The sequence below is a fragment of the Oryctolagus cuniculus genome, chromosome 8 (assembly GCF_964237555.1).
Source record: "Oryctolagus cuniculus chromosome 8, mOryCun1.1, whole genome shotgun sequence".
In the NCBI taxonomy this organism is placed as follows: domain Eukaryota; kingdom Metazoa; phylum Chordata; class Mammalia; order Lagomorpha; family Leporidae; genus Oryctolagus; species Oryctolagus cuniculus.
The window spans coordinates 13,297,886-13,586,243 of record NC_091439.1 but is presented as its reverse complement, the minus strand read 5'-3'; the positions used below and the strand labels follow the sequence as shown (position 1 = coordinate 13,586,243).

Below are 288,358 nucleotides of genomic sequence, written 5' to 3'. Positions count from 1 at the left end.
TACCAAGGGATATGAACAAGAATATCTGTGGCCCCCAAATACCACGGGAAGCTACCCTACAATCACGAGGGGAATTGCAACAGATTGAAACTGATATCATATAAAGCAAAACAGAAAGAAGTCGGGCCTTTAATATTACTATAGTACTGCAAGTCATACCCTACCTTCAGATACACGGACCTATAAATCCTTTTAACTGTGCTCAAAGTAGTCAAGTTTTCTATTATTTATAACATAATTACAAATTGATATCAAGGAAGTTCATTAACAAGCATGTTTCTAGATTGGATTACTCTTTCTTTTTTTTTTTTTTTTTCGACAGGCAGAGTGGACAGTGAGAGAGAGAGACAGAGAGAAAGGTCTTCCTTTTGCCGTTGGTTCACCCTCCAATGGCTGCCGCGGCCGGCGCGCTGCGGCCGGCGCACCGCGCTGATCCGATGGCAGGAGCCAGGAGCCAGGTGCTTTTCCTGGTCTCCCATGGGGTGCAGGGCCCAAGCACCTGGGCCATCCTCCACTGCACTCCCTGGCCACAGCAGAGGGCTGGCCTGGAAGAGGGGCAACCGGGACAGAATCCGGCGCCCCGACCGGGACTAGAACCCGGTGTGCCGGCGCCGCTAGGCGGAGGATTAGCCTAGTGAGCCGCGGCGCCGGCCCTGGATTACTCTTAATATTTATATTTATGATGGAAGATTTTAAAGAGGAAATAATTCTAGATCTGCACATCAAAACAAAAACATGTTGAATAATTACCGTTCTAATAAAAGGTTCATGTAACACCTTGAAAGGTAACCACCTATGATTTTATATGGACCACATTTTTTATTTGACATTTTAAAAGATTATTTTCTGAAATCTAGATTTAATTTTTTTTTATTTGAAAGGCAGAGTGACAGCTTTCATCTGCTGGTTCACTCGCCAAATGACTGAAATAGTCAGCGCTAGGCTAGGCTAAAGCCTGGCACCAAGAATTACAACTGGGTCTGCCATGTGGGCAACAAGAACTCAGGCACCTAGGCCATCATCCACTGCCTCTTAGGCACATTAGCAGGAAGCTGGATCATAAGCACAGACAGCCAGAACTCAAACCAGACACTCTGATATGGGATGCAGGCATCCTAAGAGATGACTTAACCTGCTGCACAATACCCTCCCCTAGATTTAAAATTCTTCCAGAAAAATCAAAATATATGACATCAATGGGCCTACATTACTGCAAGGCAACAATCAGCTGGAACAGAATAGCAACTGCCCCTTTAGGACCACCAAGTATACTCTGTACACAGTCAATACAAAGACTTAGCATGCTCTGCTCCTGCAGGTGTTAAGAGTTAATAATTGGCATTAATATTGGCCATTAATATTTGGCAGGATATATGTCAAATGCCACATAACAGGTAACAAAAAATTATATTCTACCTATTAAGTTTTAGCCTTTTTTTTTTTTTTTTTTGACAGGCAGAGTGGATAGTGAGAGAGAGAGACAGAGAGAAAGGTCTTCCTTTTGCCGTTGGTTCACCCTCCAATGGCCAGCACGGCTGGCACGCTGCAGCCAGCGCACCGCGCCTATCCAAAGGCAGGAGCCAGGTGCTTCTCCTGGTCTCCCACGGGGTGCAGGGCCAAGCACTTGGGCCATCCTCCACTGCCTTCCAGGGCCACAGCAGAGAGCTGGCCTGGAAGAGGGGCAACCGGGAAAGAATCCGGCGCCCCAACCGGGACTAGAACCTGGTGTGCCGGTGCCGCAAGGCCGAGGATTAGCCTATTGAGCCGCGGCGCCGGCCAAGTTTTAGCCTTTTAATTAACAGCACATAGTAACTTCCTGAACAAGAAGAAGGTGGGCATTTGGTACAGTTGTTAAAATGACATTTGGGAAATCTGTACCCGTATCAGAGTGCCTGGATTCAAGCCCTAGCTCAGCTCCTGACTCCAACTTCCTGATTGTGTGCACCTTGTGAGGCAATAAGGGTCCCTTCCACCCACATGGGAGATCCAAATTGAGTTTCGGGTTCCTGGTCTCAGCCTGGCCCAACCTCAGCTACTGGAGGCATTTGGGTGAACCAGCAGATGCGAGATCTAATTGTTTATCTCTGCCTTTCAAATATACAGGTATTTTTAAAAATCATAAAAACATTTTATCTGTCAGCAGTCCATGAGAAACACTATTCTTGAATTAAATAGCACTGAACACCTTTAAATATGTGATGGAAGCCTTAAGCATAGCACTTCCTGAAAACAAGCCAGTATATTGATTCTTCCAGGTCCAAAATTTGACAATTACTTTAACATACAGATGAAGGCAAAATAACAGTTTGAAATTTCAGCACAAAAAATGTAAAAGTTGGCCATAAGTTTGAAACACTTGAATACACTAGTGTACCATTAACCGAAATTTATCTGCAAAACAGATTGGTCAAAGAAATGACAAGAGGGGTAGTAAATTTCAAAAGAGTTTATAACACTGTAAGGTCAAGCCATATGAGCAAGCTAGGAGGCAGCATTTTATAAAGACTGAACGCTGGAGGAGTCATATGGCTCTACCACTTACTATCTGGACAACTCTTGAAGAGGAGAGGTTGTTTAATTTTAACAATACAAATCCTTAAAGTAGCTAATATTCAATCAGTAAAAAGTACTCAGTAATACATATATTTCTATTTTAATAATATGCTTAAAAATAAGAAAAGCTATGGTAGATACAGAGCTTATATTTACTAATGAAAAATCCATGAAGACAGGATAAAAGAGAATATGTGAGGGTTCAGTGACACTGATAATTACAAGGGTTTGTGTAAGTTGGATGTTTTTCGTGGCTTATATTGCTATAATATTTCATCATTTAGACATGTTACATATTCTTGTTTGCATCGTATTTTTCACAACTTCAGAAGTTTTAATCTAATTTGTACTAACTGTAAACAAATTAACAATCAACTTGTGTAGCCACATATTGAATGAAAAAACTACATCAACTAACAAGTTATTTTTACTTTTAAGGTCTTTTTTTAACCAACTTCTTGAAAGCTATCTGAACATAAAAGAAGAAATAAAAATCTACTGGTGGAGGTTTCAACATTAATATTTAGTAGGAACAGTGAGTTTTGTGTCCTTAAGGAAAGCACTGCCTAAGCTACAAATACCTGCTTAGAAAGAAAAAAAGAAAAAAAAAAAAAAACACTCTGCATCAATGGAGGAGACAGTTATCTTCCTGAAAAGACTGCATTCTAATAATCATCACACTGAAGGTAATCTATGTAGCCTCTCAATGCCTCAGTTTACTCATCTGTAAAATGGACTATACTGGGGTATGTAATAAAAGAGTTACTAAAGAAGAATTAAATCACATATCCAAAACACCCAGCCCCTCTGACTAGCACACAACAGATAGTAGTAACTTTTTTTAAATTATCGATTTATTAGTTAACACAACTTCCTTCTTTGAGTAAAATTAAAACTGAAGCTGACACATCTCAGTTGCAAGCCTTTAGATGAAGCAGTACTAACAATCCTGAGATAGACTGATTTATCAGGTCAATGTTTCAGTTCCCAAGACTTTTCCTTCTAAAGCGTGCCAAGATCCCATACATCCAACACAGGAGCGAAAGCACTGGAAGAGTCAATGGAGGGAGAGAAACTGCTGTCTAATCCTCTCAGCAACCTCCCCAGCTCTGCACAAGAGAATGATGGCGATCAGGACTTGTAACTGAACAGCCTTCCCTCTCCTTCCACACAGATACCTTTCTACTCGGTAAACATGACGCTGTGAAAGACTTAAGCGATGACCTTAAAACCCCACCAGGCCCACGTTCTAGGCAGCTTATAAGCAAACTATTACTCTAGAATCTGGACATTCTTTAATGAGGAAAATGCAAGTGACTCATGTTTGGTCATCCACCCCCACACACACATTCTAAAGAATAGAGGATTCTGAATCCTCCTGCCAAAAAATGCCGTACAAAAACAACTGATTATGGACTATACCACTACCATATATTTGTTTCTCATCCAAGGGACATGAGGTTTAGAAAAAAAATTTTAAAAAGGAAAGTTCAATTCTATTTTGAGTTAAAGCAATAGGTCAATTTCCTATTCATCTCCTTGAGACTCTCAAATGAAAGTCACACATAGAAGAGCCCCAAAATGTTGATAACTGTTGAAGCTGGATGATGAATACCAGAGCTCATTACACTATTCCCTTTCTGCATAGTGCTTAAAATTTCTGTAATGTTCAGATAAAGAAAGATGTGTATGTGCACATCTGTTGGTATTTACATATAAACTCCCAACACAATAAACTGGTAGAGAAACTGTTCATACTCTGAAAGTATGCAATTTTCATCCAGCTACTTTCTCAGTCTAGAAGTTGTATTGCAGGTTACCAGGTAGTAGTAAAGGTCCAATGAAGGAAATAATTAACTGCCCTGGACTACAATAAGCCTAACCTTGAAAATATGGAGGCAAAGGGGAAAGGTGCTAAACGGTTATGACAATTATTGCCCATTTATATCAGGTCCCACCTGTTATATTTAACACAGGTAGCTGGGTGAAAGAGGGGGAAGGATTTTAAGACCAATTTTTTTTAGATTCTTCAAACTGATGGGCAATGAAGGTTGGGATAAAGAAATCTAAAAAGTTTCCATTAAAAATGATAAGCATTTTTAAGAACGGAATAGGGGAAAAGGAAAGTACTTCATATCCATCTTTTTAAAAATAACATCCATGGCTAACAGTAGTATTGCAAACAACTTCCAATGACCAAATATTGCTTACTGCTGGACACAAATTTGCGAAAGACAAGATTATACTGAATCTGCCTCAATTCTTTTTTCAAGCTGACATTCAATTCTCACAAAATCACTTTAATAATCCTAAACTCACTCCAAAGATTAACTTTCATCAGTTACATTTTAAAATGAACCTAATCAAAAATAAAAATAAATGCTAACTTTGCAGCAAATTAATCTTTCATCAGCACCCTGAACAAGAATTTTATGCTTAAAACTTCTTATGGAAAAACATAAGCTAGGCAGACTCAAAGACTTAAATGATCTCCCAAGTCCCAAAGAAGGTCACAAGATCTTACTTTAAATGTTAAAGAGAAATGCAGACTTAGACATACAAGCCTCACAAGTACAGAGGACGCCACTGGGACCCCTCCCCCACCCCCCAAATACTTCCACAGCAACATTTCTTCAGCACAAAAGGGATCTGTTCACTTTCACAAAACCTGGATCACCTAAGTTTGCATGTTTCCCTTTAAACTGAATAAGACGAGAAACTGTTTCATTTAGGTCAGTAGAATTTCTGTGTTTCTATCCATGGAAAATGCCAACATCAGCCTAAGAAAAGCACATGGCTTCAACTTTAACGTCTTGTTCTCTAACCCACTGAGAAAAGTATATGCTCATAAAATATTTAACTACTTACCAGGTTAAAGACAGTTTCTACAATATCCCTATTGGATACTTCTCCAACTTCGACCAGCCCCGTCAGCACGGCAAATTTCATTCTGATGCCCCTGATGGGGAGCCCAGGCTTCAGAGACAATGCAGCTCCTCCGGTGGAGGTCTCTTCTCTTCTCCCTCCACCTCCCCCGTCATCACCTGTTGGTGGCGGGGAAGGGACACGGCTGTCTTCACTAGCCATGGCCGGTTCGCGAGAAAGGACAACTCGGAGTCACCCTGGGACAGCAGTCGCTGCCCAAGTGGGAAGCACGACACACGCAACGCCAAGACGGAAAGGGTCTCTCTTGCAACTTGTGGAGAAAACCCCAAAAGCAGTAGATGCGGAAAGTCCTTGGCGTCGCCCTCCTCCTCTTGGAGAATTATTTGTCCAATCTCTCTCCCCGAGGCTGACAACAACGCCAAACCCTATTGGAAGATTAAATATATGTTAAATAGGCTAGGTTTGGGTTTGGTGGGGGCAGGAGAGGGGAAATAGTTATTGTCCGTCAAATAAGTTACGAACGGCGTCCCCACAGGCAGCCCCCCCGCTCCTCCCGAGCTCAGAGCTGGGTTCTGAGTGAAGGCGGGTCCGGGAGGCCCTGGAACAGGTTCACTCCTCCCCCACACTCTCGCAGGTTCTAGGCGCAGGGCAACCTCTCTTCACAGGTGCACGCCAAAGAGAAACTGCCGCGGGGAAAAAAGGGGTCGGAGGAAAAGAGGGGGCCCCCACGCCACCACAGAGGCAGAAAGTTTCTCCTCACCCAGATACTCGGGACCCGTCCTTACCCCCGGCCCGGGAGCAGCGAGACAGAGGTGGCGGCGAGATCCAGGGCAGGAAAAGGCGGGGGAAGGGGGCGGTGATTATTCTCAACGCTCGGCCCAGGGGGAGGACTGGAGCACCGCTCTCAGGCACCTGAGGTTCCACGGGGCCAGGAAGGGAGGTGTGTGTTGTGGCAGGGAGGGAGGAAGGCAGCCGGGGAGGCCCGGCGGTGAGGAGAGGAGGGAGGAGAGAGAGGTCAATGCACCTGGTCGCAGCCTCCAAGTTTCCCTAGTCCGCTCCCCGGGAGTCCGCGGCTGCACAGAACTCCATGGCTTCCTCGCCCGCCCCCACCCCCTGCGATCAGCCAGTGCAAAAGCAGCCGCTGCAGGCGCTACGGATGCCACGCCGGAGGCTGCTGCGGGTGGTGAGGATGCTACTGCCACAGCTCGCCTCGCCACGGCTCGCGCGGCTGTCCCAGCGTCCACTGAAGCTGCTCCCCGCCGCCATGACAGCGCCGAGGGCTGCGGGGCGCGGCGTGCGCGTGCGCGAGCGCGCGAGGCGGTGGGGCGGGCGGGCGCAAAGGCGGAGGCCGCCGCCGTGGAGGGACGCGCGGGCGGCCTAATGGGGGGAGGGGGGGGCAGAAAGGGGCGGGGGCGCTGAGCGCGCGCTTCCTGGAAAGACCGCTCGTGAAGGGGCGCCCCCGGCGGGCGCGCCCTTCAGGTAGCGCGGAGCGCGGCCCCGCCCGGCGAAATAGGAAAGGAGCGACCTCTCCTTCAGGGGCTCCCCTCGCACCCGGGGAGGTGCTTGCTTGGGCAAGCGCTGAGGCGCCGCTGCTGACGTTCCTGCTGTTGTCAAGTTACCGTAGGGTCTCCTGGCGCCGAGGGAGCCCGCCCCTACGTTGCCAAGGTGTCTTCTCGGCCTTGGACAAGGACACCTGAGGGACCTGGACGAGCCCGAGAGGTGGCGGCGCCGGAGCCGGCGAGGCTGCCGTCCCTGTCTAAGGGGAGCGCAGAGTCCCCACCCCCGACCGCCTTCAGCTGCTGCCCGCCCGCCCGCCGCGCTCGGCGACGGCTTGGAGAGAGATGTCCACTGGGATGCCCAGGCAGCTGCTGCCGTTCGGCGGGCGGCCGGGCGAGCGGAGCGGGGGGAGGCCGCGTCGCCGAGGAATAGGAAGGATTCCGGGCTCGGCAGCTGCCGCCCCACCAAACCTCTCCCACATTCTGAGGAGGGGAGGATTCCGGAGACAGCTGCTCCCAGCAGCGTGGAGGCGGGGTGGACTGCGCTGTGGATCCTCCGAGGGGTTTTTTCCTTTCGTGATTTTCCAGTGTGAAAGGCAGATCAGGCTGAAAGATAAATTATAATAAGGCACAGATCATCGGGCTCTTGAGAGAGCATGCTCTCTTCGACCCCCACTATTAACGGTAAAGAATTCTTTCTGGTGCGTTAGTGAAACATACAACGGAAGGTGGTTTTTCACCTTTCTTTGAGGTCACCGGGTCATAATTTTTAAAATGACTCCTAGCCCCCTAAAATGAAAGTGAAGCCAAAAGTGGCGTCAAACAAAAGAAATTGCTCCGGAGGATTCGCAAGAAAAAAAAAAGACATAGGTTGGTTTGAGAGGTGAAATAAGTTTCCTGGGGAAAGGGTTATTAGAGGTGGCCTTGAAAAGTAGACAATTTTAACCGTCACATGGAAAATTTGCGAGCAGAAAGGCAGGGTCAAAAGAGATTCACGAAGCCAGGATGTCCGTCTTTAGAAAAGTGTTACCTCATGTAGTTGCAAATATTTATTAAAGATTTGTTTGCCGTAAGTGAGTTTAGATATTCCAAGGTGAGGCAGGCATTTTTCTGATGATCTGAATTGCAATTCAAGGGTGAAAGGCAACATCAAAGGGCAGGCATGTGACTCAGCAGATTGAGGCACTGCATCCCATATCCGAGTCCCGGTCCTGCTCTCTGGTCCAGCATCCTGCTAATGTGCATCTTGGGAGGCAGCAAATGATGGCTACCTGTCACCCACCTGGAAGACCTGGATTGAATTCTGGCTGCTGGCTTCAGCGTGGCCCAGCCCTCACTGTGGTAGGGCACTGGGGGAGCAGACCAGCACTTGGATGCTCCCTCTCTCTGTGTCTGTCTTTCAAACTTGAAAAAACTTTTAAAGAGTAATAATAAAGTTTAAATGTTAAAAATCATGGAGTGCTTCAGAGTCAAATATCTGCCCATCAAATACTAAGCTCTTTCAGGGCACAAAATACACATTGGAGGTATTCAATACATGTTATTTGTATTGATTTAAAACTCCAAAGTTGTTTGCTTTAATATTTCTGGCCGGAAACCCTTTGTCTGAGTTTACATAGCTACTACCAGGTAGAGAGAGGAAAATCTTGGTATAAATGGGTATTTTAACATGGAAGGCAGTTTTACCATGTGTTTATCTTTGTTAATATCAATGGAAGTTTTCTAGTTGAAACCCTTTATATGAACTATCAGCAGGACTGCCTTACCTGTATCATACACCAAAAAAGGGTGAAGGGGGAGAAAAACATCTAACTCCTATAAAGACAGGTTCAAATTTTCCTATCACCATCTAATTTGTATCTCTCTGACACCAATATCTTGGCAGAATTAAGGACCAAAGCTTTTCATAATTTTACTTGTAATTCATATTTGTCTATGTTCATTTTATTTGAAAGGCAAAGACATAAAGATTTTCTATCTGGTGGTTCACTCCCCAAATATCTGCAACAGCCAGGGTGGGACCACGCTTAAGCCAGGAACCTGGAACTCCGTTCCAGTCTCCCACATAAGTGACAGAGATCCAAGTGGGTCATCACCTGCTGCCTTCCAGGGTACACATCAGCAGGAAACCAGAACTGGAAGCAGAGCCCAGACTTGAATCCAGGGATACATCTATTGCACCAAACACCTGCCCCAATTTTCCTTGTTGTCAGCATTCATTGGAGTCATAGAAGAAAAGAAAAGAAAAAAACAAATAGTGGATTGAGAACAAGGAAGCCTGCATAACTTGGAGGAACTCAAGCAAAAAGAATGTAACTTCATGCTGAAATCAAGATTATTGATCTACAAACCCTTACCTATATACAAAGAAAAGACACTTTGGAGCACAAAGATGGAATGGAATTTTCTTTCTACTCCATATCAGAAAACACCAAATGCACCCAATTGTAACTTCTTAGAATTTTGCTAGGGTATAGATTAAATAATAACTCAGGAAAAACACCTATGTGATTTGCTATGTACCTGGGTGCATATCCTTGGATTTACAGTTTTCCAGTTATTTAGTACAGCTTGTGATATTTTAAACTGCAGATTCATGTCCCTAGCTTGCAGCTTCCTCGTGAAAAAGTCAAACACTGATATAAGTATTCATTAAATCATACTAACATTAAGGAAAACTTCAAATGTTAGTAGCCCTTAGAAGTGACATTTTCCTTGGTCTTTTGACTCTGAGAACAATTACAATATAAAGGGGAAAAATATCATGCATAGTAAGAAACTTCAGTGTTTAAGATAAGTTTACGTGATTGTGTAAGTTCAAACCGCTTCACATCAACTTACTATATTTGGGACATTTTTAAAACATCTCCCTCCCCCTGTAATGTCACATAAAGGATAGAGGCTTTGAAAAGGGAAATTCCAGTTTCAGCAAGAGTACTAGCCAAAGCATATCTTTTAAGACATAAAATATTAATGCAATATTTAGTGTAGTTGATATGAAATAAACTAGGTAGATTGGTTGGTTTGTATTTTCTATTTTCCCATCTATTCTTAAGTAGTGTGTAAGTGGGTAGCCCGTTTGTAGAGTTCCCTTGTGACAGTAAGATTGTACCATTAGCCTGCAAAGAAATGTGCTACCACGTCACCACTGCAATTTATGTAAGTGCATACACTACCATGACTGTTGGAATTGATCAGCTAAGTTCTGAATGGCTTGTGCAGCTGAGCTTCCTGAGAGGTCAATGCCTCCCCCTGAAAATGGTAGGTTACCATTTTCATCATCAGGATGGAGGTGGGAGTTCAACAGGAAATGAGGCACCAGAAGGTTGACTTCCAGCAGATAAATAACTTTTCTAGACCTCATGCTTTGAGGCTAAATTTTGAATCACTTCCTAGTACTTGCAAGTAGAGGGGGAAAAGATGATTTCTGTCATGTGATAGTATGCTTAATGAAACATTCTCTCTCTTTTAAGATTTTATTTATTTGAGAGGTAGAGTTACAGGCAGAGAGAGGGAGATACAGAGAGAAAGATCTTCCATCTGCTGGTTCACTCCCCAAATGGCCCCAAAGGCCAGAGCTGGGCCAATCAGGAGCCAGGAGCTTTTTCCAGGTCTCGAACGCAGACACAAGAGCCCAAGCACTTGGGCCATCTTCCACTGCTTTCCCACGCCATAAGCAGAGAACTGGATGGGAAGAGGAGCAGCTGGAACAGGAACCTCTGCAGGCAAAGGCTTAGCCTGCTATGCCACAGTGCTGGCACCGAAATATTATCTCTTAAAATTGTAGCTACTTGGAGTACCTATGTGGAGAATAATTTGGGCTCTTCAGTGGACATCCCCAGCTGAATCTCAAGTCCCCAACTGCCTGCTTTATAAGTGAGCCATCTTGGGGCCGGCACTATGGTATAACAGGTAAATCTGCTATCTGCAGTGCTGGCATCCCATATGGCCACTGGTTCAAGTCCTGGATGCTCCAGTTCCCATCCAGCACCCTGCTAAAACTCCTGGGAAAGCAGTGGAGGATGGGTCTAGTCCTTGGGCCCCTGTATCCACGTGGGAGACATGGAGGAAGGTCCAGGTGCCTAGCTTCGGATCAGCTCAGCTCCCGCCATTGCGGCCATTTGGGGACTGAACCAGCAGATGGAAGATTCACTGTCTCTACCTCTCTCTGTAACTGTTTTTCAAATAAATGAAATAAATCTTTGAGAGAGAGGGGGAGAGAGAAGGGGAATTTGAAGGGATCACATTTGGAGTTATAGGTTCACAGGAATTTTCCAAAAAGATTTTCTTTGTCATTAATTGAGAAGACCTGGGTTTAACTTTAAGGATAAACACTCATTTTCTTATAGATACTCCAAATGATGTTCTCTGCAGAAAACAAGTACACTTCTACTAAATGTAAATTAAGATAGTACCGAGATAAGATCTTTACCTCTCTCATTGCAAATATTTATATTACCCAGTGTTGGCCAAAGGGAAATATACAGGGACTAGCGCCGTGACGTAGTAAGTTAAGCCTTCGCCTGCAATGCCAGCATCCCATATGTGTGCCAGTTCATGTCCTGGCTGCTCCCCTTCTGACCCAGCTCTGTGCTTATGGCCTGGAAAAGCAGTGGAAAATGCCCCAATTGTTTGGGCCCTCACACCAGCATGGGAGACTCAGAAGAGGCTCCTGGCTCCTGGCTTCAGACCAGCACACCCTGGCCAATTGTGGCCATTTGGGGAGTGAACCAGCTAATGGAAGATTTTTCTCTCTGTCTCTCCCTCTCTGTACCTTTCAAATAAATAAACAAATCTTTTTTTAAAAAAAAAAAGGGGGGGGGGATGTACAGCATTAATGAGAGGTATTTTGGCAATAAACTACACTTCTCAAGAACAGAGAGGATGGGGCCAGCACTGTGGCGCAGTGGGTTAACATCCGGGCCTGAAGCACCAGCAGCCCATATGGGCGCCGATTCAAGACCTGGCTGCTCCACTTCCAATCCAGCTCTCTGCTATGGCCTGGGAAAGCAGTACCAGATGGCCCCTGCACCCACGTGGGAGACCCAAAAGAAGCTCCTGGCTCACCATTGCGGCCAACTGGGGAGTGAATCAGCGGATGGAAGACCTCTCTCTCTCTCTCTCTCTCTCTCTCTCTCTCCCTCTCTTCTCTATAGCTCTTTCAAATAAATAAATCTTAAAAAAAAAAAAAAAAAGAACAGAGAGGAAACAGCACAGAGGTAGAGTTAAAATCATATCCATTTTAGTGTTATTTGTAAATTCAAAAACTCAGAAACAAGCTGAATCTCTAAAACAAATAGAGGTTGGTTAAATGAATTATTACTCTTCCATGCAATGGACATTGGAAATAGTTAATAGGCACAGAAAATTATGATGTTTTAACCCAAAGGACTTTACCTTTTAAAGTCATGTGCCATTGATAACGTGACACTGAGGACAAAAAACAAAGCAAGAGGAAATTCACCCATTAGTTCAAGTTATCCCAAAATACACTTGCTGGTCATCCCTATATGGAATGCATTGAATTAGACATTTAGGTTAGAAGCGAAAAATCCACTCTGCCTTGAGAGCACACAGACATGTCATTGACACAGATATCACAGTGCAATATGTTAAACTTAGGACAACCTAAAAGAGGGACTTCCAAGAGAAGGTGATATCAGAGCTCAAACATACAGAAAAATAGGAATAAGCTAGAATTTTTAAGTCAGAGAAGGTAATTCAAGGATATGAAAAATCTCCGAAGTAGTTGGACATTATAACATTACAACTGAATCTGATTGTGACTTTTAATTCATTATATTTTGGCGGCTGCTGCAGCTCACTAGGCTAATCCTCTGCCTGCGGCGCCGGCACACCAGCTTCTAGTCCCGGTCGGGGTGCCGGATTCTGTCCCGGTTGCCCCCTTCCAGGCCAGCTCTCTGCTGTGGCCAGGGAGTGCAGTGGAGGATGGCCCAAGTGCTTGGGCCCTGCACCCCATGGGAGACCAGGATAAGTACCTGGCTCCTGCCATCGGATCAGCACGGTGTGCTGGCCACAGCACGCAGACCATGGCGGCCATTGGAGGGTGAACCAACGGCAAAGGAAGACCTTTCTCTCTGTCTCTCTCTCTCATTGTCCACTCTGCCTGTCCAAAAACAAATAAATAAAATTTAATTCATTATATTTTTCTTCTAGATAAAAGCTACCGAACAGTGCCTAGATAAAAGTACCGAACAATACATCTGTTGAGATGTATTGAAAACACATCCCACCCTAGGTGCCTGTATGTACAAGAAACTTAAGTTTGGATAATCCTCATTGCATGACATTAAATAGTATTATGACCGTATTAAACGTCAGTTTACTGTTTTTACTGCCCTTGAACAAAGGGAAGTGGGACTGAATCCACACTCAGACAATAGACTGAAGACAAAAAAATGGATTACAGTCTATTCTTGTGGGTTTTAAGATGAAAATTCATATTAGCAAAACCAAGTCTTCATGCCTAAGTTATACTTGTTACGTGAAAATGATGACTCTGGGAACAGTAAGTAGGCTACCAATGGAAACGTGATAGAAATGAAGCTAAACAGGTAGGACTGATCACAGAAACCTAAGAGCTGGACCCTACTCTTCGGGCAACCTGCTGCCTTTGGAGGATTCCAAACAAAAAAGTGATAGGATTTCACTAGCCTTTTAAGAAAATCACCAACCTCATTCAGTTCCCACTATACATTTATTTTTGTGTTGTCATCCACTGTACTTGCATAGTATTAATTGATACAGTGTTTAAATTACTTTATAATTTAAATTTATAAAAAGATGCAAAATTTCTGGCCGGTGCCGCGGCTCACTAGGCTAATCCTCCACCTTGCGGCACCGGCGCACCGGGTTCTAGTCCCAGTTGGGGCGCTGGATTCTGTCCCAGTTGCCCCTCTTCCAGGCCAGCTCTCTGCTGTGGCCAGGGAGTGCAGTGGAGGATGGCCCAAATGCTTGGGCCCTGCACCCCATGGGAGACCAGGATAAGTACCTGGCTCCTGCCATTGGATCAGCGCGGTGCGCCGGACACAGCACGCCGGCCGTGGCGGCCATTGGAGGGTGAACCAACGGCAAAAGGAAGACCTTTCTCTCTGTCTCTCTCTCTCACTGTCCACTCTGCCTGTCAAAAAAAAAAAAAAAAAAAAAAGCAAAATTTCATGGGATAATGAGACAATAAATACATTCCTTATATGTGGATGCTTAGTTTAAGCCTTTTCCTCAGAATGTTGACAAAATGAAGAGAAAATAAAAATGTCAGATTATTTATCTTTGGATATCATATTATCTTTATTGAGGCGCTATGGAAGCATGTAAGTATTACTTAGCTATTAAGCAAATATTTGAATTAAAAATATTTGAAAGGTTGATATTACTATGTATGGCACACAGTTCTTGGACAATGGTGTGCCACAGGCCTAGGAAAATACAAAAAAAAAAAAAAAAAAACAGAACTGTATCAAACACAGAAAAGGAATCTTCAAGCCATAAATGCCTAATTCACTGGGTCTTAACCTTGAATCATTAGAATCACCTGGAACCTTGTTTATTTTCTTTTTAATTTATTTGAAAAGTAGATTGACAAAGGGGGAAGGGAAGCAAGGAAGGAGAGAGGCAGAGAGAGAGAGAGATCTTCCATCTGCTGATTGACTCCCCAAATGGCCACAACAGCCAGGGCTAGTCCAGGCCAAAGCCAGGTTCTGGAACTCCATCATGGTCTTCCCCATGGGTGGCAGGGGCCAGAGTACTTGGGCCGTCATCTGCTGCCTTCCCAGGTGCATTAGCAGGAAGCTGGATTGGAAGCACGGCCAGTATCACAAGCATCAGATTAACCCATGGCACCACAATGCTGGTCCCTGGAACCTCTGTAAGTTTCACTGTCCAAGTCAATTAAATCAGAATCTCAAGCAGAACCCAGATAGACAACAGCATTTTTTACAGCTTCTTGACTAAATCTATCATGGGGCCAAGGTTTTTAACCACTGAGCTAATTTTTATATACTTAATTTCATAATCTCCTTTGATATTTTAAATACATATAAAGTTAATATATGCTATAAATGATATATATAATAATATAAACATAATGGATATATAAATATATATTGTAAAGTTTATATATGTAAAGTTTAATATCAAGTAAAATTAACTTGTGGGGCCGGTGCTGTGGCATAGAAGGTTAAGCCTCCGCCTGCGGCACCGGCATTCCATATGGGCACCAGTTTGAATCCCAGCTGCTCCACTTCTGATCTAGGTTCCTGTTAATGTGCCTGGGAAAGCAGCAGAAGATGGCCCAAGTCCTTAGGCCCCTGCACCCACATGGGAAACCTGGAAAAAGCTCCTGGCTCCTAGCTTCGGATCGGCGCAGCCATTTGGGAATGAACCAACAGATAGAAGATTCTCTCTCTCTCTCTCTGCCTCTACCTCTGCCTCTCTGTAACTCTGTCTTTCAAATAAATAAATCTTTTAAAAAAAGTTTATTTTTAAAGCAAAATGTATTTATTAGGAAATTAGCATTTAGAAAAAGTATGCCAATTTTCAAGATCTAAATGAAATTATTGGAAGTTCTATGAAAAGCAACTGCAGAAAAAAATAGCTGGAAAAATTATTTTATGCTGTATAATAACTTTAATAAGCATTTTTTCTATTGCTAAATTAAACTTCTTCTAACTGGAGGTTGTAAGACAGCTTAACTTTGTGTTTAAGCTTTAAAAAAACAAAAAGTATGTTTGCTTATGTCATTTTAACTAGTTGAGAAAAATTGAATACAGAAAGTAACACATAACAGTACTGATCTCGTTCCATGACTCATAATGGTAGAAGGTTAGAAGGCAGGCAAAAAAAAAAAAAAAAAAAAAACTACTATTGAATTGAGGTCCTGGAAAAATTAGGTAAGACTAACTTGAGTGGAAATAGTTTGGTAAGTGGTAAGCCAGTTCTAGGCTGAACACACACTTCTCTCATTACCCCTTTTCTGTATTGTTCTTCACAGACAGATGAGAATTAAACAGAGTGTAATTTTCCTTTTTTCTCCTAATTCTCCCCTAGCAATTGTTAACCAAAATCAACAAGGTACTCAGAACAACTGAGCAAATAAGCTTTATACTTTTTCTTGTTTTTAAGTGCCCAAGGATCTGCCAGCTAGGAAACCAAAATGAATTGATGTCATTTTTTTAAAGTAGTACTAAATTAATTCAGGATTATGATAGTTCAGACAAACAAGGTAAATCTTGACTTTGCAATAGGAAGAATGAAAGAAAAGCAGGGTCATATTTCTGGTGTTTCAATTCCAAATCCAGTGCAACTGAGTGGCTCTGTGTAAACAATAGATATTGACCAGGCAAGAATAAAAGCAAAGTGTTGGCCGGTGCCACTTGGCTAATCCTCCACCTGCGGCGCCAGTACTCCAGGTTCTAGTTCCGGTTGGGGTGCCAGATTCTGTCCCGGTTGCTCCTCTTCCAGTCCAGCTCTCTGCTGTGACCAGGGAGTGCAGTGGAGGATGGCTCGAGTGTTTGGGCCCTGCACCTGGCTCCTGGCTTCAGATCAGCGCAGCCATAGCAGCCATCTGGGGGGTGAACCAATGGACAGAAGACCTTTCTCTCTGTCTCTCTCTTTCTCTCTCTCTCTCACTGTCTAACTCTGCCTGTCCAAAAAAAAAAAAAAAATGCAAAGTGTTTAGGACAACACTTGTAAGTTAGAGACAGAAAAGGGAAACATAATGGGCTGAAAATATATTTTTTAAAATACAGTAGCATCAAAATAATTGACTAATGTGTTGACTGTTGAGAGAACAAAGATGAGGAAATGGGAAAAACTTAGGTTCTCTAGGTTTCTGACTTGAGCAGTTGGTGGATATGCCATTGACAGGTGGAGCTGACTGTGGCTAAGCTGGGAGGTAGCTGGCAGAGAAATCAGGACTTGTTTCACACACTTGTCACCAGTCTGGCTCTTGGAGACATTTTAATTCTTTTTTCTTCTGCGATAAATGATGAAGAGGAGATCCAACGTCAAGCCTGGGGCTCTTGGAAATAAAAAGAAGGGTAAGCAGAGGAGAAAGAACTAGGAGACTGAGGTAGAAGAGGCCGGCAATGCAGATGGAAAACAAGAATGTGGGGTCAAAGCAGCCTAGAGAGGAATGCAATTTGAAGAGGAAAATGATCAGGATATGATTGTGCTTACTCATGAACTTGGTTAAAATATTGGCCATGGAAAATTATGAGACATATCTGTACTAGTGAGTGTACCTGAGAAAGAGCAGGTATTCGTGTTACAGCTATATTCACATACAGTTCTCTCCCCACTTTTCTCCCCACAAAATTTCCGTTATCGGTCATGAAATTGATGACAGTATCTTTGTTATTCTTTTTACTACATTTCTTTCTTTGACTCTAACTATATTGAAGAGTCTACATAATTACAAAATAATGCATGTTAATTGTGGAAAGTTTGGAACATTCAGAAGTGTTCAAATATGAAATTAAAAAAATCCATAATGACAACATTTAGAGGTAACATCTCTAATTTTTGGAGTACACAGATATTCTCACTAATGAAATGAGTATTACAACATTGAGATCACGGTAAATATACTTCTAGCCTTATACTAAGAAATTTATTATTTACATGTTTTATATCACTAAATAGTGTAAGCATGATCTTGATACCTGTACATTATTACATTAAATAAGGGTACTTCCATAAGTTTGTGGAAAAATGAAATTAAAATGTTTATTTTAGCACAAAAAAGTTTTGAAACCCATGCAGTTTTTCCTAATATGCAATCTCATATACTTTTTTTTTAAGATTTATTTTATTTATTTGAAAGACAGAGTTAGAGAGAGAGGTAGAGCCAGAGAGAGAGAAAGAGAGAGGTCTTCTATCCACTGGTTCACTCCCCTGATGACTGCAATGGCCAGAGCTGAGCTGATCCGAAGCCAGGAACCCACTGCACCACAGTGCCAGCCCTACAATCTCATATACTTTAAAGGCCCAGCATATGCGTAGACTTCAAAACATTTTTGTACCAAAATAAATTTATCTTTTAGTTTTCTTTTCCACAAATATTTTGAAGTACCCTCACATGACTAGAACATATTTTAAGCAATCTATTCTTTAAAAAAAAAAAAAAACTTTTTTAAGGTCTAATTATTTATTTGAAAGGCAGAGTTTACAGAGAGAGACAGAGAGAGTCAGAGACAGAGAGAGAAAGATCTCCCATCCGCTGGTTTATTCCCCAAACAGCCGCAATGTTTGGAACTGGGCCAGGCCAAAGCCAGGATCCAGGAGCTTCTTCCAGGTCTCCCACGTAGGTGCAGGGGCCCAAGGAGTTGAGCCATCCTCTACTGCTTTCCCAGGCACATGGCAGGGAGCTGGGTTGGCAGTGAAGCAGCTGGGACTTAAACTGACGCCCAAATAAGAATTCCGCGTCACAGCAGCAGCTTTATGCCAGCCCCAAGCAATCTATTCTTCAAATTCAAGTTTTCCCCTATGCTTTGCTGTTATACACATTATAAACTTGTGCTGCAGGCTGTCACATCTAACATATCTGGTTTAAATGCTCTTCCAAGACTGCTGATGTGCTTTTGGGAAATTACTGAACACATTACTCAAGTTGTAGTTTCTGCATCTATAAAATGACTGTATTAAGAATACATATTGCGGGGCCAGCGCTGTGGTGTAGAAGGTTAAGCCTCTGTCTGCAGTGTCAACATTCCACAGGGGCACCAGTTCAAGTCCCAGCTGCTCCACTTCCAATCCAGCTCCCTGACAATGGCCTGGGAGAGCAGCGGGAGACAGCCCAAGTCCTTGGGCCCCTGCACTCACGTGGGACACCTGGCAGAAGCTCCCGGCTCCTTGCTTCAGCCTGACCCAACCCCAGCCCTAGTGGCCATTTGGGGAGTGAACTAGAGGATGGAAGGTATCTCTCTGTTTCTGTCTCTGTTTCTCTCTCTCTCCTTCTCTCTGAATCTCTGTCTTTCAAATAAATAAATAAATCATAAAAAAGAATACCTATTGTGAGGATTATAGGTAAAGTACTTGGCATGGTACTCTGAGAGCAGTTTGTGAGTAATAAATGGAAATCATTATGACAAAAGTTAAGTCATTACTCTATATTTTGGAAAAAATTTATAAAATTTTCTAGTCAATTTTTCTGATTGATGTTCTATTTACCAACTAATCTGTTTAGCATTTGGAATAATCCTATAATCTCTTTCTTTAAGATTTATTTATTTGAAAGGCAGAGATACAGAGAGAAGGAGAGAGAGAGGCAGAGAGAGAGAGAGGGAGATCTTCTTTCCACTGGTTATTCCTCAAATGGTCACAACGGCTGGGGCTGGGCCAGGCTAAAGCCAGGAGCCTAGAACTCCATCCAGGTTTCCCATTTCGGTTGGCAGGGACCCGAGCACTTAGCCATCTTCCGCTGCTTCCCCAGGTACATAAGCAGGGACCTAGAAAGGAAGCAGAGCAGCCAAATTCCAATCAGCACTCTAATATGGGATGCTGGCATCATAGGCAGCAGCTTAAGCCACTGCACCACAATGCCAGCCCCGCAGTCTTCCTTTTTATCTTCCTATATATTTATTTAAAAGTCAGCGTAATGGGGAGGAGGAAGGGAGAGAGAGAGGAGAGAGATATCTTCCTCTCATTGGTTCACTCCTCCAGTGCTTCCAAAGCCAAGGCTGGACCATGCAGAAGCCAGGAACCAGGAACTCCATCCAGGTCTCCCACGTGGATGGCAGAGACCCAAGTACTTCAGCCATTACCACTGCCTCGCAGAGTGCACATTAGCAGGAAGCTGGAATGGAGAATGGAACCAGGATTTGAACCCAGGCACTCTGATATGGGATGTGGAAGTCCCAAACAGTACCTTAACCTCTGTCCCAAATGCCTGCCCTGCACATAATATTTGATTCAGTCACAAAGTCCATTACTTTCTTGGACCAAAGAAGGCAACACTTGAAAACAGGTTTTTGTTTACTCACTCAGGTCATTAAGGTTTTAGAAGCAAAATGATTTAATTGATTTTCACCATTGTATCTCTAGTAATTTTTTCAAATCACATCAAAAGTACTTATCTGTCAAAATATATATTAAAAAAAGAATCTAGAACTAAACACAACAAGTAAGTACAAATTCCTGCTGTGTTTGCTCTGCTCCCACTGCTGCCTACTTCCTCTCTGCCACATTTTTTGTAGGTAGTAGGGAGAACGCTAGCAAAGTTCACAGGCATCCAGGGAGATGGGAGTTGCTGAACTGCATCCTGCCCAACACTACATGCCCATCACCCTACCTCCTCCCATCCTCCCACTGCTCACTGACTGCAAACTATACCGCATTTCCAGTCTTAACATATCCTCTTGCCCTTGTGTCAACAAATACTTATTATGACTTCCTTTGTAGTGAACTCAGTTCTCAATGTCTTGGTCACTTTTTCATCACTGAAAATTCTTCAGGATTCTTACAGGAGAGTTATTGGAATCAAAAATTTGGGTCAGGGCTGGCACTGCAGTGTCAGCATCCCACATGGAGCTGGTTTATGTCCTGGCTGCTCCTCTTCCTATCCGGCTTTCTGCTTGTGGCCTGGGAAGACAGTGGGCGAGGGCTCAAGTGCTTGGGCCCCTGTGCTCCCATGGGAGACCTGGAAGAAGTTCCAGGCTTCTGGCTTTGGATTGACTCAGCTCCAGTCGTTGCAGCCATTTAGGGGGTGAACCAGCAGATGGAAGACCTTTCTCTCTGTCTCTCCCTCTCTCTGTAACTCTACCTCTCAAATAAATAAGTAAAATCTTAAAAAAAAAAAAAAGTTTGGATCAGGGGCTGGCATTGTGGCTTAACAGGTTAAGCTGCCACCTGCAATGCCAACTTCAAGTACGGGCTCCACTTCCGATCCAGCTCCCTGCTAATGGCCTAGGAAAGCAACAGAAGATGGTCCAAGTGCTTGAGCCCATTCACCTAAGTGTGAGACCTGGAAGAAGCCCCGGCTCCTGGCTTCAGCCTGGCCCAACCCAGTAGATGGAAGATTTCTCTCTTCCTCTGTCTCTCTCTGCCTTTCAAATAAGTATTTTTTTTTTAAATATTGTCAAAAAAAAAAAAAAGAAAGAAAAGGTTGGGGGCTGGCGGTATGGTTTAATGAGTAAAGCTGCTGCCTGCAGTGCCAGCATCCCATATGGGCGCCAGTTTGAGTCCTGGCTGCTTCACTTCTGATCCAGCTGTCTGCTGTGGCCTGGAAAAGCAGTAGAAAATGGCCCAAGTCCTTGAGACCCTGCACCCATGTGGAAGAAGCAGAAGCTCCTGGCTCCTGGTTTCGGATCAGCCCAGCTCTGGCCATTGCAGCTATTTGGGGAGTGAACCGGCAGATAGAAGATCTCTCTCTCTCTGCCTCTGCCTCTCTGTAATTCTGCCTTTCAAATAAATTAATTAATTAAAAAGAAAAAGTTGGAGTCAGATTATAGTTCAGACCCTCCCTCCCCTCCCTCCCAGCCCTACCTCCAAAAAGACTGCTTTGTGGAATATGAGCTGTCTTCTGTGAACTCTTTCTGCTGGGTCTGTGTGCCATGGAAACTAGAGAAGTGCAGGTACTTTATTTACACAGCCATCATTCCTATTTACAAAATCTCTCTGTGGACTTTGCAAAGTTTTTTTTTTCTTCTTTTTTTCATGACTGCACCTGTCGATCCAACTCGAATCATCAGCCAATGAGCAGTTTCTGCTGGGGAAAGTGGGAGGAGTACCCAACAAACAGGTTTGACTGCCTGAAGATAACTGATCACCCCAATTTTAGCGAAAAAGAAAGAGGGAAACAAAGAAGGAAAGAAAAGAAACATACAAAATAACATCAGTCTGCATTCCCTAAGGCTGAGACAGAAGTTGGGGTTGCAAACAATTACTAAAAAGCTTTTCACTTTTTAATCATTTTAGGACTGCCTTGTAGACACAGCTTTAGAGAGTAGCCTGTTCTTGCCAACACCAGAGTCTATTGTAGTCTCCTGGAATGTAAGACTTATGTCCACAAGCATCTAACCAACTGCCAGGTCACTTAGATGGTGAAGAAAATAAGAGTTAAATAACAGCTACTGAGTCTGGGGGACTGTGAGTTCATTCAGTTTAAGCATTCGCACCTGAGTTCCATATTTAATAGACATCAAAAGAAAGAGTATACTTAAGTAAACATTCTGTACCTGGTTCCCTAATGAACACATTTCAAATAAGAGGAAAGGAGAGTTTTAATCTACTTGAAGCCAGTTTCCTATATTCTTATTTCTCTGAATCTCACTTTTTTCACCTGTAAAACAGGGCTAGTCATACCTGCCACAGAGGATTGATTGTTCTTAGCCTCAAGTGAGATAACTATTACCGCTGGATCCAGTAATCACTTTATTTTACTTTTTTTTAAAGATTTATTTATTTATTTGAAAGGCAGAGTTACAGAGAGACAGAGGCACAGAGAGAGAGGTGTCCACTGGTTCACTCCCCAGATGGCTGCAACGGCCAGAGCTGAGCCAAACCAAAGCCAAGAGCCAGGATCTTCTTCCAGGTCTCCCCCAGTGGTTTTCTAGGCCATAACAGAGAGCTGGGTTTGAAGTGGAGCAACCAGGACTCAAACCAGCGCTCACATGGGATGCTGGCACTGCACACAGTGGCTTTACCCACTATGCCACAGTGCCAGCCCTCGGTAATCACTTTAGAATGGCAGTTTTACATTTGTATTGTAATGAATCAATAATTCAGGAAGAAAACCCCATTTTTTGAGGCTCACACAGCCTTTACAACTTAGTTTTTTTCCTTTTTTCTTTTTTTTAAGTTTTTTTTTTTTCCCCGATAGGCAGAGTGAATAGTGAGAGAGAGACAGAGAGAAAGGTCTTCCTTTTTGCGGTTGGTTCACCCTCCAATGGCCGCCACGGCTGGCACGCTGCGGCCGGCGCACCGCGCTGATCCAAAGGCAGGAGCCAGGTACTTATCCTGGTCTCCCATGGGGTGCAGGGCCCAAGCACTTGGGCCATCCTCCACTGCACTCCCTGGCCACAGCAGAGAGCTGGCCTGGAAGAGGGGCAACCGGGACAGAATTCGGCGCCCTAACCGGGACTAGAACCCGGTGTGCCGGCGCCGCTAGGTGGAGGATTAGCCTATTGAGCCGCGGCGCCGACTCTTTTTTTAAAGTTTTTAAAAATTTATTTGAAAAATAGAGTTAGAGAGAGAACAAGATTCCATCCACTCCCCAAATGGCCGCAACAGCCAGGGCTGGTCTATGTTGAAGCCAGGATCCCAGAGCTTCCTCCAGGTCTCCCACGTGGGTGCAGGGTCCCAAGCACTTGCGCCATCTTCTGCTGCTTTCCCAGGCACATTAGCAGGGAGCTGTATCCAAAGCGGAGCAGCCAGGTCTTGAACAAGTGCCTACATGGGATGCCAGCATCACAGGCAGACTTAATTTGCTACACTACAATGCCAGCCCCTTAGTTTTTTCTTAGTCAGTGGCATATTGGTAATAAATTCCCTTGTATATGAAAAGAGATGAATAATTCTTATCTTCAGGGTCATTTTTAATTGCCTCTTCCTCTTCACTTCCAGGGAATGCTGTTTAAGCCTCTTATCAACCATTACCTTATTCTGCTTTGAGTTAAAATTGCATGTTTACCAACCTCTTTCCTCCACAAGACTGAACATTCTAGAAGTATTTTTCTCCCCTACAACATTTTTTTTTTTTTTGACAGGCAGAGTTAGACAGTGAGAGACAGACAGACAGAGAGAAAGGTCTTCCTTTTTCCGTTGGTTCACCCCCCAAATGGCTGCTACAGCCGGCGCGCTGCACCGATCCAAAGCCAGGAGCCAGGTACTTCCTCCTGGTCTCCCATGCAGGTACAGGGCCCAAGGACTTGGGCCATCCTCCACTGCCTTCCTGGGCCACAGCAGAGAGCTGGACTGGAAGAAGAGCAACCGGGACAGAATCCGGCACCCCAACCGGGACTAGAACCCGGGGTACCAACGCCAAGGATTACCCTAGTGAGTCGTGGCGCCGCCCTCCCCTACAACATTTGATAGAGTATCTTGTATGTAGTGAACTTTCAATAGAAGCACATGTTGAAATGAAAGAAGAGAAAGCTGAATATAGAACCTGTTGTGCAACCTCACTGCTTCCAACTGACTTACAGTGCGCTGCTTGGAACCCCTTTTAGCTCTTGGTCAATGGAAAAGGGACCAAGGGAGGGAGTATAGATGAGATATAGATAGATGCCACTGGAATGAGATGGAGAGGAAAGCATGTTAAGAAAGAAGGAAGATGAAAGTTTTGAGTGCTGCAGATAAGGAAGGAGGAGGGCTAATCAATGACCTCTGGTTTCTGGTGGTATGGGCGACCTTCAAGAGTACTGTCTCAATTGCATGCTAAGGAAAAGCCAAGTTATTGTAGGCCTAAAAGTGAGTGGTGCTGGCAAATCTGTAGCTGGCAGAGAGTGTAGACCCTAATTCTGGGCTATGTATTCCTTCAGGTTGAATTCCAGTTAAGCTAAGACATGAGTGCCCCCACAGTGAAGGCTCCAGCTAAGACAGCTGTATCAAGCTCCTCTTTATACACAATAATACCCCATTTCCAGTTCTCTTTTTGGTCTTCCCACATGATGAGAGTCAACTATTCTAAAACTCTGTAGTTTTATCCTAACTTCTTGAGCTTAAGGAATTCTGATTTGCTCTGAAGCCAATACTATAAAAGCTGTAAGTTTCTTGTGGCACTGAACACATTCAGCCTAGTTTTAGAGGTTGGTAAATATATAATTTCCCTTATCTAAGAGATGAAGACACTTCACCAAGTACTAAAATTACTTTTCATATTAAGGCACTACCCGCTCAAATCAGTAGATTCATTTTGTTCCCCAGGATGTCAAGTCCAGCACCTTACTCATGCTTTATGAGCTGAAAATATTTTCTGGCAGTCAGTGTTAAGCCTACTGGTTAAGATTCCCATGTCACACAGCTGGATTCAATTCCCAGGTCTGACTCCTCACTCCAGCTTCCTGCTATTGAAGACCCTGGGAGGCAGCAGTGATTGCTCCAAATATTTAAATTCCATCACCCATGTGAGAGACCTGGATTGAGTCCTCAGCTGCTGGTCTTGGCCCTGGCCCATCCTTGGACAGTCTGAGTATTTAGGGAGTGGACCAGCAAATGGAAGTGCTCGTCCCGCAATTCTCTCTCTCTCTCTCTCTGCTTTTCAAATGAATATTTGCCAAATAAGAATATTACCAAATGAAAAATCACATCTCAATGATTGTAATTTTGCATATTTTACACAATTAATACCTTTGGACTCAAGAAATCAGTGTACAAATATATATTCAAAATAGTTCATAGGGGCTGGCATTGTGGCACAGAGGGTGAAGCTGACACCTACAACCCCAGCATCCTATTTTGGAGCACAGGTTCAAGTCTCGGGTGCTTCACTTTTTTTAAAGGTTTATTTTATTTATTTGAAAGACAGAGTTACAGAGAGAGGTCTTCCATCTGCTGGTTCACTCCCCAGATGGCCCCAATGGCCGGAGCTGCGCTGATCCAAAGCCAGGAGCCAGGAGCTTCTTCCGGGTCTCCCATGTGGGTGCAAGGGCCCAAGGACTTGGGCTAACTTCTACTGCTTTCCCAGGCCATAGCAGAGAGCTAGATGGGAAGAGGAGCAGCTGGGACTAGAACTGGCACCCATATGGGATGCCGGCACTGCAGGCCAGGGTGTTAACTTGCTGCGCCACAGCGTCGGCCCCTCGGCTGCTCCATTTTTGATCCAACTCCCCATTAATGTACCTAGGAAAGCAGTGGAGGATGGCCCAAGTACTTGGGTTGATGCAACTCACATGGGAGACCTGGATGGAGTTCTGGACTCCTGGCTTCAGTGTGGCCCGCGCCTGGCTGTTGTGGTCATTTAGGGTATGAATCAGCACATAGAAGATCTCTTTCTCAGAAACTCTCTCTTTCTCTGTCACTCTGTCTTTCAAATAAATAAAAATAAATCTCTGAAAAGAAATTTAAAAAAATGGTTCATAAATAATTTCATATGCTATTGATACAAAATACTACAACATAGTTCTATACAATCATATTTATGGATGATTTTAATTTTATGTTTGTATGTTTTTCCATATTTTCAAGTTTCCTAAAAATGAACTTGTAATAATTTTATAATCAGAAAAACAAGCTTTTAAAGTCTTTGAAATATTCATCTCTTCTCAGTTGTAAATAAATTTGCACATAAAACGATTTAGTTTTAAAAACTGAGTACACATACTCCAAGAATAATTCCTGCCTAAATGCAGTTTTTGTAGGACTCTTCTTCACCCAGATGAAGCCACCAATTCATTGTGTGTCCATCAGTAAAATGCTGTCAGGCCAGGGCTGAGAGTTACACAATTTCGGGGGCCCATTCACGTGAACACAGAATGCATAGAACACACAGACTTCAGGTACTGTTCCAGGCACTGGTTAAACCCTGGAGAGAAAGCTGTGAACAAAGCAGTTCTCCCAGTGTGGTACAACTACGTGTTTAGTCATCTGTCTCCCCCAGTGTGATGTAAGGCCCCATGCAGATGTTAAATCCGCTTCCTGAAGAAGGTGATGACCAAGGCGTTTACCCAGTCAAGCAGGATGGACTCAAAGAAGAGGATTTCAGTCTGAAAACGCAATAAAAGGGAAGGTAGGAGAGGATTGGGATTGACAAATTCTGATTGGTGCATTTAAAGAGAATAGGAGTAAGGCAGTGGAGAGAGATCCATCCCAGGGGATTTGTAAATCACAGTAAAGCATTTAGGCCAAACCTAAAGGCCAGGGCAACTAATAAGTCCTTAAGGATGGGAATGGTTTGGTCAGATTTGTGCATTTCCAAAGTAGATGCTGGATTAGAGGGAGGAGCTTCTTGAAGGCAGTGAGCCCTGTTTAGAAGTTTCTGCCTAAAAGAGGAATTCATAACCTAGGGTCAAGAGAGGTTGGACTTAGTGCAGGAAAAAATATATCTTTATTTTTATTTATCTCTAGTTGAAATTAAGGATTTTCTCTATTGAGTATAGGCAATAAAAATTAATATTTGTGACTCTACAACCAATAGAAATAAAATACCTTACAGTACACCCTAACTACTGTAGATACCTTAAAACATTATTTGTCCTTATTACTGTGACATTATAGTTAATGCAATGACTTCAAATATTGTTGTTACTGAGGGATTGATAGATTCATACATAAACTGTGAAAGGAAAAGCCACCGTAGAACACACCAAGCACTGGAGTAATGGAAAAGGTTTATTGTTGGGGGAAACCCGACAGGCTGCCTCCCCGTGCAAAGAGAGAACAACAGCTTGTCCTGGGAGAACAGGGCTTGTATAGATTTGCAGAGGTGAGGAAGTGGGAGCGGCCAATCCCATTAAGGTGGGGATGGAGCTGACACTTCTGATTGGACTATTGGGTCACCTGACTTCTAGTAAGCCAGGCTTGGGCTTAGGAAGATGGCACCATTTTACTAGCAAACTGATAACTTCAGTATATCATAATAGTTTCTTATATTATACATTTTAAAGCTTTACCTGATGGGCAAAGTAGCCCATGGCACCAAAAAGGCTCAAAGTCTCTCATGAGCCTCTAGTTCTGAAACTCCTCTGCCCAGTCTCTTCTGCTTTAAATGCAGCTTCTTTTCTCCACGCTCTAACTCCTGCAGGCCTCATCTCAGGCTCTTGGCACCTATGCCCCCTCCCAAACAGATGCCCCCTCTGCATATTCTCAAGACAACCTGTCCCTACCGCAAGCATAGTACTTACCTCGTGCATCCAGCATCCCACAATTTAACACTAGAAATTTAAATATCACAAGTGGCCCTGAAACTGCAGGATGTGTAGTAATTTGTCAGTCCACTGAGGCATGAAATAGGATTGCTCCTACTGGGATGGAATCACTGAACCAGTCAGGAACCTGACTGCCCAGGGCCACACTGCTATTTAATGCTCACAACAAAGCTACAAATTAAGTCCTATTGTCCCCATTTACAAAAGGAAAATGCGATGCAGTTACAAGTTAGCATAGTTGCGAGGTCTGGAGATGTTCAGTGGTCTTGTTCAGGTCCCTTTGGACTCTGTACTGCTTCTGATCCAGCCAGGTGGAAGAAAGTGAGCTCCTGGAAGTCTGGGAGGCACCCCAGAGCCCACACTGGGTCTGACAATTAGGAGGTACTCAATAAATGCTTTCCTGGTTAATGAGGACAGGAATTCTTTTTTTTTTTTTTTAACTTTTATTTAATGAATATACGTTTCCAAAGTACGAATAATGGATTACTATGGCTTCCCCCCATACCGTCCCTCCCACCCACAACCCTCCCCTTTCCCACTCCCTCTCCCCTTCCATTCACATCAAGATTCATTTTCGATTATCTTAATATACAGAAGATCAGCTTAGTATACATTAAGTAAGGATTTCAACAGTTTGCTCCCACACAGAAACATAAAGTGAAAAATAATAGATGATTTTTTTTTAATGATGATGAAATCAGATCAGACCTATTGTCATGTTTAATCCCAGTGAGAGTCAAGTTGGGAGTTGATAGTTTCTTTTCTTTTCTTTTTTTTTTTTTTTTTTTTTTTTTTTTTTTTTTTTTTTTACAGAGGATCAGTTTAGTATGCATTAAGTAAAGATTTCAACAGTTTGCACCCCCATAGAAACACAGAGTGAAATATATTATTTGAGTACTCATTATAGCATTAAATCTCAATGCACAGCTCATTAAGGACAGAGATCCTACATGAGGAGTAAGTGCACAGTGACTCCTGTTGTTGACTTTACCAATTGACACTCCTGTCTATGGCATCAGTAATCTCCCTATGCTCCAGTCATGAGTTTCCAAGGCTATGGAAGCCCCTTGAGTTCTCCGACTCTTATCTTGTTTAGACAAGGTCATAGTCAAAGTGGAGGTTCTCTCCTCCCTTCAGAGAAAGGTACCTCCTTCTTTGAAGACCTGTTCTTTCCACTGAGATCTCATTCACAGAGATCTTTTGCCAGAGTGTCTTGGCTTTCCATGCCTGAAATACTCTCATGGGCTTTTCAGCCAGATCTGAATGCCTTTAGGGCTGATTCTGAGGCCAGAGTGCTATTTAGGGCATCTGCCATTCTATGAGTCTGCTGAGTATCTCACTTCCCATGTTGGATCACTCTCCCCTTTATTTATTCTATCGGTTAGTGTTAGCAGGTACTAGACTTGCTTATGTGCTCCCTTTGACTCTTAGTCCTTTCATTATGATCAATTGCGAACTGAAATTGATCACTTGGACTAGTGAGATGGCATTGGTACATGCCACCTTGATGGGATTAAATTGGAGTCCCCTGGTATGTTTCTAACTCTACCATTTGGGGCAAGAGGACAGGAATTCTTACCAAAATGGAATCTCCTGGAGGTCATGACCTCTATCTTGATCTCACGGAATTCCCTGCTCCTAAAATGGCCTGACTCACATAAGTGAAGGTATTTATTAATTGTTTATCTAACAACATTAATTGGTGGTTCACATGTGACACACATTTTCTTTTATTGAAGCTTTCCTATAAATGTCATTGAACAGCAATGTACAAAACTATAAATAAGGCCAGTTTTTCAGATAATTAGGTATTTTTTTGTCAGCTTTCAACTTCTATATTCTTTGAAATAATTTGAATATCAGTCTCCAGGTTCATCACAGAAAGTATTTACTCAAAATCTGGAAGAGAAATCTCTATTTTACTTTGTGTATTGGTCATCACTAAACAGACAACTGGCACACACAGGTCAGTGTACTTTCACATAATCACATTTACCCATAAGCTCAATTAAAGTAAAAAGAAAAATGCTTAATTATCTTTTTCAGACTAATCCTTTATCCTACAGAATGAAAAGATGAATACAAAAATAAATACAATTGGGGAAAGCCTTCGTGAGAGATTTTACTGTACTAAATGTAGAACTCACTCAGGTTTAATACAAGTTTTGGAGGAAGATGAAATCTGATGATAGTAATAGTCAAAAAAAGCAGGAGACATCCCTTTTTTTGTTATCATGTTTAGAATGTGTTAAGAATAAAACGTATCCTGTCTCAAAATGCTTCCCTTCCTGATGGATCCAGAAATAGGCGCACAAAACCCAAACGCACACATGTCTACTGAGCAGCTCCTTGCCCTTTCCCTCTCTGGCTCCGCTGAGCTGAGTTCACTCAGAGAATCACTAATAGCTACGTGTCCCGTGTATATTTAGAAGCTACCCTGCAGAGGCATTTGTCTTTGCCTTTAGCTGCACAGTTCCAATAAGAATTTCAGTTACCATGTCTGACATGTCACAATAGCTCAGCCTTGTGAAATTAACCACATTCAACCTTTTAAAATCATGCGTTTTCATGTGATCCCAGATGACAAAAAGGATTCGGTACTATTTCTTTATAAGTAGAAAATAAAATTAAATATATTAATTATTATTAATTATATAAATACATGAGAAAATATAATAAAGGAAAAACAATTTCAGTGTTTCCTGAAATCTGGGGATACTTGGACAAATGGAAACATTTCTTTGAATCCTAATACATCCTGAGCATGCAGATAAGTGGTGTGACATAATGGGACCAAAATCCTCTCTCCATCAGAGTTCCAACACACCTTAAAAGCCAACAAGGGGATTAGTCATTAAGTTTTCTTACCAGGCAAACATTTTCACTATGTTAAGTCACTTGTGCTATTTATATCTATGAATTCATTACTACTCATGGCACCTAAAGACCATGGTCCTGAAGTAATAACACATACAACAGGACGGTTTTTATAAAGAAGAAATCCTGCTGGAGAAAAAGCCCACCTCTGGACAGGCCAAAGCAGAGACCAATGAGTGACTTTGAGTTGGGAAAGTATTAAGACATGTAGCAAGCAATATCAAAGACTGTACATACATCTTTGTAAGTGATCAAAGACTAGACATTCATTCTCTGAGGAAAGGAAAAGGTGAGGTCTCTAGACTATGGAAGTGCCTGGCACACCTGAGACATAAGTCCTGTGTCCCAAACAGCGAGACTTACTGATTTCATGGATATCGAAATTGTATTATTGTGGAGAATATCTCCTCCCTCGTCCTTCTGCTCTCACTGATCACCCAAATGCTACATCTGGGCACTTACCCACCTAGCAGGAGATTGGAAGTCTCATTATAGTGCATCAAACCTGAGGGTTAAACTTGCCCATCCACACCACCCTATAGAGAAATATGTCAGCAATCCCCATATTCTGAACATTCACTGAGTTCCTAGTTCCTTATACTTAATCATGGGGGTGAGTCTCTAAGCTTAGTGATTATGACCAAGCTTCAGTACCTTGTCCACACCACATCCCTGTCACATGAGGAGATTCTAATAAGCTGTCTCCCAGGAGTTAGCGAGACAAGAAATCTCTTGTAAATTATAAGAGGAGCCAAAGCCAGACTGTGACCAGGTACTCTATTCAGCAGATTTACTCCTAAGAGCCTTCAAAATAATAATAATAATAATAACAACAACAATGTATATTTTTAAAGATTTATCTTATTTATTTGAAAGGCAGTGTTAGAGAGAGAGAGAGAAAGATAAATAGATCTTTGTGTGTTGGTTCACTCCCCAAATGACCACAGCAGCCAGGGCTAGTCCAAGCCAAAGCCAGGAGCCTGGAACTTCATCCAGGTCTCCCACATAGGTGGCAGGGGCCCAAGCACTTGGCCATCTTCTGCTGCTTTCCCAAGTGCCAGGAGCCAGGATGAGAAGCAGAGCAGCCAGAACTTGAACCAGCATGCATATGGGATGCCAGCATTGCAGCTAGGCAGCTTAAACTGTTTATGTCCCAACACCAGCTCCAGATGATAACAATATTGACCTTTCATTATACAACCAGGTTTGCCATTGCTACTGTAGTTTTTTTTTTTTTTAAGAGTAATTTATTTATCTGATAGGCAGAGTTACAGAGAGGCAGAGGCAGAGAGGCAGAGGTCTTCCATATGCTGGTTCACACTCCAAATGGCCAAAATTGCCAGAGCTGTACCAATCTGAAGCCAGGAGCCAGGAGCTTCTTCCAGGTCTCCTACATGGTTGCAGGGGCCAAAGACTTGAGACATCTTCTACTGCTTTCCCAGGCCATAGCAGAGAGCTGGATCAGAAGTGGAGCAGCTGGGATTTGAACTGGTGCCCATATGGGATGCCGGCACTGCAGGTGATGGCTTTATCCACTACACCATAGTGCCGGCCCCATTACTACAGTTTTCAAAACTAAATAATACATTCTCTAAGGACATACACACATAAGTGGTGGAGTTTTGGGGAAGAGCAGGTAAATGTTGGGCACAAAATTAAAATAATAATTATAACCTCTGGTGAGAAAAAGGGAGGTGTGTTTGAGATGGGCACCAGGGCACTGGTGCTGGTGACACTATTTCTTCTATACCAAGACTTAGCATAAGTATGTAAACTAACATGTATTTTATACACTGTTCCATATAAATGATGCATTCCACAGTAAAACATTTTAAAAAGAAAAAAATTCAGATAGGCATTTTATTAAAATTATTTAACTACATTTTATTAAAAGATAGCTTCCATGTCATTATCAACTTTGAGTTCAAAAATCACAGAAATTCTATAAAACCTCACCTCTCCTGCATTCATGGAGCATTCCATTCACAAAGCAATTAAATGATATTGCTGCTACATAGAAAACAGAAAACAATTTCCTTCCAAATAAATATAATGTGACATGTTTTTGCACTGTGTAAGTTTTCATTTTTCCTGAATAACAACTAAATTTTCCCTGAGTAGCTTGTTCAATGACTTATATAAATAAATACAAATATATTAATAATAATGTCTAAGTATTTTATTTAAAATATGTTCAAATTCAGAAAATCTAACATTGCTACTAATCTACCCATCTCAAATACTATTTAACCTTCTTAAAGCACAAAAATGTATACTCAAATTACTTACCCAATCAGGTAAGGCAACCCTAAGTGGATCTGCTATTCTTTGATTTTTGAGACTCATGAAATATCAGAATATTTTGATGTCCTTGTTTGGGATTTTTAAAATTCTTGCCTCAGGGCCTGGTGTTGTGGAACAGTGGGTAAAGCTGCTGTCTGCAACAACGGTATTCCTTATGGGCACTAGTTTGTGTCCTGACTGCTCCACTTTTGATCCAGCTCCCTGCTAATGCACTTGGGAAGAGCCTTGGAGGATGGTCTAAGTGTTTCGGGCCCCTACCACCCGTGCAGGAGACCCAGAACAAGTTCCTGGCTCCTGGCCTCAGCCAGGCCCTGCACTGGCTGTTGCTGTCATCTGGGGAGTGAACCAGCAGATGAAAGATCTTTCTCTCTTCTCTCTTTCTGTCTCTCTCTTCTTTCTATAACTCTGACTTTCAAAATAAACAAATCTTTAAAAATAAATAAATAAAAATTCCTGCATCATTACTGAGGTCAGGTAAAGGAATTTTACAAAGATTCATAAAATGGACAAATTCTTTTTAGCTTGACTAAATGTAAAAGATGGTTAAAAAATTTTAAGCTTTCCTCTGGCCATTCTGCCTCAGGCAAATATCTACTTTTATCTATGCCTTGGGGCCATAGGATTCATCACTCATTCAAACTGCAATTCACCCATTCCTGGAAAATGCTAATGCTAATGCTATCTATGTGTTCTAACATGTACTACAATTGAAATGCAGCTATCAATCTAAAATTAAAAGTGAGTCATTTGCTGTAGTTATCAACAACAAAAGCATTTATCACATGAAACTCCTGGGGCCGGTGTGGTGACACAACAGTTTAAGCCACCACCTCCAATGCCAGCATCCCATATCAGAGTGCCAATTTGAGTTGCAGCTGTTTTGCATCCAGTTCCTGCTAATGCACCTGGGAAAGCAGCAGAAGATAACCCAAGTGCTTGGGCCCCCCCACCCCCACCCACATGGGAGACCAGGATGGATTTCCAGGGTCCTGCCTTCAGCCTAGTCCAGCCCTGGCTGTGGCAGCCATTTGGGGAGTGAACCAGAGGATAGATGTTTTTCTCTGTTTCTCCCTCTCACTCTAATACTCCGCTTTTCAAATAAATAAATGAACCTTTTAAAAAAAATCCTGGAAAAACTATAAGGTGAAAAAACTATGCACAGATTTTTAAAAAATATTACTATAAAAAGCTAGAACTTACAAATCACTAAGCAAAACATACTAAGTACTACTATAGAAGCACTGTTGTAGGTGCTTTTGATATGTAAGTATATAAAAACAAAGATCCCTGACCTTATTTTCTAGTAATGGCACAGATGATTTTTAAAAAGGTATATTACATAGCATGCAAGAAATTTGAAGGAAAATACAGTAGATAAAGAATGTGTGTGTTTTGTAAGTTTCAGCTTTAAACAGAGAAAGGGAGAAAGTGGTTTTTGAGCAGAATTAGGAAGTAAGGGTAGGAGACTTGCAGACATATGGGAGAAGAGACAGCCAGTTCACAGATGAGAGCATGCCTGCTGTGTCTGTGGAACACCAATCACACTCTGCATATATACATTTAGAAGGTAGGTTATAGGTTGGAATATGAAAGAAAGAGAGGGGTTGAGGCTATCCCTAAGGTCAAGGCCTCAGTAAGTGAAAGAACGCAGTTACTATTATTGAGATAGGGAGGCCACATTGGTGTCATGAATGAGCCTCTGAATTCATGCAACTCATTCCTAAATGCTTCATTACTTGTCAAAGTACAGTTGGCCCTCAATATCCATGGAGAATTCATTCCATGACATTTCCACTCTAAGTCCCCTTCTAAATTGGCAGAGTATTTGTCCACTATAGTGTAAGTCACCTTCGGGTTATCTGTAATATCTAATAATATAAATGCTGAATATAAATAAATATAAATCTAGCTATGCCAACAGTAGTCACACTGTATTGTTTAGGGACTCTATATGTTCATGTTCAGTGCAGATGCAATTTTTTTTCAAATATTTTTAATTGTTGGTTGGTTGAATTTGCAGGTGCACAACCTTCAGACACTGAGAGCCAAATGAATTTCAAAGTGAGAGAATTATTTCTGATTCAGTAGATGAAGGAGCCGTTGAGCTAAAGCCAGCCGAGAGAATTATTTCTAACTATCAAGGAACTTAAAGTGTGGTTCTTTGTATTCCTGAGAATCTGGGAAGTGAGAAAACATTCACAATTTTTCTTTTAAAATCCACTTCTAATGCCATTGTTACTTGCGATTTGCAACTGTTACTCTTGTTGAGCTACTTAAGTCCCTGCCACTTATGTGGGTGTGAAAGCCTAGTGATGCATGCTGGCACTGTCTATTTTACACCTAATTGTAGGAATTATCTCTAGCCTATCTTCTGAGTTTTAATTATCTTTAGAGAGAATTATACATAGAACTTCCACAATGATTACTCACTGTCCTATATTAGTAATTCCTAAACCTATTCATTATGATGTAAATAAGATGAGACTATTATTCATAAGGTACACTTCACTATAGTGTCCCTGTTCTACAAATAATCCTTTTTTTTTTTTTTTTTTTTTTTTTTTTTTTTTTTGACAGGCAGAGTGGATAGTGAGAGAGAGAGAGAGAGAGAGAGAGAAAGGTCTTCCTTTTTGGCCGTTGGTTCACCCTCCAATGGCCGCCACGGCTGGCGTGCTGCGGCTGGCACACCGCGCTGATCCGAAGGCAGGAGCCAGGTGCTTCTCCTGGTCTCCCGTGGGGTGCAGGGCCCAAGCACTTGGGCCATCCTCCACTGCCTTCCCTGGCCACAGCAGAGAGCTGACCTGGAAGAGGGGCAACCGGGACAGAATCCGGCACCCCAACCGGGACTAGAACCCGGTGTGCCGGCGCCGCAAGGCGGAGGATTAGCCTATTGAGCCGCGGCGCCAGCCAAGTTCTACAAATAATCTAAATCAAGTATATGCTTAGGCAGGCATCGTGGCACTGTAGGTTAGACCACTGCTCGGGATGTCCCTATCCTATATCAGAGTCCCAGCTGCTCTGCTAGTGATCCAGTTCCCTGTTGATGCATCGAGAAAGCAGAGGAAGATGGTCCAAGTACTTGTGTTCCTGAAACCCAGGTAGAAGACATGGATTGAGTTTCTGACTCTCAGCTCAGCCTTGGCACAACCCCGACTATTATGGGCATCTGGGGAGTGAACCAGAAGATGGGAGCTTCTCTGTGTTTGTCTCTGTCTCACACCCACTATGTCTCTCTCTGCCTGCCTCACAGATAACTAACTAGCTAAATAAATAAATAAAATTTTAAAACAATACAAAAAATGTACAAACAATTTTCAAAAAGTTCATAAACAGGTCATATAACTTTAAAAAAACTATGCATGGATTTCAATATTTTTTGCACCAAAATTATCCTTTTTTAAAAAAAATTACTTTATTTGAAAGATTTACAAAGAGAGAGGGAGAGGGAGAGACAGAGAGAGATCTTCGATCTGTTGATTCATTCCCTAAGTGGACAGGGCTGAGCCAGGCCAAAACCAGGAACCAGGAGCTTCTTCTGAGTCTCCCATGTGGGTGCAGGGGCCCAAGGACTTGAGTTGTCTTCTGTTGCTTTCCCAGGGGCATTAGCAGGGAGCTGGATCAGAAGTGGAGCAGCCCATATGGGATGCTGGTGCATCACAGGCTGCAGCTATGCCACAATGCCAGTCCTCCAAAATTAACATCCTTTAAGAAAATTATTTTAATTATTTGATATATATATTTATTTATTTAGAGAGAGAGAGAGAGAGAGAGAGCAAGCCCTCCCATCTTCTGTTTCACTCCCCAAATGCTTCCAATGGCTGGGACTCAGCTGAGGCTAAAGTTCAGAACTAGGAACTCAATCCAAGTCTCTGACATGGGTGGCAGAAGTCATCACTGCTGCCCACCGGGATCTACATTAGCAAGAAGCTGAAATCAGGAGCCAGAGGCAGGTACAGAATCCAGGCACTTCAATATATGGGATACACGGGGACAGTGCCGTGGCTCACTTGGTTAATCCTCCACCTGCGGCGCCGGCATCCCATATGGGCGCCGGGTTCTAGTCCTAGTTGCTCCTCTTCCAGTCCAGCTCTCTGCTGTGGCCTGGGAAGGCAGTGGAGGATGGCCCAAGTGCTTGGGCCCCTGCACCCGCATGGGAGACCAGGAGGAAGCACCTGACTCCTGGCTTCAGATTGGCATAGCTCCGGCCATAGCGGCCATTTTGGAGGGAGAACCAACGGAAGGAAGACTTTTCTCTCTGTCTCTCTCTCCCACTGTCTAACTCTGCCTCTCAAATAAAAAATGTATATATATATATATATATGTGTGTGTGTGTGTGTGTGTGTGTATGTGTGTGTGTGTATATGGGATACAGGTGTCTTAATCTAGCAAACATCTTTTAATTTAATTTTTCTATAAACTTTTTGAAGTGCCCTCATATTTAGCATTTTATTTATTTATTTATTTAGAAAGTCAGAGTTACAGAGAGAGGGAGAAACAGGGGGTGTTGGGGGGAGACTTTCATTTACTGGCTCACTCTCCAGATAGTCACAACAGCCAGAGTTGGACCAGACTGAAACCAGGGGCCAGGAGCTTCCTCCAGGTCCTCCACATGGGTGGCAGGGGCCCAAGAACTCAGACCAACTCTGCTGCCCTTCTCAGGCCAGCAGCAAGGAGCTGAATCAGAAGCTGAGCAGCCAGGATGCAAACATGTGCCCATATGGGATGCCAACGTCCCAAGTGGCAGCTTTACCTACTGTGCCACAATCCCAGTCCCCATATTTAGTACTATAAATCTTATCTACTCCAGTTTCCTTTTATGAAAAAAAGAGAATATAAAACATAAGTATGAATAATATGATGTCTTCAAATATTGCAGCTAACTAGTGGATGGGATCAGGCTCTCTCTCTCTGCCTTTCAAATAAATAAATGATTTAATTAATAAATAAATAATGTTGTATTGATTTTTCAAAATATGAAATAAACGTGTATTGAATGGCTATTTTGGCATAATGCATTAGTGTGCTGTAAATAAAGAAGTGCATTTCAAGTTAGGAATCACTGATCTGACTCAAAAATCCACTAAAATTAAAATAGTACTGGTTTTTGGTAAGTGGCAGAAAAAGAGGCTTAAACATTGTTTCTTTCTCTTTAACAGAAGGAACAAGTCAGAAGACTTGGGCTTGGGCTGGTGCTGTGGGGCAGTAGGATAATCCTCCACCTGTGGCACCCGCATCCCATATGGGTGCAGGGACTGCTGCTCTACTTCTGATTCAGCTCTCTGCTATGGCCTGGGAAAGCAGTAGAAGATGGCCCAAGCGCTTGGGCCCCTGCACCCACGTAGGAGACCTGGAAGAAGCTCCTGGCTCCTGGCTTCCGATAGGCCCAACTCCAGTTATTGTGGCCATCCGGGGGGTGAACCAGCGGATGGAAGACCTCTCTCTGTCTCTCCCTCTCACTGTCTGTAACTCTACCTCTCAAATAAATAAATAAAATCTTAAAAAAAATAAAAAGACCTGGGCTCTAGATACAGCACTGCCTTTATGGTAAGATGCTAGACTAGTCACCAAGTCCTCTGTGTCCTAGTTACCTAACAGGTAATTGGACCAGGATTTTTTCAGATTTCAGAGTTTCTGATTCTATGAATTTCCTACTGCCCCCCTCTCTCTTCCCTGATAGTTTCAATATAAAATCATAGAGAATCATGGGGAATGTATATTTAGGCAACATTGAGCAATTATCAAGGCCCTCGTCCATTACCACATTCAGAAATTTTCATTAATCTTTAAAAAGGAATAAATATTATTTTATAGATTATAAAATGCATAATCTGTACAAGCAAGTATTTCAGAAATGTTTAATTTAGGAAATGGTGGTCTGCGACAATCACTTCTAGAATAATCTCTGATAACAGTCGTTTTTACATAAAACTCTAGATTTGGGGTGGGTATTGTGGCACAGTCGGTTAGACCATATCAGGGATCCTGAGCTCAAGTGCCACCTTCACTTCCAATCCATTTGCTTGCGAATGCACTTCCCAGGAGGCACTGGTAATGTCTCAAGTACTTGGGTCCCTGCCACCGATGTGGTAGATCCAGGTGGAGTTTCAGGCTCCTGGCTTTGGTCTGGCATAGCCCTTGCTGCTACAGGCACTTGGGGAGTGAATCAATGGATGGAAGATCTCTCTCTGACTCTGTCTCTCAAATAAGTGAAAATAAATAATTTTTTTAATCTCTAGATTTTAAATGTTCATTCATTAACTCTAACATAACCTAAATATTTAATGAGCACCTACAATGTATCCAGATTATTTAAGATCATATAAATGTTTATTTTACAGAAACACCAGTGTATTATTCCTTCAATACATATGATTCAAGTCGTTTCCTTTTTTTCACTTACTGAAGAACCTTGGAATGCTGTGTGACATTCTGTGGCTTCACGAATGGATAATTGGGCCGTTTCCAAATTAACTGTGAATTAGCTCTCAGTGACTATTCTTGAACTTATATTTTCACATACTAGTGAAAACATTTCTCTAAAACAGATTCTTTGGAGTGCAGTTGCTGAATGTGTGCACATGTAAAATGATAGTCAACATCACAAGTTACCATCCACACTGATCACAACATGTTTATGCTCCATCACCAATAACGCAAGAACACTTACGTCCAAACACCCTCTTGCACGCTGGGTATTACCAATCCTTTTCATCTCTGCCATTCTGAGAGGAGGAACATGATCTCCTGTTATTTTAATGTGCAGCTCCTTAGTTTTCAGTGAGGCTGAGCATCTTTTCAGATTCATTCACGCTTCTGTGATCCATCATCTATATGGGTTTCTCATCTTAATTTATTTAGGAATAGTGGCAAGTTCAATAAACAGGACATTAAATTGGAATCTACAGCTCCTGAAATATCTCTCTTCCGGGCCAGGCCAAAGCCAGAAAACAGGAGATTCATCTGGGTTTCCCACGTGGCTGCAGGGGCCTAAGGACTTGAGCCATCCTCCACTGCTTTCCCAGGCGCACCAGCAGGGAGCTGGATCAGAAGAGGAGCAGCTGGGACTGCAACCAGCACGCAGAAGGAATGCCAGATTTGCAGGTGGAGACTTAACCGTTAAGCCACAACACTGACCTTTTTTTTCTTATAACCATCCATACTAATGGATGTGAAGTGGTATCTCATCATGGTTTTGATTTGCATTTCTCTAATGACCAGTAATGCTAAATATCTTCATGTGCCTACATTTTTAAATTAGGCTATTTTTTTTTGTCATTCAGTCTAAGAGTTCTTTATATATTCTGATTGCAAGGTGCTTATGTGATATGTGATTTGCTATTTTCTCACATTCTTTGAGCTATCTTTTCATTTTATTGATAATGTCCTTTGAAACACAAAATTTTCTAAAATTTTGATGATAAATTGATTTTTTAAAAAAATCTTCAGAAATCTGGATAAATGATAATGTTTTCTTAACACATAATAAAGTTTCATAAAATTTATAGCACAATGGAAAGTAATTCAGTGTATAACAAGAAGTATAAGAGAAACTAACAATAAAAAGGAAAAATATTTTGATGGATAGCAAATTAAATTTCATGTAATTAATACATAAGAATAAAGCCTGGGGCCAGCGTTGTGGCTCAGTGAGTTAAGCTGCTGCCTGCAGCACTGGCATCCCATATGGACTCTGGTTCGAGTCCTGGCTACTCCACTTCCAATCCAGTTTCCCTACTGGTGAGCCTGGGAAAGCAGCGGAAGATGGCCCAAGTGCTTGGGGCTCTGCACCCACGTGGAAGAACCTAAAGAAGCTCCTGGCTCCTGGTTTCCACCTGGTCCAGCCCTGGCCATTGCAACTATCTGGGGACTGAACCAGCAGAGGGAAGACTTTCTCTCTATCTCTTTCTCTCTCTCTCTCTCTTCCTCTCTCTGTAACTCTGACTTTCAAATAAATAAATAATTGTAAAAAAAAAAAAAAGAATAAAGTCTAATATATTTTCACTTCTTTTCATATTTGTAAATATTTATAAAGCAAATTGTGAGAGGTTATTATACAAAACACAAACCAGAGAAAAAAGTCTGTACTTACCTCTAAGCCTGACTAAGTGGAACTGAAAAGAAACCAGAGTTGATTACTAGTATTAATGGTCTGGTGAGCCAGCACTGTGGCACAGTAGGTTAATCCTCTGCCTGCAGCACCAGCATCCCATGTGGGCACCAGTTTGAGACTTGGCTGGCCTACTTCTGATCCAGCTCTCTGCTATGGTGTGGGAAAGCAGTATCAAGATGGCCCAAGTCCTTGGGCCCTTGCACCCTTGCACCCATGGGGGAGACCCAGAAAAAGCTCCTGGCTCCTGGCTTCAGATGGGGCCAGCTCCGGCTGTTGCGGCCATTTGGGGAGTGAACCAGTGGATGGAAGACTTCTCTCTCTCTCTCTGTCTCTCTCTACCTCTCTACCTCCCCATATCTGTAACTGTACCTCTCAAATAAGTAAATAAATTTTTAAGTGGTCTGGCTACATAAAAGAAGTTCTTAACTTTATATACTGAGTGATTCCAGTGATATTTTAATTAATAAAAGTTGATGTTGAAATAAACTTTTCTGATTAACTTGTCCTCTCTCACTGGAATTGTTTGTAGTTTAAATTAAATTTGATGTGCACCTGAAATTTTTCAAAAGACAGAGTTACAGAGAGGCAGAGTCAGAAAGAGAGAGAGAGAGAGAATCTTCCATCTGTTGGTTCATTCCCCAAATGGCTGCAATGTCCAGGGCTGAGCCAGGCTGAAGCCACAAGCCAGGAGCTTCATCTGGGTCTCCCAAGTGGGTGCAGGGATCCAAGCACTTGGGCTATTTTCCACTGCTTTCCCAGGCACATTAGCAGGGAGCTGGATCGGAAGTAGAGCAGCCAGGATATGAACCTTGAACTGGTGCCCATATGGCATGCTGGTGCTGCATGAGGTAGCTATACCCACTATGCCACAGCACTGGCCTGCATGTGAAGCTTTTTTTTTAATATTTATTTATTTACTTGAAAATTTATTTACTTGCAAAAAGAGGGAAGGAGAGGCACAGAGAGAGGTCTTCCATCTGCTGGTTCACTCCCCAGTTGGCCACAATGGCCAGAGCTGCACCGATCTAAAGCCAGGAGCCAAGAGCTTGTTACAGGTCTGCCACATGGGTGCAGGGGCCCAAGGACTTGGGCCATCTTCTACTGCTTTCCCAGGCCATAACAGAGAGCTGGATTGGAAGTGGAGCAGCTGGGACTTGAACCGGCGCCCATATGGGATGCTGGCACCGCAGGCGGCGGCTTTACCTGCTACGCCACAGTGTCAGCCCCATGTGAAACTTTTAAAACAGTTCACTCACAGCATACAAAGTTACCACTTATAAATTATCCTTACCCCAAGAAAGAAATAGGCATGAGAAACTGTGACCACTATTGTGGTAACTCCTGCAAAATGTCTTCTCCAGTGTGCTTTTGGTTAGTTGCTTCCTTTGTGTAAATACATCTTATGCTTTAAATAAATAAGATACTGAAAGTCAGGGAAGAACTGCATCCGAAATTCTGGTGGGGCGGTGAGGCTGAAGCAACAGGACACTCTGAAGTCGGCGTGGAAGTGGTCTCTTCCACTTGGGTCAGCAGCATAGGCAGGAAGAAGGGCAATGCAGGGTCAGAAACCTACCCAAGAGTTCCAGCTGAACAGTTCAGAGCTTATGCAGAGCTAAATAATACATATCTGGCTGGCGCTGCGGCTCACTAGGCTAATCCTCCGCCTTGCAGCACCTGCACACCGGGTTCTAGTCCCGGTCGGGGCTCCGGATTCTGTCCCGGTTGCCCCTCTTCCAGGCCAGCTCTCTGCTGTGGCCCGGGAGTACAGTGGAGGATGGCCCAAGTGCTTGGATCCTGCACCCCATGGGAGACCAGGATAAGTACCTGGCTCCTGGCTCCTGCCATCGGATCAGCGCGGTGCGCCAGCCGCGGCGGCCATTGGAGGGTGAACCAGCGGCAAAGGAAGACCTTTCTCTCTCTCTCTCTCTCTCTCTCTCTCTCACTGTCCACTCTGCCTGTCAAAAAGAAAAAAAAAATAATAATACATATCAGGCAACAGCAGAAAGCAATACCTTACCATTTGGGAATTCTTACATACTTACAGTAAGAATCTTCAAATCTGGCCTAAGTCTGCAGGGAGTACGTAGCTGAAAGGAAGATATTAGCAGCTCTTGACATGAAGCAATCCTAATGGGACACTGAGTTCTCAGTTCCTGGTACAGTTCTAAAACTTTGGAGCCATCTGTATTCTTCAAAGGGTTTTCTAACTACATTGGAAAATACAGAAGTGGAAGAAAGCATTAATAAGCATCTGGAGAAAATCAGTGTTACCACGTAGCACTAATGTGCAACTGATCAGTCAGAGTATTTTGGTTGTAAATAATTAATAAAAACCATTCACACTGTGAATAACACCCAAACAATAAGGAAATGTATTATGTCATAGTACAAGGAAGTTCACAGGAGGGCATGGTTGATTGATGCAGCTGCATAACAGCATCAAGAAAGAATCGTCCAGCCCTTATTAATTCTGTCATCCAGGCAGTAGCAAGATAATCACAGAAATTCTTGGCACCATAACCCATACGTGCTGACATTTGGAGAAAGATCACCCTTAGGAGTGAGAAAGTGCAAGGGTATTTCAAAAGTTGTAGAATGTGGAAGTAAATGAGTTTATTTGGGTGCAAAATCATTTCAAGGAGTAGGCATTTTATGCAGTGGTTAACAATCAGCTTTGGGGGGCCGGTGCTGTGGCATAGTAGACTAAGCCTCTGTCTGCAATGCCAGCATTCCAAATAGGTGTCAGTTCAAGTCCTGGATGCTCCTCTTCTGATCTACCTCTCTGCTTATGGCCAGGGAAAGCAGTGGAAGATGACCCAAGTGCTTGGGCCCCTGTACCCACATGAGAGACCCAGAGGAAGTTCCTGGCTCCTGGCTTTGGATCAGCTCAGTTCTGGCCATTGCAGCCATTTGGGGAGTGAATCAGTGGATGGAAGACCTCTCTCTGTGTCCCTCCCTCTCTCTGTCTGTAACTCTACCTCTCAAACAAATAAATAAAATCTTAAAAAAGAAAGAAAGAAAGAAAGAAAGAAAGAAAGAAAGAAAGAAAGAAAGAAAAGAAAGAAAGAAAGAAAGAAAGAAAGAAAGAAAGAAAGAAAGAAAGAAAGAAAGAAAGAAAGAAAGAAAGATTGATTCAGCTTAGGGAGGCTGGCGCTGTGGCATAGTAGGCTAAGCCTCTGCCTGTGGTGTCAGCATCCCATATGAGCAATGGTACGTGTCCTGGCTGCTGCTCCACTTCTGATCCAGCAACTGCTATGCCCTGGGAAAGCAGTGGAGGATGGCCCGAGTGCTTGGGCCTCTGTACCCACATGGGAGACCTGGAAGAAGTTCCTGGCTCCTATTTTTGGTTTGGCTCCAGCTGTTGTGGCCATTTGGGGAGTGAACCAGTACATGGAAAACCTTTCTCTCTGTCTTTCCCTCTCTCTGTCTGTAACCCTACCTTTCAAATAAATGCATAAAATCTCAAAAAAAAAAAAATCAGCTTGGGATGCCCATAGCCCTTATAAGAGTGCCTAGGATCAAGTCTTGGCTCTGTTCCCAATTCCAGCTTCCTGCTGGTGTGCATTCTTGGAGGCAGCAGCTGATGGAGCAACTACTTGGGCCCACATGGGAGAGCTGGATGGAGTTCCTGGCTCCTGGCTTTGGCCTGGCCCAGTCCTGGCTCCTGTGGGCATTTAAGGAGTGCTGATTCTCTCTCTCTCTCTCTCTCTCTCTCTCTCTCTCTCTCTCTCTCTCTCTCTTCTGTCTCTCCCTCCTTCCACCTTTCAAATAAGCATATATAAATGAATAACAGATTTTAAATACTTTGAAATCCATGCATATGAAAGGTCTTCAAAAAAATGAATGGAAAATGTGTATTACAAAAAAAAAAAAAGATGCGTGGACTCTAAATGTTTTTGCATTCAGAGAGCCTTATCTTTTCATTCCGTTTTCCACAAACTGAAGAAACCCACACAATTGTTCACATGCCTACTCTGGAATCAATAACTGGCAAAGGTTGGGTGCCGGTGCTGTGGTGTAGCAGGTAAAGCCGCTGCCTGCAGTGCCAACATCCCATATGGACACTGGTTTGAGATCTGGCTGCTCCACTTCCGATCCAGCTCTCTGCTATGGTCTGGAAAAGCAATAGAATACAGCCCAAGTGCTTGGGCCCCTGCACCCACGTGGGAGGCTGGAAGGGAGCTCGTGGCTCCTGGCTCCTGGCTTCAGATCAGTGCAGCTCCAGCCATTGTGGCCATTTAGGGAGTGAACCAGCGGATGAAAGACTTCTCTCACACTCTCTGCCTCTGCCTCTCTGTAACTCTTCCTTTCAAATAGATAAATATATCTTTTTAAAAAAATGATAAAGGGATAAAAAAAACCCAATGATTGATTTAGACTGCTCATTTGGATGGAATAATTGTCAGGGTGTCAACTATTTATACTTAGTAAGATCTAATTTTTTGTTGGGATTTCCTTAGTTTTCTCTTAAATTATCTATTACTTAGTAACTTAACTTATTATTACACTTAATCTTAGCTAAAAGGCCAAGAAGCAATTAACTTATTATTAACTCTAAAAAGATATCACTTAATATCTTTTGCTCATCTGTTTTCATAAAAACTATTTTTTCGAACCTTGAAGCTATAACTGAAGTGCTACTGTCTTTCCATGATAATCTAGAAGGAAATGGATATCTGAGTAGTTGGCTTATAAAACAAACTTATAAAGTGATGACAGCTGTCTGGGAGATGACTGAATTAACATTAACTATGGCATATACATATAAAATAGTTTAGTTGCATGCTATTCAGTATGTTGAAGGTTTAGAATTAATGATATAAAATACTGGTACTTGAACCAACCAGGGAGTATAAAAGAGGGCATTGTGACCTGTCTGAATCCCAGAAGACTGGTAGTTTGGTGCCAGGATTGTGGTGCAGTGGGTTAAGCCACCACCTGCGACAGATATCCTATTTTGAAGCACAAGTTTGAGTCCCAGCAGCTCTGTTTCCAATACAGCTCCCTGTCAGTGCACCTGGGAGACAGTGCAAGATGGTCCAAGTGCTTGGGCCCCTGCTGCCCATGTGGGAGACCCAGGTGGAGTTCCAGGTTCCAGGCTTTGGCCCAGCCCCTGCCATTGTGGCCATTTGGGTAGAGAACCAGTGGACAGAAGATCTCTCTCTCTTTCTCTCTCTCTCTCTGTAACTGCCTTTCAAATAAATAAATAAATAAAGGTTATTTATTTATTTGGTAAATTATACAACCACACTGGCACTTATAGTAAAGATTACAAGTGAGAGAGTAGGTTTTTAGGGAGTAATTAGGACACCTGCATCCTGCATCAGAGAGCTTCAGCTCAGTTCCTGGCTCTGACTCCTGACTCGTTTCCCATCACTGCAGACCCTGAGAGGCAACAGGTGATGGCTTAAATAACTGGTTCCTGCCAGCCATGTTGGAGAACTGGACTACATCCCCATTCCTGGCTTAAGCCTATGCCAGGCCCAGATGATGTGTGCACTAAGGTGGTGAACCACCAAAGTGGAACTGCTTCCATCTCTCCAATTAAACAAATATATTTTTTAAAGAAGTGGTAAATAGTTATACAGCTGGCCTCTTTCAGGTGACATCAGTGTTGCTGGCTGTGGGCATTCCTGCCTGCATTGTGCCACAGAGGCAATATGGGAAGGCCTGTGCGTTTTACTCTATTTTTCTTTTAAGTTTATTTATTTGAAAGGTAGGGTGACAGAGAGACAGGTAGAGACAGAGAAGTATCTTCCACACACTGATTTACTCCTCAAATTCCTTCAACAGCCAGGGCTGGACCAAGCCGAAGCCTGGAGCCAGGAACTCAATCCAAATCTCCCATATTGGTGGCAGGGACTCAAGTAGTAGGGCCATTACCTGCTGCCCCAAAGGTGCACTTTAGCAAGAAGCTGGAATTAGGAGCCATGCTGGGACTAGATCCCAGGCACTCTCATTCGAGATGCAGGCCTCCCAAGCAGCAGCTTAATCCACTGCATCACAACACCTGTCTCAACCTTCTACCTTTTTCTTTCTTTCTTCCTTCCTTCTTTCTGTTAAGCTTTGTTTGTTTGAAAGGCAGAGTTATGGGGGGTGGGGTGGAGACACAGAGAGAAAGAGATAGAAAAAGATCTTCCATCTGCTGGTTCACTCTCCAAATGATGGCAGTGGCAAGGCTGGGCCAGGCCATAGCCAGGAACTCCATCTGGGTCTCCCACCTTGGGGCAGAGACCCAAGTCCTTGGCCTGTCCCCCACTGGCTTCTCAGGTACATTAGCAAATTGCTGGGTTGCAAACAGACCAGCTAGAACTCCAACCAGCACTCTGACATGGGATGCCGGACCCACAAGGGACAGCTTAACCCACTGCACCACAATGTCAGCCCCCTAATCTTCCACTCTTGAAAGAAATAAAGAGAGCAAAGGAATTCAAGTCTTACTAAATATCACTACTGGAAACTCTAACTCACCAGCAGATTTGTGTTTTCACTCTTGGCAGGCTAAGTGAAAAGTATTGACAGAGTTGTGAATTATTAAATAGTGCAAAATTCCTGAATGAAAGCACCCAAAATAATTTTTAAAGATGTATTTATTTATTTGAAAGTCACAGTTACAGAGAGAGAGAGAGAGGGAGGTCTTCCATCCAATGGTTTACTCCCCAGTTGGCCACAATGGCCGGAGCTATGCCGATCTGAAGCCAGGAGCCAGGAGCTTCTTCTGGGTCTCCCACACAGGTGCAGGGGCCCAAGGACTTAGGACATCTTCTATTGTTGCCCCAGGCCATAGCAGAGAGCTGATTGGAAGAGGAGCAGCCGGGACTTGAACCGGTGCCCATATGGGATGCCGACACTGCAGGCAGAGACTTTAACCTGCTACACCACAGCAGTAGCCCCCCAAAGTAATTTTCAAAGATGGCTACTTTTTCTTTTCTTTTCTTTTTTCTTTCTTTTTTTTCTTTTTTTCTTTTTCTTTTTCTTTTTTTTTTTTTTTTGACAGGCAGAGTGGGCAGTGAGAGAGAGAGAGACAGAGAGAAAGGTCTTCCTTTGCCGTTGGTTCACCCCCCAAATGCCCACTGCGGCCGGCACCGCGCTGATCCAAGGCCAGGAGCCAGGTGCTTCTCCTGGTCTCCCATGTGGGTGCAGGGCCCAAGCACTTGGGCCATCCTCCACTGCCTTCCCGGGCCACAGCAAAGAGCTGCACTGGAAGACGGGCAACTGGGACAGAATCCAGTGCCCTGACCAGGACTAGAACCTGGTGTGCTGGAACTGCAGATGGAGGATTAGCCTACTGAGATGTGGCGCGGGCCAAAGATGGCTACTTTTTATATGTGTTAAGGGGCAAACTCTCTGTGCAAACGCTACAATGAAACAAAAATAATAAAAGGGTCTGATATTTTTCCTTGATAAATCTAACTTTCACTAATTGATTTCATTTCATAATACTTGCAGCAGTGGTATCTAAACTTTTCTGATCATAACCTACAATAAGAAACACATTTTATGTAGTGACCCAATATACACATACACACAGAGTTGTGTTTTTAAAAACTGAAACAGAAGTTTGCAAAATCAATTAAACTTCCGGGGCTGGCGCTGTGGTGTAGTGTGCTAAACCTCCGACTGTGGTGCCACCATCCCATATGGGTGATGGTTCCAGTTCCAGCTGCTCCTCTTCCAAGTTAGCTCCCTGCTATGGCCTGGGAAAGCAGCAGAAGATGGCCCAAGTGCTTGGGCCCTGCACCGGCGTGGGAGACCCAGGAGAAACTTCTGGATCCTGGCTTCGGATCTGCCCAGCTTTGGCTGTTGTGGCCATTTGAGAGTGAACCAGCAGATGAAGACATTTCTCTGTAACTTACCTCTCAAATAAGTAAAATCTTTAAAAAATGGCCTGTGGTTTGAAAATCATTGTTCTAAGATGAATGGATAAGGACCCCCTGGCTCCTTTAAGGCCAATCCTATCCCTGTCCCTCATAGCAAAAAGTAGATGGAGGGAGGCACAGAGTCAGGGACCATGTGACAAGTGGCTGGGCTACAAAACCCCCAGTACTGGTGTCCTGAGTTTCACCTTATCTTGGGAATTGCTCACAAGAGATGCTGCATCCAGGAGGCTCCAGGAGAACCTATTTCCTGTTGTTAGCTTTGGTCCAGGGTGGACAGAGCTCTTTTCTTAACCCTCTGTTGGCATAGTTAAGCCAGGCTAAAACTTTTAACTATGATTTTGCCAAAGGTTGAGGGATGACAAGAGGGAAATGAATAGCAAGGGTAAGAGGAACCAAGATCATCTTTCATTAAGACGAGGCTAATTCATGTCCAAGTGTGGTGAAGGAACCTAAGGCTGTCTCCAGGTGGTTTGTCCTGATAGGAAAGCTACAGAGGCCAACAGTCAGCTGGAACCTTGGAGTTCTGGGCTGGGGAGAGGCTACAACATGGGGTTTTCATGTGTCCGCATGACTTTGTCAACCTCTCACCCCACGCCCAAAGAAACCCACTTAAAATTTAAAGATGATACTCAGGATGGAGGCACAAGCTTGGGGTTGCTCAGCACAGCCTTCAGGAGATTGGTTAGCAACCCAATGTGCACCTCTTCCTGTACACTGATAGCATCAGAGGGCTGGCTGTTTTTCTATTCTAAGCATACTTTTCGTTGGAACTATAACCAGATGTCCTGTATAAAGAATAACTAGGTACACATTGACATGCTACTTTGATGCATAACCAGCTTTCTACATGTCTCACTTTTGTAAAAGGCTTGAAAAACCTGTCTTTGGACCCATGGAGACCCTTAGGAGCAGCCATGCAGATCACTTGGACAGATCACTCCTGGACTTAAGTCCTCACCTTTGACTTTGCATTCCCTCTAACTTTCATTTGGCAAACGGTCTCCTTTTATTTTGATCAGTAGGTGCCAAGGCCTGCCTGCCTCTGAGCTGCAGAATCATGGTTTCCTCTCCTTCCAGGAGAACCCTGACACGAGAATCACAGCAACTCCCAGCCAACCATCGTAAGTCCCTACTCCCGGGCCTCCAGTCTCCTCTTAGGTCCCTGCCTCTTCTCTGATAGTTAACACGGTGAGGGTCCAAATCTGTGGTGGAAGCCCTAACACCCAGCTTTGAAGTGTGACCTTGCTGTCTGGACTTACGGTTCTCAGACTATGAAGCTACAAGCTTAGCATTCTAGATGAGATATATAAAAAGACACTCTTTCTTGGTCGCCAAGGGATGGATTAAAATACACATGTTCAAACTCCCAGAAAACTAGTACGTTTGTACTGGCCATTCTGCAAGAAGACTCATACAGATTAGAGCCACCACTAGAATGGCAAAAACACCACACTTCTCAACTGTAGGCTTTGGAGTCAGGTGGGAAGTCCAACTCCCCTTGCAGTTTTTTTTTTTTTAAACTATGCATTTATTTATCTGAAAAGCAGAGTGAGTGAGCAAGTGAGCAAGCACAAGAGAGATCTTCCATCCGCTAGTTCACTCCCTAAATGACTGTGATGGCTAGGGCTGGGCCAAGCTGAAACTAGGAACCTGGACTCCACTCGGGTCTCCCACAAGGGCGGCAGGAGCCCAAGTAAATAGACCATCCTCTGCTGCCTTCCCAGCCACCTCATCTGGAAACTGGATGGGAAGTGGAGTAGCTGGGACTTGAAGCTGCACTCTTGTGGGATGCCGGCATTACAGGCAGCAGCTTCGCTCACTGCACCACAATGTCAGCCTCTCACCTTACCCTTAAGAGAAAGCTGCTGAATCTCTCTGTACCCGTTTACTCAAGCATAACATGGAGAGTTTTACTTCACAGGGTTGTAACAATGACTGTAAGCTTATCAGAAAATATTGTACTTGTAACTCACTTAGAAAATGAGCCAGAGGGGCTGGCTCTGTGGCACAGTGGGTTAACACCCTGGCCTGAAGCGTCAGCATCCCATATGGGTGCCAGTTTGGGACCCGGCTGCTCCATTTCTGATCCAGCTCTCTGCTATGACCTGGGAAAGCAGTGGAAGATGGCCCAAGTCCTTGGGTCCCTGCATTCACATGGGAGACCCAGAAGAAGCTCCTGGCTCCTGGCTTTGGATCAGCACAGCTCCAGCTGTTGCAGCCAATTGGAGAGTGAACCATTGGATGGAAGACCTCTCTCTCTCTGCCTCTCCTCTCTGTGTGTAACTGTGAGTTTCAAATAAATAAATAAATCTTAAAAAAAAAAAGATCCAGAATGCCGGCTGCTGCTTATCTTAGACCACACTAAAAATCAACCTTGTATATTTCTTGCTTAACAACAATAAAAAAAAATTTCAGGCTTCCCAATTTTTCTTGTCTGACATCTTCCTCGGGGAAGCTCCAGCCTGCAGCTAGAACAGTGTTGTACATCTTTTGGTCTGCTAGTTCTGCCTGCAGTGGAAATCTATTTTTATTTATTTTTTAATTAACTAATTTATTTTTAAATTTATTTACAGTGGACAGGAGAACTGGATCAGGACCAGGAATAGGAGGGGCCTGCCCTGACCTGCCCCCACCCACAGCCACCCTAGCCTCTGCTGAGCTGGCAGCAGTTATGGGGTGGAAACGGGAGCTCTGGGAAGGAGAGAGGGAGTGAAGTGGAAGGGGAGGAGGGAGGCGTGGAGAGGGAGGGGTCGGGTGGCACACAGGAGAGGGTAGAAGAAGGAAGACTGTGGGGAGAGGAAGGGGAAGGAGACAAGGAGCACTGAGAGGAAGGGAAAGGAGGCAGGGGGTCGGGAGGACCTGCAGTGGAAATCTGACTCTGGGCGCGGTGTGCATAAATGAAGACAAAAGGGCGCACACCGGTTTCCATAAGTTTCTTTCCATCCCTACCATGACCACTTTACTTTAAGGCCTCAAGAAACGCAGGCTGGTAGGAGAGATCTTGTGCCTCCAGTCCATCTCCTGACCATCCAGCCTGAGGCCAGATGGTTTTCCTAAAGCAAGCTTCTCCATCACCAAACTGCTCGGTAAGCTGCCGTGGCCACTCGCAGCCCACCAAAGGGACTCAGAACTGTGATTTGGGCAGCTGTCATACCTCATGAAGCAACTTGATTTCTTTCTTTCTCTTTTTTTTTTCTTTAAGATTTTATTTATTCATTTGAGAGGTAGTTACAGAGAGAGGGAGAGACAGAGAGAGAGGTCTTCCATCCTATGGTTCACTCCCCAAAAGACTGCAACAGCCAGAGCTGAGCTGATCCGAAGCCAGGATCCATGAGTTTCCTCCAGGTCTCCCACATGGGTGCAGGGGCCCAAGGACTTGGGCCTCCACTGCTTTCCCAGGTCATGGCAGAGAGCTGGATCAGAAGTGGAGCAGCGGGGACTGCTGGTGCTGCAAGCAGAGGCTTAACCTACTATGCCATAGTGTCACCCCTCCCTTCCTTCCTCCCTCCCTTCCTCCCTCCCTCCCTTCTTTCTTCCCTTTCTCTCTCTCTCTCTCTCTCTCTCTCTCTCTCTCTCTTTCTCTTTCTCTTTCTCTTTCTCTCTTTCTTTCTAAAAGATGGGGCCAGTGTTGTGCAGCTGGTTAAGCCACCATCTGCAATGCCAAGATCCCATATCAGAGCACAGATTTGTGACCCAGTCGCTCCACTTCCTAATCCAGCTCCTTGCTAATATGCTTGGGAAAACAGCGAGAAATGGCCAAAGTGCTTAAGTCTCTGTCACCCACATGGGGGATCCAGATGGAGGTCCTGATTCCTGGCTTTGGCCTGGTCCAACCATGACCATCACAGCCATCTAGGAGCGAATCAGTGGACGGAAGCTCTCTTTCTATTTGTCTCTCCCTCTTTCTCTTTCACTCTGCCTTTCAAATAAATAAATACATATTTTTGAAAAAAAATTCAATTTTTAAAAAAAGTTGACGTCTTTATTTTTTACAAGATTTATTTATTTATTATTTGAAAGGAAAAACAGAGGCACTGGCATTCTGGCATAGTGAGTAAAGTCATACCGGTGACGTGGGAGACCTGCAAGAAGCTCCTGGCTCCTAGCTTCAGACAGACCCAGCTCCGGCTATTGCAGACATTTGGGGAGTGAACCAGAGCATGCAAGATCTCTCTCTCTCTCTCTCTCTCTCTCTCTCTCTCTCTGTGTGTTTCTCCCTCTCTTTCTCTGTAATTTTCAAATAAATCATTTAAAATAAATAAATAATTTTCAAATAAATAATAAATGCCTTTTCAAATAAATAAAATGGGGACGCCAGACCCACAGAATCAGCAGCACCTGAGAATCTGCCAGAGGAACAATGTTCATCTTTGTGGTGAAACTTGGTTTGAATGCCAGCTTTCCCCTTAGAGGTGTGAGTGAGGGCCAGTTACTGAACCACTGAGTCTTACTACCTCCTATAGTAACTCTACCCTATAGCACAGTGTGAGGACAAAAAGATTAACTCTACTAAGTTACAACTCCCAAGATGTAATTTTCTTTCTCATTGTCAGAATATAACAGAATCTTCTACCTGTTTTCTCAGGACTATAGATTCAGCGTGGCTACCAGTGGCTTATGTTACTTAAACCACTTCTCATTTCAGCAGTATTGGGAAGGAAAAATGCAGAAGCAGGAAAAGGAGTGGAAAAATGAGGTTGTGTGGTGTTTCAGCAGAGAAATAGAGACTTTCAGTCTGAGTTCATTTTTTCAAGGTGTTCAGAAAAATACCATCCTGGTGTACGCTCAAAAATAAAATGACAGCATTAAAAAAAAAATCCCTGCTTAGGAGCCTGCCTTGTGGCATAGCAGGTAAAACTTGTAATGCCGACATCCCATATAGGTGTCGGTTCATGTCCCAGCTGCTCCACTTCTGACCCAGCTTTCTGCTCATGTCTGAGAAAAGCAACAGAAGATCACCCAAGTCCTGGGGCCCCTGCCACCTATGTGGGAGACCTGGAAGAAGCTCCTGGCTTTGGCCTCATCCAGCCCTGGCTGCTGTGGCCATCTGGAAAGTGAACAAACCAGTGGATGGAAGATTTCTCTCTCTCTCTCTATAGCTTTCAAATAAATAAATAAATCTTAAAAAAAATATCTCGGGGCTGGCACTGTGGCACAGCAGGTTAATGCCCAGACCTGAAGCGCCAGCATCCCATATGGGCACTGGTTTGAGTCCCGGCTGCTCCACTTCTGATCTAGCTCTCTGCTATGGCCTAGGAAAGCAGTAGAAGATGGCCCAAGTCCTTGGGCTCCTGCACCCAGGTGGATAACCCAGAAGAAGCTCCTGGTTCCTGGCTTCAGATTGGCATAGCCTCTCCTCTCTCTGTGTAACTCTGACTTTCAAATAAATAAATAAATCTTTACAAAAAATAAATAAAAATAAAAAAACAAATCTCTGTTTACATATATATTTTTAAATATTTTATTTTATTTATTTGAAAGGCAGAGTTACATATATATATATATATAGAGAGAGAGAGAGAGAGAGAGAGAGGTCTCCCATCTGCTGGCTCACTCCCCAAATGGCTGCAGTGGCAGGCCCCAGGCTGATCCAAAGCCAGGAGCCTGGTGCTTCTTCCAGGTCTCCCACGTGGGTGCAGGGGCTCAAGGTCTTGGACCATCTTCTACTGCTTTCCCAGGACATAGCAAAGAGTAAATCGGAAGTGGAGCAGCCGGGACTCAAACCGGCGCCCACATGGGATGCTGGCACTCCAGATGGCAGCTTTACCCACTATGCCATAGTGCCGGTCCCTACATATATTTTACTTTTTTTTTTATAGGCAGAGTGGACAGTGAGAGAGAGAGACAGAGAGAAAGTTCTTCCTTTTGCTGTTGGTTCACCCTCCAATGGCCGCCGCGGCCGGCGCACCGCGCTGATCCGAAGGCAGAAGCCAGGTGCTTATCCTGGTCTCCCATGGGGTGCAGGGCCCAAGCACTTGGGCCATCCTCCACTGCATTCCCGGGCCACAGCAGAGAGCTGGCCTGGAAGAGGGGCAGCCGGGAAAGAATCCGGCGCCCCGAGCGGGACTAGAACCCGGTGTGCTGGTGCCGCTAGGCAGAGGATTAGCCTATTGAGCCGCGGCGCCGGCCTAATATATTTTACTTTTACTGAGAGCATGACAATAATCCCTTGAGGTGGGTACAGCAGGCATCACTATCTCCATTTTACAGCGACCTAAATCTCAAAGGGATTAAGTGACTCGCCTATGATTACAAAACTAGTAGGTGAGGAAGCTGGAATTAGAGCCTGGCCAATTAACTGCAAATCACATGGTCTCAGAGCTGCTGTTAAGGACTTAAGTTAAAGGATCTACTGAGAGGATAAAGGTTATTTTGCACCTATTTAATATTATAGAATGAATAAATATCTGACTTATAAGTAAAAATCTTGTTATAATAAATACCATTGCATAGATGCACTCAATACCATTGTATAGGCAAGGAAGCAAAGAGACCCATTTAACAGGAGCTTCTGTGTTATCCACAATGAAGATATTGGGAGCAAAAGGTAGGAGGCATGAATGTGGGTATTTATTTTGATCAAAAGTTGAAACAAGGGGTGGGTATTTGGTGCATTGGTTAAGTCGCCACTTGGGAGGCCTGCATCCTATATCAGAGTGCCTGGTTCAAATCATGGCTCATCTGCTTCCAGTTCAGCTCACGCTGATGCACATCCTGGGAGGCAGCAGGTGGCAGCTCAAATACTTAAGTCCCTGCCACCCACGTGGGAGGTCAGATGGAGTTCTCAGCTTATGGCTTCAGACTAACACAGTATCAGCTGTTGTGGTTATCTGAAAGTAAACCAGTAAAACAGATCTCTGCTGCCTCCATCTCCCTGACTCTCATATAAAGTGGAAAAAAAAAGAAAAAAGAACATGGGGCCAGTGCTGTTGCACAGTGGGTAAAGCCGCCACCTGCAGTGCCAGCATCCCATATGAGTGCCAGTTCGAGATCCAACTGCACCACTTCCAATCCAGCTCTCTGTTATGGCCTTGGAAATCAGCAGAAGATGGCCCAAGTACTTGGGCTCCTGCACCTGCTTGGGAGACCCAGAGGAAGCACCAGGCTCCTGGCTTCAGATTGGCTCAGCTCTGGGTGTTGCAGCCATCTGGGGAGTGAAATAGCAGATGGAAGATCTCCCTGTTCTGCCTCTGCCTCTCTGTAACTCTGCCTTTCAAATAACTAAATTAATCTTAAAAAAAAAAGATTCCTTAATACAAAGCCCATTTTTCCCCTCTGATTTTACAGTACCTACAAAATGAATAGCTACATAAATGAGTAGGTGAATGAATGAATGCATTTTCTTTTTTTTTTTAAGATTTATTCATTTATTTGAAAAGCAAAGTGACAGAGAGGGAAAAACTGGGGTAGAGAGAGAGAGAGAGAGAACCATATTCCATGTACTGGCTTATTCCCCCTAATGTCTGCAACAGCCAAGGCTAGGAAAGGCCAAAACCAGGAGCCAGGAACTCCATCAGTCTTCCCACATTGGTGGCAGCGACCCAATTATTTAAGTCATCATCTTCTTCCTCCTAGCTGCATAAGCAGGAAGCTGGATGGGAAGCAGAGCAGCTGGAATTTAACTGGCACTCAGATATAGGATGCCAAAGTTGCAAGCAGAGGCTTAACCCACTGTGCCACAGCACCCACCCCAGTGAATGCATCTAAAATCACCATTCATTTACTTCTTGTCAAAAGTGACTTTCCCACGTGTCAGCCTTGAGATCACTATTATCTCCTGTTAGTCAAAAATTATTGGAGATCTACAGGATACTATCAAACAACCCAACATACAGGTCTTAGGAGTTCCTGAAGGCATGGAAAGACAGAATGGATTAGAAGGCCTCTTTAGTGAAAGAATCACAGAAAACTTCTCTAATTTGGAGAAAGAAAGGGACATCCAAGTCCAGGAAGCACATAGAAGCACATAGACATGACCAGAAAAGATTTTCACCACAACATATTGTAGTCAAACTATCCACAGTAAAGCACAAAGAGGGGCCGGCACTGTGGCACAGCAGTTTAATGCTCTGGCCTGAAGTGCCGGCATCCCATATGGGTGCTGGTTCAAGACCTGGCTGCTCCATTTCTGATCCAGCTCTCTGCTATGGCCTGGGACAGCAGTGGAAGATGGCCCAAGTCCTTGGGCCCCTGCATCCATGTGGGAGACCCCGAAGAAGCTCCTGGCTCCTGGCTTTGGATCAGCACAGCTCCAGCTGTTGCAGCCAGTTGGGGAGTGAACCATTGGATGGAAGACCTCTCACTCTCTCTTTCTGCCTCTCCTCTTGGGTGACTATTCCTTGCCACCGCCGGAGAATTAGGCAGGCTGCCCGCAGCTTGCCTTGACAGAGGAGGGGAAGTGCGCCACTCGCCACTCAGCCTTCCCCAAACCCGGGGGACAATCAGGCACAGTGTGGAGCCCAGTCGAAGTAGGGTCTCACTTTATTGTAAAAGGGAGGTGTATATATAGCTGAGGTACAGAGCGGATGAGCGGATGCGGGCAAGGGGTGGGGTGATGTGATGCAAAAGGGTCTTAGCCACTCCTACTATACCCCTACTATACCACCTTAATGATCGCTAGGCAAAAGCGCCCTGGGGCTGGGGTGTTTGCCACCAGGGATTTGAAACTTAAAGACAGGTTTTCAAATTCGAGGCAGGCTCAGGAAGTTTCCTCCAGGCCTCTCTGGATTCAGCCTCCCCCACATCCTTTCTCTCTGTAACTCTGATTTTCAAATAAAGAAATAAATCTTTGAAAAAAAACACACACAAAAAAAAGCACTCTAAAATGTGCATGAGAGAAACGCTGGATTACTTTCAGAGGATCTCCAATTAGACTCACAGTGGACTTGAACCACCGGAAGGAAGACCTTTCTCTCTGTCTCTCTCTCTCACTAACTCTATCTGTCAAATAAATAAATAAAAAAGACACAAAAATTGTCAACCCAAAATACTGTACCCTGCAAAGCTCTCATTTATGAATGAAGGTGAAATAAAGACCTTTCATAACAAACAGAAATTGAAAGAATTTGTCACCACTTGTACAACCTTACAAAAGATGCTTAAGGATGTGCTACACACAAAAACACGGTCATCACTACATAAGAAAGTGAAGGTATAAAATCTCCCAGTAGAAGTACAAATGAAATAAAAAGTAAACAGCTGGAATATTTATAGAAAAATGGCAGGACTGAGTAGTTACTTATCAATAGTCACCTTGAATGTAAATGGCCTCAATTCTGCAGTTAAAAGACAAAGACTGGCTGAATGGATTAAAAAACAAAACCCATTTATTTGCTGCCTACAAGAAACACATCTCACCAACAAAGATACCCTCAGACTGAAAGTGAAAGGATGGAAAAAGATATTCCATGCTAGCAGAAACCAAAAAAGAGCTGGTGTTGCTATCCTAATATCACATAAAATAGACTTTAACACAAAAGCTGTTAAAAGAGACAAAGAAGGGCACTATTTAATGATTAAGGGATCAATTCAACAGGAAGAAGTGACTATTATAAATGTATAGGCACCTAATTACAGGGCACCTGGATATTTAAGAGAAATGTTAATAGATATAAAGGGAGACATAGACTTTAATACAATATAACAGGGGAATTCAATACTCTACTTTCAGCAATGGACAAATCAACAAGACAGAAAATCAGCAAGGAAACAACAGAGTTCATTGATATTATAGACCAAATGGACCTAACAGACATATATAGAACTTTCCATCTTACAGCCACAGAATACACATTCTTCTCCCCAGTGCATGGAACTTTTTTTTTTTTATTTGACAGGTAGAGTTATAGACAGTGAGAGAGAGAGAGACAGAGACAGAGAGAAAGGTCTTCCTTCCGTTGGTTCACCCCCAAATGGCCACTACAGCTGGCACTACACCGATCCGAAGCCAGGAGCCAGGTGCTTCCTCCTGGTCTCCCATGCAGGTGCAGGGCCCAAGCACTTGGGCCATCCTCCACTGCCCTCCCAGGCTGCAGCAAAGAGCTGGACTGGAAGAGGAGCAGCCAGGACTAGAACCTGGTGCCCATATGGGATGCCAGTGCCACAGGCAGAGGATTAACCAAGTGAGCCACAGCGCTGGCCCCCAGTGCATGGAACTTTCTCTAGAACTGACCACAGGCTAGACCATAAAGCAAGTCTCAGAAAATTAAAAAAAATTGAAATCATACCATGCATCTTCTCTGATCAATATGGAAGGAAGCTGGAAATCAACAACTGAGGAATCTCTAGAACATATGCAAACACATGGAGACTGAACAACATGCTCCTGAATTTCTCAAAACAGGAAGCAAAAAATTTCTGGAAACAAATGAAGACAACAATACACATATCAAAACATGAGATACAGCAAAAGCAGTGTTGAGGAAAGTTTATAGCAATTAGTGCCTACATCAAGAAATTGGAAAAGCACCAAATAAGTGAGCTACCAACTCATCTTAGGGACCTAGAAAAACAACAGCAAACCAAACCCAAAACTAGTAGGAGAAAACAAATAATTAAATTTAGAGAAGACATCAATAAACATCAGTGGCTGTGTGAGTCGTGAATAAAAGTGAGTGCCTCTGGTTGGATATGTGCTTTATTTTTTTAAAAAAGACTTACTTATTTATTTGAAAGGCAGAGTTACAGAGAGGGAGAGGCAGAGGCAGAGAGAGACAAGTCTTCATCTACTTGTTCACTACCCAAATGGCTACAACAGTCAGGGATGGGCCAGGACAAAGCCGGGAGCCAGGAGCTTCTCCCACGTGGGTGCAGGGACCCAAGCACTTAGGTCATCTTCTGCTGCTTTCCCAGGCCATTAGTGGGAAGTTGGATTGGAAGTGGAGCAGCCAGAACTCGAACTGGCACCCATATAGGATGCTGGCACTGCAGACAGTGGCTTTACCCACTATGCCACAGCACAGGCCCCAGGATAGTGTTTTCTTAGTGGTGGCAATGATAAACAGGAATTCCATTTGATTGTACCACTTTCAAAATGATACTCATATTGCCATGTATAAATTTTATCTCAGTTTTCCTTCTCAATTCACTTGCTTTGTCTCCTGGGAACAAATTCCTTCTTCCAATCTGTCAATCACAGCAAACCTCACAGCCTAAGGTGGGCAGGGGAGATGACTCTAACAAGAACAATGCTCAACATTTCACAAGGTCAAACAGAAAGGTGTGGGCCTGAGTGTGAGAAGGCAGCTGAGAGAAAGGCAGATAATTATTTGATATTTATTTTGGGGAGAAGGAAAAAGGACAGTTAAGTTACCAGGTACTTACTATATGCTAAGCTCTGTGTGTATACTGAGTCACTCGGATCTTACCATAACCAAAAGAGGTTGGTATTAATGCCAGTAACCAGTGAGAAAACAAAGACAATGCATGGGCATTTGAATCACTAGTTAAGATGCTGCTTGGACACCCGTGTTGACTCATATTGGAGTGCCTGGGTTTCAGTTTCAGCTCTGCTCCTGATTCCACCGTCCTGCTAATGTACACCCTGGGAGGTAGCAGTACTTGCATACTGTCACCCATGTGGGTGACCCAGAACGAGTTCTTGGCTCCTACCTTTGGCCTGAAACAGCATTGACTTTGCAAGAATTTGGGGAGTGAAACAGCAAGATGTCTGTTTGTCTCAGTCTCACTGCCTTTCAAATACATTTTTTCTTTTAAATATTTATTTTTTTTAATTTGAAATCAAAATTACAGAGAGAGAGGGACACGGTGGGGGGGGGGGGTGTTTGATTTGCTGATTCATTCTCCAAATGGTCCCAATTGCTGAGGCTTTGTGAGACCTAAGCCAGGAGCCAGGAATCTCATCCTGGTTTTTCCATGTAAGTGCAGGGGCCCAAGGACTGGGCCATCTTTCACTGCTTTCGCAGGCACATTAGCAGGGAACTAGATCAGAAGTGAAGCAGTAGGGACTCAAACTGGCACCCATATGGGATATTGGCTTTACCGGCTGCGGCTTAACTCTATATGCCACAGCGTCAGCTCCTCAAATAAATTTTTAAAAATTAAAAAGAAAAGAAAGATAATACAAAGTCACACAGCAGGTGAAAGAACAGTGACTTCAAACCAGGTCTGACTTCAAAAATCCATGTTCTTTCCACTATATCTTGCTGCCTTGCAGCACTTTAAAGTCCTTTCACAAACTTCATTTTCTCATTTTCAAATACATCATGTTCCTTATATAACTCTGAAGATTATTTTGGGACTTTAAGAGAATTTCTAGTTCTTAAATGTGTTCAGCATGCCTAATAGGATGTTCACAGTAACTGGAGTCTGCAGACACTCTGGAGCGTAACCAGCGCCAGTGGGCAATAAGATAAAGCACTTGGGCTGGAATGCAAATTGGTGCACTGGGTCCTTGACAGAGGAAACCCTACTACAGGGAAAAGCTGGCTGAACTAAACAGTATTTTGTAGCGACATAATTGATTTTATCCTGCCAAAAAGTCCTTATCGCACTGCTAACTGCGAACAGCGTGCTGCCCAGCTGTGTTTGGGGAAGCTCTGACATGGGGCACACTTCACTAACCCCACCTAGAACACATCTGCAATAAGTGCTCACATCATATATTTTCTCTTTTTTTAAAGATGTATTTACTTATTTATTTGAAAGGCAGAGTTACAGACAGAGAGAGCACAAGAGAGCTATCTTCCATGAGTTGATTCACTCCCCAGTTTACCACAATAACTGGGGCTAGACTGAAGCCAGGAGCCTGGAACCCCAGCCAGGTCTCCTACATGACTCGCAGGGGCCCAAGCACTTAGGCCATTTTCAGTTGCCTTCCCAGTTGCATTAGCAGGGAGCTGGATCAAAACTGGAGCAGCTGGGACTTGAACCAGGACTCATATGGGATGCCGGCATTGCAGGCAGCTACTTAACTCATTGCCTCCAAGTGCTATTTTCACCTTGTACACAAGAAAGTAAGAAGAAAAGCAAAACTGCCAAAGAAAGCTGCTAACTCATCATTAAGTAAAAATATGAGTCAGGACCCACCCCCTGATGGATGAAGTTGCTCTTCAGGCATTCAGGACAAGAGTACACAGACACCTGGGACAGCATCACTGTCTTACTGCCGGACCCAGGTGGGGGTGGGGGGCAGCCCCATTAAGGAACACAACACAATGTGATGGTACTGACTCTTCTTTCTCCCCACAACCAGCACAACAGCCAAATCTGCTGGCTCCAATCTGAAAATACAGGCAGAATTTTCACCCAGGGCAAATGCAGGCCACAGCTCCCGAGCACGTCATTTGAATTTGCATTTCTGTCAGTTGTGTCCTCTTCCACTGCTCCCCGCCCTCTGCATTTCCTCTTCTTCCTCCCTAGGCCAAGCTGCCACCATCTTTTCCCACTCTTTGACTTGATTCTTGCTGCAAGTGCATTGTATCCTCTGCATTCTGTGCCAGAACGTCACGGCAACACAGGTTCAATCCCTCCAGCGGCTTCCCATCCCACTCAAACATCCAAAGCTCCTACTGTAGCCTGCAAGACCCCACATCATCTGAAGTAGGCAAAAGGCCATTTTCTAAAAAGGACAGAGTACTCAGATCCTGGGAGACCTGACAGACATTCACAGAACACATACACAGGGTTGTGCAACCATCACCACTACGGAAGTTCTTTTTATATTTGTTTAAATTATACATGTAATACTTAATATCATAAAAAAAAAAAACTTGATGAGAACAGCAGGCAAAAAGTAGTATCATCCTAGTATGACTATGTTGATTTCTTTGAGTCTGGAACATATGGGCTCACCATATAACTTGGGAGATTTTAAAGTGGTAAAGTTCCCTGCATTCTTTTAACATAACTAGTTAATTTATTTATTTGAAAGGCAGAGAGAGAGAGAGAAAGAGAGAGAGAGAGAGAGAGAGACAGAATATCTTCCATCCCGTCCCTGGTTCTCTCCACAAATGGCCCCAACAGTTGGGCTGGGTCAGACTGAAGCCAAGAGCCAGGAACTCCATCCACATCTCCCACATGGGTGGCAGGGACTCCAGTATGCTTCCCACGCGCATTACCAGGGAACTGCTTCAGAGGTGGAGTAGCTGGATGTCACTTGGATATGGGATGTGGGCATCCCAAGCAGTGGCTTAATCCACCTGCTACCCCACAATGCCCACCCCAAGTTCCTTGTAATTCATGTCTTTTTTTCTCATTGCTTTTGTCTTTTACAGTTATAAAATGCACATAAGTCTCTGTATTCTGGTTTGACCACTTTATCATATACATTTTCCCATTTCTAAATGAAGTTCATACTCATAATTTATAATGGCTGCATGTTATCTGAATATATCATAATTTACCTAAACATTTCCATATTTTTAAGTGTTTTGTTGATTTCTATCTTCTAATTTCACTATTAAGACTAAATATTATATTCATGCCCATAGATTTTCCCAATTTTCTATTGTTACTTAGTATATATATATATATATTTTTTTTTTGACAGGCAGAGTTAGACAGTGAAAGAGAGAGAGAGACAGAGAGAAAGGTCTTCCTTTTGCCATTGGTTCACCCCCCAATGGCCACCACTGGCCGGTGCGCTGCGACCGGCACACCGCGCTGATCCAAAGCCAGGAGACAGGTGCTTCTCCTGGTCTCCCATGCGGGTTCAGGGCCCAAGCACTTGGGCCATCCTCCACTGCACTCCCAGGCCACAGCAGAGAGCTGGACTGGAAGAGGAGCAACCGGGACAGAATCTGGCGCCCCGACCAGGACTACAACCTGGGGTGCTGGTGTCGCAAGGCGGAGGATTAGCCTATTGAGCCGCGGCGCCAGCCCTTAGGATATATTTTCATTAGATATGAGGACACGTTCATGGCTTTCAAATCATGCTTATTGGCAAGTTACTTTTCAAACACTTGTAAAATAATAACAACTATGAGAGAGTGGACTAGTTTCACTGCAATCTGATTAAGATTTAGTAGCACAGGTTGAATCAATCTGAAATGCTTATGATCAGGAATGTTTCTAAGGTTTTTTTTTTTTTCAGATTTTGGAATATTGGCATATACACAACAGAGACTTCTTGGGAGATGGGACCCAAGTCTAAACACAATACTCATTTACATTTCATTTAAACTTTTTTAAAAAGAATATTTATTTATTTGACAGAGTTACAGTGAGAGAGAAAGCGAGCGAGCGAGCGAGAGAAAGCTCTTCCTTCCGTTGATTCATTCTCCAAATGGCTGCAACAGCCAGAGCTGCGCTGATCCGAAGCCAGGAGCCAGGAGCTTCTTCCCGGTCTCCCATGGGGATGCAGGGGCCCAAGCACTTGGGCCATCCTCCACTGCTATCCCAGGCCACAGCAGAGAGCTGGACTGGAAGAGGAGCAGCCGGGACTAGAACTCTGCACCCATATGGGATGCTGGCGCCACAGGTAGAAGATAAAATTAGTGCACCCGTCGCCGGCCTCATACATTTCATATAAACTTAAGACACATAGCCTGAGGGTGGGCATTGTGGTGCAGTGGGTTAAGCTGCTTGGGATGCCTGTATCTGGTATTGGATTGCATGGAGTCCCATCCATTGAGTTGCTTCAGATTCAGTTTTCTGCTAGTGCACCTGGGATGCTGTAGAAGATGACTCAGTACTTGGGTTCCTGTCATGTATATGGGAAACACAGATGCAGATGGAGTTTCTGGCTCCTGGCTTTGGCTTGACCCAACCCTGTCTGTTGCAGTCATTTGGGGAGTGAATCAGTGGATGGAAAAATCTCGCTCTCATCATTCTGCCTCTTTAACCAATAAAAATTAATAAACATTTTAAAAACAAACAAAAAGACACAGCCTAAAGGTAATTTTAAACAATTTTTTAAAAAGATTTTTATTTATTTATTTGAGAGAGTTACAGTGAGCGGGAGAGACAGAGAGAAAGGTCTTCCATCCGCTGGTTCACTCCCCAGGTAGCCCCAAGGGCTGGAGCTGAACTGATCTGAAGTCAGGAGCCAGGTGCCTCTTCCAGGTCTCCCATGTGGGTGCAGGGGCCCAAGCACTTGGGCCATCCTCCACTGCCCTCCCAGGCCACAGCAGAGAGCTGGATTGGAAAAGGAGCTGCCAGGATTAGAACCGGTGCCCATATGGGATGCCAGCACCGCAGGCGGAGGATTAACCTACTGCGCCAGGCGCCAGCCCCATTAAACAATGTTTTTAATAACCTTGTTCATTTAATAAAATCTCATAGTATGGAGTTTTCCATTTGCGGTATCGTGTCAGTGCTCAGAAAGTTTCTGATTTTAGAGCATTTTGCAGCTTATTAGGGATGCTTTTTTCTTTTCTTTCTTTCTTTTTCTTTTTCTTTTTTTTTTTTTTTTTTGACACAGTTAGACAGTGAGAGAAAGAGAGAGAAAGGTCTTCCTTCCATTGGTTCACTCCCCAAATGGCTGCCACAGCTGGAACTACGCTGATCTGAAGCCAGGAGCCAGGTGCTTCCTCCTGGTCTCCCATGTGGGTGCAGCGCCCAAGCACTTGGGCCATCCTCCACTGCCCTCCTGGGCCGCAGCAGAGAGCTGGCCTGGAAGAGGAACAACCGGGACAGAATCTGGTGCCCATATGGGATGCTGGCACCGTAGGCAGAGGATTAACCGAGTGAGCCATGGCGCTGGCCCCTTAGGGATGCTCTATTATCATTTAAGCATGTTGGATAATGTCATCAGAAAAAAGACTTAAAACTTGCATTCTGATCCCCAATGAAACCTTATCACTTCACAAAAAAAAAGAAAAACCTTGCATTTTGCTTTATTAGGATTATGCAGTATTCTAAAATTTAAGATATCAAAGCAGGGGCCCACACTATGGTTCAGCTTGTTAAAGCTCTGGCCTTCAGCACCAGCATCCCATATGGGCGCTGGCTCATATTCCAGCTGCCCTACTTCCAACCCAGCTCCCTGCTGGTACGCCTGGGAAAGCAAACCAGGGCAGGCTAGGTGAGGCGTGGTCTGCAGTGGCAGAAGCAAAGGAGAGAAGGGGAGGTTTTGCCAGAGGAACGTAGCTAGAAAGCATGGCTCTTGGGGCCAGCATTGTGATATAGCCAGTTAAGCTGTTGCCCGGCTGGAATCCTGTATGGGAACTAGTTCACTTCTGATCCAGGCCCCTGCTCATGCACCTGAGGAAACAGTGGAAGATGGCCCATGTCCCACGGTCCCTGCACCCATGTGGGAGGAGACACAGATGAAGCTCCTGGCTCCTGGCTCCTGGCTCCTGGCTCCTGGCTCTGGTCTGGCCCGGCCCTAGACATTGTGGCCATTTGGGGAGTGAACTAGTGGATGGAAGATCTATCTCTCTGTCTCTTCCTCTCTCTCTCTGTAACTCTGCCTTTCAAATAAATAAATAAATCTTTAAAAAAATAAAAATGCATGGCTCTCAAGTTGTAAGACATGGTTATGAGAGTGATGCCTCTGTTGAAATGAGCACAACTGTTTCAATGTTTTGGATAATTTCTTTGAGTGATAAATGGATGGCATTGCTTCATTAAAACAACCAGAGACATTCTGAAATGTTATCATTTTTTTTAAGATTTATTTATTTTATTTGAAAGGCAGAGTTAAGAGAAAGGGAGATACACAGAGATCTCCTATCTGCTGCTTCACTCCCTCCCCAAATGGCTGCAATAGCCAGCTGGGCCAGACTGAAGCCAGGAGCCAGGAGCTTCTTCTGAGTCTCTCCCACGGGTGCAGCGGCCCAAGCACTTGGGCCACCTTTCGCTGCTTTCTCACGCACATTAGCAGGGAGCTGGATTGGAAGTGGAGCAGCTGGGAATGGAATCGGCGCCCATATGGGATTCTGGCTCTGTGGGAGGAGGCTTAACCCACTACACCACAGTGCTGGCTCCAAAATTTTGTGTTTTAATAACGTAAGAAAGTGTTTTCCAAAAATCACTTAATAACAACTAGTCTTCAAAACTTATACACACACACACACACACACATACATACATCAGAGTTCTGGGTTTGAGTCCTGGTTCTGTTTTCGACTCTAGCTTCCTACTAATGTGCACCGTGGGAGGCAGTAGTGATGTTCAAGTACCTGAGTGCCTGCCAACTACAGGTACAGATGGAGTACCTGGCTCCTGGCTTCAGCCTGACTCAAGCCCTGTCTATTGGGGGCATTATGAGAGTAAACCAGAAGAAGAAAAATCTCTCTCCCCTCTCTCTCTCTGCCTTTCAAAAAAAAAAAAAAAAAAGTAAATCAACCTTCAAAAAAAGCTTTTACTACAAAAACAAAGTTAATGATTGAAACACAGGCCTCAGACAAATCCCTTGGGTGTTCCTCTTGCTAGAACAAACTAGATGCAGCTGACTTCAATAATGCGTTCCCCTGTGACTTTCTCTCTTGAACGAAATGAGGAACCGGGAAGAAGGTGAATTTGGCTTTTGTTCTGAAGCAGGCAGCCTGGGGGTCTGTGACATTTTCCACTGGGAAAGTTTTAAAGGAGCAAACTGCTGCCTGTGAGGTAAACTTGTCAGGGTTACTACTAGCACAGAAATGAGACCAAGAATTTATTAGGCCCACAATTACATTTGCAGGGACTAATTGACTTCCACTGGTCATTAGTTTTCACTAGTGTGCAATGAGATGGGTAAAAGAAGATCCACACAGTTCTTTGTAAAAATCATGTATTCATAATTTATGGAATGACCTGATAGTAAATGAAGTTGGTATTTATTTAAAAATTTTAATGATTTGTTTACTTCAGAGGCTGAGAGATGCACACAGGGCACTGGTTCACTCTTCAGATACCCACAACGGTAGGGGCTGAGTCAGAGCAAAGCAGGGAGCTGAGCCTTCAATCCAGGTCTCCAACATGGGTGACAAGGACCCCGCCTCCCAAGCCATCACCGTCTGCCTCCCAGGGTCTGCATGAGCAGGAAGCTGTAACCAAGAGCAGAAGCAGGAATCGCACCCAGTCACTCCCGTGTGGGAGGCTAATGTCTTAACTGCTAGGCAGTATGCCTGCCTCCACTGCTCTGTTTGTTTTAAAGTGTGGCAACATTTCAACATTGCAGTCCTGTTTTTGCCCTAATTGCTTTGAGAATGTGGCCGATCCACAAAGTCCAAAAAGCAGCTGATGCTGTTGGATCTCTTGTTAGTTCATTTAATAAATATTTTGAGGGGCTGCTATGTTCCAAGAGATGGGGCATGAATACAAGAAAAGGACTGTACCATGTGCCCTCCTGTTCACAGTGAGAAAGGCACACAGTCACTAGTTACTAACAAATTCCCTGGTGCCCAGGCCTCTGGGAGCAGGTGCGAGGGGAAGCCTGCTTGTCCGAGGACTACACTTCTTATAGCAAGAAGAAAGCAAGCTAGCTGTCTTGGAAATGCACAGATATTTGCCTGCTATGGAGGAGAAATACACAGAGGCAATAGAAGCCTGTGTGGTCCTAAGCAGTTCTAGGAGGCTGCAGCAGGTGGACCTGCACAGGTTAGGTTGTGGTGAGGACAGAAAACAGTCAACAGGGCCAGGGAAGCGCGTCCTCAGCGAAGGACTTGCACTTGTTTTAGAACTTAGGCTGAGAAACATAGAACTTAACCGCTTTTAAGTGCAGCTCAGTGATACTAAGTATGCTCATACTGTTGTGAATCAAGGGCTTTCTCCTTATCCTCCAGGCAATGAGATTTGGAAAATTATTCAGACTTTAGAGGCAGAGCAGAACGTTAGAAAGTTGGTCTTGGAGGGTAGGGGTGAGGATTGGCCAGGGACTGCGGATTGAGAAGCCTGCAGGGGCCTCACAACTGCGGCAGCTCTCTGGCTTAGGCGCTGGGTTTTGTGCCAGAGGCAAAGCAAGAGGAGGGAACTGAGTACACCACTGGCTGTTTGGGTCAGAACCTTTCTAGGGGCTGCACACTTGAGCCAGGGGGCTGTAAGTCACCAGGATGGGCTTTCTTAAACCCCTACAGTTATAGAGCCTGGAGGGCGATTGGTTGCAAAAAACTGAAAAATTTAGAGATTGTATTCCACATTGTCTTAGCTTACCAATGTATAAGAGACATAAAAAAGTACACAGGTGAGCACATAGCTTGATAAATAAATGTTCACAAGGCATGGTCATAGCTGACACCAGCCAGCACTGGTACCAACAGGCAAAACATTATTAGCATTCCTGGAATTACACCCACATACATATTTAACCCTACTAACACACTTAGGAAGTAGCTTGTATTGTTATCCTCATTTTATATAGGAGGTTACATCCAAAACTTCGCAGAAATGGAATGAATAGTTAAGTTTGGGAGTGGCCATTCAGCCTAATGGCCTGCATCTCGCGGGGCTGGTGCTGAGGCGCAGTGGGTTAACGCCCTGGCATGAAGTGCCAGCATCCCATACGGATGCCAGTTCGAGACCCTGCTGCTCCACTTCCCATCCAGCTCTCTGCTGTGGCCTGGGAAAGTAGTGGAAGATGGCCCAAGTCCTTGGGTTCCTGCATCCACGTGAGAGACCTGGAAGAAGCTCCTGGCTCCTGGCTTCAGATGGGTTCAGCTCTGGCCATTGTGGCCAATTAGGGAGTGAACCATCGGATGGAAGACACCCCCCCCCCCCCGGCCTCTGCCTCGCTATAACTCTGATTTTTAAATAAAGAAATCCTTTTTTTTAAAAAAAATGCGTGATCTCACATCAGAGTGCCTAGGTTCAATTCCAGGCTCTACTGCTGATTCCACCTAGTGGAAACCCTGCAAGGCAGCAGGTGAGGACCCAAGTAATTCGGTCCCTGTCACCTTTACGGGAAACCTGGATGATTTCCCAGCTCAGGCCCAGTCCCAGCTATTGTGGTCATCTGGGGAGTGAACCAGTGGATGCGAGCTTTCTCAGTGTCTGTCTGTCTCTAAGTAAGTAAAAAAATTTTTTTTTAATTTTATATTTCTCCCTCACTGCCTTTCAAATGAATAAACAAATCTTTAAAAAACAATTTAAAGATGTTTATTATGGTGCAAAATTTTTTTTTGAAAGCCATGCAATTTCCCATGAACTTTTTGAGGGCTTCTCCAGTGCATGCAATTCAAATGCTTTTTCTTTTTTTATTTATTTATTTATTTATTTTTTGACAGGCAGAGTGGACAGTGAGAGAGAGAGACAGAGAGAAAGGTCTTCCTTTTGCCGTTGGTTCACCCTCCAATGGCCGCCGCGGCCGGCGCACTGCGGCCGGCGCACCGCACCGATCCGATGGCAGGAGCCAGGAGCCAGGTGCTTTTCCTGGTCTCCCATGGGGTGCAGGGCCCAAGCACCTGGGCCATCCTCCACTGCGCACCTGGGCCATCCTCCACTGCACTCCCGGGCCACAGCAGAGGGCTGGCCTGGAAGAGGGGCAACCGGGACAGAATCCGTTGCCCCGACCGGGACTAGAACCCGGTGTGCCGGCGCCGCTAGGCGGAGGATTAGCCTAGTGAGCCGCGGCGCCGGCTCAAATGCTTTTTCAACAAAATAAACTTATTCTTAAATTCCAGTTTCCCACCAACTTCGTGAAGTACACGACACTGACGCGTAGAGCGTTTGCAAGGCTCAGTGGCGCCGAAACTCGCACTTGAACCAGGCTCTGTTGCTTGATTCCATACACTGGACGGCGAGTCCAGCCGGCGTCTCCTTCCGCGGAAATTTACTTCACGTCACAGCCTCAGACACCGCCGGCAGCCATTCCCAAGGACCGAAGGCCACCAGGCACCCGCCTCGCCACAGCACGGCCTCCGGACACACGAGGGCGCTGTCGCAGCCTCAGTGGGCGGCCTGTCACTCGCTGTTGTCGCGATATTCTTGAGGCAGGAAGAAGAAACGATCAAAGGTCACGTAAACGACGCGCCCCGCCCCGTTCTGTACGCCTAAGTTCTCGCGCGAGTTGTACTTCCGCCCTTTTGGCTCTCTGAGCACCACCATGGCGGTCGGCAAGAACAAGCGCCTTACGAAAGGCGGCAAAAAGGGAGCCAAGAAGAAAGTGTAAGTGGCGGCTGTTGTGGAGACTTGCTTTCTGGGGTTCTGCTGGAGTGAGCGGGTGGGCCCTTGGTCGCGGCGTGGGCCGGATGGCGAAGATGCCGGTTGGATTGCGCGGGCCGGGGGCAATTGGTGCACGGCAAACAGCGGCGGCCTGGCCGTGTTGGTTGCTGTGTCGTGGCGGGCTGGCTGCTCGTCGTAGCTTTCGGGGCCTTGCGGACGCGGCGGTTGAGCCGTGTTGCTGGGGAGAGTTCGGCTGTCGGGACTCGCGGGGCTGCCTGAGTTGCGTGGCAGCCCGTGGAGGAGCTGCGCTCCTAACTTCACTGTCGGACAAAGTTTAGCCCAGAATCAGATCGCCAGTTAGCCTCCTAACAAGTGGTACTGGAAGGAAAAAGCTTAGAAAAGCAGTCGGAATTAGGTGATAATGCAGTGAATCTTAAAGGTGTTTTTAAAATTCAGGGTGGACCCATTTTCTAAGAAAGATTGGTATGATGTGAAGGCACCTGCTATGTTCAACATACGAAATATTGGGAAAACACTGGTCACGAGGACCCAAGGAACCAGTGAGTATCTTGTTCTGTTTCCTTACACGGGGGCACGGGAACTGTAGCATGTTCTGCCATGAGTCCTGGCCGCGGAGACGCTAGGGAACTGTCAGCTCCTGGTTGCAGCTTCGGCACCGCTGCTGTTTTACACGGTACTGAGATGTGCGGGTTATTTTGAATTTCTGATGAGCACTGTTGATCATTCATCTAGATGGACATTTGTTAAAGCCAGGCATTGTAATTCTGTTACCTTAATGTCTAACCTCAACTCGGTGCAAGACTTTGTAGGCTTGACTTTGCTTGTGTAGTTCCTAACGCTAACAAGACTTTATTTAATGCTCGTTCTGTAGAAATTGCGTCTGATGGACTCAAGGGGCGTGTTTTTGAAGTGAGTCTTGCTGACCTGCAGAACGATGAAGTTGCATTTAGAAAATTCAAACTGATTACGGAGGATGTTCAGGGCAAAAACTGCCTGACTAACTTCCACGGCATGGATCTTACCCGGGACAAAATGTGCTCCATGGTCAAAAAATGGCAGGTGAGACTAGAGGCCCCCTGTGTGCCTGTGGTGCAGCGGGGTGCGTGACCCAGCATGTCAGGGTGTGCTGACAGAAAGGAGCGAGTCGTGTAATTGGAACTTAGATTCGTTCTCAATTCCTGTTTTCCCAGTACTGTTGAATGTTAATTCTGGGGTAGGCACCCCTGAGTTTGAGCATAAGTAGGCAAGCTATGGTTCTTCTGATTACTAACCTGTTTATGAATTGAAGCCAAGATTTAATAATTTGGTTATCAGGAAAGATTTTTTTGACTTGGTGAAGATCCGGGTGTCAGTGGGCAGCGTCGCCTTGTTTCAGAATATCTCTGGATTTCAAAATCTGGGAGATTATAAGGAAAAAAAAGTGTCTTTGGCTACTTTGGATTTACCTCTGGGGATATAGATAGATAGTGGGAGAGAACTGGTGTGCAGCAACGATCCATGTAAACATGATTAGCAAAAGTATCATTTCAGGTTATTAACTGTGTCTGGCTGATCATCCACCTTGGGGTATTTGCATATGGGAATGAATGATGACAAAATGTTTCGGTCCCAAATGATATTGATATACACTGATTATACCGTTACATTATTTCTGACATTCCCATAAGGTTTTATGGCTCTCATTCTGGAAATGTTTTAAGGCCTCTTTGTATTGAAGTTCACTTTTTTATAAACTGAAGTATGAAATCTGGAAAATGCAAAGAAGGAAATCAGTTTCTGTCACTGTTTAAGATAGTTCTGCTTTTCAAATTCAGGTTATACAACCATGAACTTGGGTTTTTATTTTGATTTTAGCTATGAATTGAATATTGAATCCTTAACATGCTTCAGTTTGGACTTTACAGAGCATTTTTTAATGTACACATATTGATATTACAGTAATGCTTCACCTATTCAGATCACATTTTAAAAAGCAAACCCTAAATGTAGGCCATCATGTTCCTTTTTTAACCTATTTTCATCTTGCATAGATGGGCCATTGTTAAATGCATACACGTATATGCAAAAGGTGTAAGGGTTAAGGTGTGTGCAGTAAACAGTAACAGTGGACTTGAAGACAGCTGTTTGGACTATTAGATTAAAAAGGATAGTCAGAATTGGGGTATCAGGGCTGGCGCCGCGGCTCAACAGGCTAATCCTCCGCCTTGCGGTGCCGGCACACCGGGTTCTAGTCCCGGTCGGGGTGCCGGATTCTGTCCCGGTTGCCCCTCTTCCAGGCCAGCTCTCTGCTGTGGCCAGGGAGTGCAGTGGAGGATGGCCCAAGTGCTTGGGCCCTGCACCCCATGGGAGACCAGGATAAGTACCTGGCTCCTGCCATCGGATCAGCGCGGTGCGCCGGCCGCAGCGGCCATTGGAGGGTGAACCAACAGCAAAAGGAAGACCTTTCTCTCTGTCTCTCTCTCTCACTGTCCACTCTGCCTGTAAAAAAAAAAAAAAAAAAAGAATTGGGGTATCAGGTCACATCTGCAGTTTGTTCTGTAAATTAGATGTTACTGTGATAGTTTATACTGCATTGAGTGTTTAGCATTCCAACTTTTTAATGTTAAAAGAGTTGCTGTTTAATATCTGCCAGTATCTTTTTTTTCCCTAGACCATGATTGAAGCTCATGTTGATGTCAAGACTACCGACGGCTATTTGCTTCGTCTGTTCTGTGTTGGTTTTACCAAAAAACGCAACAATCAGATACGGAAGACTTCCTATGCTCAGCACCAGCAGGTCCGCCAGATCCGGAAGAAGATGATGGAAATCATGACACGGGAGGTGCAAACAAATGACTTGAAAGAAGTAGTCAATAAATTGTAAGTGTCTACTTTTTTCTTTTTTACGATTGATTTATTTTACTTGGAAGTTAGTTACACAGAGAAGGAGAGGGAAAGAGATAGATCCTCCATCTGCTGGTTCACTCCCTGATGGCCACAATGGCCAGAGCTGCACTGATCCGGAGCCAGGAGCTTCTTCCCAGGTCTTCCACACAGGTGCAGGGACCCAAGGACTTGGGCCATTTTCTACTGCTTTCCCAGGCCAGCACAGAGAGCTGGATCGGAAGTGGAGCAGACGGCGGCTTTACCTGCTACGCCACAGTGCCTGCCCCAAGTGTCTACTTTTTAAAGATCTTTTTATTTCTGAGAGAGGGAGAAATCTTCATCCTTAGATGGCTACAGTGGCTAGCACTGGGGCAGGCCAAAACCAGGAGCTTCATGTGGGTCTCTCACATGGATGGCAGGGACCCAAACACTTAAGCTATCTTCTGCTCCTTTCCTAGGCCAGTGGCAGGGAGCTGGACACAAACTTGTGCCCATATGGGGTACTGATGTTGCAGGTAGTGGCTGCCCTGTGGCATCTTAACCGTGGCATGCTAGATGAGATGGAGTCCGACCTCTTTAAATTTTCTCTGAATTCTTCTGGTAGTGTCCCTTTTCGAGAAAGTGTTAAATGCTTTTTATGGACAGAGTTGTCTTAGCAGGAGAGGAGATTTAAGGACAGGAAACTTTTTTGCCTCAATTAGGAAGTACACTGAATACATAAAATCTGTAGTTAATAATGTATGGGAATAAGTGATGAAAAAAGTTTCGGTCCCAGATGATGTCCGATGATAAATTACATTTTTCTGATATTCCCATTTGGTAGCCAGATACATGATTCAGGTAATTTATCCTTTACCAATTTTACGTAAAGGTTTATATGGATTAAATGATGTAGACATCCCAGGACATGGCTTATCCCTTTAAGTGTGTGAACCCAGGACGTTTATTCATCTGATCTGTCACTGCTGGTGGTTTGCAGGATCCCAGACAGCATTGGGAAAGACATAGAGAAGGCTTGCCAATCTATTTATCCTCTCCATGATGTCTTCGTTAGAAAAGTGAAGATGCTGAAGAAGCCCAAGTTTGAATGTAAGTGAGAGCTCCTGGGATTCCTGAAAACCAGGGACACATGCATTGTCCTTTTTTTAAGGCCAGATAAGGGTCCCCTTTGCGCATAGTACTGAAAATTATCAAACACGATGTGATGCGCTGTAACCCATGGACTGTATTCTTTCTTTCAGTGGGAAAACTCATGGAGCTTCACGGAGAAGGTAGCAGTTCTGGAAAAGCCACTGGGGATGAGACGGGTGCAAAAGTTGAACGAGCTGATGGCTACGAACCACCCGTCCAAGAATCTGTTTAAAAATTAGACTTTAATAGTGACAAATAAAATGTCCTATTTGTGATGGTTTGCTTCAGAACATTCCTTTCAAATTTGATTCTACTTAAATGACTTTACTTTTGTCTTTCATAGGAAAATAAACTTGTGCCCAGGGAATATTTGAATCTTTAAAGTTAACAAGGACCTTTTTGCTAAAAAACATGGCTGTTATAACAAAACTAACGCTTGTTTTGAAAACACTTTGGCTGCTTTAGCATGTAAAGTGGAGTAACAGTGCTAATTATGAAACAGCACACTAAGGGGAGAAATTGCTGGATTGGGTGGACCCGATATAATTATACAGGCTTTTAACTATGGGAAGTTGGGCTTAGATGAAGGGGGAAGAAGACAGTAAGCCAAGCAGAATGAGTGGTTTCTAAAAGCTTTTGGCAAAAAGTTCTTTGTGACAACAGAGATGGGATACCTCATGGTAATTCCATTTTGCACACAGAACAGCACTACCACTAATGAGTTTTTTTTCTTTATAGATTCATTTGAAAGAGTTTACAGAGAGTTCCTATCTGCTGGTTCACTCCCAAGATGGCTGCAAAGGTTGGAGCTGGACTGGTCAGGAGCTAACAGCTGCTTAGGGTCTCCCACATGGTCCATCTTCTGCTTCCCAGGGAGCTGGATCTTAAGTGGAGCAGCAGGGACTCAGAACTGGCCCCCACTCTCCCAGGAAGCTTTTATAGCTGCACCTGTGCCAGCATGGCTCCTGACCACACTGCTTCGTGGTCATCCATGCTACAAGGATGTTCAATGTTCACCATTAATCCTTGGCTCTACTTACTTGGTTGTCTGAAGCTCTGGTGGATTCTTCAAAGTTCTCAAGGCAGCATTAGGAGTGCTGGCTTACCTTTGTGACCACACTGGCTTACTGGAAACTGGCTCCTTGCTGCTACCCCAGAAAGCCAGCAAGTTATTTTATCTGCCCAGGTAAAGATCAAATTCAGATTGGGACCAGTGTTGTGGCTCAGCAGGTTAAAGCCCCAGCCTGCAGCACTGGCATCCCATATGGGCATTGATTGGTTCGAGTCCCGAGTCCTGGCTGCTCCACTTCTGAATCAGCGCTCTCTTGCCTGGGAAAGCAGTGGAAGGTGGCCCAAGTCCTTGGGCCCTGCACCCAGGTGGGAGACCTGGAAGAAGTGCCTGGCTTCTGGGTTCAGATCAGCTCAGCTCTGGCCATTATGGTCATTTGGGGAGTGAACCAGCAGATGGAAAACCTCTCTCTGGCTCTAACTCTCAAATAAATTAAAATTTTTTTCCAGAGTCCATTTCATAGACTTTTACACCATCGTAAAGTTGAAGGAGTAAGTTGAAGCATTTTAAGTAAGTATCTGAAGCATCCTGTGCCACATTCCTAAACAGTATTGGGTCAAAACAGCCACTACCCTGTCAGATTCCAGTAGGGTTGGTAGGTTTTAAAGAATCATTTGGGGGGTTCAGCCCAAAATTACTAAATGGAAAGAATCAGGCTAAAATCATTCCAGTGCTTATGTCATAAAGCTGCTTGGGATCCCTGTACATTGACTCCCTAAGTTCTGTCCTGCCACAGTGACCAGAGCTGTGCTGAGCTGAAGCCAGGAACTAGGAGCTTCTTTGGGGTGTCCCATGTGGGTGCAGGGGCCCAGCACTGCAGGTGGTGGCTTTACCAGCTACACCACAACACCAGCCCCACTGTGAACAGATGGGAATTTGCAATTGATTTTGATGAGAATTACAGCTTTGGAGTGAAATGTTATCTCCTACTACATAAGAATGAATTTCATTTTGCTTATTAGACCTGTATTCTACACACACACACACACACACACACAAATAGACTAAATAAAAATGTTGTGAAAATTAGATTCCTCTGGGCTGGCGCTGTGGCGCAGTGGGTTAAACCACCTGTAGTGCTGCCCCAGCTGCTTCATTTCCAATCCACTTCCCTGCTAATAGCCTGGGAAAGTAGCAAAAGATGGCCCAAAAGCTTGAGCCCCTGCACCCGTATGGGAGACCTGAAAGAAGCTCCTTGCTTCAGCCTGGCCCAGCCCTGGGTCATGGTGACCTTTTGAGGAATGATCCAGTGGACTTCTCTGTCTCTCCTAACTGCCTTTCAAATAAAAAAATATTTTAAAAAAATTAGTTTCTTTGCTAAATGCTTATAAAATATACTTTGCCTCTTGGACCACAAGGGTAAGATATATTCTGGGTCTTTATTGATAAAGACCAAGACCATGCCAATACCTGGTAAATAAGGAGATAAAACATCTGAATTCATCTGACAGGTTTTGGGCAAAACTTTAAAGTGAGGAAAAGCAAAGATTTCTGAACATTTACAAAATACACATTGTGTGTCAGGCCCTCTGGGCCGCCTCAGTGCACTGTTGGTGTATGTCATCTGCCGTTGCTGGGTGTTGAGCCTGACGCACACAGGAAGTTTCAGAGAAGACTTTCCTACTCAAGGCACTGTTAGATTAGCGATGGGTTCATGGAACACACGCCCCTGTCACTGGCCACCAGAGGGGAGCTGGGGGTTAGTCAAAAGTGCTGGCCGGTGCCGTGGCTCACTAGGCTAATCCTCCGCCTGTGGTGCCGGCACCCTGGGTTCTAGTCCCGGTCAGAGCGCCGGATTCTGTCCCGGTTGCTCCTCTTTAGTCCAGCTCTCTGCTGTGGCCCAGAAGTGCAGTGGAGGATGGCCCAAGTCCTTGGGCCCTGCACCCCATGAGAGACCAGGAGAAGCACCTGATCAGCGTGGTGTGCCAGCTGCAGCGGCCATTGGAGGGTGAACCAACGGCAAAGGAAGACCTTTCTCTCACTGTCCACTCTGCCTGTCAAAAAAAAAAAAGTGCTTCTACTCTGTTGCTATGGTGTGCTATTGTTTCTCAAGCCAGACTCCTCAATCTCATGGGTCTTGACTGGTATCATCACACTCCACCACCAGGGCTGTCTGGTAAATTCCAGCAAAATTCAGGGGTCTGTTCCTCAAGTAAGATTTGGGGACTGTGTAGATGGATTTACAGTGCCAGTCCCCTTGTAGCTGCAGAGATGTCACCATCTGAAAGGAAGCCTGACACCTGACTGAAGGCTTTGGGTGTTGGAGACAGACCGCCTCACTAAACTGGCCTTGTTGGCCGAGTAAAACTAGTGTTTACAGGGATGCAGCGGGCTTAGCATCATTTTAATTGTGTTTGAAGCAGCAGTTACTAGTGACTTGGAAACCATTTATCTCCTACGCCACTGCCCGTATCTGCTGGTTCCATGGGGCCTTCACTTCAGAGACTCCCTAACTCTGTCTCTCTCTTCTCCTCTCTTCTCTCCCTCCCTCCCTCCCTCTAATTCTGCCTTTCAAATAAATGCTTTAAAACAAAAACGTTCAGCATGCGGTTGTGGCTGCATAAGCTCTGCAGCAGCTGTACAGAACTAAAGTGGGTGTGGTCACTGCTCAGTGGGTAGAACTCAATGCTGTTGTCAGACCTGGCCAATGCGTTCAATGCACCTTGTCAGGTTTCTTACTGACTCTTGGATGGTTGACAGTGGCCTAGCCACATGGTGTGCCACTCAAAAAGCTGCAGATTAAAGACCCCCCTTCTCAGGGATATAAATTGTGGAAACAAACTGTGGCTGCTGGAAGCACTGGGTCTCAGGCACCAGGGTAAAGGCAAATCCTCTACAGACCCGGTGAGATGCAGCTGCTGATCGAGTGGCCGCCACTCAGACTGTCCACACTTCTGCCACCCTAGACTTGCTGGGGCCAGTGCTGTGGTGTTAAGCTGCCACCTGCAGCTCCTGCATCCCATATGGGCACCAATTCAAGTCTTGGCTGCTCCACTTTGATCCAGCTCCCTGCTAATGTGCCTGGGAAAGCAGTGGAGTATAGCACAAGGGCTTGGACCCCTGCCACCCATGTGGGAGACCTAGAATAAGCTGCTGGCTCCTGCCTTTGGCCTGGCCCAACCCTTGCCATTGTGGCCATTTGGGGAGTGAACCAGAGGATGGAAGAGTGCTCTTTCTCCATCTCTGTAACTGACTCAAATAAATAAATCTTAAAAAAAAAAATTATAGAACTCTTTCTCTTGGTGACCCTGGCCAAAAGCTGACTCATTTGGCTTAAGTTAACTGAGGCCACATTATGGGGCAAGCACTTTACCTGGAGATAAAGATGTAAATAAAGTCCCTTTATTCTTGGCTCTTGCTCCCATTATATCAAACAGGTTTCCGACTATGCCACCCTAACCTCTGTCTGTTCCACACACCCAGTGAGGTAGCTGTCACAAAATATGAGTCTCCAGAAAGGGACTATCTCCTCTTGGCTGAGACAAAGGTCTGGGCGAAAGAAGGGGTGACGGGAGAGAAGCTTGGGTTACAGGTGCCAGTTCTGTGCAGGGGAGGGAAAACCAGCACCCTGGCCCAGGAGGAGAAACATACCTTACGCTGCAGGAGAGAGGGAAGGGAATTCTTAGATTCCCAAACCTTGGCACTACTGCTATTTTAGGCCGGGTAATTCATTGTTGTGAAGAACCATCCTGAATGTTCTGTAAGATGCTCAGAAGTTATTGGTATCATCTGTCTCCACCCACTAGATGCCTGTAGTATGTTCTCTCCAGTTATGTCAAAATATCTTCATACATTTCCAAATGGCCCCTGGGCAGCAAAACTGCCCCCAGTTGGAAGCACAGTGCTTTTTTTTTTTTTTTTTAAGTTTTATTTATCTGAAAGTCAGAGTTATACAGAGAGAAGGAGAGGGAGACGGAGAGAGAGAGACAGAGACAGAGGTCTTCCATCTGCTGGTTCACTCCCCAATTGGCCGCAATGGACGGAGTTGCGCTGATCCCGAGCCAGGAGCCAGGGGCTTCTTCCAGGTCTCCCACATGGGTGCAGGGACCCAAGGACTTGGGCCATCTTCCACTGCTTTCCCAGGCCATAGCAGAGAGCTGGATCGGAAGTGGAGCAGCCGGAACACAAACTGCACCCATATGGGATGCCGGCACTGCAGGTGGCGGCTTCACCTGCTCCACCACAGCACTGGCCTCACCACAGTGCTCTTGATTCGAAACCACCACCCCTATCAAGTGGCAGCTTCAGACTTGATCTGCTGCCGTCATCCCTGTCCATGTACTGTGAAAACAGAAAAACTCAGGTATCACTGTTGACGTCTTGAGGCCTCAATCAACAGCAACTCCCAAATTTGAATGTATAAAGACAGGAGCATGAACGCAGTCTTAATGCAATCTGACGATCATGCCTGTGAAGTCGCAGGGACCTGGCGACACTGCCCTGTGATCTAATCAATGCAGCGAGGATACAAATCAGGGCCAACAACAAACCCTGAACTGAAGTGGCTTGTGCCCAAGGGGTTTATACTTTTGTATGTGGGCAAAAAATGTACCACTGAGGACAGGAGTGGCTGCTTTTTTGTCCCTCTATCGTCCTTCTAACTACTGAGCATGACTTCAAAGTTTGGCGGATCAGTTTAGCCTTCCTTGTGCAGATTACAATGAATACTTTGATCTTAGAATGCCTCGGGCCTACACTGAGTCCAACTGGTCAACCCCAGGACTTGCTCATAACTCAGCGTCTGAGGCCCCAGCGCATGACTGATCAATACTACAGGGTGGCTTTATCTGCTGCTTTGAATCTTACTGATAATAGCCTTAATTAAATGTCGAATGGGACAATCTGAATGGATTTGCTTCTCGCCTCTGTTGGTTAGATTAATCAAGTGCCACAAGAGCAATTTACCCATGTGAAAACTCAAGTCTGGCCAAGAATGTGTCAGGCTGAGCTGTGGATTTGGGAGAGGCAGCCTGCTTGTGGGCCACGAGTGTTCCTGCACGTTCTTGCTAAGTATGCCAAGACTGTAGTCCGCTGACTGCTCTCTGCTTGGGCCACCTCTCAGGCTTGCATCTGCGTCCTTGTGAGCAACCCTGAGGGTGAGGTAATGTCTCCCCAGGAAAAACGCAGGCTTGCTTCTGCTTGCTGGGAAAGCGGTAAATCTTGGTGCTCCTCTCTCGTAACTCACTCCACCGAATGAGGAGCTCTGTGCATCTTCTCCTTGAGATTTGGAGGGCATGGGGGAAACTGACACAAACAAATATGAAACTGGCTGCTATTAAAAACTATTGGCCGTAATAAAATGTAGTTTATATTTATATATTTATATGTCTTCTCGTCTTACCCAGATCTTCTTCCAGAACCTATGAAGCCAGGGCAGACTGACTTTACAGCTTAAAGTTGGGTAAAACATCAAGTTCTGCACAATTCCCAACACTTGGCCTCCCTGATTATTCTGAAGCAAATACAATGTATCAAATGTACACGTTTGGGCTTGTATCTCTAAAATAATTAACTAGAAACATGACCACAGTCCTATTAGCATACCTCCGAATTCCAATAATGCCTTAATGTCACTAAACACCCAGTCATGGGGTGGGCACTGTGGAGCAGCGGGTTAAGCTTCTTGGGATGCCCACTGTCTCATACTGGATTGCCTAGGATGGGCGGAGTTCTACCTCTGCCTTTCATCCAGCTTCCCACTCACGCACCCGGGAGGCGGCAAATGATGGCCCGAGTACTTGCACCCTTGCCACCCATGTGGGACCTGAATGGAGTTCCTGGGCTCCTGCTCTGGCCCGGACCAGTCTTGACCCTTGCAGCCATTTGGAGGGATGAACCAGTGGATGGAAGTTGTCACTCTTTCAAATAAATACAATTAATCTTTAAAAATATCCAAATCTGGGACTAGTGTAGCGGGGCTGCCTAGGGCACTGGCATCCCATATGGGAACCAGTTTGAGTCCAGGCTGCTCCACTTTTGATCCAGCTCTCTGCTATGGCCTGGGAAAGCAAAAGAAGATGGCCCAAGTCCTTGGGCCCCTGCACCCACATGGGAGACCGAAAAGAAGCTCCTGGCTCCTGGCTTCGGATTGGCCTAGCTCTGGCCATTGAGGCACCGGGGGAGTGAACCAGCAGACAGAAGATAGAAGATACCTCTGTCTCTCCCTCTCTGTAACTCTGCCTTTCAAATAAAATAAATCTAAGTCTTTTCAAAAAAATGTTTTTAAAAGTTCACATCAGTTTCATTCTTTTTTTTTTTTTTTTTTTTTTTTTTGACAGGCAGAGTGGATAGTGAGAGAGACAGGGAGAAAGGTCTTCCTTTTGCCGTTGGTTCACCCTCCAATGGCCGCCACGCTGTGGTCGGCGCACCGCGCTGATCCGATGGCAGGAGCCTGGTCTCCCATGGGGTGCAGGGCCCAAGCACTTGGGCCATCCTCCACTGCACTCCCGGGCCATAGCAGAGAGCTGGCCTGGAAGAGGGGCAACCGGGACAGAATCCGGCGCCCCGACCGGGACTAGAACCCGGTGTGCCGGCGCCGCAAGGCGGAGGATTAGCCTAGTGAGCCGCGGCGCCGGCCCCAGTTTCATTCTTAGTAGTTAAAAATTGAAAAACAAATAGGAGAATGGGTGAAAAAACTGGTATATTCCTATGTTCAAAAACCACTCAGGGAATGAGTAATTGCTGGCTCCACATGGGAAACTCTCAAAAATATTACATTGAGCAAAAGAAGCCAGAAGAGAGAACAGAAGAAACACTCACCTGTGGTGACAGCCATCAGAACAGCGGCTGCCTCTGGAGGGGCAGGGGAGGGTAATGTGGCTGGAAAGGGGTATGAAAGCGCTTTCTAGGGCGACAGAAATGCTCTGTACATTGAGCTGTATGATGTACCTAATCGTCAAAACTCACAAAAATACTACCCATGTATTTTACGTACTTTCTCATCCCAGCCACAAAATGAGCCCCACCAGCTAGCTCATGGATTTGCTGCATTTTCATGTCTGTCTGTCCTACTCTGGGTGTGCGTTCCACACACCGAACTTATCCCTTCACACCTACTTCAGTCTGGAACCAACTCCTTGGCTACCGTGGCGTTCAGGAACCGGGCTGCACACACTGTGCTCTGTACCGGGGCCTGGGCGTCACTTTCCGGAAGCAGCTGGCCACACTGGATCATGCTGTCCCACTGCCCGGTGGGCACGGTCAGTGTTACCACCACTCACGGGCTGCTGGCAGTGCCCACTGCCACGTCCTGCAGGAGAGCTCCCTTCGTGCAGCATGAGTGATCTGGCTGCTGGCTTCGTGGGGACCACAGTGGGTGGGCGTCTGCTCGGCAGCCCTATATGAGAATGTGGTGCAGATTCTTGTCTTTTCTGAAGTGCTGAACTCGTGTGGCCTCCTCCTCCTCCTCCTCTTCATAAACAGCCTGTTTCTGTGTTCACCAACTAGAATATGACAAGCAACAGAGCGGAGGCCCTCCATCGCCATGCTGACACACCCGCGCAGGGCGGCCTTGTACATACACACAACACGTGAGTGCTCAGGCGGTCTCTTGCTTTCGAGCTGCACCCGCAACTCCTCAATGCAGTGGAGTCTGGACTGACAGCCTGGCCACGCCACTCTGACAGCGAAGGCCTCTGTTAGTTCCCCCACATTCATCTGTGCTACAGTGATGAAGTGGATCTTTTTTCATCTGTTTATTTTTTAATACCTTCAGTACTTTCATATGTCTAAAACAAGATACCACTACTCCCTAGAGTTACCTTAGGTATAGTCTTTTTTATGCATTTTATTATTTTTTTTAAAGAAAGATTTATTTACTTATTTGAAAGGCAGTTACTGAGAGAGAGAAAAGGAGACAGATCTTCCAGCTGCTGGTTCTCTCCCCAAATGGCCTCAATGACTGGGCTGGGCCACGCTGAAGCCAGGAGCTTCCTCTGGGTCTCCCACGTGGCTGTACAGACGCACGGAGTTGGGCCATCCTTTGCTGCTTTCCCAGGTGCATTAGAAGGGAGTTGGATTGGAAGTGGAGCAGCTGGGACTCAAAGTGGTGCCCATATGGGATGCTGGCACTGCAGGCTGTGGCTTTAACCTGCTGTACCATAGAGCTGGCCCCATTAGGTATAGTCTTGTACTGGGGGAGTAAGCCAAATGTTCTGAGGCCCTCGGGAAGCAGTAACTCTGCTCTCCAGCTGCGGGTCATTTGGGAGCCCAGAGACCAATGGTCATTCAGTCAGGAGGCTCTCCATCCAGGAAAGTACTTCTAAATGACTGGGGAATAAATACAGCTGTTCCTTTTAATTTAATCATAAAGAACTAAATATAGAATAATAATCAGGGTTAATTTTTGTGAAAAGTACAAAGATAACCAATAGATGGCATTCATTTCAGAATTGTGAATTTAAGAAAATATGTATTTATTTGAAATGCGCAGCGACACAAAAAGGGAGAGATCATCCATCTGCTGGTTCATTTCCCAAAATCACCACCACTGATGGCTAGGTCTGGGCCAGGCTGAAGCCAGCTCCATCCTGCTCTTCCACATGTGTGGCAGGGCCCCAGTACCTGGGCCTTTCTCCACTGCCTTCCCAAGAGCATTAGCAGGACGCTGGATGGGAAGTAGAGTATCTGAAACTCAGTATGAGTTGTCATGTATCTCTGATATGAGATGCCAGCGTCTCAACTTGTGGCCCAACCCACTGCACCACAATGCCAGCCCCTCTAAATCATGAATTCGAATCACTACTTTTCCTGAAAAAGATTTACTTGAATTACTGTCTAGTTTGCAGGCTTAAACCACCACAGTATACATAGAACTAAAATTCCTTTAAAAAACAATCTAGAATGTGTCAGAGACTCTGAAATATAGATGTTAGCTTAACAGAATTTAGGTTTATCTGTTAGACTCAAAATACTAGACAACCATGTTTTGTGCTGTATTTATATGATAACCTAGGCTTGACACTGCTCTGCTGATACCGAGAGCACAGATATACTTGTACAAGATCCGACGTTCTAAACCTTTCAAGGTTCCCTATTAAATAGAAAAAGAAATCTCCAATGACAATTCAGTTCATGTTTGAATTTCTAGGAACAAAGATACAAACTCTACATTAAACTGTGAAGCCAACAGGAAAGAGAAATTCCAGGCTTTAAATGTATTCTATGTAGCTCTTTCCGATCCTAAGCACTGTACTACGAAGTTCCAACTTTTGCAGAAAAGCCAGCAAAACTGATCAATTATACTTGTTCAACTGCTAAAGGAACAATGTTATCAATTTTGAGCACAAAGGGAAAAACTACTGGATTGGGAATCAGTAGAACTGTTTTACTTTAGGCTCTTCTAGTAATTCTGTGACCTTAGGCAAATCATTTAATCTCTGCAGGCTGACGTCTGGTTTCCAAGGACTCTGGCATGGTTTAACAGTTTGAGCTTGTAACTAAGTGACAGGCCACTAGATGGCGGTGTTGTTCTAAATTAAGACTTGTATTTCATTCCTTCTTGAATGACAATGAAGTTTACTTTTTAAAAGCATAGGTTAGAAAATGATTTCCTATTAGTTCTGAAAAAAAAATGCAAAGGATTATTCAATGGCATTCAAAATGACATTGAATCATGAATCACATCACCAATGTGCCTCTGACATTAATTAAAAGGGATAAACCATTAATGATTATACTGAACATATTCTGTTAGTAGTCCACGTATTCATCACTATTTTTTCTAGGTATATTTATCAAAGCCTAAGAAACTGAATAAAAACTAAACAATGATTATCAAGAGTATTAACTTACAGCACTACAGAAAAATGTCTTTAAATGACAGTTTTAAGAGTAAATTTTGATAAACACAAGGATTTCTTTCATTCTGAATGTTACAAAAAGATTTCAAGGCCTTGATGTCCATCTAGCCATGTAACCGGGGGTATCATTCATAGAGATGTGCTGCCTTTTAGTGTCTACGGGTAAGATTATAATTAAATGGCTTCTTCACTTTTAACCTACTTAAAAAAAAAAAAGACTCAGATTCAGGATTTGAGGAGGTTGGGAAGAAAAGTATGAGGTTTTCACCTAAACTTACTGAAATGGAATACATTCCTCTCTCTCCCAATGAAATTTACTACATATAAAAATTATGTTTCTCCTCAAACTTGGTTGAGTCTTGCTTTCAAACCCACAGGCTACATTTTTGCCTTCTGTCAGCTGAATGGGAAATAAATGGCAAAAGAAAAAAAAAAAGAGCATGATAGAGTGAAATGACATTAAGCTGCAGTTTATTTCAATATAGATTTTTGTTAACAAAAACAAAAGACAGTGATATAGTATTGATGTATATGAAAGTCCTGAATCCATCAATCCATCCATCCACCCATCCATCCAACCAACCAACCAACCTGTAAGGTGCAAACAACTGGAAATATAAAGATACAATCTCCATTGTCAAAAAACTCAGATGAGAAAGGTGCTTTGAAAAGTTCAGTTCAGTTTATTACAGTGTCAAGTAGATATACAACTATTGCACGTATCATTCTGCTGACAGAAGGCCAAAATTTGAGGATATTTTTCTCCAATGAAGATAGGTCTTTGAATGTTCAATAAAAGATTTTAAAATTATACAGGCAAAGATAGATAATTTATGTCCCATTCCATATCTCCATGTTGCTTCCTGCTGTCGTACAGCTGCCAAGGGGGATTTCATTTTGATAACATTTTGTCACTGATTTCTGAGGAAATCACTTTCAAGTGAAATCTGTTAAGAATTTTCTTTGTACTCTCTTCTTTATCCAAAACACAATTTAGGAATAAACAGGTCCCATACTCCAAAATAAAATGTAACCAAAGAACAGGAAGATAAACGTAAGTCAAAGACAAAGTGAATATTACCTTTCTTACATAACTCCATGCTCATGTAATGGTGTGACCACTGGTTGCCTAACATTCTGGACAATGAGAAAAAACGACAGAAGCTAAAAAGTGGTCCAGCATATGAAACTCTTCTTAAAAACAGAAGAAAGTCAAGGATATTGTTGGGAAAGTGTTTTCCATTTCCAATGAAATTCTACTTCACTGATCTGTTTGGCAGATTGTCTTCAACCCATTTGGCTCTCGCCCATAACATGCCATTCATTCAGTCATGTAAAGAACTACCATTACCTTAAGCTTGGAAGGTGTAACAACGGATAGCAGGAAAGTGTTTCTTCATTTATCCTGATCATTATGCAGGGATGCACAGAAAAAAGTACCAGCCTTCAGTCCTCTTAAATTGCCTCTCATTCTGATTATACTGCAAAGAAATGAGCTGTGCAGCTTGGCACTGTTTTCCATCCTAAGAGTTCTTCTGCATTCTAAGACACTGTATGTGATTCATAATGTACTGTCACAACAAGACACAGCTTTTATGTATTACTGGGGTAATGCAAAGAAAATGGATTTTCCTTTGGGTACCAGTAATTGTCAAAGGAATGATTGCAGATTCAGAAGATGTGCTTTATAATAACCCTGTTAACATGAAGTGGATGTTGAGGAAAGAAGTAAGTATGGCACACGCGTGGAGGGGTTAGCTGTGTTAGCACGGCATTTCAGGGACGGCTGTGGGTCTTCAGTCCAAGACACATCAAAAGCTGATGTCCCGCAGTTCCTTACACAAATGGGAAATGCAAGGAGCGTTCGGTGAGGATGGGCGGACTTCACCACGTCCTTACAAATGCTCCAACTCGTTAACAGACTATTCCTGCTGAAGCACAGGTCTGCCCTGGTAATGAGGCTAATGTGCTCAAGCTGCTAGAATTAATTTGAATATCAAAAATGGAATTTAGATTACCAACCAAGGCCTGATAGCTCAGCATGTAGAATGTCAAATATACTCTTTTTAAACTAAAGTAAAAAACGAGGAAGCATGGTTAATTCACGTGCTGATTAAAACAGATGTCCAAGTGCAACTTTTGCTTGTAAGCCTCCCCAGGCTGCCACGGCACCAGACACTTTCCCTGGGGGAAACGGGTAACTGCCTTGCTAAAAGCCTGTTAGATGTTTTCCCCGCTAGAATCCTAGCTCATGGGTTTCCATACATATTTCTACTGTGAATGAAAGCTAACTACAAAACCTAGAAGTTTTCTGCTTTCAAAAAATTCTAGTGTACCATGGACATTGTGGATATTTTTGTTTCAGTTTAAAAAAATAGTGCAAAAACATATCTGATCGTCAAAGAGACAGTTCAAGTGAGTTCTTGTGCCAAGGAACACAGACTAGCTTCACCTTTTGCTGACTTGTAGAAACTGAACATAGTTTTTGGGAAATATTCCAGATTTTCCCATTAGTTCTCCGCTCATCCAGTCATCATCTACAGATTCCAGCTCTGTTATTATATCCCCAGCCTGTAAGGAGACAGGAATTGAAAATAATTATTGGCTTCTTTTGACTATACAGACTATACAGACTATACAGTGCATGGTGAGTAGCACACCTGGAATGGCATGAATAAGGCTCTGTTTATACAACCCATCTATCCTGAAATGCCGAGAGAATGAAGCGATGCACCATAAATATGCTCCGCTCCTAATGATGCCACGTACTTGTGCACCTGTTGCTCATTCCCTTTCCATTGTCAGCCTTGCTACACTGCTACACTTTGACCTCCCCACTTCTATTTTGTGCACTCCAAATTCACCATTCCTAATGCAAAATCACCCTTGAATAATTAAGTTTCATACACACATATATGCTTTCCTTTCCTTCATCCAACAACCATTTACTGAGCACCGACTATGTGTCAGACACTGTTCTGAGCGCTGTGGGAAAGAAGAAAGGTCTCACCGTAGAGTAAGACAAATAAGCAGCCAAAGCGGGGAGGGAATATGGTGTAGCCACCTCATTAGGACCAGCAGGGAGGACCCCAGGAAGCTAATATATGTGCACAGACTCGGGCCAGAGAGTGAGCCATGTGCTTGCTGTAAGCCTTGCCCTATTCTAAAAAAGTGACAGGAACTCACTCATGTAAACAACACTGCAGTCCCGGAGATGGGTTACAAAATTACTGCCCTCATTTTAGAGCTGCATGTTCATGGACAGGAAGCTGACGTTCAGGCAGATAGGTGACTTGCCAGCGTTCTATGTCTACGCAGTGGAAAAGCCAGGATCCAAATCCAGTGTGACTCCAGGGCTTGGATTCCTAACCACTGGGTTACAGCTGGCATATTTCACCACGGATCTTTTTACCTACAACGGCTTTCACTGTAATTACCTTTTATCAACATTCTAAGCATTTTGTACTCCATATTTATTTGTGCACAGATGGTATTTCTCCTCTACCACTTGGCTTGTTGCATTCCTCCATGGCCACAGCATCAATTCTGCATTTTTTTCCTGTCTCAAGAGCTTTATTCTCATATTCTCATCAGGTCAGTCAAAGGGGCTGTGGGTCTTATTCATGTGTGAATTACAACCCTTCGGCAGATGAAGGATTTTAGTTCATTATGGTTCCTAATCATTTCTTAGAATCTGGGTTTAAGATTCTATGATGCTGGCCGGCGCCGCGGCTCACTAGGCTAATCCTCCACCTAGTGGCACCGGCACCCCGGATTCTAGTCCCGGTCGGGGCACCGGATTCTGTCCCGGTTGCCCCTCTTCCAGGCCAGCTCTCTGCTGTGGCCCGGGAAGGCAGTGGAGGATGGCCCAAGTGCTTGGGACCGGCACCCCATGGGAGACCAGGAGAAGCACCTGGCTCCTGCCTTCGGATCAGCATGGTGTGCCGGCTGCGGCGGCCATTGGAGGGTGAACCAACGGCAAAAAGGAAGACCTTTCTCTCTGTCTCTCTCTCTATCCACTCTTGCCTGTCAAAAATAAAAAAAAAAAAAAAGATTCTATGATGCTGTAAGATGACCCTGGCAACTCTGAAGAATATTTTTGGGGTGGGTACTGTGCCAAACAGGCGATGTTCCACACTGGAGTTCCTAGGTTTGATGCCCGCCTCAAACTCCTGACTCTGCTTCCTGCTGATGCACACCCTGGAAGGTAGCAGAGATGCTCAAGTATTTGGGTCCCTGCCGCCCACATGAGAGACATGGACTGACTTCAGTTTTAGTCAGGCCTAGCCCTAGCTGTTGCAGGCATTTTGGGGAGAGAACCAATGCTCTGTCTCTCAAATAAATAAATATATATATTTTTGACAGGTAGAGTTAGACAGTGAGAGAGAGACAGAGAGAAAGGCCTTCCTTCCATTGGTTCACCCCCCAAATGGCTGCTACGGCCACCGCGCTGATCCAAAGCCGGGAGCCAGGTACTTCTCCTGGTCTCCCATGGGGTGCAGGGCCCAAGCACCTGGGCCATCCTCCACTGCACTCTCTGGCCACAGCAGAGAGCTGGCCTGGAAGAGGGGCAGCCGGGACAGAATCCGGCACCCCGACCGGGACTAGAACCCGGTGTGTTGGTGCCGCATGTGGAGGATTAGCCTATTGAGCCGTGGCGTCAGCCAATAAATAAACATTTTAAAAACGTATGTTTTATTTAGCTAAATGCATTTATTTGTAGCTACAGCACACTGTCCTTTGGAAAAATGGTTTAAGGCTTTTCCTTATGAAAAATGGAAAGGAAACATGCTCTCAGAGGTCATTATTTTACTCTCTACTAAAATCTGTAAAAGTTCTGGCCAAAGTTCCTATAATAAATAAGTTCCTTCTGATTTCTAAATTACAATATAATGGTTGGCTAAATATGTTTCCCTTAGCTGTGGTCCATACTTACATACCATGTCAGTTTTCTGAGGGCTAGGACAACTTTTCAAAATAAGTTCTACCTAGTGATATTCTGTGGATATTTAATAAAATATTTTTTTTTTAATTTTTTGACAGGCAGAGTGGACAGTGAAAGAGAGAGAGAGAGAGAAAGGTCTTCCTTTGCCATTGGTTCACCCTCCAATGGCCGCCACAGCTGGCGCACCACACTGATCCAATGGCAGGAGCCAGGTGCTTCTCCTGGTCTCCCACGCGGGTGCAGGGCCCAAGCACCTGGGCCATCCTCCACTGCACTCCCGGGCCACAGCAGAGAGCTGGCCTGGAAGAGGGGCAACCGGGACAGAATCCGGTGCCCCAACCGGGACTAGAACCCGGTGTGCCGGCGCCACAAGGCGGAGGATTAGCCTAGTGAGCCGTGGCGCCGGCGATATTTAATAAAATATTAAAGTCCAACAACACTGAAAGCAATGCAGAATCCCTTAACAAAAGAAAAAAAAATTCCAGAACTACCTTAAACTTAGTCTTTGTAAAATAAATCAGCCTATTTTCTGGAGGATACTATGGACTGTCATTTAGACTGACAGAACATAAGTTAAATGAAGGGACACCCATATTTGAATTCAGATTCTCTTGCAGTAAAATTTTTGTAAAGATAAAATAAATTTGAGTCGATGACTCTGAAGACTAAGATAAGTTTCCACACTTATAGGTTTTTTTGTTTTGTTTTTTTTTTTTTTTTTTTGACAGGCAGAGTGGACAGTGAGAGAGAGAGAGACAGGGAGAAAGGTCTTCCTTTGCCGTTGGTTCACCCTCCAATGGCCGCCACGGCTGGCGCACTGCGCTGATCCGATGGCAGGAGCCAGGTACTTCTCCTGGTCTCCCATGGGGTGCCGGTCCCAAGCACTTGGGCCATCCTCCACTGCCTTCCCGGGCCACAGCAGAGAGCTGGCCTGGAAGAGGGGCAACCGGGACAGAATCCGGCGCCCCGACCGGGACTAGAACCCGGTGTGCCGGCGCCGCAAGGCGGAGGATTAGCATAGTGAGCTGCGGCGCCAGCCCCAAACTTATAGGTTTTAAGGAATAAGACATTAGAAAAATTTTTTGAAGAATCTACTAATAGCTTTTCATTTGGTACAGAGCATAGGAAATGTATTTATAACAGTATTATACAATCATTATAGTACTTTATAATAGAAATGACATTTTAGTATAAAAACTAAAAGAATATTGTCACAATAAAGGGAAACTCCATCATAGAACAGGAACATCGTACGCTGACCTATCTCAGTAAGCCTCCTCTGACTCCCTCAAAAGCCTGCACCTACCCAGTACCTCCGTGTTTTCTTTTCTTTTTTTTTTTTTTACAGCCAAGTAAGAATCTTGTTAGTTCTATTTTAAGTCTTATCTTGTCCAAGCACTCTTAAGATTTTTTTAAAAAAATTTTATTCATTTATTTGGGAGGCAGAGAGACATACACAGAGAAACACAGAGACAGAGAGTGAGCTCCCATCTGCTGGTTTACTCTGCATACACGCAGGGCTGTGCTGGACAGAAGCCAGGAAACTGGATCCTGCTCTCAACTACTTGAGCTATCACTACTCTCTTCCATGGTTCACATTAGCAGGACACTCAGATTGGCAGGAGCAGAGCTGGGACTTGAACCTAAGCTCTCTGGTACAAGATGTGGGTGTCTTAACCTTTAGATCAAATGCCTGCCCCACCTCTGGTGCTTTTGTTCTTTCTACATCATACTTGCCTAGGACTGAATATCTTCATTGATGGAGAATTTACCAAGGTGTAACACAGGCTATACTCACAGCAGTAATTACGAAAACCACCCTTTCTCTTCCTCTAGCACAATCTCAAAGTACTACCCTACGTGCTTTTTTCTGACTACAGGCCGACTATGGACTGGGAAACAGAATCATAAGAATACTCTATTACTGCTTTAAGAAAAAATAAGAGGTACCTTGGTGAAGTAAGATTAACGTTAAATTTTAGGCTTCTTTAATAAAACAATGAAAACCTTTGCAAAGCAGCTCAATTGGTTGGGACCATTTCCCCAAAGCTCTGGTCAGGGCCTTTACAATCTCTAAAGATTGCCTTAGCAATCCGGTGTAGGCTGCTTAAGACTACAGCGGCAGATGGTTATCAGATGCCATTTGATTTCTCCACTGATTTCAAAGACAAGTTAGAGGCTCTGAGGGCCATCCTTACTAGGGCTACCACACAAACATGTTCATGTAAATAAGAGCTGACATTTTAAGGCCAAGGAGCAAGGAATTACCTTGGGGTTGTGGGTTCTGAAGCCAAGGTCTTCTTCAAGTATCTTAAAGCCCAGTTGATAATGTGCATTATCAACCTTATATACCCTATTCATTTTCTTTCATCTCTTCCCTTAAAATGCAGGGCTGAGATATCTTTATTCTTAGGTAATGATCAATATTCCACTGCAATGCCCTACCCTTCAATTAAAGACATTTCCAAGTTTACAGTGCTTAATATGGTTACATAAAGATTCAAGCTCTGACCTTGAAGGTGAGCTCATCTTCATTCTCTCCATGGAAATCATACAAGGCTTTGGCCTTCCTCCCCTTCAGTGCTTTAGCAGACGTACTTTTTGCCTCAGCTGTGAAGACACCAAAAATTCAAATATACAGAGACACAACAGATTAAACAAAAACCAAACATTTTACAAACCTCTCTTGTCACTCTTGGAATATGATATTTTGATTTAATTTTGAATTTATTTAACATGCAAAAAAGTGAAGGATGCTCTCTTTGTTGGAAAAAAATTATACAAAATATATTTAACAGACACAGTTAGCCACTGTTTAGTGAAGGCATTTCAATATTTTTCCACACCTCCAACAAAGGAGTATATGAATGAACTCTGCACAACTTTATGAGCCAATTCTTAGAACAACAGACACACTAGCACAGCCAGAGACAGGAATGTATGAGTTTCAAACACCCTGGCTGCTGTTTTAGAGTAAGAGCCGCGTCGTGTAGCTGTCATACCTGGGCAAGGCCGCACAAAGGCTGCTGGGAAGATGCCCTCTCTGTCATGCAGTCTGCCCCGGTACCAGTCGGAGTCCAGACGCTGCAGGAGCAGGATCCGGTCTCCCCTTTTGAAAGATAAGTCCTCACTGGTCTCCGCGGTAAAGCTGTGCAGAGCTTCACACCATTCTCCAGAGAGACTGTCGCCCTGGTACAAAGCACAGGTCTGGTAAGAAATGTGAGCTCTGGGACAGGCATTTGGGAAGAAACGAATCTTAGGACGAAAGAATCCCACACTGGAGGGCCTGGATTCCAGTTCCAGCTCTGCACCTGACTCCAGCTTCCTGCCAGCACACAACCCTGGTCGGCGGCAGCGATGTCTGCAGTAACTGGGTTCCTGCCACCCACACAGGAGGTTTGGACTGAATTCTCAGCTTCTGGTTTTGGCCTGGTCCAGTCCCAAATGTTGTGGGCATCTAGGAAATGAACTAGTGGATGAGGGCTCTGTTTGTATCCCTCTTCAAAAAACAAAACAAAACAAAACAAAACAAAACAAAACAAAACAAAAAAACAAAACAACAAAAAAAATTGAGTCCTACAAGGTCTAATGTGGGTGGGTGGGGGGCAGGTGCAGTGGCATAGCGGGTAAAGCTGCCTCCTGCAGTGCTGGCATCCAATATGGGCGCTGGTTCAAGATGCGGCTGCTTCACTTCTGATCCAGCTCTCTGCTATGGCCTGGGAAAACAGTGGAAGATGGCCCAAGTCCTTGGGCCCCTGTACCTACATGGGAGACCCATAAGAAGCTTCTGGCTTTGGATCGGTGCAGATCTGGCCGTTGTGACCATCTGAGGAGTGAACCAATGGATGGAAGATCTCTCTCTCTGTCTCTACCTTTCTCTCTCTCTAACTCTGTCTTTCAAATAAATAAATAAATAAATAAAATCTTTTAAAAAATGGTGGGAAAAAAAAGGTAAGGGGTCATAACAGATGGAAGACTTCTCTCTCTGTCTCTACCCCTCTCTCTCTCTCAACTGTCTTTCAAATAAATAAATACATAAATAAAACCTTTTAAAAAATGGTAGGAAAAAAAAGGTGAGGGGTCATAAGATTTCAAATCCTGAAGGCTTCTTCTTCTTTTTTTTTTTTTTTTAAGATTTATTTATTTGAAAGTCAGAGTTACACAGAGAGAGAAGGTGAGGCAGAGAGAGAGAGAGAGAGGTCTTCCACCCACTGGTTCACTCCCCAGATGGCCGCAATGGCCAGAGCCACGCCGATCCGAAGCCAGGAGCCAGGAGCTTCCTCTGGGTTTCACACAGGTGAAGGGGCCCAATGACTTGGGCCATCTACCACTGCTTTCCTAGGCCATAGCAGAGAGCTGGTTTGGAAGTGGAGCGGTTGGGACTTGAACTGGTGCCCATATGGGATGCCGGCACTGCTGCAGGTGGCGATTTTACTTACTATGCCACAGCGCTGGCCCGAAAGTCTTTTTTTTATTATTATTATTTGACAGAGTTATACAGTGAGAGAGACAGAGAAAGGTCTTCCTTCCATTGATTCACCCTCCAAATGGCCGCTGCGGCCAGCGCTGCACCAATCCGAAGCCAGGATCCAGGTGCTTCTACCTAGTCTCCCATGCGGGTGCAGGGCCCAAGCACTTGGGCCATCCTCCACTACCTTCCCGGGCCACAGCAGAGAGCTGGACTGGAAGAGGAGCAACCGGGACTAGAACCTGGCGCTCATATGGGATGCCGGTGGCGCAGGCGGAGGATTAACCAAGTGAGCCATGGTGTCAGCCCCCGAAAGTCTTCTTTAAATTACCTAATACTTTGTGTTGCTATCAAGTTTTAGAAGTGTTTCCGGCCGGTGCCGTGGCTCACTAGGCTAATCCTCCGCCTTGTGGTGCCGGCACACCGGGTTCTAGTCCCAGTCGGGGTGCTGGATTCTGTCCCAGTTGCCCCTCTTCCAGGCCAGCTCTCTGCTGTGGCCAGGGAGTGCAGTGGAGGATGGCCCAAGTGCTTGGGCCCTGCACCCCATGGGAGACCAGGAGAAGTACCTGGCTCCTGCCATCGGATCAGCGCAGTGCGCCAGCCGTGGCGGCCATTGGAGGGTGAACCAACGGCAAAGGAAGACCTTTCTCCCTGTCTCTCTCTCTCTCACTGTCCACTCTGCCTGTCAAAAAAAAAAAAAAAAAAAAGTGTTTCCAAGAACTTTTTTCTTACAATATAACCCTAAGTTATAAGTGTGATAAAATTTGTAGTTTTCTGCTCTTAAGGCATATAGAATGCTTAAACAAAAAGTATTTTCTTACTAAGTTATATTTAAAAATAAGGCAAAAGCATTAAATACTTGTGCGTAGTACTTATGACACTATGAAGAAATTCAGAGAAAGTATCTAATTTTCAGTGAGGCTCTGTTTATCTAAACCAGGGAGGATCACAAGGGGCAGTATGTTCATTCCCAGGTTCAGAGTCCATGCCATGGGACTTTGTTAGTTCCTACTTTTCATTTTATTTCGTGTAGTTAACTCTAAGCCTACCAGTGGTGGACTAGTGTGAGGGAATCCTCCAATGAGAGCAGAGATTTCTCTCTGTGAGGGCAGGATGGACACCCTACATTCAAGAAGCCCAAGCAGGCAGGAGAGGACTACAACTAGAACAAAGGCAAAGGTTCCAGCCCAGCTCGGCCACTTCCCAGCTGTGTGACACTGGGCAAGATTTTTTTTTTCCCCTGAGCCTCAGCTTCATCCTGGGGTTGCTGTGAGGATTAAACAAAATAACGCAGGTAGAACACTTAGCACAGTACTCGGCACTTGGCTTTTTAAGAAATGTTTATTTTGATCTATTTGAAAGGCAAAAGTGTCAGGGAGTGACAGACAGAGATCTTCTATCTGCTGGTTTACTCCCCAAATGCCTGAAACAGCCAAGGCTGGTGGGAGCTGGGACAAATCTAGCCTAGAACTCCATCCGGGTCCCCCAAGTGGGAGGCAAGAGCCCAAGTACTTGAACCATCTTCCTCTGCCTCCCAGGTGGGATTAGCAAGAAGCTGGATGGGAAGAGTAGCCAGGACTCCAATATGGAATGTTGTGGTCCCAAAGCAACAGCTTAACCCACTGGGCCAGAATGCCCATTCTAACTGTGGCTTTTAAAACAAAAAAATAGGGGCCAGCACCATGGTGCAGAGGGTTAAGCTACAGTCTGCAGTGCCGGCATCCCATACGGGTGCCAGTTCAAGTCCCAGCTGCTCTGCTTCTGATCCAGCTTCCTGATTATGCACCTGGGAAAGCAGTGTAGGGCAGTCCAAGCACTTGGGCCCCTGCCACCCATGAGGGAGACCTGGAAGAAGCTCCTGGCTCCTGGTTTTGGGCTGGCCCAGCCCAGGCTGTTGTGGCCATTTAGAGAGTGAACCAGCAGAAGGAAGACTGATATATCTCTCTCTTCCTCTCCCTCTCTTTCTCTCTGTAAATGACTTTCAAATAAATAAATAAACTTAAAAAAAAAAAAAGGCAAACAAAAAACACTAATTCTAGCTCTCTTGCTCCTGTACTTGAGTACCCAACCCTAAAAACGAACTTAGGGAACTGGTGCTGTGGCGTAGCAGGTAACACTGTCTTTTAAATAAATAAATATTAAAAAACTGGAATTTAGTACTTCCCCACATGCAGGCAATCATGTAAATATTTTTTCAGAGAACTGTATCAGTTTCTTTCCTGTTTGACTTTATCAATGTGTGAGGGTGAAAGAATTAAAGAGACACACAGCCTAATTATAAGTGACACTCTTCTAACAAACACAATGACCCCTTCTAAATTTAAAGCAAACAACAGAAGTCACTATGTTCCTACTACTTTTATTTCTTTTTATTGAAAACATTTTTCTTTTTTAATTTGAAAGACAGACATTATATGAGAGAGAGAAAGATAGAGATAGATAGATATATAAATCTATCTCCCATCCACTGGTTCCCTCCCCAAATACCCACAACAGCCAGTGCTGGGCCAGGCCAAAGCCAGGAACTGAGAACACAATCCGAGTCCCCTACGTGGGTGGCAGTGACCCAAGTCCTTGAGCTCCGGGCATCTGCTGCCTTGCAGGGTGCACATTAGCAGAAAGCTGGAACTGCGAGCAGGGCCAGGACTCAAAGCCAGGTGCTCTAATAAGGGATGTGGGGGTCTCAAGTGTTGCCACAACCACTCTGATGTATCAAACTTCCTCCCACTCCTCCCTCCTTTAAGCACTTCTGGAGTCATTTCACACAGTGTAAAAATTTCAATCCAGGTTTTTCTCTTTCCCATTACTAGAATAAATGTTTCTGAACATTTGTAAAGTTCATATATGTATAAATAAGGGTGTAGAAAAAACCTACCCATATATAAAATCTTACCTCCCAGAAGCAATTCAATTTTAACCAATTTAAATATATTTTCTTCTTATCTTTTATGCTAATATATTCAATTTTATATCTCCTTTGCTTATAATAATGTATGTTTTCCTCCCATGACATTTATTTTATAAATCCAGTTTTTTCATAGCTTCAGAACATTTTCCAGTAACAGCCATGTAAGTATTTCAGGATGTTCCCAATTTTTTCCTATTATATAGTACCTCTATGATCATCTTTCTGACTAAAACCTTGTCTCTCTTTTTATCCTTTTCTTAGGATGATATATAGTAATAATTTGTATTATCTTTTTAAAACATTTAATGCTGGGCCAGTGCTATGGTACAGTGGGTTAACGCCCTGGCCTGATGCACTGACATCCCATATGGGTGCTGGTTCCAGACCCAGCTGCTCCACTTCCAATCCAGTTCTCTGCTACGGCCTAGGAAAGCAGAAGATGGCCCAAGTCCATGGGTCCCTGCACCTGTGTGGGAGACCCAGAAGAAGTTCCTGGCTCCTGGCTTTGGATCAGTGCAGCTCCGGCCATTGCATCCATCTGGGGAGTGAACCAGTGGATAGAAGACCTCTCTCTCTCTTTCTCTCTCTCTCTCTCTCTCTCTGCCTCTCCTCTCTGTGTAATTCTGACTTTCAAATAAATTAAAAAAAAAAACACTTAATGCTTATAACCATTTGTTTAGAGTTCAGTTACATAACAATGAGAGAATCTTTGTTAACTGGATAGGGTAACTAGTGCTTTATTAGTCTTTCTTGTACATTTCCTTGACTGCTAATAAAGTTCAGTATTTTTTCAATATTAACCACTTATTGTATCTCTTTTATGAATTCTCCAATCATGTCTCTTTCCTCATTTTTCTATCAGGATGATATTATTTGAAAGGCACAGAGACACAGAGGAGATAGAAAGGGGGAGAGGCAGATGGGAAGGACAAAGGGAGGAGGTGAGGGAGAGAGGGGGGAGAGGCGGGGCGGGGGAGACATAGAGCTCCCATCCACTGGCTCACTCTCCAAATGCCTGCAAGGACTGAAGCTAGAACAGGGCCAGAGCCAGGAATTCAATCCGGGTCTTCCACACGAGCGGCCGCAAGGACACAGTCACCTGAGCCATCACAGCTGCCTCCCAGGGTCGCCGTGGGAAGAAGCTGGACTCAGAAATCTAACCCGGGTACCGTGATGTCAGCCGTAGCCATCTTTATAGCTACACCAAGCACTGGTTCCTTATTTAATTATGATTTTAATATTCCCCCCAGGGTCTAAACCTGGTAGTCACTACAGTTATGTATTCAAACAATGTACCTGAGAATTTGAGCCAGAATCTTCTTTTTTGGTCTTCTGTGGTACCTTTGTGCCTATATTAAAAACAAGTCAAAACATTAGATGAGATCATCACACAGTATTAGAGAAAAACTGTTGGGTGGGAGTGAAAAGTCTGGGATTTCACATCAGTGTCTTCATGGACTGGCTATGTTACCCTGCCCCTTTCTGGATTGTTTACTTAACTGTAAAGTAAAGAAGGATACATGTTAAACTGTATAATCCATTTCTGCTTAAAAGTCTTTGCAACTCCTTAAGTGAAGCTATGGCTAAATATCTGAAACACTCAAACAACAAGCATTTTGAGAGATGGCCACAAAAATGAATATCCCATACAAATAACTATTTCAAAAATAATTTTTCCAGCCTGTCTTAAAATGTGGTGATATAGATTATTATGCAGCTTCAGTATTACTGTATTATTTGGTTCATATGAATTAAGACATGATTATGTTCTTTGTACTCACTTAAAACATCTGCACTAGAGGTGGGAGAATCCTCAAGAAGTTCTACAAAGTTAAGGGGAAAAATCCCAGTTCTGTCTCCAAGTTCTCCTCTGGCCCACTCCTCATTCACGTACTCCTGAAGAATGATGACTTCTCCCTCTGAGAAACTTAGCTCATCCCTCTGGTCCCCAATATATTCAAACCGAGCAACACATCTCGAGCCTCTGAAAAAAGAACACATGGTTAAACTAGGGAGCATGACCTTCTAAAATGCTTTAAAACCTTCATTCAGTCTTCCAGCAAATATCTGTTCTGTGTTTACAATGCAACAAGGTATAGTAATTTTAAATTTTCCATGAAAAAGAGTAACTTACACTTCTAAATGATAGTATTTTTTTTTTTAAGATTTATTTATTTATTTGAAAGTTGGAGTTACAGAGAGAAAGAAGGAGAGGCAGAGGTAAAGAGAGTGAGAGAGGTCTTCCATCCACTGGTTCACTCCCCAATTGGCTGCAACGGCTGGAGCTGCGCTGATCAAAGCCAGGAGCCAGGTGCTTCTTCCAGGTCTCCCATGTGGGTGCAGGGGCCCAAGGGCTTGGGCCATCTTCTACTGCTTTCCCAGGCCATAGCAGAGAGCTGGATTGGAAGTGGAGCAGCCAGGTCTTGAATTGGTGCCCATATGGGATGCCGGCACTGGAGGTGGCGGCTTTCCCTTCCACACCACAGCACAGGCCCCAAAATGATAGTATTTTTCAAAAGATATATTTACTTATTTGACAGGCACAATGACAGCAAAGAGAAAGTGAGAGACTGACTTTCCATCTGCTCCTTCACTCCCCACATGCCAGAACAGCAGGGGCTGGGCTGAAGTCAGGAAGCAGGAACTCCATCTGAGTTTCCCACATGGGTGACAGGGACTCAGGTATTTAAGCCATCAATTGCTGCCTCCCAGGTGCATTAGCAGGAAGCAGAACTGGAAGCAGAGTCACAGAGACTCGACCAAGGCATTTGGATATGGGATGCAGGGGTCCCAGGCGGTGGCTTATCCAAGTGCTTATTTTTTAGATGTGAGCCTATTCACTCAGTAAGACTAACACTCAGGTCATACAGTACAAGAATCATTCCAGAATAGCAGGTGGGTGGTGAGTTTACACTGCCATGTCTGTCTTCTGATCATTTCTGTGTCACTTCAGAATCTCTGCTGTCTGCACGTGTTTATATCCTTGGGCCACAGCAATCCATGGCCTACTTTGAACCCTTCCAATCCTGAGTGCACTAAGGTCGGGAGGGCTAACCCTGAGAATCTGTTGACAACGCATCCACCTTTCTGCTCAAGAATCAAGGCAGAACGAAATGGGAATCAGGTGGGCGAGGCAGATGCTCTAATAGTTACTGAATCCACCAGTGAGTTGAACATATGAGTAGACTACAAAAAGTTCATAGAAAATGGAACCAAAAGATAACCCGAAATTCATGCATATTTTTTCATAATATGCATTTTCCAAGAAGTCTGTGAAGATCTCTCATATCTAACTGGATTTCTAAAATGATTTCTCTATATCCTTTAAAAAGGCCTCATTTCTGAGACTTGGAATAAACTCTAAATCATCTGCAGTTTCCACTGAAAATAAGATAAAAACAGAGATAAAACCTAATCTCTAGAAGGTATGATTTTATATCACACCTTTGATTTGAAGGATATGAAAGGAAGTTTCAATAGCAATAGGCTAAGGAGAAGCAATCACCTGGGAGGGAAAAGATTGGCCCTAGCTCCAAATTTTGATTTAAGTCAGGCCAATGGATCAATGGCTGTGCAAATCCACTTTAAATTCAAGCTGCAGACACATACATGCTGGTTAAAAACGAGACAAAAACTGAATCTGAAATAGAATCCAACTACTGCGACATGAGAGGTCTTCTTGTTTGTGATAACCTTTGCATTTATTTTCTAAAGCCCGCTGGGAGCAGCTCCTTATGTCTGACCTATTCGCAGACAGGTTTACAGTCTTCTGCAGGTAGTGACGTCTTTTAATTTGCTCATTTAACTAGAATAAAAGTGGCAGTGTGGCAGTGTTTTAAATCACAGAGGAGTTACAATGACGCACAAAAGGGTACATAAATTCATGTAAAGGTCTTCAGACACAAAAGACTTCTTTACCTTAACTCTTCCTTTTCTTCTAGTTGCTTTTAAGAATAAGACGATACAAAATATATGTAGCAGTTTTTGTAGGATTCATATTTTATAAGATTTAATTATTTTCTATGATAAAAATATTTTAATCTTTTGGGAAAAAAACTTAGTAAGATAAAAAGCAGGAGACTAAAATAAAATGCACTGGTATCAAACCCTCTCTGCTAAGTGGAGGCCAGGCTGCAGGAAGCATCAGGACAGATTCTGCTCTGCTGCTGTCAAGATATGCATTCTACTGATAAGGAGAGCTGCTTAGGTCAACTTCTACCAGCATGTGGTGTGGCTGCTTCATCAGAATTTTAATCCACTATCACTTCTTAAACTAGGAAAGCTTTCCTTGTAAGTTAAAAAAAAAAAAAAATCCTAAGCATCTGAATGATCAGACCATATGAAGTATTTAGATTTGGTAATTCTTCATGACATAAACACTTGTCTTCTTTGTATTCTGAACAAACAACCACAGATAAAACTTACTTAATACAGTGAGAGGGAGCTGAGTCTCCTTTCCCATTCCCTCCTTCTGGAATATCAATCTGGTGAGGACAAAAAGCACGGTAAGTTATATTTTTTAAATTTTAAGATAAATTTAAGGTTAAATAATTAGGAAATGCCCAATTGAAACCAACCAGTTAGCCAAGTGTTATTTAACTAATTAAATGGTACCACTGGTGCTAAACAGTAAGAAATCCTCGATTTGGAATTAAAAGAAAGTGCAACTTGTAAAGTAGCTTTCCTCAGAGTCAATCCTTCTCTGATACGCTGGAACAAGCACATTAATATCATCTACCTCTGACAGAGTTTTCACCAGCCTACGTCCTCAAAGCTGAAAACTCCAGCTGAGGACTTACGATAGAACCCAGGCATTGGGTGTTCACACGCCAGACACTGATCAGCATTACCACACCCACTCCAAATATTGGGAGAACTCTGCAGTACTTCTCTGACTTGAAGACAAAACATTTTACTCTAACTTGTGGGTTCTCTCCATATTCCTAAGATTGGAACACATTTTTCCCCTTCCTTGTGAATCTGTACTTAGTGAACATCTACTACAGGGCAGGCACTTTATATAACATCTCATTTACAAGGCTGAATTGCAGTGAACTATCTGGCCAGAAAGCATGCAGTCTGAAACTCTGCAAGGCTCTGAGGCTTAGATTAAACAAGTCAGTGCGCTTCTTGAGGAATTCTAAAAGTTCAATATTTAAAAAAATTTTTTTTGAAACTTGTGGTCTTAAAATGAGACTTACACTAATACTGTGGTAGATTCAGTGCGACTGATTTCAGGGCGGTAACTGCATGTTTTAAAGTACTCTATATTGGGCAGAAGAAAAATGCGGGAAAGTTCTTTTTTTAAAAAAAATTTATTTGTTTATTTGAGAGGTAGAGTCACAGACGGTGAGAGGCAGAGACAGAGAGAAAGGTCTTCCTTCCATTGATTCACTCCCCAGATGGCCGCAACGGCTGGAGCTGGACCCATCTGAAGCCAGGAGCCAGGAGCTTCTTCCGGGTCTAACATGTGGGTGCAGGGGCCCCAGCATTTGGGCCATCCTCTACTGCTACCCCAGGCCACAGCAGAGATCTGGGTTGGAAGAGGGGCAGCCGGGACTCGAACCAGCGCCCATATGGGATACCGGCACTACAGGCAGAGGATTAACCTACCGCACCATGGCGCTGGTCCCATAATTTTTTTTTAAAGATTTATTTATTTATTTGAAAGTCAGAGTTACACAGAGAGGAGGAGAGACAGAGAGAGAGAGCTTTCCCATCTGCTGGTTCACTCTGCAGTTGGCCACAACAGCTAGAGCTGTGCCGATCCGAAGCCAGGAGCCAGGAGCTTCCTCCGGGTCTCCAACATGGGTGCAGGGGCCCAAGGACTTGGGCTATCTTCTACTGCTTTCCCAGGCCATAGCAAAGAGCTGGATCGGAATTGGAGCAGCTGGGATTAGAACCAGTGCCCATATGGAATGCCAGCACTGCAGGCAGCAGCTTTATACGCTACGCCATAGTGCTGGCCCCTATTCTTAATATTAATTTACAGAATGTGGTTGAGTTTCTCCCAAGAATCAGAGCACATACACACAGGTCCAAATTTTGAGACCCACATTTCCTAATCCAAGAAACTTAAACTCTTGAATTTGAAAAAGATTTTTCTGTTACATTTATTTTCTAAATTTCTGATATAATGAAAAAATTGTGTTTATTCTTCCAAATAAGCTGTTAATGCTGAACTATTTCAGCTAGCTTTACTGATATTTCACAGCATCCATAAATTAAATCAGGGACTGAGTCATATCTTTCCTATTGACACAGATGTGTAAGGGGCAGTCTGATTTTATGTCTCACAGCAATCTGGGCTTAAGATGCAAAGCTTTACCACACTGGTATGCTTTCTCAAGTTAGGCTAGGAGGGTATAGAAAACTGATATTTTAATAAAATTTTTCCCTGTCAGATTTGAAATTATTAGGTAAAAATCCATTAATGAATCACTATTCTAGACAAGAAGTGAAAACAAAACTTCAGGGAACATGTCTCCAGGACAATCAAGTACTATTTAGTTCATGTTTACTACATGTCTCAGGTGCTTAGCAACCCTCCAAGAACAGCCAATTCATCGACTGGCCTGGCATGGTCTTTCACTGTAGAATTTCAGCAGCATCTAGGCACTAGGTTCTACCATGCCATAATGTAATAGTAATTAGCCACTACCGAGTTGAACAAATCTTTTAGTTTTCTAAATACTGAACGAATTAATGGAAGAAAGAGAATTACATCCCAAGAATCTAGGCTTCCGGTTGTTTTTTCCAACCTGTAAGTCACATAGAACCCATGAGTAGATGTCCAAATAATAAAAAGCATGAGCCACTTACAATTACTTTGACATAGTTGGCAGGAAACACACCCGTCTGGTTTCCACATTTCCCTCTGTACCAATCTGTATCTATCTTCTCCAAAAGATAAACAATTTCTCCAGCAGTGAGGCTCAGATCATCAACTTGCTCTGTAACACAAATGATGGTGTGAATGATGCCTTATCCTGGCTGCAGACTTGACCACACAAGCTCAGAGCAGCATTCAGCTCCACCCACTGCGGCAGCATGCTTTACTGATGCTGAGGAAAGATCACACTCATCAAATTTATTTAAACAAAAAAACAAAAAAAAACTAGTCTTGTTTTGTATATTGTTATGAGTTCCCTAAGACCAAATTAGACACATTTACCACACTAACAGAAAATGGTTAAAAATCAAACCAAACCAACCACTGCGCCAACCAATGATTCCTTCTGTGCCAACAGAAACTCTCTGCTGCTACACAGCGAACAATCAAAGGATTTTATAGATATAATATTCTTATAATTATTCTCAATCATGCTTAAAGACCATTTCAATTTGAAATATTAACAAGAGAGTGCTACAGCTCTTTAGCAACTAAATTTACCCAAAATAAAATCTGTATTTTATTATCACTGGTAAGTATTGTTGAGACAACTCTTAGGACAAAAGAACATTATAATTAACTTTATTATAATTATTAATTACTACTCACTATTTTGAGAGAGTTAAAGAGTCTGTAATTTGCTGATGTTCATCTGTAAGGGAAATTCTCTCTTTCTCTCGGGGAGTTTCAAAGGGAAGGGCACACAGCTAAGGTTTTGGAATGGTGGGGATAACTGACCCTTCCTGAGGGTGGAAGGATGGATGAGCCGACCTTGCCAGCACAGGACTCCACAGGCACAGAAAATGAAGAAGGATGTCCTTGCGAGGCTGACCCAGGAAGGAGGCCTCCCTCCTGGAGCCTAGGGCTCTGGCATGCTCTTTTTATGTCCTTACCTGCTGGGAAATCATGAAGCACCACAGCTTGAGGAGCACTAGTGTCAAGAGGCTTCTGAGCATGGCTTGGATCCTTGGGGGGAAAACAGAGCTGTGAATGAAGTGTGCAGGACAGATGGCGGGTGGATTTTCTTTCTTTCTTTTGCTAGAACCTCAACACAATTATGAGCATAAGATGCAAATCACACAAGTGAAACAAAATGAGGGAATTATCAAGTTGGAAGGACTGTGTCATTGCCATGGGAGGACAGAAATAACTCTCAATCAAAATATCCCCCACGGGGGCTGGTACTGTGGCTCAGTAGATTAACCTCCACCTGTGGCGCCACTCTAGTCCCAGCTGCTCCTCTGCCCATCCAGCTCTCTGCTATGGCCTGGGAAAGCAGTGGAAGATGGCCTAGATGCTTGGGCCCCTGCACCTGTGTGAGAGACCTGGAAGAAGCTCCTGGCTCCTGGCTCTGGATTGGCGTAGCTTCAGCCGTTGCCACTATTTAGGGGAGTGAATTGGCGGATGGAAGATATCTCTCGCTGCCCTCCCTCTCACTGTCAGTAACTCTTTCAAATAAATGAATAAAATCTTTTAAAAAAGGTCCTCCAGCATGTTTTTTTTTTTAAATCAAGAAAATAAAACAAAAGGGAATTGCTTAGCTTAATATATATTAATATTATACATACTGCATATCTGTAATACATATTGACATTATATATAATATATATATTTATAAAAACATAAAACACACAGCACCTATCCTAGCTTACAGCAGTGATTTTCACTCTTTCTCTTTCAAGGTAGTGTTTCTCTTAAATGTGCTAAGGACGCAACTTGAAGACTAGAGTCGTAAAAATTATGTCTTTGGAAAGTTCTGCAATTTATGCTCCTGCCTTTCGTAATGAAAGGGGCCAATGACTTCCCACAAAAGCACAATTCACAAAAAGTAAAATCCATTTCATTTGTTACTACGTAACTAAAAGCACTCTCTCTGCAGTGCTATCTCCCATGTCTGACCTACATTTTCTGTTTAACGTGAATGTTTATTCAACAATTTCTAGGTAAACTAGCATCGAGAATCTTATATTCGCTACTCATCTAGTGAACGCTAGAGGAGGGTAAGGTTGAAGAGTAACCTTTCCTTTTTAGATAGAACTCGTCATCACTGGAAAACCTGTGAACTAAATGAGCACATTTTTGTGCTGGCTGTCTCTTCACTGTCAGTGACTTGCAGTCCATTCAGGGGTATCCTGACACTTCTAAACCACTGCCCCTTCCCCAGTCACAATGCACTGATCAGACCGCCCTGTGAGTAACGGTCCGCTTTCCCCATCTCGACTCTGCAGCACCTTTGCTCCATCTTTTCTGACACTCGCCTGCTCTTTCAACCAAAATCCACCTGCAGAAGCAAATTATATTCTCTCAAGTTAGGTAAATTCAAATATTACATAAGTCAAAACAATAATGCACAGCTACAGTAGCTAACTAATAGCTTACCAATGCTTTTCTCTAAATAAATAAGCAACATGGGAATTTCAGGAATTATGATATATTTTAAGTCTGGGGTGGTTTTAAGAGTTATTATTTACATAATTATATGCATGTATGTGTGACGTTCATTTTTTTCCCAATTTATATCTGTGGAGAAAGCATTGACCAGGCAATAAATGTTGTTAGGCAAGGTGGCTATCCATTTGGAAAAAAAAAAACAAACTCAGAGACCTGCCTCAAAGCAAACACAAACATGCACCTCCAAATGGACCAAAGATCTAAATGTAACCAAGCCCGGGAGGAAGGAGATGCTAACTTGTGCCTCCCAATTAGCTTCCCTTCTCTGCCCTCAGTGTCTGAATATTCTTGGCAATGCTCCTTATCAAAGTGGCCGGGCAGCTGAAGCACAAGAGGAACGGGCTAGACAGGGTTTCCCACAAGGGGTCAGTACAGCTCAGACCATACTGGTAGGATGGGTGTGCATATGTAAATCTACTTCACAGATCTTTCTAGTAAGGCTATGACTGCTAACATAAGCGGTATGATAGTAATAAGGCTAGTCAATATTTATTGTTCATTCATTATGTGCTACTCACTGTTACAAACCTCATGTGCATTAGTTCATTTAACTTGTTAAACACCATTAGATATAATTCATATACAATAAAATCTATTCACTTAAACTATACACTGTTTTAATAGATTCACAGAATTGTGTGACCATCATCACAATCTAAGTTTAGAACTTTTATCACCCCAGAGAAAACTCTTGTCCACTACCCAGCCAGTCACTCCCTATTGACCCTTCCCACAGACCTAGGCAGCCACCAATCTATTTTCTGTCGGCACAGATTTACCTATTCTGGGCTTTTTTTCCTCCAAAGATTTATTTATCTATTTGAAAGTCAGAGTTACAGAGAGAGAGAGATTGATCAATCTTCCAGCTTTTGGTTCACTCCCCAGAGGGCTGGGCCAGGCTGAAGCCAGGAGCCTGCAGCTTCATTTGTGTCTGCCGCATTCCCAGGCCATTAGCAGGGAGCTGGATCGGAAGTGGAACGGGCATCCATATGGAAGGCTACAGGCGACAGCTTTTCCTGCTCTGCCAAGCCCATCTGGGCTTTTATATAAATGGAATCATATAATATTTCAATTCTAAAACCAACTCTTCAATAAGCTATTATTCTTATTGCACACTTAATTAACTCTAGAGAGGTCAGATAACCGCCCAATGTGGTAGAAGTGAACCTGAAACCCAGGTCTGTCTCAACCATATACTAGGCAACAACCTTCCCCCTTTCCCATACTCTGTCAGAAGCAACCACAACTGATACTGTTCAGTACTTTCTTTATATCAAGTTGGGGGAATGCATAAGTCATTCTTAGAGAACTTGACCTTAAAAACAGGCTTTCAAAGAGTTTATTTTTCTAAAAAATGTAAGGATAACCATGAACCCAGCAGCCTGAAGCAGGAGTAATTTTATTAACAATAGTGATAATGTAATGGCCACCAGAGGCCAACTCTGCAGGTCTACAGGACAATGAGAAGGTGACATTTAAGGTGGAAAAACTTAGGGCTGATAGAAGAGAATAACTTCGAATTTTTAGGTTTTAGTTTTCAAAAAGGGAAGCTTCTTTGGGGTGTAATTCCCAGTACCCAGTGCCCCAACCGGAACTAGAACCCGGGGTGCTGGCGCCGCAGGCGGAGGATTAGCCTAGTGAGCCACGGCGCCAGCCTTAAGAAGCTTTTTAAAAATACATCTCTGTGAAACATTCAACAACAATTTTCTTGCTCAACAAATGACGTTCAATAATCACTGTATCTTCCTAGGCTCCAGAATTCTGTTGAGCCTGAACTGTGATTTGAGGTTACAGGATTCTATTTCATCATTTTATGAGCTATCCAGAGAAATAAGGTTTACATTAAGCAAGGGAGGAACTTTCCTTACATCAGACTTAGCTTCTATAGGGCCCCTTTTAAAATAATTATTTGTTCTGCTAGGAAACTAATCTCGGGCCCTTTGGTAAACATGTTTATGTTTTTTTAAAAATTCAACAGTTCTCACAGTTGAGAAATTAATGACTGAGCCTACTGGCTGTTATAAGCCTGCATGTCATGAACTAGGCAAAACCCATGGTTGTCACTCTCTGTATTAGGGTGATTAGTATGGAAGTGGAAAGCCTCCTCAAAGTAATTTTTCTAAAAATAGAATAAAATTTTTACTCTGGTTAAACTAAATGTGTTAATAAAAACCAAGGATGAGATATAATTAATAGTTCTATTAAACATACTGCCACATTTGATATGAGGGCTGTGCAATATTAATTCCTTACATGCGGTCTGCTTCTTAGATGCTCATCAAGTGGGGTGATAATCTTCATCCGAGACAGGTGAACTCTGCCAGTAGCTTCTCCCTTTTGGCATTCCAAGTAATTATTTTCGGCCTGTTTCAGCATCACAAGTACGTCCCCACGCTGTAAGGTATAATACCACTCTCTGAAGCAATTATTATTTAATAAAACATTATTACTTTCTCACATTTTAATCTCTGGAGCCTCAAGCATTTAATAACGTGTAATAGCAGTGACAGAGGCCAGTTGTTTGTTTTTTTTTTTTTTTTACATAACCCAGTAAAGAGCTCTACTTACCTTACAAGAGAGTTCTCCGGGGTTGTGTGAGATAATGTCTTCATTGGCAATTCCATGAGGCACAGACAGCTTCAATGTAAACCAGCGAAAGGATTATTCACAATCAAATAACCTGGCACGTTGCTGATCACTTAGGGCATTGGCTTTCGTCAGACTACAGTGCAGCTTCTGCTTGCACCTGGCTTTTCAAGAGCTAGACCCCGGAGGCTTGCCGCTGATCGTGGATACTAAAGTCTTTGGGGCATCAGAGCAGAGCCCACGGGGCCACAAGGCTGAATGTGTCCTGAAGGTCGCTTTAAAATGCCACAACCAGGACATTCCATTCTACAGCTACTAAGTTCACTGGGAATCTGAAGAATACCCAGTACTTGACCTCACAGCCTATCAAGGATGCCCTTAATTCAGGGTTCTCACAATGGTTTCCTTCTGAAGCCTGACAGGTGACTAAAACCCTCCTTATAGTGCTTGACTAATGGTTTCCATTTGCCCTGAATCTCATCTTCTAGAATCTCTGATTCCAAGTGTCTGCTTATACTCATTTCCCGCCTGACCCTTCACTTCCTGGTACACTCAGCTCTGGCTGAGCTTAGAATGGTTTTTACACCTGTAATCCACCCTTGCCGTAGAGGCTCTCTGCCCTGCTTTGGTGAAATTTTAATTGAGGAATGATCTCAAAGGGTTTGTGCAGGGCGGCGCCGTGGCTCAATAAGCTAATCCTCTGCCTGTGGCGCTGGCACCCTGGGTTCTAGTCCCAGTCGGGGCGCTGGGTTCTGTCCTGGTTGCTCCTCTTCCAGTCCAGCTCTCTGCTGTGGCCCTGGAAGGCAGTGGAGGATGGCCCAAGTGCTTGGGCCCTGCACCCGCATGGGAGACCAGGAAGAAGCACCTGGCTCCTGGCTCTGGATTGGCACAGCGTGCACACCGTGGCAGCCATTTGGGGGGTGAACCAACGGAAAAGGAAGACCTTTGTCTCTCTCTCTCTCTAACTCTGCCTGTCAAAAAAAAAATTTATAAAAATAAAAAAAAAATAATGGTTCTGTGCAATAGGAAAAGCACACCCAGAGGACAGACTCACACAAGCTCATTTACAGCTCTCCTGTCCAGAGTCCTAGGGCTTCCAATGTACCCACATTATGGCAAAAGTCATAGGAAAGATGAAAAGAGTGAAGGAATTATTGCTAATGAGATAAACCACTGTAAATAGCCATCATTTTGAATGCATTAGAGTTCTTTCTTTTTAAAAAAGATTTATTTATTTATTTGAAAGACATGGTTACAGTCAGAGGAGAGGCAGAGTGGTCATCTATCCACTGGTTCACAGACGTGGAGCAGCCAGGACTCAAACCGGTACCCACATGGGATGCTGGTATCACAAGTGAGTGCCTAACCCACTATGCCATGACACAGGCCCCTCTATGAGTTCTTTAAATGCTGTATTAACATGGCTAAGAACCACAGTGAAATCTGGTTCCCCCATAGTAAGGGCTCTTAACAGAGAATGGCCAAAGCAAGTAGAGACCTCACAACTGTTCTCACGGAATAGCATAACTGCTGGAAGCCTGAGCTCAGAGGCGGTTAATCGATGCTCAGATCTTGGTTCTACCACTGACTGACGACCACCCTGTGCAAAGTACTTAATCTCAGATGATGATAATAGCATCCAACTCACAAGGTTCATATGAGGAGAAAGTTATTCAATACATAAAGGACCTTCAAAAAGTACATGGAAAATGCATATTATGAAAAATTATGCATGGATTTCAATTTTCTTCCCACCAAAATAAACTTTTAATTACATGTTTCAATAAGTTTTCAGAAGTACCTGTCTTCTAAGTTCTTTGAACACTTCCTGGCTCAAAATTAGTACTCAATACACATTGGATACTATTTAAAAAAATAATTAACTAATCTACCCCAAAGAACACGCTTTGAGTTTTGGCAATTAAAGTTTCATCAATTTAAATGAGTATGAGTACACGTGAATATACGACATCCTTCTTATCTATCCACATCCTTCTCAAAGGAGGATTGTTTTGGAAAGTCTGAATAGCTTAAAGAAAAAGCAATTTCTGGCTCAATGATGGAAATGCAGAACAATATGAAACTATTAATTGTTCTTGTTAAGAGTTATTCTCTCTTGGGGCCAGTGTTGTAGTGCAGTGGGCTAAGGCACCACTTGCAATGCCAGAATCCCGTCATAGAGGGCTGGTTTTGAGTTCCAGCTGCTCTACTTGCAATCCAGTTTCTTGCTAATGTGTCTGGGAAAGCAGGGATGATGATCCAACTGCTTCTGCCCTTGCATCCCACATGGGATATCAGGAGGGAGCTCCTGGCTCCTGGCTTCAGCCTGGCCCAGTTCTGGCTGTTGCAGCCATTTGGAGAATAAACCACATGGAAGATCTGTATTGCTTCCCTCCCCCACTCTCTCCCTCTGTGTGTGTGTGTGTGTGTGTCACTGCCTCTCTGATTTCTGCCTTTTAAATAAATAAATCTTCAGGGCTGGCATTGTATATGGTTAAGCTGCCGCCTCTGATGCTAGCATTCTATATAGGCGCCAATTCAAGACCTGGCTGTTCCATTTCTGATCCAGCTTCCTGCTAATATGCCTGGGAAAGCAGCAGAAGATGGCCCACGTCCTTGGGTGCCTGCCACTCATGTGGGAGACCCAGCAGATGGAAGATCTCTCTCTCTGTAACTCTTTCAAGTAAATAAATAAATATATTATTTATTCCAATTATTATTATTTTTTTGACAGGCAGAGTGGACAGTGAGAGAGAGACAGAGAGAAAGGTCTTCCTTTTCCACTGGTTCACCCCACAATGGCTGCTGTGGCTGGCGCACCAAGCTGATCCGAAGCCAGGAGCCAGGTGCTTCTCTTGGTCTCCCATGCGGGTGCAGGGCCCAAGGACCTGGGCCATCCTCCACTGCACTTCCGGACCACAGCAGAGAGCTGGACTGGAAGAGGAGCAACCGGGACAGCATCCGGCACCCTGACCGGGACTAGAACCCGGGGTGCCGGTGCTGCAGAGGATTAGCCTATTGAGCCGTGGCGCCGGCTCTCTAATTGTATTTTTAATTACCTATTTTCATTGACTTAAAAGAGATGGGGCCGGCACTGGGCATAGCGGGTAAAGCCACCGCCTGCAGTGTGGTATCCCATATGGGTGCCGGTTCGAGTCCTGGCTGCTCCAATTCCAATCCAGTTCTCTGCTATGACCTGGGAAGGCAGTAGAAGATGGCCCAAGTCCTTGGGCCCCTGCACCCATGTGGGAGACCTGAAGGAAGCTCCTGACTCCTGGCTTTGTATTGGCTCAGCTCTGGCCATTGCGGCCATCTGGGGAATGAATCAGTGGATCTTTCTCCCTCTCTTTCAAATTAATAAATAAATCTAAAAAAATAAATAAACAAAGGAAGAGAGACACAGAGACCAAGACAGATACCACATCCACAGGTTCAATCCCCAAACGCCTACAACAGTCAGACCAGCACCATGCTGAGGCCAGGAGCCCAGAATTTTATCTGGGTCTTCTATGTAAGTGGCAGGTACCCATTACCCTTGACCTCCCAGGGTGCACATTAGCAGGAAGCTAGATCAGGAACTGAACCTAGGTGCTCCAGCATGGGATGCAGGTGTTCTAAGTGGCATCCTAACTGCTGTGCTAAATGCCTGCTCCAAATATTTCAATTACTGATGACTACTGGTAACTGTTAAATGGAGTATGATAATTAGGTCTACAAAAGGGGAAAAATCCATCCTAATGAAAATATCCTTTCTACTTCATTTTGAAGTTTATTCAGTGGGTAAAGTAGCTGCAAGACATAAACTGTTCAGGATATATACTCTAAACCATCTATCAGAGTCACAGCCATTCACATAACCTAATGGGTCAGGTTTTTCAGAGATTTTGTCTGGTCAAGCCAGCAGCAAGTTATAATCCCTGTCCACCCTGCTCATCTCTCCTGTATTTCTCCTGAGACAGAAACCCTGCTTTGAAGACCTATGTTTCATTATGGCCTACTTATCTAAAGGACTGTTCAGGTAAAGGAGGTTAAGGGAGAGTTCTACATTTCTTTTATTATCTTTTTCTAAGGAATAATAGATCATATATATATGTGTGTATATATAAATATATATATATATATATATATTTTAGAACAATTCTCTTGACTACAAACATTTTTAAAAGCTACATTTACCATGTATTTCCTGTAGAGAGGGTGTCCTGGTTTGGGGCGAGGGGGTAGCACCGGATCTTGATTTTTAAAGACTTGACTCTTGGCTTTTGAGAGTCCAAATGCCAAGTTACTTTGTTTTCTCTGAAGATCCATGTCAGAAGAAGAGCGATTAAAAGGCAGCTTTTTATTTGATGTTCTGGTTGAAGGAAGCTTGGGGGGAGGTGGTCTCTCAGGGGCACCCTTGGAAGGAGGCTGTCGAGTTGGAATGGCTTTTCCATCTACAGGCCTGAAAGTCAATGAGGTAGCTGGGAGTCAGTGTTCTGGTCAGTACTGGGTTCTGTTCTGCCTGTGCGCACTCGCTTGCTCGCTCTCTCTCTCTCTCTCACACACACAGCTTTCTGCTAGTGGAATACAATTTACCAAAACCTGCACAGTATGTTACTTTTGCATAAAACGACTGCTGTGGAAATGTCCTGATGTTTTAGCTTCTTCTTATCTTGCATTAGAGATCCATTAGTTCAAGACAAACAAGTACTTACTATCATGAACTCTCCAAGGCCCCAGCTGCTCTTATATACACTATGACAAATTCAGGAAGCTAAGCACTTTCTACCGAAGTTGGAGATGAAAAACTCATAAGGAGATATCATGTGTTATGTGCTGGGCTCTTGTATATGATTAGAAAAGAAAACACCAAAATCTAATATTCATGTTACAGGAGTTACTACTAAAAGTCTAATTTAGATTAATATAAAGAACACTGGTTCTGAAAATGGGATAGGACAACTACTACTCTGAATGCCTTTTCAACACAGTAACACCTTCTGACAGCAATGCAGCCTTTGTTCAGATGGCTCTGAAAGTTAGGAGGCAGGCTGCCTCTGAGCTCACAAAACTTAGTTCTGTTAGAAACACCCAGAACCAGCCATGTCTCTCTTCATAGGGAGGGTGTGTGTATGTGTATGGTATGCATTTCAGAGGTGAAATATCTCCAGTTCGGAGAGGAGTCTTGCTGATGTTTGTGTTCTGTGATTTTTTGGACTGTGTTAAAAGAAACAGAACACGGATTCCTAAATCTGCTGTCAAAAACAGACTGCAGGCTAGCGGCCTGGGTGACTTCACAAGTTTATCTCTAAAAAGATCTAAGGCCACCAACGCTTAGTCCTGGTGAGGGCAAAAGAGCTGGGTCTCTGAGCCATTAGTTTTTCTCTGACATTTTCCACAGATACGTACCTTGGTGGCAATCTTGGGGGTCCTCGCACAGAACCTCCAATCTGACCAGTGTGGTCGGATTCCTATAAGTAACAGAGAATACATCTTAGTTGAGATTAATTTAAAACAAGAGCTTGTCAACAGGAATTTTGGACAACCTGCTGGTTGGATCTGCATGTGGAAATGTAGCCAAGTTACAGAAATTAACTTAAAAAACATTTTTCTGCCTTAAACAATATTATTATAACTTGTACCAAAATTATCCATGTCCTAATGCAAGTGAAAACTCAGAGGAAAAAATCAAGAGATCTTTCTTCTGTTACAGACCATAGCCTGATCAACTGTACTGCATGGCTATGTACCCAGCTAAGGGATGACTAAACCAAGATAGGTCACACGGCAAAACTTTAAGCAGACACTGCAACGTATTAAAAAAAATAAAAAAAGGTCTTCATCTATCCCCTGATCACATGGGAAATGCACTGCTCCTAAGTTTAAACACAAAGTGAAGTGGTTACTAGTTTGTTGTGCTCTTAACGGGCAGATCTCAACATGACTGGATGGCTTCAGCATTTGGCAGTGGTTTGAAGCTAAAAGGAGGTGGGAACATCAAGGCAGCTCAAGGGATGGCCTGGAAGGAAGGCCTGTGAGGAGGAATAAAAAAGTTCCAAAGTGTCAGCAACATGACAGCAATGAGGCTTGCTGGGCTGAGAATCAGAGTTTTGTAGGACAGAAGGAAAGAGTAAAGGGGACTAATGTGAAAAATACAAGACAGGGACAGTTGCAATGTTTAGCCAAACAGCAGATGAGAGGAACTGGAAGGGTGGAGATTGACAGGAAGCCTTTCCTCAGGAAAGAAACTAAAATTGTGCTATTTAAATAGGTGTCCTGAACAGGTAACAGTCCAAGAATTGGAAAATAAATATTCTACATGGAAAGTATTTTCCGATCTTCTGCTGAGCGGGCATTAAGGGATTCCAAGTCAAAAATTACGTTTTTCAAGAAAAACTCTTCACTAAAATTTTCTGAGTTTCTCCTTTTTTCATCTTTCCTACTTTGCTAAGTTCCGAATCCTGAGACCTAGGAAATAATATTTCTCCAAGACCTCATAAGGGAAAATATGCAAGTTCTTTAAAATTACATTGATCCTTTTGGTAAAAGGAGTTTAATTATAGCTTGGTGATTTTGGGGGCTAACAGATTGTTTTCTTCCTAATTTTATAAACAAGTTGAAACTCATTTTCATGATTTTAAATTCATACTGAATATATACAACTTTTCCTTAAATACCAAATGATTAATTGCCAGTGACTGTGATCATTTAAACATGTTTCAGTGTTTTAAAATCCCATTTTAAAAAACAAATTAAGCTTGCCCTGAAAACTTGGTTTCAGTAATGAATTCAGTTAATGTAGTGAGGCAAGGCACCAGCTCATAAACCCTGCAACAGTCCAGAGTTTAATCCATGCCATAGAAATATGCTGCTGCCTGTATCTCCTTCTGACAAATACTGCTATAGTACCTGAAAAGTGCACTTATTTATTTGACCACCCTTAAAATGAAAACAAACTCTAGCAGATAGAGAGGAACCTTTGTTGCTTTTCTCAAGATCATAGTTTACTAGGTACCTAAATAATTAAAGGAAAAATTTTAATAGTAGATGTATAATTATGGCACGAAAAGGTGTGGATAAAGTAATGTAATTAATAGATCATGGGGCTGGCGCTGTGGCGTAGCAGGTAAAGCCGCTGCCTGCAGAGCCAAATGGGTGCTGGTTCGAGTCCCAGCTGCTCCACTTCCAATCCAGCTCTCTGCTATGGCCTGGGAAAGCAGTGGAAGATGGTCCAATTCCTTGGGCCCCTGCACCCACGTGGGAGACCTGGAAGAAGCTCCTGACTCCTGGCTTCAGATCGGTGCAGCTCTGGCTGTCGCAGACAACTGGAGAGTGAACCAGTAGAGGGAAGACTCTCTCTCTCTCTCTCTGCCTCTCCTTCTCTCTTTGTGTAACTCTTTCAAATGAATAAATAAATCTTCAAAAATATATATATCACATATCATAATTTTGTACAAAATATTAGCTGCTTTTTCCCCAGAGAAGTAGTATTTTTATGAGAAATCTTGAATTTCTTTTAATTTCTCATTATTCTACAGTGAAAAATTCATATTGTAAGAAAAACTAGTATATAGTCAATTCCTCAGGGATGTTAGGCATTCTCAAAGACGCTGCTACAACTGAGACCTTCCAAACCCAGGACAGTTCCTGTAGGAGGTGTTGTTTTAGGGTTTGCTCGAGTGGGTTCATGCCCAGGTCTTGTCAACAGTCTTCCCAAGTTCACTGATGAGGCACTTCCTCCTTTTTGGTATCTCACAACCGGAAAGGCCTCAGCTTTTTGGTGGTTTGTTTGCCTGCTTGCTTGCTTTCCCAAGTGTGACGCCCTTGACCTTTGGCTCTGGGTGTGTTTGGATACACATTTCAGTTGCCGGCACAGCTGGTTTTCCTTCTTGTACTGTCCCTGCAGATGCCACCTTTTCCTTTATTTGCATTGCAATTATATTGTTATTTCAAAAGCGATTCCCCAGGCTTTGGCCTTCTGTAAAGAGCTGTTTCTCCCAAGATCACACTCCTGTCTACTGGAGGAGCGGCCTCCACAGATGTCTCTTCTCCCTTCTCCAACAACTGGTGCCAAGTCTTACATCTTTTTTTTTTAAGTGGGACTGAGATTCACATTTATTATTAATGCAGAATAATGAGGTACAAAAATTGTTAAGTGGTTTCATTCATTAGTGTATTAGTTTAGTGAGAATTTTTGCTTAGTCATACTAAAATAGATTTCTTTTTGTTACAAAAATTGTTTACACCTAAAAATGTTTGTGTTTTCTTCCTCCCACTCCTACTCTCAAAATTTCATTCTTTTTTAAACTTTGTTTTCTTCTTTATCTTACTTGGAATTCCAGGTGGTGTATCTGGCAGTTAAACACAAACAAATTACTTTTACATGGTTTCATAAAGGCAGAATCAAATACAAAGGCAAGGTCTAAATGATTTACATATTCAAGTACCATCCTGATGGCAAACTGGTGCTGGGTCAAAAATACGTGAGTGAAAAGTCTATGGGACTGAGCAGCCACATGAAACCAGCTAACAGACATTTATGAGTTTGCTAACATAAGGCATATGAGGAAACAATGACTTACTATTTTCCATTTCTCCTGAAACAGAATAATAAGTAATAAAATGTACACATCTGACAAAATTTTATAGCTTTTTAGCTGATTCTTCAAACTTTACTCATCAACACAAAAGTCAAGGATCAGGAAAGTGTTAGCTACCATAACATTTAAAATAATCTCACCATGTTACTTATTTCAGAATCTTCATTCCCTAAAATTTATGTATCTTCATATTTCCAAAACATCCCTGCTGTTTTCCTTACAGCAACTCAGAGCACAGAGAACTGAGAGAAGTCAAAAATCAAGATTCGTTTCCAGGAAGAAGACAAAGGCTGAGTGACACAGGTTTGCTGAGGTATCCTTGTTTAAAATTCTGATCAATGCTTCCTGGACACCGAAGCCTTATGCCATGCTCCAGGGTGGATCTACCACTACACCATCCAATACATGGGGTCACCAACTCTATGGGGTCACCAACTCTGAGGCTTCTTATTTTTTCCACTGAATAATATATCCCCAAAGTGGGAAGACTTGTATGTGATGCTCAGAAGGATCACACAGGTAGTCGCTCTCAAGTGTTTCCAGTGCCTCTTTCTTATCTACGACTCCTGTATCTGGGTCCACTGCGGTCACAATAAACTCTGGGGCAAAACAATACCTTTTTCTAAGATTTATTTTATCTATTTGAAAGGTAGAGTTGCAGAGAGAGAGGGAGAGACAGAGAGGTCTTCCATCACTGGTTCACTCCCCAAATGACCCAACCAGCCAGGGTAAGGCCAGGCTGAAGCCAGGAGCTAGGAGCTTCTTCTGGGTCTTCCACATGGGTGCAGGGGCCCAAGCATTTGGGCTGTCCTCCATTGCTTTCCCAGGTATGTTAGCAGGCAGCTGGGCGATATCTTTTTCAATTCTACCCATCCCAGATATCCACCTAGGTATCACAGCTTCGCACCATAATATTTGGCCTGAATTGTTCCATTTTGATTTTCTTCTCCAGCCTCGTATTCAATTCCACCAGGGAGGCTTCCAAGAGTATCACGAGTAGGCTGCAGAACAGACGGGCCACCTGATAATTCTGTATATAAACAGAGAAGTTTCTTGGATGCTCTTCCCTTCACCTTTATGTCAAACGGAACCAACCTGAATGCTTCTGCTCTCAGTAAGTTGGTGAAACACAGAGTGTCAAGACCAAATGTTGTACAGTGGTGGGGTGCTTGTGGAAGATGGCTTGCTGGGTGACACCAGCTGGTCCATCCCTGGAGCACTGAACATCAGGTAGTTTTCCTCATAGGTGATGGAGACCAGGATAAGGCAAGTCTCCTGCAGTGTAGTAACGGTATGTCCATCTTCCTTAATCACCAGCCAAAACCTGTCCCGCGGGAGGCTCCTACGCAGCCTACGGCTGTGTTCAGCTGTGTTCACCAGCACCCCCGTACAAGACTTGACTGGGTAGATCCAGAGCTGTGCCACAGTGTCCACCTGGTGTAGCCACCAGTGCCAGCTGGACCATATGCGGTGCCAGGCCACAGCACCCAGCACCACTGTAGCCAGTCCCAGCGTGGTGACCCTGAGATATGTGGGCCAGGACTGTGTGGGGAGGTGTGGTGTGAGGAAGCTGAGGCAGGCCAGCACTGAGGAGCCTACGGCGCCCATGGCCAAGTGAGCCTGCACACAGATGGGGCAGTGACCACTTCTTATATCCTGAACTCGGAATCAGCCTCTGTCTCCTACTGCATACACACAGACTGTTTTTCGTTGGCCAGCTTCTGTGCCACAGCCCTGACTCCTTACACATAGCTATAAGGCATCTCCTGCTTCGGTCTGCACCAGCAGGGAGCCTCCCTGGGAGATGCTCTGTGGCCTTGTGTTCCCATAGCGGGCAATGGGGCAGACAGAGGTATCTGTTCCTGCTGACAGAACGGCTGGAAGTGTTCCTCACTCTGCAGTCCCTCATCATTTAAACGAAGAAAGTGGGTTTGGCCAACTGCAGTCACCTTATCCGCAGATGGAACATTCCCTAGCACTCCTGGCAGGAGGACTGAGGATTTTTGTCTGTGCCTCAATCGGGAGCCACAGCTGGCCAAGACCATGCCTATCCTCATGGGTAACTACACTGGTAAAACAGTCTGAGATCCTCAGCCACATCTTTAGTCTTTATGTCTTCTGGTCTAAAATTCATCCAGTTATTGAAATTCTCCAAAAAAAAAGAATTTCTTGGGCATATATTTGATTTCAGGTCTTAGAAATCTCTATGTGTGATTTCAGGCTCATCATTTAACTTGAGGTCTGTTTCCTATTGTCTTTTTCTTCATTCACAGTGTCTATTTTGGTATGCATTTATCACTGTCAGTGCCATACACAGATGCTCTGACCCCCTGAGAACAGGATTTTTCTATGTTGTTAAAGTTACGTACAAATGACATTACGAATATAGTATCTCTCTAGATAGTTTAGTTTATTCCAACTTCCTTTCTTGTTTTTTCTTTAAATGTGGGAGTTGCCTATAGACTGCTTAACATCAAAGTGCAGTAATGCCTAATATTTCAATAGAGCTTTACAGCTTAAAAAGCCCATCATATCAAATACTGAATAAAAAGCATACTTTATTCATTACCCTCCTATTTTGTTTTCCTAACCCTCTCAGAGTAGGACATCATCTGTGTCAAGTAACTTTTCCTCCATGGAAATGTGGCATTTTCTTATCCAACAATAGTATGGTTGGACCCTTTTATCCTCTTTTGGGCTTTCTTGGCCCAGTCTCAATAAAAATTTATTAGCAAGTACTTTGAAAATGCAAGTGATCACTAAATTTTAATTGATTCTAAAGAAAATCTCATTAACTTGATATTGGCTAATTTAATTTAATGTCTCCTTCAAGGAAATTCCTCTTTTCCAAATGATTAGGTGAGTTTGCCTATATAACAAACAGTTAATGCACAATGTAAAACTATTATGAAATATGAACCGAAAAGTTGTTCCAAGACCTTAAAAACTGACTTCTCTTGAAACAAGCTCTAAAGATCGTTACCATATGAAAATTTTTTAAAAACTAAGGGTATAGTGCTGACACTGAAATAAAAAATACATATACAAATAGTGTTCGACTATCCTCTTAAGAAGTACAAGGTAAAGCACTTTTTTTTTTTTTTTTTCAAAGATTTATTTATTTTATTTGAAAGGCCAAGTTAGAGAGAGAGAGAGATCCTCCATCTGCTGATTCACTCCCAGATGGCTAGCCAGAGCTGTGCCAATCTGAAGCCATGAGCTTCTTCTGGGTCTCCCACTCAAGTGCAGGGACCCAAGGGGTGACCTTCTGCCACTGCTTTCCGAGGCCATAGCAGACAGCTGGATCAGAAGTGAATCAGCCGGGACTTGAACTGGCATCCATATGGGATGCCGGCACTGTAAGCAGTGGCTTTACCTGCTATGCCACAGAGCCGGCCCCAGGCACTTTTTTTTTGGTTTTCTTTGACGGGCAGAGTGGACAGTGAGAGAGAGAGACAGAGAGAAAGGTCTTCCTTTGCCATTGGTTCACCCTCCAATGGCCGCCACGGCTGGTGTGCTGCGGCCGGCGCACTGCGCTGATCTGAAGGCAGGAGCCAGGTGCTTCTCCTGGTCTCCCATGGGGTGCAGGACCCAAGCACTTGGACCATCCTCCACTGCACTCCCTGGCCACAGCAGAGAGCTGGCCCGGAAGAGGGGCAACCGGGACAGAATCCGGCGCCCCGACCGGGACTAGAACCCGGTGTGCCGGTGCCGCAAGGCGGAGGATTAGCCTATTGAGCCACGGCGCCGGCCCAAGGCACTTTTATAAATTAAAAAAATAGGTGCCAGCATTGTGGTGTAGTGAGTTAAGCCACATCTTGTGACGCTAGCATCCAGTATGGGTGCCAGTTCAAGTTCAGGCTGGCCCACTTCCTATCCAACTCCAGACTAATGCACCTGGAAAAGCAGTGGAAGATGGCTCAAGTGCTGGAGCCCCTGTACCCACATGGGAGACATAGATGAAGGTCCTGACTCCTAGCTTCAGCATGGCACAGCCCTGGCCATTGTAGCCATTTGGGGAATGAACCAGCCAATAGAAGATCTCTCTGTGTGTTTCCCCTTCTAATTCTTCTTTTCAAATAAGTAAGTAAATAAATAAAATAAATTTTCCCTAAATTTCAGATTAAACAGATTCTTATAGTAAGTATTTTTCTTTTTAAGGTTTATTTATTTATTTGAAAGGCAGAGTTATAGAGAGAGAGAGGGAGGGAGAGATAGATCTTCCATCTGCTGGTTCACTCCCTAAATGGCTGTAATGGTGGGGCTGGGCTGATCCGAAGCCAAGAGCCAGGAGTTTCTTCCAGATCTCCCACATGAGTGCAGGGCCCCAAGCATTTAGGCCATCTTCAGCTGCTTTCTCAGGTACATTAGCAGGGAGCTGGATCAGAAGAGGAGCAGCCGGACTCAAACCAGCACCCATGTGGGATGCTGGTGTCACAGGCAGTGGCTTTACCTGCTATACCACAGCACTGGTGCCAGTAAGTATTTTAAAATTGTGTCATAAGTTGAATATATTAAGTAACTGACAATTTGACTAAATCTACTTCTACAAATATTAAAGGTTTTTAAATATTTTTAATAACTTCCTCATTATTAGTGTCATTAAAAAGATGTCACTTTACTGATACAGAAAAAATTATGCTATAATAAAGTATCATGAATTGGCCTAATTCTTTTTTAGTATCTCAATACTGAAGAACACATTAAGTATATGGAGCTAAGAATTAGTTTCTTTTTATTTTTGCTTTGACAGGCAGATTTTTGACAGTGAGAGAGAGAGAGATAGAGAGAAAGGTCTTCCCTTCCGTTGGTTCACCCCCAAAATGGCCGCTATGGCTGGCGCTGCGCCAAGCCAGGTGCTTATCCTGGTCTCCCATGTGGGTGCAGGGCCCAAGCACTTGGGCCATCCTCCACCGCCTTCCTGGGCCACAGCAGAGAGCTGGACTGGAAGAGGAGCAACCAGGACAGAATCCGGCGCCCCAACCGGGACCAGAACCCAGGGTGCCGGCGCCACAGGTAGAGGATTAGCCTAGTGAGCCGTGGCACCGGCCCAGAATTAGTTTCTAATAAAGGTTTTCTTTTTATTTATCTGATCAATAGTACAGTAATTTAAATATCAAATGAGTACTTCAAAGTAGTACACAGCTTGATCCTTAAGTTAATACAATCTATAATGAGCACTTACCAAATTTCTAGTTTTGTCAACATTACTAGGTTTTCCACAAACTGTACTGTAAGTGTTTCCAATAGGTTTTTCAGCGGGGAGAGGAGGTGGGCTTTGTGGATCCTCATGTAAACCTGGAAAACAAAAGCAGCAGTTTGTCAATCATTCTAGTCTTTGGGATTCCAAAGAATGAAATGATTGCCATTTGGTTTTTTAGGAAATGACTATAAAGCAATCCATACAAAGGATAATTAAGCAAATGAAGAGTTCCCAGCAAACTTCAGAAAATTGATTAGTAAGTCAACATCAGTTAACTGTATGTTTTACGGAGAGTGAAAATAATACTAAATAATTGTAACAGGGGCTGGTGCTGTAGTGCAACAGGTAAAGCCATGGCCTGCAGCACCAGCATCCCATGTGGGTGCCAGTTTGCACCCCAGTTGCTCTGCTTCTGACTCAGCCCCCTGCTAATGTTCCTAGGAAGGCAGTGGGAGACGGCCCAAGTACTGGGGCTCCTGTGCCCACGAGGGAGATCCAAATGAAGCTCCTGGCTCCTGGCTTTGGCCTGACCCAACCCTGGCTGTTATGGACACCTGGGCAGTGAACCAGCGGATGGAAGATCGATCTCTCTTTCTCTCTCTCTGCCCCTCTGCCTCTCCTCTGTAACTGACTTTCAAATAAACAAATACATCTTAAAAGAAAATCACAACTGCAAACAGCAGTTGTTGAGAACCTTCTATGTGCCAGGCACTGAATTTCAGCATTCAAAAGTTGCACACTTAATGCCTAGGCACTTCCACTTACACCCTTTTCTCCAACATCCAGCTGATAGATTTGTCACACATAGTTGTTAGTCACACATGGAGGTTTAAACCTAAATATTAATTAATTAGATGAAATAAAATTAAGCTCTCAGTTTTATAGTTGCACCAGCTACGTGTCAAGTCCTCAGCAGCCACTGTGGCTGGAGGCTATCATTTTAGAAAGCACAGACATGTAACATTTTCCATTTTTGCAACAAGTTCTACACTAGACAATAACCTATCTACATCTATCTACATTACAGGTAGGGAAAAAAAAAAAAAAAAAAAAAAAACAGGCCAGTGCCGCGGCTCACTAGGCTAATCCCCCGCCTTGCGGCACCGGCACACCAGGTTCTAGTCCCAGTCAGGGCGCCAGATTCTGTCCTGGTTGCCCCTCTTCCAGGCCAGCTCTCTGCTGTGGCCAGGGAGTGCAGTGGAGGATGGCCCAAGTCCTTGGGCCCTGCACCTCATGGGAGACCAGGAGAAGCACCTGGCTCCTGCCTTCAGATCAGTGCGGTGCGCCGGCCGCGGCAGCCATTGGAGGGTGAACCAACGGCAAAGGAAGACCTTTCTCTCTGTCTCTCTCTCTCACTGTCCACTCTGCCTGTCAAAAAATAAAAAAAAAAATAAAAAATAAAAAAAAAAAACCTGAAGCTGAGAATAAAAGAAATAAGCTACCCATCCCAGGTCTTATTGCTATTAATTGTCAGATTCAGAGTTTTGGACCCAAAAGCCTGTGTTCCTTGTAAGAAGGCACACTGCTGTTAATGCTTTTTAAAAAAAATTTTTTTTTTACAGATTATTTATTAGAGAGGTAGAGTTACAGATAGAGAGAGGGAGAGACAGAAAGGCCTTCCATCCACTGGTTTACTCCCCAAATGGCCGCGATGGCCAGAGCTGGGCCAACCCAAAGCCAGAAGCCAGGAGCTTCTTCTGGGTCTCCCACTTGTGTGCAGGGGCCCAAGTACTTGGGCCATCTTCTACTGCTTTCCCAGGCCATAGCAGAGAGCTGGATCAGAAGAGGAGCAGCCGGGACTTGACACGGTGCCCATATGGGATGCCAGTGCTATAGGCAGAATCTTAGCCACTATGCCATAGCGCCAGCTACCCCCCTTTTTTCTTTTTAAAGATTTAAATTTTTTTGTCAGAATTAGAGAGAGAAAGAGAGACAGAGGAAGAGAGAGAGGGAGAAACAGAGACCTTCATCTGGTGGTTAACTCCCCTGATGAGATATATATATGTGTGTGTGTGTGTGTGTGTGTGTGTGTATATATATAAATAAATAAATAATGGCCTGCACTGGACCAGGTCAAAGCCCGGATCCTGGAGCTTCATACAGGTCTCCTGTGTGAGTGGAAGGGGCCCAAATACTCGAGTCATCCTGTCCTGCTTTTCCCAGACCATTGGCAGGGAAATGATTGGAAGTGGCGCAGCCAGGACAGGAACTGGCACCATACGGGATGCCGGCATCACAGGCAGCAGGGTTGCCCACTAAGCCACAACACTGGCTCCAGCACACTGCTTCTTAATTCAAGCCTCTACCATTCAAAAATATTTAAATGTGTTTTCTAATTCATTAGATCCAGATTAATCAACTTAATTACACTCATTAAAAACAAGCAATACCTTTACATGCACTCCACATCCTTATCTAGCAATGTACCCCCAACTTATTAAAAAAGTAGGAACAAGGATGACCAGATTTAATTAGTAACAGCTAATACAAACACAAGTGCAACAATACTTAGAGAGTGGACCACTGTGGCACTACTGAAGGAGGCCAAAGCTGCCTGTTCCAGTGTTTGCTTCAGGTACTAAAAGGAAATGGGAATTACTTTTTCAAATGAACACTTTGTACTTCCATTCACATGAAAAACCTATAACAAGAGGATGATTTGTCAGGTTTCTGTTTTATCCACAGACAGGAAACTACACTCAAAGGAAGAAAAATACCAGGTCAGCTACCAGGTAAACAATGATTGAGAGAAAGGCAAGCCTTCCTGGCGAGAGGCAGGGCTGCTCTGGGAATTAAGATACACACAGGAGTATCCAACTCCGTCTCCACCTTGAGGACTGCTCTGTGCTAAAGTTTCCTCATTCTCACAAGGATATAACACTGTCTTGGCAAATGTTTAGGAATGCGTAGTAGTATGAGAGCCGTGTGGAGCTGGGCTGCTGGCAGGAAGGGCCATGGGGAGTGACTGGGATGGGCATGCATGGCTGTGGAGGAAGTTTTCCAGTTTTAAATGATGTGGCCAGAGGAGGCCTCACTGAGGAAAAGCAGCACTTGAGTGAAGACTTGAAGGAACGGTGAGGGAGGGGGCAACGCAGCGTCTGGGACAAGGATTCCTAGTCAGGAGAAACAGATTCCAAGGGGGAAGTAGCCAACCCGTTCAAAGATCAAGGGCTTTCGCACCACAAAGCTGGTCTTCCCCTCCCTTTTCCATTCCATGTTCCTCAGACACTAAATAATAGTGTTCTTTTTCCTTCACAGCATGTAACTACTTCATAACTACAATTTTAAAAACTCTGGAGAACTAATTAAGGTGTGGACAGAAATGACTCTCTAGGAACCACTTGGGTATGTCAATCCTCCTGCATTTAGCAGCAGACTTCTTTTTAACAGTTCCTGGAGCTGTGTCAGAATAACGATTCAAGGTGCTTCCTCAGTATATCCTTTTCAGATCTATTAATCCAGTTTACAGGCGTACAGGCAAGTAAATGTAGCAGGCGCGAAACTGCTTAGCCTGAGAAAGGTCCGCTTACAAGGTAGGTCCTGGGCTGCCATTTGGGAACTTGGACTTTGGGACAGTTCCACCATTCCTAGAACTGACAGAAGAATACTGCTTATGTTCAACAGCTGTTTTTTTCCTGAGCTTCTGGAATTAGGTACATGTCAAAATTTCTAAGGATGCCTATATAAGACACCCCCAATGAAAAGTCTGCTTGAAAATATTTCACAACTCATTACTAGGGAATTTAAATATGTCTGTGTGACTCCACCAATAGAGATTCTTGGAAGCATGTACTAAGACTTACCTCCAGTCTTCAAGGTAACAGTAAACAGGCAAACAACCCAATGAGCTATCATGTTATTAATCAGTAGGCTGTATGACACTGTCAAAAGGAATATGCCATCTGTTTGTAAACTAACACTACATTATAACCTCCTAAGAAATAAGAACCAACTAGAATTTGGTACCCGACTTTTTCTCCTCATTCTTTACAACAACTCAGTTCAGTCTTCTCGCTACTTAGTTAGGAGTCATCCACTAACAACAAAACTGTCAAGAAGAGACTAAAACCAGTATGATCCCTTTGGTAGTGCCTTATTAAAAATCCAAACCCCTAAGTTACAGGGTATGCCTACAACACAATTGTCATCAGTGATGTTATTTGTTATAATACAAACGTTATCAGTGAAATACTGGGACATTTGCTTTGCTGTTGGGACAAATTGAATGGGCAGAATCTCTCACTAGACAAAGCATGCATCCAACTGGGCAATGCAAAGGTACTGCATATATAAATGATGTCAGACACCCATTCAGAAAGTTGTGTGATCACTCTGGGTAATGCCAGAAGTACACTGGAAGCCACCATGTGCAAACACACACACACTTTACTCATACTTTTTAATAAACACAGAAATTAAAGTAAACAGTTCTAACCCTTTGGCTTTTCCTTTATACTATCAAGTTTCTTTCTGAAGTACTTATTAAAGCTTCCATAGATTTTCACTTACAGTATTATTTAAAGCATCGAGTAAAAAAGTATATAAAAATGCAGTGTTACTGCAAATTTTAAAAGTATTTTTATGGTTTTATATATATATATTTATATTTAAACCTTTTGGTTACTGCAATTCACACAAAACTATATTTAGATTATTCTAATTGGAATAATATGCTCCTGACAGACATACACAACTTTATATTCTATTAGTTTCAGTTACTTTCCCACCACATCTTTATTAGAAGCATTAACAAGTGTTCTGAGTTTCTCAGTCTCTCCCTATTCTCTGCCTAAAGACAATATTAAAGAAAAATGAAGCCCAAATTTACTGTACTAATTCCCCAGGGAATTATGGAAAACACATGATTGCTTTTAATGTCCTTGACTGTGAATATTAATAAATGACAGATTACACATAGTTTCAGAAGCAGGCAGTGATAAATAAGCATACATTTCTCCCAGGCTCTTGGAGAAGTAAATAAAGAAGGCAGTGAGAGAGGGAGCACTTACATTTTCCCGGTTTGGCTGGAATTCGAATTACAGTGGGTTTCCTGGTGGTTGCTGGTTGAATTGCTCTTTCTTTTGTTGGTTCTGTTTTTGTGGGGAGTTGAAAGGGATCTAATGAAAAACATAGTTTATTTTGCATGTTTTAGTTAACAGAGACTCAAACAAAAAACCTCATTCATAATTTAAGAGTCATATTTTTCATGCCCCAGGGAAAACTATTCATGGATAAACAAAATCTCAGTTTGCAGAGACAAAAACAAAGTTGGAGATCATAAAAAGAAATAATTTAGTACTCTGTAAATAATTCATGTGGCTTTTCTTCTGCTCTGATGAGAGATATCCAGGATGCTACTGAATTATGTAGAAGCTATCTTTTAGGGGAGCATATCATTTCATAAAGTCCACCTAAAAAACCAGGGGCAACTCAAAAGAGGAGGCAGTTTTTCCACATCTTAAGCCGCCCCAACCCCAAGGAGGGAAGGACTGACCCCTCCTCCCTACGACCTCTGTGCCTGAGTGGAATATTTACCCAGGGGCCTCACCAAGAGGCCTCATCCTTCCAAGTACCATGCTTGGCAGTCTTGGCTTTGGTGGTTTAGTAAAAGTATACTTTAATAACGTGAAAATAAGAAAAGCTTTATTTTAGAAATAGAATAAAACATCTCCCTTCCAATATTTAATTTTGGGCAAGGATACATAGCACAACGTGATGTTTACCCATTTATATTAAACAGATAGCATGCACCTAAAAAACTTGAAATAAAAGCCTAATTATAAAACTTTGTTGCAACTAAAAAAAGTTTTTCTTTAACATAAATGTTCTTTCCAAAAAGTCCACCTGAACTTACAAAATTAGATAGAAGCAGTAGGTTCTAGTGCTCCACAGCACACTGAGCCAACGCCAGTTCCCAATAATGCATTATACAGTGTACGAAGAACTGGAAGGGAGGAGCAGGGAGACTCCAAGCATACAGAAGACACAGGAAGTGGGAATGCTAATTGCCTGACTTGATCAGTTTATGTGTGTGGGAATACATTACAGCACCCCACTGAAAATCTACAAATATTTTAAGTTAACCAAAAAAATTTAAAAACAGAAATAATTAAATAAAAAATATTATTTTCAGGGGTTTGAGAAAAGGACTTTAATTTTGTTTAAAAAATGGGAAATTAAAAATAAGCAGATTAACAAAAATAAAGCAAATTATCTGTAATAGATACTGTATACAGCCATGAGGCTGTATTTGGCTTTAATCAACACAGGACAAATGAATCTACTATGATTCTGCACCTGTCCTGCGGATCTTGCCTGTAAGGAGATACTCCTTATAGGATGCATACTATAGCTCCTGTGATGGACAGCATCCACATTTTTCCCGTTACAAGCTGCAGTCCAACAGTTTCTTTTGCTGACCAGATCTCTGCAGGATATAGAAAGAACTGGGCTGAGAAAAAGCAGTTCTTTCTGCAACCCAATATTCCCTTCCCCTTTACCCAGCTCTCAAGCAACCACAGCATCTCGTATTATGCCAAAGGCAACACTAGACACTCACAGGTTTGTGTTTATCACATACTGGGTGGGCAGATAAGAGGGTATAATGCAATCCTATCACAGTTTCTTTTCTTTCACCTAAGCAGCAGTCTCAGATGGCTTGCTAGCTAAAATAATTATTATAAAACTACTCAGAAGAAAAAAAAATATTAGATGACTCCTCTATGGAAATCTAATAGTACACGAGCGAGATGACTCCTAAGTTCAGAAAACCAATTCAAGTTTATCAAAAGAATATCATCAAATTTACAATAAGATTATTGTAATAGTAGCACAACTTTTCCCCCACTGTAACCTATCTCCCTCCCAAAACAAAGTTCTGCTTTTTAATCAAATAATCAGATTCCTTGAGTTAATTCCTGATTATTATAGCCTTACAACTTCTGAGTAATACTTGTGATATAACTAGAAACTTTTAACATATAAAATAGCAAAAAAAAAAATCTTTTCACCCCACTAGCAGTAATTATTGTCTAAAATTTTGTCAGAGGAGGGTGTTGTGGCATAGTGCTGAGCCACCACTCAGGACACCCACATCCTGTGTTGGAGTACTTGTTCAAATTCCAGCTCCTCTGCTTCCAATCTAGCTCCCTGCTAATGTGCCTAGATGCAGATGACAGCTCAAATGCTTGGTTCTCTGCTACCCTTACGGGAGATCTGTATGGAATTCCTGGTTCCAGCCTGGCTCACTCCACTTGATGCCACTATCTGGGGACTGATCCACTGAATGGAAGATAGGAGTCTGTCTCTCTGCCTTTAAAATATATAAACACATGGCTATAATATAAAATTTTTCTATAAATATTACATGTATTAGATATTTTGAAAAACAAAATTGAATACTTTTTAATCAATTTTTTGTAATCTACTTTTTTTTGCTTTTGCTCAATATTGACTAGGTACTTACTACACATCAAACACTATTCTAGGTGCTAGGAATATATTCATCAACAAAGTAAAGGACTGTGTGTTTTTGAACCAAGCAGTCCTGCAGGGAGACGGAGACAGTACATATTAAATAGAAGAGGTAAGTAATTCATGATGGTGTATTAGAAGGTGAGAGGCACAACTGAGAAAGGACAAAAGAGAGAAAACAGGAACAGGTGTGGGCAGAGTGAAGCAGGCTGCAGCATGAAACAGGAGTGCAGTGGTGAGGGGAAGACCCCACTACGGACACTGCTTGGATCTTTCCAACACTGACACTCCATGTATTCCAGTAGTTCTTCCAACTTGAATAATGTACTTCTGGTATTTAGGAAACAGCAGCGCCAATGGGTAAAAATGAACAGGTGCACTTAAATTAAAGCTCATTGTTGTGAACATTACTGAATCTGAATTCTCCAAACAGGTCAGCTCTCTGGAGTAACATTAGCTCAAATGAAAGAATTGGAACACCTCATGTAATTTTGATGTTATTCAGGCAGAAATATACATTTCCTTGAGTACTTTCTCCTGTTCATTTCTCTCCCTATCACCACCTGTGGCCCTGCTCTGCCTCCTTGGCCTGGCTGAAACACATGACATCCACAGTCACCAGTCCTTTCCCCTGCTGTTGCAGAGACATGACTTTGTCTCCCACTTCCTGCCCACCCTCACCCACCTACCCGCCCCCCCACATGACTATTGTACCCCATGCTGCCGGGTTCTCTCAGGGCTCTGTTTTCTGCTGGGAAAACCAAAACTTCAAGAAAGATTTCAAGGCTAATAGCTGTTCACTGTGCTCTACCTTTCAAGTGGCATTTCTATTTTAACAGCTGTTTGTGGGACTTAGCGTCTGTTGGTTGCTGGTATCTGCTTTAGTTAATGATGTTTTTGGGTGGGTGTGGAGGGGGAGGAAAATTTTAAGCATGGAATGACTTAAATTGTTTCCTAACTCAAATTAAATTCTGGGCCAGTGTGCCACCTACACATTCTTTTACATTCCAAGAATGGACAAGGGGAAAATGGAAAGGAGAAAAGAGGCCAGTCAGCACCGCTGAGGGGCACGGGGCAGGGGGCTTCCAATATGTGCTTGCTGTTGGAGGAAATGGCCCCAAATCCTGCACATGGGCAGGCATGTTTCATCTACTATGTAGCAGGGTCCAATAACTTTTTCTTAACAAAGTAGTACAGGTGTAACTTATACACGAAGTATTCAAAGTATCCTAGCTACCCACTCTTCCTTTTTTCCTGGTATTTTCTTTTTAATATCATTAGCTGCTCTTTAGTAACTAGAACTCAGATGATGTGTAATTATTGTCCTATACATGTCTCTGGGAGTGGGGGGGGGGATTCTTTCTTCTTTCTCATACAGTGAGGCAAGAAGTCTTAGTGTTCCCCCACTGCAGGCTGCTTGGCAGGCATGGTCTGTCTGATGATCTTGCCCAGCAGAGCTCACTGAGTAAGCATGGCACCTGCCTCTCTGTGTGTTGTCTGAGTTGTGATCCACTGGAGTGCTGATGGGTAGTGAGGACAAACAACACTGCTTCCAATGAGAAGGTGGTGCCAGAGGCCTGTTTCACATGTTGCTGATGGTGTGCAGGTCTCTCCCTAGTGACATGAAATGTAAGAGGATAACATAAGGAGCAGGGATAGCACTTCTTGTCTGGGAACTCCAGGCACCGCCAGGGAGGAGATGGATCATTTTGGTACTAATTAAACTATTTCAAGCCCATAACCTTTGACCCAGTAGTCCCATGTTTGGAAATGGATTCTTTAGAAATAAAACCATTAGTAATGTTTATGGAAGTATTTACTGCAGCATTTTTTAGTAATGGCATAAAAACCTTCCCCAAACTAAAAACAATTGTAATATTCACCAGTAGGGGAAACACTGAATCAACTCTGGTATACCAGGGAATATTAGGCAGGCATAAAGAAATAGGAGTGGGACTTTATTATTGCCTGAAGAAGTTGATAAATCTCATTGCTGGTGGAAAAAAGCACCCTGCTCACTAGTAGGTATGATAGGATGAGCACTTTTTGAAGAGGATGGTAAGCCCAAATGTTGGCATGCTCTGGTAAGGCAAGCCCAAAGGTGTAGATGGGAGCACACTTGCTCACAGTTTACTGTAGGGGTGTGGATGGGCTGGGAGAGATCTATCTATCTATCTATCTATCTATCTATCTATTGACAGGCAGAGTTAGACAGTGAGAGAGAGAGACAGAGAGAAAGGTCTTCCTTCCGTTGGTTCACCCCACAATGGCTGCTGTGGCCGGCACACCGCGCTGATCCAAAGCCAGGAGCCAGGTGCTTCTCCTGGTCTCCCATGCGGGTGCAGGGCCCAAGCACTTGGGCCATCCTCCACTGCACTCCCTGGCCACAGCAGAGAGCTGGCCTGGAAGAGGAGCAACTGGGACAGAATCCGGCACCCCAACCGGGACTAGAACCCGGGGTACCAGCGCCGCAGGCAGACGATTAGCCTAGTGAGCCGTGGCGCCGGCCTATTTTTTCATTTTTAAACACGACCACTGAATTATTAGACTTGTTACAACAAAGATACATTACTTTTGCAACAAAATAATTAAAATAATTTTATTTGATTTAGAGTTATCCATTTTATGTAAATGTGGCCAGTACAGATTTAATTTTTAGGAAAACTATAATATTTTATTTTTTAAAAGATTTATTTGGGGGCTGGTATTATGACACAATGTATTAAGCTGCCACTTACAATGCCAGCATTCCATATTTCAGCAATGGTTCAAATCCTGGCAGCTCTACTTCTGATCCAGCTCCCTTTTAATGTGCCTGGGAAGGGAGCAGAAAATGGCTCAAGTTCTTGGGCTCCTGCCACCCACGTGGAAGCCTATAAGAAGCTCTTGGCTCCTGGTATTGGCCTGGCTCAGCCCTGGTTGTTTCCTGCCATCTGAGGAATGAACCGGTGGCTGGAAGATCTCTCTGTAACTCTGCCTTTCAAATAAATAAATCTTCAAGAAACAGGAGACTTAGCTGAAACATCTTTGCTGAAGAAATCAAAACAAAAGTACTTAAAAATAAGAGGGAAATATTTTAGTTCATTTTTTAAGGCAAACATGGCTATAAAATAACTAGAGAAATAAAAAATTCTTTTAAAAGATTTGATTTAAAAGGAAATAATGGCAGATGTTTTTGAATTTATCAAGAAAATATTTTGTTTATATAAAGGGAAAATGTCATGTATGAATTTATCTAATTTAAGTATATCTAATCAATAATAATTAGCTTCTGGTTGTAACTTTGAGTCATATAACTATTTGGAAAAATCATGGTTAGCTGTTTTTTTTTAACATTTCTTCTCAATTCCAAGGCTGAGGACCATTGAGGGGGTTCTTATTTTGTGGCAAGGGTGATAATGGACAACTCTCCCAGGTTCTTTCAATTATTTTAACAATTATTTTATTATTTACTTGTCATCTTATTATTTATTTTAATAAAGGTTATTAACTGTTTTGTTACAGGTAAGCCTTTTACATGATCTGTAGTTCAAAATGGACCAAAGGTATACAGTGAAAACCAGGTCCTCCACCCTCTCCTGTCAGCCAGTTCCCTCATAAAGACAACCTTTGTTTCCAACTTACTACGTATCTTTCCAAACACACCAGACATACTGCAGAACTTTTAACACAAACAACAGCTAAAATCCCATTCATACTATTTTGTACCCCGCTTCACCTAATAATTTTTTGGTGATTGGTGTATAATGAGATAATAGCTCTGATTCTTTCTTAATTATCACACAATACTCACTGTATGACACATCATAATTAATTCAAGTAGTCCACTGAGGTCTACTTCTGACATTCTATGCAAACCCATAATATGGAGCCCTTGAAATTCTACAAATTGGGGCTGGCGCTGTGGTACAGTGGGTTAAAGCCCTGTTCTGTGGTGCTGGCATCCCATAAGGGCATTGGTTTGAGTCCAAGCTGCTCCACTTCCAATTCAGCTCTGCTATGGCCTGGGAGGACAGTGGAGGATGGCCCAAGTGCTTGGACCCCTGCACTCATGTGGGAGATTCGGGGGAAGCTCCTGATTCCTGGCTTCAGATCAGCCCACTCCAGCCATTGTGGCCTTCTGGGGAGTGAACCAGTGGATGGAAGACCTCTCTCTTTCTCTGCCTCTGCCTCTCTGTAACTCTGCCTTCCAAATAAATAAATGAGTTTAAAAAAAAGAGAGATTCTGCCAATTATACTTAACATTGCACATACATGAGCTAACAGGCTACTTTCACAGGCTACATCAGATTCTAAGAGTTCTGTGCTCTGCAAAGGTGTAGGAAGCTTGCTGCAATAATTCTATTACAGACCGTCTGCTCTTGCTCCCACGGGGGGGGGGGGGGCACAGAGCATCTCGAGAAGAGTTTCCTATCCAAATACATGGCAAGTTAAAGACATTTTTCTCTACATTTATTTGCACTGTTTATTCTGTCTACCTTGTAGCCTCTTATTCCACTCCAATTATTCTACATCTGTTGCCAAATAAGCAGGCCCCTTTACACCTATATCTGCATGGTCTTCATTATTGGGTTGAGAAAAACACTGATGATAGATAAAGCAGTTTTCCGCCCATTACCTATGTCTAATAATATGCTTGTCATCATAATTAGTTTCACCATCCCTGGCTTGCTTTTCTGTCATTTCTTTCCCTTGAGTTCTGTTAATAACAGAAATTGGCTGCGAAACTATTATTCTAGTCTGTGTAATGGGGCTGACAGCAGAAGCACTCTGCTTTTTTTGACATCTGGGTATGATTTCTAAAGGTGTGAAGTGGAACTGCTAATACTTCACAGCTCCATTACATTAACCTGGAAGGCATTCTGCCCAAGAAATGAATCCAATATTAAATTGCCTGTTTTATGAGTTTTCCCTTAATAATTTTTCTAATCTTTATAATGTTTTCATAGCTTCAGTATTTTCTGATTTCTACTTCCTGAGATTAATATGGCAACTTCATTTTATGAACACTATTTTATTAGATTTTCTTGAAGGAAGAGAGAAATAGAAAGATGTATTTGTGAGTTCCTCCCTTTTCTCTTGTGTTCCTCTCCCAGTTCCTGCCTGATGCCTGGATGACTGGGCAAGACTTCACAAACAGACCATCAATCTTTATTTACAAGGATAATGATACTGAAACACCATAACAAAAATCACAAAGTCCCAAATCACTAAATAAACAAAAACCCCTCCACATGTAAAGGAGTCCTAAGATGATCCTAAAAGACTTTGGAAGGCAATAGCAGAGAAGCAACAAGGGCCAGTGTGTACTCTAAAAAATCCCTTAGGTAGTCACGGAATGGAAGATGACAGGTCTGAGTGAGCTCAATTTTGAAAGCCGCTGCAGTAATCTGAACATAAAGGCCTAAATAAGGGGTGTAGTACAAGGAGACTTGGAATGGAGATCAGGTAGAAGAACTATTCAGAAGGTAAAACCAGCAAGATAGGTAACTAATTGCATATGATGGCAGAGATGCAATCACAAACCCCTGGGGTGGGTATCTGGAGTAGTGGTTAGGAGGCCGTTTGAAATGCTCATATCCCATACTGGAGTACCTGAGTGGCACTCCCATTATGCTCCCAATTTCAGCTTCCTGCAAATATGTACCCTGGGAGGCAGCAGGTGAATGCTCAAGTGGCTGACATTCTGCCAGCCATGGATGAGACCTAGACTAGATTCCTGGGTCTGGCCTGGCCTAGCCCCAGCTGCTGTGAGCATGAAGCAGTAGATGGAAATATGCTTGCTCTCTGTCTCTCAAATAAAATACATAAATAAATAAATTTTAAAAAGATAAGACCCGCCCCCCCCAAAACAACTACCATTCAATGATCACTTACTATGTTTTAGGCAACATGATAAGGCTTTCTTGCATCCTGACATTTAACCTAGCAATGTCCTCCATGAGTCTTGTTATTACCGTGTCTTATAGATGAGAAAACTGAAGCACTGGGAGGTTAATTAAACTGATCAAGGTCTATGGTCATTGTGGTAGACTCTGGCAGGCTCCAAATCCAATAGCTAGCTACGGTGGGGCATGGTAAGGAGAAAAACATAGGAAGAGGAGCAGGTCTAGAAACACAAAAAAAGTATTTGATTCAGCACTATGCCACAGTCAAGAGCAACGGTTAAAGTCAGACAGGGAAAGAAAATTACACATTCTGCCAAAAGACTGCCCAAATAATTAAATGTTGTGCAATGATGTGGTAGAAATTAAACAAACAAAAAAATAGAAAAGGCTGAGTATGAAAGATGAAATTATATTCATGTTGAGTATATATTGTTGACTTTCCTTTTTGAAGATGACCATAATTATTCTGTAGTTATCTGCCTGATGATATAAGATAAATTCTTAGGGGTTGGCACTGTGGTGCAGAAGTTAGTTAAGCTGCTGCCTGTAATGCCGGCATCTCATATGGGCACCTGTTTGAGTCCTGAATGCTCCACTTCTGATCCAGTTCCCTTCTAATGAGCCTGGGAAAGCAGTGGAAGATGGCCCAAGTCCTTGGGCTCCTGCACGCACATGGGAAATCTGGAAGAAGCTCCTGGCTCAGGCCTGGCCCAGCCCCAGCCAATGGGGCCATTTGGGGAGTGAACCAGTGGATAAATGATCTCTCTCTTACTGATTCTCTGCCTTTCAAGTAAATAAATTTTTTAAAAAAGATTTATTTACTTATTTGAAAGGCATAGTTACACAGAGAGAGAAGGAGAGGCCGACAGAGAGAGGTCTTCCATCCACTGTTCACTCCCCAATCGGCCATAATGGCTGGAGCTGTGCTGATCTGAAACCAGGAGCCAGGAGCTTCCTCCAGTTCTTCCCACGTGGGTGCAGGGGCCCAAGGAATTTGGCCATCTACCACTGCTTTCCCAGGCCACAGCAGAGAGTGGTACTGGAAGTGGACCAGCCAGGTTTGAACCCGCGCCCATATAGGATGCTGGCTCTATAGGCGGCGGCTTTATCCACTACGCCATGGCTCTGGCCCCTAAATTAAAAAAAAAAAAAATCTTAGCAATTATTAACCAAGTTGCCACAATCCAGCAGGTTCAATAAAAGGTGATATTTCTTTGGCTTGCACTGTTTCCACCCCTTACAGCTTGCCACTATTGGATTTATTCATCCCTGTCCTTCTCTCAAGATTGTAACACCAAAAAGGTTTAAACAAGAAAATCATATTAGTAAAGAAAAAATTTTAAAATGTTGCCTGGTTTAAGGATTCATGAAAACGTTGGGTAGCAACATGATATAGTGAAAAATAACCCAGACTTAGAATTGCAAGCCTGTATGAATCCTGGCTTGGAAAATTGTTAGTCTTATGAGTTATTGCTCAGCCTCATTTTCTTATCTACAAACTGAGGCCAGTGATGTCTAACAGAGGGCTGTTGTAGGTGTCAAAAAAAAAAAAAAAAAAAAAAGACGGCTGAGTATCTAGCACATCATTAGGAACATTGCAGAAGCTCTGTATACTCTAACGCTTTCCTCTCCCCCTTTATGGATAAGAGTTAAGTCTTTTAGTTTATATGCAATTGCTGGTAGCAATCTTGTATATTTAATAAATATTTAAAATGTTTGCTATATTTAAAATATATCTGTGCTGAATTTGATTTAAGATTTATTTATTTATTTGAGAGGCAGAGTTATAGGCAGAGAGGGAGAGACAGAGAGAGAAGTCTTTCATCTACTGGTTCAATCCCCAAATAGCCACAGTGGCCGGAGCTGGGCCGATTGGAAACCAGGAGCCAGGAACTCCTTCTAGGTCTCGCACAAGGGTTGAGGGGCCCAAGCACTTGGGCCATCTTCCACTGTCTTCTCAGACCATTAGCAGGAAGCTGTATCAAATCTGGAACAGCCAAGAATCAAACTTGTGCCCATATGGGATTCGGGCACTGCAGTTGGAGGCATAACCTACAACACCATGGTGCCGGCCCCTAAATTTGATTTTAAAATCAGAGTATGTACCATTATTATGCATGTTGAACATTTATAAAATGATAGTTAACTTCTTAAAATACAATTAAGTTTATATGCTCACAAATTCCACCCAAATAAGAAAACAGCAGTAAAAGGAATCTTGTTACCAACAAGTAGTGAAGCTTAGTTTGGCAAATTGAAGATATAGTGTGAAATAAGATAACATAATCTCCACCTCTTGGGAAACTTAATTGTCCTGATCTTGGCAGGAAACGTACAGCTGCTGTATTTTATTTACAAAAATTTGCATTCCCAAGGGAAGATGCTCTGTGAAATTACAGAAAAACATTTTGCAACATGTGGCTGAATCTTCATTCCTTGCATTGATCTTGTAGGGATACTCCCTCTGGTCCCTCTCCTAGCATCTCCAGTTACAGGTGCTTCAATCCAGGTAACCCCTTTGGGGCCACTGCCTGACTTTTCATCTAAGAACAGCTTCTTCTGTATCCTCCTAATGTCATGTCCCCCTAGCCTCCCAGGTTCTTTCGATGTGAAGCCTGAACTTCCCCCCACCAGAACAAGGAAGCCGGTGTTACAACCTAGCTTAGTCCCTGGCCTACCAGCTGACTTCTGGCTCATCTGTCAGTAATCAGTGTGTGCTTCTCCCTCTTTTCTTCTGCCTCCATCTCTCTCACTCCGTATTTTCCCTTCTCCCTCTGTCTCCACTTCCCACCCAGCTCCATGTCTGTTTTTTAAATTTAATGTTATTGTATCTATTTATTTGAAAGGCAGAGGTACAGAGAGACAGAAAGAGAGATCTCCATTTGGCTAGTCTTACTCCTCAAATGGCCATAATGACTGGGACTGGGCCAGGCCCTAAGCCAGTAGCAAAGAACTCCTTTCAGATCTTCCACATCACTGGCAGGGGCCCAACCACCTGGGCCATCTTCTGCTGCTTTCCCAGGTGCATTAGTAGGGAACCAGTGCTCACACAGGATACTGGTGTTGCAGGGCAAAACACCAGCCCCAGCACCACGTTTCTTAATGGCTCTTGTGGACTCAGGGCAGAATGGTGACTGCAGAAGCCTAAATAAGCAGGGACGCTGTGCTATGAAGATGCCCTGCAGCTGGCTCCCAGGAAACACAACCTTTCAAACTCTGTGACTAAGGCCGCGCTAAGGGCAAGTGAATATCTACAACAGCTTAAAGGAGTGCACTTTATGACTCAGGGCCACTGTAGGAAGAATGATTAATGAGTCCACTGTTTGTTTCTACCTACATATAGATTAATATCCTGTGTGGGTGTGAGTGTAGGAATGTAGCAATGTAACACATCTCCCTATTCAATGATTAAGTCTGTTAGGTATTACCAGATTTTGATTTTCAGTGAATTATTCTTTGATTTTTTCAAACTGATTGGTAACCACACTTAAGTCTCGGTTGTTTAAGCTTGATTCAATGCATGTATTCAGCCTGCAAGAAAAGTATATTTTAATCTGTAACCAAATTCAAGCTTACAGAACAGCCAATTCAAGCAACTGACTGGTTATTCTGTTTAAATCCTGTTTGACCGCCGGCGCCGCGGCTCACTAGGCTAATCCTCCGCCTAGCGGCGCCGGCACACCGGGTTCTAGTCCCGGTCGGGGCGCCGGATTCTGTCCCGGTTGCCCCTCTTCCAGGCCAGCCCTCTGCTGTGGCCAGGGAGTGCAGTGGAGGATGGCCCAGGTGCTTGGGCCCTGCACCCCATGGGAGACCAGGAAAAGCACCTGGCTCCTGGCTCCTGCCATCGGATCAGCGCGGTGCGCCGGCCGCAGCGCACCGGCCGCGGCGGCCATTGGAGGGTGAACCAACGGCAAAGGAAGACCTTTCTCTCTGTCTCTCTCTCTCACTGTCCACTCTGCCTGTCAAAAAAAAAAAAAAAAAAATCCTGTTTGACCAGCTGAATAAAACTTACTCAATAAACTCTGACTCTTCAGCCAGTCTCAGATTACTTACTCAACACTGTGTTCAGCCCTGCTCCCTTTCTGTCTCCATCTACACATATACATAGACACACCTCAGTAGCATATGGACGGGGAACTAAGCACCCACATGCCATGTAAGATACCCACTGATGAGTTTAGATTCCCTTCTCCTTCTGATTTTTACTCACCTAGAACCATCTCTGAGCAGACAAATTCTTCGGTCAGGTTCCCAGGTGGGGTGGGTAAAACATCATCATCAAAGCTGATGAGGTCGATGTCCCCTAAGGGCTTGCTTTGCGGACCTGGAACCGTGGGGCTGGCTGAGGGCCCTTCTCCCAGTGACCTGAATGCTTTGGCTTGTGATGCCACTGAGAGTCGGGGAGGAACAGTGACTGGTCTCAGTGGAGCTGAAGGGTAGGTGGGGTTTTCTGAAGAAACTGATTTCTTCGGCAGCAAAGGTCGTGGAGCAGGAGTTGGGACTTTCTTCCCGCCAGCAGGGCTCTCAGCAATGGGCCCTCCTCCTGGAGTCTCATGATTAACACTTCTTATAAGGCCAGGATTTGGTTTCTTTGGCAATTCAGGTTTGGTTGCTGGGATGCTTCCTGCTTCTTGTGGTGGAGGGTGTGAGGTGAGCCCTTCCCGCGAGGTCACCCTGAGTCTGTTTTCAGCCCAAGAGTCCCACTCTCCAGAAGCTCTGTTAGCAGCTGGTTTGGGAGCCACAGAGGGTTTCCCTGGAGCAACAGCCGGCTTTGGGGGCAGTGTGCGGGGAACAACCTCTGGTTTCTTAGGAAGTCCCAAGGTTTCTAAATTTTTCTGATCCTCAAATGCTTTGATCCTTGAAACGATACTATTTTGGCTTTGTTCTGTGTTCATAATGTTCATCACTGCCTGACTATCTGAGTTGTTGGTACTGTCCAGCAGAGACTGGGGCCGGCCTGGGGACGACTCTTCAGGGGTGGCTGGGCTGATTTTCTGGTGACTTGGTTCTTTAATGTGAGTATCTCTAGTCACTGGTCTGAGGTTGCTTTTTGATCTTGGTCTTGGCACTGGGCATCTTGGAACACTGGGATTTTCTGGACAGATTTGTTCTTCAGAAATATCAAAGACTATTAAAGGTGCCACATTTGTAGGAGGGTTACTGGATAAGACTTCTGGGGAAGGCTGAAGAGGCTTGAGAGGTGCCTGTAGTGCTAACAAGACAAAAAAATGAACAAAAAGAAGTAGCAATGTTATAATTTAAAAAAAAGAAGATACACAGACTTTAAAAATACACAAAAAATATCCAGACAGATTTCCTTAATTACTAAAAGTGATTCTGAAATCAATGGGGAAACGTTTTATACGCAGCTTCTTTCAAAAATGTTCAAGTTATTTATAATTGTTCATTTAACAAACACATTATATAATATTTAAGACACTATTAAATTTGATTCTTATTAGCCTTATCATATGAATTATTTCTTTCTGATTGTCAAAATTCTAATGTTTCTCATGCTTTACTTTTCCACAGCAACTCTAATCTCCACTAATCAAATACTTTCAAAAACCCAAGAGGATGAACATCCTTAGTTAGCATCCTATGAAGTTTAAGTTGCTAAATATAACATCATTCTCAGTGGGAATAGAGGGCATTAGCATTAATACCCACCATGAATTAAAAGGATGATGTTTTGTGATGTGAACTAGGGTGAGCCTAAGAGATTAGGGCTGCAGCTCATAAGAACATCTATGATAAGAACCACTGCATACCCAAATAAAGAAAGCACACAGGGATCACACTCACTGGGAAGCAGTGCTCAATGAATTATGCACAAATTGTAAATTATTATAAAGGCTGTAGGCCTACAAATTACCTCCCTAGAACCAGGGCAGAATTAAGGAGGACAAATTACTTGAATTACTTTGAGGCAGGTTGTTGTCTATTTCTTCTGAGAAGTCAGTCTGAGTTGCGGAAGTAATAGTGTGCCTTGGAGGGGCAGCAGCATTATTATTATTTGTAGTATTTACTTGAACTTGGTTGATTTCCTTTATGACTTGTTCATAAGATGGTGGAAGCTGCAAAATAAAGAACAGAGATTTTAAGCATCCACAACCATTCTCATTGCTCTTATCTTTGAATTTCATTCTAAAAATAAAATGCAAAGTGAGAATGTGATGTTTATTCACCTCAGCAGGAACCAGCTCATTTGGCCTCCAAGGGCCTGCTGCAGAAGACGGCGGAAATCCCAGACCAGAGGGCGGGGCTCCTGGAAACCATGAGGTTGGCCTCAGGGGCTCAGCTGCCACAATGGTGATCTCTGGGCGCCTGCTGGACAGAAGCCTCAGTGAGATTGTGGTGTGGTAATAAACTAGCATTCATCTGCAGATGTTCAAAGGCTCATGCAAACCATTATCACCCAACAGTTCCAAGAACTACCAGTCACAGGAATGGCCTGATTGGTCTGGGCTCTCTCTTACAGGACAAGCCAGACAGGTTTCAAGGGAGGATGCCATCATCAACTTCTTCAACTTCGGCCTCAAAAAGTTAGAGGCATATCTGGGGCACACTTAGCTCTGCCTTGGTTGATACAAATACAGACTGAATAAGGACCATACAACCTCTTTACTCTAGGGCTGTGCTGCCTTTTTGCCTATAGTACAAACATAAGGTAGAAAACACACCAAATGGAATTGTTTGGTTCTCCATTTTCATGAAGCATCTACTCTGAAATGAAAATGACCATATAAAAAGAGTATCTTCTTGCTCCTCATTCCATCTCTTGAGTTTGTATGCTCACTTTTTTTTTTTTTAAAGATTTTTTTTTTTTTTTGATAGGCAGAGTTAGACTGAGAGAGAGACAGAGAAAGGTCTTCCTTCCGTTGGTTCACCCCCTAAGTGGCCACTATGGCCGGTGTGCTGCAGCTGGCGCACTGCGCTGATGTGAAGCCAGGAGCCAGGAGCCAGGAGCCAGGAGCTTCCTCCTGGTCTCTCATGCGGGTGCAGAGCCCAAGCACTTGGGTCATCCTCCACTGCCTTCCCAGGCCACAGCAGAGAGCTGGACTGGAAGAGGAGCAACCGGGACAGAATCTGGCGCCCCAACTGGGACTAAAACCCCGGGTGCCAGCGCCGAGGCGGAGGATTAGCTTAGTGAGCCACGGCGCCGGTCAAGAATTTTTATTTATTCAAAAGTCAGAGAGTTACACAGAGAGAAGAGAGGCAGAGAGAGAGAGGTCTTCCATCTGATGGTTCACTCCCCAATTGGCCGCAACGGCCGGAGCTGTGCCGATCCGAAGCCAGGAGCCAGGAGCTTCTTCCGGGTCTCACATGTGGGTGCAGGGGCCCAAGCGCTTGGACCACCTTCTACTGCTTTCCCAGGCCATAGTAGAGAGCTGGATCGGAAGAGGAGCAGCTGGGACTAGAACTGAGGCCCATATGGGATGCCGGTACTTCAGGCCAAGGTGTTAACCCACTGTGCCACAGCACCAGCCCCTGTATGCTCACTTTTAGAACCTGTTATGTGACTCAGTGTCCCTGGTCAGTTCTGTGTCTGACTTGATCACTAATCTTCAATACTGAGTGGTGCAGTGGTTCAGGCATTGCTCTTTCACACTTTTCTTAATCTGGATGCACAGGTTGCTTAATAAACATATTTTAATAGGGGCTGGCATTGTGGCCCAACAGATTACATACCACCCACAACACTGGGTTCCCATGTGAGCGCCAATCCGAGCTTCTGATCCAGCTCCCTGCTAATGTGCCTGGAAAGACAGCAGACAATGGCCCAAGTATTTGGGCTCCACTTAAATGGGAGACCTGGATGGAGTTTCGGGCTCCTGGCTCTAGCCCAGCCCAGGCCTAGCTATTATGGGCATTTGGGAAGTGAACCAGCAGATGAAGATCGATCTCTCTCTCTCTCTCCCTCCCTCTCCCTCTGTCACTCTTTCTTTTAAATAAGTCTTTAAAAAAGCATTTTAAGTGACTTCAGTAAATAATTAGTCAGAATAATATTCTCAAGCCTATGATACTTCTCTCATTCAAAATCATAGTATTTCAAATTTAGGGATTAATCTAGAAGATGAATTAGTGCAGCAAACACAGTAATACACTGCTAATGAATGAGAAATATTGAACTTGCTAGCTGATGGCACATTTTTATTTCAATTACACTGCTAGCAGAAAATATTCACACTATTAAATATACACCAATACCTCCTGTCTCGATGAAGTTCACTCTGAATAGAAGTCCGAGAAGCTAAAAAAGAAAGAATACACTGATATAGTACAAAATTGGCAATAAAGCTTTAAAATTTTATAGAGCGTACAACTGTACAAAGTTAACTTACACTTGACATTACAAAAAAAGTATGAATTTAATACCCTAAGCAAAAAAGTAAATCAACATGATCTTTTTATATGGCATAAAGTTAATTTTAAATTATATACTTGAATCACAAGAAAATATAGATTTCAAAAGCTTCCCAAAGAACATTCTGTTATTATGAAAATAATGTAAAGAACAAACAGAGAGAAGAAGACAGCTATTAAATATAAACTGCATGATAGGAGCATTAAGATGCCATGAAATTCAATGGGCAGAAAAAAACCTTAAAATATATATTCTAATCTACATGATTATACTTTCGTGACATTTGTTTATACTCTATTATAAGGAAAATAGAAGTAAAGTTTTCATTCATTTTCTAACTTTTTTAGAACTTTATAACATTTGCTTTATTAATGAGAAATGACAATAATATAAAAGGCATTCAAATCACTTTCATAAACATGCTTTCAAGTACATATTATTGTATATGAAACACTGACTTTTCTCTCAATTCTCAAACTGAAAACACTTAATGACTTCCATTTTTTTCCAATTTTATTTTACAAGGCAAATCAAGTCTTAGCCAACCTGGAAATGTGTCACACGTGATTTCAATCTTTATGTAACAGGACTATTACCTCTATTTTCAAAGAGAACAGTATGAAGAACACTTGAGGGAGGAAACTTTAGATACTATAATGTATATTTTGTGCACAAGGGAAATTGTTTCAGATAAAACTATCTCAGTTCTGCTCATTATCTTTCCAATGCTTCTGATTTGAAAAGATTGGAAGCATGGATCTTTTCTTTCTTCTTCCCATTAACTTCTTCTCTCTTAAAAGGAAGCTGCCAAAGCTGGGAGAGGGAGGGATGGAGGTGGAAATGACATTTAGGGTGGGATTAGAGCTGTGACAGCCGAACCTATGCTGGGTTGGCAAAGCAAATATCTATCAGCCAAACCCCAAACCCCGGGATCTTGACTCGGAAGATGTCCTTATAATTCCCAGCATCAACTGGTTTGACTGTTACATTTTTATGAAGAGGTAAACCAAGCTGAGATACATTTTGTCTACTGGAATCAGAAAGGACAGAGAAGGCAGAGCTGTGCAAGGTGTCTGATTAGTAAGAATGGTTTCGTCAAGTCAGAGGCTTGCCCGAGTGTGCTATAATCGTATCACCACCGAAGCTGGAATCAGCAGACAGCGCTTTTAAAGATTTCATGGTATTGTCACAAACATACCTCTTCCACGGGGCATTTTTGCTGTGCACTATTCATGAGTGCTAAGGGAAAAAAAGAAGGGGTTATAGAAGAGGAAAGGGGGGAAAAAAGAGTGAACCAAGTCGCATATGCACTAAAAAGAATTCAGTAAGAAGCCTGTCTTGCCATGCCACTGTTTTCCCTTACTCTGCACACTTAAATAGAAAAGAGAAGTCAATGAACCAGTTTCAGAGAGTAAAGAAATATGTTGCTACCAAGACTGTGCAGACCAGAACACCCACACACATAACCATAGTGAAAAACACTGCCTGTAGTTTTTAACAGTACAAAAACAAAACAAAACAAAAACAAAAACACAAAAAAACCATAAATCCACTTTGGAGAATTAATTTGCTACTTCAATAGGGATCGATTTTGAAGTATGATTAACATTTAAAAGGTAACTCAGTACTTGATTTGCATTCCTTTAAATCAGTGGCTTTTACCTTGATTCCGTCTCTTCACCCCAAAGGTTATTAGTAACAGGTACCCCAGGCAGCAAAACGAGGGCTCCCAGTCATACAGCTCTCTTCCGCCACATCCTTTGAGAATCACTGCTTTCCCCCCTTCCTTCTCCATTTTCTTTTCCTTTTTTTCCTACATTCATTCATTTCCATGAAACCTCTTTTCACTGGTCATCCATAGAGAATGGCTAACACTTTTTGTCAGCATTAAACAACTTTAATAGCTTTAAGTACTTTAGATATTCATGTTGGATTTTCATGTAGTGTCTCCTTCTTCCTGCTAATTTTTCAATTATCTACTTAAACATCACATTCTCACCTTCCAAGAGTAGACAGACTTGATGAAGATATTGTCAAGAGAATCAAATTTGCCACTAATGCCCATGGAGACCAACATGTTCCCTTTAACCTCTCTGCCACAAGCTACTCTCAGGTGTTTTGGGGTAATGGTGCAGAATAAAGGTAGCACTTTCATTTAACTCCCCATGGCCTTTTTTTTTTTTTAAGGCTACCTATTTATTTATTTAAAAGGCAGAATTAGAGAGAGGAGAGACAGAGAGAGATCTTCCATCCGTTGGTTCATTCCCTAAGGGGCCACAAATGGACAGGGCTGGTCCAGGCCGAAGCCAGGAGCTTCATCCAGATCTCCCACAAGGATGGCAGGAGCCCAAGCACCGCAGCCATTTTCTGCTGCTTTCCCAGGCACATTAGCAGGGAGCTGGATCAGAAGTGGAGCAGCTGGAACATGAACTAGTGCCCTATGGGATGCTGGTGTCACAGGTGGCTTAACATGCCATGCTACAATCTGGGTCCCTATCTGATCATTTTAAAGAATTGTTTTCAGATTTTTTAGGTCAAATGGTTAAATTCTAAATATAAAACACATTCAGGGGTGGGTGTTTATCACAGCGGTCAAGTAGCCATTTGGAATGCCAGCATCCCATGTCAGACAGCTTGGGCTTGAGTCCTGGCTCCATTCCTGCTTATTATTAATGCATATCTTGAAAGGAAGCAAGTTCAAGAACTTCTGTTGTACCACCTATGTGGGAGACCTGGATTGCATTCCTGGCTCACATCAGCTGTTGTAGGTAGGAGTAAACAGTGGATAAGAGATCTCTGTCTCTCAAAAAAAAAAAAATAAATAAAAACATACTCATATCAGGCTGTTTACAAGAGATGTGAGATGTGGATTTATATTACCACCACCAAAGAAGCATCTCAAGTTCTAGCCTGGAAAGACCGTCAGTAATGGTCCCACTCATGCTGCACAAGAGGAAGAGATTGAGATAGAGGTTAAATGAATTACACCAGGTTCCACAGCGTATTAGGGGTAAACCTGGGAGTAATTTATTTCCTGAAGCAGTTGAACTCCTTGTAGAACCAGGAGAGCTAGATCCAACTCCTGATTTCAAATAATTCAAAAGCCATTAATTAAATGATGATGAGAAAAAGTCACTGAATAATTATTATACTGTAAATAGCTTTGCTATAGAACCACGCTATGAATGAAAGTCACAGTAACAAAAAACTCACTGACTGTATTCATTTAGGACATGGAATGAGCTAAACATATTCGATATGATAAAAAGATCACCTTGGAATAGAAAGCTCAAAGGTTCAGTCTCCCCACCATCTGTGTGTGAAGCAGTTCCTGACTTGTGGCAGGTCATCTATATTATCTAAGTCTGAGTTTCAAAGAATAATTTTCTCCCAAAAAAGTAATGAAAGGAAGCACACAATACTCCAGATATATCCAATTTGGAGAGATCAAACACTTTACCAAAAATATCTAGCGCTCACAAGAATGAAAGCAAAAGGAAGGACCCTCATGGCTTGACTGGTACCAGAATTTTTAGGACAGAATCTGGAATACAATCAGTTAGGAAATATCACTTTAAAAATGTGATAAAGTCTTTTTCCTTGCTAAGTTAGATGACTGAGTCTGTGACAGTAGAGTGCACATTTGAACAGGATTGCTAAAATGAAAATTATTTGCAACCTTTTCTTAAGGAGGTAAAAAGAAAACGTCATGTTACAATTATTACTCATTCTGTATTTGCACAGCATCACAAGAGGATCTGCTGGGGCTTCTTGCCTAACATCAGAAATAAATACAAATATTTTTTCAGCGTTTACAAAGCAATGGACACACAAGAATTAAAAATAACTGGGATGGTTAAAAAATAAAAACATCACATACTGCCACCAAATTATTTTCCCTCTGTATCCTCTCTTCCCCAGCTCACCTCCCCCCACCCCTTTCTGCTAGGTCTCTATTTTACCAATTTCCTCTTCTCTCACACTCTAGACTCTGATCTCTCCACTGATTCTCCACTGCCTATGGATGTCTTCAAGCTTTATCATGCTATATAGTCTAGGAACATATTTAAATCTCTTCACTTGACCCTGCTGCCTCCTCAAACTATGCCCCCTCCCTCTCTTTGATTGAAACCCAAGTTCATTAAAGAATAGTCTACCCCATCAGTCCCAACTTCCACTTATTCTGTATTCCATTCATTGTTCAAGTTGAAGTGTGACTTCCAACTTCAATGTTCTACTGAAACTGTTCTCTTCAAAGGTGTCATCTGAGTCACACCTGGGTCGCGAAATGACAGATTTTCAGCCACTCTATTTGTGGTTCACCCATTCCTTTCTTTTTTTCTTTTTTTTTTTTAATATTTACTTCACTTATTTTTTTAAAAAGATTTCTTTATGTATTTGAAAGTCAGAGTTACACAGAGGGAGGAGAGGCAGAGAGAGAGGTTTTCCATCTGCTGGTTCACTCCCCAACTGGCCACAATGGGTGGAGCTGCGCCGATCCAAAGCTAGGAGCCATGAGCTTCTTCTTGGTCTCCCACGTGGATGCAGGGGCCCAAGCACTTGGACCATCCTCCACTGCTTTCCCAGGCCATGACAGAGAGCTGGATGGGAAGTGGAGCAGCCGGGTCTTGAATCGGTGCCCACATGGGATGCCGATGCTTCAGGCCAGGGTGTTAACCCACTGCGCCACAGCATCAGCGCCCACCCATTCCTTTCAAAACCTTCCACTCTTTGACTTTTAACATACAACTGACTCCTGGTTTTTCTATTACTTTGACCATTTCTTTTCAGCAGTTTTCTGCCCATTTTCCCTTAGCTGCCTTCTCCTTAAGTCTGCCAATGGCAGGTGGGCTTTGGGATAGGCAAGCTCCACCCTCAGGATGTATGGAAAGTCAGGCACAGATTATGATCCCTGACAAAGTCCTGGGATCAAGGAGAGGTAAGGCAAGAAGCCAGTGAACAAGTCCGGAGCAGCAGATGGGGACTGAGTGAAGAAGGCCCTTCCCTTTGGCAGGACTTCGTGTAGTGTGCCACGCATAATCACTTGGAGGACCCGTGAAGCAGAGCTTGGCCCCAGACATCAAAGTTTCTCAAAATTCTGTCCCGTGATGTCCTGTCTATCCTGTACATTTTCCTCCCTGAATGTTTATCTTCCTCCAGGGTTTTGTTTATAACTTGATCATGCCAAGTTATATCTCTAGCCCAAAAATTCTTGCCTAAATTCTAGGTCCCAATTTCCTAAATTCTTTCCCTGTCCCATCCATTCTCCTACGGCACCCCAAGGGTTCTAAGGCATATAAAACTATCATTTTTAAAAGTTTTTCATTTTTATATCTAAATTCCTTTCACTATACATGGTGGTAATTCCACATCTTTATAATTCACCAACAAAGAAAATAAATGGAGTGGGTAAACATGGCATTTTTTTCTATTGCTACCTTATAGAATTTTCACTAAAATGGTCCAAATGCATGTTCTTCATGATGCATGGATATCACAAATTCATACTAAATGTTACAAACTATGTTTCTAAAAATAGTCCACCTTCTCCTTGGGGTGCTGATTTCAGCTCAAATAATGCAAAAACCTCTAAAAATCCTATCTTTTTCTGTAATAAAGAACCTATGCTCTATTTGGAAAAGGGAACTTTATAGTCTTTTACCAAAATAGTGTTAAAATCCTACACCAAGGGGCTGGCGCTGTGGCATGGTGGATGGATAAAGCTGCTGCCTGCAGTGCCAGCATCTCATATGGGTACCGGTTTGAGACCCGGCTGCTCCACTTCTGATCCAGCTCTCTACTATGGCCTGGGAAAGCAGTGGAGGATGGCCCAAGTCCTTGGGCTCCTGCACCCATGTGGGAGACCCAGAAGAAGCTCCTGGCTCTTGGCTTCAGATAGGCACAGCTCCAGCCATTGCAGCCAATTGGGGAGTGAATCAGTGGATGGAAGATCTCTCTCTCTCTCTCTTTGTGTAACTCTTTCAAATAAATAAACAAATCTACAATAAAAAAAAAAAAAAACCTACACCAAGAGCAATTTTGAAAACTTTAACCAAGAGGTAAAGCCCAAAAGTATAAGTATGCCATTTCCCATGGAATTCTATTCGTAGCACTTCTGTGCTGTATGTATAAACATGAGTCCAACTTCACAGGCATTTATACAGTTAAAAAATATTGTGAAGAGAACCTGTGAAAGCAAATGAACCAAAAAGGACAGGTCTAACAGTTTTTAAATCCATCAGATATCTCTAACTATAGAAAACGGTTACATAAAATCTATATGAGACCACAGAAATGAGATCACTTTTTTTTTTTTTTAATGGTTGTGTTGTATAAGAGAAAAGTATTGGGGCCAGTATTGTGGTGCAGCAGGTTGAGCTGCTGCTTGCCACACCAGGATCCCACTCTGGAATGCCAGTTTGAGTCCTAGCTACTCTGCTTCCAATCTAGCTCCCTGCTAATGCAACCTGGAAAGCAGCAGAAGATGGCCCAAGTGCTTGGGCCCCTGCCACCTATGTGGGAGGCCAGGATGGAGCTGCTGGCTCCTGACTTTGGCCTAGACCAGACCTGGCTATTGTGGTCATTTGGGAAGTGACCAGTGGATGGAAGATTGATCAGTCCCTCTCTTTCCATCTTCCTCCCTCTCTCTCCCTCTGTTTCTCTCTCTATTGCACTGCCTTTCGAATAAAAGTACATAAATCTCTTTTAAAAATATTTTTTAAAAAGAGAAAAGCATTATTCTGAGAAACTGGTTTATCAATAAACAAAGGCTGCTTGTCTGAAATGCTTGATTACTTCTTAGGAGAAGCTACTCTTGTTAGGGTCTTTGTAGATTCATCAAACACAATCACTTACTAGAAATCTAGACCATTATTAGAAACTATTACAGAGGAAAAAGAGGACAGGAGAAAACAAACTTACATCTCTTGATTACCGCTCTAATAGATGATAAGGGTCCTTGGCTACAAAGAGAGAGAAAAAACAACTTATTACACATTGATCAGTCTTTTGAGCAGAGTTATTCATAAAGCTTGGTCCTTTCTCAGACTCACTGTGGCACCACGCAGCCAATCTGACACATCAGTTACTGACTTACCCTCTTCACAAAACAAAAATTAAAGAAACTCGTAGAAAAAAAATTGCCTTACAATTTCTAACTACCTACATACTGCATATTCCAGTGAACTTATGAACATCACTTGTCGACAGGCAGCATTACATGAGGCTCTTATAAGCTTAAATCTTTGTAGCTCTTCCGTGTTTCAAATGAGAATTCCTGTCTTCTCAGATCAAAATCCATAATCTATACAAAAGCAAGTCAATTTGACCTAAGGAGTGGCAATGTTTCTAAGATTAGAATATAAAACAACACAATATAAAAATAAAACAATCTTCTTGCTTTGAGTTTTGTTCACTAGCTGGTTGGTTCCGGCTCTGACTAGTGTGACCTTGGGAAAGTCAGAAAACCCTGAGCCTCTGTTTACTCACTGGTGAAGACCCTCCACCTAGAAAGGACTATGGCACCAGTTTCTAAGAGGATTTTCTTCTTGGGAGGTTTGTTTTTATTTTGTCCTTATTCAAACCAGCTGGGATGCTTTTGGAACTATTTAGGAAAAAATACAAACTTGAAACTTTAATGACATGATTTCAAAAACATGAAAACAAAAAACAAAGACCCCTGCTTATAAAATTATATGCTTTTTTCAGAATATTCTTTAAACATTTATATTTATTTTTGAATTTATGCTTTTTAAAAATATATGCATGTAGCCTCCCATTTCTGACACAAACGAACACTTCAAGAAGATATAATCACTTATCAGTTCACCTTAGAGAAAGAGACTTTAAGAATATACTTGTCCTGAGAAAGCATATGCTGGAACCAAGAACACAGTGCTGAGAGATGGGACCCAAGGATAGCTGATTAGGCTACTAGGACTCTGCTCTCAGGAGTGGATGAACACTGTTATTGTGGGAGTTGTTTTAAAAGGGGTGAGATTAGCTCTCCCTTGCCCTGCGGCCCATTGCCAGTAAGAAGGCCCTCACCAGAAATCAGCCCCTTAACCTAGACTTTCCAGCTTCCAGAATCATGACTCAACGAATCTGTTTCTTATAAATTACCCAATCAATGGTACTTTGTTAGAGCAATAACAAAATGGACTAAGACAATACCATTCTGCCAGATAAGGAATAAAAACCTATCTCCAGAGGTCTGGAATGACACAGATTCCAGGGTTTTTTCATTTTTGGAGGATAACAAGTGTTCTGCGGTAGGAAAATATTAAAGAAGGCCTGTGGTCAAATACATATCCTTGGGAAGCAGTTTTGGGAGATACCGGAGTAGCCTCCTAGATGTGTGATACCATGATGCAAGGACTGTAATATGAAGATGTTAACTGCTTTCAGTAATCCTGGTTTTGTGAAACAACTACTTGAAGGAAAAAAAAAGAATTAGTGTGAAGTAACACAGAAGAAGTAACAGCCTTAAAAAGCCTGAGGCCTGCAGGAGAAACGTCTTGAGACAACAGCTCAGAGGATTTGTATGTTAACATTGTGTCCACGGACTTAGAGCCAGTATTAAAAAAATCAACATCAGTATTAGCAGGACAGGAAAAGCCAACATTACATGTGTGAGTCCATGCAGGGCAGAAGGGCTGTCAGCAAGTACCTCACGGTCTCCTTGCTCACTACCACCAGTTCAGGGGATAACACTTTTCAAATAAAAAAAATTTGTGGAAAGTGACTGGGGTGGAGATCATGGGAAGTGTTATGGATGGAACCATGTGCTCTCCCAAAAAGATATGCTGAGATCCTTGCCCGCAGAAGCTCAGAAAGTGGCTGTAACTGGAAACAGAGTCATTGCAGACGCAGTTATTTAAGATAAAATCACACTGGAGTAGGATGGACCAAGTCCAGTACGATGGGTCACTTAGAAGACAGATTTTTGAAAGCAGCGACAGGGAAAGCTTCATGTGATGAAGACTGAGGGATGCAGTGATGCAGCAAGCAGTCAATGCATGCTCAAGACTCCTGGAATAGCATCAGAGGTTAACAAGGGGCAAGGAAGGATTTGCTTATGGGTTTCGGAAAGTTGGCCCTGCGGGCTCCTGGCTTACAGGTTTCTAGCCTCCAAAATTGTGAAATAAGAAATTTCTGTTAGGAGCCAGCACTATGGTGTAGCACGTTAAAGCCCTGGCCTGAAGCGCTGGCATCCCATATAGGCGCCGATTCTAGTCCCCGATGTTCCTCTTCTGATCCAGCTCTCTGCTATGGCCTGGGAAGCAGTGGAAAATGCCCCAAGTTCTTGGGCCCCTGCACCTGTGTGGGGGACCCGGAGGAAGCTCCTGGCTCCTGGCTTTCAAATGGCTCAGCTCTGACCATTGTGGCCATCTGCGGAGTTAATCAGTGGATGAAGACCTGTTTCTCTGTCTCTGCCTCTCTGTAACTCTGCCTCTCAAATAAATAAAAAAATTTTTAAAGAAATTTCTGTTGCTTTAAGTCACCCAGTCTGGGATTTTTTTGTTTCTCTAATCCTAGAAAACTAACAATGGTTGAGTATTCCTAATCCGAAAATCTGAAACTTTTGAATGCTGACTTGATCCTCAAAAGGTTTGAAGCATTTTAGATTTCAGATTTTTGGACTAGGGATGCTCAACTGGTCAAGTCTATGAAATTTTTTTAAACCCACCTCTGAAATCTTTAACGCTTCTGGTCCTAAGTATTTCAGATAGGGAATCCTCAACATGTACTGAGGCCCTTCTTGGGGTGCTGAGTAGATATGATCACCCACTGAGGTGTACAGTTTATGCACTTTTCTGTATGTGATATTTCAATAAGACGTTGGGAGGGAGGATGAAACCTTGGCACATAGCAGAACTGTGACTGAGAGCAGTGTAGATTCTATAACTCAAAATATGTAGCATCATGTTTAGGCTGAATCTGTAAACAAATCAATACATTCTGTCTATAACAGAATGACCCAGATTCCAAGGTTTTTTCGTTTTTGGAGGATAACAAGTGTTCTGCGGTAGGAAAATATTAAAGAAGGCCTGTGGCCAAATACATATCCTTGGGAAGCAGTTTTGGGAGATACCGGAGTAGCCTCCTAGATGTGTGGTGCATACCATTTCTGCATCTCAATTATAGCTACGGATGCAGAAACTAGGAAGATGATCCTTTATTGCTCTCTTTATACAGAACAAAGGCTAGAGCTAGTGCCAGGTTCCTCAACTGTGACACTGACACTGGCTGAAGGACAGCAAAGGTGTTCTTGCATATTGTAGAATGATTAGCAACATCTCTAATCTGTACCTGCTAGAAATCATATCACACCTCCTTTAGTTGTAATGACCAAAGTGTCTCCAGACCTTGTCAAATGTCTCCTGGGGACAAAAATAACTGTTGAGAACCACTGAGTCAGTGAAAGTAGAGTAACGAGTTTTACATTGATGGGAGAAGCTGGTTCCACTGTTTCTGGTGGCTGAACAAGTTGATAGTGGCAGCGGAGGGATAAAATTGGGAGCTATTTGTGAGTGAACACAACAAAAGCAATGAAGACAGAAGAAAGAAAGAAAACGAATTTCTTTTCTTTTTTTTTAAAGATTTTATTTATTTATTTGAGAGGTTGAGTTACAAATAGTGAGGGAGAGATGCAGAGAGAGGTATTCCATCCACTGGTTCACTCCCCACTGGCTCCAATGGCCAGAGCTGCACCGATCTGAAGCCAGGAGCCAGGTGCCTCTTACTGGCCTCCTGTGTGGGTGCAGGGGCCCGAGGACTTGGGCCATCTTCTACTGCTCTCCCAGGCCACAGCAGAGAGCTGGATCGGAAGAGGAGGAGCCAGGACTAGAACTGGTGCCTACATGGAATGCTGGCGCTGCAGAAGGATTAACCTACTGTGCCATGGTGCTGGCCCCAGAAAATGAATTTCTAACACCAATCTCAAGTGCAGGTTTTAGTAAAGTGGTACTATGGCTACACCAAGTGGAAAAATAAGTCTTTGTGTTAGTAAGAATTACCTGCACTGATTAAAAGACATTTATCTCCTAACACAAAATAAAATGTAAGTCCTGAACTGCTGCATCACAAAAACATTGCCGCATGTAATTTTAATAACCAAGTCTTTGGCCAACCCTGATTTTCTTCCCAAAACAAAAAGCAGTAATGTTACAGAATAATTTGTGTTTCTATTTTGTATGTCAGAAATAATTTAAGTCACCCTACACAGATTATGTAATGGAGGGAAGAAAACGTTGGCAAATTACATTTTGCCAACATTATATTTTGACAAATATAAAGGCATAATGCCATTTTAACTGAATCTAATATCACCATCACAATATGTAGTGTTAGAGCTGATAAACTTAGGGAATGAGAATGAATAAGTGTATTATTTGAAACCAGTGAAAAAATACATAATAGTTCTAAAACTCTGATGAACCTACATAGTTTAAAATTGATAGGGGAGGGCTTGAATTTCCTCTTAAGGACTAGAGAATTAAAATTGGCAAGGAAAAATCATTGAGGAATGACTTTTGAGAAAAGTTAAAGACGATAACAAAATTACTGGGGGGGCAGTTCACTCACCATTGATGTAACTGATCATTAACATAGACAGCAAATATTAAGTTACATCAGCTACTTTTCTACTGAAACTTTTTCAAGCACAAGCAAATCATATCTATAAGTAACTATTATTCATACATTTAGTTACAGAATAGAGTTAATAAATATTGAAATGAGTTACAGTAACACACTGCACATATTAAATAATTTACAAAATAAAGTGATAGTCATACTTATCAGCATAAAGAATACAGAGAGCAAAAAGCATGCAAGGCATGCCCACTGCATGGCTGTCATAGGCAGCACACAAAATCTACAGTTAGCAAGACACTATATTCTCTCTCTCTCTCTCTTTTTTTTTTGTATACAGGCAGAGTGGACAGTGAGAAAGAGAGACAGAGAGAAAGGTCTTCCTTTTGCCGTTGGTTCACCCTCCAATGGCCATCACAGCCGGCGCGCTGCGGCCGGTGCACCGTGCTGATCCGAAGCCAGGAGCCAGGTGCTTCTCCTAGTCTCCCATGGGGTGCAGAGCCCAAGTACTTGGGCCATCCTCCACTGCACTCCTGGGCCATAGCAGAGAGCTGGCCTGGAAGGGGGGCAACCGGGACAGAATCCGGCGCCCTGACCGGGACTAGAACCCGGTGTGCCGGCGCTGCTAGGTGGAGGATTAGCCTATTGAGCTGCGGCGCCGGCCCAAGACACTATATTCTCATGTCACATGCCTGAGCTGGCTAATTCACCTCTTTGCTAGAAATATTTCCTTATTTGTAATATGAGGATACTAATGCCTCTCTTTTGTCTTGTTGCTGAGAATGAAGGGGAAAAGCTATGTAGAATAGGTAATACAGTGCCAGGCATACATTAGAGTCACAAAGAAGTTATAATTCCTATCCTATTTTTCAATATTTAAATTTCTGTACTTTATAGGGTACTTCAGAAAGTCCAAGGGAAAATGGAATTAAAAGATAATGTATGGGGTTAAGATGTTGATTGAGATGCCTGCACCCCATATAGGATCGACTGGGTTTCTCAGCTCTGGTCCTATTCCCATCAGTCTGCTAACGTGCACCCTGAGAGCCAGAGGGCGATGGCTCAAGTAGTTGTGCCCCTTCCACCCTCGTGGGAGATCTGCATTGGGTTCCTGGCTCCTGGGTTCAGTGTGGCTAAGCTCTGGCCACTGTGGCATTTGCGGAGTGAACCAGCAGACAGAAGCTGTAGCTGTTTCTACCTCTCAAATAATAAAAAAGATACTGCACATTCCCATGAATTTTTTGAGGATGCTTTGTCTATGAGGCTGATATTTGGAGTTATCCTATCAGTTCCAGTTGGTTTGACCTATACAGTTATAATCTTCCTTATGAATTCAAATAGCTCTTATTTCAGCTGGAAATATTATTCACACTTGACAACCATTCTGAGATTCACAATGCATGCTTCTCATATACCTAATCTCCTATGAAGCTGAAGCAATAATAAGACCAAGAGGACAAAACAAGCCCACAGGCTTTTAAGAACACTGTATTAGCCCTATTGAAAACACAGATCTCCATTAATTTAGGTCATCCTTCCCAGGATATTCTGTACAAAATGGGTGTGACAATCAGTAGCACTAAAGATTTAGCTTCACATTACTTTAAATCTACTAAAAAGAAATCCCACTTTTAAAAAAGTTCAAAGATCCTGGAAGAGGCTTTCAACCATGTTATTTATAAGTATAGAACACTTAAAATTAGAATATGTTGCCCTGTCTTTCCCAGTTCTTTAAGTTCTTTTAGTCCCTTCACACATGCAGGTTTTATGGCTTGACTTCTTAATTAGACTGCAAGCTTCTCAAGGAGAAAGAATATCGTCTACTCATGTGTATAGAGCATCTCAGTGGAAATGCTATCATGTGCTCAGCTGAACTAATGCGAACTCAATCCTACTCACAGAACAAAGAAATATTTAAATAGTGCCTGCCAGTGATTTTACCTACAATGTACTTAATAAACATCCTCAAGAATATTTTTGACTTTGCTGTTTTTCTCAATTTCCAATAATACCTTGTTGAATGCACATCTAGTCAAAAGCATCTGCATCTGGTGTTTAAAATTAATATGCAAAGTGTTTCCTTGATGAGCATCTGATACTCCCCAAAGATCAGTACTCTACTAATAGTAAACAGAAATCAGGCAGGATGGTCTTATTAAGAGTGCATACAACTCTTTCTTAAAAAGATTTTTTATTTGTATGAAAAACTTAGAGAGGAAGAGACAGAAAGAGAGATTGAGATAGAGATAGAGAGAGAGAGAGATTGATTTACTGATAGAGATCTTCCATTTACTGGTTCACTTCCCAAATGGCTGCAATGGCAGGTGCTAGACCAGGCTGAAGCCAGGAGCTTTTTTTGGTTCTCCCACATGAATGGCAGGGGCCCAAATACTTGTGCAACCTTCCACCGTTTTTTTCAGGATATTAGCAGGGACCTGGACTGGAAGTGGAGCAGCCAGGACTCAAACCTGTCATGCCACAATGCCAGTACTGTGCATACAGTTCTTACATGACAATTCGTCAACAAATACAACTGTATTTTAATTGTAAATTGATAAAATTTCAAGGTTAATTCTGCCTATTCATAGTTTTTTCATTGTACTGTATTCTTTGAACACGTCTCTTCATGTTAAGATTCTGGTATGACAGTCGGTGCTGTGGAGTAGTAGGCTAAGCCTCCACCTGTGGCTCTGGCATCCCATATGGGCACCAGTTCATGTCCCAGCTGCTCCTTTTCCAATACAGCTCTCTGCTCATGGCCTGGAAGGCAGTGGAAGATGGCCCAACTGCTTGCGCTCCTGGACCTGTGTGGGAGACCTAGAAGCTCCTGATTCCTGGCTTCAAAATGGCTCAGCTCCAGCCGTTGCGGTTATCTGGGGAGTGAACCAGCAGGTAGAAGACCTTTCTCTCTGTCTCTCCCTCTCTCTGTCTGTAACTCTACCTCTCAAATAAATAAATAAAATATTTTTTTAAAAAAGACTTTGGTATGTATATAGTTTCTCCAAAATTAGCACAAGCTCTAACTAGGTATGCTGCTAAATTTCAAACCACATGTAGTACACAGAAACATACAGTGATGGGAATCAAATGCAACTTGTCTGGGTAGGTTATATTCTATGATGTGGAACAGACACAAAGACTGAGAAGAGTTCCAGGGCAATAATGGCAAGTCAGTTGCTTAAAGATGTGGCACTTACTGCAACATGGAAGAACAAAAGCTAACCACAGAGAGGTTTAGAACTAAACTCTAATTATATAATCATGTCCAACAAGCACTTTTGAATGAACCAAGGTATTAATAACCAATGTAAGTCTTTTCTGGAGTTACCTCTTTTCTGCAGAGTCAGCCTAAAATAATCTACAGAGTTCTATATGAAAAAAACTTAAGAGGGGGCTAAAGTCCAACCCTCCCTTTTCTAGACATATAGCAATGTAGCAGAATTAACTTTCTGATTAACATTTATTGGTAAACAGCATAAAAAGGATAGCAGCGTTCTAAACAAGTACCTACTGTATGTCTGGAAAACTTGCAGTATAATGAAATATTAGACAAATATTTAGTATTTTAATTCATCCATAACATACCAAAATTGATTTTTCAAATTTCTGTCTTATTAGTTCATGATTTCTGTATTTTGATCAATAGACAACCATGCACATAACTTTTAAGGGTAAACTTTCAGAATAGCTGTTATCAAAGGAAAACAAAGCAAGGACAAGGATGTGGAGAAGAGGGAATCCTTTTTTCCACTCATTCTTATTTATTTGAAAGGCAAGAGTTACACAGAGAGGGCTCTTCCCATCCACTGATTCACTCCCCAGATGGCTACTACAGCCAGGGTTGGACCAGGCTGAAGCTAGGAGCCAGGAGCTTCTTCCAGGTCTCCCAGGTGGGTATCAGGGGCCCAAGAACTTGGGCCATCCTCTGCTGCTTTCCCAGACCACTGGCAGGGAGCTGGATCAGAAGTGGAGCAGCTGGGACACAAACCGGCACCATATGGGTTGCCAGTGTTGCAGGCGGTGCTTTACCTGCTATGCCACAACACCGGCCCCGAAAAGGGAATCATTACACACTGCTGGTGGGAATGTAATTGTACAGCTTTAAGGAAAACATTAAGAGGTTCCTCAAAGAATTAAAAATGGAATTACTATATGATCTAGCAACCTCACTGTGGGTATATACCAGAAGAAAATGAAATTGGTAGATCAAAAGACACACTTAATGCAGTACTATTTACAACAGCCAAGGTATGGAATAAACCTAAAAGTCCACTAATAAATGAATGGATTAAACATGTGATTTACATACACAGTGAATAAAGAAAAAGGATGAAATATAAAAAGGATGAAACCTTGTCATTTGTGATAACATGTATGGAAGTGGAAGATATTATATTACGTGAAATAAACCAGGTACAGAAAGAAAAATGCCACAGGACCTCACTCACATGCAGAATCTAAAGATATTGCTGTTCTAGAAATTGAGAGTAACAGCAGATACTAGAGGCTGAGAAGTGTAAGGAGGGTAGCAGGGAGGGAGGGATGAGGAAAAGCTGGTGTATGGGTACTAAGTCTGTTAGAAAGGAGAACTAAATGGGCTGTTCTTCTTCTGATCCAGTTCTCCGCAATGGCCTGGGAAAGCAGAAGATGGCCCAAGTGCTTGGGCCCCTGAACCTGCATGGGAGACCCGGAAGAAGCTCCTGACTGCTGGCTTCTGTCTTCACATCAACCCAGCTTTGGCCATTGCAGCCACTTGGGGAGTAAAGACCTTCCTCTCTGTCTCTAACTCTACCTCTAAAAAAAAAAAAAAAGGAGAAATAAGTTCTGGTTCTGAGTTCCATTGCACAGTAGAGTGCAATAAAACTTAGATAATGATCATGTACTATATATTTCAAAAAAGCTAGTAGAAAGGATTTTAAATATTTTCAGCACAAAAAATGACAGACATTTGAGGAGATAGATATCATTACCCTGATTTAAACTTTACACAATTATACATACATCAAAACATTATATGGTACCTTATAAATACGTACCAGGTTTTTGTGCCAATTTAAAAAACAGAAATTAAAAATAAAAATTAGTCAACTTTAATTTTCAACCAAGAAATTTAATGCCTATGCTATTCAGGTACTTTGTTAGGTACTGAGAAACCAGATATATTAGGACATGGTCCCTGCCTATAAGGTACTCAGGGCCTAGTGAGAAGCCTACAAACAACAGAAGCCTTACAATTTATAGTATGCTTTTCTTAAATTCAAAACGTGTATACAAACACCTACACACATGTATGTTTTAGAGGTTCACTGAAATGAAAGGCGGAGTTACAGATATATGGAGAGAGACAGAGAGAGGTCTTCCTTTCACTGGTTCATTCCTCAAATGACCTCAACAGCCAGGGATGGGCCATGCTCTTAATTCAGGTCTCCCACATGTGTGAAAGGGGTCCAAGCACTTGGTCCATCTTCTGTTGCTTTCCCAGGCACATTAGTAGGGAACTGGATTGGAAGTGGAACAGCCAAGACTCAAACCAGCTGCTCATTAGGCAGCAGCCTAACCCACTATTCCACAAAGGTGTTAGATAATTTGAATTTTAAAACATATAAAGAACACAAGAGAAGGTTGGAGGTATAGAAGGAGAAAAAGAAGAATTAAGATGTTATACACAACCTGATAAGTATATCAGAGTAAAAGTGTAAGGATTATTTAATGTGGTACAATTAATGCAGGGCAATATAGTGTCTGCATTTTCATTTCATTCCCGGCTCACTCTGAACCAGTCAGTATTGAAACCTGAAATAATATCCGCATAGCACAGGTGTCTCTTGTCTACTGACCAGGTGGCAAAAAAACCAACCAAACAACAACAAAAAACTATCAGTAACAGAACTCAAACATTCTAGAAGCAGGCAATACTTGGACTTGGGCCAGCAACAAAATATTACAAATGGGTATGTGCATGAATGTAAATAGCTGGGAGGATGCCTTAACCTCAACATGTTATGTTTCAAATGAGACCAAATTTATCTGAATGAACCAGTGACATATTCTCCGATCAAGAAAAAAATCCTTAATATTAATTTAGAAAAAGAAAAAGAAGAATCAGTGAGTTTAATGACAGGAGAGAAAGTAAAAAAGATGAGAAACATAATTTTGCATTTCTCCACTCTTTCTAAGATTTATTTATTTATTTGAAAGGCAGAGTATATAAATATACAAAGAGAGACAGAGACAGAGACAGAGAGAGAGAGAGAGAGAGAGACCTCTGATCCGCTGGTTCACATTGATTCCACTGGTTCACTGGTCGAAGCCAGGAGTCTGGAACTCCATGTGGGTCTCCATGTGAGTGGCAGGGGACCAGATACTTGGGCCATCTTCTGTTGCCATCCCAGGCTCATCAGCAAGGAGCTGGATCAGAAGTGGAGCAGCTAGGACTTAAACCAGTGATCACATGAGGCTCTGGCATCATAAAGGCAGCAGCTTAGCCCACTGAGTCACAATGCTGGCCCCCTATGCTTCTCAATTCTTCATGAGATTAAATAGAACACCAGTAGGAAAAATATTTTAAGTGTCTGAAACTGATCAAAATATTGACACCTCCAAATGTATTTAAAAATTAGGTGAGTATGAAACCCAGACTTTATATGAAACAGTGAGGCAGATACTTTTTTAAAACTTAAATTTAGGGGCCAGATGCTCCACTTCTGACACAGTTTCCTGCTAATGCACATGACAGAGCAGCATATGGAAGATCTCTCTCTCTCCCTCTCTTGCTGTAACTCCGATTTTCAAATCAATCAACCAACCAAATTTTTTTTAAAAAGTGTATGTGCTAGGCATTTATTTATTAACTTACTATTGCTTGATCAAAGGTTTTAGGTGTCATTGCTAAGTCATTCTTTTTAAGTCTCAGAGGCTTCCTAGACATTACATTTCTATCTTTTCAACAAATATCCAGTAATGTCTAATGACAAAACAGCCAATCAGGGCATGTGTTTGGTGTTGAGGTTAAGACACGACTTGAGATGCCCACATCCTGTATCAGAATGCCTAGATTATATTCCTGGATATTCTCCTGATTCCAGATTCCTGTAACATGGACCCTGGGAGGCAGCAAATAACGGCTCAAGTACTTGGGTCCTTGTCACCAATATGGAAGGCCGTGATTGAGTTCCCAGTTCTGGCTTTGACCAGCCCAACTCCAGCCGTTGCAGGCAACTGAGGAACATATCAGTGCATGAGAGAGATTGCTGCTAAACAACCCCCTAAACTAGTTAGAGGTGTTGCTACAGAACCCCCAAACTGGGTCTGCTTGTCCAGCAGGCAGAAGGCCAACCACTGACATTGGGTTAGTGGAAGAAACTTTACTGCAAAGCACAGAGCAAGGAGCCAGTCAGTCACTGCTCAATTCCTGGACTCCCTGAGGAGTTAGGGGTGACAGTTCTTGTAGATTAAAATTGTGGCTGAGGGGCTGCTATCATGGCATAGTGGGTAAAGCTGCCACCTGTGATGCAGACATTCCACATGGGTGCTGGTCTGTGTCCTGGCTATCCCACTTCTGATCAAGCTCCCTGCTAATGGCCTGATAAAAGCAACAAAAATGGCCCAAGTGTTTGTGTCCCTGCTACCCATGTGGGTGACTCGGAAGAAGCTGCTGGCTCCTGGCTTTGGCATGGCCCAGCCATGGTACCCATCTGGGGAGTAGACCAGCGGATGGATGGAAGATCCCTCTCTTTTCTTCCTCTCTTTCCTTTTTTAAAGGTTTATTTATTTACTTGAAAATCAGAGTTAATAGAGAGAAGGAGAGGCAGAGGCAGAGAGATATCTTTCATCTGCTGGTTCACTTCCTAAATGGCCCCAACAGCCAGGGCTGGGATAGGCCAAAGCCAGGAGCTTTATCCAGGACTCCCTCGTGGGTGACAGGGGTCCAAGCACTTCCCAACCACATCCCAGTCTTCCATTTTTCCCCAGGTGCGTTAGCAGGGAGCTGGATCAGAAGTGGAACAGCCGGGACTTGAACTGGTACCCATATGGGAGTCTGGTGCTGCAGGCAGCGGCTTACCCTGCTGTCGCACATCACCCATCCCTCTGTAAACTCTTCCAAAATAAATAAATATTTAAAAACAAAAACATAAAAAAGATAAAATTGGTGATGAGAGGTGCATGATCAGCTCGTTTCCAAGTTCTTTTTTATTTTTTTTATTCAACAGATACTTATTGAGTGTTGACTATGTTCAGGGCACTTTAAAAAATTATTTTTAAGGGATACAAATTTCATAAGAAAACTTTAGGAATAGAGTTATTCTTCCCACCACACCTGCCCTCCCACCCACACGCCCACCCTACTCTTCCTTCCTTTCCCCTTCCTAGTCCCATCCTCCATTAAGATTCATTTTCAATTAACTTTGTACACATAAGACCAACTCTCTATTATGTAAAGATTTCAACAATTTGCACACACACAAAAACCTGAGAAGTAGTTTTACACTTAACTCATAATACAACTCACTAAGGACAGCGGTCCTGCATGGGGAGTCAGTACACGGTGGCTCCTATTTTTAATTTTGCAACTAACACTCATGTATGATGTCAGTGACCATCTGAGGCTCTTGACATGAGCTGCCTGGGCTGTGGAAGCCTTCTGAATCCACAAACTCTGTCAGTATTTAAACAAGGCCATAAGCAAAGTGGAAGTTCGCTCCTCCCTTCAGAGAAAAGTACCTCCTTCTTTGATGGCCACTTTTTTTCACTGGGCTCTCATCCACAGAGGTCCTCATGTAGGATATATTTTGCCACGGTGTCTGGGCTTTCCATTCCTGAAATGCTCTCATGGGCTTTTCAGCCAGACGAGAATGCCCCTGCACCTGCGTAGGAGACCCGGAGGAAGCTCCTGGCTTTGGATCAGCCCAGTTCCAGCTGTTGAAGCCAATTGGGGAGTGAACCATCGGATGGAAGACCTCTTTCTCTCTGTCTTTCCTCTCTGTTTAACTCTGACTTTCAAGTAAAATAAATCAATCTTTTTTTTTTTTAAAAAAAAAGTGATTGTCATTCTATGAGTCTGCTGTGTGAACTGCTTCTCAGCTTGGAACATTCACTCCTTTTTAATTCTATTTTTATTACTAGAGCCTTAATCCTATCCACATGATCATTAGCACTTAAGATGGTATTTTTACCACCCAGCTTAAGAGGACCTGGGATCCTATAGCAAGCTTTTAAACTGTACCCTTGAAAGTAAGTCCATAGGAATGTATGTAGACCCATATAGCTTTACAGTTACAAACTTCATACACTTCATAATACATCTTTAGGAACATGGTGATTCTTCCCACCATGCCCACCCTCCCACCCATACTCCCAGCCCCTCTTCTTCCTCAGCTGATGGGCATTTGGTTGATCCCATATCTTAGCTATTGAGAATTGAACTACAATAAACATGTGGGTACAGATAACTCTTTCATATGCTGATCTCATTTCCCTTGGGTAAATTCCCAGGAGTGGGATGGCTGGGTCATATGGTAGGTCTATGTTCAGATGTCTGAGGTATTTCCATACTATCTTCCATAGTGGCTGTACCAGTTTATATTCCCACCAACAGTGGATCAGGGTACCTTTTCCCCCAGCACTTGTTCGTTGATTTCTGTATGAAAGCTATTCTAAGGGGTGAGGTGAAACCTCATTGTGGTTTTGATTTCCATTTCCCTGATGGCTAGTGATTCTGAGCAATTTTTCATGTGTCTGTTGGTCATTTGGATTTTCTCTTTTGAAAAATGTCTATTTAAGTCCTTTGCCCATTTCTTTATTGGGTTTTTTGTTTTGTTGTTGTGGAGTTTCTTGATCACTTTATATATTCTAGTTATGAATCCTTTATCAGTTGAATATTTTGCAAATAATTTCTCCCATGCTATTGGCTGCCTCTTCACTTTCCTGAGTGTTTCTTTTGCAGTATAGAAACTTCTCAATTTGATGTAATCTTATTTGTGAATTTTGGCTTTAATTGCCTGTGCCTCTGGGGTCTTTTCCAAGAAGTCTCTGCCTATGCCAATGTCTTGCAGGGTTTCCACAATGTTCTCTAATAATCTGATGGTGTCAGGCTGTAGATTTAGGTCTTTAACCCATGTTGAGTGTATTTTTGTGTAAGGTGTAAGGTAAGGGTCTTACTTCATACTTCTGCATGTAGAAATCTAGTTTCCCAGCACCATTTGTAGAAGAGAGTGTTCTTGATCCAGGGATTGGTTTTAGCTCTTTTGTCAAACATAAGTTGGTTGTAGATTCTTGGATTGACTTTTAGCATTTCTATTCTGTTCCATTGGTCTAACCATCTGTTTTTGTACTAGAACCAAGCTGTTTTGATTATAACTGCTCTGTAGTATATCTTGAAATCTGGTATTGTAATGCCTCTGGCTCTGTTTTTGTTGTATAAGATTGCTTTAGTTATTTTGGGTCTCCTGTGTTTCCATGAGTTTCAGCATCATTTTTTTCTATATATGAGAAGGTCTTTATTTTGGTTATAAAAACTCATACATTTGGGGACCAGCATTGCGGCACAGCAGGTAAAGCTGCTGCCTGGGAAGCAAGTATCCAATATGGGCACTAGTTCATTTCCTGGCTGCTATACTTCCCATCAAGAAGCTCCTGGCCTAGTCTTGTTTTGGCCAGCTAGGAAATGAAACAGTGGATGAAGACCACTCTCTCCCTTTCTCTCTCTGTCACTTTGTCAAATAAACAAATATATCTTAAAACATATACATTTTAAGACAGTGACTAAGACTGTAAATGAAACACAGAAACAGCTATGGAAACAGCTGAGCTCATTCTAACAACACAAGGATTTGTTTTCCTCCTGGAATTGTAACAGAAACTTGAATTGTAGACAGGCACAAAACTTTACTGTAAATGTTCTACAATTTCTCTTTCCAATTCATCATTGGTGTCACCATAATGGCAGCTTAAAATTGTCCATGGTGGGAGTATTAACACCACAAAAATCAGCAAACCAGGGTCTAATATATCATTTTATTGACTACTTTGAATTCAGAAAGTGTCAGAAAAGATGTTAATAATGTAGACTCAATTTAAAAACCTGTTGTGGGCCAGCGCTGTGACATAGCAGGTTAAAGCCCTGGCCTGAAGTGCTGGCATCCCATATGGGCACTGGTTCGAGTCCTGGCTGCTCTTCCAATCCAGCTCTCTGCTATGGCCTGAGAAAGCAGTAGGAAATGGCCCAAGCCCTTGGACTCCTACACCCATGTGGGAGACCAGAAGAAGCTCCTGGTTCCTGACTTCAGATCGGCTCAGCTCTTGCCACTGTGGCCATTTGGGGAGTGAACCAGTGGATGGAAGACCACCCTTTCTCTCTCTAGCTCTCCAGTTGTTTCTCAAATAAATTTTAAAAAATTTAAAAATAAATAAAAGCATGTTGTGTGTAGAGTTGTTACATTATGAAACACACAAAACATTAATGAAATACTCTTCCAGTATTGGAAAACTATTATCTGAATCAAAAATAAAGTTACTCATGCAATTGACAAAGGAATGGAAACTGACATGTTTTTGTTTAACTTTCATCTTACTCAATGCATCTTACTCAATATGAACAAAAATATTAATATTCCTATTGAAATTACACTCAGAGAGCTGGCTGTTAAATATTTATCCATGTTACTGAAAAATGACTAAAATGTTAATAGTTGTCTCTAAGGCAATAAATGATTTGTCATTTACATATGTCTGTATTTTTCAAGTTTTATATAATGAGTATAATTACTTTTAAAAATGTGCAAGTTATTTTTAAAGGTTTGCTATAAAAAACAAATTAGTTGGTTCATATCAAATTCATGACCTCTGAATAATTAAGATTACTTTAAAATCATCAGCCAATAAATCATCTTCTGGAAATAGCTGAGGTAAAATATAATTTCTTTGTAGGGTTGAAAAACACTTACATCCTAACATAAATTACAAAAGTGAACTGCAGCATGTATCCAACTTCCAAACAGTTTACAAAAGCATTTGTGCTTCTCAAACTAAAATAGTTTTAAAAGCTTATAAAATTAACCTAAGAACTATCAAAGCACTGATTTTACTTATTTTCTTTTAAAAAAAGACTTATTTATTTATTTATTTTTGAAAGGCAGAGTTACAGACATCTTCCATCTGCTGGTTCACGTCCCACAAGGCTGCAACAGCAGCCCTGGGCCAGGCTGAAGGAGCTTCATCCGTGTCTCCCATGCAGGTGGCAGGGGCCCAAGCACTTTGGCCATCTTCTGCTGCTTTCCTAGGCCATTAGCAGGGAGCTGGATTGGAAGTGGAGCAGCTGCGACACAAACCAGCGCCCACTTGGGATGCCGGCACTGCAAGAAGTTACCTGCTTTGCTACAATGCTGGACTCCCAGCTTTATGTTTTTTAACTCCATCCACACATCCACCCTTAGAAGAAGGAATGTATATTATCCCAGTTTAACAGATGAGAAAATAGTTAATGTAATTTAAATACCCAAGGTCCCTGTTGTCATGATCTGAAATGAGTTCTTCCACTACTTTACAAAAAGTTCACCTACAGAGCTGAATCATGGCATGAAAACACAAAAACACTACTCAAGGGTATATCAAAAAAGTTTGTTCAGGGGGTGGCATTGTAGCACAGCAGTTTAAGCTGCTGCCTGTGATGATGGCAACCCATATGGGTGCTGGTTCAAATCCCAGCCACCCCACTTACAATCCAGCTCCCTGCTAATGTGCCTGGGAAAGCAGCAGAAGATGGCTCAAGTGCTTGGGCCCCTATACCCAGGTGGGAGACTCAGAAGAAGCTGCTGGCTCCTGGCTTTATCCTGACCCATCTGGGGACTGAACCAGTGGATGGAAGATCTCTCTGTCTCTGCCTCTCTCTGTATAACTCTTTCAAATAAATAAATCTGCAACTAAAAAAAGGGGGTTAGAAATGTATGTCTGGTGCCCTTTTGTGTTCTTTTAGGAAATCTTACTTTTAAGAAGTTTTTTTTTCTGGCCTTATGTTCATAAAAGATGACAAAACAATAGAGGCTTCTATTCTACAATAGAGGCTTCTATTACCTGGTGTCACTGTTCTTAGGACAAGCAAGATATTTCCTCCTTCACACAATACATTAGAGAGATTTTGTTCATCTATAAATACTTTAAAGTACTACTTTGCTATTTTCTCAATATATTCACGGCACCCAAATCTATGTGGAAATAAATTATAGAATTAAGATTTATGAGAGTCTAAAACCAGTGTAAATAAATTAGGTATATAATTTTCATTTCTAATAATATTATCATCAACTTTTCTAATGATATTGTATTATTTTCTGAGATAAAAAAACTGAAAATCCTTTCAACTCAAATTCAATAAAAAGGTTTTAGTTATGAGCATGCAAGAGTATCCTGAGAATTTGTACAAACAGGAAATATAGCTGAACTTAGTATAACACTGAGAAACAAGGCAGCTACATATGAAACCTGTCATTCTTCCTCATTCTTTCTGGTTCAATCTTCACATTTCCTGCCCTCCTGCTGTACCTAGACTCTCTCTGCTTGTCCATCAGCATAGATATCGCACCAAGACCAAATCTAAATCATTTTCCGGCTCCAGAAACTATGGCTACAGTTTCAAGAGAAAGGACTTACTAGTACAGTTTACAGGTCAGAGGTCCACCAGTTGTGGCCAAATGGGATAGGAACATGTGGACTCCTGGCCCTGGTGCTTATCTGACAGCTGGGCTGGGGGCGTGGGAGGCAATTCTTAGAGAAGCAGGCAAGGGTTGGCTGTACCACACCACCATTACTGCATGCGGATAGATTTAATAGTACTGCATCATCAACTCCTTGTTGAAAGCTATGGAAACAAACTAAACACTGAAACACAGTCCAAGAAAAGCCACAAGGAAATCAATTACAGTACAGGGATTGTTTTCAGAGTGGCTGCTAAGAGCCTTGAAACCCAAGACTACAAGGAAGTGTCCTAACAAAACCTATTATGCTTTTTCCATTAGTTATTTTATTTCTGAGTGGCTTGTCTTTTCCTACTTTGAGTATGTGGAAAAGAAGTCATGCTATATTAAAACTGAGAGGAGGATAGGGGTCAGGGAATGTGGAAGTTATAATCTGTTACGTGAAAAAAATCAGCATTAGGCCGGCGCCGCGGCTCACTAGGCTAATCCTCCGCCTAGCGGCGCCGGCACACCGGGTTCTAGTCCCGGTTGGGGCGCCGGATTCTGTCCCGGTTGCCCCTCTTCCAGGCCAGCTCTCTGCTGTGGCCAGGGAGTGCAGTGGAGGATGGCCCAGGTGCTTGGGCCCTGCACCCCATGGGAGACCAGGAAAAGCACCTGGCTCCTGGCTCCTGCCATCGGATCAGCGCAGTGTGCCGGCCGCAGCGCGCTGGCCAAGGCGGCCATTGGAGGGTGAACCAACGGCAAAGGAAGACCTTTCTCTCTGTCTCTCTCTCTCACTGTCCACTCTGCCTGTCAAAAAAAAAAAAAAATCAGCATTAGCATAAGACCAAACCTGTACCTTCTCTTCAGGTAGCCAGAGACAGTATCTTACTTCCTGACAATCTGACTTGATCAGTCCACACAAAGCAGGTACATGCAGGAAGTGTGTGTACTCCAAGCAAGGAGGTGAGGCACAAACATGTGAGAAGAGAGACTACACAGTCTATGCTCCCGTGTAGAATCCTGTCATGACCATTCTGGCTCAGTTTGGACCACAAAAAATAAAACTGCACAGTAAGATAATGACAAAATAAATATCAAACAGCTCTCAGAGAGAACTTCTAGGTTACAGAAAATTAAAGAGCCCTGACCTTGGGGCCAGTGCAGTGGCGTAGTGGGTAAAGCTGCCACCTGCAGTGTCAGCATCCCACATGGGCACTGGTTCAAGTTCTGGCTGCTCCACTTGCGATCCAGCTCTCTGCTGTGGCCTGGGAAGGCAATGGAAGATGGCCCGAGTCCTTGGGCCCCTGCACCCGTGTGGGAGACCCGGAAGAGGCTCCTGGCTCCTGATTGGTACAGCTCTGGCTGTTGCAGCCAACTGTGGAGTGAACCAGCAGATGGAAGACCTCTTGCTGCCTCTTTCTCTGTGTAACTCTTTCAAATATATAAATAAATCTTTAAAAAAAAAAAAAAAGCCCCAACCTTGATAAGCAGAGAACACTGAAACTCATTTCCAAGAGAGTTTAATCTGCTTACCTGAGGTCAAATCCCTATTTGCTCAAATACTAATTTACAGGTTGCAGAAGTGGCTAAAAGTCCATAACAGTTGATTTTAAGGATGGCAGAATATCTGGTGGCTCTGATTCAATCAGCTGAAAAGCCTTTTAAGCAGTGCTGGGAGCAGGCATCGTAGTATAGCAGGCTAAGCTGCACGTGCAGCACTGTTAGCCCATATCAGAGCTCTAAGAGTCCTGGCTGCTCTGCTGCCAACCCAGCTTCCTGCTAATGAGCCTGGGAAGGCAATGGAGAATAGCCCAAGTAGGTGGGCTCTCACCACCCATGTGGGAGGCCCAGACAGAGTTCCTGGCTCCTGGCTTCAGCCTGCCGCCAGCCCTGGCTATTGCAGCCATTTGGGGAGAGAGCAGAGGATGGAAGATCCATCAATCTATCCCTGTCTCTCTGCCTTTTAAATAGATAAATAAAAATTTAAAAAAAAAAAAAAGTTGAGCTGAGGCTTTGCTAATGAGAAGAAACTCCACTTATGGACAGCAGCTTTAGTCTAAGAGTTCCAACCTACCCTTCTAGCGGTCTGCCCTACAGGTCTGTAATTTATCTTGTCAACCACCACAATCATGTAAATAATTCTTTGCAACAAATCTCTTAATACACATCTCCTAGTGGTTTCTGTTCCTCTGGTTAAACCCTGACTGGTATGGCAATCAAGTAAAACTCATAATCATCCTAACAGACACCTACTATAATCAGTCTCATTAATAGGTAGGGGACAACCGAGGTAAAAAAAAAAAAAAAAAAGATTAGAAATTTGCCTAAGGGAACCAGTTCCAAACTTGGACATGGTTTTGGAGTATTTTTGTATTCATTTTAAATCACCCTAACAGTTCCTCAAACTAGAGCATAAACAGTCCTGATTTCAAATACAGGTTTCAGGGTTATGCACTAGAGTCTATGCCTCTACCAGGTGACCTGACTTCTGAATGCCCTTGGGAAGTTATCTGAAACGCTCTGCACTTTGGGCTGGTGCTGTGGTACAGTGGGTAAAGCTGCCGCCTGCAGTGCCAGCATCCCATATGGACACTGGTTCAAGTTCTGGCTGCTCCACTTCCAATCCAGCTCTGTGCTATAGCCTGGGAAAGCAGTGGAAGATGGCCCAAGTCCTTGGGCCCCTGCATCCACATGGGAGACCTGGAAGAAGCTCCTGGCTCCTGGCCTTGGATCGGTGCAGCTCTGGCCATTGTAGCGGTTTGGAGAATGAACCAGCAGATGGAAGGTCTCTCTCTCTCTGCTAGTAGATTAGTACAAGACCCACTGAGAAAGCAGTTTTGAGGTTGGAAATAAAAATTACAGAAACGGGGTCATAATCAATACATCTGACCATTTTTTAAAAAGATTTGTTTATTTTTATTTGAAAGGCAGAGTTACATTTAGGGAGATACACACACACACACACACACACACAGAATCTTCCATCTGCTGGTTCACTCTCCAAATGGCCACAATGACCAGGGGTGAGACAGGCTGATACCAGGAGCCAGGAGCTGCTACCAGGTCTCCCACATGGGTGGCAGGGGTCCAGGGACTTGGGCCATATTCTGCTGCTTTCCCAGGTACACTGGCAAGGAGCTGGATTGGAAGTGGAACAGCCAGGACTTGAACTGGTACCCACATGGAGTGACAGTGGGGCTTAACCCACTATACTGGTCCCTGATCAATTTTTTTTTAACGAGTTATTTGCAGGGGCTGGCGCTGTGGCATAGCAGGTAAAGCTGCCACCTGCAGTGCCTGCATCCCATATGGGTGCCAGTTCAAGTTTCGGCTGCTCCACTTCCAATCCAGCTCTCTGCTATGGCCTGGGAAAGCAGTTGAAGATGGCCCAACTCCTTGGGCCCCTGCACCCATGTGGGAGACCCGGAAGAAATTCCTGGCTCCTGGCTTCAGATCAGCTCAGCTTTGGCCGTTGCGGTCATTTGGGGAATAAACCAGCAGAATGGAAGATCTCTCTCTTTCTTTCTCTCTGGCTCTACAGCTCTCTGTAACTCTTTCAAATAATAATAATAATAATAATAATAATAATAAAAGTTATTTGACAGAGTGACACACACACACAGACTGATTTCTTATCTGCTGGTTCTCTCTCCAAATGCCTGCAACAGCTAGGGCTGAAACAGACTGAAGCTAGGAACTCCATCTGGGTCTCCATAGGGGTGGCTGGAACCCAAGTACATGGGCCATCTTCTGCTACCTTCCCAGGCACATTAGCAGGAAACTGGACTGGAAGTGGAGGCGCCAGGATCAAACCAGTACTCTGATAAGGAATGCAGTGCGAGTGTCCCAAGTGGTACCACAACACAACACCTGACCCATGAACATGATCATGATGTTCTCCCCACTCCCTCCGCCTTGGGTTCCTCCATAGTAATGGAGGACAACAGAAGACCTTCAAAGAATGTCCTACAGGTGAGAGCGTAAGCTTTAAGGTAATTCAGCAGTGGAGATGTTCCTGAACTATGATGGGGGTCTCAATCAACCCATTACATGTTGAAAGTACTGCAAGTTAAAAATGCATTAACAGCCGGCGCCGCGGCTCACTAGGCTAATCCTCCGCCTAGTGGCGCCGGCACACCGGGTTCTAGTCCCGGTCGGGGCGCCGGATTCTGTCCCGGTTGCCCCTCTTCCAGGCCAGCCCTCTGCTGTGGCCAGGGAGTGCAGTGGAGGATGGCCCAGGTGCTTGGGCCCTGCACCCCATGGGAGACCAGGAAAAGCACCTGGCTCCTGGCTCCTGCCATCGGATCAGCGCGGTGCGCCGGCCGCAGCGCGCTGGCCGCGGCGGCCATTGGAGGGTGAACCAACGGCAAAGGAAGACCTTTCTCTCTGTCTCTCTCTCTCACTGTCCACTCTGCCTGTCAAAAAAAATAAAAATAAAATAAAAATAAAAAAAATGCATTAACATACCTAACTTACCTTAATCATGTTCATTACATTAGCCTACAACTGGGAAAAATCAATACAGAGTCTATTTTATGGTTAAGTGTTGAACAGCTCAAGTAACTTACTGAATCCTGCACGAAAAGTGAAAACCAGAACGTGTATGGGTTTGCTATCACACTACTGAGAAATCAAAAAATCATGCTGAACCATTGGTAAGTAAAGGACTGAGAAGATTTAAAATGTTTATACACTTTTGTTCCATTCTACTACTAGGAGTTTATCACAAGGAGAAAATCAGTAATGGTTCATAAAAATGCAGGTACAATTGGCCGGTGCCGCGGCTCACTAGGCTAATCCTCCGCCTTGCGGCGCCGGCACACCAGGTTCTAGTCCTGGTCGGGGTGCCGGATTCTGTCCCGGTTGCCCTTCTTCCAGGCCAGCTTTCTGCTGTGGCCAGGGAGTGCAGTGGAGGATGGCCCAAGTGCTTGGGCCCTGCACCCCATGGAAGACCAGGATGAGTACCTGGCTCCTGCCATCGGATCAGCACGGTGCGCCGGCCGTGCCGGCCACTGGAGGGTGAACCAACAGCAAAGGAAGACCTTTCTCTCTGTCTCTCTCTCTCACTGTCCACTCTGCCTGTCAAAAATTTTTTTAAAAAATTAAAAAAAATTTTTTTTGAAAAAAAAAAAATGCAGGTACAAGAATCTTCTCAAAGCACTGTTTCATAATAGTAAAATTATGGATATAAGCTAACACAATAATTAAAGTTTGCTATGTGTACATGACAGAATGCATTTAAAATCATATTATGGGAAAATATTTATAAAATACTGTTTTGTGGAAAAAAAGGAAGCTATGTATAACAATTCAATTATGTTTCTGTGTACACCAACTATACACTGAAAAAACACGGAACCATCAATATACCCACAGTAGTTATCACTGGACTACTGGCTACTTTAATTTTACAAATTTTTTACAATAAGCATGTATTATTTTGTAGTCAAAACTTCAATCATAATTTTAAAGAATACTCACTGAAATAGGAAAACATCATGATATAATGAAACAAAAATAGCAATTTCTAAACAATATATACATGAGCCACTGTTAAAACAAGTATCTATTTGAAAAAATAAAAACTAGAAAAAAATGCATAAAAATACAGCAGCAACTAATTATGAGTAAGTAGAATTATAGATAATTATTTTAAACATTTTATTCATTTATTTGAGAGATAGAGTTAGGGAGGGAGGGAGGGAGAGATAGAGAGAAAGGTCTTCCATCCACTGGTTCATTCCCAAAATGGCCACAACAGCTGGAGCTGGCTGATCTGGAGCCAGGAGCTTCATCTGGATCTCCCACATGGGTGCAGGGGCCCAAGGAGTTGGGCCATCCTCTACTGCTTTCCCAGGCCAAAGCAGACAGCTGAATTGGAGGAGGAGCAGCCGGGACATGTACCGGCACTCATGGGATTCTAGCACTGCAGGTGGAGGTTTGGCCTACTACTACAGTGCCAGCCCCAATCATTTACTTTTCTAGATTTCTCTTTTGAATATTTTCTGTAATGAATATGTTCTGCTTTATAATTTGAACCAGGAATGTAATTGCTTAAAAAAAAAAAAAAAAGCAATAGTAGCAATTCATCATATGGAAAAACTCTGAAGAGTGCAGTTCAGTTTATAAGAAGTTTCTCTAGCTGGAGTTTCTTTTCAGAGTCTATTAGAACACCTACTGGACAATGAAAGGTGATAATGTTCTGCCTGTCATCCCTGGACAGCATCCTGTACTGCCTATACTAGGCAGTGTGCCAGGGATGATATTATCTTGAGGAAACAGGTTTATAATTGAGAGGATGTTTGGCTTTCAGAAACAATCTTACTCTGATGCCTTCAGACAATGGATATTTTCCTTTTATTCTTTTATTTTCTCAATTATCAAAGGGTGTTGATTCTCTATCCACCTGAGTCACATACAAGTCCTTCAGGATGTGTGACTTATTCCTGGTGCACTCGCACACCAACAGGCGTGTGCACTGTATCTCTGAAGAGTCAGCCTGCAGCTGGCATGAGATCAGAGTGTTCCGAGTTGCTACACAGAGGACTTTCCAATCACCATGGAAGCTCCCAACACTGAAACTGTATCCTCGGACCAGACCTGATTTCTGGTTTCGAGGATGTACCTATACAGACAAGATTGAATCCTGATCAGTATCAGTTTACTATTAATGAGAAGGGAGGTCACCAGGCAACTGAATGATCTTTTATCAATTATGTCCAGACTAAGGTTCTTCCAGGAATTAACACATGCTTGTGGTTTATAGTCCTAGTCAACACATTTAAAGAATGTGATGGGACTGGGAATGGGAGAGGGAGGAGGAGAGGTGGGAGGGCAGTATGGTGGGAAGAATCACTAAACCTGAAGTTGTACCTATGAAATGCGTGAAGTCTTTATTCCTTTAATAAAAGGTTTCTTTGGGGGGAAAATAAATTTAAACAATTAAAAATGATTATAATGAAAAAAAGAAGGTGATAATGCTGTGCCAGTAAAGGAAAAAGCATTTAAACATAAATTTAAAGTCCAGTTGTACAAGGATATTTACTAGTTGGAATAAAACCATAACCTCAGGACAGACTGAGAGCCACACACATGTATACAAAGTTCACTAAAGGCTCTATGATACAAATTTTGTATAACTGTACAAATGACTGTTTCTAAGTTACACTGCAGAAAGTTAAAGAGCTAATATAAAGTATAACCCAAGGGAAAGAGGAAAGAATTAAGAGGAAAAAATATAAGAGCCCATGGCGCTCCCTGCACCACTAAGAAATGACCACACATGCCCTTCCAGAGAAAAAGTAATTAACAAATATCGGACCAGCTACTGTTCCAAAGTTAACTCCCCACTGTTAGCTTAGCTTAATTTAGAACAACTTCAGAGAAGCCTTCAGACTAAGTATTCTGGCAGTGGTAGGTTAACTGATGGAAGCTTTTCATTTACCCAACTGATAGCCCATATAAATGCTTTATTTTCATCTCCATCATACTATTGGAAGATGCTAAAGTTACATTTCTTTTTTTTTAAGATTTTTATTTATTTATTTGAAAGTCAGAGTTACACAGAGAGAGAAGGAGAGGCAGAGAGAGAGAGGGAGGGAGGGAGGGAGAGAGTGAGAGAGCGAGAGAGCGAGAGCGCGAGAGCGCGAGAGCGCGAGAGTGGGGGGGGGTCTTCCATCCACTGGTTCACTCCCCAGATGGCTGCAACAGCCAGAGCTGTGCCGATCTGAAGCCAGGAGCCAGGAGCTTCTCCTGGGTCTCCCACATGGGTGCAGGAGCCCAAGGACCCAGGCCATCCTCTACTGCTTTCCCAGGCCACAGCAGAGAGCTGGATCGGAAGTTGAGCAGCTGGGACTTGAACTGGCGCCCATATGGGATGCCGGCACTGCAGGCAGCGGCTTTAACCACTATGCCACAGCGCCGGCCCCAAGTTACATTTCTTAAAGCCTCAACAAAACAACGGCTAGCCCCAAGATACATTTCTTAAAGCCTCAACAAAACAACGTAATACATATTCTTTCTAGGATGGCATAAAATGTTAATAATCCTTTCACATCTCTCATTGCAAAAGGATCTTTTCCACAAAAAAACTTGTGTACACTTTAATTTTTCACCTTGTTTATAGCACTACAGATGGTACAGCCAAAGTAATGCCTCTCCTATAACTTACAAAACACAATGCCAGAAAGTAATTACACACAAGCTGTAGTATATAGAGGTACAGGAATCGAAACATATGGGCAGGGAAATGATACAAAATTTACAACAGTTAAACCAAGCCCAACAGAGCATGACATTTTAATAGACGTATTTAGAAAGGAGAAAAGCAAAAACAAGTTAAATCTTTTGCTTTTAGCCAATTTATTTAAACCGTAATTTGTTGATGGTAAAATATCAAAATAAAATCCTCAACATCTTTATAAAAGCAACAGGGTTGATCTAAGCACCTGTTAAATTCTTCATTTCCAACATTATCAACTATTATTTCCAAGTGTACTGAACTATGTGTTACAAATGTTCTGCATGTTCAGTTTCAGTCTCTTCCTTTGTGAGGTGACATTTCAGGCCACATTATGTGTGTGTTGGGGGCAGAGGGAGGTTTGTTATGGACCCCACTGAACCTGGAGCAGTAACAAACCATCATTAAGTTATTTGAGATTTAGTAAGAAAACAGACATGTAGGGCATATAAAAAAAAATTTTTTTTTTTTTGACAGGCAGAGTGGACAGTGAGAGAGAGAGACAGAGAGAAAGGTCTTCCTTTGCCGTTGGTTCACCCTCCAATGGCCGCCGCGGCCGGAGCGCTGCGGCCGGCGCACCGCGCTGATCCGATGGCAGGAGCCAGGAGCCAGGTGCTTTTCCTGGTCTCCCATGGGGTGCAGGGCCCAAGCACCTGGGCCATCCTCCACTGCACTCCCTGGCCACAGCAGAGGGCTGGCCTGGAAGAGGGGCAACCGGGACAGAATCTGGTGCCCCGACCGGGACTAGAACCCGGTGTGCCGGCGCCGCTAGGCGGAGGATTAGCCTAGTGAGCCGCGGCGCCGGCCTAAAATTTTAAAGCCTTCAGTAATTATGAATGAGATGGGAAACTTCAGAAAAAAGCCTATCTTGGAAGAGACAAAAGTTTTCTTATACATCTATAAACCAAGATATAAAATATAAAGATGTGTACGGTAGCATTATTTCTAACTGTAATAAATTGGAAACAACCTAAATATTATTAATAAAAAACTGGCTGAATAAATTATAAGACACCTATACTGGAAACTGTGCAATAGTTAAAAAATAACCAAGTAGAAACTGACATGGTAAAAATTTATAAATAATATTAAGTGAAAGATAAGTTCACAGAAATATACATATATAAATATACATACTGGGGCCGGCGCTATGGCACAGCGGGTAAAGCTGCCACCTGAAGTGATGGCATCCCATATGGGCACTGGTTTAAGTCCCAGCTGCTCCACTTCTGATCCAGCTCTGCTGTGGCCAGGGAAAGCAGTGGAAGATGGCTCAAGTCCTTGGGCCCCTGCACCCACATGGAAGATCCAGAAGATGCTCCTGGCTCCAGATCAGCCCAGCTCTTGCTGTTATGCCATTTGGGGAGTGAACCAGCAGATGGAAAACCTTGCTCTTTCTCTGCCTCTGTCTCTCTGTAACTCTTTCAAATAAAATAATCTTTTTAAAAAATACACATACTACACACACACCCAAACATTCTCCCTTTATTGTACATATTAAATATTTTAAATAGTATTATTTTAGAGTTTTTATTTATTTATCTGAGAGGTATAGCCACAGACAGTGAGAGGGAGAGACAGAGAGAGAGGTCTTCCACTCCCTAGATGGCTGCAATGGCCGGAGCTGCACCAATCCAAAGCCAGGAGCCAGGTGCTTCTTCCTGGTCTCCCATGTGGGTGCAGAGGTCCAAGCACTTGGGCCATTTTCTACTGCTTTCCCAGGCTATAGCAGAGAGCTGGACTGCAAGAGGGGCAGCCAGGACCAGAACCAGTGCCCATAAGGGATGCCGGCGCTGCAGGCAGAGGATTAATCTGTATCAGGGTGCCAGCCTCAACAATATATTTTTTTTTAAGATTTTATTTATTTATTTGAGAGGTAGAGTTACAGACAGTGAGAGGGAGAACAGAGAGAAAGGTCTTCCTTCTGTTGGTTCACTCTCCAAATGGCCAAAATGGCCAGAGCTGCGCCACTGAAACCAGGAGCCAAGTGCCTCTTCCTGGTCTCCTGTGTGGATGCAGGGACCCAAGCATTTTGGGCCATCTTCCACTGCCATCCCAGGCCACAGCAGAGAGCCAGACTGGAAAAGGAGCAACCAGGACTAGAACCAGTGCCCATATGGGATGCCGGCGACGCAGGAGGAGGATTAACCTAGTGCGCCATGGCACCGGCCCCAGTATTTTTAAATTATGGCAATTTCTAGGATTTTAAAAGAGGTCTACAAAATACCACAAAAAATCTCACTTAGCTTAAGAAATAAAACAATAGAGATAATACATTGATAATATAATAATACTGGAAGCTCCCTGCAGATCCTTTCCTGATCTCTTTCTTTGATAATCAATATCCTAAGTTTACTTCTTTTTATGCTTTTATTACATGTAGGTAGTTATAAAAATACAACATATAGACATATCGTTTCTGTTCTGCTGTATGGTCCCTGCTGGAAACAACGATGTCATAATGCAAAAACAGCCAGAAACAATATGCAAACAAACGGGCTTGGCTGTGTTCCCTTAAAACTACACTTGCAAACAGAGGTGACAGGCCACAGCTGGCCTATTTTCTGACCCCTGCTTTTTACAGGTACAGTATCAATACCTATCTTTTCTACAACTTGTTTTGTATCATCCAGAATTATGTCTCTGAGATTCATCTATGTTATCATATATATAGCTTCCTTAATCCAAACACTGCAACTCTGAACTGACAAAAATCTTTGCTTGGCCAAAAATCCTTCTCCAAGGCCCATCTGTGTACTATCCTTGTCTATAAAATCTAGTTTTAGCAAAGAACCTTGCTAAGACATTTAACAAGAACTTTGCCATCCTTGGGATTTGATCACTTTTTTAAAAAGATTTATTTTATTTATTTGAAAGACAGAGTTAGAGAGAGTGGGAGAGAGAGAGAGAGTCTTCCATCCACTGGTTCACTCCCCAAATTACTGCAGTGGCCAGAGCTGAGCCAATCCAAAGCCAGAAACCAGGAGCTTCTTCCGGGTCTCCCACACAGGTGCAGGAGCCCGAGGACTTGGACCATGTTCTTCTGCTTCCCCAGGTCACAGCAGAGAGCTGGATGGGAAGAGGAGCAGCCAGGACATGAACAGGTACCCATATGGGATGCTGGCCCTGCAGACCACGGCTTTAACTTGCTGCACCACAGCGCCGACCCCTTTAATCACTTCTAACATTCATCTTTCACTATCTCTACCCCTCCACACCCCATCCCACCCATGTCTGACTACTCTGGCCTGTCTTCAGCAAGGTTCCTGCTAAATTAGGTTAACCAGAATCCTCCTTACCCCTAATGTTTTGCTTGAATTCCTTGACTATCAATTTCATGCTTGCCTGTGCTATATAAGGAGTTCAGCCCAATACTCCCCCACTACAAAATTCAATTGCAGTGGTCCCTTTACCTATTGCAATGATCCTGAATAGTCTTCCCTACTACTGAGCCAGATTACATAATCATATACATAGTTTGCATTATCAATCTGAAAGTCCTGTGCCAACTCATGAAAGTAAAATGACATTTCATTATCAAGTCAGAACACATCTTCTTAACACTAGCAAGGTGAAGAAATTTTTCACATATTCAATTGCTTACTTAGATGTCATCTTTTGTATGCTGTTCATATTTTACTGAGTTATTTGCCTTTTTCTTTCCAACAAGTATTTTTTATGTATCCAGGACCCTAATCTTTGTTCTATATGTACTGCACAATCATGGCTTCCATTTTCACATGCTTTCCTTAATTTCCTAAAAATTTTCAAGTTATATTTATTGAGAAGCAGAGAAACAGAGACAGATAGAGCACCTTTCCATCGGTCTACTCCCCAAGTATTTGCAACAGCAGGGATGGAGCAGGCAAGGCCAAAGTCAGGAGCTGATAACATAATCCAGGTCTCCTACGTGGATGGCGGGAATCCAGTTACCTGCTGTCTCCAAAAGGTCCACATTAGTGGAATACGGGAATCTAAAGGAGAGCCAGGGATTGAATCTATGATGTAGGATTTAGCAATTAAACCACCAGGCCAAATGCCTGTCCTTACCTCCTTTTCTTGATTTTCAAAATTGCACTGGTTATTTAAAAACTTTAAGATCACTTTGTTGAATTAGAAATTTTTTGTGGTTGTGACTTTGTTTTTTAAACTTTTATTTAATAAATATAAATTTCAAAAGTATGACTATTGGATTATAGCGGTTCTTCCCCCCCATAACCACCCTCCCACCCGCAAACCATCCCATCTCCTACTCCTCCCTCTCTCATCTCATTCTTCATTAAGATTCATTTTTAATTATATAGAGAAGATCAACTTAATATATACTAAGTAAAGATTTCAACAGACTGCACCCACACAGAAATGCAAAGTATAAAGTACTGTTTGAGTACTACTTTTACTGTTAATTCACATAGTACAACACATTAAGAACAGAGATCCTACATGGGGAGTAAGTGCACAGTGACTCCTGTGTTGATTTAACAATTGACACTCTTGTTTATGGCATCAGTAATCACCCGAGGCTCTTGTCATGAGCTGCCAAGGCTATGGAAGCCTCTTGAGTTCACCAACTCTGACCTTATTTAGACAAGGCCATAATCAAAGTGGAAGTTCTCTCCTCCCTTTAGAGAAGGGTACCTCCTTCTTTGATGGCCCATTCTTTCTGCTGGGATCTCACTCACAGAGATCTTTCATTTAGGTCATTTTATTGCCACAGTGTCTTGGCTTTCCATGCCTGAGAAACTTTCATGGGCTTTTTAGCCAGATCCAAATGCTTCAAGAGCTGATTCTGAGGTGTGGCTGTGACTTTTAATGAAATTTCCTTAAATTTTATAAATGGGAATCAAGGGGACTACGGCAGATAGTTTTAAGAAAGCTTTAGGGAGCGGTCGGCGCCGCGGCTCACTAGGCTAATCCTCCGCCTAGCGGCGCCGGCACACAGGGTTCTAGTCCCGGTCGGGGCGCCGGATTCTGTCCCGGTTGCCCCTCTTCCAGGCCAGCCCTCTGCTGTGGCCAGGGAGTGCAGTGGAGGATGGCCCAAGTGCTTGGGCCCTGCACCCCATGGGAGACCAGGAGAAGCACCTGGATCCTGGCTCCTGCCATCGGATCAGCGCGGTGCGCCGGCCGCGGCGGCCATTGGAGGGTGAACCAACGGCAAAGGAAGACCTTTCTCTCTGTCTCTCTCTCTCACTGTCCACTCTGCCTGTCAAAAAAAAAATAAAAATAAAAAAAAATAAAATAGAAAGCTTTAGGGAGATCAAACAAGAATCAGATGTAATGTTTTTTAAAATTTTATGTATTTATTTATTTAGTTTGGAAGGCAGAGACAGCCAGGCCTCCCATCCTCTGATTCACTTCTGAATGCTCTCCACAGTCCCTGGCTGTGCCAGACGAAGTCAGCGGGAGGACTCAATCTGGATCTCCCAAGTGGGTGACATCTGTGTCAATACCTGCTGCCTCCCAGGGTGCACATTTATCAGGAAGCTGTCAGGAGGGGAGCCAGGCCTGTGGGCATCTCAACTGCCTGCCCCTCAAATAGTAACTTTTTGAGATTCTTTGTTCTGCACCTTCTTTTTTTGCTGTTGTAAATTATTTCCTCAAAGTAGATAAAACATTTGAGATGAAGTAGCTGGTCATTCAGACCCCAACAGTCATTGAGATCTATTATTTACAGCTGACGGGGTGGTACAAAGAGCTCTTATTTTCCATTCATGGTACTGACTGCCACAGGGCTTATCTTTATTATCTTTAGCTTCTACTTCCCTCTAATTAGTTTCCCAAGCTGCTATTCCATGGCACTTTTTCTAGATGTTATTAATAACTATGTCGGACAGAAAGAAAGGGAGAAAGAGAGAGGGTAGGAGGGAGGGAAGGGAATATCATTATGTTCTTAGAATGATCTACAAATCACATTGAATCTGTTAAGAATCCATTAAAATAAAATAAAAACAACTATGCCTGGGAATCAGAAGTTACAAATTTCAGTAATTTTTAAACTGATGTGTAGTATGGTGCTCACTTTAATAAATAATGCACCATCAGGGGCCAGGGCTGTGGCATAGCAGGTAAAGCTGCCGCCTGCAGTGCCGGCATCCCATATGGGCACCGATTTGGGTCCTGGCTGCTCCACTTCTGATCCAGCTCTCAGCTATGGTTTGGGAAAGCAGGAGAAGATGGCCCAAGGGGGCCCCTGCACCCAAGTGGGAGACCCAGAAGAAGCTCCTGGCTCCTGGCTTCAGACTGGAGCAGCTCTGGCTGTTGCAGCCAACTGAAGAGTGAACCATCAGATGAAGACCTTTCTCTCTCTCTCTGCCTCTCCTTCTCTCATTGTATAACTCTTTCAAAAAAAAAATCTTAAAAGAAATAAAATAATGCACCATCAGGGTCTGAGGGGTATTGTGACAGTAAAGAAATATCTAATTTTGTTGATCGCGCCATTTCACAAACTTGTTTGTATGTGAACATTCATTTCTTAAGATACTGACTATCCTAACAGAACAGTGTTCTATGGGACATCAATTTGAGAAAGTTTGTTTAAATTATTATGGTTGAGACAAGAATTCATACAGGTCTGACCTCCCCACTTATCAATAAGCAACAAGCAAATAAAAAAATCAACAACAAAACAAAGCAATCAAAAAACACCTACCAAACCTATTAATCATGCTTAAACAATTTTTGGTTTTGCTTTTAAAGTTTGAGGGTCTTACTGTTGGTCAATACATGGTAAGACTTTTCCTTTAAGTTGATAAGAGTTATGCTTTCCCTCTTACTTCAACCCTGAAGTGCAAGAACAGGCAGACACCTCAGATTTATTCACCGCTCTCTGTGAAAGCTACTGTTGGCCTTATTAAAGCACAAACAAGAGAAATGCATTTCTCTTATCCTGGCTGGGCTTTGAGCCCATTCATTCTTGCTTCCGAGTGGACTGAGGAAAACCAAAAAATTTACCAAAATTAAGTGACTTTTTGTTTGTATTTTCTTTCCGTTCTGTTGATGCAGCAGGTGTTAATCTGCCTGATGCACTCCCAGCCTGAAAGAATAGCCCTGCTCAGCTAGGGATGGCAGGGGAAGAGGTCACTGCCCACCTCAAGAGCCAACTCTGGATAGAAAACAATGGCCTTTCCTGAAAAAAATGCTGCTTTTTTACAGGCATTACTCCTTACTGTCACAGTAACAAACACGTTCAGTAACAGTCATGGGCAAGCTTTCATGAGTCAGGTTCTTCTCAATTTGCAAGGGAAAATACCGATGTTCCCTTTTCTTATCTTTGAAATACAGCTGGCATTCACTCATTCAACAGCAGTTACGTACTAAGTGCTTTTGTGGACCTGGCACTCTCTAGTAGCACAGTCTTACAGACCTCAACAATATACATTAGAGATTAAAGGATAATCAGAATACTTTCCCAATAACCTCAAGAGTACACAACATTGCCTAAAACAGAACTATGAGGACTTCGATCTAGACTTTACGGGGTAAACACACTCTCAATAGATGCTCCATGAGGCTGGAGACCTTTTTGTGTTTTCAACTGTGTCCTGAGCAACAATTGAAGCTCTCAACAAATATTTATTGGGTATTAAGCAAGAAAAGGGGTCGAGTCATGTAAATAATGACTTAGCCATGCAAGAACCTTCTTTTTATTCCCAGAGCTTCCTTGTTTAGATTTTCCTTGACAATATCTGTTCACAGAATAGCCTGTTTCATCTGTGATGAGCAGCTGGGAAATTTTTCCTCATACTGTACAGAAATCCATCCCCTCCCCCAAAGTTCCACCCACATTCTGTCCTTTGGGACTGCCAGAGAGACACAGAAGAGTTAGTGTTGGTCAGATTTTTGTTACTTTAACTAAAACACCTGAGGAGCAACTCGGGCGGGAAGGAGGTTTGTTCTGGCTTACAGCTGGAGGTGCACGGTCCGTGATCGGGCGGCTCTGGTGGCCTAGCATGTGGCGGAGGCTGGCCATGGCACAGCAGATAAGGAGTGACCACATGGCCAGCCAGGAAACAGGGAGACACAGGCAGCACACTCTTTGTCAGGGGTGGGCAGCATCCCATCTACAGGCTGTATAAGGCTCATGATATCCTTTGGTCTGGCCCGGCTAAGACAACCACAGGCAGTACGCAAAATTTAATCAATCTACAGCAGGATAATTTATAAGTTGGTAAGTTTTTATGGCCATGAATGATGTTACAAATATCCAAATGGCCCTTGGCAGAAAAAAAAGGTTCACCACCCTTGCTGTGGTCTCTCCTTATAATGTCACCCCACCTAGCAATCTATTCTAATGCAATCATTCCACCAAAGCTGCCATAATTGGATCAAGCCTCCACCCTAATCCATCCACCATTAGCATTAATTCATTAACTGTTAGGATAAAGCTTTGAGATTCAAATGTCTGCATGAGTTTGGGAGAGAAGTCCTACTCAATCTGTAACATTGTTCCTTCCACCATTCCTTTCTGTTTTGAAAAGTTCAAGCTTACAGAAAAGGCAAACAGTAAAATTAATACCTGGATGCCTGTTTTCTGTTCACCACTTATTAAATTTCCCATATTTGCTTCTTTGTTTCTCACTCTGGGTTTGCCTCCCCCCGCCCCCCCCCGAGTTGTTTGAGGATAGGTTGCAAACTTAAGACTATACCGGGTAAAGCTGCCACCTGCAGTGCCGGCATCCCATATGGGCACGGGTTCAAGTCCTCGCTGCTGCTCTTCCAATCCAGGTCTTTGCTGTGGCCTTGGAAAAGCAGTGGAAGATGGCTCAAGTCCTTGTGCCCCTGCACCCACATGGGAGACCTAGAGGAGGCTCCTGGCTCCTAGCTTTGGATTGGCACAGCTCCGGCTGTTGTGGCCGACTGGGGAGTGAACCAGAAGATGGAAGACCTCTCTCTCTCTTTGCCTCTCCTCTTTTTGTGTAACTGATTTTCAAATAAATAAATAAATCTTAAAAAACAAACAAAGACTATACCATCTCTAGCCCTTTGGCATATATCTCCTAAAAATAACATTCTCCCACAATAACCTTCCTATTCCACATCAAAAAAAGTATTATGAAGATACTATCTATATTCAAATTCTCTAATTGCTCCCCTTCCAATTTTCTGAAAATTGAGATTTAATCCCAGATTTAAAAATTTTTATTTATTTACTTATTTGAGAGGTAGAGAGACAAAGAGAAAGACACACAGAGAAAGAACTCCCATCTGCTGGTTCTGTCCCCAAATCCCCAAAACAAGCGGGGAGCTGGGAACGCAAACCAGGTTTTCCACATGGGTGGTAGGAATCCAATTACCTGAGCCATCCCTGTTCCTGCCAGAGTTTGTGTTAGCAGGAAGCTGGAAGCTGGAGCCAGAGCTAGGAATGAAGCCAAGGTACTCCGATGGGAGACATGGCATCTTAACTGCTCACCCCTTCAGTTTCTCTTAATTCAGAATATTCTCTGAGGTTTTTCAAGAGACGACCTTATTGTTGTTGTTAGGACGACCAAATAAGTGCTATCTCTGTGTGCTACTTTTCACATCATCTAGAGGCACATGTCAGCTTGTTTTACCACAAGGTGTGAGGAACCTTTTTTCTGCCAAGGGCCATTTGGGTATTTTGGGGGGGGGAGCAGGCAGTTAGACAGTGAGAGAGAGAGACAGAGAGAAAAGTCTTCCTTCTGTTGGTTCACCCCCCAAATGGCTGCTACGGCCGCTGAGCTGTGCAGATCCAAAGCCAGGAGCCAGGTGCTTCTTCCTGGTCTCCCATGCGGGTACAGGGCCCAAGCACTTGGGCCATCCTCCCTTCCTGGGCCACAGCAGAGAGCTGGACTGGAAGAGGAGCAACCGGGACAGAATCCAGTGCCCCAACCAGGACTAGAACCCGGGGTGCTGGCGCCACAGACAGATTAGCCTAGTTAGCCACGGCGCCGGCCCATTTGGGTATTTATAACATCACTTGCAGGCCATACAAAATTATCAATTTAAAAAATTAGCCTGCTATATATTTCTTTTTTTTTTTTTTTTAAGATTTATTTATTTATTTAAAAGGCAGAGTCACAGAGAGGCAGAGGCTGAGGCAGAGACAGAGAGGTCTTCCATCCACTGGTTCACTCCCGCAAAAGGCCGCACAGCCGGAGCTGTGCTGATCTGAAGCCAGGAGCCAGGAGCTTCTTCCAGGTCTCCCATGCTGGTGCAGGGGCCCACAAACTTGGGCCATCTTCTGCTGCTTTCCCAGGCCATAGCTGAGAGCTGGATGGAAAGTGGAGCAGCAGGGACTCAAACCAGCACCCATATGGGATGCCGGCTTTACCTGCCGGCCCCTAGATTTCTTAAATTTCAAGTCCTCCCTCCCCAGCTGCTTTGATGGGGCCATACTAAATGATTTATAGGCCCTATATGGCCCTTGGGTTGCACATTCCCCACCCCTGATGCATACACTGACCATTTAATTTAAGATGCTGACCACCAGATTACTCCATCAAAAAGGTAACTTTCCCCCCTTTGCAATTAAAATCTGTGGGTACAACAGTTAAGAAGCCCATATCCTATACTAGAATCCCTAGGATTCATTTCTGGCTCCGCTTCTGATCCAGATTCTTATTGATGAGCACCCTGGAAGACAACAGATGAAGGAACATGTATTTGGGTCCTTGCCACCACATGGAATATCCAGGTGAGAGTTCTAGGCTCCCGGATTCAGTCTGGCCTAGACCTGGCTGTTCTGGGCATTTATGGGGTGAACCAGTGGATAGAGGATCTCTAATTAATCAAGTTTTAAAAATATTGCACCTATGGGTATTTTAAGGCAGAATGAGTATCTGTTCCCAATAAATTTCAACATAGTTTAGCTGCCATTGATCCAAATTGCAAAATGATAATTTTCTAAATTCTATCATTCCCTTTACATGGATTTTTAAAAATCCCATATCTCTATTATCATCATTTTTATCTTTTTGTGGCTTTCTAAAAAAAATTTTTTTATATTCAAATGGTCCCAAATTTGGCCAGTGGAAGCTTACTAAAACTACTACATCTGCTGACAAGATCCCATTAGCCGGGCACTTAATAGCTTTCTATCTCAATCAGGAATCCAGTCTCATATTCTACCTTCCTCTGCACCAGACCATCAGCTATTTCTCCATGTGCAAGGGCTCCCTGTGGTAGAGAAGAGCATTTATAAGGACCAATTCTGCTGGTCTCTTCTATGGATCAGTCTTGGTTGTCTGAAGCTAGTTATCACTTCTCTCTCATGCCTCTCCAAACTTTCATGCCGAAACCAAATTCTTGCCACTCATTATGCCAACCTTTGGATGATTTAGCTTTGACTTTTATCCTGCTCTTCTCTTTGATCTTCCCTGTCCCAACTCAGCTGCTAAACTCTAGACCAGTGGCCCCCAACCTGGTTAAGCATCAGAATCCCCTGGAGACTTTAATAAACAGATTTGAAATAATTACTCCAGGCTTACTGAATACAGTCTCTGGAGTGGAGCACAGATTTCTGTTTTGTTTTTTCAATTCCCTATGTGAAATCAATATAGCCATTTCACTGCATACTTCAATCTGCTACCATGTTTATTAGATATCTTTCAGTGTAATCACATCAATGCAGACCTTTCCGAGGCCGTCACCTAAAAATTTTTTAACTTATTGTGAATTTACACAGAAATTAATTCTTATGTCTTTTTCAATATATATTTGTATTTCTTAAATAACATTTCTCCTATGTTTTTATGTTCCACTAGAGTTTCAGTTTAAGGATTTGCATTGAATACTAAAACACTATTTAATTTAGTCCAATCTTTGTTATATCAAGGTTCTTATGGATCCTAATTTTATCATCCTAAGTATTTTTTTTAGCCTTATAAATTTGTCACTTATAGTTAGGCATGTTCTCAAAGTCTTTTCTTTTACCTTATCAATCTTATTTCCATGACTGTAGAGGTTGATACTTAATTGTACATGTTTGTCAAAACTCAAAAGACTACTCAAAAACAGTGAATTTTAACACACATAAATCATATCCATCCCCCAGCCCCAAATTGGTCAACACTCCAAATACCCAGCTATATTTTTCTCTCACATTAGATTGCACTAATTTTGATTCTGATTTTGATTTTGACTGACAATTTCTGCAAAGTACATTGCTAATGTAAGTAATGCAGTTTTCACAGATTGAGGCCAATGCACTCTAAAGTGTGATCACTTGAAAAAGCCTCAGGATTTCATTTACCAGACCAGGCAACCCAATACACGCATTATCTACATTGTATCAGTTTTCACAACACAAAATGCATTGAAAAAGGGACCAAACATGTAATAAGGAGAAATTAGTATTAGAAAAATCATAATCTTTGGGCCAGCACTGTGGCACAATGGGTTAACACCCTGGCCTGAAGAGCCAGCATCCCATATGGGCACGGGTTTGAGACCTGGCTGCTCCACTTCCAATCCAGCTCTCTGCTATGGCCTGGGAAAGCAGTAGAAGGGTCCTTGGGCCCCTGCATCCACGTGGGAGACCCGGAAGAAGATCCTGGTCCCTAGCTTTGGATCAGCGCAGCTCCAGCTGTTGCGGCCAATTGGGGAGTGAACTATTGGATGGAGGACCTCCCCCAACCCTGGCTCTGCCTCTCCTCTCTCTGTGTAACTCTGACTTTCAAATAAATAAATCTTTAAAAAAAAAAAAAAAAGAAAAATCATAATCTTGCATAGAACTGGAAGATTATATCTAATTTAGCTAATACAGCCTTGCCAGTCTTGCTGAGGAGAGGAAGTCACACAATTTTTCACCTGGAAGTGTGAAAAGGATTTTTAAAAATACTGTTCAGTGCTGGCGAAGGTCTAGCAAAACATTCTCAGTGTGGGTGGCTGGAAGCCTTAACTGATACAACCCTCTTGACCACCTGAAATGCCTAACAAAAACTTACAAAGAATCCAAATACACAAATGTATATATGTAATATTAAAAGTCTAGAAAGAAATAAACAACATTGTAGCAGGAGCCAGCCATCTCCTTCTGATGAGAGGCAGACTGGATTTCATTTTGTTTATGCTTTGTATTTCTGCATCTTCCAAGTTTCTACAATAAGCATCTGTTAATTTTATAACTAGGAAAATGGCAATAAACATTTATAAAAATACTACTTAAAAGGAGGGGAAAAAGTATATCACCGACAGAAGAAGTGAGAACTAAATAATCTCTCATGAATATGTATCTGTCACTGATGTGAATTCTGAAAATAATGTCTTCCCAGTAGTAGCAATTTAATAAAGAATTTTTATTCAGAAAATGAACAGTGTTTCCCTTGTGAAGCGTCCCTGAATGCCACAGAAGCTCCAATATATAGCAACTCTAAAGGAACATTTGCATTGCCTCCTGACAATGTTTTTTCAAATGAGAAGCCTTATATAGAATTATTAAATATCACAAGTTCCTACCTTGAGGAACGATGCTCTGGTTTATTTCGTTCGTTGCGATCTGTAAAGAAAGAAGACAGTTACATGTCAAAATGTTCTTGAAAAGCCCTGGGAAAGCAGATCTTAATACCGGCTGCCATACATTGGATTTCACAAAGAACAGTTCAAAGGTAGCTGTGCTTCCCCTCGTATAAGGCTCTTCATGAGAGCTGAGAGGATTTGCCTGACGGAGAAGGTAGAAAGGACACAAGAAAGGACAAGCATAAAAACTTTTTACAGTTTTCTAAAATCATCTACTTGGAAAATACATGATTACATGTGTTATTTCATTTTGAAACTCTTTGCTGTGTTCAACACTTTACTAAAACCAAGACATTTAGCAAAGGAAAGAAAAGTAAGGAAACTGAAAAGCCACAGATTACTCAGCTCAAAAAAATCATTCCATGAATCATGGTTGGCAGCAGCTTCTAACAGAATGGGGAGGGGAACAAAATGAGCAGTCAGCTACAACAACATCTGCAAATACACTGAGACCAGTACGGCCTCATTCTTAACTCTCTTCTACCCAGAATATTTCACAAGCTGAAGTTCAATTTTCACCAACAATTAGGTGTAATGTGCTATATATGTCACACTTTTGGTTGAGAGAATTGGGGAGGACAAAGTTCTAGTGGACAGAGACCAGCGTTTCAGTTAACTGTCCTACAATGCACTGGGCAACCCTACACAAAGAACTATCCCACTCAAAACATCAATACTTCTAAGGCTGAGAAACTCCACCACAGGGTAAGAAATAATAGCACTACTGCTTAAAGTTTTCAAAAGTGGTGTAAAGTGCTATTAATGAAACTGAAGCTTACTACATACAAGAGAAACAACCGCAAAACCCACGGGTTGTGTTTTTGAATCACAGTAACAATGTTTTCCCTAGCATATGGTTAAAAATAAAAAAACAAAGCAAAAAGGCTCCAGTGTTATGGAAAAATTAACAACATACACAAACCACAATATGTGATTACTCTTTAAAAATATGGAATATTTTAAAATATTTTAAAACACTGAATATTATCAACATATAATTTTCTGTATTATCCTCTGAATTAATAGTTAAATGACAGAATTTAATGGAAAAGGAAAGATTAGATAGGAATTATTTTTTCCCCTGAATTGTACTGCTGGTAGAACAGCATAAAGAGAAAAATGAAAACAGACTCAAACCTCTGGAGAGAAATATGGGAGGAAAGGAATAAGGCTTACACAGTAAAACAAATGCACCAATTCTTTCTAAATAAGCTCATAATAAAAAAGAAATTAGATTAGTATAACATGAAGACTTTTCTGAAAGACTGAAAAGTAGAAAGAGTCATACTACAACATGTTTACCTAAATATAATGCTCTCCAAAAGAACAATGCTAATGTTTCTGGTTAAAATTTTTTCTATACTTTAGTGTTATCGAACTTGGTTTTCCAGTTCTATTTTAACTTGGTTTTATTCCTCCCTTAAATAAAAATACCATGCCTTTAACCTGAGTATTAAATATTTAAAGTCATAATAATATAGTGTATATATTAATCATTTTTCAATCATTCCTCTCTGGTTTTAGCCTGCAAGCTTTGCTAACACAAGTAAAGCAAGAAAAGCTAGAAACTGGATTCGGAACAACTCTCATCAAACAACAAAGCAACAACTCTTACCTGTGGCTAAAGATGAGTTAAAACTGTCCGGAAAGTTATTTGCTGTGGCTGTGGTCCTAGTTTCTTGCATACAATTTATTTAGGAATGTTATAGAGGATTTCCCCACTAGTCTTCCCAGTGGTGCAACACACAGGGAGGGGAGAAACAGAGTCACGATGCATGTAAACAAGACTCAGCATCCAAGGGCTTCCCTCCAGGGCCTTCTGATTGGCAGATGTGCTGTGACCAGTCTGCACAGCTGGAATGTGGCCACTCAGGAAGCAGACGGCTCACAGCTTTACTGCATTCTCAGTTAAAGTAGGAAAGTTCTACGCTCATTCTTATACTTTCTGATCTAAGAAAATACAAGTATCTTTCCATAGTACTTCTCTACCTAACTGATCATTAAAAAATCAAGAAAATAATTTATCTATTAGAGGATATATTAAATATTTCTTCCCAAATTTATGCTCAATGTATGTATTATATTCCTACATAAATATGTATACACAGCATTTATAACACATTACTCCTAAGAACCCAAACTGATGATAATTTGGAGATGAGAGTAAATCATCCATTACTTATATTATGCTCTATCTCCCACAACTTGACAATGAAAAACAAATGTGCGCCTATGTTCTTGGCTTGATGTTTTCTGTCAAAGTACACAAATAATCGGATTTCACATTTTTGTCGCAGAAGTAAGTATGTGGTGTGCATTCTGTATGTCTTTTAATATACTATACTTATAGTTTAAACTACTTTTTATCATGCAAGAATATTGTGCAATTGTCAAGAAATACATTAGTGGAAATGCCAAATTTCTGGAAAATAATAAGTGATTATTATTTTGTTCCAAAAGCCAAGAATGAACAAAACAAATTACTGAAGGCAGATTTAGGCTCTGCTTTCCTGCCAATAATAACAAAACATTTGGATGAAAGTCTCCTGAGGAGAATGAAAACAGATCTATAGCAAACATGGACATTTTATCCAGCTCTACACGGTACCTTATTTAAGGGTATAGATTTATTTACTTCAAATCAAATGTTTAACCACAGTTCCCTTTTTTAAGAGTTTCTAAATTTTAAATAATTAAGAAATAATTCTATTTGTACTAGTTTCCTAAACTTTTACATATTTAGAAATCATATGACTAACTTACTAAAGTCTCAGCATTTCTATGAAAAAAGAGTTACCAAAAATAAAATGCCCCAACTCAAAAATGTATTTGCCAAATACTATTCATGTGGATCATGTGCTAACCCCAGGGACCCACCAAGCAGAGTATGATGGTTTAAAGTCTGTCTTGTAGGTTGGTGGGCTCTCTCTCGCTCGCTCGCTCTCTCTTTCTCTCTTCTCTCTCTCTCTCTGGCACACAAACCTCTTCAATTAGCTCTCCACTCATCCACAGCTCTTGGGAAATATAACTAATTGTGGAAATACAAGAGCATGCTGCAATCGTAACAAACACAGAAAACAAAAAAGAGCTGGCACAAGGCTTCTGATGGCTGCGAGAGTCCACGTGTGTGTTAGGGGAGTTGTGGGGGATGCGATGGAGGGGCCATGGAGTATCAGAGGGACTGGTGCACAGTAACAGGGAATGGTGGGACTCTGCCAAGATCAGAACTCATCAGAAAAACTCTGTATTATCCAGATTTTCCTTTCATGATAATTTCTAAGTAATGTAGACTTAGAGGATCCAAATGTTTATATATTTAGATGTTATACGACTTACACAGAAATGGGCCCCTGCTCTGACAGGAAAAGTTTTTTGGGGGAGGGGGAAACGGCTAGACAAAATTTACCTGTGTACAATCACTCAGTATTCTGAATCTATTATTATGACAAACACTTTGAAATGGAGATGACAAAAATGCAAATGTCATCTTTTGCTTTGATTAAAACTAAGAATGGCCAACTCAGAACTTATTAGAATGTGCTGTAAGACACTCAGGCTTTGATGGGTTGGCTTTGATCAATTAACTGGAAAGAAAATCAAAACTTACTGGGTGGGGAATTTACTTACTTTACTAATTCAGTAAAATAGGAAGAGAAAGGCCTTAAATTGTTCTCTGAAATTAGAAAGAAAACTCAGTCTACAGGGATGAACGCACATAGTCGAAGAGGAAGCAGTACAAAGGGAGTGTCTTATACTTACTCTGGAGACCAAAATCTCTCTTCAGGAGGAGTATTATCTAAGAAGAAATTGTATAGTATACTTGGAAGCATTACTGTCAAGTTCTAACTTATGCGTGTTTATAGTATGTTATTTCTTTTTAAAAATTTATTTATCTGAAAGGTGGAGTGACAGAAAGATAGAGACAAAGGGAGGGAGGAAGAGATCTTCTATCTGCTGGTTTACTCCCCAAATGGCCACAACAGCCAGGGCTGAGCCAGGCCAGAACTCCATCTGGGTTTCCCACATGGGTAACAGGGGCCCAGGTATTTTAGCCATCATCCTCTGTCTTTCCAAATACATTAGCAGGGAGCTGGATCAGAAGTGGAGCAGCTTGGACCCAAACCTGGGCTCTGATATTGGATGCCAGCATCACAATGGGTGGTTTAACTCACCACAATGCCAGCCCCTGGTATGTCATTTTTAAAATATGGATTGATCCCACATAAATCCTTTGTACCATTCAATATTTAGAAGGTTTTATAGAATCTGAAAAAAAATTATAGTCATGTTCTGTATACTGATGTTGCAGTCAACAAAAGACCACACATACAATGGTGGCCTCCTAAGACTATAATGCAGCAGAAAGACTCCTATCTCCTAGCGATAACCCAGCCATCCTAACACAGTAGTGCACAATGCATCACTCACTTATATGTGGTGATCCTGGTGTCAACAAACCTAATGCACTGCCAGCTGTATAAAAATACAGCACATGTAATTATAATTACAGCCAGTACCTACTACTTGATAATGATAGTAAATGACTATGTTACTGGTTTATGTATTTACAAAGCCATACTTTAAATCATTCTAGAATGTACTCCTTATGAAAAAATGTTTACTGTAAAACAGAATGCTGTGTCACACAAACAGCAATCTTGTGGATCTCAGGTTTACTGCAATAAGAGGCCATGTCAGGGTAGGAGCTGTAGAACAGCAAGTTAAGTCACCTCTTGGGATGCCCACATCCCATACTGGAGTGCCAGTTCCAGTCCAGGCAGCAGACAACTGCTCAAGTGTTTGAGTCCCTTCCACCCACATAGGATAACTGGATGGAGCTCCTGACTCTGGCCTTGCCCAGCCCTAGCTGTTGGCAAGCATTTGGGGGAGTGAACCAGCAGATGGAAGATCTTCCTCTCTGTCTCTTTGCTCCTATGCCTATCAAATATATGGAAATAAGAACATTTAAAAAAATGAGACCGTGTCAAGCGACCATAACATACAATTTAGTGCACATGTTTGTGCAAAGCCTATGATGTTTGCATAGATAAAATCATGTAATGATGCATCTCCGCACTGCTGAATATCATTACGGCTGTATTTGCACCAACATTCTTATTACCTTTTTGCTTACAATAAGCAGATTAAATTAAACAATGAGTCATTATATAACCTAAGATACTCATGGTTCATGAGTCTCACTTTGGTGGCTTTAAAAGATAGTAAAACTGAGGCCAGCATTGTAGTATAGCCTGTAAAGCCACCAGCTTTGATGCCAGCATCCCATACGGGCACCAGTTCGTTTCCTCTCTGCTCTACGTCCAATTCAGCACTCTGCTAATGGCCTGGGAAATGCAGTGGAAAATGGCCCAAGTGTCCTGGCTCCTGGCTTCTGCCTGGCCCAATGCTGGCTGTTGGGGCCTTCAGAGGAGAGAACCAGCAGATGGAAGATCTTCCCCTCCCTTTCTCTCTGTAGCTCTTTCAAATAAATAAGTCTTTATAATAGATGTAAAGATATATATATATATATATATAATATACATAAGAATCTCTCTCCCCCAAACCCCATAACTCTGCCTGTCAAATTAATATACTTTTTTAAAAATTGAAATCTTTCATTAATTCTAAAGTACCTAAACTCATTAAAACACAGCACTCCAATCATATGGAGGAAAAAATTAGAGAGGAAAATAAAGCTTTTATAGATCTGTATATTTTATTTACTTGAGAGACAGAGTGCTCCCATCCATTGGTTCACATCTCAAATGTCCGAATTGTTCAGGGACCAACCTGGGACCACAGCAAGGAGCCAGAAACTCAATCCAAAACTTCAACGTGGGTGGCATAGACTCTGTTTGAACCATCACTTGCTGACCACCAGGGTGTGCATTAGCAAAGTCAGGAGCCAGAGCCAGGAATCAAACCCAGGAAGCCTGATTTGTGGGTGTCTTGACATCCAAGCAAAAAGTCTACCTCAGGGAAGCTTTTTAAATACATGATTTATGTTCAACAAAGACATACACTATCTCTAGAATCTAGAACTTCCCACTTGTCTAAACTGTTGTGTCCCAAATGGATTCTGGTTCCAATCTCTTCCTCTCCAACCCAAACTTACTGCTGGCCAGATAAACCCAGACCTTAGAAAATTTAGAAATCTGGGAACAGAGAATAGCACAGGAATTAAAGAAAATTATGAATCACTGCATCCCATAAATCCTGTGAGGATTAAATGAGGTAATGCCAGTGACATCCTTAGCACCTTGTGTGCCATAGAAGTCAGCTGGCCAGGGCCAAAGTTGTGGCACAGCAGGTTAAGCCATGATACCAGCATCCCATATCAGAGTGCCAGTTGCTCTGCTTCCGATCCGGCTTCCTGTTAATGTGCCTGTGTAACATATTCACAGGTTCTAAGAATTAGGATGTGGACATTTTGGGGTGGAGGTGGGCCGCACATTACTCTAACACACTTCATCTGAACTCTTATAATGTCTATCAGATTCCCTGGAAACTTAGCAGGTGACAGAGTGCCACTCAGTCCTGGGAAGCAAGGTGGGGAAGGAACAGACACAGAATCTGGCTTAAGGACAGACAGGATGACAGCAATCTTCCTTACTGTTCCCACCTCGAGCTCCTTAATAATTCTCTTACCTCTTTAATTACATTCATACCCTTTGGTTATAAAATCTTTTTTCAAAAAGCAAGTGTGTGATTTAAAGAGGAATAAAAATATCTTTTAGTTAAATATAAATCTGTATATTTTGGACTGCCAAATTAAAAATATTAAGTCATTCCTAAAGGTTTCTCTTAAGGAGTCACAAATCTCAGCTGGAATAACATGTAAGAAAGGTCACCAGAGTGGGGCCGCATTATGGCATAGTGGATAAAGCCAACACAGGCATCACCAGTATCCTACATGTGTGTTGGCTTGTGTCCTGCTGCTCACTTCCAATCCAGCTCCCTGGCATAGGCCTGGCTCAGCCCGTCGTTGGGGCCACTTGGGGAGTGAACCAGTGGATGAAAGATCTCTCCATCTCTCCCTAACTCTCCCTTTCAAATATAAATAAATCTTTAAAAAAAGAAAGAATCCAGAAAACAAAATATTAAAATTGTTATTTCAAGTATCAAAAGACTGATAACACCCTTGACCCAAGTTGCTTTTTCAGCTGTCAGGGTAAATCATTTTATTTCCTTTAGAGGGTAAGAGGTCTGTTTTTACTACCTCCTCTTCCTTTAATTCTATTATACAGGTCTCATAACGATGTCTTACCTTGTACAGCTGACTCTGCCAAACAAACAAATGCCAGAAATAACCAAGGGATTCCTTCACCATGGAGGAGACAGAAACAACGGGAGGACCACAGTATCTCAAGCACCAGGCACCTTGCTCTGGTGTCAAACATTCGGCTCTGCAAACCTTTTCTATCTAGATAAGGAGTTTTCTGATCTGAGTTTCAACTGAGATTTTTATCTGCAATGGGCCAGTCCTGGTCTCTATTCTACAGCAATGAAAAAAAAGCTTTTTATTTTTATTAAGAAAAGGTAAAACTGCACCCGTATCTTGTCAAACTACTTTACTCGGGGAAAGGGAACGTGTCCTCTGTGCAACACATCACCTCTTGCAAACTCTAGCCCATCCATCTCCTCCCTCCCACATAACCATTCAAAAGAAAACAGGAACACAAACAAGCAGAATGCCCAAGCATCTGATTCTGTTCTTCACTGTGCCAGATGCCTCTGAAGTGCTCAGTTCTGATTTTACTCAAAGAATTGTTGAGTGCAGAGACACCTGAGAGACATCTACCACCTTTGCTTGGGAGCCTTAGTTGATCTTCTACTAGAAGGTGGGGAATCTTCTAATAGAAGATCAACTAAGTAGAATAATGCCTCGCTTCTCCTCATGTCTCGGTGTTCAGCACCTATGGGCGGTTAAGACATCTTGACTCACATTATAAATCTCTTTACATCTTACTGCTTCCACTATTACAAGCTCTTTAAGCAGAGCATATGTGCCCTCTAATGCCTGGCACAGCAACTCCACGTAATAAGTAATCTGTCGTTGAATATATGGTGTAAGTGGTCTCTGCACTTCTGCAAACTGCAGATCAGCTAAGCCAAAAGGCATCTGTGGTGTATCTTTTGGGAGAGGTGAGGTGTTATTAATTTAGAGAACAGAGATTATTATGCACATACAACTGTTTCAAATAACTTTAGTTCGGAAAGAAAGCATTTTCAAGTGCTATTCTGAACTGCAGAATTAGTAAAGCCATAACATTCATACAATGACAAAGGTCCTGTTTAAGGGCAGCGGAAGCAGGGAGGCAATGTAATTACCATGAAGCCTCAAATGAGGCTGCACAGGGGATTCCCTTCTCTGGCTCCTAGGTCACAGAAACCACTGAGATAAATTCGAAAATTGGCTACCAGCATAACAATGACAACTGTTAACTCATCAAATGTTTATGTTATAAGTAGTCTTAATACATTCTTAATCTTCACAGAAGATTCATAGATCTTCACTTTATTGATGAGAAGGCAAAGTCTCAATTTAATAAAAGGGACGATGAATTTTTTTAACCTAAATCTTAAGAACCCCAAAAGCCCTGTTCTTTCCATTACATCGGAGGGCTGCATATCCCACTCATTGGGAGAACTTCAGGGTAAGTGTAAAAATGCTGTTCACCACAAGCCACACTTATATTTCAGTATCAGATGGTGTGTTGTTTACAGACTAAATTAGGGTCTTCAATTCTTACTGGCTCTGAGGTTTTCTTTAGCTCCACAAAAACCTTTTCCTAAATTCCCAAGAATGCAGGTGGTTTTGACTTAGGATTCTTTGACAGGCAGTTAGTGAGAAAGAGAGACAGAGAGAAAGGTCTTCCTTTCTTCCACCCCCTAAATGGCCAGTATGGCCATGGCACTGCACCGATCCGAAGCCAGGAGCCAGGTGCTTCCTCCTGGTCTCCCATGCAGGTGCAGGGCCCAAGCACTTGGGCCATCCTCCACTGCCTTCCCAGGCCACAGCAGAGAGCTGGACTGGAAGAGAAGCAACTGGGACAGAACCGGCGCCCCAACCGGACTAGAACCCAGTGTGCCGGCACCACAGGCAGAGGATTAGCCTAGTGAGCCACGGCGCCGGCCTGACTTAGGTTTCTTATGGCAAGATATCTGAGAGGAAGAACATCCACAGTTTGTAGCAATAATTTTCTTTTCTCTTACTAACATTAAACTTACGACCTCAATAGATTATAGATAGCAGTATGCAGTAACAGGAAGGTGGCAGTTTAGCAATAGCTATTTATAAATCAACAGATGTGAGACAGGCTAGAATTTTGTTGAAATGTTTCATTGTTAATTCCTATACCCTGAGAACAAAATTTTAAGGAATTAAGTGACCTCAAAGAAATTCTGTATTTTTGATGGGATACCAATCTGGATGTTGAATTGTTTTTCTAACAAAATTAACCTTCTTTTTATTGCAAAGCAAAGTCTACTCTTCAAAAAGACAGTTAAAACACACAAACATTAGGAGCCAAGGGGGAAGACCTACAAAATACAGTAACAGGCAAGAATAGGTTCTGGGCAGCTTATGTGTTATTTACGGAAACAAGACTTTTAGATTTCAGAGTTTGCAGGTCATCTACACCTGAGATTTCCACACTCTGACGCAGACACACATTAAAATACATTTGTGTGCATCATTCAATGATTAACCCATTACAGCACCAACAATTAAAAATAGGTCTGAGAAACAGTGATGATTTGATCAGGGGATACCTCTAGCAATACAGAAATGAAATATAGAATCTATTTTACTTGATTAGAAACGAGTAAAAAAACTGCAAGTATGAAAAAAAAACAACCAAACCAGGTAAGAAATGGGCAAAGGACCTGAATAAGCAGTTCTCAAAAGAAGAAATACAAATGGCCAACAATTCCATGAAAAAAAAAAAAAAAAACACTCAATATCACTATCACAGAAATGCAAATCAAAAAACTATAGTGAGATATCACCTCACCCCTGTCAGAATGGCCATTATCAAAAAGACATTGAGTAGCAAATACTGGTGTCAATGTGGAGAAAGCAGAACTCTCATTCACTGTTAGTGGGAATGTAATTAGTACAGCTAACTGTGGAAAACAATAAGGAGATTTCTTTAAAAACCAGGAATAGAACTGCTATTTGATCCAGCAATCCTACTACTGCATATATATTCAAAAGCCCTGAACTCACTGTATCATGTTTACAGCTACATTGTTCACAATAGTCAAAATACAGAATCAACCAAGGAGTCCAAAACCAGACAAACGCATACCGAAATTGTGATAATAGATACAAAATGGAATACTATTCAGCAATAAAAAAGAATGAAACCCTGTCATTTGCAGCACAGTGAATGGACTGGAAGATATCAATTTGAGTGAAGTCATCATACCCAGAAAGACAAATACCACATGTTCTCCCTTATATGCGGGAATTAAAATTTAAAAAAAAAAAAGCTCTAACTGAACACAGAATCTTGATTATTAGAGGTTGGAAGGGATGAGATAAAAGGAGATTGGATTAAAATAAAAAGGGTAAGCTGGGTACAGTTCATTATTTGTGACAACTATACTGAGATGTTAATAGAGGTCAGAGGTATATGAGAATTTGTATTACTGCCTCATAATTTCTTATTTGTAAGTTTAAAATTATTTTGGAGTGAAATGTTAAGTAAATAAAATTTTAAAATGAGAATAGCTATTATGTGCTTTCTTCCCACAGAGCCATGGGTGAACCCTTGCAGATATGCAGATACAAGAGAGTCAGACCAGTCTTGGCCTTGGCCAACCTTTGGCTCAGCTTGATTTACTATAGATTTCTCTGATATTCAAGCTTTGGCACAGAAAAAGAATCAAAATATAATTATGGTGGTGCAGTGGGTTAAGCTGCTGTCTACAATGCTGGCATCCCATATGAATACCAGTTTGAGTCTCAGCTGTTCCACATCCAATCTAGCTGCCTGATAATGCATGAGGGAAAGCAGTGGGAGACAGCCCAAATGCTTGGGCCTCTGTCACCTACACGGGAGACTGGATGGAATTTCAGGCTCCTAGCTTCAGCCTGGCCAAGCCATGGTGGCTGCTGGGGAACGAAATGGGATGAGAGATCTCTCTCCCCCTTTCTCTGTAGCTCTGCCATTCAAATAAATTAAGTAAATCTTAAAGAAAAAAATGAATGTCTTAGAGTATAATGGCTAGGGAAACAAAGACACAACACAATCTACTCTCAACTAACAGTCATTGAGACACAAGAGCAAGTAAGTTCTAATGTACGCTTCTAGTAAAAAAAAGTGCAAAAAAAGACCTGCAACATTCTTGACTGATTTGAGAATGTAAGATTTATAAATGTTAAATACCAAAAATATTTGTACAAATTCCCAGGTACCTTTCAAATAACAATTTAACCAAAACCCATGTGTTTCCTATGCATATCTTTCTTTTTTAAAACACTTGAAAATCAGAGTTACAGAAAGAGAGAGACACAGAGAGAGCTCTTCCATCTGCTGGTTCACTCCCCAAATGGCTATAACAGCAGGGGCTGGGTCAGGATGAAGCCAGGAGCTTCATCTGGGTCTCCCATGTGGATACAGGGGCCCAAGCACTTGGGTCATCTTCTGCTACTTTCCCAGGCACATTAGCAGGAAGTTAGACTAGAAGTAGAGCTACTGGGACACAAACATATGGGATACCAGCAGCAGAGGCAGTGGCTTAACCTGCTGTGCCACAACACTGGCCCCTAAATAATTTTTAAATGTTTATTTATTTATTTGAAGCAGACAGATAAAAGCTGGACCAGAAGCAGAGCAGCCAGGACTTGAACAGTGCCCATATGGGATGCTGGCACTGCAGGTGGTGGCTTTACCAAGTATGCCACTTGCCAGCCTGTCTGAATATCTTTATAGTGTGAATTAACTGCAACTGATATCTAAATTTCATTTTGAAGTTTTATCAATCACTTGTAATGGTGTATCTACCTTACAGAAAAAAATTCCTAAATCAGTTGACACTCTAATCACTTGAATTACAGGATGAGAAGTGTATAATCAAATAGTGAACATTAAATAAACAAATATTAGAAGCCATTGAATTATGAAATTATAAGGAAGGTTTAGTTGCAATTAAGAAATCCTCAAAGATTTCCCATAGTAGATCACATTGATTGGAGCATAACTCTAGGTTAAAATTTGAGAAGGATATTTTGGAAAAATATTCAAAAGTGTGAAGGTACAAAGAATTGAGGGAAGTTGAGTAATTAAGTTGTAGATAGAGCTTAGACTGCAAAGAAAACACACTAGGTGATGATTTTACAAAATGCAGAAGTGGGTTGCATTGGGATCATTCATGAATGCTACCTATGCATCAGCGTTTGCAGTGTTCTATAGGCAATGAACAAAGGGTAACTTGGGATGGACTGGAGGGCAGGAGTGAAGAACGGAAGCAGAAAGACTGCTAACAACAGTAGAAACCAGGATGAAAACCCTGACCTACAGCAAGAGTGAAAGGAAATCAAAGTGGGAGGGTTAACTATAAAGGATGAAAACAGGATTAGGAAAGGAGAGCATGTGCTGAGGGAAGAGGCCGGGGTGACTGATAGGTGCATGGAAAATGCTAGCATTAACTGAAGTCACAACAAAGGAAGCTGAGGGAGTACCTATAAATAAAGATTTATTTGAAAGGGAAAGTTACACATACAGAAGGTAGGAGAAGGGGAGGGGGGAGAGGGGAGGAGGGGAATAGAGAGAGAGAAAGAGACAGACAGGTATCTTCCATCTGCTGGTTCCCTCCTCAAATCGCTTCAATGACTGAGGCTGGGCCAGGCCAAAGCCAGGATCCTGGAACTCCATCTGGATCTCCCAGAAGAGTGGCAGAGGCTCAAGGATTTGGGCCATCTTCTGCTGTTTCCCAGGTACATTTGCAGGGAGCTGGATGGGAAGTGGATTCGAACCAGGAGCCTATATGGGATTAACTGTGACACGTGGGGGCTTATCCCATTGTACCACAATACCAGACCTGGAAATAGTTTTTACACACATCAACTTTGTGGCATCTAAATGAAAGTGCATATATATTAAATTAAATTGGGCCTAAACCTGCTCCATACTTAGCGAATTATAATCTAATCTAATATAAACAAACTGCAACCTAACTTGAGAGTATGGTCTTAAAATAGTTGAGTTTCAGCTAACCACAGGCTGAAATTGATAAAAACAAGTCCAAAAAAAGCAAACACCAGAACTGTGACTAGCCAGGCTATTTCTGCATGTCACTTCTGTATTCCCTCTTTACACACTGTCTGCCCACTTTGCAGGGGGAGAGCTCTGTGAACCTTCACCAGCCCAGGTGCTTCTCAATTCATGAATCCTTTCTGTGTTCAAATAAAACTCTGCTAAATTTAAGTTGTCTTAAGTTTTCCTTTTAACACATGGAAATATTTACTTGACAAATTCAAAATGGCTGAACAAGTCATCACATTCATCTCCTCTCCCTCTAAATGTGAAATGACAATAAAATAAAACTCTGAATGGAACCATAACAACACTAAAAACAAGAATCAGAGCCATCAAATGAACCAGACAGCCTGAGAAATCTGAAACAGGGTCTAAAGCATCAGAGATGAAGCATGAAATCTCCCACTGGAGAGGAGAGTCCTTCTGAGTCACAGGAAGAAGTGGGCCCTTGGGCGGCCATGAAGACAGTTAAAGAGCTACATTCAAAATGCCAGATCCAGCTACTCAATATTGCTCATTCTATTCCACAATCAGTTACACCTCACAGCCAGCCGAGGCTTCTCTTTCAAGCTGGCAGAAAACTACCACCCATATTGAGGTGGTGAAAATTAGGTTTCAACTAGGTTCCCAGAGGGGAACTTGGGGCTTGCAATGGAAGACAGTAGATTGTAAGGTGAATCAGAATTTAAGGTAACTTCAGACAAGAAATCATTGGGAAACAACTGAGGAAAGTTATTTCTTAGAGGTAAAACACAATAAACCAATCCATCTGTGGGTACACTTCATCCCTCAATTACTTCCTAACTCTGGCAATTTTGGAGGTCCCAGTTTGACTTCCTGTCCTCCTATAGGTAAACTCACCAGTTGGCAGGTCCCATTTATATACTGGTTTTAATGATTAGTTATATCATTAAAAAGAAAGTGTTGGGGCTGGCGCTGTGGCACACCGGATTAATGCCCTGGCCTGAAGCGCCGGTATCCCATATGGGCACTGGTTCGAGACTCAGCTGCTCCACTTCCAATCCAGCTCTCTGCTGTGGCCTTGGAAAGCAGTGGAAGATGGCCCAAGTCCATGGACCCCTTACCCACGTGGGAGACCTGGAAGAAGTTCCTGGCTCCTGACTTCGGATCAGCACAGCTCCAGCCGTTGTGGCCATCTCCGGAGTGAACCAGTGGATGGAAGACCTTTCTCTCTGTCTCTACCTCTCTCTGTAACTCTTTCTTTCAAATAAATAAAATAAATCTTAAAAAAAAAAAAAAGTGTTTTGGAGGAACAAACCTACTACCTACATCAGTCAACTTAGTTCTTTATTGATAAACATGCATGTAATAACTAATGTTAAACAAATATCTAAGGAAAATCAGTATAAAAGAGAAAGACCAAAATGTATGATCAATTCTGGATCAAAGAGGAAAACAATTTAGGGAAAAGAATATTTAAGACATTCTAATTGGTATCTTCCCAGATGAAAAAGCATATTGCATGTATAAAAGAAGAGTCTGTCCTGAAAGAACAACCAGAGAACAAGAGCAGTTCTTATAAATTAAATATAATTGTGAAAATAAAAGATGAAGCAGATAGGCTGAACAGACACAACTGGAAATTAATCTTAGAAATAAGTTAACAGAATTTTAGAGAACACAAGTCAACAGCACAAGAAGATATAAAAATTAAAGAGTCATGGGAAGTAGGCTCAGGAGGTCCACATCCATTACACATTTAAGTTCCTGCTCCTGAAATGCCGAACCAGCATTAGATATTAGAAAAGGGACAATAAAGGGAGATAAGATGTTCAAAGAAAGAGCAGATGGAAAAGTTATGAACAGAAAATCAGCTACCCCGACACTTGTACAAAGGAGCCTCCATAGGAAATTTCTTAAGAACATGCTCTAAAATTCTGTTAGGAAAATACCTCTCAGAAGTATGGACAAAGGGAAAATGAAGACATAATGTTATGGCTCTGTTTACTGTATTATAGTATCTGAAGGGAGGATTGCTGGAGGAGATCTGATAAACCCAAAAGAACTCCTAGAAACTAAAAATCACAAATCAGGAAAAAATAGATGAGATGATAGGAATGAAAGAGAAGTGGAGCAAAGTTCTGTTCACTAGGTATTTAGTTAGTAAGTGGAAGATTTTGCATATGAAGCATAACTTCTCAATCATTCTCATCACTGATCAAATAGCACAAAAGCATGAGCAACACTCAAATAACTCATATTTAACTCTAGGCAGTTGCTAAGAATGTACAATGAAATGCCAGTTTGCACCAACTAGAACAGCTACAAAAAAAGGGCAGACAATATTAACTGTTGACAAGGACGGGGAGCAGCTGGAACTCACATACTGCTGGTAGGAATGTAAAAATGGTGCAACTACCTTGGAAAACCGTCTGGCAATTCTCATAAGGTCATACAAGTAGAGATTCCCTAAGACCCAAAGATTATTTTTTTAAGATTTATTTTGAGAAGGAGAGGGACAGGGACAGAGAAAGGGACAGGGAGAGGGAGAGAAGTATCTTCCAACAAATGCCCTCAACAATGAGTGCTGGGCCAGGCCAAAGCCAAGAGCTCATCTGGGTCTCCCACATGGATGGCAGGGGCCCAAGCACCTGGGTCATTGCCCACTGTTTTCTCCAGGCCGTTAGCAGGGAGCTGGATCAGAAGTGGGGCAGCCAAGACAGTAACCAGCACCAATATGGGATGCTGGTGTTGCGAGTGGCAGCTTTACCTGGCATGCCACAAAACTAGCCCCAAGATTCAGAAATTCTATTTCTAGGTATATTCCAAGAGAAATGGAAATATGCCCACATGAAATCCTGTATACAAATGTTTATAGCAACATTATTGATAACAGCCAAAAAGCAGAAACCACTCAATATTCATCAACTGGTGATGAATAAAATGTGGTAGTCACACAATGGATTATCATTTCACAATAGAAAGGAATTAAATATTGATATATGCTACACATGGATAAATATTCAAAACATTATGTTAAGTAAAAGAAGTCAATCACAAGAGAATGCATATTATATGATTCCATTTGTATGAAATGTTCAGAATAAACAAATCTATAGAAAGGGAAAACAGATTGGTGATTGTCTAGGTCTAGGGGATATGAGTGAGGGTTAAAGGGCTCAAGGTTTCCTATGGGTGATAAAAATGTTTTAAAATTTATTATGATGACAGTTGCACAACTCAATACACTAAAAACCCACAAAATGATAATCTTTAATTGGTTGAATTCTATTGTATAATTCCAACCTAATACAGTTGTTAACAACAACAAAAAAGGTGCTAACAATAACCGTGATGAAAAGACTGAGGTGTTCATTTTATTTTTTTTAAATTTCCTTTAAACATTTATTTATTTATCTGAAAGCCACAGTTGCAGAAAGCAAGGGAGAGTCACAGAGAGAAATCTTCCATTTGCTGGTCCACTCCCCAGAGGGCCACAACAGCCAGGGCGGGGCCAGGCCAATGCCAGGAGCCAGAAGCTTCATCTGGGTCTCTCACATGGGTGGCAGGGACCCTAATACTTGGACCATTTTCCACTGCTTTTCCTAGGCCACTAGCAAGGAGCTGGATTGAAAATGGGGCAGCCGAGACATTAACCAGCACCAATATGGAATGCCGGCATTGCAGGCAGCAGCTTTACTTGCTATGCGACAATGCCAGCCCTGAGCTGTTCATTTTAATACTTAACAGAAGTATAATGAGCTGGAACTCTTAAATATACTTTCAATTGATATAATTTGGTGTGCTATTCAAATATTAAAGCAGATTTCTAATTAACATTATAGAAATGAATTTGATTCTTTAATAAAATGATACATGAGTATCACATGCTGGCCTGGCCAACCATATTTATGCTAAACTGAAAAGTTAATAGTAATTGGACGGCGCCATGGCTAACTTGGCTAATCTTCCACCTGCAGCACCGGCACTCCAGGTTCTAGTCCTGGTTGGGGCGCTGGTTCTGTCCCGGTTACTCCTCTTCCAGTCTAGCTCTCTGCTGTGGCCTGGGAAGGCAGTGGAGGATGGCCCAAGTGCTTGGGCCATGCACCTGCATGGGAGACCAGGAGGAAGGACCTGGCTCCTGGCTTTGGATCGGTGCAGCGTGCCAGCCGTGGCGGCCATTTTGGGGGGTGAGCCAATGGAAGGAAGACCTTTCTCTCTGTCTCTCTCTCACTGTCTAACTCTGCCTGTCAAAAAAAAAAAAAAAAAAAAAGTAATGGTAATTATCGAAGCTCTGCTTAATGACTTCCATTATGTGCTACAAGGATAAACTCTAATCCTCACCGCCCTATAGTTATTCCCATTTTAAAATCTGGAAACTGCAGTACTCGAAAGCTAACTAAGTTCTTCAGGTTTACGAGACTAGTAAAGGGCAGATCTGGGACTGGATTCCAGCTCAGGCTGACTCCAATCACATGCCTTGGATGGCTTTTCCAATAAGTGCGTTCCTGGTATACCTTTAAAAATAGACAGTGAAAGAAAGTAAGAATATCACTTTTTTATTAACAAGCAGGAATTTATAATACAAAGGAAAAACTGCATTGGAATGAAAAAGAGACAATGTATTCAGAAGTAAAGCTTCTGTATGTCTTCATGTGATCTTTTATATCCATGGGTGACAATTGATTAGGAAATTAATATTCTAAGACAAAGCCTCTGGTGAGAGTTTCTAGAATAACAAGAGTTATATTTGCCTAGGGCTGTAAGATTCTAAATATGATTCATGAGAAGTAAAAACAATAAATGATCTTTCAATAAAAAGCTATATAAAAAAATCTCCTGTGTATAGATAAAAAGGGGAGTATAGATCTGGCATTGAAAATACACCTCAGCATACGAATCTAGATGGAAAATAGAGTAAGCAGAAGAAATTTCCCAATAAAATTCCTCTTGACAGACACTTGTGGCTCATTTTGACTATTAGACAAACTGAAAAGATTCAGAGAAAATATCCCTAAACTTTTTTTCCATTTCCCTAGAAATTGGTGGCACAAAAAGAACAAAGACTTCTCACTGGTTATCTGTCTTCAATCTTTGTGAATCAACTCGGAGTAAATAAAGCTGCAGTCAAGAATTTGTATACTTCCTGAGTAATCTGGGTCCAAATATTTATAAGGAAAATCATTTAACTCTAAACTGGCACTACATTTTAATGACCAAAAGATTAGAATAAATTCAAATGAAAATGTAAGCCTTTATATTATGAGATGGACAAGAAATGTCTCTTGCTTTCTTTTTCCCTCTGCAAACACCATTAAGATAAAGGAGTCAGATTGTACAAACAGATGTCACAGACCCTTCCAAACAAACATGAGGGTAAACACAAGTGACTCCTGTCTCCGCCAAGAAAAGGCTACCACTGGCAACACTAAGTTCTTCGTTGCTTTAGGTTTTCATTTGATGCGGCCACTTGGAAGAAACTGTCACTAATGGACAAGAGATTGAGAGGAAAACAAAAGGCTTTCATAACACAATGGTAATTATTACTGTTACTATTGTGAAAACTGAAACAAAACCTGAGATACTGGATCTGTCCCCTACGTTTCCGAGGCTATTTCTTAAGTCAAAGCATGACAACTGTTGGGAGAAAAGCTAGACAATCAAAAAGCTCGATTTCTTTTATCCTTGAGTATTGAGGAAGACTGCAATTCTCTGATACAATTTCAGGAAAGACTAAGTAGTACCGCTGGCGGACAACTGCTGCTAAAAAGAAGACAAAGCACAACTAGAATAAGAAATGAACTGAAGCACATCTCCAAATATCACAGCCTCTTGGAAGAGGAAAAACCTAGTGGACTTTGAAGACTTGTAGGCATTATCTGTATTTGTTCAAGGTATCAGCAGGTGTTGACTGGAAGGGAGGCTGAGCAATCTTTGTGGTTTAATAAAATCACCATTAGCCCCTGAATTTAATAATGAAAAAACAAAAGCTGAATTGATCTTTCAGATTCTATCATAAACAAGACATGGGCATCTTACTGTGACACTGTAGAATCTTTTTACATCTAGCAAAATAAACAAGAAACCCCTGCCTGGGGCAGAGCTGTGGCGTAGTAGGCCTGCGGCACCAACATCCCATGTGGGCGCTGGTTCCCATCCAGATCCCTGTTGTTAATGCACCTGGGAAAGCAGTTGAAGATGGCCCAAGTACTTCAGCCCCTCTACCCATATGCGAGACCTGGAAGAAGCTCCGGGCTCCTGGCTCTGGATCAGCCCAGCTCTTGCCACGGCAGCCATTTGGGGAATGAACCACTGGGTGAAAGAGCTCTGTATCTTTCCCTCTGTCTATAACTCTGCCTCTCAAATAAATAAATAAATCTTTTTAAAAAAGAAAGTCCTGCTTAATGGAATATTTTTCATTTAGAAATGCCCTAGTACTACATGAGTTTGAGTAATTACACCTTTAGATTTTGAAACTGTTCAAACCTTTGAAAGGGATACAAGAGTTAAATTCATCATTCAAGGAAAACAATTTGCAATGAAGTCAAGAAATAAAGATGCTAATAGTTGATTCTGAATTGTTTCTTTCTGTTTCTGAGGGCCACAGGAATTATTTTTTCCAAAATTATCTTGTGGGCCGGCGCCGCGGCTCACTAGGCTAATCCTCCGCCTAGCGGCGCCGGCACACCGGGTTCTAGTCCCGGTCGGGGCGCCGGATTCTGTCCTGGTTGCCCCTCTTCCAGGCCAGCTCTCTGCTGTGGCCAGCGAGTGCAGTGGAGGATGGCCCAGGTGCTTGGGCCCTGCACCCCATGGGAGACCAGGAAAAGCACCTGGCTCCTGGCTCCTGCCATCGGATCAGCGCTGTGCGCCGGCAGCGGAGGCCATTGGAGGGTGAACCAACGGCAAAGGAAGACCTTTCTCTCTGTCTCTCTCTCTCACTGTCCACTCTGCCTGTCAAAAAAAAAAAAATTATCTTGTAAATAAACAAACAATAAACACAGCTAAAACTGAGTTTTAAATGTATATCCAAGGCTTATTTTTAAAGGGCCAACTATAGTATATTATAGTTAGGGAGGAAAAAGGATGCATGTCAAGTGAAATGTGCATTTCTGAAGAGCCTAAGTTGCTCTATCAATTTGAAACAATTAAACATTTTTCCAATACTGAACTGAAATGTTATCCAAGTGTCTCTTCATATGGCTATTTCTTTTTTTTTTTTTTTTTTTTTTTTTTTTTTTGACAGGCAGAGTGGATAGTGAGAGAGAGAGACAGAGAGAAAGGTCTTCCTTTTGCCGTTGGTTCACCCTCCAATGGCCGCCGCGGCTGGCGCGCTGCGGCCGGCGCACCGCGCTGATCCGATGGCAAGAGCCAGGAGCCAGGTGCTTTTCCTGGTCTCCCCATGGGGTGCAGGGCCCAAGCACCTGGGCCATCCTCCACTGCACTCCCTGGCCACAGCAGAGGGCTGGCCTGGAAGAGGGGCAACCGGGACAGAATCCAGCGCCCCGACCGGGACTAGAACCCGGTGTGCCGGCGCCGCTAGGCGGAGGATTAGCCTAGTGAGCCACGGCGCCGGCCCTCATATGGCTATTTCTAAAATCCATAGATAGAAAAACCCTGGGGCTGGCGCCGGGGCTCACTAGGCTAATCCTCGGCCTTGTGGCGCCAGCACACCGGGTTCTAGTCCCGGTCGGGGTGCCGGATTCTGTCCCGGTTGCCCCTCTTCCAGGCCAGCTCTCTGCTGTGGCCAGCGAGTGCAGTGGAGGATGGCCCAAGTGCTTGGGCCCTGCACCCCATGGGAGACCAGGAGAAGTACCTGGCTCCTGCCATCGGATCAGCGCGGTGTGCTGGCTGCAGCGCACCGGCCGTGGAGGCCATTGGAGGGTGAACCAACGGCAAAGAAAGACCTTTCTCTCTGTCTCTCTCACTATCCACTCTGCCTGTCAAAAAAACAAACAAACAAACAAACAAACAAAAAAACCTGACAAATAGATTTCTAAAATCTATAGATAGAAAATCCTGATGGAACTCAAACAAGCACCCTTATGGGATGCCAGAATTGCAGGTACCTATATGCCAACAACTTGGAAAATCTAGAAGTAATAATTACTGTACACATACAAGATACTAAATTTAAGTCGTAGGACACAGAAATCCTAAATAGAACTAAACCAAGCCAGAGATTCAATCAGTAATAAAGACGTTCCTAACAAAGAAAACCCCAGGGCCAGATGGCTCCATTGCTTAATTCTACCAAACTTTTAAAGAACTAATTGCAATTCTTCTCAAATTATTCAAAACAACTGAAAGTGAGGGAATCCTCCCAAACTTGTTCTGAAAAGGCCAGCATCACCTTACTTCCAAAACCAGAAAAAGATACAAAAAAGAAAGAGAACTATAAACCAATATCCTGATGAATATAGATGCAAAAATCTACAAAAGACTAGCTAATTGAATCCAACAACACATCAGAAAGATCACTCTTCTGGACCAACTGGGACTTGTCCCTGGTATGCAGGTATGGTTCAACATATGGATATCAATAAATGTGATACATCACAATAACAAACTAAAGAATAAAAACCGTATCTTTGGAGCCAGTGCTATGGCATAGTAGGCTAAGCCTCCACCTATGGTGCTGGCATCCCATATGTGTGCCAGTTTGTGTCCTGGCTGCTTCTCTTCCAATCCAGCTCTCTGCTTATGGCCTGGGAAAGCAGTGGAAGACTGCCCAAGTGCTTGGACCGCTGTACCCACATGGGAGACCCAGAAGTAACTGTGGCTCTTGGCTTTGGATTGGCTCAGCTCCAGCAGCTGTGGCCATTTGGGTAGTGAATCAGCAGATGGAAGACCTTTCTGTCTCTCCCTCTCCCTGTCTGTAACTCTACCTCTCAAATAAATAAATACAATCAATTTAAAAAAATTCATATGATTATCTCAATAGATGCAGAGAAAGCATTTGATAAAATACAACATCCTTTCAAGGTTAAAAAAATAAAACCTTAAGCAAATTGGGTATAGCAAGAACACACCTTAATATAAGCAAGGCAATTTATGACAAACCCACAGCCAGCATTATATTGAATGGGGAAAAGCTGGCAGCGTTTCCACTAAGATCCAGAACCAAACAACGATGCTCACTCTTATCATTATTATTCAATACAGTTCTGGAAGTTTTATCTAGAGCCATTAGAAAAGAAAAAGAAATCAAAGAGATACAACAGGGAAGGAGGAAGTCAAATTATCCCTGTTTGCGATATGATCCTATACATAGGGAAACCAAGACTCCATTCACTAAGAGTCTATTGGAATTTGTAAGATCAGCCTCATTCACATCAGCTACAAAAAATTCTAAACACCTTGGGATAAATTTAATCACGGGTATGAAAACTCTACAATGAAAATTACAAAACACTAAGAAATGAAGATCATGGATTGGATGAATTAGTATCATCAAAATACCCATACTATCCAAAGCAATTTACAGATTCAATGTGATCCAAATCAAAATTCTTCTCAGATCTGGAAAAAAATGACCTTAAATTCACATATAATGACAAGAGACTCCAAATAGCTAAAGCAAGCCTAAGCAATAAAAATAAGGCTGGAGGCATCACAAAACCATTATTTCAAGACATACTACAGGGCAGTTAACAAACAGCTTGGTACTGGCACAAGAATAGAAATGGTGACCAATGGAGCAGATTCGAGACCCCAGAAATTAATCTATGCACCTACAACCATCTAATCCTTAACAAGCTTAAATCACTCCATGGAGAAAGGACATTCTTCAACAAATGGTGTTGGGAAAATTGGATCTCTGGATGCAAAACTATGAAGCAAGACCCCTACCTTATACCCTATTAAAAAAAAATCAACTCACAAGGGAGCAGGGATCTAAATCTAAGACCTGAAGTCATCAAATTACTAGAGGAAAACATAGGGGAAACACTGCAAGGCATTGGCATATGCAAAGACTTCTTGGATAAGACCCCAGTAGCACAGGCAATAAAGGCAAAAATAGGGGCCGGCAATGTGGCGTTAATCCTCTGCCTGTGGTGCCGGCATCCCATATGGGCGCCGGTTCTAGTCCTGGCTGCCCCTCTTCCGATCCAGCTCTCTGCTATGGTCTGGGAAAGCAGTAGAAGATGGCCCATGTCCTTGGGCCCCTGCACCCGCATCGGAGACCCAGAAGAAGCTCCTGGCTCCTGGCTTCAAATCAGCACAGCTCCGGCCATTGTGGCCAATTGGGGAGTAAACCAGTGGATGGAAGACTTCCCTCTCTCTCTCTCTCTCTCTCTCTCTCTGCCTCTTCTCTGTGTAACTCTTTCAAATAAATAAATAAATCTGAAAAAAAAAAGATGGACTAAGGATATGAACATGCATTTTTCAAAGGATGAAATCCAAATGGCCAACAGACCCATGAAAAGATGCTCAGGTTCCTGAACCATCAGAAAAATGCAAGTAAAAACCACAATGAGGTTTCACCTCTTCCCAATTAGAATGGGTATCTTCCAAAAAATAAAAAAATAACAAAAGCTGGTAAGGATGTGGGAGAAAAGGTTCCTTAATACACTGTTGGTGGCAATGTAAATTACTACAACTACTATGGATGACAGTCTGGAGATTCCTCAGAAATCTGAAAATAGATCTACCATATGACCCAGCCATCCCACTCCCGGGAATTTATCCAAAGGAAGTGAAATCAGCATATGAAAGCATTATCTGTATGTTATTAAATGTTTATAGCAGCTCAATTCACAATAGCTCGGATATGAAATCAACCCAGATGCCCATCAACTGATGACTGGAAAAAAGAAATTGTGGTATATATACACAATGGATTACAACTCAGCCATAAAAAAGAATGAAATCCTGTCTTTCGCAACAAAATTGATGCAATTGGAGACCATTATGCTTGGTGAAACAAGCCCAGTCCCAAAAAGACAAAGTTGTGGTAATGTATATGATCAAAATTGACATTTTGAGATTTAATTATTATTTATAGCCCTTGTCTATCCTCTTGAGGAACAATGGTTTTTCTATTTCCTATTTGTTCAATTCTTTAGTGGAGGGTTAAACTTTTGATTATAAAGTAAACTGAAAGCATGTCATTGTAAAGATTATAATAAGGAGGAAGAAGGGTGGAAGGAAGGGTGAAAAGTATCATTACACTCTTAAAATTGTAAATATTAAACACATGGAATTTATTCTGTATATAAAATTAAAAAGTAAAAAAATTAGATTGAGGAATAATTACACGCCATAAAACTTATCTGCTTGAAATATATAATTCAATGCTTTCTAAAATAAAGATTTATTTATTTGGAAGTCAGAGTTACAGCATGAGAAGGAGAGACATAGAGGGAGAACAGAGTTCTTTCATCCACTGGTTCACTCACCAAATGGCTGCAACGGCCAGGGCTGGGCCAGGCCAGAGCCAGGAGCCAGGAGTTTTATCCTGGTCTCCCACATGGGTGCAGGGGTCCAAGCACTTGGGCCATCCTCCACTGTTTTCCTGGGCACATTAGCAGGGAGCTGGATAAGAAGCAGAGCAACTGGGACTCAAACCGGCACCCATACGGATGCCCGCACTGCAGATGGCAGCTTAATCAATGATTTTTAGTAAGTTTACAGAGTTATATCATCATCGCTACAATCACTTTAGGTGATTTTCATCCCCTAAAAAGATCCCTTGTGCCCTCCTACAGTCAATCCCTGCCACAATCTCCAGTCTTTCCACTTTAACAGTCAATTCTACAACCTTAATGAATATTAATAGATGTTTATATTATATGGATCAAATAACATGGTAGAGTCAAATCTTGTACATACTGTATACATTATGATATTACATAAAATATATTTACCTTTAAGAAATTATTGTGATACTGTGCACACATGGTATTATTTTCTTATAGCTCATTAAAACTAATTATAGAAAAAACAACAGTATGACTGGTCTCATTTTCATATGTTTAATACTGAGACTTCCGTAAACATAATACTCCTACTGGTAGCAAGGAATAGAAACAAATACTAACATATGATCATAATAACCACCCTGCCATCTAAACATATCAGAAACTGTCTTTACTTCGTATCAAGAACATTTTTAAACTGCACATTTTAAATACATTACTCTTACTCTTAAAGTTCTTATTTTTCATAACGAGAGACTGGACAAAATCTATTTTTGAAATGGACAAAGTGTTTTACCCATAATGACCAGAAATTTAACAATTAAAATTAAGCACATATGATTAAGAAGTGTCAGCACTTTTAGTTCGCATTGAATAGAGATTGCTCTAGTTAGGAAGCATTAGTGTCATTTAATTTCTGATTCCTGCATCAAAGTGCTCCCCATACAGCAAGGAATATTAAGTACAGGTTTAAACTTAATTTAATTAGAAAATATTTTCACATGTTCAAACAGGAATAATCCAATCAGTGCAATTTTAGATCTAGTTATTAGGATAAATTGCTTTGAGTATTAAGAAATTCTTCCAGTGCTAAAGGTCAACAGAAAGCAAACTCTTGCAGCACTGCAAAGAGCATGAACTCTGAAACCACACACATGGGTTCAAATCTCAGGTTCACCAACCACAAGGTAGTGTTCATTCTCTTCCCTCCCTCTTCCTGCTTGGCAGCCCCCCCCCCCCCCCCCCCCCGCAGAAACAAAAAAAGAAACAAAAAGCTTCAGGAGAAACATGCTCCCACGATTTTCTTAACATGAATTTACACTGATTTAAACGTATTTTTTAATTCAGAAACTAAAACAACTAAATTAAGTTTTTCCCTTATCAACACAACATCCTTGCTGGCCATCTGTTACTCTTTTATCATCTTCTACTCAAAGACATAAAGTGAGCCTCAAAAACATTTAAGTGCATATTGCAAAACTGTTTTTGAGATTTAAACAGATGTATACTTCCGTGACTGTCTGACTTATAAAGCACTCAAGGGTATATAATTATTGTGCTGACAAGTACAAACTCACAATAGAGGTATCCAGAAAACAGATATACTCGTATATATATTCAGAGCCTGTTCTTATCCTTCATCTGAGGTATGCACTCATTATGTATCTATAAAAGTCACAATATTCAATGATATTTTCTCAAGTAAAAGAATTTTGCTGACTCTTCTAGCTTTATATTTATGACCTGTTTTCAAACATTTTTTGCAAGAAGTATTAAGTTAAAATCAATAAGAAACATGACTTTTTAACTGGCTAGAGATCATAAACATAAGTTCCTACATAGAATAAGCATGAGACAATTGAAATAGCATTACTAAAACTAAATCTGCAGTATTAAATCTCAAATATGGAAGGTCCCCCCTTCCAAAATAGGTCAAAGTTTAAAGACCTGAAAATCTGATTGCTAATATAAAATTTCTTTCCAATTTAGTTGCCAGAAACTTAGAATTAAACTCAGATAAAAATCTGAGTTTACCTTTGCAAAAAAAAAAAAAAAAAATAGGATTTGGAACTATTGTCAGAGATGAAAGAACAGAAATTAGATCTGTCCTCTTTTTATTACTTTGATGATTTCTATTACTCTTCCTCTTTAACTATTTAAGCTAAATCCTAACTTAAACTTTATGGGAGCATTAAGATACCATCCTCTACATAAGAAATAAGAATGAAAGTTCTTGTTACTTTTCTATTCCCCAATTCCAGTTTTCCCTCCAAATTAGTGCCTTACACTTTGGTTAAAATATTTTCTCCTAGGGGACAGTGCTGTGGCACAGCAGGTTAAAGCCCCAGCCTGCAGCACCAGCATCCCATATGGGTACCAGTTTGAGTCCTGGCTGCTCCACTTCTGAACCAACTCTCCTCTATGGCCTGAGAAAGCAGTAGAAGATGGATCAAGTGCTTGGGCCCCTGCACCTGTGTGGGAGACCCAAAAGAAGCTCCTGGTTCCTGGCTTCCGATCAGCCCAGCTCTGGATGTTGCAGTCATTTGGGGAGTGAACCAGCAGATGGAAGGCCTCTCTCTCTCTCTGGCTTTCCCTCTCTCTGTAACTCTTTCAAATAATTTTTTTTAATTTAAAAAATAAAATAAAAATAAAAATATTTTATCCTAATGGTCCTATCAGATTGGCCAAAATGGAGGGAAAGAGTACAGATAAATAATCAGTGTGAATGAGGTGGTGGGAAAAAGGACAGTATCTTTTTGAAAGATGATTTGGCAACAGAGATCAAACATTAAATGCATAATCTTTTCTTTAATAATTCCACATAAAAGCAATTCACAGGCCAAGGACCTAAATAGACATTTTCAAAAGAGGAAAGCCAAATGGCCAACAGACACATGAAAACATGCTCAGTATTACTAGCCATCAGGGAAATGCAAATCAAAACCACAATGAGGTTAGAATGGCTTACATACAGAAATAAACATACAACAAATGCTGCTGAGGATACGGGGAAAAGGTACCCTAATCCACTGTTGGCGGGAAAGCAAAATGGTAAAGCCACTGTGGAAGTCAGTTTGGAGATTCCTCAGAAACCTGAATATAACCCTACCATATGACCCAGCTATCCCACTCCTTGGAATTTACCCAAAGGAAATTAAATTGGCAAATAAAAGAGCTTTCTGCATCTCAGTGTTTATTGCAGCTGAATTCACAATAGCTAGGACATGGAATCAACCTAAATGCCCATCAACAGTAAACTGGATAAAGAAATTATGGGATATGTACTCTATAGAATACTATACAGCAGTAAAAACAATGAAATCCGGTCATTTGCAACAAAATGGAGGAATCTGGAAAACATCATGCTGAGTGAAATAAGCCGGTCGCAAAGGGACAAATATCATATGTTCTCCCTGATCGGTGACAACTAATTGAACATCTAAAAGGAAACCTACAGAAGTGAAACAGACACTATGAGAAACAATGACTTGATCAGCCCTTGTCCTGCCTGTTGAGGAACAACTTACTATTTTATTCCTTTTAGTGTTTTTTTTTTTTTTATTCTACTTAATAGCATTGGTTGAACTCTTTAACACACAATTATTCTTAGGTGTTTAAATTTAATTGAAAAGTGATCCTTGTTAAATATAAGAGTGGGAATAAGAGAGGGAGGAGAGGTACAGTTTGGCACATGCTCACTCGGACTTACCCCTAATGGTAGAGCTAGAAACATGCCAGGGGTTCCAAATCAATCCCATCAAAGTGGCATGTACCAATGCCATCTTACTAGTCCAAGTGATCAGTTTCAGTTCATAACTGATCATAATGATAGGATTAAGTGTCAAAGGGATCACATAAACAAGACTAGTGTCTGCTAATAATAACTGATAGAATTTAAAAAAGAGAACAATCCAACATGGGAAGCGGGATACATAGCAGACTCATAGAATGGCAGATGACCTAAATAGCACTTTGGCCTCAGAATCAGCCCTTACGGCATTAGGATCCAGCGAAAAAGCCCATGAGAGTATTTCAGGCATGGAAAGCCAAGACACTCTGGCAAAAAAAAAAAAATCTCTGTGAGATCCAGGTGCAAAGATGCAAAGAACGGGGCCATCAAAGGAGGAGGTACCTTTCTCTGAAGGGAGGAGAGAACTTCCACTTTGATTATGGCTTTGTCTAAATAAGGTCAGAGTTTGTAAACTCAAGAGGCATCCATAGGCTTGGCAGCTCATGACAAGAGCCTCGGGTGATTACTGACATTATAAATAAGACTGTCAATTGTTAAATCAACAACAGGAGTCACTGTACACTTGCTCCCCATATAGGATCTCTGTTCTTAATGTGTTGTACTATGTGAATTAATGATATAACTACTACTCAAACAGTACTTTTTACTTTGTGTGTCTGTGTGGGTGCAAACTGTTGAAATCTTTACTTTGTATATACCAAGTTGATCTTCTGTATATAAAGATAACTGAAAATGAATCTTGATGAAGAATGGGTGGGACAGGGAGTGGAAGATGGGAGGGTTGTGAGTGGGAGGGAGGTTAAGGGGGGAAAAGCCGCTATAATCCAAAAGTTGTACTTTTGAAATTTATATTTATTAAATAAAAGTTTTAAAAAAACAATTCACAGCAAAACAACTGCACAAAAAAGCATGAGAGGTAATTAAATGCACATATGCTCAATGTGATACAAGAAAAAAAATAAAGAAAATCTATTTCCATCAAAATGGACATGGCTTTAAGGTCTTGTTACCAGGTAGGCATTTGGGGTAGCAGTTAAAGATGCCATTTGAGGCCGGCGCCGCGGCTCACTAGGCTAATCCTCCGCCTAGCGGCGCCGGCACACCGGGTTCTAGTCCCGGTCGGGGCGCCGGATTCTGTCCCGGTTGCCCCTCTTCCAGGCCAGCCCTCTGCTGTGGCCAGGGAGTGCAGTGGAGGATGGCCCAGGTGCTTGGGCCCTGCACCCCATGGGAGACCAGGAAAAGCACCTGGCTCCTGGCTCCTGGCATCGGATCAGCGCGGTGCGCCGGCCGCAGCGCGCCGGCCGCGGCGGCCATTGGAGGGTGAACCAACGGCAAAGGAAGACCTTTCTCTCTCTCTCTCTCTCTCTCTCACTATCCACTCTGCCTGTCCAAAAAAAAAAAAAAAAAAAAAAAAAAAAAAAAAAAAAAAAAAAAAAGATGCCATTTGGAACATCTGAATCCCATACTAGAGTGCCTGGGTTTGAGATCTGGCTCCACTCCTGATTCCAGCTTCCTGCTAATGTGTACCCAGGAAGGCAGTAGTAGTTGGGTCCCTGAAATCAACATGGTTGACCTGGACTGAATTCCTAGCTCCCAGCTTCATCTTGGCTCAGTCCTGGCCATTGTGGGTATTTGGGAAGTGAACCAGCAGATGGAAACTCTGTCTTTCAAATACATAGAAAATGAAAACTAAAGTTAAGCTACTTCTGTAAATGCAATGCAATATAGCTGTTCTAAAGAACAGTATCCAGGTCTTTATGTACTGGCATGGAAAAAGTTGTAAACAGAATGGCACAAAGAATACTTCACTCTTTTTTCTGATAGTGTCATCCCATCTCCATACTCAGGCCAAAAACCCTGGAGTCAAATCAAATCCATCATCAAGTTCTGTGGGCTGTGCCTTCACACACATATGTATTTAAACGACACACAAATACACAGACATACAGGGGGCCTTCAAAAAGTTTGTGGAAAATGCCTATTATGGAAAAGCTATGCAGATTTCAAAATTTTTGTATCAAAATAAATCTTTTTATTCCATTTTTATACAAGCTTTTTGAAGTGTGTGTGCATGTGTGTGTGCATGTGTGTGTGTGCATGTGTGTGTGTGTTTAAGTGAGTAGAAGGAAAGACAGGGAGTAAGACATCTGGAATCATGCTCATAAACAATCCAAGAATTTCTAGCAGTGGAGATGATGAGAAAGGAAATTTTCTATGTTATTTCATACATATTTCATACTCTTTATTTTTTTTTAATTTATTTGACAGCGTTATAGACAGTGAGAGAGAGAGAAAGGTCTTCCTTCCGTTGGTTCACCCCCCCAAGTGGCTGCTACAGCCAGAGCTACACCGATCCGAAGCCAGGAGCTGTGGGGAGCAACTTGGACTAGACTGTTACTGGAATTAAGACTTATTCTATGCATCTGCTCTCCCACAATATGGCGCTGAGAAGGGAGTAACAGCTTCTACACAGCTGCCTCCAGTTCAACCAATAAACTGTAGGACCTGCTCCTGATTGGAGGAGAGCAGCGTACTCGGTGTGTGGGTAGCAGAGTTGGGATTGGTGGAAGAGGACTATAAAGGAGGAGAGAGACAACATGCACCAGGAACATCTATCTGAAGGAACACCTGAGCAGCCCCCGAGAGAGCCGGCCGGCGGTGTGCCGCTCCCCCGCGGAAGTGGGGAAAGTGGCAGGGGGAACCGCCCTTCCATGGAGGTGGAAGGGTCGGTAGCCAACCCTGTAAGAACCAGCAGCAAACCCGGGGAGGGCCGAGCAGACAAAAGAACAGCGCAGGGTCCTGTGTCGTTCCTCCTCGAAGAGGGGGAGCGACAAGGAGCCAGGTGCTTCCTCCCGGTCTCCCACGAGGGTGCAGGCACCCAAGCACTTGGGCCATCCTCCACTGCCTTCCTGGGCCACAACAGAGAGCCGGACTGGAAGAGGAGCAGCCGGGGCTAGAATCCTGTGCCCATATGCGATGCCGGCGCCGCAGGCAGAGGATCAGCCAAGTGAGCCACGGCGCTGGCCCCTGCTCTACTGTTTAAACTTTGTCAATAACTGTAAAGAAAAAACTCAACCATATATTGTACCCAGCAGGCAGCAGAATGGGGGTCAGGGCTATTAATATTTTAATAACTATTAATTATCAAGTTTCTTTTCACAGTGGAAAGGAAGGGCATTCAGCTCTAGCTGTATGTGCATGAACCCTAAAAGTTTCCCGGCATGTCTGTCAATCAAATGGAAAACTTTTGCCCAAAAAATTACAGTATGGCTGTATAAATCATCACTTGATCATTCAACAAAGACTGCTGACTGACGGATTCATTTCAGTCTCCAGTTTCCAAGACAGAAAATCCTAAAAAGCCCTTTCCATCATAATCTGCTTCCAGGATTAAATGATCTGTCCCCAAACCTCAGGCATTACTCCCATGGTCTTGCCGACCTTGTTATCACCAATAACTAATCTTCTCCATCATCTCAATTTTACACATCCAATCCATTTTTCTTGAACCTCTAAGAATGCCAGTTCTATTAATTTTTAACCACATTAGTATTTATAATTCAATGATTTAACCTTATTCATTACTTTCCTCTTTCCCAATCCAAGTTCATGCTTTATAATTATAATAGCTCTTCTGCATGTTCCCCTCCATAACAATGGCAGAAAACCTCATGCTGGTTGTAGGCAACTCTCTGCTCTCTCCATGTCCCCACTCATGTTGCTGAACACACACCAATGCCAATTTCACTCTTAAATTAAATGGGTCCTTATGTGTGCAGCAGTCAGATTATTAGTTCCTTAGTCCATTCATCTTCCATACTCCTATTGGACTAGTTGGTCCCTTTTCTTCAAATCCTCAACACTTCCACTCTCATTTTTACTTCCAATGGATAATTTCTGTATTCCACTGAGAAAACAGAAATAAGCAAAAGACTTCTACTACTGCTGCATTTACTGACTAGCATTTGGTGGGATCAGTCTTTAGAACTCATAGTGAGACCGGCGCCACGGCTCACTAGGCTAATCCTCCGCCTTGTGGTGCCAGCACACCGGCTTCTAGTCCCGGTCGGGGCACCGGATTCTGTCCTGGTTGCCCCTCTTCCAGGCCAGCTCTCTGCTGTGGCCAGGGAGTGCAGTGGAGGATGGCCCAAGTACTTGGGCCCTGCACCCCATGGGAGACCAGGATAAATACCTGGCTCCTGCCATCGGATCAGCGCAGTGCGCCGGCCGCAGCGCACCAGCCGCGGCGGCCATTGGAGGGTGAACCAACGGCAAAGGAAGACCTTTCTCTCTGTCTCTCTCTCTCACTGTCCACTCTGCCTGTCAAAAATATTAAAAAAAATAAAAATAAAAAAAAAGAACTCATAGTGAGCTTTGTTTACATTCACTCCCTAGGAGACGTTATCTTGTCTTAACGACTTTAAATACTATGATATGCTGATGACACTAAAATCTAGCTCCAGTACAGGCCTATCTCCTAGATTCCAGATTCATACATCCACCTGTCTCCTAGACATCTCCATTTGGTCATCTATCAAGCGTCGTAACATGTTTATGAATGAACTACTTATCCATCCTCCAGAAACCTGCTCCTTCTACAGTGTGCCACATTTCAGTAAATAATTCCATCCGTCCACGGGTTCAGACCCAAAACCCTGGAATCGTGATTGACTCCCCTCTTTCATACCCACATAAAATCCATAGAGTCCTGTCGGCTCTACCTTCAAAATAAACCAGAATCTGCCATGTGGGGAGCAACTCGGACTAGACTAAGTTACTGGAATTAAGACTTATTCTACGCATCTGCTCTCCCACAATATGGCGCTGAGAAGGGAGTAACAGCTTCTACACAGCTGCCTCTCGCCAATTTGATTGAGCTGCAGGAGCTGATCTTGCTCCTGATTGGAGGAGAGCAGTGTGCTCGGCGTGTGGGTAGCAGAGTTGGGATTGGTGGAAGAGGACTATAAAGGAGGAGAGAGACAACATGCACCAGGAACATCTATCTGAAGGAACACCTGAGCAGCCCCCGAGAGAGCCGGCCGGCGGTGTGCCGCTCCCCCGCGGAAGTGGGGAAAGTGGCAGGGGGAACCGCCCTTCCACGGAGGTGGAAGGGACGGTAGCCAACCCGGGAAGAACCAGCAGCAAACCCGGGGAGGGCCGAGCAGACAAAAGAACAGCACAGGGTCCTGTGTCGTTCCTCCGCGAAGAGGGGGAGCGAAACTGCCACTTCTCTATAGCCCTGATTCAAATTCGCCAACACCTCCTGTCCAGATTATTGCAACTTGTGGCCAAAATTATTTTTGGTTTCTATTCTAAAGCCCAATACATTCCCTTCTAAATGGGGAACAATGTGGCTTGTTATCTTGAGATTTCTGACTCCTTATTTGGCTCTAGAATTGTCTTCTCACAGGCCTTTGTCCAGTGTAAAACACCAGGTACAGCAAAGATGGGCTCATAGATACATGCTAGCTCCTTGGTTCACACAAAATGTCAAGACAGTCCATTGTCATCTAGAGAATATAGACCTCACCAAAGCACAGCTGGGAACTGTGGTATCTGATAGAACTCAGAGAAGATGCCTCTTTACTCTACTTTTTTAAAAATTTATTTATTTATTTGAAAGTCAGAGTTACAGAGAGAGATCTTCCACCTGTTGGTTTACCTCCCAGATGGCCACAATGGCCGGGGCAGGGCCAATCTGAACCCAGGAGCCAGGAGCTTCTTCCAAGTCTCCTATGTGTGTGCAGGAACCCAAGTACTCAGGTCATCTTCTGCTGCTTCTTCCAGGCACATTAGCAGGAAGCTGGATTGAAAGTGGAGTAGCTGGACTTGAATCAGAGCCCATAAGGGATGCTGACATTGAAGGCAGTGGCTTTACCTGCTATGCCACGACACCGGCCATTGTGGCCATCCGAAAGGTGAACCAGTGGATGGAAGATCTCTCTCTCTCTCTGCCTCTCCCTCTCTCTGTTACAGCTCCCTGCTAATAAGCCTGGGAAGCCAGCAGAAGATGGCTCAAGTGCTTGGGCTCCTCCCACCCGCATGGCAGACCTGGGGGAGTTCCTGGTTCCTAGCCCCAGATTGGCCCAGCCCAAGCCATTGGGGTCATTTGGGGAGTGACTCAGTGGATGGAAGCTCTGTCTCTCCCTCTCTCTGTCACTCTGCCTTTCAAATAAATAAAAAATAAGTCTTTCCAAAAAAAAAAAAAAAAAAACTATGCATGAAGTTCAAACTTTTTTACAACAAAATAAACTTCTAATTTTATTTTTCCAAGAACTTCAAGTTCTCTGATATAATCTTCCCTTTTTTTTTCTACAAGCTTTCTAACCCAGTTTATTTTATGTAACTATGACGCCCTCCTGTGCCCAAGCACTGGTTCTGAAACATTAAAGAGTCTCAATAACTGCTCTGTCATCATGTAATTAAAAATGGCAACCCACAATTGCTCAGCAACATTTGCTCAGGGCTAAGATATGTGCCTTTTCTAAGTTCAAAAGTGCTCAAAGCCAATGATGGGAGAGGCAGGAATGAGGCCAAATGACTTGTGATACACACAAACGCTCTTTCATTTAGCTTTCATGGTCCCCTATACCCCATAGTGAATACACTATAAATTATACATAAAAACCACCTGAGTTATTTCCTTACCCATCTCTCTCCCACTAGAGTATTTTCTTAAAAAGTTTATTTGAGGGGGCCGGCGCTGTGGTGGAGCAGGTTAAAGACCTGGCCTGAAGTGCCGGCAGCCCATATGGGTGTCAGTTCTAGTCCCTAGTCCCAGCTGCTCCTCTCCCGATCCAGCTCTCTACTATGGCCTGGGAAAGCAGTGGAAGATGGCCCAAGTCCTTGGGCCCCTGCACCCATGGGGAAACCTGGAGGAAGCTCCTGGCTCCTGGCTTCAGATCAGCACAGCTCCAGCTGTTGCGGCCATCTGGGGAGTGAACCAGCGGATGAAGACCTCTCTCTCTGTCTCTTCCTCTCTGCTTAACTCTGTCTTTCAAATAAATAAAGTAAAATCTTAAAAAAAAAAAAGTTCATTTGAAAGGGAAGATGTTGGTGAGGGGGGAGAGATAGCGAGAGGGAGGGAAGCAGGGAGAGAGGAAGAAAGAGAGGGAGTGGGAGAGAGGAACAGAGGGAGGGGAAGAGAGGAAGAGAAGGAGGGAGAGGAAGGGAGGAAGAGGGAGAGAGGGAGGGAGGGAGAGAGAGGGAGAGAAGGGAGGGGGAGGGGAGAGAGGGAGGGAGGCAGAGATGGGAGGGGGAGGGAGGGAGATGGGAGAGGAGGAAGTGGGAGAGAGGGAGAGAGGGAGGGAGGGAGAAGGAGAGAGTGGAGGGGGAGGGAGGGAGGTGGGAGGAGAGATGGGAGGGGGAGGGGGAGGGAGGGAGGTGGGAGAGGAGGAAGTGGGAGAGAGAGGGAGAAAGGGAGGGAGAGGGAGAAGGAGAGAGGGGAGGGGGTAGAGGGAGTGAGGGAGGAGGGGGAGAGGAAGTGAAAGTTGGGGGGGAGGTAGGGCAGGGCAGGGGAGAGAATGGGATATCTGCTATTTAAGGAAGGCAAAAACCAGATTACAACTGGTAGAAGCTGCGGGAAAGAAAGAAATCACTGATCAGCCAACCAACTGGCTATTTCCTCTTGATTTTCTGAGTCCTCTAACCATTCCAAAGGCCAAAGCCCGGAGGCAGCCAGTCTGCACAGCCTTTTGTGATCCAGGTTCAGGGATCTGCCCCAGGTTGGTTTACCACTGGTCAGGGTGGAATCAGACAGGCACAAACTGGAGCAGGTTCCTGAGATGGGGCAGGGGCACAGAGGGAGGTCTGTGAACCTAGACTCCCCTCCGAACCCCCCCACCCCACTCCCAGCAGGGACCCTGCATGCTGAGGGAGCCCTTCCAGAGCCCACTCCCAGCCTGCTCCTCTTCCACCTCTCTCACCCCACCCTGCAGGCAGAAACCCGACACCCTGCTCTTCCAGGACACTAGGAGGCTCCAGCCTCAAGGCCTCCCCCTGGCTCCCAGGAGCAGTACTTCTTGTTTGATCCCTTCAGTATCTGAGGGGGAAGAGCCCACAGGAGAGAAGTGTGAGGTGGAAGCGGCTCCTGCAGCCTCCTCCCCAGCTGCTCCCTGCTGGTCTCTCCCTGGGGGGTCTGAGTCCAAGAACAAAGTGTTGTTCCGGAGGAGCTATGGGCCCTGCCGCCAGTGCCTTCCTGCTGCTCCTTCTGCTGGGGATCTCAGGTGAGGGTGAGGTAAACCTCAGCAGGGAAAGGCGCTTCAGCCCCGGAAGGCTCCTCAGGGCCCTCCAGCTCAGCAAGAATCAGTCAAGAACACCTCCACGTGTCCCCCTCTCTCTCCAGGTGCAGATGAGGAAAAACCAAGCAATCTGCTGGAGTCAAGTAAGGCACTCCGGCCAGAGGCAGCATGCCTGGATGGCTCCAGAAGGGAGGGGAATCTTCCAGTTTGGGAGATGAGCAGGGACGGGTGGGCCAGAGGGCTGGGGAAAGAGGGGCAGGAGCCCGGGGCAGGCTTCCAGGCCTTTCTCCTCTTCGTTGGCAGTCTGTGGGCGGCCCGCAGTCACATCTGGAATCGCCTCAGGTCGAGAGGCCAACGTGGGCCAGTGGCCCTGGCAGGTCAGCATCCGCCGGGGCTCGCTTCACATCTGCTCGGCCACTCTCATCTCCCAGCAGTGGGTGCTGACCATGGCAAGCTGTTTCTGGTGAGTGCTGACCTTACTGCAGAGGGCACCATCAGGGGACTAGGGTGCCTGCAGTTCCTGCACTAAGGTTGAGGAGGGGGTTCTAACAGTCGAAACTTATTTCCTACCTCGGCTTTCAGTTCAACAACTACTCTCAGACTTCAGGCTTCTTCATAATTGACAATCACCTTGACTGAAATGCGTACCTTTAAATAGCTGTATTTCCTCACTCATTTCTCCTCCATTTAAGCCTCTACCCAGGAGATATTCCCCAGAGAGGGCCATTACCTTACAGCAGGCCCACATCTTCACATCACTCCGGATGCACAGACCAGGAGCCCTCTTTACACTCCCTAGGTGAATTTAAACATTTCTCATGGTTTAAATGTCACACATTTGCTGATAACAATCAAACCTCATCTCTAGCCGTAAATCCTAATCCTGATGTGTTTCCATTTGGAGTCTAACACAGCTCAAGGGAACATGGCCCAAAGAGAGCTACATTTTTCCCCACCACTACTGTCCCCCAATCTACTTCTGTCTTCCTGATCTCACTCATTAATACAATTAGCTGCTCAAGCCAGAATATATTTCACTTCCCCTCATCTTCCACATCCAATGCATATAGCAGTCGTGTTAATACTACTTAAAAATATACTTTGACTCTAGCATAGCTGCCCCTGCACTGCAATAACAGGCTTTGTTATTTTCATCCACACACAAGAAAGTGGTTTTTAAAAATTATTTATTATTTGAAAAGTAGAGAGAGCAAGAGAACTCATTCTCATTTGCTGGTTTAGTCCCCAGATATCCACAGCAGGCAGAGCTGTAGCTGGGCTAAAGTCAGGAGCCAGGAACGGAATCCAGGTCTTTCACATGGGTGGCAGGAACTCTATCACTGGAGTTATTGTGGCTGTCTTCCAGGGTCCACATTAGCAGGAAGCTGGAATCAGGAGCAGGAGCCAGGTATTGAACCCAGGCATTCCAATATGGGATGCAGGTATCTTAACAGGCATCTCAATTGCTAGGCTAAATGTGCACCCCTCAAAAAGTGGTATTTTTAAAAATCAGAAGTCAAATAATGGGGGCCAGCATTGACGTTTAATGGATTAAAGTTCCATCTGCAATACTGGCATCCCATATGAGCAATGGTTCAAGTCCTGAGTGCTCCACTTCTGATCTAGCACCCTGCTAATGCACCTGACAAGGCAGCAGAAGATGACCCAAGTCCCTGTGAAGTCCCTGTCACCCACGTGGGAAAGCCAGATGGAGTCCCAAGCTCATGGCTTCAGCCTAGCCCAGCCCCAACCACTGAGGCCATTTGGGGAGTGAACCAATGGACAGAAGATCAATTTCTCTTTCTCCCTCTCTAATTCTGCCTTTCAAATAAATAGAATAAATCTTAAAAAAAAAAAAAAAGTGATATCATGTCACTTCCTCCTTCAAATTCTCCAATGACTGCCAGGTAGGTAGGTGCCAGGAATAAAACCTAGATACCTCACTGTGGCAAATAACCCATCCATCACCAGGTATTTGTTCACTTTTCCAACCTCATCGCAGTTTTTCATTCAATTTCCAAAGATAAACTGCCACTTCCAGGCACCTTCAGGGCCTTTGCATACTCTATTCTCTCTATCTGGAATGCTTTCCTTTTATCTCTTCGTATAACAGACTCTCACCTTTTGTAACTCAGTTGAAAAGTTACCTCTTCACTGATCACTCAAACTCCCTTTTGTTTTACTATCCTCAAATCCTGGGTTTTCCTTATAACATTTATCACAATTTTAGATTTTGGACTGTACTTGTCTGTTTACTTGTCTGTTGCTTGTCTTGCTCTCTCCTCTCCTTCATACATACACGCATGCACACATACACACACCTCTCCCTTAAGAACACAGTCCTATACAGGCCAGATCACGCCTATCTTAGTCTCACATTCTCAAGAGAGGCCCAATACTTGGTGAAAGCTTAGGAAGAACTAAAGGAAAAATGCAATTTTCAGAACAATGAGCTCTGCTGTGATACTCCATGGTAGAATCACTAAAAATCCATGGTACTTGTTCTCTTCTCAGGTCAATGGATGTCACAAAATACAGTGTATTGGTGGGGTCACTTCAGATCATTGGCCTCCCAGACCCCAGAATGACGATAATTCCTGTGTCCCGGATTATCACCCATCCTGACTACCAAGGAAACAAATTTGGTGCTCCTGCTGTAGTAGAACTGGCCTACCCAGTTTCTTTTGGTCCTGTTGTCCTGCCTATCTGCCTCCCCTCATCTGAGGTCCAGCTAAAGAATACATCCTCCTGCTGGGTGATTGGATGGAGCTATTCTGGGACATATCAACGTGAGCCTAAGCAGATTTTTTTCACTTCTATTTCTTCAACTGACATTTTCTTCCCCTACTCATTATTCCACCCCTACCACCAGATTTTGCAGTCTCAGGGCAATTACTTTGGGGTACCACAGACTTTAAATTCTTCTTGACCCTTTGCTTCATCTGTACTTAAAAAAAATTTATTTATTTGAAAGAGTTACAGAGAGAAAAGTATACACCGAGAGAGAGAGAGAGAGACACCTTCTATCTGCTGGTTCACTCCCCAGATGGCCCCAAAACCAGGGCTGGGCCAGGCCAAAGCCAGGAGCTTATTCTGGGTCCCCCACATAGGTGGCAGGGGCCCAAACACTTGGGCCATCCTAGAAGTGGGGCAGTACTTTACATACGATGCTACTATGCCAGCCCCTCATTCATATTTCTTGCTATAACCTCTTTATTTATACCTGATTTAGTTCTTGCTTAGCAATAATGCAAAGACCTTGGCAGCAAGTAGGACAGGGCACTGAAGAGAGAACAGTTCTGCTCAGTCTGAGGAGTAATATAGTGCTCCTTGTGCACCTGGATGGAGTAGGTGTCAGCAACTGGGTATGGGAAGCAGAAATGAAGCATGTTCAGGAAAGTAAGTCCACCCAGTCCAAGGTAGTTGGTCAGATTTACAAGTAGAACAGAGATTCATTCCTGTATTAACTGCTTTAATTTTTCTTAAAGACAAGCACTTTAATCTGTATCATTCATTGTTTCATGTTTTCTGGATCACAAGATTATTCTGTTATTAATTTGTGCCACTTGAGGAATGGCAACTGCCTTTAGCCTTGCAAAGAGTCAAGGAACTTACTCTTTAGGCTACTTCCCAAACCAGAAATCAGGATGCCACCTAACATGGGGACAGAACATTTGAAATGCTAGCTGTCTCTGAAAATCAGCGGTCAAAAATATCTGTATTCATAAAGACTCACAAAGTCACTAAAAACTGCTTTCTAATTCTTTAAGACAGTGCTTACTCTTCCTGTTCCTACAGATACTAAGGCATCTTATACTCTAAAGGAGCTGAGAGTGCTTCTCATGGATCTGCAGACATGCAATAACTACCACCAAAATGCAAACTTGACGAATGGAAATGAGTCCATCATCAGTGAAGCCACGATTTGCTCCCTAATCCCAGTGAAACACAGGGATCAGTGTATCGTAAGAATTTATTTCTAGGGTACCCTTTGTAGCCCTTCCATTCCCCTGGATCCTTCTACCACATCTTCTATTTTCAGAGTCCCTGGGTGAACCCAAGAGTGTATTCAGAGGCTCTAGCTCCTTTCCTTTGCCCCTGCACTAACTAGCCAACTTTCCTTTTCCCTTCAGGGCAACAGAGGAGACCCTCTGATGTGTCAAGTTGATGATTTCTGGGTCCTGGCAGGAATTGTGACCTGGGGAACAAACTGCATTCAAACCAACGAGCCTGGAATATATACAAACATTAGTTTCTACAAATCTTGGATTGAGACGTCAGCCACCTCATTCACTGAGCTTACTGCTACACCCTGGATGGACCTCTTGGGGCTCCTCCCTGTTATGCTTCTGCCTCTGATTTTTCTGGGACCACTCTAACTGCCTGAGGTCAGTATGGCCAGAGTGAAGTGACAACTGAAAATAAGGTAGAAGGGTCATTTTAGAAGCTGAGTATTTTGAAAAGATTTTGAAGAATCAGCAAGACTTATGCAGTTCTATCTTCTGATAAACCTAATCTTTTTGTTGCCTTTTTCCCCCAGGTCAGCCTGGAAAGCAAGATGCCCAGAGTGACTACCTGGGGTGAAGGATAACATAAACCTCCTGAGTACACTGTATACGTGTACATCACACTATACCCCATAAAGATACATCGTCACCTTTCAATTCACATGTTTTTTAAAAAGAAAGCATTTTTTAAAATGAGTTGATTCTATCAATTAGTCCTTGTTCATTCTTTTGATGAAATCAGACAGGGGTTGGGGAAGCAGAGAAACACAGAAACTTAGGGACAAAAGGAATCTGGGAATCACCTGGCACAACCAACGCTCACATTTTATAAATGAGAAAGCTGGAGTCCAGAGGTTAGTTTATTCTTGTTTGAATCCAAGATGAAAACCATCCAAAACTGGGACTAGACTGGGTCCTGGGGAATAAGCATGGATTTAGAAGGTTTTTAATTTGGGGCCAGCGCTGTGGCTCAGCGGGTTAAAGCCCTAGCCTGAAGCACCAGCATCCCATATGGGCGCCGGTTCTAGTCCCGACTGCTCCTCTTCCGATCCAGCTCTTGCTATGGCCTGGGAAAGCAACAGAAGATGGCCCAAGTCCTTGGGCCCCTTCACCTGCGTGGGAGACCTAGAGGAAGTTCCTAGCTCCTGGCTTTGGATCGCCGCAGCTCTGGCCGTTGTGGCCAATTGGGGATGAACCAGCGGATGGAAGACCTCTCTCTGTCTCTCTCTGCCTCTCCTCTCTCTGTGTAACTCTTTCAAATAAATAAATCTTTTTTAAAAAAAGGTTTTTAATAAAAAAAAAGATTATTATTTATTTGAAAGGCAGAGAGAGACAGAGCTATATCTTCCATCTGCTGGTTTATTTCCCAGATGGCCACAACAACCAAGGCTGGGCCACACCCCAGGAGCTTCATCTGGGTGTCCCACATGGGTGGCAGGGGCCCAAGGACTTGGGCCATCTACTGCTGCTTTCCTCAGGCCATCAGCAGGGAGCTGGAATGGAAGTGGAGCACCAGGAATTCAAACCAGCAGCCATATGGGTTGCTGACGTTTTATGTAGCAGCTTTACCTGCTACACCACAATGTCAGCCCTGTCTCTTAAGTTTCTTATAATCTTTCTAATAATCTAGAACAGTCTCTCCCCATCTTCATAGCACTGACTTTTTACAGAAACTAGGTTAGCTACTTTATAAAATGTCCTACATTCTGGATTTAAGTTTTTATTTTTATTTTTTACCTCCTTATGTTGTAATTTAACTTACTCCTTTATCCCTTGTATTTGCTATAGTGAAAGTAGCTTCAGAGTCAAGTCTCACTTTTTTTGACAATACCTCATAGGAGTTAGCTGTGTGCTTTGCACTATGTGATTCCAGGAGGCACAGGTATGGGTTGTCCCACTTTTACTGATGTTAACATTAATCACAGCGTTCAAATGGTAACAGCCTAAGTCCTCCACTAGCCTTCCATCCAGGTCTTCCAACTATTGATAATTAATCACTCCCTGAATCAATTACTTCATGAGTGGCTACAACTGGTGACTTTCCAATTTCCTAGTTCAATCACAATTATCAGTTGGCATTCTACCCTCAACTAAGCCTAATTTGTTACTCTGAGCTACAAGTTTTACAGAAAGGCAAGATAACTATTTAATTCCTTTGTTTACCTTCCAGTTTACAAGCAGGATAACAATTTTTTACCTTCCAATTTTCAGAATAAAGCAAGTTCCTCAGTTATACTCACAGCATTTATTTCCAATTAATTTAACAGACACCAAAACCAAATTATAGGTTTTTTTTTTTTTTAACCTTTAAACAAAAGGGGAAAGAAGAAAATCTGTAAGCAGTCCCACTAATACATAAGTGCTATAAGCCGGGACTTCAGATTTATTCAGTGATAAAAAGTGCAAAGACCTGTGGCAATCACAAGACTCTCAAAAGGAAAGGAGTGTCTAGGCAAATGCTTTCTCTGGGGATAAGTCAGCAGAAACATCTGCCCAGAACTTTGGGATTTCTGCACAATGAATAATAACTTGAAGGCAAATCTCAAGCTGAGGTCTTTTTTTAAAGCTTTTTTAAAATAAGTAACATTTAAAATTATCTGTGAATAACATAAGCTAATTGGTATGCCCGCATAGATGGTTGCAATATGAATAAAAAGTCTTTTTCTTCAATGAAGCAAGCAGAACACTGCAGGGTGCAATATTAATTTCAGAAAAAAATAAGGTAAAAAATACTAAGACATTACAGAATGATAAAATCACAGTGAATGATTGAAAGCCAAAATGAATGTACAAACCACCAAAAAGGAAAAAAAAAAAAGGATATATATATAAAAGAAGAACAATTTAAAAGGTACAGAGAAACTAACAAAATGTAATAGTAGTCAGTAAATTCCAGCCCCACCAAGCGGACACAAATGAAGACAAGGGGATCTGCAAAACCTAAGTTTGGTAAAAATTCATAGTGTGGCAGTCAGAAAGCAAGCATGTGGAGAGTGGATGTTTTTCAAGTGTTCACTTTTTTTTTAAGATTTTATTTATGTATTTATTGAGAGATAGAATTACAGACAGTGTGAGGGAGAGACAGAGAGAAAGGTCTTCCTTTTCCATTGGCTCACCCCCCAAATGGCCACAATGGTCGGAGCTGCGCCAATCCAGAGCCAGGATCTTCTTCAGGGTCTCCCACGTGGGTGCAGGGGCCCAAGGACTTGGGTCATCTTCCCCTGCTTTCCCAGGCCATAGCAGAGAGCTAGACTGGAAGTGGAGCAGCAGGGACCAGAATCGGTGCCCATATAGGGTACCGGTGCCGCATGTAGAGGATTAACCTAGTGTGCCACGGCACCGGCCCCTGAAGTGTTCAATTCTAAAAATTCTTTACAAATATATATATTTAAAGAGGTAAAAATCTTTATGCTACTGTCCTGAAAGATAACAAACCTCACCTCTGCCCTGCCCTAACAGTCTCTGCTGCCTAGTTAGCTACACTTCTGCATCCTCATTTTCTTTTTTTTTCATTTATTTATTTTTTTAACTTTATTTAATAAATATAAATTTCCAAAGCACAGCTTATGGATTACAATGGCTTTCCCCCCCATAACTTCCCTCCCACCCGCAACCCTCCCCTTTCCCACTCCCTCTCCCCTTCCATTCACATCAAGGTTCATTTTCAATTATTTTATATACAGAAGATCAGTTTGGTATATATTAAGTAAAGATTTCAACAGTTTGCACCCACATAGAAACACAAAGTGAAAAATACTGTTTGAGTACTAGTTATAGCATTAAATCACAATGTACAGCACATTAAGGACAGAGATCCTTCATGAGGAGTAAGTGCACAGTGACTCCTGTTGTTGACTTAACAAATTGACACTCCTGTCCTGAGTTTCCAAGGCTATGGAAGCCTTTTGAGTTCACCGACTGTGATCATATTTAGACAACGTCATAGTCAAAGTGGAAGTTCTCTCCTCCCTTCAGAGAAAGGTGCCTCCTCCTTTGATGGCCCCATTCTTTCCACTGGGATCTCATTCCCGGAGATCTTTCATTTAGGTGCTGTTTTGTTTTGTTTTGTTTTTGACAGAGTGTCTGGGCTTTCCATGCCTGAAATACTCTCATGGGCTATTCAGCAGGATCCGAATGCCTTAAGAGCTGATTCTGAGGCCAGAGTGCTATTTAGGACATCCGCCATTCTATGGGTCTGCTGTGTATCTCACTTCCCATGTTGAATCGTTCTCTCCCTTTTTTATTCTATCGGTTAGTATTTGCAGACACTAGTCTTGTTTGTGTGGTCCCTTTGGCTCTTAGTCCTATCATTATGATCGATTGTGAACAGAAATTGATCACTTGGACTAGTGAGATGGCATTGGTACATGCTACCTTGTGCATCCCCATTTTCTTCCCTACTCACATAAGGGCACTCACAAAGACAATCCAGTCATGAGTCCACGTATTGCTAAGAGAAAAAACTGCACCAAAGATTTCCTGGGAATCTGAACTGAAAATAAGTAAAAACCTGGGCAGTTTTTAGGAGGATAGATAGAAACAGCATGAAATGTGGTTGAGCCACATTTAATGGTGGAGAACCAGAGTGAAGCTGGTTATAAGGCCTTGTGCCATCATGAATCCAGAGCTCCCTTCCAGCTCTGGCCTCCAGGTCTGTCCTGTGATAGTTCCAAAGGGCACTGCTATCCTACTGTTATTGTTTCATACTTATCTGTATTAGTTTGCTGGGATTGTTAAAAATCCCATAGTACTGTACACGGAATGGCTTATTTTCTCATAGTTCTGGAGCCAGAAGTCCAAGATCAAGGGGTCAGCAGGGGTGGTTCTTCCTTTGGGCCATGAGAGAAGGATTTGTTTCAGAACAACTTCACTTGGAGATAACCATCTTCTTTCTCCCTCTGTATGTATCTGTGCCCAAATTTCCTCTTCTTTTAAGAACAGGATTCATACCGGATTAGGGCGCACCCGATTGATCTCACTGTAACCTAAGTACCTCTTTACAGACCCTATCTCCAATTATGGTCACATTCTGAGGTACATGATATTAGACCATCAACATGAATTTAGAGGTAGACATAATTCACCCCAAAATACTATCTTTAAAATAATCCTCTCTTGATTTAAAGTGGTTTAAGTGGACTTTTGATACCTGTTCATTTTCAAACTAGTCAGGTATTTTTTTCAATTCTCCCAATAGTTTAAGCTACAGAGGGTAATAACACGCTTTAACAGTTCATTGAATTCTGCTTCTACAGACCTAGGCCCCTACACACAACTGGTGCAGAAAGTGTGGCAGGCACAGAGAAGACTTCAAGGACAGACGTGGTGGAGTGCCACTCAGATCCCAGTTCAGAACCAAAGCATTCATTCCCATAGCAGCCATGCATGTTGGCTGCTCACACTTCACACCTAAGTCTAACCAAGGACTGCCAACAGAGCCACCTCCCCCCACATTGGAGGCAGCCCACATTCAACGACACAGAGGTCCAAGAGCCCACTCCTCTAGCCTCCATTCAGCCCATCACTGAAGTGCCGCCTTCAGTTTCAGAGCGACTTGCAGGATGTGTTGAAGCCTTTATTATAAATGCCTTACAGTTCAACTCTCCCACTTACCCACACCTTTTCCACTTCTTGCTTTATTTTTTTATTTTTATTTGACAGAGTTAGTGAAAGAGAGAGAGACAGAGAGAAAGGTCTTCCTTCCGTTAGTTCACTCCCCCAAATAGCCGCTATGGTCGGAGCTACGCCGATCCAAAGCCAGGAGCCAAGTGCTTCCTCCTGGTCTCCCATGTGAGTGCAGGGGCCTAAGGACTTGGGCCATCCTCCACTGCCTGGGGAAGGCCATAGCACAGAGCTTGACTGGAAGAGGAGTAACCGGGACTAGAACCCGGCGCTCATATGGGACGCCGGCGCCACAGGCGGAGGATTAACCAAGTGAGCCATGGCGCCGGCCCCCATTTCTTGCCTTTTAAGACTCCTGTCTACCTTTCATTTAACTAGAGACAGAGTCCAGCTGAGTGCCTTCAACCTACTATGCTACCTATGCCTTTCCATCTGCTAGCCCTAAACAGAAACCAGACACCTTACTCTTCCACGACAGCAGGGGGCGCCATAGCCCCAACACCTCACCCCGGGGCCTACAAGCTGCACTTTTTTTTTTTTTTTTTTTTAGATTTTACTTGAAAATCACAGTTACACACAGAGAGAAGGAGGGGTAGAGAGAGAGAGCGAGCGAGCGAGCGAGAGGTCTTCCACCTGCTAGTTCACTCCTCAGATGGCTGCAACGGCCGGAGCTGCACCGAATCTAAAACCAGGAGCTAGGAGCTTCTTCCGGGTCTCCCACGCGGGTGCAGGAGTCCAAGGACTTGGGCCATCCTCTATTGCTTTACCAGGCGATAGCAGAGAGCTGCATTGGAAGTGGAGCAGCCGGATCTCAAAGCTGGCGGCTTTACCTGCTACGCCACAGCGCCACCCTGTTCTTACGTATCGTGAAGACCAAAGGAGAAAGAGTGTGAAGCAGAGGAATCCTTCCAGGAGAAGCTGCTCCCAGCTCGCTCTCCTGGGAGCATGAGTCCAAGAAACAGGAAGTGCTGCTCCTGAGGAGAGAGACATGGGCCCTGCCAGCTGTGCCTTCCTGGTGTTTCTTTTGCTGGGTGAGTCTCTGCAGTGGCATTAGAAGAAAGGCAGTGGTTTATTTTCTCAGGAAGTTCCTGGGGGCGGTGTTGTCGTGTAGTGGGTTAAGCCAACACCTGTGACACTGGCATTCCATAGAGTGCCCATTCATTCCCGGGTGCTCCACTTGTGGCCATTTGGGGAGTGAACCAGTGGATGGAAGATTTCTGTCTGTCACTCTGCCTCTCGAATAAATAGATAAATCTTAAAAAAAAAAAAAAAAAAAAAAAAAAAAAAAAAAAAAAAGGAGTCATATAGAATAGTATGACGCTTCACCCATAACTTGTGCAAGTCCAGAAAGGTGAGTATATACTCAGCTGTGTTCCAGGGTTCTCGGGTATAGGAAACAGAACTACGATCTTGGTCTCTGTGGTGCTCATAATCATTCCATACCAAATATGTGAATAATAAGGGTTAGTAGGTAATTCATGCTCTGAAAGGAAAGGGACATCTATAGTGCAGGGTCAGGAAGTGTGATTTTAAAAAATAGGGTGGACAAGGAAACCCTCACTGAGGAGGAGCCATTTGAGCCAAGGCTTAAAGCAAATGCACAAGTTAGCTATGAAGATCCAGGAAAAAAGCACTTCAAGCAGAGGGAACTGGAAGTACAAATAGCATTCCAATGATTTCAGACATAAGCTTGGTCATTTATTTTTCCAGCCCATAGTAATTTAAAAGAAGGGTATCCTGGGGCCTGTGCTGTAACGTAGTTAGCTAAGGTTTCTGCATGTGGCACCAGCCTCCCATATGGGCGCCAGTTCCCGTCCCAGCTGTTCCTCTTCTGATCCAGCTCTCAATGGTTCAAGTGCTTGGGCCCTTGCACCCATGTGGGAGACCCGGAAGAAGCTCCTGGCTTCAGATAGGCCCCGCTCCAGCCAAGGCCATTTGGGGAGTGAACCTGCAGATGGAAGATCTTTTTCTCTCTCTCCCTCTCCCCCTCCCTCTCCCTCTCTCCCTCTCTCCTCCCCCACCCCATCCCTCTCCCCTCCTGCCCTGTTGCTCTTTCAAATAAACAAATTTTTTCAGGAATCCTGAAAGTAGCAAAGAAGAAAGATAAGTGAATACTGCAAAATGCTAATTCAATTAAACACAAAAACATAAAGCTGATAAGTCTCAAGAGCAGCTGACAGGATCATTCCATTTACAACCTAACATATTTGATATTCCTGATGGTACCCCTGAATTATCAGGAGTTAAATTATGTTCCAGGTAGCTGCTGAAGAAGGCAGTATGTAACCACCAAGATTCTCCATAATTGGTAGACACTGTAAGTTGTGGCCTTTAACACCAATATGGGAAATTTAAATATAAGGGAGGCTTCTCTGTTCAGTGAATCTAAATATGTTATTATATATTAATGACACCATTTGTCTTCCTTAGGGTCTTACCCACGCTCTTTTCTGAGAAAGAAAGATCTGAAGTCAGGTGAGTGGTCCCCATTTGGGCCCAAGACTGCTGAGTCTGACATAAGAATAGCACAGAATATGGAATCTAGGTAGGGTTCCGGTCCCAGAAATGAATGCAAGTTTGGAGATGATGGGGAGGTGGGGACCAGAGAAACAGGACTGTCAGATTTCCACGTTTCCTTTTCCCCTCTTTCTTTAGTATGTGGGCGACCTGTACTCTCAAGCCGCATTGTTGGAGGTCAGGATGCTGTGGAGGGGCGCTGGCCCTGGCAAGTCAGCCTACAGCTGGCAGATGCCCATATCTGTGGAGGTTCCCTCATCAGCGAGAGGTGGATACTGACAGCGGCACACTGCCTACAGAGGTGAGTCCCAGCTGGGAGCCAGAATGCAGCAAGTTCTCAGTGACTATCTGAATGACTTCATGAAGTGACAGACCAACACAAGGGTAGGACAGGTAGGGCAGAAGAAAACCCTAGGTCACCTTGGAACTAGGGACAGGGCACAGAAGTGGAAATTGAAACGACAGACACAGGCACTATAGCAGAAACTTTTCTTTTTTTCCAAATCACTCCTAAATACAAATGACACATCGCTTTATGCTTTCTGGGGGTCACAAGCACAATCAGAGTGCACGCGCTCTCCCTCAGAGCTACTGTGTGAGAGAAGCAAGTTGACGTGTAGAAGACAGTCCCAGGGGAGGTCCATGTGGCACTGAGTCCATCAGCTAGAGAAGACCAGAAGCCTGCCAACATCAGTGAGGGTGAGAACAGGTCCTCCCCTAGTCAAGCCTCGGGAGGACTGCAGTCTACCATGATTTCTGCATGAGACCTTGAGTCAGAGGCACCTGACTAAGTCACTCCTGATCCCTGACCCATCAAAACTCCAAGACATGTATTGTTCTAAGGCATTAAGCTTGTGCTAACTTGTTATGTAACAACAGGTAACCAATACATATAGAAATCAAAGTAACATGACTTCTCAGTAATAGTCAAAGCAGAGTAATGACTTCAAAATACTAAGAGAATTACTTCAACTACAATCTTATCCATTTATAAGCCATCAACCAAAGGTAGGGTGGAAATAAGATATTTTTAAATCGGCAAAGTACCAAAAATGTAATCTCTCAGATTTTCTAAGAAAGCCATAGAAGAATGTGCTTCACCAAAATAAATGAAGGTAAATAAGAACATCTGATAATACAGACAAAAGGAGATACAACACAGAAAAGAATCCCAAGAAAATCATAAATAGTAAAGGAAGGGGCCAAGATGATAGCTGTATGTCAGTTAGGATTGGAACAAGAGGGCAGAGGATTCCAAAAACAGTATTAATAGAATGCCTGACAGGTTTCCAGGTATCGAGGGGCGATCTGCACATTTGGCAGAGAATTTGGGGAATGACTGATGAAATTAGCGATGGGTACATAGTACACAGAAACAAGTGGGACCACATTATGAACTCCAGGAGAAGCAAAAGTTTATAAAAAATGTAATCACGGTATTCACTATGACCCAGTACTGGATAATGTTTACAAAGTCGTAAGAGCATCTACACTAAGCACTGATCTAACAAAAGGCTGTAATACTGGTTAGAGGATTTGTGGAAAGGAAGTAGAAGGTGGGGGGTGAACAAATGATGTGCAAAAGCTCTGCCTCTGCTTCTGACCCAGCTTCCAGCTAAAAATGCACCCTGGCAGGCAGCAGGTGACCACTGAGCGCCTCGGCCCCTGCCACCCACGTGAAGATCCAGATCAAGTCCCAGGCTCCTGGTTTCAGCCTGGGTGTGCAGCCTTACATGTTGCAGGCATTTGGGGAGTGAACCAGTGGATGGAAGATCTTTCTGTGCCTGTCTCTGTCATCTGCCTTTCAAATAAATCATAATAAGCCGTTACAACAAAAAAAAATTAAAAAATAGTAATACAGAGGGTTTCTTGAAAATACTAAGGAAATTACTAAGCGCTAAAATACTTGAAAGTTATTTCCTCTGAATAGTGTAGACTGCAGGTGGTGGGACAGAGTGTTTTTTACTTCTTCATGTATTTTGGACATCTTATCACACTACCTGGCACTTTAAATTTAGACAAGTATATGGGTAACTTGATTAGACTTTGTCTTAAAACTGTACTTGGCAATAAAGGTCTAGTGTGCAGAACAGAAATCAAAACTGGCAATAAAGACCAATGATTACTGAGCATACAGGCAATGGCTGAAACCATGGAGAATGGCAGAGGTAAATGAAAGAACCAGAGATAAAATTAACAGCAAAACCCTGGCCATAAGCTTCTAACAGGAGACTGCAGAAAAAATATCCACAGAGGAAGGAGAAGAAAAGAGACCAACTCACTCTAGCCCAGGCTGGGAGCACCCTGGTTAATTCCCAGTCTGCTACCACTCTTTCTAGCTTAGATACCAGGTGCTATGGGTACCTTGTTCTAAACAGCTGTAGCCCATAGCATGCTTCACGTTTATTCTCCTTCTTTTCCCCTTAGGACATGGAATACATTTTTATATAGTGTATGGCTGGGATCCACTAAAATAGGCTATTCAAGTAAAGCTGTGAAATACTACGTGTCCAAGATCATCATCCATCCCAAATATGACAACAGAACCGCAGACATTGCCTTGTTGAAACTGGCTTCCCAAGTCACCTTCACTTCTTTGATCACACCCATCTGCTTACCCACCATCGCAAAGCAGCTGAAAATTCCCCCTTCTTGTTGGGTGACTGGATGGGGAAAAGTTAAGGAGAGTACAGGTAAGAATGGGCAGCAAGAGGACTAGTTTCATACATCACCTTTTTGTACCCAATCTAGAGCATTCAAATTTTAGGCATATCCTTACCATGGCAAATATTTTTCAACAAAGCTAACCAAATGATATTATCTAGAAGTCTTCAAACCATATATTTTTGTCACTTACATGCCTACTCTTAGGTCCTTCCTAGACTCTAACGATAGCTGGAAGAGCAGATACTAACAATGGAAGCACCTTATTCACCTCTCTCAGAGGTTAATAAGCCTGATTTAAAATTTACAGAGTCTGGCGGGGTTTTTTTCCCTCTTTTTTTAAAGGATTCGCCAATTTGGTGTAGAGATAAGACAGGAACTAATCTGGAAGCAGGAAAACTGGGAAAGGAGAATTTTAATGTACTTTTAGAATACTCACATCTATTTAGAATACTAAAGCAATAGAAAAACCACAAATAATGCTTAATCATTCATTGTTTTAAATTTAACTGTATCAAAAGTTCCTTCCATAGGCAAATAGAATTGGAAAGCAATCATATTCTGTTTTTGAGTCTCCCATTTAGAGACTTAGCATGTCATGACTGAATGTTGCCCCTGGGCTTTTCCAGATTGCTTTAACCTTTCATTCCTGCCTTCCTCTACAGACAACAATCACCCTTCTGACCTCCAGGAAGTAGAACTACCCATTATTCACCGCCAGGCTTGTGAACGACTTTATAATCCAGTTGGTATCTTCTTTCCAGAAATGGAGCCAGTCATCACAGAAGACATGCTTTGTGCTGGTGATACTCGGGGAATGAAAGACAGTTGCCAGGTTAGAGCTTATTCTTGACTTAAAAAGGGGGGGGGGGGGGGGCTGGCGGTGTGACGCAGCAGGTTAATACCCTGGCCTGAAGCGCCAGCATCCCATATGGGCACTGGTTCTAGTCCCGGCTGCTCCACTTCCGATCCAGCTCTCTGCTGTGGCCTGGGAAAGCAGCAGAAGATGGCCCAAGTGCTTGGGCCCCTGCACCCATGTGGGAGACATGGAAAAAGCTCCTGGCTCCTGGCTTCAGATTGACACAGCTCCAGTCTTTGCAGTCAATTGGGGAGTGAACCATCGGATGAAGACCTCTCTCTCTCTCTCTCTCTCTCTCTCTCCCCTCTCTGTGTAACTCTGACTTTCGAATAAATAAATAAATCTTTATAAAAAAGATTTATTCATTTATTTGAAAGGCAGAGGGATCTTCCATCCACTGGTTCACTCCTCAAATGGCCCCAACAGCCAGGGCTGGGCCAGACTGAAGCCAGGAGCCCAGAACTCCATCTGGGTCTCTAATGTGGGTGGTATGGGTCCAAGTACTTGAGTCATCTTCTGCTACTTTCCCAGGCACATGAGCAGGGAGCTGGACAGGAAGTGGAGCAGACAGGACTCATGTTGGCGCTCAAATGGGATGGTGCACCACTAGTGGCAGCTTAACCAGCTGTACCACAACACCAGCCTCTTGACTTTTTTTTTTTTTTTAATAAGAAATAATTACTTGGATCCCAGTTTTCCTACCTGTAAACAACAGTAGACTGGGAGTCAGGGGCTAGGCATTCTAACAAGAATTCTTGTGTTACCCTTGGCAAAATAACTAATACCTGAATATAATCTCTTTAACTGTAAGACTGTTGATTCAGTACTAACCATTGGTCATTAGAATTATACATCCATTAATTTTCATAAATATATTTATGAAATAAATCCCTTAATATAAGAGATTGACACAAAATTACCAACTTTTTCATTTTTTCAAGAACACTTCATCCTACACTTAAAAATCAGCCTTCATTTGTATCTTCATTCCACTGAGTGTTAATATGTTGTTCTCCTCTAGATGTTTTCAATTATTTTTATCTTTGATTGTCAGTAGTTTGAATGATGTCCTAGGTGTGATTTTTTTTTTCTTTTTGCATTTATCCTATTTGAGATTCATGGTGGTTTTAGATTTTTAATCTACTTTCCTTCAGCAAAACTTGGGAAAGACAAACTTTTGTTCAAAGTTTTAACTCATAACTTTCTCAAAAAGTATTCTACTTTTTCTCTTCCCCCTTCTAGTGGAAACCATAAATTCGTAAGTTATACATTTTTTCATACAGTTCCATTTTATCTTTTTTTCTGTCCTTCAAAATAAATCTTTTAATCACTATTAAAAAACCATTGTCTTTCTGCTATTTGCAGTTTACTGTTAAATTTACTTAGTGAATTTTTTATTTCAGATTCTTTTAGTTCTAGAATGATCATTTGGTTTTATTCGCCCTCTCACTTACACATTTTTCTGTATCTCTGCCAATATTTCCATATCAACGTACTTGTATTATCTGCACCACTATTTGTACATTTTCCTTCTCATGCGTTTATCACAGATCTCAACAGCTGCTTTAAGTTCCTTATCTGGCGATTCCAAAGTCAGAGAGATCTGATGGTTATTCTCCACTGATTGCTTTTTCTCCTGAGTAGTAATTTCCAGTTTATCTTTGGAAACATTTTCCTAGTTTTTGTTTGTTTATTTGAACTTCTAATAATTTGGGATTATATCCTGGACAAGTAGCACAGTGTATAGAATAAGGATTGTTATGTTTTTCTAAAGAATGTGTACTTCCTGTTTCAACAGGGAGTTAACCTGGCTGACCTTAAACTCCAAATCGTATCTCTCTGGTGATATGCAGTAGCAGTTCTTTTAGTCTCAGCCAAGCTGCCTGGAGTCCAACCTGAACATGTATGTGTAGTTTAGGGGGTCAGATGATAGATTTGAACAGAATTACACACAGAATTTGAGGTGTGCTCTGTCTCTGGACTCCTCCTATTTGTAACTCAAATAAATAAATTCTTAAAAAAAAAAAAAAAAGGAGGGGGGGTGCTGGCGTTGTGGCATAGTGAGTAAAGCTGCTGCCTGCTTCTCCAGCATCTCATTTGGGCACTGCTTTAGGTCTCAGCTGCTCCACTTCTGATCCAGTTCCCTGCTAATAATGGCTTTGGAGAAACAGTAGAAGAGGGCCCTCGTGTTTGGTCCCAGGCCATCCACAGTGAGAGACTGGATGAAACTCTGGGCTTCAACCTGGCCCAGCCCTAGCTTTTACAGGCATTTGGGGAGTGAACCTGTGGATGGAAGATCTCTGTCTCTCCCTCTCTTTCTGGCACTCTGACTTTGAAATAAGACTTGGATTGTGTTCATGATCCCAACTTCAGCTATGGTTCAGCGTGGGCCATTGTAGGCATTTAGGGAATGAACCAGCAAATCAGAACGTACTCCCCCTATACACACACACACACACACACACACACACCTGCTCATGCTGTTGCTCTCTGCCTCTCATATAAACCAATTTTTAAAAAATTTAGGGACTGGAGTTGTGGCATAGTGAGTCAGGCTGCAGCCTGTGATGCCGTATCCCGTATGGGTGCTAATTTGCGTCCTGGCTGCTCCATTTCCAATCCAACTCCCAGCTAATGGCCTGGAAAAGCAGCAGAAGATGGCCCAAGTGTCTGGGCCCCTGCCATCCTTGTGGGAGACCTGGATGGAGTTCCTGGCTTCAGCTTGGCCCAGCTCTGGCAATTGCAGCCATCTGGGGAATAAAGCAGTGGCCCTCTCTGTAACTCTTTCAAATAAATAAATAAATCTTAAAAAACAAACAAAAAAACCATGGAACAAGACAAGAATGCCTACTTAAAAAAAAAAAAAAAGAAAGCAATTTAGTATAAGTAGTAAGAAAGAAGGCCAGCATACCAACAAATAAATAGCTGAGGCTGGGCATTTGGCACAGTGGTCAAGATGCCACTTTGGAAGCCCATATTCTATATCAGAGTCCTGCTGGAGTCCTGGCTTTGCTGCATACCATGGGAGGCAGCAGGTGACAGCTCAAGTGCTTGGGTCTCTACTGCTACATGGGAAACCTGGACCGAGTTTTGGACTACTAGCTTTGGCCTGGCCCAGCCCTAGCTGTTGCAGGCATTTGGGGAATGAACCAACGAATGGGAGATCTCTGTGTTTATCTGTCTGTCTCTGCCTTTCAAATAGATTTTTTTTAAAGCCCAGGCCTAGATGGCTTCACTAGTGAATTCTACTCAACATTTAAAGAATACTAATTCTTTACAAACTCTTCTAAAAAGTAGAGAAGGAGGGATGCTTCCTAATACATTCTAAATAGATCAATATTACTTTAAGACTAAAACCAGACAAAAACACCCTAAGAAAATTACAGACCAATATCTCTTATGAATATAGGCAGAAAAATCCTCAAAAAATACTAGTAAACCAAATCCAAGTTCGGACAAAATCCAGCTACCCTTTCCTAATTAAAAACTTCTTCTCAACCTGCTAAAGTGCATCTACAACTCAGTTTGGGGGCAGGCATTTGGCTCAGCACTTAAAATGCAAGCATCCCTGAGTCTGACAGCCTCTTCTATCTAGCTCCTGATGCCAGTGGCTTGCTAATGCAGACCTTGGGAGGCAGCAATGATGGCTCAGGTAACTGGGTTCCTGCCACCCACATGGGAGACCTGGATTGCAGGTTCCTGGCTGTAGGACTGGAGAGTATTCTCATAGACTCAAATAAAAACCATATTTTTAACAAAAATATTATTCAGTCATTAAAAGGAATGGAGACTGATACATGCTACTAAGGTGGGTGAACCCTGAAAAAATGTATGGTAGGTGAAAGAGACCAGACACAAAAACCAACATACAGTATGATTCCATTTACATGCATGTTCAAAACAGGCAAATCCATAGAGGCAGAAAAAAGATGACTAAGTTGGCCTCTGGCTGGAAGGAGTGGGAAGAAACAGGACTAATGAATATGGGGTTCCTTTTGGGTGTGATGAAATGTTCTAAAATGAATTGTAGTAAAGATTACATAACCACATTGTAAATATACTAAGACCCATTTTATTGTATACTGTGAGTAAATGGTATGATATGTGAATTGTATCTCAGTAAAGGCATTACAAAAGGAAAGGTTAGATTGAGACATGCTACTAATTACCACAATCACTTTATATAAGAAATTGTAGCTTTTAGCACTGAAAAAAGGGCACCAAGAATCTAGAAACAGAAAAATAAGCAGTTCATTTAATTGAATAAATTTTAACTACTGAAAAACTCATCACATTCTTACTTCTTTATCATATCAGAACATTTCTGAAATTATTGATTTCATGAAAGTCCTTGCCAATTTCAAATTCTATGATTCTAGAATTACTGTGATCACCCCCTAAAGCAGTAAAAAGTGCAGCTCTTTTCAGAGTTTTGTAGCTCCAGGGGTCTGATGCATGGTTCTGAAAAACTCTTCATGGGTGAATACTGAGGTGCAATGGGTTAAGCTAATAACTTGGGAAGCCTGCAAACTATACTGGAGTACCACACCAGCTTGAGTCCCAGCTACCTCACTTCCAATCCGTTTCCTGTTTATGTGCCTGGGAAGACAGCAGGTGATGGCCCAAGAACTTGGGTCCCTAGCACCCTGATAGGAGACCCAGATGGATTTCCTGGCTCCTGGCTTCAGTTTGGCCCAGCCCCACATGTTGTGGACACTTTGGGGAGTGAATCAGCCAAAGATATCTCTTTCTCTGTCACTCTGCCTTTCAAATAAACAAATTATGGGGGCAGAGGAAAGTGGGGGACTCTGTATCCCTTGTGAGTATTCCTCTCTTCATGTTTCTTTTCATTACAGTCATGATCTCTATCTCTTCCTTAGGGTGATTCTGGAGGGCCTCTATCGTGTGACATTGATGGTGTCTGGATCCAGATAGGCGTGGTAAACTGGGGATTGGAATGTGGTTCATCTCTTCCTGGGGTCTATACCAATGTGACCTATTACCAAAAATGGATTAACACCACTATCTCAAGAGCGGAGGTCTGGCATAGCAACAATCTGAACTTATCTAACTTCTTGGTCCTTACTGCACTACTCTCTTTGGCTTTCCTGGGACCCTCCTATGCCTCTGGGCCTAACATTACCAGGAGAGTAGGCAATATAGCTGAAGCTGCTGCTTGAGTATTGGGCTGGAGAGGGAATTCATGGAGAATAAATCTCAGTCACCAGGAATCTTGGTGTCCTTACTTATAACTTGAAGGGATTTTATTGTTAAGGTTCTTGATTTTGGAAGTATGTTTTATTGGTTTGAATGTGAATAGCTAAAAAATAAGGCTGTCCCATCCATAATGGTATTTTTTGCCCCTAACTAATGCACCTTGCAGGACAGGAATGATGTCCTCTATGAGTAATTATTTGTGAACACAAATTAAATAGCTATTGGAGAGGCAGGCAAGGCAAAAATTGTATGTGATGGCAAAAGGGAAGGTCTTGAAAGTATTATATCAAAGGTACACTTTATACTCATAGGTTGCATCATAGGATTCTTACCTGTCCTATACCCTAGTTCTCACTTCCTCCACTAATCTACACTTTCCTTCCAACACTCTTCTATTCCTCAGCCTATAACAAGGGATTTAATTAGAAATGTGTATATGTAGTTCAATTCTGTATTTTTCTGAAATTTTTGCTTTTAAAAATATCAGTGTTATCTACTACTAACAATGGATTGTTATGAACTCAAGACCCGAGTTCTTGAGTTTCAACATTTAGACCTATCCAGGTTGCCTGTCACTTCTGTAGTAAAGCATCTTAAATGTTTAGAGCAGAAGATTATATCCCTGCTTCCTTTTGTTAAACATGGACTGTGCTACTCCCTTCTATGCCTAGGCTGCCAGAACCATATTCCAATTCTTTCTATGCCTTGAATCTCAGTTCACCCCTCACATCCTCAAAGAAGGTATCCCTGGCTCTTCTGACCAGAACAAATCCTCCTGAAATACACTGTCATAATACTATGGAAGCTTTCTCTGCAGAACTCAACATAACCATAATTTAACTTTTGTTTATGTAGTTGTCTGTCTTATGCATGTCATGTCTTATGCATGTCTGTCTTACTCAAATGTAAGGTCCATTTTTTTACCCACCTTTTATCCTAGTGTCAGTAAGTATCTGTTGAATTAATCAATGAATAAATGAATAGTAAAACCCAAATAACTTATTTGCCAACTATACCGTGAGATCCTGGGTATTCTGTTTACTGAGGTAGCCCAGAATCTGACACAACGTCTTGTACAAAGTAGATTTCCATAAAGAATAAAGAAAGAAAAGTTCACACAAGGCAGAATAGAAAGGATTCTTAGAGTGGGTGTTTAGCACAGTGGTTAAGATGTCACTTGGACTACTGGAGTGCCTGGGTTTGATATTTGCCTCTGCTTCCAATTCCAGCTTCCTTCTAATGTGTACTCTGGAAGGCAGTGGGTGATGGTTTAGGTACTTGGGTTCTTGTCACCCAGCCAGGAGACCTGGTTCAGCCTAGCCCAGCCCCAACTGTTGTGGCCATTATCGGGAGTGAACCAGCAGATGGAAGATATCTCTCTCTCTCCCTCTGTAACTCTTTTACATAAAGAAATCTCTAACAAAAAAAGAAGAAGAAGAAAAAAAAAAAAAAGAACCAGAGAAGAACAAATGGGAAAAGAAAGCATACAATTATATGAGCCAGGATGATACAGCAACAGAATATAAAGGTCAAGAAGTCAAAATATTACTTCCTATCATTCCTCTAGACACTTAGCTCAGAATGGGAGAAACTACTACACAGCATATGATCTGGCAGAAATTCTCTTAGGAATCAAAAATTCAAACTTCAAACTTTTGGAGGGACCAGTTCAAACAAGTGAGAGACAGAGCTATTAAAAGAAGAGGATCTCCTGATCTCACCATCCTGGCTATTACCAGTTGGATGTACCATGGCTCCTGGGAACCCGACACAATAGTTGCCTACCAATTGGTAAGACACTCAGACTAGCATCTTACCCAACAGATGCACTCAATACTGGATGAGACAGATTCCTCCTATAGGGAAGTCTGAATGTGAGTCATATTCTATGTCAATGAGCAGTCAACAGTACTAAGTGCCCACCATGCAACATTCTAGGCACCAGAGATCCAGTAGTACACACAACAAGCCAAGCCTGCAGCCTTCATGGAGCTTAAATTCCAGAGAGAAAGAGAGACAGAGAAATATCATCAAATGCAAAAGAAATGCATTGGGCCGGCGCCGCGGCTCACTAGGCTAATCCTCCGCCTTGCGGCGCCGGCACACCGGGTTCTAGTCCCGGTTGGGGCGCCGGATTCTGTCCCGGTTGCCCCTCTTCCAGGCCAGCTCTCTGCTGTGGCCAGGGAGTGCAGGGGAGGATGGCCCAGGTGCTTGGGCCCTGCACCCCATGGGAGACCAGGAAAAGCACCTGGCTCCTGGCTCCTGCCATCGGATCAGCGCGGTGCGCCGGCCGCAGCGCGCCGGCCGCGGCGGCCATTGGAGGGTGAACCAACGGCAAAGGAAGACCTTTCTCTCTGTCTCTCTCTCTCACTGTCCACTCTGCCTGTCAAAAAAAAAAAAAAAAAAAAAAAAAAAGCATACTATGTCATATACAAGAAAGTCAGGTGAAGAAATGTAAAACCAAAGTGGTAAGGTGGGTTATTTCACCATGGATGGGGTGGTCAGAGAAGCTTCTCCGGCATTTGAGAGGGGCCTGAATGAAGCAAGGAAGCAAAAGAACATCAAGTACAAAGGTTCTGAGCTGGGTGCATGCTAGCCATGTACAAGAACAAGGAGGTCAATGTGGCTGAAACACATGAGCAAAGGTGGGAAGCAGTAGGAATAGGAACTGAGACCAGATAGGGAGCAGGGGCCAGGCACTGCAGAGTCTAACAGGCCTCAATAATGAGTCTAAATTCTATTCTAAGTGAGGGGAGAAGCAGGGAAGGGCTGAGAGCAGTGGAATGATGAAAGAACAGCAGAGTAGAGAATCCCACACCAGTGTTCCTGGGAAGGTGGCTAAAACGGCAGAAAGAGCAGTCAGGTGGTAGGAGGATCAGATCAAGAAGCAGAGGGGCCAGTGCTGTGGCGCAGTGGGTAAAGCTGCGGCCTGCAGTACCAGTATCCCATATCAGCACCAGATCAAGTCCCAGCTGCTCCACTTCTAGTCCAGCTCTCTGCGATGGCCTGGGAAAGCAGTGGAGGATGGTCCAAGTCCTTGGGCCCCTGCCCCCATGTGGGAAGACTCGGAGGAAGCTCCTGGCTTCGGATCAGCGCAGATCTGGCCACTGCAGCTATTAGGGGAGTGAACCAGTGGATGGAAGACTTTCTCTCTCTCTCTCTCTAACTCTTGCAAATAAATAAATAAATCTTAAAAAAAAAAAAAAAGTAGCAAACAGAAACAATCAGGTAGCAAGGCACTAAAGCAGAGTTTAGTAAATCACTAGATGGCAGCTATATCCTGAACATAAGGAGATTCCATGAGGCTATGTGTTGTTCTATGTCTTCCCCATTCCTTATCTGTGATGTTCTTCCAATGAGCTTCCACTTACCAACATGACCCAAGAAAGGCACAAACCTAAGTTTCTTACCATATACTTTCTAATTTATCACTAAGATTCTTACCTTCCTGTTTTGTTTTTTACTTATTACCTAGACTAATGTTCTCATTCCTTCATCCCATTTCCACCTCAAAGCCTTATCTCTTCTCTGGAATACCCTCCTTTGGTACACCCAACTCACTTATTTCTGTTCACTGATAAGAAAAGGAGGCAGGACGGAGCTGTGGTGTAGCGGGTGGGGCCGCTGCCTGCAGTGCCAGCATCCCATATGGGCACTGGTTCGAGTCCCGGCTGCTCCTCTTCCGATCCAGCTCTCTGCTATGGTCTGGGAAAGCAGTAGAAGATGGCCCAAGTCTTCAGACCCCTGCACCCATGTGGGAAACCCGGGAGAAGCTCCTGGCTCCTGGATTCAGATCAGCGTGGCTCTGGCCTTTGCAGCCAATTGGGGAGTAAACTATCAGATGGAATCTCTCTCTCTCAAATAAATAAATAAATAAATAAATCTTTAAAAAACATTAACAGGGAATGGGTGAATTGTATGTTCTGTGAATCGTATCTCATTAAAGCTATTTTTTTTAATGAATAAGGATATCTCTTGCTTTAAAAAAATAATGACTCGTCGGATATATTTAGGGCTCTCTAAAGGTTACTTAAACAATACTTGCAATTGTACAAAACATCTGAACCATTTCAAAAAATGGCTCAAATCAGCTACATACACTTTTTGACTAAATTGCTGAAATACAAATTGAAAGTTTAATCCAGAGTATGCACATGGTACCTGCTTATAAACTACTGGAGGCCAAAAAATTAGTAAGCATCCGCATTCATGAAACTAAAATGTCAAGCATTTGGTCACTGCCAACGCAACTAATCAAACAAGAAATTGAATAGGGACATTTTCACACTCTACCTTTGGGAGTTTCATCAAAGCATCTATCTTAAAAATCAATTTCAATTTACAGAGTATTTTACTTTTTAAATATCTGATTTTGATATGCTCCAATTTTCACTGTCATATGGCTTAAGGGATTTTAACTAAGGTGGGAGATTAACAAACAAAAGCTGCTGGAAATGCACTTGGCTATTTGTTTCCTAAAAATGGGGAAAAACTATACATTTAGTTATAATTCTTCTCTTCATAACAAATAGACGATGTCAAGAAATGACCCAGGGCCGGCGCTGTGGTGCAGTGGATTAAAGGCCCCCCCTACACACACACGCGCGTGCGCGCTTGCAGTGCTGGTATCCAATATGGGTACCAGTTCAAGTCCTCGCTGCTCCACTTCCGATCCAGCTCTCTGCTATGGCCTGGGAGAGCAGTAGAAGATGGCCCAAGTCTTCAGGCCCCTGCACCCACTTGGGAGACCCAGAAGAAGCTCCTGACTCTTAGCTTTGGATCAGCTCAGCTCTGGCTGTTACGGTCATTTGGGGAGTGAACCAAGCGGATGGAAGATCTCTTTCTTTCTCTCTGCCTCTACTTCTCTATGTAACTCTTTCAAATAAATAAAATAAATCTGTAAATAACAAAAAGCAAAAATAAATGACCATTTTTTTCATTTATTTCATTAAGCTGTAAAGATACTAAAAAAATTGCAGGAACGCCACTGAAAGAAGATTTAGAATTATAAAATGCTGACACTATTAGCTTTATATTATTTCAACAACAGACATTTTATTATTTCAGATGCTTCATTTCATTCTGAAGCCATCAAATTTGACTAGGTATGGTTTTGTTTACAACTAGAAATCAGCTGCCTGCAGATTTTTAAAAAGCATGTTCCACTGGCAAGAAGAGGAAGAGAAGAAGGAGTCATAATCACCAGAGATCAGATTAATTTTACTCTACAACCAGTGATTGAGAGGAAATGTTCATTGTCTGAAGAACAGGAACGATTGAAATCTTTAATGGAAATTATAATTGCCTTTCAGGATAATTATCTTCAACTCAAATTCTCTCCAGTGTTTACAACCACATTAAGCCTTCACTTCCTGTCTCCACATGGCTGGAATAAAGTGAGATCTAGTTCTGTGCCACTTTGTGTGCCACTCTCACTGTCTCAAACAAGAATTAACTCTGAACACCCAGAGTGAAAGGAATAGGAAAAGATGAAAGCCTACAGCTCCAGAATGATAAAGACAGTTTGCTTTTAGTGCCAGGTGTTTGATGTAGCAATTAAGATGCCAATTAAGATGCTCACACCCTATAATTAAGTACCTGGGTTCAATTCCCAGCTCTGGCTACCGACTCCAGCTTCATGCTAATGCAAACCCTAGGAGGCAGCAGTGATGGGTCAAATTAATTGAGTTCCTAGCTCCCAGCGTTAGCCTTGGCCCAGTCACAGCCACTGCAGACATCTGAGGAGTGAACTAGCAGATGGGCTATGGCTTGCTCACTCTCTTAATAAGTAAAATTTGAAGAAAAAAGAGACATTCTGCTTTTAGTGGAAATTAACGATAAAAAATTAAATCTACATATAAGTGGGTAGTAGAAGCAAGATTAGATTTGGAGATGAGCTGATGGACTGCTTGAGGGTGAAATAAGTGGGTATGATGACCGAGATATGAAGATGGGAAAAATAAGGGGAAAAGAGAAGTCAAGAATGACTCGTAGGTTATTTGCCTGAGAAGTGTCATACCATTAATTGAGACGTGAAAGACTGTGGAAGAGAACAGGTTTGACAGGCTATCAGGTCAAGTGAATAATGAACGCTGTCCTCCTAACGATATCCATGTAACTAATATTCAGAACCAATGAACAGGGGCCAGCACTGTGGCAAAGTAGGTTAAGTCTCTGCCTGCAGTGCCAGCACCCCATATGTGCACCAATATGTGTCCTGGCTGCTCCACTTCCAATCCAGCTCTTTGCTAATGGCCTGGGAAATCAGGGAAAATGGCCCAAGTGGTTGGCCCCTGCACCCATGTGGGAGACCAGAAGAAGCTCCTGGCTCCTGGCTTTGGATCAGTGCAGCTCTGGTCACTGCAGCCACTTGGGGAGTGAACAAGCAGATGGAAGATTTCTCTCTCTCTCTCTCCCTCTCTCTGTGACTCTGCCTCTCACATAAAAAACCTTTAAAAAAAAAAAAAGAACCTATGAATATGATACCACATATCATATAGAGTAAAGGAGACTCTGCATATAGGATTAAGTATCTGTAAGTGGGAAAATTATCCTGGAATATATGGTGCACCCAGTATAATCAGGCTTCCTACAAGAGTGCGGCAGGAGCATCAGAGTCAGAGATGCTCATAAGAGTACGCAGAAGTAATGATGGAAGCAGAACAAAAGAGCAAAGAGACTACACTGCAAGCTTTGAACAAGGAGCCAGAAGCCAAGGAATACAGTATGCTTCTAGAAGCTACGGAGGCAAAAACACAGCTTCTCCCCAAAGCCTACAGATGTAATGTAGCCCTGCCAACACCTTGATTTCAGAAACACAAGACAGTAAATTCATGTTGCTTTTAATCCACTGAATTTGTTGTTAATCTGTTATGACATCAATAGGAAATACAGACATGTTCGATTTGAGAGACCCTGGATTAGATACCCAAATAGAGATGCTAAGCAGGCAGTGTGAAGCTCAGAAGATAAGGCAGCATTATCAAATCAAGAGAATCTCTATGAGGGGCAGGTGTGCAGCACAGCCGTTAAAAATGTCACTTGGGATGTCCACATCCATATTGGAGTCCCTACATTCAAGTCTCACTCCACTTCCACTTCCAGTTTCCTGCTGATGCACACCCTGGGAGAAGCAGATGATGGCTCAAGTACTTGGGTCTCTGGTAACCACATGGGGAATCCAAATTCCAGGCTCCTGGCTTTGGCCTAGCCTAGCCTTGGCTGTTGCAGGCACTCAGGGAGTCAACAAGCAGATAGAAGATTTCTCTCTTTCTCTGTCTTGCTTTCAAACAAATAAATTTTAAAAATTAAAAAAAAAAAATGTATGAGGGGACAGCACTGTGGCATAGTGGGTAGAGCCACAGCCTGCAGTGCCGGCATCCCACATGGGCACCAGTTTGAGTCCCAGGTGCTCCACTTGCAATCCAGCTCTCTGCTTATGGCCTGGGAAAGCAGTGGAAGATGGCCCAAGTGCTAGGGCCCCTGTACCCACATGGGGGATCAGCCCAGCTCTAGCTGTTGAGGCACCAGGGGAATGAATCGGTGGATGGAAGATATTCTCTCTCTCTCTCTCTCTCTCTCTCTCCCTCCCTCCCTCCCTCCCTCTCTCTCTCTCTGTAACTCTGCCTTTCAAATAAATAAATAAATAAATAAATATTAAAAAAGGAAAGAAAATGTCTGAATTATGGACCCTCTTCTCTGCATCACCCAAAAACTATACCCTAAAAAAGTATTCACCCACATTCACATTTGTTCACATAAGATGTCCAAGATCCCTGTAATTCATGGAACCCCAAAAATTTAACACAAGCAGTCACAAAGCAACCTGTTTTAACCCTTACAATAAGACTGCTAACTCCTTAAGGAAATCAAGTAACTTTTTATATTTAAAAAGAGAGAACTAAATATTTGAAAATAAGCCTTTTCCCTAAATCTGCTTATTAAAAAAGTCAAACTATTGAATTAAAAATGAATCTTAATGAAAATTGGAATGGGAGAAGGAGTAGGAGGTGGGAAGGGAGTGAGGGTGGGAGGGCAGGAATGGGAGGAATAAACACTATATTCCTAAAAGCTGTACATATGATTTTGTATTCATTAAATAAAAATCTTTAAAAAAAAAGTCAAACTATTACAGAAATACCTAACACAGAAACTTCATATCCCCCATAAAACTGCAGTTTTCCTTATTATCCCCGTATTTCTTATGCTTAGGGATTCTCAATGTGCTGCCTCATTTTTAAATGTTTAAAACTGTGCTTTTAAATTATTATTAAGCTTGTTTTTAAAAATTAGCTTATGACACCAAAAAGCTGTATTTTCAACAAGTTGTAAAGCTTCAGAATTCAGAGTTAATTTTATTAAAACCTTTTTTTTTTTTTTTTTTGACAGGCAGAGTGGACAGTGAGAGAGAGAGAGAGAGAGAGAGAGAGAGAGAGAAAGGTCTTCCTTTTGCCGTTGGTTCACCCTCCAATGGCCGCCGCGGCCGGCACATCGCGCTGATTCGAAGCCAGGAGCCAGATGCTTTTCCTGGTCTCCCATGCGGGTGCAGGGCCCAAGGACCTGGGCCATCCTCCACTGCACTCTCCAGCCATAGTAGAGAGCTGGCCTGGAAGAGGGGCAACGGGGACAGGATCCAGCGCCCCAACCAGGACTAGAACCCAGTGTGCTGGCGCCGCAAGGCGGAGGATTAGCCTATTGAGCCACGGCACCGGCAAAACTTCTAAATTATTAGGCTAGTTAAAAAGGGCAGCTGTTGGCTGATAAAAGAGCTTTTGGGTCAGTGACTTCTAAATAATTTTGGACCTTAAAAAGTTAAAATCACTGGAGCACCTTCAAAGGCGAGTATTTGAACTTCAGGGGCAATCTCCTAACCCCCTGTGAGTTCAATGAAGCTATTTTTATTTCTGAAACAGAGGGTTAGCTAATATGAGCGGCCTCTTGGAGACAGTACCACAAAAAAAAAAAAGACAAAAAAAAAATACACTTGTGTTTCACATTCCTTTTGGTTAGAGACTACTGCTAGTGTCCTACCAGGAAAAAATATATTATTAACTCATCTGAAGAAGCCCCAGAAACAACCAGTTTCAAATGGGCACATTTTAAATTTCTAAAAATGGGCTACAGACAAAGGAAAATTCCTATCAATCTAGCTTTCTATAGAGCCCACTGGCTACCACCTAGCTGAGCCAAGTTCTAAGAAGGAATAATCAGGGGCTGATGGCATTGTGGCACAGCCAGTGACACTGCCACTTTTGGTAGTGGCATACCCTATCGAGTGCAGGTTCAGGTCCCAGCTCCCTGCTTCTGATATAGCTCCCTGCTAATGTGCCTGAGAAAGAACATGGCCCAAGTGCTTGGGACCCTGCCACCTATGTAGGAGACCTGAACGGAGTTCTAGGATCTTGACTTCAACCTGGCTGAACCCTGGCTGTTGAGTCATTTGGGGAGTGATTCAGCAGATGGAACATTCTCCTCTCTTTCTGCCTCTCTTGCCCTCTCTCTATAACTCTGCCTTTCAAATAAATAAATAAATAAATAAATCTTTTAAATAAATTTTTCAATAATAAAAATAGAAAAAATTAAATAGACAAAATAATCATTGATCTTTAGGTCAGAAGGCGCCTGCTTTAGACCATACTCAGTACTATATATAATTAGCTTTGCATGGTATTTTTTAACAAGTACTTGAGTCTCTGCAAGTGAAAAACATTTATCAAATGTTGAGTAATTAAAATTTGCTCTGGAAAAAAAATCTGGAATTTTTTTTTTTTAATTTATTTATTTGAAAGGCAGAGTTGGGGGGGAGATAGAGAGAAAGAGAGAGAGGGGAGAAGAGAGAGGAAACAAAGAAAGATCTTTCATCTATTGTTTCACTCCCCAAATGGTCACAATGGCCACAGCTGGGCCAGGCCAAAGCCAGGAGCCTGGAACTCCATCCAGGTCTCCCACATACGTGCAGAGGGCCAAGTACTTGGGCCACCTTCTGCTGCTTTCCCAGATGCATCAGCAGGAAGCCAGATCAGAAGTGACACCCAAATGGGATACCAGTGCTGCATGCATGCTGTGGCTTAACTCACTACACCACACCACCAGCCCCTGGATGATTATATTTTTATAGCCATGAAAATAAACTGAGCCTAACAGGACGGAACTAAGAATAACCAGAGTGAAAAAAATAAAACAAACAAAAAACCACAAAGGGAATAAAAGAAGGAAGGTTGGAGGCCAGCACTGTGGCACAGTGGGTTAAGCTGCTGCTAGCAACACCTGAATCCTGTATTAGAAAGCTGGTTCAAGTCCTAGCTACTCTGCTTCCAATACAGCTCCCTGGTAATGTACCTCAGAAAGGAGTGGATGATGGTTTAAGTGCTTGGACTCTGCCACCCATGCAGGAAACCAGGATGAAGTTCCTGGTTCCTGGCTTCAGCATGGCCCAGCCCCAGCCACTGTGGACATTAGGAGAATGAACCATTGGATAAAGGTATCTTTCTCGCGTGCACTCTCGCTCTTTATCTCCTTCTCTCAAAATAGGTCACTCTTTCGGATAAATAAATAAATCTTAAAAAAAAAAAAAAAGAAACAAAACAGATGCACGGTCATGTTAAGAAATCAGAGCTTTGGGGTGGGTGCTGTGGCATAGCAGGTTAAGCTACTACCTGCAATGCCAACATCCCATATGGGCACCAGTTTGAGTCCTGGCTGCTCTACTTCTGACCCAGCTCCCTGCTATTCCAACTGGAAAAGCAGTGTAAGATGGCCCCAAGTCCTTGGGCCCCTGCACCCACTTCAAAGGACCTGGAAAAAGGAAGCTCCTGGCTTCTGGCTCTGCCATGGCCCAGCCCTAGCTGCTGCAGCCATTTGGGGAGTGAACCAGAAGATGGAAGATCTCTCTCTCTCTCTCTAACTGTGCCTTTCAAATAAATAATAAAATAAATCTTAAAAAGAAAGAAATCAGAGCTTTAAGGGAAGGATTTCAGCTGCTAGCTGAAATACTTTAATGCAAAGGAATAACATGATGAGTTTATATTTTAGGAAAATCACTTTGGTGGTTGTAGAGGCGATAGAGAGAAGCAAATCAGGAAATATAACGGTGTCACAAGGTTGCTATAAATGGCAAGAGATGCCTGGACCAGGATAGTAGCAATGAAAATGGAGAGAAGAGCCACAGAGGAGACAGAGTCAACAGAAATTGTCAACTGTCTATATAGGCAATCATGGTGATACAGGGAGTTAAGTAACCCCAGGTTTCTGGCTTGGACTACTTGAATGATATCACTGAATGAGAAGAGAAACCCTAGAGGAGAAACAGTTTACAGGAGAGAATTGCAGTTAAATACACTAAAATTCTACAAAAAAGAAATCCAAAGACATTATATTCATACACTGAGCACTAAATATGTAATTTGGAAGAATTACAATACAAGCATATACTGAGAGTTCACTGAAACAATCTCTGTAAAAGGATTATCCATCAGCTCAAGGTGCCAGGAAGCTCGCAGGGTTCTCTACAGAAGAAGGATACTTCCCTGTGCTGTTAACATCAGGTTAACCAAAGAAATGTAAGTAGAAGTGATACAAGGCACTCCGGAGTGGAAGTTTCAAATGCTGGCACAGAACTTGTCAACTGTTTTTATGGACTATGACTGCTCCTTCAGCCAGGATCCCAGGATATCAGTACAGGTGAGGCTGAACTGTAATTCACAAGTTCAACGCAACTGTTTTAAAATAATGACTTCTACAGTTGTTTGAAACCACAGCATTAACAACAAAATATGGCAGGTACATGTGTCTAACAAATATTATGTATGATTTATTAGTGTTCACCATCTTCAAATTGCTTTTGTTGGTGATTTGCTTAGAAGCAACCTGATTGGGGGAAAAAAAAAAAAAAAAACAGTGGACCCAAGCATCCCAAAACTAGAACAAATAATTTGGACCCTAAAAGGAAACCTGATACACTGGAGTCAGCAACTTTTTTTTCCCTTGTAAAAGCTAGACAGTAAATACTTTAGTCTTGCAGGCAATACAGACTCTGTTTTAACTACTTAACAGATGCAGGACAATTTGGTCCTCAAATGTAGGGCAAAAGCAGCAACTGACAATATATACATGAATGAGCATGGCTATGTTCCAATAAAACTTTATTTACAAAAACAGTGAGGGGCTGGCACCATGGCTTGCTGGACACCAGTTTGAGTCGCAGCTACTCTACTTCCAATCCAGCTCTCTTCTAATTCACCCAGGAAAGCAGTAGAAGATGGCTCAAGTGCTTGGATCCCTGCACCCAAGTGGGAGAACCGGCAGAAGCTCCAGGCTCCAGGGTTTGGTCTGGCACAGACTGTTGTGGCCATTTGGGAGGTGAACTAGAGGATGGAAGATCTCTCCCTCCCTCTATCGCTCCTTCTCTAACTCTACCTTTTTTTTTTTTTTTGGACAGGTAGAGTTACAGACAGTGAGAGAGAGAGAGAGAGAGAGAGAGAGAGAGAGAGAGAGAAAGGTCTTCCTTCCGTTGGTTCACTCCCCAAATGGCTACTACAGCCAGCGCTGCACCAATCCGAAGCCAGGAGCCAGGTGCTTCTTCCTGGTCTCCCATGTGGGTGCAGAGGTCCAAGCACTTGGGCCATCCTCCACTACCCTCCTGGGTCTCAGCAGAGAGCCGGACTGGAAGAGAAGCAACCAGGACTAGAACCTGGTGCCCATATGGGATGCCAGTGCCGCAGGCGGAGGATTAACCTAGTGAGCCATGGTGCTGGCCCAACTCTGCCTTTCAAATAAATAGATCAATCTTTTTTAAAAAATAGGAAAAAAAAGAAGAAGAAGAAGAAGACGACGACGACGACGACGACGACAGCTTGGGCCCTGAGTCTAAACGCTTCACACTGTTGATACAGAATCTGAAGAGACTGAGGAGGGCATAAGGCCTGGTGATTAATTCACTGCTCATCTGTACTCAATCTACATCCCATATCAGAGTGCCTGGGTTCAATTCCCAGCTCTAGCTCTAGATTCCATTCCTGCCATTGCAGACCCTGGAAGGGAGCAATAATGGCTCAGGTAGTCGAGTCTCTGCCACTCACATGGGAGACAAGGATTGTTCCTGATTGAGTTCCTGATTCCAGGTTTCAGCCTGGCTCAGTCCCAGCCTTTGCAGGCATCTGGTGAGTGAACCAGCAGAAGGGAAATCTGTTTGCCCTTCTCTCTCTCTCTCTCTCTCTCTCTCTAATTCTCTGATACTCTACCTCTTGAATAGTATGCATATAAAATTGAATAATATATATATTTTCTGAGAGAGAAAATCAAGATAATATAGCTGACTAGTGAGAGGCTGAACATCAGAATATGAGTATTCTTGGGCTGGGAGGGAGGCAAGTGTTTAGCATAGTAGTGGTTAAGCCACTTGGGATACCTGCATCCAGTATTAGAAATGCTTAGCCTAGAGTCCTGCCCTGCTCCTTGATCCTAGTTTTCTGCTAATAATGCATACTGGGAGGCAGCAGGTACTAAATCAAGTAATTGGATTCCTGCCACTCACACACATGGGAGAGACCTGGATTGAGTTCCCAGCTCTTGGCTTTGGCATGGCCCACCCTTGAGTGTTGCTTATGGACATTTGGGGAGTGAGCCAGAAGATGGGAGATCTCTTTCAGACTGTCTCTCTGCATTTCAAATAAAATAAGAATTTTTTAAAAATGCATGCATGTCTGTCTCCTGAATCTACACCTCTAGAATAGGTTCACTGAGCCACCAAATGTAGATAAAATGCAGAGATAAATAAGGCAGAGAATGCAAAGGGTAGGTTTTGATTCTGTTAAACACTTTTCAACAGCTTGGTTAAAATGAGGATGTGCTTTTCAAGTAATTGTAGCTTTCATGAAAACAAGTGAATGTCATAAGATCAAATATGAAAACAGATAAATCAGTTTTATGAAAATTGATCTTCAAAAGAAACATCATTTCCTTGAATGATTTACCAATCATTTATCAACAGCACAGTATTTGTTATAATCATTTTGTTTTGTTTTTTTATTTGACAGGTAGAGTTATAGAAAATGAGAGAGACAAAGAGAAAGGTCTTCCTTCCATTGGTTCACTCTCCAAATGGCCGCTATGGCCGGCACTGCACCAATCCAAAGCCAGGAGCCAGGTGCTTCCTCTTGGTCTCCCATGTGGGTGCAGGGCCCAAGGACCTGGGCCATCCTCCACTGCCTTCCCGGGCCACAGCAGAGAATTGGACTGGAAGAGGAGCAACCAGGACTAGAACCGGTGCCCATATGGGATGCCGGCACCACAGGTGGAGGATTAACCAAGTGAGCCACGGCGCTGGTCTCGATGCTATAATCATTAAAGTAACTCATCTAAGGAAAAGTTTAAAGACATACTATATTATAAGCAAAAAATACATTCGGCTGCCAGGCAATTATTTCTTACTGAATTTTAATTTACTTTTCTTTCTTGTAATTTCTAAAGTAATAATTATTGCAAGAAGCTCAGACAACACAAAAGTATAAAGTGACACGCTCTAAATCCTCCTCAATTCCACTCCTCAGAGTATTAACCATACATTGCTTTTGAACATGACTGATTTATTTGTATTGGATAATACAACAAAGCTCCTGAGCCACTGACAACAAAGAGGATTTAGAGTCCCTCAGGTTAGATAGCCCTTGGAAATCATGTCTTAAAAATGCAACAAAGTGGGAGCAAGTGTTTTAGCCTAGGGGTTAAGATGCCTGCATCCCAAATTGCAGTGTCTGGGTTCCATCCTTGGCTCCAGCTCCTGATTCCAGCATTCCACCAAAGCAGACACTGAGAGGCAGTGGTGACTGCTCAATTAATTAGGTTTCACATGAAAGACCTAGATTGCACACCCAGCTCCTGCCTCCAGCCCTAGCTGCTGTGGGCATTTGGGGAATGAATTGGCAGAAAGGAGCCTCTCTCTGCCTCTCAAATTAAAAGGTAAAATAAGCAACAAAGTGTTTCAGGAGTTGAGAAAACGAAGCTGCTGTCCATGCAAGGTTTGAATAAGGGGTCTTGAGCACAGTTCTGTGACCAGCCAAGTGAGGTTCTTCTTTATAGAAGAAATAAGTTGATAATGTCACTGTAAGATGCAGGAGAAATGTTCAAAAATGGGTATAGCCTACCTTGTCTTCTGGTATTTTCTAAGGAAAACTTGGCTGATTTGTTCATTTAAAAAAAAACTGACAATCTTACTTTATTTTTTTAAAAAATCTAGTATCTTTTAATGCTTGTTCATTTATTTTTATTTATTTGCAAAGCAGAGCAACAGAGAGTGAGAGAGAAAGAGATTTTCCATCTACTGGGTCATTCCCAAATACCCACAACAGCTGGGGCTGAGCCAGGCCAAAGTCAGAAGGCAAAAACTCCACTGAGGTCAGGGACCCAGGTACTTGAGCCATCACCTACTGTCTCTCAGGCACATTAGCAGGAAACTGAATCAGAAGGAAGTGGGACTTCACTTCAGGCATCCCAACTGGCATCTTAACCCACTCCTCATACCTGCCCTCATTTTCAAAAAGCTACATTTATTTGGGCAGAGTAAGGAATTCCAAAAGACCATCCAGTAAAAGAAAAAGAAAAAAAACCTGGCAGAATCAATTTTGTCATAACTCCAGAAACCAACCAAAAGCTTTCAGCAATTGATGAAATATGTAATCAAGATTTTGAGTAGAACAGCAAACTCTCTGGCATTTTAACTTGCTCCGGGTCCCTTCCCCCAATCCCCAGCTCAGCAGTAGACTTAAAAACATCAGTGTACATTCCTGATACTGAAACGATCAGAGACAGCAGACTGGATTTCATCCAAAAACAACTGTAATCATTTGACTTGACCTGTCTGGTGGGTCCCAGGAAGGTCAGCACAGAAGACCTGCCTTTCTCCCACCCAATTTGGAACTTTCCTAGTGCTAACATGGCCAGCCGGGGCATCTGCTAAAAACATTTACAGGCAAATAAATACATCATTTGCTGCTACATGAGGATAACAGCTGGGCCAAACAATGGACCAACGTAAAAGGTTGAGGAAAGGCTGCAGAATGAGATGCTTTGGGGAGCAAGGACTTTGAAACACTCCCACACAGCCCTGGGAATCTAGAAGGCCAGCTGTATTACCACAGGGGGCACATGCTCAGAAAAGATCTGAGGAGATCCTAAATTCTCACCTCAGGCCATACCAGAGCAGTAGATCAAGGCTTAGAGGGAAACTAAGCTGCCTGGCTAAGCATTGGAGGTGCATAACATGCAGCACGGAGCCCACCTGCAAAGACCAGAAGGTTCTTTTTGGGTTCTGTGGGGAGCAACTCAGACTAGACTGTTACTGGAATTAAGACTTATTCTATGCATCTGCTCTCCCACAATATGGCGCTGGGAGAGGAGGAAACAGCTTCTACACAGCTGCCTCCAGTTCAACCAATAAACAGCAGGACCTGCTCCTGATTGGAGGAGAGCAGCGTACTCAGCGTGTGGGTAGCAGAGTTGGGATTGGTGGAAGAGGACTATAAAGGAGGAGAGAAACAACATGTACCAGGAACATCTATCTGAAGGAACACCTGTGCAGCCCCCGAGAGAGCCGGCCGGCGGTGTGCCGCTCCCCTGCGGAAGTGGGGAAGGTGGCAGGGGGAACCGCCCTTCCACGGAGGTGGAAGGGACGGTAGCCAACCCTGTAAGAACCAGCAGCAAACCCGGGAAGGGCTGAGCAGACAAAAGAACAGCGCAGGGTCCTGTGTCATTCCTCCGCGAAGAGGGGGAGCGACATAATGGTGCCGTGACTCGGATAGGAAGCCTAGGCAGGGTTTAGTGTCGTTCCTCCATGAAGAGGGGGAGCGACAGGTTCGGAGCATTTAAGATAAATTCTGTCCAGTCACTAGCTGACAAACTAAGGAAACAAACTCCAATGTCACATGATAAATAACACAGACTTTATAAAGTTACTGTGGGAGACCCGGATGAAGCTCTGGCTTTGTCCTGGCCCAGCACTGGCTGTTGCGGCTATCTGGGGAGTGAACCAGCAGATGGCAGATCTCTGTCTCTGTCTCTGTCTCCCCCCTCTCTCTATAACTCTGCCTTTCAAATAAAAAAAATTTTTAAAAGATCTATTTATTTAATTATTTGAAAGGCAGAGTTACAGAGAGGCAGAGGCAAAGAAAGAAAAGTTTTCCAGCCATTGGTTCACTCCCCAAATTGGCCACACCGGCCGGAGCTGCGCCGATCCAAAGTCAGGAGCCAGAAGCCTCCTCTGGGTCTTCCACATGGGTTCAGGGGCCCAAGGACTTGGGCCATCTTCCACTGCTTTCCCAGGCCACAGCAGAGAGCTGGATCAGAAGTGAACAGCTGGACTCAAACCGGCACCCATATGGAATGCTGGCACTGCAGGCAGTGGCTTTACCCACTACATCACAGCACCAGCCTAAATAAAAATAATCTTAAAAAAAAAATTGCAGACTAGGAGAAAGTATTTTCAGATCACATATCCAACAAAGGATTTGAACACAGAATAAACTCTCAAATCTCAATAATACAGGAAGTAAGGACCCAGGGTACAGAGGAAGGAACAAAGTTCATTTGGATTTTTTTTTTTCATTTGGACATTTATATCATCATTCACTCATAGGCCATACAAAATTACCAACTTAAAAATTAGCCTGCTATGGATTTATTGAATTTCAAGTCCCATCTGAGGTTGCCTTGCTGGAACCAGGCCAAATAAGTTCACACTTTATATAGCCATGGCCAGCTGTTCCCCACCCACATCTGAGTATATGAGTTTGATTCCATACTCTAGTCCTGACTCCAGCTTCCTGCTAATGCAGATCCTGGGAGATGGCTGAGATGGCTCCTGCACTTGGGCCCGGCCATCCAAGTGGGTGACCCAGTTGGAGGTTCAGACTCCTGGCTTCCACCTGGCCCAGGTCTGGCTGTTGCAGGCATCTGGGGAGTGAACCTGCAGATGGAAGATCTCTCCCTCCCTGCCTTTCAAATAAGTAAAACTAAATAAACTTTACTGAAGATGATAGATGATAGAGAATCGAACTTCAACTTAACTTCTCTTTACCCCACTTTTCTCATCTTAAAAGCAGGATAAAAAAAACCCTGCCTTGCAAGGGCTGTTAGGATTACAGAGTTCCTCCCATATGAGAGAACTTCAAAGAGTTCACAAAAAATGTAATTAAAAGATTAAAAGGTTAACTTCGGCGCAAAAGTTGTGAAATACATGCACTTAATATTTTTCCCATGAACTTTTTGAGGCCCTCATACATTAAGCACTAAATAAATGAATGATAAAATATTTTGCTCAGGTATGTTAAAAAGTTGGTACTTTTTCTCTCTCTCTGCCTCTCCTCTCTGTGTAACTCTGACTTTCAAATAAATAAATAAATCTTTAAAAAAAAGTTGGTACTTTTTAAAAAACTTACTATGTATGTAAGAAAGATAGGGACTCAATCTAAAAAGAATGCAGGAATACTGGAATTAAAACCCCTAATTCTTCCTTATCTTCATTAAACATTCATTGGAACTCCATGAGGTGGTCAACACCAAATTATGTTCTGCAAGGTTCACAAAACCCCAACGCTCAAGAAGCTATTGAAAGGTTTGCTGGAATGTCTAGTAAGTATGTGCCATGTTTGACACTCATAGCAAACGTGCTCTAATGCAGGATGAAGTTTAAATGTCCAGGATCACTGCGCCCCCGGAAAACTCCTTTGCCAAGTCACATAAAGTCCGCCCACACTGGACTTGGGCCTCCTCTTGCCGCTCTGCTCCATTCTTTCTCAGAAACATCTTCACCATCCATGCCCACCCTTGAGCAGTGGGGCGGAAGTGGGGCTTTTTCTATTTTTTAAGATTTATTTCGGGGTCCCACGCTGTAGCACAGTGGGTAAAGCCACTGTGTGCAGTGCCAGCATCCCATATGGGAGCTGGTTCGAGTCCCGACTGCTCCACTTCCAATCCAGCTCTCTCCTTCGGCCTGGGAAAGCAGCAGAAGATGGCCCAGGTCCTTGCGCCCCTGCACCTGCGTGGGAGACCTGGAAGAAGCTCCTGGCTCCTGGCTTTGGATCGGCGCGGCTCCGGCCGTTGCGGCCAATTAGGGAGTGAACCAGCGGATGGTAGACCTCCCTCTCTCTTCCTCTCTGTAACTCTGCCTTTCAAATAAGTAAATCTTTTTTAAAAATTTATTTCATTTAAAGTCAGAGAGAGGGAGAAAGGGACAGAAAAACGAGAGAAATTCCATCATTGGTTCACTCCCCAAATGGCCAAAAAGGGCCAAAGGTGCGGCAAGCCAGGAGCCAGGAGCTTCTCCCGGGTCTCCCACGGGGCGCAGGGGCGCAGGGGCGCAGGGGCCCAGGCTCAGCAGCAGGGAGCTGGGTCGGCAGTGGAGCAGTCAGGACTCCAACCCGTGCCTGTACGCACCTGCCCGCAGCGGCTTAACCCACTAAACCACAATGCCAACCGCCCCAAGGAAGCGGGGCTTTTAAAACAAAGCAGCACCTGTGTACAATCATTCCTGAAGCCCACTACCATCCTCCTGGTGTCTCCCTCCTTACCTGAAGATTCGCCTTCCCCACACCTGTATTGCGACTGGACAATGCCATTCACTCGGACCCAAGATGGCAGCAGCTCGCGAGACTCCAGGCCGCGGGCACCGAGAACAGCGCTCCCCCGGAGAGGGGCGTCTGGCGCCTGCCGGCCAGGTCCCGGGGGTCCTCAGCTGTGAGTCCCCGGCCCCAGAGGACAGACCTCTGCGCCCAGGAGCCCGAGGCCCCACATGGCCGCCTGAAGGTCGCGACTAAGAGCCCCCGGGAAAGCAGCTGGGACGGCCTCTGCACACCGTACTGGCCATCACGAACCGCTCCGCAGGTCAAAGCCAGGGGCTGGCCCTCTTTCTGGCACCAGGTGGCACACATGTAAAACTCGGGGGACTAGCGGGCAAACTGGAAAACGTGTCGTCCTAGCGCATGACTGCGTAAGGTTTCCCCTCAACAGGGTGGGCCGCAGGAAGAGGAGGGGCTGGCTTCCCAACCTTGCGTGGTAAGGAGTCCGGTTAGAATAAAATGTAACTGAGCTAAAAATAAGCAAGTGCTGGGTTAAGGTTCTGTTTTGTTTTGTTTAATCCAAGACTAGTTGTGGTGCTGTGGGTTAAGCCATGGCTCGGGAGCCGGCATGTCTTATCAGAGCACTGGTTCTGGTCCCGGCTGCTCCGCTTCCCATCCAGCTCCCTGCTAATGGTACCCGAGAAGGCAGCTGGATGATGGCCCAAATGCTTGGGCCCCAGCACCCACGTGGGAGACATGGATAGAGATCCAGGTTCCTGGCTTCAGTATGGCCCAGCCCTGGTTGTTGCAACCATTTGGGGAGTGATTGAGCTGGCAGGAGATCCCTCCGCCTGCCCCCCAACTCTGCCTGTCAAATAAAATGTTATTAAAAAAATTTCATTAATATTTTATTTGACAGCCTAAGTACGGAACATACCTGCTGTGCATTGTCCTGAGTTACACGGATATAACAATGAATAAAATCTCACGAAACTCCCACTGTAGAGTGTTTGAGGGTATGTATGCATGGAGTCTGCCTGAAGTTGGCAGACCCTCGCTCCATTCTGAGAAACCTCAGGATAACACCCTCTACCACACACACACATATACACATCCCTACACACTGCCACCTCAAGGTCCCACCTGACACAAGGAGTCACTGTGGGTACCCCAAGACTCTAGCATCCTGCCCCAGCAAAGGTACCTGGGATGGGTCTGAAAAGGCAGCTACCTATAGGTATGCCATAGACCTGGGAGATAAAGGGGCCAGGACTGTGGTTGGTCAATATACTTAGAGCCTCCTTCTGGGGGAGACTGTGAGAAAAACAAGAGAGCTAATCACTCAGTACCTCCAGAAGCCATGGAAGAGACAAACTGAGCCACAACCTGTATATATGTAGAATAAACCTCCATCAGTTCAAAGTAGCAGAACAGGCCTCTTTCTCACAAGCTCAAACTAACACAGTGCCCTCCACTTTCTCCAACGGCAGTTCACTATACTATTCTCTATCCAGAACCAATTTTGTCTGTAATAGAAAGATTGAATAATGCCCATTATACATGGTTAAGCTGCCACTTACAACACCAGCATCCCATACTAGAGGACTGGTGTGAGTCTCAGCTGCTCTGCTTCTGATCCAGCTCCCTGTTAAAGTGCCTGGTACAGCAGCAGATGACGGCTGAAGTACCTGGGCCCCCGCCACCCACATGGGAAACCAGGATGGAGTTATGGGCTCCTGGCTTCAACCTGGGCTAGCCCCAGCCATTGTGGTCGTTCAGAGAGTAAACCAGCGGATGAAACATCTGTGTGTGTGTGTGTGTGTGTGTGTGGTTCTGCCTTTAAAGTAAATAAGCCTTAAAAAAATTATCTCATGCCTGTTAGGATGGCTATTATCAAACAGTCCAAAGATAAGTATTAGCCACAATGTGGAGAAAAGAGAACTCCTGCATTGTTGGTGGAAATGTAAATTGGTACAATCATTCCAGAAAACACTAAGAAGTTTCTCTAAAAAAAAAAAAAAAAAATTAAAAATAAGGAGCCAGTGCTGTAGTGCAGCGGGTTAAAGCTCTGGCCTGTGGCACCAGCATCCTATATGTGCACCAGTTCAAGTTCAGCTGTTCTGCTTCCAATCCAGCTCTCTGTTGTGACCTGGGAAAGCAGTGGAAGATGGCCCAAGTGCTTGGGCCCCTGCACCCACGTGGGAGACCATGAAGAAGCTCTTGGCTCCTGGCTCTGGATCAGCACAGCTCTGACCATTGCGCCCATTTGGGAAGTAAGCCAGTGGGTGGAAGCTCTCTTTCTCTCTCTGCCTCTGCAACTGTGCTTTTCAATTAAATAAACCTTCAAAAAAATTAAAAACAGAACTACCAAATGATCCAGCAACCTTACTTCTGGGTATACATCCAAGGGAAATAAAAATCTATCTTCAAAAGATATCTGCATTCTCATGATAACTGAGGCATTACTCACAATAGCAAACCACCTAATGGAAACAACCTAAGTGATGTACAATGGAATGTTACTTGGCATTTTTTTTTATTTGAATGGCAGAGAGACAGATCTCCCATTTGCTGGTTTACTGCTCAAATGACCACAACAGCCAGTTCTGGGCCAGGCCAAAGTCAAGAGCCCAGAACTCCACCCAGATCTCCCACATAAGTGTCAGGGACCCAAGTATTGGAGCCATCACCTGATGCCTTCCAAGATGCACATTAGCAGGAAGCTGGATCGTAAGAAGAGTAGCAGAGACTCAAAACCAAGTAGCCGGCGCCACGGCTCAATAGGCTAATCCTCCGCCTTGCGGTGCCGGCACACCGGGTTCTAGTCCCGGTTGGGGTGCTAGATTCTGTCCCGGTTGCCCCTCTTCCAGGCCAGCTCTCTGCTATGGCCCGGGAGTGTAGTAGAGGATGGCCCAAGTCCTTAGGCCCTGCACCCACATGGGAGACCAGGAGAAGCACCTGGCTGGCTCCTGCCTTCGGATCAGCGCGGTGCGCCAGCTGCGGTGGCCATTGGAGAGTGAACCAATAGCAAAAGGAAGACCTTTCTCTCTGTCTCTCTCTCTCACTATCCACTCTGCCTGTCAAAAAAAAAAAAAAAAAAACAACAAACAAAAAAACAAAAAAAACAAGTAGTGACTTAACCACTGAACCAAATGCCTTTTAAAAAGAAGAAAATCCTGCCATTTGAAACAACGTGGATAAACCTAGAGTCCATTATGCTAAGTGAAATAAGACAGATGCAGAAAGACCAATAGTGCCCCCCCACACAAAAAAACAAAAAACTATAGAAACAGTGGTAGAGTGGCTACTGGGGACTACAGGGAGAGGGTACAGTGGATAGAAGAGATGGGAAATGCTGGTCAAAGGGTACACACTTTCATCCGCAAGATGAGTAAGTTTTGGAGATGTAGCAGTCATCATGGTGAGCACAGGCACTAACAATGTATTGTATACTTGAAATTTCTGAGAGATTTCTAAGTATTCTTACATATACACGAAAGGGAAATATGTGAGGTGATATGTTAATAACTTGATTTTAATAATAATTTCATAATGTATATATAAAGACATATGCATTTTGAATACATACGATTTTTATTTGTCAGTAAGCTAGGAAAGAAAAAATGCACAGAGGATTTGGTTTACTAAATTTGGTTTACTAAAAGTCATCATGTCAATTACTAATAATTTTTTTAAACATCCAACTTAGGGGCTGCCGTTGTGGCATAGCAGGTAAAGCCATTACCTCTCACTCTGGCATCCCATATGGACACCAGTTCATGTCCTGGCTGCTCCACTTTTTTTTTTTTTTTTTTTTTTTAACAGGACAATGAGAGAGAGAGACAGAGAAAGGTCTTCCTTTGCCGTTGGTTCACCCTCCAATGGCCGCTGCAGCCAGCGTGCTGCGGCCAGCACACCGCGCTGATCTGAAGGCAGGAGCCAGCCAGGTGCTTCTCCTGGTCTCCCACGGGGTGCAGGGCCCAAGTACTTGGGCCATCCTCCACTGCACTCCCTGGCCACAGCAGAGAGCTGGCCTGGAAGAGGGGCAACCGGGACAGAATCCGGCACCCCAACCGGGACTAGAACCTGGTGTGCCGGCGCTGCAAGGTGGAGGATTAGCCTATTGAGCCGCGGTGCCGGCCATGGCTGCTCCACTTTTAATCTAGCTCCCTGCTAATGGCCTTAGAAAAGCAGTTGAGGATGGTTCCTGGCTTCAGCCTGCTCAGCTCTGGCTGTTGCAGCCATCCAGGCAGTAAATCATTGCATGGGAGTATCTCTGGCTTCATGGCATAGTGGGTAAAGCCACCACATGCAGCAACTGCATCCCTTTTGGGTGCCAGTTTTTATCCCGGCTGCTCCACTTCCCATCTAGTTCCCTGCTGATGGCCTGGGAAAGCAGCAGAAAATGGCCCAAGTGCTTGGACCCCTGCACCCACATGGGAGACCCAGATGAAGCTCCTGGCTTCAGCCTGCCCTCGTGCTGGCCCTTGCAGCCATCTGAGGAGCAAACCAGCAGATGGAAGATCTGTCTCTCTTTGTCTCTCCCTCTCTGTCTGTAACTCTTTCAAAATAAATCAATCTTTTAAAAAATTAATCTTAAAAAATAAATAAAATGTTCAGTTTATAAAATATTACACTGAAATTATTCAACATCATATTTTTCAATAGGGTAGTAAGCCAGTGGTTCTCACCTCACATAAAACTTCAAAAATCCTGTTGCTCAGCATATATTCCAGAAGTAATTAAGAGGAAGGAAATCTGAGGGTGGGGTCACGAGCACACACCCAGGTGAGTCTGCTGCCCTGCCCACAGCAGAGGTCACTGCAGGCCCTGTTACCGACAGCATGGACCAGAGACTGGCAGCAACAGCACCTGGAACTTCTGAGAATGTAGTCTCAGGGTCACCCCAAACCTACTCATCAGGGCCTGCACTTCAGCGAGATCTCCAGGTGATCTGTAGGCATATTAAAGTTTAGAGAAACTCTGTTCAGGGTTCCTACTGCTACAAAAATATGAGAGATACTGTGCCATGTTATAAAGTGGGATACCTCCAGAAATGTTCTATGAAGAGAAAATAGGATTAGAAGAGGTGGAAGATAAAATGTTGTTTGTGATGTTAAGGCATTTCACACTGTTATGCATCTAATTAAAAGTAATATTCAAATGCAAGCCTGCACATTTTAAAACTTGCAGTAACACTCCTTGTTCCAGGTGAATTCCATTTACTGGCCACTCCCTGCACTGGAGATAGTTATACCTTAACCAAGCAATCTCCAGATAGCTCCAGTTGTCCCCACTAAGCTAGCATTGCATGTTGAGGAGGGCACTTGGGAAGGAATGAACAAATAAGGGGTGCGGTAGTAAGGGATCATGTACATGGGTGAGCCCCATGCTGGGAGCTTTCCAGTGTTATGTGAACTATTTGGAAATGGTGACACTGATTGACAGAAAAACTGATTTCTACCTCTTATGGAAGCACTTTCTTCTGTGACCCTTGTTCTTGGCCAGACCTCAAAGAAAAAGTATTTAGCATTTATCTTCAACTATGATGACTCTCTGATTAATGTTATCTTCCAGAAATAAAATTCCAGTACAATGGAGGCAGCCATATTGAAAAACAAATGAACTTGCAATGCCATGCAGCAGCCCTGGAATGCAATACAGAGCTCATAAACAATGCAATTCTTGATTTGCTTGCTTGCATCAGGGCAGGAACAAAAGCACCTCCCTTCACAGCTCCTATTCATTTATTCTGAATTAAGCTGGTACTAGGCAAGATGACAGAACCAGATGACTGTGTTTTCAGATTCAATAGGCTTCCTTTCCAACACCCTTAAACTTGTCCAAGGATGACCCCAACACCCTTCAAGAACTATAAACCACTCTTATGAGTTTACAAGCATGTTCCCCATAATGAGGCTACAGAAAAGATGCACAATTCCCATCTCCAAGATGCAAAAGCTGGGAGGCAGGGAGGGAGGGAGGGTGGGTGTCATACAACCTAAGAGATTTGTCCATGGTCACACAATAATAAAAATTCAGAGAATAGGAACAAGACTCTAGGTAAGCCAGGGTAACCTCATGTTGACAAGATGCATTATAGTAAAAAAAAAAAAAAAAAAAAAAAAAAAGATGCATTATAGTGTAGGGTAAGTGGAGGGAGACAAGATCAACTGAGAATGTCCATCAGTTAGGAAATGCATTCAGTTACCAATTACCGAAGCCCAAGATAAGGTGACTTAAACAAGGCAGGGTGTATTTTTCCTCAAAGGAAGAGCCAGGCAATCAAAACTCATTTGGTGACTCTACAATCATCAAAGACTGAGATTCCATCTATTGTTCCGCCCCACCGTTCTCAGCGCCTGGCTTCCGTCCTCAAGGTAACTTCATGGCCCAGGATGGCTACTGAAAGCTACACATCCTTGTTCCTGGTAGGTGGTAAGGAGAAAGGGCATTCCGTACAGCTGAGTCAGCTCCTTCTGAGGAACACTCAAGCTTCATGGGTGAGCACACCGCCACACCCCAAACTATAGGAGCTCCACTTCCTAAGGAAGAAGCAGGCAACTAGGAGTCTGTGCCACAGAAGCCCATTCTGTCACTCACCAGCTATGTGACCTGGAGAACATCTTCCTCGGTGAACCGAAGGAAACAGTCACACCTACTTCACAGGAATGGTAAGCAGACTAAATGAGAAAAACACATGTGAAACAACTGGAATATTACCTGGCACCCAGTGTGCAATAAATATCAACTCGATGTCATGTGATTATCCTAGTCCAGTGCTTTTTCAAATTCCTCTCCTACTCTAGCTTCCTCTCCATTTCCAAAACTGGAAAGGAATTTATATTAGTCATTTGTACCTACTGATACTCTATTGTGAATGAGTCTCAGGCATAGGTCACTTCAATTAGACATATAAATTTCATGCCTTTTGCTTCTAATTTGAAAGTAAATGCTACACATCAGCACACACTGATATTCTGGATAGGATTCGTGTAGAGGAATTGAACTTGTAAAGGCAATTCCAATGTATACCTTTAACACTGAAAAAACAGAGGGAGGGATTAAAAATTAATGATCTCTCCCATGTAAAAGAATTCCCAAAAATGTTATGTAAGTATTCCTCTTTAAACAAATACTACAATGAGGAAGACATCTGGCCGAGTAGTTGACACTGCTTGGGATGCCCACAACCCATACTGGGGTGCCTGGGTTGCAGTCCCAGTTCCACTTCCAATTTAAGCTTGCTGCTAATGCACACTGGGTCCCTGTCACTCACATGGGAGACCCAGACTGAGTTCCCAGCTCTGGGCCTCAGCCTGCAGCCCAGGGCATTGGCAGGCATTTGGGAGTGAACCAGCAGACGAGGCAAACTCTCTCATGCCCATTCTCACCCTCCCTCCCTTCCTATTTTTCTCCCTCTACCTCTTCCTATCTCTTTCTGCCTCTCAAATTTAAAAAAAAATTTTTTTTTTAATTTTACAGAGGGGGCCTGCAGGACAACTCATGCTACGGTAATGGACCTCTCCAAGGGAGGCAGAGTTGTGCCTGCTGTGCCGTCAGCCTCTCCTTCACGGATGAAGGAGTTCAGAAGGAAGCCAGGAGGAAGATCTAATTCAGCACATTGGCAAACTTCTATAAACCAAGTCAGAAGTTAACTTTCTTCTAGTCTCCTAGACTCATAAAATGTAAAGTTGGAAGCCTCATGCCTTCATTTAATAAAGCAAAAACTAAGGCCCAGAAAGATGCTGTAAACTGCTGATGGCTACAATGCTAATGAGAGAGGGAGACAGAAAGCATCAGAGCCAAGCATTCATAGACTTAATCTCTAAGTACCATTGGAGGCAAAGCTGCACTGACTTGAGGGAAAACAGAGTGAATACATCGCCCCCAGATCGTAACATGCCAATGAAGCTGTAGAAGTGCTCCATGAACAATGTCAGAAAGGGAAAAAACAGAATGAAGGGATGCACCCTGCTCAAAAGTAGGCTGTAAAATCATCAACTTCACCTCTGTTACACTGATAGCACTTCGAACATCACTGCTGGTATCACAAAAATTAGCTTTTCATTTGTGATGATAAAAGCCCAGGGACCAGAGCTGTAGCACAGCAGGTTAAGCCACCACCTGCAATGGGTTCGAGTCCCAGCTGCCCCATTTCTGATCCAGCTCCCAGCTAATGTGCCTGGGAAAGCAGCAAAAGATGACCTCAAGTATTTGGGCCCCTGCTATCCACTTGGGAGACCTGGAAGAAGCTCTGGGCTCCTGGCTCTGGCCTGGTTCAGCCCCAGCCATTGCAGCCCTTTGGGAAATGAACCAGCAAGTGCAAGACTGTCTCTCCCACTCTATGTATAACTGTCTTTCAAATAAGTTAAAAACAAAAAATAATTTTTTTTAAATAAAAAGGTAAAGCTCAGCATCACCAAATGAAGAACTAATCTAAGTATTTGGGGTCTTACGCGATCAAGATATTTCCAAGATTTGCAAGAACTCCAAAGCAAAGCAACTACACTGAATTATTAAATGGTGAAATTTCAGATTTACCCTTTTTCCTCTGCCACCATGAAGCCAAAACTATTCCCAAATGAAGAAAAGCACAGACTCAACAAAGGGTCAGATATCTTAACAACAATAAACAAAAAGTAGACATGAAATAAACAGTAATAACTATGTAGTTACCTACTCTGTGTGCTTGGCCATGTTCTCAGGACATTTATATAATATATATACACACATACATATACACACACACAAATTAATTTAATCCTCGAGCCCTATGCAATAGGCTTTCTTATTATTTCCACTTTATGAGTAAAGAAGGAAAGCAGAGAGCTGAGGTAACGTGTCCAAGGTCAGGAAGTTAGCAACTGGAGAGCCAAGAAATGAACCAAGAGTCTGGTCCTCTTGTGTTAGCGTCCGTTTGACAGTAACCGCCGGCCCTAATACACTACTTAATATGCCTAGTTCTCTTCTTTAAAGTGTATTAGGGCCGGCGCCGCGGCTCAATAGGCTAATCCTCCGTCTTGCGGTGCCGGCACACCGGGTTCTAATCCCGGTCGGGGCGCCGGATTCTGTCCCGGTTGCCCCTCTTCCAGGCCAGCTCTATTGCTGTGGCCAGGGAGTGCAGTGGAGGATGGCCCAAGTGCTTGGGCCCTGCACCCCATGGGAGACCAGGAGAAGCACCTGGCTCCTGCTATCAGATCAGCGCGGTGCGCCAGCCGCAGCGCACCGGCCGCGGCGGCCATTGGAGGGTGAACCAACGGCAAAAGGAAGACCTTTCTCTCTGTCTCTCTCTCTCACTGTCCACTCTGCCTGTCAAAAAAAAAAAAAAAAAAAAGTAAAGTGTATTAGTCTTCTCTATAAAAGCAGGGAGCCTTTGTCTCATGTCTCTTTCTATTCCCAGTATTTTCTGCATTCATTATATTGACGGGGTCAACCAGACAGGTCCACTTAAAGAATCTCGTGAGTGCAGCATTTTTAAATAACATATAAATATGTCCAGTTTCCATGGGACTTAAAATAACTTTCTCAAAATAAATTAAATAATTTTGGAATCACAATAACAAAAAAAACTGGAAGCCCAGAAAAACGAATGCAATTCTCAAAACCAACTAACTAGAGAGAAGCTCTGAAGAATATGAGCTGGAATGCTAAGTGTATAAATTAAAAGAAATCCTAGTTTATGACTTGTGACACACAGCAGACATAACTGAGTTGCAGCTATCTGTAGTGGTGTGATTCTAGATGAAGTCTTCTAGCACCTCTGAGACTCCGTTTACACATCTTTAAAGTGGGAATAATAAGGCTTGAAGACTCCCCTCTCAGGTTGTTGTAAAAGTCAAACTAAATGAGGTTGTGTAAGCCCTTCTAAGCCAAAAACTACCAGATACAGTGAAGTATTGCTAAATATAGCAGCCAACATACAGGTATAAGTGTTTGGAGCATCAACATTAACCGACTTCTACTAGTAGTCAGCGTGATGGCCTAGAAAAACACAGACTTTCACTTAAAAAAAGACCTGGATTCAAGCTGAATCCATACCATAAACCATATACCATACCAAATACCAGCTGAGGGACCTTAAGCAAGTTTCTGAGCCTTGTTTTTTTTTAATTATAAAATATAAAATCTATTTTATTTATATTTATATATAAATGTACATAATACATTTTATGTTATTACTATATATTTATAAAATATAAAATTTTACCTATATAGAAATTATATAAATATGTAAATGAGAACCACCTGAGATGTGGCAAACACCATGATTGTTATTCTGTGCCCTTAAACTGATCATATTGAAGTTATTTTACTCAAGGCACAAAAGCCAACAGTCACCGATGCTCTTTGACTTGCATCCCAATAAACCCATAATCAGTTGAAAATATTCCAAGTCAAAAATGCACTACATACACCTACCCTATTGAATATCATAGCTTGGCAACACAGCACACTACAGCATGTCAGCTATGTCCCCTCAGGATCACAGGGTTGACTGGGAGCTGCAGCTGCTGCCCAGCATTGATGAAGACTTTACCATGTATCACCAGCACGGGGAAAATCAAAATCCAAAGTACAGTTGCTACCGAATGCCTACTGCTGTCACACTATTGTAAAGTCAAAAAATTGGTAAATCAAACTGTCATCAAGTCAGGCAGGGACCATCTGTGTGTCAATCCTTCCTGGGTTGACCATAAACACATTAAAATACATTTTTTCCTATTTTATTAGGCCCTATTATTCGGCTGCCACTCTTCCAGGTTATCTCGGGGAGGAGCCACCATTTTGCATACCTGCCCTGCGGAGGAGTGACATAAATCTGCTCTAGTTCTGTTTGAGAGCCTAAGGACAGCTAGGACACTTCTCCCCAAAGAAAGCTACAGGGGCAGGCACTTGGCTTAGCGGTTATGACGCCCATGGGAGGCCCACATCCCATATCACAGTGCCTGGATTTAAGTCCCAGTTCCACCATCCAGTTCAGCTTTCTACTACTGTGCATCCTGGGGAGCAGCCATAGAACAGCTCAAGTACTTGGGTCCAGGCTCCTGGCTTCGACATGGCCTAGCCCTGGCTGTCTGCAGGCATTTGGGGAGTAAGTCAGCAGACAAGAGCTCTCTGTCTCTCTTCCTCTATTACTCTGCCTTTCAAATAAATAAAAATATTGTTTAAAATATTTTTTTAAAAAAATAGCCACAAAGTTTTTAAGACTCAAGAAATGAGGTATAGGTGAATATTTTCATGACTTTGGGTTAGGGATAACATTCTTAATCAAGGGAGAAGGGGAAGATAATTTATAAAGGGAAAGATTCACAAATGAATCTACATTAAAACAAACTGTCACGTCAAAAGAAACCATAAAGCAAATGAAAAATAAGCCACAGAATGGAAGATGATATTTATAATACATAACCAACAAAAGTTGAGGCTCCAGGGTACAAGTGTTTAGCCTAGTGATTAAGATACCCATGTCCCACATAGGGGTGCTTCGGTTCAATTCCCAACTCTGGCTCCTGACTCCAGGTTCCTGCCAATGCAGACCCTGGGAGGCAGCAGTGATGGCTCAAGTACTTGTGTTCCTGCCACTCACCCATATGGGAGACCTGGACTGAGTTCCTGGTTCCTGGTTTTAGGCTGGCCTCAAACCTGGCTGTTGCAGGCATTTGAAGAATGAACCAGAAGATGGGAACTCTCTGTGTGTGGCTCTCTCTGTCTCTTTGTCTCTCAAATTAATTATTTACAATAACAGACAAAATATGGTATACTGATGCAATGAAAACAAACTTCAGCTACATGTAACCACATGAATAAATCATGCAAACAGTGTTGAATGAAAAAAGCATGAGTCAGAAGCAGTGGTTTTGGCATAAGCATCAGTAGCCTTTATCCTCCCTTCCCCCACTCCAAGGTCAGGGGCAAGCTGTCCTTCCACTCGGGAGACTAGCCATCCTGATTTGCCCTCAAGTGAAGGATTTCCTGGGATGGGAAACTTTCCATTGTAAAAGCTAGGACAATGCCAGGAACATTAAGAAGAGCTGGTCACCCCATCTTCCTCCTATTCTCCCCTACCCTTGCCTAGCAGTAACTAACACACTGGCACTAACACACCAAACTTGGCTGCACAGAAAGAGATGAAGAACATTCAATTAGTGATACAAAGAAGAAAATCAACCACACAGAACGAAGCTGATGTTAAACACTGGGCTGCGTCAATCAGCCATGAAATCCTTTAAGCTGCTGAGGAAGCCCACAATGGACACTAAGTCCCCTGTGTTAGTCGGTGGGAATCTCCATGTTTATCTCATGGTCTCTCATCAGGCCTTTTCAAAAGGCCAAATTTACTGAAAGAACAATTTCTTAGAATTTAAGCCTCCATGTTGGGTGTGATTTCGCTCTTAATTACAGCAATTTGCAAAAAGCATCACCCCTTGTGATCCAGTAGCATCTCTATCACCCGGGGGAACATACTAAAAATGAGTGTTCTGGCCGGCGCCGCGGCTCACTAGGCTAATCCTCCGCCTAGCGGCGCCGGCACACCGGGTTCTAGTCCCGGTCGGGGTGCTGGATTTGTCCCGGTTGCCCCTCTTCCAGGCCAGCCCTCTGCTGTGGCCAGGGAGTGCAGTGGAGGATGGCCCAGGTGCTTGGGCCCTGCACCCCATGGGAGACCAGGAAAAGCACCTGGCTCCTGGCTCCTGCCATCGGATCAGCGCGGTGCGCCGGCCGCAGCGCGCCGGCCGCGGCGGCCATTGGAGGGTGAACCAACGGCAAAGGAAGACCTTTCTCTCTGTCTCTCTCTCTCACTGTCCACTCTGCCTGTCAAAAAAAAAAAAAAAAAAAAAAAAAAAAAGAGTGTTCTCAGGACTGCTACTCTGTATCAAATCAGGCAATTAGGATCTTGGACATTACCAACCACAGTGAATATTTCACAGAATAGATTCACAATCTTTAGCAGCAGCAGCTGAAACTGAAACAATGGTACACTCTCCGCTCCCCAGGGATCCTTCCTACACCTGCCCAGAAAAATCTCATGAGCCATGAATTCCTACAGGATTACTTTTCACTAAGGAGCAGGCATTTAGTGTAGTGGTTAAGACACTTGCATCCCACATCAGAGGGAGTACGATGTCCAGCTCTACTTTCCTGCTAATGGTAACCCTGGGAGGCAGTGGTGATGGCTCAAGTTGGGCTCCTGTCTCCCACATGGGAGAACTGGATTGTATCCCTGGGCTCCCAGATGCTGTAGGCATTTGGCCAGTGAACCAACAGATGGGAGTTTTCTCTCTCACTCTGTCCCCCTCAAATAAGTAAACAAAAAAGAACTAACTTTCAGTGAACTGATCCTTAGCACTTGGTTGCTCCTACAATTCTGCAAAGAGTCAACTGGACTTTTCGTTTATTTTTGCATCACGTTGAAGATTATAGGAGTAAAGCTGAGGCACAATGGATTAAGCTGCTCTTAGGATGCCCTCACCCCACATTACAGTGGCAATTTGAGTGCTGCTTATTGCGCTTCTGATCCAGTTTCTTGCTAATGAATCCTTGGGAGGAAGCAGATGATGGCTCAAGGGCTTCATCCCTTGCCACTCATGTGGAAGACTTGGATGAAGTTCTAGGCTCCTGGCTTTGGCCTGGCTCATTCCCAGCTGTTGTGGGCATTTGAGGAGTAAACCAGAAGATGGGAAATCTCTCCCTCTCTGTCACACAATTTCCAAGTAGATAAAAAAAAAAAAAAAACATTTTTTTAAAAGAAAAAAAACTAGAAACAGACTAAAAATATAACTTATTTTAAATGCTAGAGAAATAAAAATATTTTAATATTTTATGAAGGCAAGCACCAAATCAACTATCATCCCATACTGAAAGATGAAATTGTAACTATACAAACCAATATTCTTTTTTTAAAAAAAAAGATTTATTTATTTATTTGAAAGTCAGAGTTACAGAGAGAGAAGGAAAGGCAGAGCGAGTCTTCCATCCGCTGGTTCACTCCCCAAATGGCTGCAATGGCCAGAGCTGCACCAGTCTGAAGCCAGGAGCCTCTTCTGGGTCTCCCACGTGGGTATAAGGGTCCAAGAACTTGGGCCATCTTCTACTGTTTTCCCAGGCCAAAGCAGAGAGCTGGATCGGAAGTGGAGCAGCCAGGATTCAACCGGCACCCATATGGGATGCCGGCACTGCAGGCGGTGGCTTTACTCGCTATGCCATAGCGCTGGCCCTCCAATATTCTTAACATCATTTTTTTTTTTTTTTGACAGGTAGTTATAGACAATGAGAGGGAGAGACAGAGAGAAAGGTCTTCCTTCCGTTGGTTCACCCCTCAAATGGCCGCTACAGCCGGAGCTTCGCTGATCCGAAGCCAGGAGCCAGGTGCTTCACCTGGTCTCCCATGAGGGTACAGGCGCCCAAGCACTTAGGCCACCCTCCACTGCCCTCCTGGGCCACAGCAGAGAGCTGGACTGAAAGAGGAGCAACCGGGACTAGAACCTGGCGCCCATATAGGATTCCGGCACCGCAGGTGGAGGATTAGCCAAGTGAGCCACGGTGCCAATCCCTCTTAACATCATTTTAAAAACACATTTATCAGGGCCAGCACTGTGGTGTAGCAGGTAAAGCCACTGCCTGTGGTGCTGGCATCCATATGGGCACCCTGGATGCTCCACTTCCCATACAACTGCCTGCTAACACACCTGGGAAAGCAGCAGAAGATGGCCCAAGTACTCAGGCCCACGCACCCACGTGGGAGACCCAGATGTAGCTCCTAAAGGTGTCCTACCAGGACTGTCCTTATGTGATGAGATCTTGCCTGAAGTTCTTGGTCTTCAAATGGAAAGAACTCATTCCAAGACATTTCATAATTTCAAGTTATTACCTGTTTTCTTATGGGTTGATTAAAAGAACAGTCATCTTGAACAAACAAAAAAACAAACTAAAGAATACACACTGCCAAGCATAGTGATTCCACTAACATGAAGTTGTAAAACAGGTAAGGCTCACAACACTGTACAGGGATGCACAAACAGGTAAGGCTCACAACACTGTACAGGGATGCACAAACAGGTAAGGCTCACAACACTGTACAGGGATGCACAAACAGGTAAGGCTCACAACACTGTACAGGGATGCACACGTACTTGGTAAAACTGTACAGAAAAGAAATTAATCACAAAAGTAAAAAACAAGGTTACCTCTAGGGGCAGGAGAAAGGCTACATCTGGGAGCCAGGAACTGCTAATACTCAATTTCTCGTCTTGGTCATGAATTTAGAAAAGTTTTCACTTTATAATTTACAAATGCTGTATACTGATATACATATGTGTGTTGCAAAAATAAATAGATGCCCTTGCACAGTCCCACCTAAATTTAGCAGGCAGTGAAAGCAGGGTTCACAGAGTCCCTCAGGTCCATAAACCCCAAGTTTACAATATCTAGTCTGGTGAGACCAAAGACAAGGAAAATCTTTAGCCTGCATAGAGGTGAGGTGGGAGTGAATGTTGAGAACAGGAAAAGGAAAGATTACAAAGCAGCAGAGGAAACATGAAGCCCCTGGATCCGTTGACACTCTCACTCAGAGAACAACACGGCAGCACAGACATAACCAACAAATGCCCAAGCTTGGTAAGGAATGTGATGGTGTCTGAAAAACATGTGAACTGACTAGGGGAAAGAGAAGCACAGCTTGCCATGTAAACCATTCCATAATTTATCCCCCAAATAAAAGCCCAAACTGCAAGTTTAACCTTCTACCCACTCCGTGATACCGCAGCCCCCTCACCCTGTGGTGAAAAGGGGCACATAAACAGCCAACTGGGAACACTGATTTCTGAGTGCAAAAAGTATATACAATGTCATGTCTCAGCAAAACATTATCACAGAACCTAGAAAACCCTTTGCCAGCCTTGGGAAGTTATGGAACTGGTAAACAACAAGTTACAAAAATAGTCTTTCCACCAGCCTTGGAATATTGCAACTAAATGATAAACATTCATCTGGGTCTTAAGTAGTCTGGACTCTGAAACAGTCCTTTAAATAGAGTATGGGGTTCAGTTTTTGGCTGAAGGTTATAGGCATCCAAGCAAGCCTACGCTGTTTTCAATCAGGAATTCAAGGCAGGTTCATCTTTCTAATATTCCTTCATTGTATTCTTGCAAGAAATATTTACTTACACTGGTAATTACCCATTATTTCACAAGGCCTACGTTTACACCCAACAAAACTATCAATTATTTCCAAAACAATTGGTGTTTATGTAGACTGTCAAATGCCTTATCTTGATGAAAAGTCCTAATAATGGGCATAAGGAATTTTCTGTAAGCTTCCAGGACTCTACCAAGGGCGTCAAATTGACTATTCCTTCACGTTCCGCTCAAGTTCTTTCCTTTTATCCCACTTCCTACACACACACCCCGCCGCGTCTGTTCCCCACGGATCCAAGATTTTCTCTACCAACTCTTCTTAGCGGCCAAGGGTGCCGCAGAGAGCGCTGCTCAGAGCCGGCTGGGGCATTCACCACCTCCCTCTCTCTACAGCAACTCTCCACCAGCGTTCTCATCCCGGTCTTTCTCACTTCCTCCTCTCCTTTTGTCACCATCCCCGAGGTCTGTCCTTCCTTCTTGTTTTCAGATAACTGGGCTCAGCCAGCTGGAACCAAAGGCCAAAGAATTTCCTCTCCATTATATTCGATTAAGAAGGCACCACAAGAGGAAAGAATTGGATCTACACTTAGGCTTCCAATTACGCGTCCAACTGTTAGATCCGTGTTGCTTGTGTGCGCACAAACAACACAGTATCAGGCCCGGAAACGATGCCTTGTGACATGCTTGGATTTTGGACTTCAGTGTAATGGGGCTTAGGGAAAGAGAGTGTGCTCACAAAGTAACTCAAAAGCAAGTCCTATAGAAAACTGCGGAGCTCCGGCCTGGGGGGCGGGGCGGAAACCCCAGGTCCGAAGTCCAAGGGTCGCCGGGTCGCCGACGCCAGCTTGGACTCAGTGCAAAGCACGTGGCTGACCTGGCTGCGGCCGGGGAGGCCAATCCGTCCCGAGGGGTCGCTGTGCACCGCGGCAGCCAGCGCCAGCAAGCGCCCCACCGGCCTCTGACTCATCCCGAGATAAGGAATCGCCCAGGCCACTAATTCCAAGCCTGCAGCTACCGCCGGGATTCAGTCTGCACGCAAACGTCGGGGAGTTTCGGTTCCCGGGCCACTGGCAGGTGGAGACCCTTTTGAATTTCCTCGGGCTCGACCCGAAAGTGAGGCTGAGAATGGAAAGGCTGCTCTACCTTCCTCTCTCCTCTCTCTCGGTCTCCCTCCAGAGTTAAAGGTGCCGGTCCCATCCGGACGGGTAAGAAGGCTGCCGCCGCCCCCGGCAGGACCTGCGGCGGCCCCGCCAGCGCCCTCCTCTCCGTACCCGCCCGCCCCAAGCCCGCCGGCGCCCGCCGCGCCCTCACCTGCGGCCGAGTGGCCGGAGAACGCACGGCCCCGGGCGCGGCGCGGGCCCCCAAGCTCGCGGCGCTCGCGCAGCTCCTCCTCGTCGTCCTCCCGCCGCCGGCCCTCAGCCATGGGCGAGGCGCGGCGGCGCAGCCGGCGACAGCGGGCCCCGGGTGCCGCACGCCAGCACCTTCGGGGCCGGGAAGCCGGGCTGCGGTGACGGCGGCGGCTGAGGAAACGGCCCCCTCAGTGAACTCCACCTGCGGCGGCGGGAGCTGCGGTGTCCCCGCCTCCTCACGGCGCACCGGCGGCCTCTCTCGCCCCGGGCTTTCGCTCGCCCTCTCTCTTCGCCCGTCCCCGCCCCGCCGCGCCGCGGTCCAGCCCGGGACCGGGCGGGTTCGAGCTGGGCCTCGCCTCCTCGGGGAGGGGTCACCGACCACGGAGGCCGTCCCACCGCCGCGCACGCTGGAAACACCCGCTCGACCAAAACAAGCGTGCACAAGATAAATAAACGGGATAGGAAGCGGGCGAAAGAGGAGGTGGCTTGGCCTCTTCCTGCCCTTCCACAACATTCCCGTGTCAACAGGAAACCCATTTGCTTGACGCTTGAACAAAAGGAGGAGGAACCTGTTCTGACCGGGACTTGGGGAGATGGCGCGGCTGGAGCCGCTGAACTTGGGGACGAACTTGCCTCGGAGTTGGGTGGAGCTTCTGCTTTGCACACTGTGTTCTTTCCCTCTTCTCTTCACTCCTTAAAATTTAGCCTCGTTGGAGCACGGAGGATTCCCAGAAAGTAAAACTACTCTGCCCGATACATGATGTTTGTCCAAACCCATAGGTTGTGACACCAACGGTGAACCTCAGTGTCAACCATGAACTTCGGATGAAAATGATAGGTTCAGCAGTCGTATCAAATGTACCAGTCGGGAGGTGGAGGGTGACAGTAACGGGATAGGCTACGCATGTTGTAGGGGCTGGGGTTGTATGGGAATTCTCTGTACCTTCTGCTCAATTTTGCTGAGAACCTAAAACTACAAAAAATAAAGTCTAATTTCTAAAAATTTCAAAACAATAAATGGGAGGTGGCGGGTTAACCTAGTGGTTAAGGTACCTACATCCTGTATCAACAGGACCTGGGTTCAATTTCCAGCTCCGATTCCTGATTCTAGCTTCCTGCTAGTGCACACCCTGGGAGGCAGCAGGTGATCGCTCAAGTAGTTGGGTCTCTGCCACTCAGGTGGGAGACTGGGATTGACTCCCTGGTTCCTGGCTGGGTGTCAAGCATTTGAGGATTTGAACTACTGAGTGGGAGTTCTCTCTGTCCC

At 43.2% G+C, this 288,358-nt stretch overlaps 5 protein-coding genes, 2 non-coding genes and 1 pseudogene across 48 annotated transcripts in view; 5 read left to right on the top strand and 3 right to left on the bottom strand.

Moving 5' to 3' along the window:
- LRBA (LPS responsive beige-like anchor protein) overlaps positions 1 to 7,217 on the bottom strand; it is a 747,733-nt gene extending 740,516 nt beyond the window's left edge. For 2 of the 6 annotated variants that reach the window (XM_051819345.2, XM_051819348.2), the window contains exons 1-2: positions 6,225 to 6,753; positions 5,422 to 5,864 (exon numbers count right to left, since the gene is read on the bottom strand). In XM_051819345.2, coding sequence (XP_051675305.2) covers positions 5,422 to 5,640 — 219 coding nt within the window. In that variant the 5' untranslated portion in view covers positions 5,641 to 5,864; positions 6,225 to 6,753. Of the gene's footprint in view, positions 1 to 5,421; positions 5,865 to 6,199; positions 6,754 to 7,058 lie in introns of those variants that run through there. The other 4 variants (XM_017347303.3, XM_070047448.1, XM_051819347.2 and 1 more) reach the window with 3 other exon arrangements.
- A 62,553-nt stretch (positions 7,218 to 69,770) lies between these two features.
- Positions 69,771 to 75,201, top strand: RPS3A (ribosomal protein S3A). The gene is made up of 7 exons (XM_002716902.5): positions 69,771 to 69,813; positions 70,429 to 70,912; positions 71,366 to 71,469; positions 71,802 to 71,989; positions 73,581 to 73,789; positions 74,775 to 74,884; positions 75,037 to 75,201. Exons 2-7 carry the CDS (start codon positions 70,851 to 70,853, stop codon positions 75,156 to 75,158), a joined length of 795 nt encoding a protein of 264 aa, XP_002716948.1. The 5' UTR covers positions 69,771 to 69,813; positions 70,429 to 70,850; the 3' UTR covers positions 75,159 to 75,201.
- On the top strand, positions 72,512 to 72,589 carry LOC127483338 (small nucleolar RNA SNORD73). The gene has a single exon (XR_007909533.1). It is a non-coding gene; the product is annotated as a small nucleolar RNA SNORD73 (small nucleolar RNA).
- LOC127483339 (small nucleolar RNA SNORD73) lies at positions 74,541 to 74,606 on the top strand. The gene has a single exon (XR_007909534.1). It is a non-coding gene; the product is annotated as a small nucleolar RNA SNORD73 (small nucleolar RNA).
- An 11,257-nt stretch (positions 75,202 to 86,458) lies between the features above and the next one.
- On the bottom strand, positions 86,459 to 287,417 carry SH3D19 (SH3 domain containing 19). Of its 35 annotated transcripts, none has more exons than XM_051819356.2 (22): positions 287,054 to 287,100; positions 192,477 to 192,516; positions 152,478 to 152,518; positions 146,755 to 146,795; positions 145,400 to 145,442; positions 143,377 to 143,518; positions 143,103 to 143,265; positions 141,399 to 142,400; positions 128,837 to 128,944; positions 123,810 to 123,922; positions 115,434 to 115,495; positions 114,222 to 114,486; positions 110,028 to 110,096; positions 109,713 to 109,853; positions 105,902 to 105,974; positions 104,939 to 105,069; positions 102,542 to 102,600; positions 99,898 to 100,100; positions 99,413 to 99,465; positions 93,743 to 93,929; positions 93,253 to 93,350; positions 86,459 to 88,366 (listed from the first exon to the last, which is right to left on the bottom strand). In XM_051819356.2, exons 4-22 carry the CDS (start codon positions 146,768 to 146,770, stop codon positions 88,244 to 88,246), a joined length of 3,051 nt encoding a protein of 1,016 aa, XP_051675316.1. In that variant the 5' UTR covers positions 146,771 to 146,795; positions 152,478 to 152,518; positions 192,477 to 192,516; positions 287,054 to 287,100; the 3' UTR covers positions 86,459 to 88,243. The 35 variants fall into 35 exon arrangements, with proteins under 35 accessions (XP_051675316.1, XP_069903536.1, XP_069903538.1 ...); XM_070047435.1 differs by having other exon boundaries at positions 143,377 to 143,515; XM_070047437.1 differs by lacking the exon at positions 287,054 to 287,100 and adding an exon at positions 194,152 to 194,311 and having other exon boundaries at positions 143,112 to 143,265.
- On the bottom strand, positions 115,508 to 123,793 carry LOC127483141 (mitochondrial amidoxime reducing component 2-like; annotated as a pseudogene).
- Positions 228,945 to 233,917, top strand: LOC103345081 (serine protease 48). 2 transcript variants are annotated; one of them, XM_051819394.2, is made up of 7 exons: positions 228,947 to 229,161; positions 229,281 to 229,319; positions 229,480 to 229,639; positions 231,691 to 231,965; positions 232,975 to 233,141; positions 233,310 to 233,564; positions 233,717 to 233,917. In XM_051819394.2, the coding sequence occupies exons 1-6, from the start codon at positions 229,110 to 229,112 to the stop codon at positions 233,553 to 233,555; spliced, it is 939 nt and encodes a 312-aa protein (XP_051675354.1). In that variant the 5' UTR covers positions 228,947 to 229,109; the 3' UTR covers positions 233,556 to 233,564; positions 233,717 to 233,917. The 2 variants fall into 2 exon arrangements, with proteins under 2 accessions (XP_069903548.1, XP_051675354.1); XM_070047447.1 differs by lacking the exon at positions 233,717 to 233,917 and having other exon boundaries at positions 228,945 to 229,161; positions 233,310 to 233,568.
- Positions 237,911 to 257,621, top strand: PRSS48 (serine protease 48). Of its 2 annotated transcripts, none has more exons than XM_051819393.2 (6): positions 237,911 to 239,836; positions 241,236 to 241,280; positions 241,461 to 241,623; positions 243,750 to 244,015; positions 244,751 to 244,821; positions 249,726 to 257,621. In XM_051819393.2, exons 1-6 carry the CDS (start codon positions 239,794 to 239,796, stop codon positions 250,023 to 250,025), a joined length of 888 nt encoding a protein of 295 aa, XP_051675353.1. In that variant the 5' UTR covers positions 237,911 to 239,793; the 3' UTR covers positions 250,026 to 257,621. The 2 variants fall into 2 exon arrangements, with proteins under 2 accessions (XP_051675353.1, XP_051675352.1); XM_051819392.2 differs by having other exon boundaries at positions 244,652 to 244,821.
- Positions 287,418 to 288,358: the final 941 nt, after the last annotated feature.

Coding starts and splice junctions, on each gene's coding strand:
- LOC103345081 (XM_051819394.2), top strand. CDS start 229,110: ATGGGCCCTGCCGCCAGTGCCTTCCTGCTGCTCCTTCTGCTGGGGATC. Junction 229,320..229,479: donor AAGCAATCTGCTGGAGTCAA/GTAAGGCACTCC, acceptor CTTCGTTGGCAG/TCTGTGGGCGGCCCGCAGTC. Junction 231,966..232,974: donor CTATTCTGGGACATATCAAC/GTGAGCCTAAGC, acceptor CTGTTCCTACAG/ATACTAAGGCATCTTATACT.
- RPS3A (XM_002716902.5), top strand. CDS start 70,851: ATGGCGGTCGGCAAGAACAAGCGCCTTACGAAAGGCGGCAAAAAGGGA. Junction 70,913..71,365: donor AAGGGAGCCAAGAAGAAAGT/GTAAGTGGCGGC, acceptor TTTAAAATTCAG/GGTGGACCCATTTTCTAAGA. Junction 73,790..74,774: donor AAAGAAGTAGTCAATAAATT/GTAAGTGTCTAC, acceptor GGTGGTTTGCAG/GATCCCAGACAGCATTGGGA.
- SH3D19 (XM_008267339.4), bottom strand. CDS start 287,165: ATGGCTGAGGGCCGGCGGCGGGAGGACGACGAGGAGGAGCTGCGCGAG. Junction 152,519..192,476: donor CCAGAGCATCGTTCCTCAAG/GTAGGAACTTGT, acceptor CTCTCTTTGTAG/CCAAGGACCCTTATCATCTA. Junction 110,097..114,221: donor CTCTCTACAGGAAATACATG/GTAAATGTAGCT, acceptor TTTACATTGAAG/CTGTCTGTGCCTCATGGAAT.
- PRSS48 (XM_051819392.2), top strand. CDS start 239,794: ATGGGCCCTGCCAGCTGTGCCTTCCTGGTGTTTCTTTTGCTGG. Junction 239,837..241,235: donor CCTGGTGTTTCTTTTGCTGG/GTGAGTCTCTGC, acceptor TGTCTTCCTTAG/GGTCTTACCCACGCTCTTTT. Junction 241,624..243,749: donor GCGGCACACTGCCTACAGAG/GTGAGTCCCAGC, acceptor TTTTCCCCTTAG/GACATGGAATACATTTTTAT.